This window comes from Ambystoma mexicanum, chromosome 3q, assembly GCF_040938575.1.
Source record: "Ambystoma mexicanum isolate Mex_15411 chromosome 3q, UKY_AmexF1_1, whole genome shotgun sequence".
Lineage (NCBI taxonomy): Eukaryota > Metazoa > Chordata > Amphibia > Caudata > Ambystomatidae > Ambystoma > Ambystoma mexicanum.
The window spans coordinates 784,662,067-784,950,424 of NC_090926.1; the positions used below are offsets into that span (position 1 = coordinate 784,662,067).

Genomic DNA, 288,358 nt, shown 5'->3' on the forward strand with positions numbered 1-288,358 from the left:
TAAAAGACATCGGGGCTTGTTGGTACGACATTCCTCTCAATGGAGGTTTTTTCATGAGCATTTGTGCTCGGCATTGTGCTCAGTTCCGCCTCTGTGGAAGTGAGTGCTGGGTCAATTTGAGGGTGGAGAGGTCATTTAATGATAGTAACCCAGTGACACACAGGCCCTGAGGCGGGGAGACTAGTGGGGGTGTTATAGTTACTTCAGACACCCGTTTGCTTCCACTTTCTCCTCTTTCATTGACCTCATTTGCCTTTCCAATGGCGGCTGGGTCAGCGGGAGCTAAAGATTGACTGCTGCTATTGGCGGTAGGCATTGGCAGCAACAAGTCTAGGGGCGTGAGGGTGGAAGAAGGGGGGCTAGCTAACATCACAGGCCCCCCTTCAGAGATGGGTACTGCCTCAACTCGCTCACTTACCTTTGGTGGCTTGTTTCCTGTTACCGCCTTCAAGGAAGTCCAGGGATTCAACATTCGACGGAGCTGGAGCGTTTTCCTTCTTGTTTGGGGGCCTGAGTTGGCGGTCATCTGACACACGCGGACCGCCCCGGATGACCCCGGACCACGGTCAAGAGTGCTAGGCGGGGCGCGTGGCGGACTGTGGCAGACTGACTCTGCTTCACGACTCCGCGCCACACTCCGTGCTTGTTCCGAGTTTTTAAAGGCACGCCTTCTTGTTAAGGCAACAGTGTCCTTCGTAGAGCTCGGGTACGTTACTGCAGCTCCTCAGGGAAAAACACACAAGAAAAGCACTCGATTCGACTGTGGCAGACTGACTCTGCTTCACGACTCCGCCAATCTTGTTTTCAGGAAAAGATTGAAAGCTAGATTGTTTGCTTAGGCAGGCTTCCCCGTTGTCTACTCCATCTCATAGTTTTATGTTGTCTACGTTTCAGTGTAGTGCCTGGATGCCCAAGGGCCTTGGTGCTTAATAGATATACAGAAATATGAATAGGAATACAAAGGGGTACTAAATAGATGGTATCAGTTTCAATCACTTGCAGGCTTAATGTGGTCACTCACAGAAATTGTCTGCCACCACTGAAACATTGGTTCTCTTCTGGTAGGGTTTGCAGGACTATCAATAGGAGCTGGGAAATAAAAACAAAGGGACAACTTTGGGTACAGTGTAAGGAATGGAGGAGTAATTAAGTCCGTTAAACGGGTCCTAAAATAAAGGGAAGTAGTGGGTCTGCTACATTGAGATACGCAAAGTCTTAATGCAGAGAAGATCCAAAATGTATTCCATAAGCACCAAAATGTAACTTGATCCCAGGTTGGTCCAGGAGAAGTAGGGAACTATACATTTAAGGAACTGCTGAATGGTATTAGTTTCATGTGCAAAAACTTGGAGTAACAAGTGGCATAGGAGACAGTCTAGAATGTAGTGTTTCCTGCTCTTGAGGTGTGTAAGTGTCCCATTATATCCAACACGATGTCACAGAATGGAACATAGATAATGGGCGGAGGTTGCTACTTGCTAGATATTTTCCCAGAGCCCCCTTCTGAGATGTTTTCTATCAGATGATACATCTTGTACAGTGTCCCACTAATGTCAGGAAAAGTGGTCCAACCTGGTCCATATGGCACAAAAGGAGAACTCTGGTGCGCCATGTACAGCCTGTCCTAATATGGTGCACCGTTGGGACTCAGGTTTCTACTAGACTTAACAGTCTAGTTAATTTCTAAGATGGCAGAGCATTAAGCGCACAGTGATTCCAAGCCGAGGAAACACATAAAGAAGACTGAATGGGTAGGTCTGGTGTGTCGCTTCTTCCTTGAGCACGGACACTCCCGTTTGTACTAATCTTGCTACTGCTGTGCTTTTTACTTGTTGCCCTCTTGGTGACTACTCTCCAGTACCTTTCCTCTTCCGTTTCTTCCCCCTTCAGCCTAATCCTGCTTCCTTCATTCTCCGCTTCTGCAGCTGCATATTTAGTCTGTGATGTTTCCCAGGGAGTACACCCCTCCCATTTTCTTCCAGGGGTCAGATACTTCCAGGGATTCTTTCCCTCTGTAAGTAAAGCTTCCATCAACATACCAGCAGCTAAACCCGCCTCAGTGCTTACAAACATTCCTAACAGCCAAATCGGGATAGTACATGATCTTGGGACCTGGCTACTCCTACAGGTCCTGCTGTAAGGTGAGAATGGGACTTTTCTACCACAGTTTGTTGGAATGGCTTTGAAAGAATCCGCTTAAACTACGCCTTCCCATCTGTTTTGGTGTTTCTTTCAGAATTCGCAAATTAGTTCTGCAGGGATATTTCCTTTCTAAACTGGGTAAGTTTAAGCCTTTTATTGCTCAGGAAAACCATTACATAGCTCTGGTTATCTCGATCCACCATCCCATCACCTACATTGATTCAATGATTAGTAGACAGTCCAGACTTTGGTGCAATCCATTTATATGTAGCCCTAGAGGCCAAGATTCTTGAAGTTTTGTCCTGACTACTACCTGACCTCCTGAAAGTATTACCAAATCCTCAGCAATATATAAATCAAAGCAGGTAGTGCCAGAGGGAGCTCTGGAAGGCAATGCAGCTTCAGGCTGGGGGGTAACTCAGGAACAATGTGCCTGCCCTAGACACAAGACAAGGCTGGGGAGCCTGGATTTAACATCCAGCCTGCACTTAAGGCTGGACCCCTGCACAAAGCGCGATATTAAAACCCAATTAAATTATTTTTCAGGGGACTAGCTGACATTAGAGAGAGAGAGGGAGAGAGAGAGAGAGTATAAGGGAGAACTTTGGGGGTGTTTTCATCCCAGTTCTAGGACCATTTTTTCATTTATTTATTTGATTTATATATTTATAAAGCGCTGAAAGCCTGCAGGCATCAGGGCGCTGGGAGGGGAACATTAACACAATATGACAAATAAAAATACAGGACACATCAGATTCCATTGCCAGAAGAAGAAGAACAAGTTACTTACCCGTGGTTATGTTCTTTCGACTGGATATTCCTCTCACATATTCCTTATCTTATGATAATTCCAATATCCAGCTGAGCTGCTTCAGCAATAAATTTCAGCAGAGGGCGCTGCGCGTTGATGCCTGTCACCTCGGTGTCCCTCTGAGGCCTCCGTCTCGATGTTGACGTAACTGATGGCATATATAGCGCATGCAGCGTCCGTTGGCTTCAGTTCTGTTTTTACGAATGTAGGATCTATCCCACACCTGACAGTTACTCTTCCTGAGAGAGCGCAGACTGCAATAGCAAAGAACGTTTTACTGCAGGGTAGGTTGGGAGGGTCGATAAGGAATATGTGGGAGGAACAGCAAGTCGAAAGAACATTACCAGGGGTAAGTAACTTGCTATCTGAATGGATTGTGTCCCCTCATGTATTCCTTATCTTATGATAGACTCCCAAAGCAGTTTTTAGTATTTATGGAGGAGGGAGTCAGAATTGTTCAGGACAATTTAGTAGTTCTCATGGGTCTATGTGCACAGAATGCAACACTGCCTTACCAAATAAGCCTTCTCGGCCTGAAGAAGAATCCAAACTGTAATGTTTGGTGAAAGTATGTATGGACGGCCATGTGGCAGCCGCACACATTTCTTTAATTGGTACTCCTCTCTGTAACACAGACAAAAGTCATCAGCTATAAAGAGCTATGTCCTCCTATTTTTAAGGGCTCTGTGGATGAGGACTAAAGCATTGAATATACAAAAATATATATACATATTTTAATATTCATAAAAACACAATCACTATCGACATATGTTTAAAAAAACTAGACAAAATTCACTAATCAAAATCATGTGTCTGAGACACCATTTCATTCTGGTATCTGTACATCACAAGAAGCAATACAATATTGTCAATCAATGAAAACAAGTTGTTCAATCAATTAATCATGTGCCTTTGTAAGACTCCCTTTTTGAGAAGGGTAAATGTGTCAACACTCAACATGTGTTTCTAATACCAATATTCAATAATCAAAATATAACCAAATTAATGTTATTCGCATTTCCCATTGGTGCTGTCTTCAGGACCCTCTTTATTCTCATCACGTAGTAGAGTTTAACGTGTTGAATGCTTGGAACATAATGAATTCCAAACAATCTAAAATTAAAACAGACATAAAACCTTGTTAATACTGGAACTAACCTCACATTACTTTTTAGCATGAGGGTGACTACTAATAACAGTCTAGTGAAAAAGCAGGGCTAATAGTCCTCTGAAACACTCAACTCATGATAGTTTCTTTTATATCAATGGGAGGTAACTTCTACTCTTATTTTTTACTGCATGGCTTTAGACACTCCCTGTCGCCTGAATCTACCATCCTAGTTCTCCTGGTTTTATACATGTTCTACTCATGTCCTAGTCGGGATCCACTCTTCTAATTATATTTCATTCCTACACATAATGTAGATTGATTAACTGGAGATCTTGTTTAGGGTATGTCTCGATGCCTCTACGGTCCGCAGAATTTTTATGAGATACAGACAAACCCCTGTAGTACGTGTGACTGTTCCTCACAGGACCTGTGGAGATATATATATCTATTGTGATCAGAGGAGGGGCGTGGTATTAGTGTCAAAAAAGTTATTTAAATAACCATCCCCTTTGTTTAAGACCGGTCTATGCCGCTTACCGGATGAAGTTAATTCACTCCTTCTCGTGTCAACACTCTCTAGGTATTTCTTTATTGCGCCAAACTATGCGTAGTCGAGCCATGGACAAAATCATAAGTTCCCGTGTAGAGATTTCAAGACTCCTGGGACCTGTGAGGGCAACATAATGAATGAGTGGGGATCCCTATCGGGTGAAAAAACCAGCCTCCCCCCGGGTATGAGGTTTACCTTGGTTCACCCGAACTCTGAAAACATCCTATTCTTCCTTCCGTGTACACGCCAATGTTCCTAGGCGAAACAGATGCTACGGAACTTGTCACATGATCAACTTAAATCTCATGTGCGGGATGATGTAGTCGATCAATTTTCTCTACTGTTACTCTCTACTCGTTGATCATTCCGAGCAGACGTCACAGCACAGGACCAATCCCATGTTCGGGATGGCCATCCTTAAGATGCTTGTGATGGTCCAACACCATCTTGAAAGGTGTAACGCTACGGCCCTGCCGTAGTAGCCAAAGTACCTCTATCCATATATGGATGTTCTCTTTGTAATATTCAAAACACAATGTGATCGTGTGTCACCAGTTGATCTGCGTCACGGGGCATATGGATCTCCTCCGCACTTGTGCACTTGTGAACTGGGCAGACATGTTCCCGTTTTTTTTGGAATAATGAATGCACAGATGCTATTCTAATATCGCGGGCGCCATCCAAAAGTGGTTTTATTCAGTGATAACACAACAGGGGCTAGTGCCCGTTGTCTATGAATGGATGGACCTTATATTACACTAGGGAGCCAAAATTGTGATACTTGCTCTCTAGTTCCATAATGCCCGATGTTATCCTGCGTGAGATGATATACAGTGTGAAACCTAAGGGAGGCCCATACTCACTTAATGAATTAATAACCCCCACTCTATGGCAATATTTATGCCGTCTTTTACTGTGTTGAGGTCATATATCCATTTTTGTTCTGTTCTTCTGAGTTTGAGGTCTCTATCTCCCCCTCTCGGGTGAGGTCCAATTGTTTGGATAATAAATCACCGGATATCCTCATGGGTATGGTTAGCTGCTTTGAAATGTGCTACTAGTGGTTTATCAGGTACACTCTTTTTTACACAGGACCTGTGTTCACAGATTCTTTGTCGTGTCGGTCTCTTTGTTTTGCCAATATACAAGAGGCCACACGGACACCTGATTGCATATATGGCCCATTTGGTGTTACAATTCGTCAAGTTCTTCAGTGCCCATTTACATCCTTTTAGGTCTATTTCTTTAATGATGTTTGTGAGACTACAAACCGAACATTTGCCACACTTAAAGTGACCTATGACTGTGTCCTCATCTAAATGTATGTTGAGTAGGTGTTTGTGAATGTGTCAGTTGGATATTGAGAACAAACTTATAGTTTGAAAGCACGCAGAGGAAGTCGCCATGCCCCTGGTTGAATAAGCCCGAAGGCCTTCTGGAGGATCTTTTCCCGCCAGTCTGTAGCATTCAGATATTGCCAGTATTATCGATCTGGATAACTTCTTTTTAGTGCTTGCCATACCCAACTTGTGGCCTGAGTAGCCAACAAACAGTTGGTCATCTTGTCGTAGTTTTGCCATTCTGGTAATATAGAAACTTAGTGCACGACTTGGATCAAGCCTGTGTAGCCTCTCTTCTTCCTTCCCAGGATGCAGAGGAGAATAAAATGATGGTAATGTTATTTTCTGAGTCAGATGGAATTCAGATACAATCTTGGGTGAAAAGGTGGGTTTCACCTTAAGGACCACCTTGTCCTTATAGTGTGTGGAGGCTTGCAGGATACAGCCTGAAGTTCACTCACCCTTTGGGCAGAAGTAATGGCTACTAAGAAGATGGTTTTTAATGTTAGCAGCCTCAAAGGACAGGAGTTTATAGGCTCAAAACTAGCACACATCATACATTTCAACACCAAACCGGGACTTGAAAAGGGATCGTAGGGAAAACATTTGTCAATCCTTTTAGGAATTGTATTATTAGAGGAATTTTGAAGTAAGACAGCTCAACCGAAGTATGCTTAAATATAGAAAGCGCCACAAGATATCCTTTAATAGTACCAATCTGGAGCCCCAGATTAGCTAGGTGTAACAAAAAGGATAACACAGGTGTATTACATGTAAATGGATCAACATTCTTATCTCTACACCAGCTGCAGTATTTCTTCTAACGGCAGCGGTACAAAGGCTTAGTTGCTGGCCTTCTGCCCGAAAGAAAAATCTCCATAATGTCATCCGGGAGGTCCCAATCCTTGTATCTCAGCTTCTCAGAAACCATGCGTGAAGGATGAGTGACTTGACCTCTGAATGGAGACCCTGACCCTCCTCTAGCGAGAGAAGGTCCTCTCTTTATGGAAGACGTATTGGAGGGCAGAATGACATGTCCAGAAGGTCCAGGTACCATGTCCTCTTGGCCCAATCCGGAGCAATTAGGATCATGGATTTCTTGAAGTTTCTCAGCATCCTGATTTTTATTTATTTATTTATTCATTTATTGCATGTGTTATACGCCCAAACCCATGGCTATCACAGTGTAGATTATAGTAAAGCTTGAATCTCTGGTTACAGTGAAGAATAGTTTATTTTACGAACACATTAGAGCATGATGCATTAGAGATTGGAGTAGATTACGCTGTGCTTGAATCTCTCTTTCCAGTGAGAAAAAAATGGATACATTTCATACTGGTTAGTTAATGTTCAGTAATATCATAATACAGTGCTGCTGGGGTGCCAGCGGAACAAAAGAAAATTTGGTGTTTGTTTTAGAATTTGTTGAACAGCCAAGTTTTTAGCATCTTCTTAAAACATTGGTGGGAAGGTTCAATTCTAGAGTGAATAGGGAGCGAGTTCCAGAGTTTTGGAGCTAGTACTCCGAAGCTGCTTTCTCCTGTCCTTGTACTTATGAAACGCGGGACGATGAGTTGCGAACTGTTGTTGGATCCAAGTTCTCGTAGCCTTATTAAGGGAGATAGCCTTGTTGAGGTAGGTGGGAGCTTTCTTGGAAATACATTTGTGGGTGACACATAGCACCTGATTCATGGAACGTTTTCCTATGGGATTGCGCCATTATAAAACACTTCCATGAATCGGGCCCATATACTTTTAAAGATAATTCTAGCTTTGATGGGGAGCCAGTGAGCTTTTCTCCTTGTGTTAGATATATGGTCCGATTTTTTTTTAAACCCAAGGCTTCTCGTAGAGCTTTATTTTGTAATAGTTGGAGTTTGGCCAGATTAGCATTCGAGGAGCCTAACAGTAGAACATTGCCAAAATCTAATTTTGACAGAATCAGGGCACCGGCAAGCGATAAGCAATTTTGCGGGGTCAGGAATTGGCAGTTAGGGCAATAAGTTTGGAAGTCTAGGAGGTGGCAGATGAGAGAGCATTGATATGTTTGTCATTGTTATCTAGGTAAACACCCAAGGTTTTGACCTGCTTGAGGACTGGGATGGGTGTTCCATCTATGGTGATAGATGCATAATCAGCATGGAGAGATTTGATTTTGGCTGGGGAGCCTACGATGAGGATCTCGGTCTTCTCATCATTAAGGCACAAACTATTCATGGCCATACAATTTTGGATTATAGCATAGATCATATTTATTTTAATAGTGTCTTCCTCATAGATGCCATTGATGGGTATGAGGATCTGGGTGTCATCTGCAAAGTTCATGTAGATGACCCCCATAGCGTCCAGGGCTAGCAGCTTGGTGTAAGCATTATCGAGAGTGGGCGAAAGGCTTGAGCCTTGCCGTACCCCTATAGGGACTGATATGGGATCAGCTGATTCCTTTCCAATGGTTACTCTTGAAGTGCGTTCTGCGAGGAAGGATTTAACCCACAGAGTAGCTTTGTGCGAGAAATGGAAGTTTTCTGACAATGTGGTGCATAATTTGTCATGGTCCACCAAATCGAAAGTGGCGGGCAAGTCTAGAAGGAGTAGGATACAGAGATTGCCTGAGTCTCTTATTGAGTCCTTCTGGATTTTAAGGTCCAATAATGCCGTTTCAGTACTGTGGTTTGGCCGGAATCCAGATTGCCTGGCGCCAAGGCGTTTGTTTTGTTCATGATGGTTTTGTATTTGAGAGTAGGCTATTTTATCTATACTTTTTTTTTAGCAAAAAAGGCACTGTGGTTATTGGACGGTAGTAAGTGGGTACCGTAGGGTCCAGCAAAGGATTTTTTATGAGTGGGGTAACCCACGCTTCTTTAATGCTGGCAGGGAAGACATTAGTATTTAAGGATGCATTAATACATTTGGTGATGATGGGAGCTAGCGTGGGTGCGCAGAACTTAACAAGATGGGCAGGGAAGCAGTCTCCTTTGCAATTAGATGGTTGTAAAATAGAAATGGAGTCCAGAACCTGGTCTTGGCTGACCTGAGAGAATTTAAATTGTAAGGCTACATTTTCACTATCTCTATTCACAATTGGGGGAGGAGCGCTTTTGCTAGCCAAGAACTGTCTCTTGGTTAGAATGTTGTTTTGGAGCATGCTTATTTTTGTTCCAAGTGCATCCTGAATGGTAGTGCACCAGGCTTTACTGGAGTTGATAGTGGTAGTCGGTGGGATGGGGTTTTCCAATTCTCTAAGAATAGTAAAATGTTCTTTAGAGTTTGATGTGGCATTGTTTATCCGAGCGTTCAGAGCATAAGCTTTATGAGCTATGAGGGTCTATATATAGAGTATGTAGGCTTCTTGAAAGGACTTAGCTGAGTCAGCCGTTACAGACTTTTTGTGGATATGTTCCAGCGATCTCTTGTTATGCCGGAGTGCCACCAATTGTTCATTAAACTAAAAACGCGAGCGCTTGGCCAAATGTGGAGTTTGGGTTATAAGTGGGGCTAAAATGTTGTTTCGAGACACTTGTGGTAGGTGGCCGCAAGGCAATTGGGGTTGGTATTGGTAGGGGTCTGGATTGAGAGATCCTCCAGCAAGGTAGGGGTGATGCTGTCAGCTGTAAGATTACAGGTATTTCTAGTCTCAATAGGATCAAGTATGGTGGGTGGAGGGGTGATTTTTTTTTTAGTAATTAATTGAAGCAGATGAGGTAGTGGTCGGACCAATTCATTTATGTGATAGAATCAATAGATAGGCTGATGTTTAAGGTTAGTATCCAATCTAGTGTTCTCCCTTTGGTATGTGTGGGTGAGTTAACTAATTGGGTGAAGCTCATATCGGTGAGGGCGGAGAGCAGGGCAGTAGCTTTAGAGCCCGTTTATCATTAAAACCTAGTTTAATATTGCCTACTATAATGAATTTAGTGTTGGGCTTGAGGTAGGGCATAATGGTAAGTGGGATGTCGGATTCTGGATGGTTAGTGTTGTTAGGCGCTCTATAGCTGATAAGAATATTTGTTGTAGTCTTAGGGTCTGTTACGAGTTTAAGGAGGAGTAGCTCATAGCCTGCTAGTATGTCTAGCGGACAAACTCTTAGTTGAAGACTGACTTTGCCAATGATAGCAACACCTCCTCCTATGGAGTTTAACCTGTCAGCCCTGAATATATTAAAGTAAGGGGGGATGGATAAAGCTAGGAGGGGACATGAGGCTTGATGTAGCCAGGTTTTGATAACAACTAGAAAATCAAGTTGCTGGTCTATGATAAGATCCTGTATCTCAATGGCATGGGCTCCTAGGGATCGCACATTGAAGAGGCCGCGTTTGCGGATAGGAGAGGGTTCAGGCATAGGCTGTGAGGGAGCTGTAGCCTGGGAAACTGGGGGTACATGAAGTTAATCTTAAGAACCTCTCGGAACCTGAGATGGGTCGTGTGACAAATGTGTGTGGAAAAGGCAGGCTGGGACTCGTGGTACGGTAGTGGAGGTAGCTGAGGACTTGAGGAATGATGGGGAGCGGAGGAAACGCATACAGGAGTGGAAATTCCCAGTCCACCATAAACACATCTCCTAGAGGTCGTCTTGGGGGAAATTCCCTGGAACAGAACAGTTTGCACTTTTGGATGACACCGAAGGTCATATGAGACTCTGCTCGGAATATGTAGGAAATCTGACATTCTTCCTGAGAATTGTGACCACTGAGCCCTGAGATCCCATTGGAGAGATCTCATTCTCAGGTGAGCCTCTGGCACCAGAAAAATGCAGGATGCCATGAGGCCGCGCAACCTCAGAAAGTCAAAGGCTGGGAGGTGCTGGACACTCTGGAATTTGGTGACCATCTGCAGAATATCTTGAGCCCTCACCTCTGGTGGTGAGGCTTTTCCCAGGGATGCACCCAGGACTGCTCCAATGAACTGGACCCTTTGAGGTGGTATCATGTGAGACTTCTTGAAGTTGAGGGAGAAGCCCAGTCTGTGAAGGGAGTGACAGGTGGAGCTGAGATGTTCCAGAGCCTGTTTGGGGGAACTGGCCCTGTTCAGCCAATTGTCCAGGTAGGGGTAGACGTGAATCCCCCCTCTCTGGAGACTCGCTGCCACCACCGCCATTAACTTAGTGAAATCCCACGGGTGGCGGTCAGCCCAAATGGAAGAACTCTAAACTGATAATGAGAACCGCCAACGGCGAACCTCGGGTACCTTCTGTGCTTGAGATGGATTGGCACATGAAAGAAAGCATCCTGAAGGTCCAATAATACCATCCAGTACATACCACCAGAACCTGGGGGGCCTAAAGTATCTGAGAAAGAGTAACCATCTTGAACTTGTCCTTCCTGAGGAACTTGTTCAAGTCTCTTAAGTCCAAGATGGGTCTCAATCCTCCATGATTTTTTGGAATTAGAAAGTAAATGGAGTAGCAACCCTTGTTCCTCTCTGCTACAGGTACTGGTTCTATAGCACCTTTATATAGCAGGGTTAATATTTCCTGCATAAGGAGGGGATCTGGAACATTGGAAGAGCTGTTCCCTAGTGGATGACTCTCAGGCTTTTTTAGAAAAGGAAGGCAGTTACCCTGGGCAAATGTTACCAATGCCCATGCATCTGATGTAATAGCCTGTCATTCTTTCAGGTACTGTGAATGTCTGCCTCCCACTGCAGTCTTGTGAACTAAGTCCTCAGAGAGGTTTTGGGACAGCTAACGCAGTGGCTGAGGGCAAAGTAGCCGCTGCTAAGGCTGTCTTAGTACCTCTTCTGCGTCCACCACGGGGGAATCTTCTTTGACCTCTTTGAGCTCACTGTCCTCTGCCTCTTCCAAATATGGAGTAGTGACCAAAGCACCTACCCCTCCAGGGCGTACCCGTGGGGCGATTTGGAGGTTGTCTAATCGCAGCACCAAAGGATTTGGCTGCTGCCTTTGAAGTTTGCAGTTTCTCCAGACTTTCATCAGCCTTGCTACCGAACACATGTGTGCTGTCAAAGGGCATGTTAAGCCGCCTGGATTGTACATCGGGAGTAAATCCTGACTTCCTTAACCAGGAAAACCTGCGCATAACTGTACTAGCCATTGTTCTGCTGATACTGTCAGCTGAGTCGAGACCAGTCTGGAGGGATTCGCACATAGCGTCCTTTCCATCCTTGATTATGATCAAAAACCTGCCTCGTTCTTCCCCTTCGGGGATATAGTCAGCCGCCATGGATGTACACTCCCAAAGGGTATGAGTGTACCTAGCCAATGTGCATGTGACATTTGCTGACTTCAGGGCCATACGTCCAGATGGAAAAATGTTTTATGCTAGAGCATAGTAACGCTTATCATCCCTATGAGGAGGGATAGCAGGGTAGGCATTTTGTCTAGTGGTGGAGGTGGCAGCTTATACTACCAGACTCTCCGGAGTTGGGTGTTTTGATAAATAATAGAGAGAACTGCTTGACACCCTGTATTTAGGGGTCAGTTTCTTGTTGACCACCGGATTCAATTCAGGTGTCTCCCAATTGGTTGTCATGGCCACTGGCCCAAAAACACAGACCCCACACCATCAGGGGACGAGGGTAAGGGCAATAAAGCATAAAATGCCCAGCTGGACTCAGTCAGGTGCCAGGCTCATGAACTAATGTAAGCGGAGACACTTTATTTGGTGCAAAAGTACTTTATTTCACCTGCAGGAACATCCACGTTCATTTATTCGGGCGTGGCTGCTGGGGAAAGCTGGATTGCACATGCAGCATCCTTTAGGAGTGGCATAGTGTAGCCGGTAAACCAAGGCTAAAGGCATGGCCAGAGCTAGACTATATAAGTCTGCCCAGTCTTCATGCAAGCGCTTTGCGCAATTCTGCACTGATGGCAGCGTAACGCTCACTGTCGCCTGAGCACATCTTACCTTTGATTCCAGCTTCCAGCCTCAACACTTACCTTGGGACCTGTTCTCGTCGGAACGCATCACCGTTGACTCTGGGATTCATCATCCATCTCCAGACCTCTGGAAAGCAGCACTTCAACCCCGACATTGCGGCACGCAAGCAGTTCATCCGAAGACAGCACCTGCAAGAGAAAAAGATAAAGACAAGGTTAGAAATTACAAAGACATTACGTTTAAGGTCACGCTTTTGACAAATCTTCGTGCTGAACCTTAAACCAACACTCACCCGGTGTCGGAGCATCGTGGGCTCCTTTGTCTTCCATTTTGGCCTCGCTTCATGCACCACAAGTACCACAGGGCCTCAATTTCACCTGTTGGAAGAAAGCAGAAGAAAGACATCATTAAAAGACACGGACAATAATTAGGAACTAACATCACAATATTTTAAAACCATAAGACACTTACCATCATGAGTGACTAAGCCACAGCTGGTCTGGGCTGTCACGTACAATGGGCCAGTGAAGGAACTCGGTCCACCAAGAAGCGCCCCTGCAGTGAGAAGCAGGATGGAGAGCTCATCATCATTAATCAACAGGTGAGCCTATATGGGTCGGCGCATGGTCACCATACTTTGGGAAGAAGGGTTCGAGAGAGACAACAGTCGCATAGCAGCATTCTCACAATCTCTCATATCCACGCAGGAGCAGTGTCACCAATTGTCGCAGCCCACAGCATATGTGCAGGGGAAGAAGCCAGGCAAGGGTGATACACTTCCATGGAGGGCAGCAACTGTGCCCCAACGTCCCTGCAGAGACCAGGTGAGCGAAACATTGGTATCTATGTGCTTTTGTAAAGCTGCATGAAATGGAACAATTGGGTCTTCCTGAGGTCCCGTATCCAGAATGTCGGTGAGGCCATCTTGCTTGAAAACTGTGCTTGGTCCAGTCCATCCCATGTACTCAACTACCCTCGACATCAACTGCCTATAGGTTACCTCTGCATGACCAGATTGATCTGATTTGCCAAACTCTACCTCTGGTGAGGTGTCCAAACCACTGCCATCATGTAGGCACTCTTGAAGGTCTTTTATTCTGGATTCTTCCGAAATGAGGGCCTCAGGGACTGATGGCGTACCATATTGGAAGCCAAAAGGTCTTGATTCATCCGATGATGGCTCTGTGTCCTCACAAATCGAGGAATGAGACTTGAAAAAGTCAGCCCTAGGTAAAGGGGTATATGTTTTCTCAATGATACCCGATGGTGTCATAATATTCATCGACAAAGGTGCTGAAATTGTCGATATTGTTGACGTTGAGGGCTTCGATGCTTACGTCAAGGGCTTCGACCCCTGTAGCATCGAGGAGCTCGAAGGCCGATGCATTGATGACTTTTGATGGGCTTTTGGTGCCAATGGCGTCAATGAAGTGTCTCTTGTGCTGATGGCATTGACGACGCATTCCTCAAAGGGACTTTTCCACGACTCGAGGGATCCTTGGAACGCTCAAGGAGTTTTGCCTGCCGGGCCCAAAGGCACAAAGGTTTTATGCTTATCAGGTCTTTCGACTTGAACATGGCTTTTGACCATATTGGAGGGGGTCAAGGCTGCATTCTCAAATACTTTCATAATTTTGTCTCGGGAGGATAGCTCAGGGGCAATGTGCTCGCCTTGGAAACAAGAAGATGCGGAGCAAAACGCAGGTTTGATCCTCGGGTCTGCGCTTAGAAACCTCTGGGTATTAAGTGCGTTACAAATAACCTATAATAATAATAATTTTGTGTCTAAACTTTTTCCACTCAGCTGGGAAGGCTGTTTTTGTTGGGCATACAACCCGTTCCGCAGAGCAACTCGATGACTTTCGAAGATGGCAACCTATGGCATTGTTTCTTCGAGTGTTTTGACGATTACGAATGGTGGGAACCACTTTGTGATTGGGATCATTTACTTTTTTTACGGCAAGGAGAAACAGTTCTCGACTCCTCAGATGTCTGTCATTTCGACAGAGTGAATGGGCACTTATGGGTCCTACCTGCTGCAATTTCCCTCTGCGCTCTCTCAGGGCTTTGGACGTCATGGACTGGCAGTTCTCAGACTCAGATGAAGGATGAGCGGGTCCCAGACACCACAAGCATATTCTGTGGGGGTCCGTTAACGGACATCTTTGAACCGCAGTCACAGTATTTTTGAAACTCGTCTTTGGAGTAGAAGAAGCTGATGACGAAGCCATTTTCGATGATTTCTCTTAAAGATTTCTTTCACTAAGGAACGAAGCATACCGTATCAGAAGCGTTAGCGCAGAAAAACGGAACTGAAACCAACGGACGCTGTGTGCGCTATTTATGCCTTCAGTGACATTGACGCGCAGCGCCCTCTGTTGGAATTCTTTTCCAAAGCAGCTAGGCTGGATATTGGAAATATCATAAGATAAGCAATACGTGGGAGAACACAATTCATTCTAAAGAGAGGATTTCTCAAATAGGAATGTTTACTATTGTCGACGTAAACTAGCAGTGTTTGTTTCGAGTCTCAATGCCAAAGGTAGTGAGTTCCAGAGCCGAGCTAAGGAAACTGGAAAAGAATTTCAAGCACCATTTACTCTTTTTAAATCTAGTTGAGTTAAAAATGCCTGATTTGAATAGCGAAGAGCTCTTACGGGAATATGGGGGACTACCATAGTTTTGAAGTATGTTGGTGCATACCCATATAGACATCTGTGAATAAGCATGGCTGCCTTGAATTGTATGCGTTCAAGAATTGGCAGCCAGTATAGAGATTGTCGACTACTAGAGATGTGGTCTTTCTCCTCAATTTCCCTTTTAACAATCGACACAGTGTCATTCTGGACACTTTGCGGTTTAGCTAAACATTTCTTGTTTGCGCCAAGCTGCAAGGCATTACAATAATCTAGGTGCAATAGAATCGTAGCACGGGCGAGTGATGCACAGTTAGTCTCTGAGAGAAATTGGTGGATATTCCCGAGTAAGTGGGGATGGTATGAGCAAGACAGAGATCTGCCTGACATAGGCGTCCACCCTAAGTGAGGAGCCCAGGTAGGACCCTAAGGTCATTATTTTTTCAGCAACTGGAATGCTACAGTCATGAATGACAAACGACTGGTAGCTGGGTTTCAGCTTGCTGCTTATATGGATAAGTTCAAAAATTAAGACCTCTGTCTTCTTGCTGCTTTATTTATTCAATTGTTTTTTTATATCGTGCCTAATACCATACCTGAGTTTGGTTTCTAAGCACAGATCCAGGATTCAAACCTATGTTGCTCTGCATGGTCTTGCTTCCAAGACCAGTGTGTTGCCCCTGTGCTATGGTTCATGCAAGACTCAATCTGAGAGTAGATGTGTCTAAGATGTATCGAGTCTTGCTCATAATTCCCAGAGAGTTCCAGAATTAGCTGGGTGTGGTCAGCATAGTTCGTAAAGAAAATCTCATTCTTTTCTAGGACGTAAAAGATGGGCTTGATGTAGAGATTTAAAAAGTAGAGACATGCAGGCCCACTGGGTAACACTACAGGTAATAGGTGATGAGAGAGAAACAGCTTCACCCCAACATACTCTAGAAACCTGTTGATATAGGAAGGACTGAATCCAGTTGATAGAATCTTCTTTTGTTTTTTATAACTCTTTTTATTGAGTTTGAACAACACAACATAGAAAAACAAACATGGATCATCGGCATATACAGGATAAAGGCAGCATAGCATTAATAAAAGTTAGAAGAGGCCCATAAGGCAGAGGACCGTAAGACAATAACAAAACAAGGCAGGTAACCAATGCTAACAGTGATATTGATCTATCCCCACCAGCGGATCTCAGTGAGCATCTAGCCATTTACCCCATGTTTTTTCAAATTTACGGGGGCAGCCCGTGCATTATAAATCCGGCGCTCTGAAGTTGCGCGCCTGTCCAGCTTGTTACTCCAACGGTTCAGGCACAGTGGGTCGGCAGATCCCCAATTAGCTGCAATAAGTCTTTTGCCTGCCCCCAACGCAATTGCCAGAAACATTTTCTCATATTTTGACAGGTCTACTTCACCCCAGATATCTAAGAGTACCATTTTGTGATCCCTGGGGATTGGTGTTGCCAGGGCGGCAGAGATCATACTAATACAGTCCTCCCAGCAGGCAAGTAACACCCGACAGTCCCATATCATATGGTAGAAGGTGGCAGGTTCATTTTTGCATCGAACGCATGTCCCGTCTTCTAGTCCACCCCATCTGGCCATTACAGCACGTGAGTGGTATGAGCGATGGAGGATTCTCAACTGTATTAGCCTAAGCTTGGATTCTATACCAATTTCTCTAGGAGACATTAATGCAGCAACCCAATCTTCAGGTTCAAGGTGACCTACATCCCTTTCCCACTTTGCTTTGAGCCCGTCTAGCTGTATAGCCCCAAAGGAGTTAAGGGCCTGGTAAAGAGTGGAGGTGACCTTAGAGGAGATGCGTTGCAGGAGGATATTGGTCTCGATGGGGGAGCAGCGGGGTATGATTGTCGTGTCAGGGAATTGGGTGCGGATAGCGTGGGCTAGTTGCGCGTGCCGAAACCAGTCAATGGGTGCCAGGTCGAATTGTTCTCGGATGGTCTCAAAGCCCAGGAGGCGACCCCCTTGTATCACCTGTGCTAGTGTGTGTATTCCTTTTGTATGCCAGTGACCAAAGGAGCCCATTCTCACTATTTCCGGGAGGAGCGCATTGTGCCATATGGGTTGTGATAGCGTTGGCTGTCCTTTCCAGCTGATTAGTTTGTGGGCGTCTCGCCAGGCGCGACGTATATGGTGGGTCATTTTGGGCAGCGCCGGGAGTTGATCATGGGTGGCATACAGGATTTGCAGCGTTGTTAACGGGGCCATGATCTCCAGTTCGATACAGATGTGTGGCAATGTGGGGTCTGCGTGCATCCAGTCGTTTACCACTCCTATCTGTGTTGCAAGGTAATAGGTGCGTATGCAGGGTAAACCGATGCCTCCCTCCCATACTGATCTCTGGAGCGTGTCAAGGGCGATCCAGGATTGTTTCCCGCCCCATAGCACTGTGCGTAGGTGCTTGTCAATGAGTGCGAAGGTTTCTCAGGGGATGAGGAATGGGGCGTTCTGAAGAACATACAACAGCCTGGGGAGGGTCATCATTTTGAATAGCGCAGCTCTACCCATTAGCGATAGGGAAAGTGATTGCCAATGGGGGATGTCTCTGGTGAACCGCTCAATTACTGGTTGTAGATTAAGTCGGGTCAAGCCGTATACCCAGGTATCTAAATTCCTTAATAGAGACATGGTATGGGCAGACTCGCCCCCCTGAATCGGGAAGAAGATGGTTTTTTGGCATCATTAACTTTTAGGCCCGCAAAATTCTGATATTCCCTGAGAATGAGGGAGACAGCTGGGCATGAGATGCACGGGTTACTGAGGTATATGAGAAGGTCATCCGCATAGAGCGAAAGGCGGTCCTCTCCCCCTTCCGGCCAAACGAACCTGGTCCAGTTGGTATTGGCTCTAAGCTCAATTGCTAGCGGTTCAATGGCCAGGAGGAAGAGGATTGGGGATAGCGGGCACCCTGCCTCGTGCCCCTACCCAAGGGAAATGATTTGGAAGACCTGCCATTCACCCTCACCGTGGCCTCTGGGGATGCATAAAGAAGTTTTACCCATGATATAAATGTCTGCCCCAGGTTCATCCTAGCCATGGTCGCCCACAGCGCTTCCCACCCCACAGAGTCAAACGCCTTTTCAAAGTCCACCGCCAGGAGGGCGAGTAGGGCTGGTATTTCTTTTGCTCTGCTCAGCGCCAATTGGACTCTACGTAAGTTCATTCGAGTTGATTTATTGGGCATGAATCCACATTGGTCCGGGTGGACGAGGGTCTCAATCACCTGCAGTAGTCTACTGGCAAGTGTTCTGGCGAGGACCTTGGCCTCGCCGTTGATCAGGGATATCGGGCGGTAGGAGGCACATTCCTCCGGGGGATTTCCAGGCTTGTGTATGACTACTATGCATGCCTTCCTTAGGTCTGGGGGGAGTGCTCCTAGCTCTCTGCTACATAGGAACATGCAGTGCATGTGGGTAGATAGTGTGCCACTGAGGCATTTCCATGTTTCCGTTGGGAACCCATTGGGGCCCAGAGTTTTCCCAGATTGGAGCTGTGCCAGCGCCTCTTGCACCTCAGTGTCGGTGATGTCAGCATTCAGGAGATCTGATTGGTGCTGTGGGAGTATCGGAATCTCGTTTTGGTCGAGGTAGCGTGAGGGTTCAACTGGCGGGTTCTCAGTGGGTGGGGTGTAGAGATTTTTGTAGAGGTCAGCGAATGCCTCGACAATGTTAGAGTCTTCTGTCAGCAGTGTTCCATCTGGAGATCTAATGGCCCATACATGTCCCCTGCTTTGTTCACGTCTCTCTAACCAGGCCAGAGTCTTGTTAGCTTTGTCGCCCCGTTCATATATTTGGCTTCGGACTAATTGGTGGGCAGTTTGTGCATTATCTAGTGATAGGTTGCTAAGGGCGTCTTGCGCCATGAGCATTGCCTCTTTTACTTCTTGGGTGCCGTGTACTTTGACTTGCCGTTCACACTCTAGGACTCGTGCTTCTGCTTCTCTGACCTTCTGGACTGGACGTTGTTGATAGGCGGAAACCACTGAGATAGCTTCCCCCCGGAGGACCGTCTTGTACGCCGCCCAGATCAAGATCGGGCAGTCCACAGAGCCTTCATTGAGTTCGAAATATTCCAATGTCCTTTTTTCAAGCTCCTCAGCGATTTCAGGGAGGCGGAGATGGTATGCGTTTAGGCGCCAGTTACGGTCTGGGTGGCGGCAGGAGTTTTTCATGGTTAGGAGGAGCAGAGAGTGGTCCGAAATTCCTCTTGCAAGGAATTCAGCTTCGAGAAGCCTGTGATTTATGTTGCGGGGGATAAAGATAAGCCTCTTCTTCCAGGAGCAAGCTCTGTAGTTCGGAGAGTAGTTCTTTTGCCAGCGTGGGGGAGGACATAGATTGCTGCCAGGCCCCATTTCTCGCCCCAGATATCAGCTAGCAACAGTACATTTCGGCCTCGGGGGTCGGTCCTGATCTTCCTTACCTGGAGGGAAACTCGTTTGTGAACGAGTATCATCGTGCCCCTGGCACCTACGTGAATCCGGCATGGTAGGTATGCAAATTATTGGATCTTTTGAAAAAGTTGGCGTTTGTGCCTATCAAGTGCGTTTCATTTAGGTGGGCAATGTCTAGCGAGTGTCGGTTTAGGTACTGGAGCACCAATCTTCGCTTTATGCTGGAGCCGAGGCCGTTGACGTTCCAGGACAGTATGGTTACCTTGTTGGAATTCAATCTATCTGCGTGAGTCTACTTGTTGGGACATCTGGAAGGATCAGTGGCTTTTTCTGGGGACATATGCCGGTTTCCTCCCAAGGGAGACATCCAAGGGTTGCCTCGCATTGAGGTGCTTGCTGACTGGCTGATAATGGCGTCCACGGTCCTGGACAAAAACAGTGTTTGCTTTCCTTGCCTACGTTTGTCGGCTTCAAGCCTTCTTGTCCCATGGTTCCTTAGGTCCCCAAAACGCCCCCACCCTGTACTTCCCCCCCAACTGGGAGCACCTGTCGCTCAAACATTAAACTTATAACTTGGTAAACTTCCTCGGGATAACCCCGACTGCGATAACGCTGGCGCCGCATTAAGAGCGGCGGCCGCTAGGTGAGCTCTTCCATGTTAATACGTTGCAGATTAGTCCCCCCACTGCGTGGGCCTTACCCCTTTTCCGTGGGGGTCCCCATCATGTCGTTGTCTGCATTGGCCGGAGATCGAGGGGGCGATAGCCGCTCGGGCCGGGGCCCCTGTGTGGATGGGCACGGTAGTGTGCGCCTCGTTCTGAAATCCGTAAGAACTTGGGTTTCCAGCCAGTCCCATGCTTCTTTGGGAGTGTAAAATAGATGAGTGGTGCCCTCATAGTGGACTTTGAGCGATGCCGGGAAAAATAAAGCATATTTGGTAGAAAGCGACTGAAGTTTCTTCTTGACCGAGTCAAAAGATTGGCAGGCCTTTTGGACTTCCTTGGTGTAGTCGGGGAAGAACCCAATCCTATAGCCATTGTATATAATCGGGCCGGAGGCCCTTGCCATTTGTAGGATCGCATCTCGATCACGGTATTTCAGCAGGCGTGCGATTATTGTTCTAGGCGGGGCACCCGGGGTAGGTGGGCCGGTGGGGACTCTGTGCGCCCTTTCTATGGAGAAGAATTTGGATAGTTTTTTCGGGGTGAAGACATGAGTTAGCCAATCCTCCAGGAATAGTTCAGCGCTGGGGCCTTCCTCCTTCTCCGGTATTCCGAGGATCCTGAGGTTATTGCGCCACGCTCTCCCTTTGCTGTCCTCAGCACGGTATTCCAGTTGGGCAATTTTTTGGGAGATCGCGGCAAGTTGTTGCTCCAAGCGGTGCACCGTGTCTTCTGTGTCCGACACTCTCTGTTCCGCCTCACCAACCCTGGCCGATAGATTGCAGAGGTCTTGGCGTATAAGGGACACCTCGGTGGATATGCCACCTATTTTAAGTTCCAGTGATGTCCTCGATTCCCCAATCGCTCTCATGAGGTCTGTGAAGGAAATTGGGGGGTCCTGAGGCTCGTCGCCAGCCCCTTCGTCTTCTGGGGGCTGAGGTCCGCGGCGTGGAAGGGCCTCCATGGTGTAGAGGTCCATTTTGCTTTGCAGTGTTTGTCACTTGGTCTTTTCCTTCCCCATGTCGCGGTTGATCAGCCACATGCAGTGTGGGTACAGCTGCTTCAAGTGTTCACCCAAGGGGTGGATGCAGGGTTTGGAAAAGGGCTAGCGTATGCCAAGCGGGTGTGTCCAAGCAGCGCAGGGGCCTGTCGTGTGTCTGTGTGCTGGTTGTGCCTTAATATAGTTCGTTGGCGGCGAATCTCCGGTCCACGGGGGAGCGCAGCCCCCAGTTCTCTTTGTCCTGCTGCAGCTCGTCCCCTGTGCCGCTGTCCTGCTTATTGGGGGGAGGGGGGAAAAGACAGGCAGCGTAGGCCCGAGCCGCAGCTAGTCAGTTGTGCGGGCCTTCGAGCCGCGGAGCTTCACTCGCTCACCTCGCCGATGGGCCAGGAGAAGCGCCTTGAGGATTCGCCCACTGCCAGTGTCGGGTTGACGGAGAAGATCGCCATGGGTCTCCAGCGGTATCTGTAGGGCGCCGGTTCTTGGAGTCGGGTTGTCTCTGTGTGCCTTCTCAAGGAGGGTTCCCCGCGCACGCCATGTCGTGGAGGGGGCTGGAGCTGCGTCAGGGCCTCAACGGGCGCGCCTCGTCCGTCTGCCGACTTCGGGGAGGATCTCGCGTCTCCTACTCTGATTTTCTTCGGGGTTGCGGGCACTGGTTCTCTACTGCATCCGTCACCCCCGGGGCGCAGCCGGGTTGGAAATAGTACACTTTAGCTGGAGTTCTTGCAGGATAATTGTAGCGGCTGCCGGGAGCCGAGGCAGTTAGGTCCGCATGCCTCGGGCGCCCGTGCGCAGTCCCGACCAACTTTTCTTAAGGTGGAAAGGAGACGTTCATGGTCCAAGAGATCAAAAGCGGCCGACAGAAGGCCTGCATTTCCTATGTCTACAATGGTAGAGCATGTGGGACTGAAGGTCCATAAGGGCTGTTCCACTACTGTGAAAGGTCTAAAGCCTGATTGCCTAGAATGCAAAATCTCAGTAGTTTCGATAAATGCTTGGTATTGAGTGGTTGTGATTTTATCCAGAATATTCAAAAAGCAGTTTCAGTTGGTTATTGGTTTTAGATTATTAGAATCATTGGGTTCTAAACCAGTTTTTTTTTTTACAAGAGGAGTGACAGTGACCGCCTTAATAGATGCACTACTTGAAATGAGGAATTAACAAAATTAACAAAGAAAGGAGCGAATACTTCCTTGTTCGCAAGCACAAATTTGGGAGGAATAGTGTTTTCTGAGCAGGATGAATGCTGTACGTAGCTACATTTTTAACCATCTCAAGGACAGTAACTGGGGTAAATTAAAATCTGGTATGTTCTTCTGTAACAAGCTGAAGCATAGGAAGTTTGTTGTAGGGTTTGCTAGCCAAGTCAACTTTGATCCTCACTCGTGCCTTTGAGACCTTTGTTTCAAAGGCCAGTTGGGCCTACACACAATTTTGGTTGGACGGGGTACAGTGAGATGGTAAAGCCTCTGGCTTTTCCAGGGATTTGAGAATTTCAAATAGTTTTTTCGAATTGTTATTCGCTTCCTAAATCTGTTGGTTGAAAACAATTATTTTGGCTTTAAAAATTGAGGATTTATACATTTTTTCCAAGTTTTTCTAGTTGTTATTTACCTCAGACAGACACTTGAGCCATGTAGACTCGGCTTTCCTTTTACTTTTTTTCAGTAAGTTAAGATCTGATATAAACCTTTTGTGATAGTTCGTACTATCCCTAATGGTTTTAGTTCTCATAGGAGCAAGTTTATTCATTAGGTAGCCTAGTGTGGAGTTGAACACGTTGACTAATGTTTCTGGGGAGTTAGTGTTCTGTGTAGAAGACATGATGTTCTCCATACATTTTTGTAAGTCAGAGGTCTGCACTTTATTATAATAACGGCTGCAGACCTTCCTTGTGAGGTTCTTAACCTTCGGACGAGGGTCATAAAGCTGGATGAAGAAGTCAATTATGTAGTGCTCTGACCAGATACAGGGAGTAGTGCTAATTATCTGTACGGTTAGATTTCTGCCCACTACCCAGTCGAGGATGTCACCTTTCACTGAGGTCGGCTCACTGTTGGCATTAGCAACATCAAGATTGTTCAGACCTACTACTAAGGAAGCAGCTTCCTTATTGTTATAATTGTTAAGCCACTGGTTGAAGTCGCCAACTAAGAAAGTAGAGCAATTTAGGCCACTCAGTCCTCTAAAGAGATGTAAAATGTCCTCATTAAAGTCTGGCATGTCAACAGGGGGGTGGTAAACAATATGTGTGGGAGTCCTTTTTAGGCGCAGCATTTCACAGTTCTGGCAATGACGGGAAGACTTGAACAATTTCAGTTGCTTTTTGGTGATAACCGCCAACCCTCCCTCATGGCCTAGGGAGCGATTTTGACAGACAATGGAATAGCCTTCGGGGACAGCTGTGGAAATAAAGGAGAAACTAATTTGTGCCAGGTTTTCCCACATTAACTGCGCCACATATGTTCATTGTTGAAAAATAATGTACTGACTCAAAATAAGGATTTTTGGAATTATATGTCCCCCATAGAGGTGCCCTTTATTGTTGACACCTGTTTCGGTTCTGAATGAGCCTTCTTCAAAACAGGGCATTAATTCTAAACACTACATTGGTGATAACATTTGCAAGACTAAAAAACATAGTTCTGAACAATGCATTTACAAAATATGCACAGAGATTTAGGAAGGGTATTAGGTTGGATTAATCCGGGAGGTGAGAAATTCACAATACACAGCACATGAGAAAAAAAGAATAAATGAAAGAACACAGAGAGAGGGAGAGATAAGTAGGGAGGGTAAAAAAGAAAAGAAAACAAAGTAAGTCAATGTGCCAATGAACTAATTATGAGCAACCAAATTCACAATCATTTGTCAAAATAAAAGAAAGAAGTTTTACAAGAGGGGGGGCGTGGCTTGGAAGCCATGTGAGAGGACGCGCTCTTGGGAGAGCTCCCGGAGATCCTACATTTATCCTGTGCAATAGTGCATTGGCACTAACTCCCGCGGGCCAGAAACGAGAGTACCTGTCCATGAATATGAGCTGCACAACTATGGAAGAGCTGAAACCTCCACAAGCCCGGCAACGGTAGATAAATGCCATCGAAGTTCCTGGAGTCGCGGACCGGACGGAGTGAAAATGGCGGCCACACCGGACAATGGAGGGGACACAAACGCGCTGAAAGGAACACCCTTGCGGTGATCGGCGGCGACGTGGGCGGTGCAGGCCGTGAAGATACAGATAAGCCTTTGGGAGAGCGTCAGCGCGTCTCTGTGGGCACCGATGACCTAACGCGGGCCTGGGAAACGGTCGGCGACGGTCGGCGGTCGGCACTAGGACCCGCCTGAGCTGACTGGTGCAACGGACTACGTGCTTTGGCCCTGACCTTTGAGGGATACTCGGATAGTGGCTGATCCTACGACGGGGTCGCGTGTACGGGCCCACGGCTTACAGCGGCTGTGGAATGGCGAACAAGGCCGTCAGACAGAGAGCAAAACAGCCCACATTGGACGAGTTTACCAAGACACCGACGGGCCCAGAGAGTGCTCGGACCAAGGAGAAACCACCCATGGCCGCGGCTAGCCCAAATCAGGATGTGCTGGCTGCTCTTGCTGAACTGAAGGCGGACTTGAAAAGCGCTTGGGAGGCCAAGCTTGAAATGGTGGTGGCGGACCTGAAAACTGCGCTCGACCTCAAAGTCGGAGAAGTTCGGGAGGAGGTGAACCTACTTCGACAGGATGTGAAGGCCCTTTCGGAGCGCACAGAGAGTCTAGAAAAGGAGGGCAGCGCCAATACGGCAGATTGCGCCTCACACAAGGCCGATCTGCATATTTTGGAACAGAAAGTACGCAACTTGGAGAACAGGGCCGAAGAAGCGGAGGGGCGCGCCCGAAGGAACAATATCCGTGTTGTGGGCATCCCGGAAGGATTGGAGGGTCATAACCCCACAGACTTCATTGAAAATATGTTGCTCCAAGAGATCACCGGGGGTGCGCTGTCGCAGGGTTTTGCGGTGGAGCGAGCACATAGAGCATTGGCTAGGAGGCCTCCACCGGGCGGTCCGCCCAGGCCAATCATAGCCAAAATCCTTAACTACCGTGACCGGGAAAGGATCTTAGAGCATTTTCGTAAAGGAGGAACCATCAAAAGGGGGGAGGCCACTATAACGGCCTACCCAGACTATACCATGATGGTGCAGAGGAGTCGGATGAACTTCGGGGCGGTCAAGAGAAGATTGAGAGAGGCAGGGAAGAAATATATGCTCCTCTACCCGGCCAAATTAAAGGTGATCCACAATAATAGATCCCTGTTTTTTGAGTCACCGGAGGAAGCCATGGGTTGGCTGGACATGCAGGGCAGCCCCCAGGAGTCGGAGGTCCGGGCGGATGAAGGTGGCAATGAGAGATAAGTGCTCTACGACGAGAGAGGGTGTTGCCGGAGACTATGGGACTTGATTATAGTTATTCCTATGGCCTGGGGAGGTCGGGCCTGGAACTGGATGTTAAATGCACTGTTTGCACTGTAATTGTTGTCATACATGGGAGCCTTTCGGGGCTGGTCCATTCACCCCCGTTTAGTATTTCTTAGTTAAGTGGCCGCTAGGGCGACTTTACCCTACTGGGCTCTGTGTGTAACAGCCGGAACTAGATGTGGGGGGGCCTGAGTTCCCGGGATGGAGCTGGGCAACAGTTGGGGAGGGAGTTGGGGGGGAGGGGATGGGCAGGGGGAAGGGGGGGTGTGGGGGCAGTTGGGGTGTACATAGTGTTGGGAGGTTTGAATGGGATCGCGAGCCCTGAGGGAAGATTTTGGATGAGACTTCTGGATAGCATGAACGAACAGGGATGGTCGGGGGGGAGAGTGCAAGATATCAGTACATCATGGGGGAGCTTAAATTGTTAACATGGAACGTCAGGGGCCTCAATAGCTACCTTAAACGGAACAAAGTTATGTTGTACTTGAGGCGACAAAAGATAGACGTCGCATTACTGCAAGAGACGCATTTGACCCGAGACAAATTAGAGCTGGTGAAGAAAAAGTGGGGGGGAACGGTGGTAGGATCCGCGTACTCAGCTTATGCTAGAGGCGTGCTGATCTGGGTGGCGCCACATGTCCCGTTTCAACTGCAGCAGGAACGTGTGGATACTGAGGGTCGTCTGGCTATGGTGAGAGGAGTAGTCGAGAACAGAGAGATGTGTGTAGTGAACACGTATGCCCCGAACCAGGGCACGGCAGAGTACTTCCGGACCATGAGTGCCAACTTGAGTTGGTGTGTGGGGAGTGTGGTGTTCTGGGGAGGGGATTTTAACTGTGTGTTGGACCCGGGGATGGATAGATCCGACGATAAGGTGATTAGGCCCGCCCCGGCAGCCCGGGTGCTGCGGACACTGCTGCGGGACTTTGAGCTCGATGACGTGTGGAGGACTAAGCACCCCACTGAGAGACAGTACTCGCATTACTCGGCCCCGCAGCGGTTGCACACTAGGCTAGACTATATTTTTGCCACGTCGGACGTCTTGGGGGATGTGTCTAGTGCGGAATATAGAGCGAGGGTCCTCTCGGACCACTCGCCTATGGTGGTGGGATGGCAATATGGCCGCCCCAGAGCGCGGATCCCGACGTGGCGCCTGCGCGCAGAGGCGCTTAAAGACCAGGCCTTTAGGGAAGACATGCGGGAGGAAATAGTTAGCTATTTCGATACCAACACTGGCAGCGTTGACTCGGCGGGAACTCTGTGGGAGGCCTTTAAGGTTGTGGTACGCGGGGTGGCGATTGCTAAATCGAAAGGTTTGCAGAATGGGGCCCTGGTCGATTTACAGAAGGCGGAGAGAGAGCTGGAAAAGGTGCTGAAGAGCGAGCATATAGATGACGAACTGGTGCTTAAACTGCAGCAGCAGTGTACAGAACATTGGGGGAGGCTCTGTAATCTAAATTACAAAAAGTATATTGAAAGGCAACATGCGGGAGGAGATAAAACGGGTCGTCTTTTGGCATGGTTATATAAAAGAGAAACCCCGAGGCCCCCGATTAGGACAATAATTAGAGAGGATGGGGAGCAGATAGATACCCAGGAGGGTGTCAATGAGGAATTCGTAAATTACTACAAAGCATTGTACGGGGATCCGGGTGGCGGCGACCGGGAGGAAATGTTGGAGACCCTGCAAGATATCGGGCTGCCCAGGTTGAGCACGGAGGAGAGAGAGGAACTAGATGCCCCAATAACACTAGAGGAGTTGGAGGCGGTCGTCCGGCAGCTACCCACTAGCAAGACCCCAGGAACGGACGGCCTGCCCAGTGAATTTTATAAAACTTTTGGAGCGGAAGTACTCCCCCCGATGCTTGATATGCTTAATGAGGCGTTCGAGAAGGGGAGGTTGCCGGAATCGCTCAGGGAAGCGACTATTATACCGCTCCCTAAGCCTAATAAACCCGGGCATAGTTGTGGGTCGTACAGACCAATATCTATGCTGAATCAGGACAGCAAAATACTAACGGCTGTCCTGGCCAACAGACTGCGAAGGGTGATAGGCAAACTGGTACACCCAGACCAAACGGGATATGTCCCGGGGAGAAACATTGCCCAAAACCATAGACGACTCCACCGGGTGATTGAAATGGGATCTGACAGTGATGGGGAAATGGTGATAGTGTCGTTGGACGCTGTTAAAGCCTTCGACTCGGTTAATTGGAAGTGGCTGCTGGCGGCCTTGAGAGAATACGGACTGGGACCAGGATATATTAGATGGGCGGAGCTGCTGTACAGCGCTCCGCTGGCTAGAGTGCGGACGGGCATGATTATATCCGAGAGATGGCAGCTTAGTAGAGGCACTAGACAGGGGTGTCCTTGGTCCCCGATGTTGTACATCCTGGCCCTGGAGCCTCTGGCACTGTACTTGCGGCAGCAGTATGATAGCGTGGGCATTGAGGTGGGGGGAGAAAACCAGCTGATATCCCTGTATGCGGACGACTTGTTATTGTACTTGAGTCATCCGGAGGAGAATTTACAATATATCCTGGACGTGATGGGGAGATATGCGAGGTTGTCGGGCATAGCGGTCAACCCCCAGAAATCGTACATCTTCCCGCTGGGCTGTTATAGGGGTGTTCCCACGGAGCGGTTGCCGGTGCTCCAGGTGCCCTGGTCAGTCAATACATTCCGTTACCTGGGAATAGATATCTACCACACGGTTGAGGAAGAATACAAGCATAATACAGAGATGGCTGTTGAGAAGATACGCACATGTATGAGCTTTTGGCAGAGGTTGCCCCTAGCGATGATGGGGCGTGGGGCGATGATCAAGATGGTAGTTCTGCCTAGGCTGCTACATTACTTTAGCAACATCCCATACATGATCCCTAGGGGTTTTTTCGCTAAAATAAATGGGGTTTGCAGAGAGTTTCTGTGGCATGGTACTCGTAATAGAGTAGCGCTCTGGAAGTTACAGAACTTTCATGAAAAAGGGGGAGTCAAACTCCCAAACTTTGAGGCGTATTACATAGCGAGCCAACTACAGTTTGTGTCTAAATGGCTGTCCGACGAAGAGACCCCAGAACTCAGACTATTCGGGCAAGATTGTGCCCCATTTTTCTTGAAGGAGGTCATTTGGTTGCCCGAGGCTGTCACGAGAAGGTACCCGGCGATGGTGAAGCTGGGGTGGAAGGTGTGGAGACGGGCATGTACAATGATGGGTGACCCACTTCCGTGTTCTCCGCAAATTCCACTGGTTGCCCTGGCGGGGGTGGATGGACAGCTGAGGGAGATTATTAGGACTTACTGGGAATCGGTGGGGTTGGTGACATTGGGCGATGTGTGGCAGGAGGGTGCTATTAAGGGGTTTGTGGAACTTAGCGAGGAGATTGGATTGCACGAAGGCCAATATGTTACATACCACAGATTGGGGAAGAAAATTCGGGAACTGTGGCCTGAGAATATCATGGCAGATGAATCGGAGGTTACGATGGCGGGGATATATGATACAACGGAAGGAGGACATGAAATTTCTAGGCTGTATGAGATGGTGATGTTGAAAGTTGGGAAGGAACTGACATGCTTACGATTGGAATGGGAGAGCGAGGTGGGGATCGAAATGGGAGATGGGATGTGGGAACGGGCTTTGGGGTACCACAGGAAAGTGTCTCGAAATGCCAGACTGCAGCAAATACAACTGTACATCACGCATAGATCGTACATGACCCCTCTGAGGGTATCCAAATTTCGGAATGCAGGCAGACAGGCGTGCCCCAAATGCGGCGAGGAAAATGCGGACATGACGCATATGTTTTGGGCGTGCCCAGTGATTGAGGGGTTCTGGAGGGAGGCGGCGCGCAAGCTGAGAGAGAGAGGGGTCACGTTTGCCATAGACACCGCCTGGGCATGCCTTCTGGGTGGGTTTCCCAGACCTCGGCAGCAGAAACATGTAAGCAAACTGAAAGACTTAGCGTATGTGCTGGCCAAACGACGAATAGCCATGGGCTGGAAAAAATGTAGCAAGCCACGGGTTGAGGTGTGGTGGAATGACCTACAGAAATGGGCGGAGGCTGAGACAGCGGTGTGGCAAGAGGCGAGTTGTATGTCTTGGGAGGAGGAACTGGGCTCTTTGATGGCATGGAAGACATTGATATCCTGCATATTCGGGACAGGGGTTTTGGGAGATCCAGATGATGACGATGCTCGCTCATGTGCTACAGAAGCGGAACAAGACATGGAAAATGGCTCGCGAGGGGGGAGGGATCAGGGGAGTAGTGCGCACTAATGGTTAAATGTTTATTGGAATAATGTTTATTGCACTGCTGTTTGGTTTGTATTGTTGTTTGTGGTGAAAAATCAATAAAAATCTATTTAAAAAAAAAAAAAAAAAGAAGTTTTACAAGACGAGATAAACCAAATGCAGTATACAAAAACAAAAAACGTGTGGCCACATGTTATAGAGCACATGTCAGCATCGTATGGTTAACGCTTGGACATCTTACATGGCTTGAAATTTGCCTTATGATCTGTGCACCCGTACTTTTCTTAAATGCCGTAAAATTATATGACCTACAGTCATTTAGTCACTAATCGCTCAAAGTATGCTGTGCCTTCATGTAATTATTTGTGCGACTTGCCCAAGTAATTGCCATTTAAAAAGTAAGGTATACATGCTCTTACCATCCATTTTCTTGTTCCTGGTTTGTGGATGCGCGAAATGGTACTCCCTTATTCATGTATGCCTGGGTCTAATCCCACCTGAAAAGCATGATCATTTATATATCTTGTGCATGAAAGAAAGATTAGTGTTTATCCCACATAAATAATAATCGGGGTAGGCTGCTGATGAAATATTGTAATTTATTGGCGTGTTTGTCTTGATATCGGAAACAAAATGTTCTGTTCCCTTATTTGTTCCTCTTTTCTGCTTCCCGGGCACTTTCCCTCGTCAGACATCTGAAATCTTACAAAGCATCTGGATTGCCGCTGTCGATCACCCCTCCTCCTTCCTCTCCTCCTGGTAAATGTTGACTCTTGTTTTGTTTTGGGATTGTCTGAAAACGGACCTGTTTGGTGTTAATGGATCTTGTTCCTCTTTTGTATCTATGAATTTGATTGAGGAATCACAATCGCTCCTGACTCTTTTCCTTATCGCCTTCCTCTAAAGGAGAAACTAGCCTCGATTATCCAAGTCTCTGTTAGACAAAAGATATCTAGATCTTGTACTGGGGAGACCCCCGGCCGACCCATAGAGTCGGGTTTGCTCCGCAGTACTTTAAGACGAGATAGCTGCACCTTTGAGATGGATGGGGGTGCAGGTATATTACTCCAACACCAATCAATAAGGCCAACTCAATGGTTTGGCAAAGGGGAGTCTGTTTAATGACAAGTACAAAAAACGGGGAAACATGGAAATCAACAGTGATGCGATAGTCCGTCTCGCCTCAACTCACAAGAACTTCATACAAACAGTAACAGTTATGCTCAAAACTCGTCATCATTGAGGTGTAACACTGGAAAAGTTAACATGCAATTCTATTGGTTAGGAAAAGGTAACTTTACTATAGGGACTATATCGGTATATGGTAACGGAGTGAGGGGATTGGATAAACACTATCAGGTGGGCGTCTAAGCCCTTTCTTCTAACATTACTCTTGTAGACGTCACTAAGAGTACGACGTCCCATTGGTTCTACTATCTATAGGACCCTAGATTATTTGGTCCATTGTGATTGGGTTGGCTTCAACCCATGCATACATTTCCACTTTACTTAGCAGCACGCAGAATGGCCAGCCAGGTGCAGGATGCCCCAAGATTCACCTGGCCTCCCTTCAATCAATCATTACTTTAGTGGATATGTGTCAATTAGTTGGCTGTGGTTGGCCTTGAAGCTGTATCTTCTTGTCAGAAAAAGTTATGATATCTCTGTCTGGGCGACAGCCAGGCGTAGGTGTGAACCCGTGCCTCTTCTTGCTCGGATGGTCACGTGCTGCTCACACTGTGAATCCCCCTAGTTTCCTTCAATTTGTGCATTTAATTCTTGTTCGGCTTGCCACCTGCCTGAGCCTCCTTATCTCTGCCTTCCTGAGATAGGCTGTTCTGTTCTTAAGTTTCGATTCCGCGAAGCTACTGTTCGCTCCTTCTATTGGTCTGACCTTGGCTCTTCCTGGTGCACGTTGCCTCTGCTGAGGTTCGATTCAGCCATCTCTTCTCGTTTTAGCTGGAATACGAATCTTGTCCTGTTTGACCTCTAGTAACCTGAGTTAATTCAGCTTTTGTGTAAAGTGGACTAGCACTTTTATAGTGTGCTTCGTTGAGGTAGATATGTATAGGTGGCGCTTGCCAGGGTCTATCTTCTACTGAGCATAACAAGCCGCACTGTTTTCTTAGCTTTCTTGTGGTTTCAAGCATATGTACAGGCATTTAGCTGGTTTGAATGACTTCATTCTGCTTTACAGCTTACGTTTCTTTATATTTCAATATCGTCTCTCCTTCTAGATTCACGATATCCTTATTCTTGGCGTTTCGTCTCTGTGTGTCATCTCTGGGTCATCTTATCTTCTATCTGCAAGTCTGTCCGTGTCTTCGTGACGTCACCATTTATCTTCAATTAAAGCTTTTTGAGTTTCTTCCAGGACAGTGTTCAAGCAACCTTCATTTCGTTTCATTTGCTGGTAGGGTTTTCTCAATGGGTACCTCACAGTCCAATGTTGTCTGGTTATTGGTACTTCAAAAGATATTGTTCTTCTGACAGGCACTGGACAGAGCCCTACTGCGGCTCTCTGCTGGTTTATTTGCTCATCATACATCACATATCTCGGTGTTAACGTTCCTGCTACTTCAAAATGGGCGGCTGGAGTGCAGGCTTTATTTGGGACCTCCTCTACAATCTGATTCCAAAACATAGTGGTGGACATCCACAGAATGCTTATTCAACGACCTAGTATTCAGTAATGTACACTTTAAGTACCTCGTTGAACGCGGGTCCACAACCTTCAAAGGGTTGCTAGTATGGGAGGAGATACACTCAAGAAGAGAAGGAAGTGCTTGACAGGGCAGGTCAACACCGTTAAGTTGACAGGTGCCCGAAATCAACAGTGTGGCGTGAAGGTCGTCAGATTTGACACAAACAGATTCTACAGGAGTGGCAGGGGTAGGTGAGTCAGGACAGGCCCCTGTAGCTTTGGGGCATGGGGCGTTCACGGTATGCATGTCACCGTACAGCTAGTGGACATATATCTGAGAGTATATCAGAAATCTCATTCTTTGGTGCTCCAAAAATGTTTGAGGAGCCTGTTAGAGAGAGCAGAGAATACTGATTGTGTTTTGGGGACAGGTTGAATTGTTCATGTAAGTATTTTTCTACTATTGCCAGGCGCTTAGCTTTCTGGGCGACCAAGAATAGATTCAAGCCGCTAGGAAAGCCCATGTTGAGGAGAACGGCTAAACACAGTAAATTGATAAGTCGCTAAGCACACATTGAAATCTTACTCATACCTGACCTCAGGTTTGAAAGCAGCCAAGTCGCTGCGTCGCCATCTGGCGCGGACCGGTTTGACTCGGAAGTGCTGGTACAGAAGCGCCAGAAAGATCTAAAAATGCAACCCAAGGTGATCTGGGTAATGTAGTCCACAAGGACTGCCATAACAAAACTAGAGGGAAAATCAAGTTACAAACATTCATGAGATGGATACCACAAAGCAAACAAGACAGTCAAACACCTTAATTTGTTCTCTTCTGTGGGTAGGGGTTGGATTAATACCTATAGTAGAAAACACAAAACAAAGGGAGATCTTTGCAAACTGTGTCAGGATGGAGGAGTAGCTCAGAGGGATCCCGTAGCTAAAAGGACCTAGTGTTCTTCATCCAATGTCTGATCCCTGTTTGATTTCACACAATTCCTGGGTGTCCGTGCCCAAGAAAGAGTTCCTCAATAAACTCACATGTTCATGGCGGTTTTAAATTACGCAGGACACTTCTTTACTTCATCCTGGCAGAGGATCACACCAATTCACCGTTTTTATGAGTCTTTATAGCCTACCAGGGCAAGGCCTTCAGTGGACGTCTCTTTTCCTATTGGTTTCTTTCGACTCACCCCACGAAATGCCTGTTTAGTTTTCTCCCTCTTGTTCTATGGGTCTCCTGGGTAGAAATGTCTCACACCTACCTGCAGTTATTGTAGTCCCCAGGCAACAACAGGCCTCCTGATCTTGAGCCCATTACTGGCTTCTCAGGGTCAGAGCTTCTCTAACTATGGCGGCTTTTCAGCAACCACAAGGAGCTGGGATAATTCTCCAGAAGGTGACTTGCCCCACTTCAGTAACCTCTGACTCCAGCTAACCTCTGGCTCCAGGCCCACAGCAAGCTCATTGCTCTAATTTCTCCTGTAAGCTGTAAGTTTGGGCAGTGTCACAGAGTGGCCTAGTTGGTTTAGCCACCTCCTGTCATCATCTCACTCACATTGGGGCAGATTTGTCTTGGCCCCCTCTTACTCTTCTTACTGGATAGAATAAAAAATGAGCATTTACTTGGGCAGATTGGATGTTGGAGTTCCCAGGGAGCAGCTCTGGGATATCCTGCAGGGGCCACCTCACAGAGTTGGTGGCTTGCCCTGGCCCCTAGAGATTCCCAGTCCTCCTCTATCGTCCCTCCATAGGTGACTTTGTCGTACAGTATAGCCAAATTATTCATAAAGCAAAATAAACCTAAATAAATGGGTGAGTAGTCCGGGCTAACAGTAACAACAAAAAGATACAAGCCAAAAAGGGAAAAGTGCTACATAGTAGGCACTTCCCGGTCTTGCCCACTTGCCCAAAAAACAGGAAAAGGGAATGATGGTTGGTAACGCAATGGTAGATGCACGACTCCTGGAAGGGTGCAAGTTTCATAGCCCCCTCACAACTTTGAAAATGACAGCATATTTGGGAGTGCGTTTCCAAAACTGCATGACATGAATGTGGAGTAGAAGGAAGCCAGGGTAGTAGAAATATTTCATAACCGGCCATTCATAACTGCCACTGAAACCTATGGCTTTTACACCAGTATGACTGGATTACAAGCTGCAAACTGGCTCTTTAAATCCACTTTTGGTATCTTGTTTTGGACAGTGCCTGGAAGATGTGAGAAAGTGATGGCTCTACATTGGCTTCAACTGAACGCCAGCAAAACTGAGGTGGCCTTGTTTGCCCCTAAACATCCTCTGCTAGACAATGAGAAGCAACTGCCCCTTTCATGTTTCTTGGGTTGCAGTTTGAATTTTGCATTAAAAAAAAAAATGTAGGCGGTATCAGGCAGGACAATCAATACATTTCATAAGTCATCTCACATTTACGCCGTTCTCTTCACTGGTTGTCGGTTGGAGACAGAATCAAGTTTAAAATCCTTTGTTTGATCTATACATGTTTGAACAATCTGGGCCCAATGGCCACCGGAGATAGGCAAAGTGTCACCTGATTTTAATATATCCAAGAGAATACAGACTAAGGAGGAAGAAAGTGTTTTAGAACTTGGGCTTTCATATGTACCTATGTGCAATGTGACCAAAATGGACGCTGAGGTGAAAGTTAGGCAGCTTTTTCTGAAAAATAAGATTACATGACTTCTTTGATGGTGCAGAAGCAGCTCAGGCCCAATTGGGAACAAAAACCATTCCGTCCGGCCTCTCTGTTAAACGCCTCTAACAGTATGGTGTCAAGGGAAGCAATTACCTTTGAAAAGATCATCCTTAGGGATTTCGATGGACTATTTAAGAATTAGGTCCCGAGAAGCAGTTTTAATTTTGGAAAAGAATGCAGGAAGATTCTCCAGTCCTTTTGCAGTGTCCCGTCGATTATCATCAGGGGTGCTGACAAGGGTGGGGGATTGTGATTATGGATAGTTTGCAATATGATACTGAGGCACTTAGACTGTTGGATCAAGAAGATACCTAGGGTAGACTTTAAGGCGATCCGATAGTATCCATCGGCCAAGTTACCAAATCTGGTCTTGATGCAGGCTTTTTGTATAAAAAAGGAATTTGACTTTTTGAATCCTGTGAATCCTAGAACACCATTGTTCTATATTCTTTCGAAGATTCAAGGATGCCATCAGTTTCCTGGGAGACCCATTGGGCCTTATTATAAGGTTGCCAGTCCGGTAGCAATGGTAACGGTAAGCTTACCGTACCGTTCTTACCGGACTGGCAAAATACGAGTTCTGCTCGCGGGAGCCTTACCGCCAGCCAGGTCTGACCTGGCGGGCGTACCGCCACCTGCGAGCAGACCTCGAAGGATGCACCAGCACCATTCATGAATGATTTGTACATCCGGCCTCCCCATTCCCATTGAGTCCAATAGGACTCAAAAGGGAATGGGGATTAATAATTACTGGCACCCGGCAATGGGGATTTACCAGGTCCGCCGGGGCTGTAATGCCCTGGTAAGTCCCTAGTGCCAGTAAATTCATGACTCCGGCGGCAGCCGTGCTGGTATTTACTGGCATGGCTACCGCCTGACTCATAATGAGGCCGTGTGTTTCTATGCAGCACTATTCTGGAACCCCTTGGAAAATATGTTGATTTCTTCCTCAGATCATTAGCAAAGAAAACCTCAACCTTCTTGACTGACTCGAGGGATGTCATCAACATTGTGGAGGGCTTAACTTTCAATCCGACCAGGGAATTGTTGGTGAAGTTGGATGCGGAATCCTTGTATTCAAACATACCGCAAGGTGAGGCGGTTTGTGTATGTAAGTGTTATTTAAACAGCAGAACGGAACAATATGCTGAGCCCACTGATTTCATATTAGATCTGTTGAAAATATCACTGAACAAGAATTATTTTCTGTTGAAAAAGCCAATTTTATATCCTTGTCAAGGATACAGATATGGGTGCTTGGCAATTATTTATTTGGCCATTTTTTTTAGGAGCTTTACATCCTGAGTGACAGCAATCCCTTTTTCCCGGCGATACGCTTGTATAAAAGGTATATTGATGATATCCTCATGATCTGGGACTCCACACACGCGAATATTGAAGATTTCCACAAATGGATCAATGATCTAAATTCCAACTTGAAATGTACCCTTGTCAAAAGTACTGAGCATATTCCGTTCCTGGATTTGGAGATTAGGGCATGTGATGGGATATTGGGGGTGGGTGTCAGGCTTCAGCTCCACCACCCCTTTCTCCTCACCGGAGTCTTCAGAAGATATGTCCTTGGAAGCTGTTACTGACTTCTTGCAGTTCTTCTTCTTGTCTGGAGACAGCCTATCCTTAGGCTTCCTGACCGTCTGCTCGTGTAGATAAGGTCTGGCCCCGTGGAGGCCACCTTGGCAGAGATGGGAATCTTCCGTCGGGGAACCCCGGGGAGCCAGCCCCAAATTCAGGGAAAAAGCCAATTGGCAGAAAAAACCCTGATGATCAAGAATGCAGGAAGTAGTCTGTGGTTTGATTGTTGTAAGAAGAAATGTGAAAATATTGGCTGGGAAAGCAGTCACCAGTAGAAGCAAGTCTGGTAATGTTCGGAATCAGGATACGAGGGCACTTCATTGGTAAGTATATCTTAATGTAGAATGCACCAGGAGAGGGAATACGAAAGCCAGGTAAAATAAGCAGATTAGAGGAATGCAGGGAGGAGTGAACTCGCCAGGGGGCAGTCCCAGAGGAAATAGACAGGCTAGACCGAAAACAGAATGCGAAGGTAAAAGATAGAGCAAAAGTAGCAATAAAGATATTGACATAAACAAGAAAGTATGAAATGGAATCTACTGGAACACGTTGCGAAAAACGGCGAAATTCCGGAGAGGGACACTCGATCCTCAGAGCTGATCAAGTAAGTAAGAAATGCAATAGTACGCCAACAGAAGAGAAATGAAAGAGAGAATTGCATAGTGTCGCAAAAGGAACCCGAAACCAATACGAATTGGGCAAGCAAGAAATGGCAGTAGAACACAGAAGGCTTGAAAGCGAAGGAGGACTGGCGTAGAGCCGCGGAGGACAATTGAATCCGAGAGCGGATCGATAAAGCACTGAACGGCGGGAGAACGCCGAAGTTCAGAAAATGAAAACGAAACTCCCAAGAGTTGCAGAAAGACAGAGAGTACAAGGAAGGGAAATTGCAAGCGCCGAATAGATAGAACAAAGCATACGTACACAGAACTATAGAAGGAAACTCAGAACTAAACTGACAAGGTAGACAAGAGGGAACTCAATGAGTATGCCACGGAGCGCTGTAGGGAGATAAACAGATACAACGCACCGGCAAAGGGGCAGTCTGAATATATAAGAGACTCCACCATCTTGGGTGAGGACTAGAGCGGGGAGACAAAGGATGGCTAGTGTCTCCAGTAATCCCACAGTGTCCACCCGCGATTCCTGACAGTATACCCCCTTCTCCTCGGGGGTCCCCCCGGCTTACCGGGCTGAAGATGGTGAAATCTCCTTAACAATCTGGGGGCGTGTCTGTGACTCCTTGGTTCCCAAGACCTTTCTTTGACTGGGTATCCCTTCCAATGGACCAGGTATTGCAATCCACCCTTGCGATATCTGAAATCCACTAGATAGGCAACCTCATATTCTTCCAGAACCTGAGTCACTGGAGTCTGCACTCTGTGGAAAGGTCGTTGAAAAGGATCATCCTTATACCTCTTAAGTAGGGAGATATGGAAGACTGGATGTACCCTTTGGAGGTACCTAGGCAATTTGAGTCTATAGGCCACCGAGTTGACTCAGTTTATTATGGGAAAAGGACCCAGATAACGTGAGGAGAATTTACCGGTGTGGACCCATTTGGGTAGGAATTTAGTAGACAACCAGACTAATTGATCGGTCTTCCAGTCAGGGTTGGTGCGTCTGCTCTTATCTGCCCATCCTTTCTGTGACTGTTGACTAGCCACATGTGTCACATCGTGGGGCAGATGGCGAGTCTGGGATCGATATCGACGTAGTCTGTCGTAGAGTCTGCCGCCACGTTCCCCTCCCTCTACGTGCCTGCAGGTCTAGTCTTTCTCCGATCGCGTACGCGACCGGGAGCTTTTAGCCTTCAGCTTCCGGGTCGCGTACGCGTTGCAACGCTCCCTGGTTTTTCGCTGTTCGTTGCGTTGCTAGGAAGCCTTCTGTGTATCCTCCGCGCACTCCTGCTGTTTTCTTTCTCTCCTTCGCTTTTCCTTCTTCCCGTTCTGCCCTCTTTTACCTAACCCATTCTCTCTCTTCTTGTCCCCTCCTTTCTAATTTTCACTCCTACTTATTGTACTGCCTCTGCCTCCCGCTGCTTAACATTTTGCCTTCCCGTGTACCGACCTAGCCTGCTATTGGACTACTTCTGCCTCCCGCTGCTGTTCAATCTTGCCTTCCCGTGTACCAACCTTGCCTGCTATTGGACTGCCCCTGCCTCCCGTTGTAGTGAACTTTGGATCATCCTGTGTTCCGACCCTGCCTGTTTTATTGGACTGCCTCTGCCTTCCGTTTTGGTGACTTCGATCCTTCAAGTATACTCCGTCTGTTTACGGACCACTACCTGAACTCTCCCGTAAGGGGTTTTTTGTGCCTTTGGCTTTTTCCCCTCATACGACGGTCGCGGAGGATCTTTCACCGCCTTACCTATACGGTATCGCGGTGGCGTCCTTTCGCGGCCGTCCCTATCTTCACAAAAAAAAGGAGAAACCAGGAAACCAGGAAGAAAAGAAGATCAGGAGAAAAGACAGAGGTGAGGAGGAAGGGGAGGGGTTTGAGATTTCCTTTGAAGAAGAGGACATTGCTGACCTTTGTGATAGTTTGCAACGCCTCAATACCAAGATGGCAACTCCCCAACAGATTCAAGAATTAGTAGCCGCTGTACAGAACCTGAACCTGGAGGTTCAGAATTTAAAAAGTGCAAACGCAACATTGCTACAGCGAGTGACAGAAAGAGAACGCCTTTCAACAGATCTACCTCCTCTTCCTTTAGTCTCCGGCAAATTCGATGGGAACCCCAAAAGGGTCAAGGAATTTTTGGATGCGTGTAATCTTCACTTCTCTTTTCGTACACATACTTTTGACTCCGATCATGCCAAAATTGGCTTTATGATTACTCATATGACTGGCAATGCCCTTGCTTGGGCCACCCCCCTAGTGAACCGAACAGATCCAGTGCTGCAAGATTATAACGCCTTCAGGACTTTGTTACAACAAACCTTCTTACGAACCGAGAGTACTTATTTGGCGTCTGAAGATCTGCTGGATATACGCCAGGGCGAGTCAGAATTGCTTACTTACATCACGAACTTCAAACAAGTTGCTTCAGAAGCAGGATGGCAGGAACAAGCGCAGTATGCCATCTTTCGACGGGGGTTGAGAGAGGATCTCAAGGATGAACTGGCCCGTATCGCTCGTCCAACAACGTTTGATGAACTCGTGACTGCTACACTTCGTATTGATTTCCGTTTGGCTGAACGACGCGCGGAGAAAAGGAAATCCAAACCCTATGCGTCTCTTCCTTTGGTTCCCCTTCCTCCCGTCCCTACATCCTCTTCAAGATCCACTCGAGAAGAACCAATGCAGATAGGGACTACTCGTGCTCCACTTACTTCTGAGGAGCGTAAGAGGCGCAGAGAAGGAAACCTGTGCATGTATTGTGGGGCTTCGACTCATCTCCTTAGGGACTGCCCAGATGTCCCTCCAAGACGGTCGGGAAACGGTCGCCCTCGGTGAGTGTCAGGACTAACTTCCGAGGGGCTTCGAATAGTCCATATGTTACTCTTTCAGTCTCTACCCCTGCGATCCCAGAAGATGCTCGCCTTATGATTTTATCAGTAACTCTATTACTGGGTGACTCGGAGATTCAGGCTCAGGCTCTATTGGATTGTGGCGCCGCTGGCAATTTCATGGATACCTACTGGGCCACTCAGAAGTGTGTGCCTCGTATTGCCAAGAAGGAGGATCAGAAGGTGGAGGGGGTCGACGGCGAACCTTTAAGCTCTGGCTTGATAACACACACCACGGAAGTACTAGTGATGTCAGTCCAACAACATACTGAAAAGATATCATTTGACCTTATCCGTGCGGCTCACTTCCCCATCATCCTTGGGATTGGCTGGCTACGAAAACACAACCCCAAAATAGATTGGACAAAGAACCTTCTTAGCTTTCACTCCGCTACCTGCAAGTCTGAGTGCCTGCCTGAACCTAGTTATGAAGTTGTCAAGACATCAAGTTGTTGTGAGACCAGATCTGTTCATTGTTTGCCCACTGATCTTCAGGAATACACCGAGGTAGTCACAGAAAAGATACCTCTGGATTTACCTCCTCACCGTCCTGAAGATTGTGGGATAGATCTCATGCCAGGGGCTCTGGTCCCTTTCTGTCGGATGTTCCCCCTTTCTCTGGAAGAAAGACGCTATCTCAGAGAATACCTGGACAAGAATCTAGCCAATGAACTCATCAGACCTTCAAAGTCTCCGGCAGGGGCCTCGCTATTCTTCATACCAAAGAAAGGGTCACAAGAGCTACGTCCCTGCATTGATTACCGGGGTTTAAATAAAGTAACCATCAAAGACCGGTATCCCATGCCACTGATAACAGAGATAATCCAAGCTGTACATGGGTCCACCATCTTTACAAAACTTGACCTAAGAAACGCATATCACTTACTTCGAGTCCAAGCAGGAGATGAGTGGAAGACTGCCTTTCGGACTCCATACGGTCTATTCGAATATCAGGTAATGCCCTTTGGCTTAGTCAATGCTCCTTCCATATTTCAACGCTTCATGGATCGCCTGTTTTCAGATCTCCTATGCCATACTACCATCGTTTATCTGGATGACATTTTAGTGTTTTCTCGAACACCAGAAGACCACAAGGAACATGTTAGAGAAGTCTTTCAACGTCTCAAAGATAATCATCTTTCCGTCAAACTGAACAAATGTGTTTTTGCTGCATCCTCTATCTCCTATTTGGGATTTATCCTTTCTAGTAAGGGTATCTCGATGGATCCACAGAAGGTCACATCTATTCTAAATTGGCCTTCGCCAAGATCAGTAAAGGAGGTACAGAAGTTCCTAGGATTGGCTAACTTCTATCGGAAGTTCATTCCAAACTTCTCCCAAAGAGTGTTACCCATTACATCTTTACTTAAGAAGTCTTCTATGCCGTTTACTTGGTCTGATGCAGCCGAGGAGAGTTTTCATCTTCTCAAAGAAGACTTTTGCTCTGCTCCCATTCTACGACAACCGAATCAGGATCTCCCCTTTATACTGGAGACTGATGCGTCGGCGATGGCGGTTGGGGCAGTTCTACTTCAAGCTCATGACAATCTCGAATATCCTGTCTCTTATTTTTCAAAAACACTCAACTCTAGTCAAAAGAATTACTCGGTCATCGAACGAGAACTACTTGCCATGAAACTAGCGTGTGTCGAATGGAGACATCTGTTACAAGGAGGCATTTATCCATTTACCATCAGGACTGACCACAAGAATCTACAAGTGTTGAAACAGTTTGAGTGTTATAACACCCGACAAGCAAGATGGGCACACTTTTTTGCCCAGTTCGACTTCAACATCACATACATTCCTGGAGAACAGAACCTGGTGGCGGACGCACTTTCTCGTCGCAGTGATTACCTTACAGAGACAGAGGGCAACCGAGATTTGATGTTTCCGAAAACCAAACAAATCGGAGAACTGTCTACATTCCTTAAGCAAGTCAGAGATACTTCTAAAGAAAATTTCGAAGGGGATCTCCACCCCATAGATACCAAGTATAACATCAAGGATGGGTTCTATCTAGTAAAAGATAGATTGTATCTACCCACATTTGAACAGAGGAAGAAGGCACTGTTATGGTGTCACGATTCTAAGATTGCAGGACATAGAGGCATCAGAGGTACCCAGGAATATCTTCTAAGGCACTTTTATTGGCCAAATTTAAAGGAGGACGCTAAGAAGTACGTACGGTCCTGTCTTATTTGTCTTCGCAACAAAGTATCTCATCAAAGACCAATAGGATTATTGAAGTCCGATGCCGTTCCTGCAGGACCTTGGTACACCATCTCCACGGATTTCATCGTAGAGTTACCCCGGTCTCAGGGTTGCACTTGTATCATGGTGGTGGTGGACTCTTTTTCCAAACTGGCCCATTTTTCCCCCCTACTTGGCATTCCCTCCGCTGCAGAAATGGCAGAGGTTTTTCTAAAAGATGTATTTCGTCTTCACGGAATACCCGCTAAGATCATTTCGGATCGGGGGAGTCAATATACCTCACGCTTCTGGAAGACCTTTTGTGAAAAATTGGGCATAGAGAGAGCCTTATCTTCGGGTTTTCACCCTCAGACCAATGGTCAAACGGAACGACTTAACGGAACCCTCGAACAGTATCTAAGGTGTTTCATCAACCGACAACAGGATAATTGGGTTCCTCTTTTACCCTTGGCAGAGTTCTCATATAACAATTCCGTTCATTCTGCACTTGGTATAAGTCCTTTCTTTTGCACCTATGGCTATCATCCCCATTCCATTCCACCCATCTCTTTAACCCCCTCACACACACCTTCGGTGGATTCTTCTCTTTCTCACATACAGAAGGTACATGAAGAGGCTAAGTTGAGCCTTCAGGAGGCACAAGATCGTTATGAGATCCAGGCTAACAAACATCGTAGACAGGTTCCAGGGTGGGAAGTAGGATCCCAAGTCATGCTCTCTACCAAATATCTACCCCGGTGGGTTCATCCCTCTAAACTCTCTCCTAAGTTCTTAGGTCCTTACAAGATTACGCACAAGATAAATCCTGTGGCATTTCGTCTCCAACTTCCTGTTAGTCTACGAAGGGTGCATCCAGTATTTCATACTTCCCAATTGAAACCATTTGTAGAAGATACCTGGTCCCGTAAGTCTCAATCCAATCTTCTTCCCACTGATCCTACTCCAGAAGAGTATGAAGTCGCTCAGATATGCGATTCACGGTATCATAGGGGTAGCCTCGAATATTTGGTAAGATGGAAAGGATTTCCCTGTTCAGAAAACACTTGGGAGCCCAAATCCCACATTCACGCCACTCGATTGTTACGCCAGTTCCACCGTTTCCATCCGGGGAAACCGGGGGGAGGATGTTTTCGGAGGGGGCATACTGTCACATCGTGGGGCAGATGGCGAGTCTGGGATCGATATCGACGTAGTCTGTCGTAGAGTCTGCCGCCACGTTCCCCTCCCTCTACGTGCCTGCAGGTCTAGTCTTTCTCCGATCGCGTACGCGACCGGGAGCTTTTAGCCTTCAGCTTCCGGGTCGCGTACGCGTTGCAACGCTCCCTGGTTTTTCGCTGTTCGTTGCGTTGCTAGGAAGCCTTCTGTGTATCCTCCGCGCACTCCTGCTGTTTTCTTTCTCTCCTTCGCTTTTCCTTCTTCCCGTTCTGCCCTCTTTTACCTAACCCATTCTCTCTCTTCTTGTCCCCTCCTTTCTAATTTTCACTCCTACTTATTGTACTGCCTCTGCCTCCCGCTGCTTAACATTTTGCCTTCCCGTGTACCGACCTAGCCTGCTATTGGACTACTTCTGCCTCCCGCTGCTGTTCAATCTTGCCTTCCCGTGTACCAACCTTGCCTGCTATTGGACTGCCCCTGCCTCCCGTTGTAGTGAACTTTGGATCATCCTGTGTTCCGACCCTGCCTGTTTTATTGGACTGCCTCTGCCTTCCGTTTTGGTGACTTCGATCCTTCAAGTATACTCCGTCTGTTTACGGACCACTACCTGAACTCTCCCGTAAGGGGTTTTTTGTGCCTTTGGCTTTTTCCCCTCATACGACGGTCGCGGAGGATCTTTCACCGCCTTACCTATACGGTATCGCGGTGGCGTCCTTTCGCGGCCGTCCCTATCTTCACAAAAAAAAGGAGAAACCAGGAAACCAGGAAGAAAAGAAGATCAGGAGAAAAGACAGAGGTGAGGAGGAAGGGGAGGGGTTTGAGATTTCCTTTGAAGAAGAGGACATTGCTGACCTTTGTGATAACATGTGCCTTCTTCACCACCTCATGCACCTCATCAAGGTCCTCTAAAACCTTGTCCAGGGCCGGAACTCAGGTAGACTGTGCACTTGACCAAGGTAAATGTTGAGGATGGTAGCCATAAGTACAAAAAAGGGGCTCATCTGGATGGATGTATGGACAGAATTATTATAGGCAAACTCAGCCTGAGGGAGAAACCGAAACCACTCATCCTGCTGGGGACTACAAAAGCATCTCAGATATTGTTCAAGGCTGGCATTAAGTCTTTTGGTTTGTCCATTACTCTGGGGATGGTAACCCGAAGAGAGGGCTCTGTGAATCCCCAAGATTTGACAGAGGGCAGACCAGAACTTGGAGGTAAATTGAGGGTCTCGGTCAGAAACTATGGTCCTGGGCAATCCATGGAGGCAAACAATGTCTCTGAGAAAGGCGGCAGCGGTCTCTGGTGCTGAGGGGACCTGGTTGAAGGCAGAGAAATGGGCCAACTTACTGTATGAGTCCACAGTTACCATTATTACTGTCATACCATAGGACGTGGGGAGGTCAACTATAGAATCCGTGGAAATAGGTTCCCACAGATGCCCTGGTATTGAATGCTGTTGCAATAATCCAATGGGTTTACCAGTTTGATACTTGCTAGAAGCACAAATGGGACAAGAAGATACATACTGGTATACATCCTTCCGGAGTGTAGGCCACCAGAACCCTCTACTGAGTAATTTATAGGTCTTTCTAATACCAGGGTGCCCAGATAAAGGTGTATCGTGACACCGGGAGGTGGGGATATAGAAAGCATTTTCATGGTAGTAGAGCCCATCATTACATTGAGTGACCGAAGAAGATAGATTGATTTGACCCTGATACTGAGGAACCAAGTCTCGAAGAAAAGGGGAGGCAGCTGCTAGTATCTTCAGATCAGGGATCAGGGAAAACCAATTCAGTCTTCCCCGTGACTCCGAGACAAAGCATCCGCCTTCTTGTTTTCCGAACCCGGTATATAGGTGATGATGAAGTCGAACTGTAAAAAGAAATAGGCCCATCTGGCGTGATGTGCATTAGTGCATTCCATTTGTTGTAGTACTTGAAGGTTGCGATGATCAGTGTGGATAATGAAGCTGTGAACCGCACCTTGCAGGAATGGCGCCACTCTTGACAGGCAAACTTGATGGACAATAGTTCTCTTTCGAGAACCGAATAGTTGTGCTCACTGCTGGTCAGTGTCTTAGAATAGTATGCAACTGGATGTTCTAGTCCATCGTCGGTTCTCTGAAGTAAGATGGCTCCCACGGCTCCAATCAATGCGTCTGTCTCTAGAATGAATGGCTTGGTCTGATCTGGTTGTACAGGTACAGGGGCTGAGGTGAACAATTTCTTGAGATGTTGAAAGACTTCTCTGGGTTCCTTGTCAAAGGTGCACTTGACTTCCTTTTTTAGAAGAGATGTGAGGGGTAACACCGTATTGGAGAAATTGGGAATAAATGGTCTATAGAAATTCGCCAAACCCAGAAATCTCTGTACCTCCTTGATGTTGGTAGGTTCCTTCCATTCCCAGATAGCCTTGATCTTATTGGGATCCATCTCAATGCCCTCCTTCGACAGGATGAATCCTAGGTATGATACGGAGGTTGCCTTGAACTGGTACTTCTCTGGTTTGACCAGCAATCGATGGGATTGTAAACGCTGTAATACCTTCTTTACCTGCTGACGATGATCTTGTCTTGGAGAATATCAGGATGTCGTCTAGGTAGACGACTACCGACAAAAACACCAGGTCAGCAAAGACCTTGTCCATGAATCTCTGGAAAATGGCTGGTGCATTAACCAGACCGAACGGCATCACCTTGTATTCAAACAGGCCTAGCGGGGTATGGAAGGCTGTTTTTCCACTCATCGCCCTTCCTTATTCTTAAAAGATGGTATGCACCATGTAGGTCTAGTTGGGTGAAGTAAACCGCTCCTTGAACTGCTTCCAGAATGTCTCATTTAAACGGCATTGGGTATCGATCTCGGATGGTGATCTTATTAAGACCGCTATAATCGATGCATGGTCGTAGTTCAGAGGAGTCTTTCTTAGGAATAAAAAACAAAGAAGCGCCACAGGATGATTTAGACTCCTGGATGAGACCATTCTGAAGATTGGCGTAAGTAGTCTCGTAATGCACGCCTTTCTGGGAGAGATAGGGGGTACATGCATCCAAAAGGCACTACCGTGTATGGGATCAGGTCTATGGAGATATCCTCTACCCTGTGAGGGGGTAACAGTCTGGGTAAGGTATCCTGGAATACCTCAGAATATTCCTGATACTGGAGCGGGACTGAAGATATGGTCATGGTTCCGATGACGTTTGCTTCTCCTTCTGTTGCTTCCTTGACCGAAAGGTTCATGCAGTTAGTTCCGCAATACTGCAAGTTAAAACTCACCCTATTAGATGACCAGTCGATGTGAGGGTTATGCTTCCTCAACCACGGTATACCAATTACCAGAGGGAAGTGAGCTGCTCTGATGAGATCAAATACCAGGTATTCTTGATGCTCTCCCAGCTTCATCTTCAAAGGTATGGTCTCTCTCATTATAGGACCAGACGACAACGGTGTCCCATCCACTCCTTCCACTGGTATAGGTCTCAGCTTGGGTTTGGAATGCACCAGATTCTCTCTGGCCCAGTTTAAGTCTATGAAATTGCCTGCTGCCCCACAATCCAGCATCACCAATACTTCTGTAGGTTCTGAATCGGACAGCCACAGTAGGACTCGGAATATCATCAGACGGCTGTCTTCTGAATTCCCTATTGGTCTTGAGTTGTAGCAAGGGTTGTAGGTAGTTCCCCTGATACTTCCCTTGCAAAGGATCGGGGGTTAGAGTTTTCCTTCCTCCTGGGTGGAACTTCTGGGCAATTCCTTAATAGGTGCTTGGAGGAACTGCAGTACATACACAGTCCTGCTTCACGACGGCACCTTCACTCTTCCTGAGTTAAAGGTCCTCGAGGTGCTCCGATCTGCATTGGTTCATCTGTTGTGTGAGCGGTCCTTGGAGACGGAGACTGGGAAGGTAAGCTGATAGCCTGAGGAGTGCCATGACCTCTTCTCCTTTCTTGTCGTCGTTCTTGCAACCTGAACTCAATGTGTAGGGACAAAGTCATTAAGTCTTGGAAGGACGCAGGTTGTGCTACCCGCGCAAGCTCATCCTTAATATCATCATGGAGTCCACATCTAAATATGGTCTGCTTGGCTGAGTCTGGCCAATCCGCCTTCGCTGCCAGTCTCAAAAAGCGGGATATATATGTCTGGACATCTGTGGTTCCCTGACAGTCATCCAATAACGCTTCAAGCGAAGTATACAGAACTTCTGGTCGGTCAAATCGCTCTTTAAATGCATAACAAAGCGGTCATAATTGTTCAAGGAAGGCTCATTACCCATGACCAAAGGAGTGGCCCAAGATAAAGCATTTCCGGTAAGGTTTGCGATGATAAATCCAACTCTGGATCGTGCCGTTTCATAAGCATGGGGTCGGTATGTGAAATACACTTGGCAAACGTCTAGAAAATCCTTAAGTCCACCTGGATGTCCATCATACTTGCCATAGGATAGAGTCATGGGAGGCAAATCGCCGAGATCATCACAATGTAACACCACCTGTTGTCGAAGTGCCACATTCTCTGTCCGCAAAGCTTGTACCTCTGCTGTGAGATTCTGCATCGCTGCCACCAACTCCTGATACTGCTCCAAGGACGCCATAGGAATAAATGGACGTTGTATTCTGTCAGGCTTCAGCTCCACCATCCACCACCCTTTTCTCCTCACCTGAGTCTTCAGAAGATATGTCCTTGGAAGCTGTTACTGACTTCTTGCGGTTCTTCTTCTTGTCTGGAGACAGCCTATCCTTCGGCTTCCTGACCTTCAGCTCATGTAAATAAGGTCTGGCCCCCCCCCGGAGGCCACCTTGGCAGAGATGGGAATCTGCCCTCGGGGAACCCCGGGGAGCCAGCCCCAAATTCAGGGAAAAAGCAGATGGCAGAAAAATCCCTGATGATCAAGAATGCAGGAAGTTGTCCATGGTTTGATTGTTGTAAGAAGAAAATGTGAAAATATTTGCTGGGAAAGCAGTCACCAGTAGAAGCAAGTCTGGTAATGTCCGGAATCAGGATACGAGGGCACTTCAGTGGTAAGTATATCTTAATGTAGAATGCACCAGGAGAGGGAATACGAAAGCCAGGTAAGATAAGCAGATTAGAGGAATGCAGGGAGGAGTAGACTCGGCAGGGCGAAGTCCCAGAGGAAATAGACAGGCTGGACCGAAAACAGAATGCGAAGGTAAAAGATAGAGTGAAAGTAGCAATAAAGATATTGACAAAAACAAGAAAGTATGCAATGGAATCTATGGCAACACGTTGCGAAAAACGGCGAAATGCCGGAGAGGGACACTCGATCCTCAGAGCTGATCAATTAAGTAAGAAAGGCAATAGTTCGCCAACAGAAGAGAAATGAAAGAGTCAATCGCGTAGTGTTGCTAAAGGAACCCGAAACCAATACGGATTGGGCAAGCAAGAAATGGCTGTAGAACACCGAAGGGTTGAAAGCGAAGGAGGAGTCGCGTAGAGCCACGGAGTACAATCAAATCCGAGAGCGGATCGATAAAGCACTGAACGGCGGGAGAACGCTGAAGTTCAGAAAATGAAAATGAAACTCGCAAGAGTTGCGGAAAGACAGAGAGTACAAGGAAGGGAAATTGCAAGCGCAGAATAGATAGAACAAAGTATACGTACACAGAGCTATAGAAGGAAACTCAGAACTAAACTGACAAGGTAGACAGGAGGGAACTCAATGAGTATGCCACAGAGCGCTGTAGGGAGATAAACAGATACAACGCACCGGCAAAGGGGCAGAGTCTGAATATATAAGAGACTCCACCATCTTGGGTGAGGACTAGAGCGGGGAGACAAAGGATGACTAGTGTCTCCAGTAATCCCACAGTTTCCACCAGTGATTCCTGACAGTGGGTCTGTACAGAAAGTCGACAGACCGGAACACTATCTTGCATTATGAAAGCAATCACCAAAAAGCGCTTGGGGACAAAGTGCCTTTTGGACATTTTCTACAGATTAGGAGAAACTGTACCTTTATCAATGATTTAAAAAAGGAGGCTGACATTGCCCTAGACAGATTCACGGAGAGGGGGTATACCAATCATACTTTGAGACAAAGTAAGATCAGGGTGAGAAATATGGAGGTCCACTCTCTTGGAGAAAACATTCATTAAAGCGAAACCATCTAGAATGGTCTGTGTAACATCATTTAGTCACACAGTAATGAGATCAAAAAACTCATTTCCAAAAATTGAGATATGCTACAACTCTTTCATTCTGATTTGGAACCCCACCCTTAAACAGCATCTCGTATCAGCCGACAGAATTTTGATTAAACCATCTGCCAATATAAGATAATTTGTGGGTCTCCCAGCTGTGAAGGGGCATTACCCCTGGGAGGTGGCGGGGTTGTGTCACCTGTACATTTTCAGAGATTAAAAATAATTTTAAGATTCAGAACAAAGATTGGCATTTGAACTTTCACAGTACCTGTAGGAGCACAAATGTAATTTCAGAGAAAAACATTAGATGTATACTCTGGACACTTACCTTTCTGGACTCAATCAACATGAGTGGAGCCCCTTGGGGTTGGCATAACGTGTCAGTGGCACTATTGTCATCCGCAAGCCACTATAATGTGTTTTGAACAGCAGTAGCATGGCACCCACACAACCTAATACCAAGAGGCAGAAAGTTTCCTTAGACGCTAATTGGGCCTTCAACCCAGAGATGGATCACACTTCATGGGACCCGTGATAGTCACTGGGATACTGAATAATAATGTTTTGAGCCCCCCGGGTGCTTTTTTAGCACATGAACTTTGATCACCCATTTAATACTGGCAATCACTCTGTCATATTTGTGTGTTGATTTCCTATTTGGATTTTGCCACACAACATTGGTACACCTGAGTGTGCATTTAAAACGGAGTGGGGGCTGAATGGGAGTGGAGATACCTTCTCCCGCTTCATTCGCGGTGTCAACATGGATCTAACAACTGGCTTTGTTTTGATCTGCTACGGGTTGCAAATGGTCACCCTTTGGCAACCAGGGTTGTTGCAACCAGGCAGTCCCGATCATGTGACCCTTGAGTGTCCTCTCAGCAATGGACGGCGTGGAGTAATTGCAGCCGCCACCACTCGGATGTTAGGGCTTTTAAAAATAGTTTTGCCTGGAGCACATTTGGGGCAACACAGAAACCGAGAAGGACACCGCGCTCTTGGTTCTGTGCTTTGGGACCATAAGACGTTGAGCTTTTGAAGAATGAATAACAGGTAAATGGCTTTTTGTCTCGTTTGATTGGCCCTACCTTTTGAAACGTTTTGGTATTTATGAAGGTGTGAGTCGTCTGGTGATGATTTCTGGTTTGCTGGTGCCCGAGTGCTGTGGCTATTCAAAAAAAAGGGGAAACTGTTTTGTAAATGTATATGTCGCAGTGTACCCGTTCCCTTTTAATTTGGCTGTTTTCTCTCTTCCTTTGTCTGTAGTGAGCCACTACTACCATTGGCCATTTGCCTCTTGGCTATATTCGTACGAGTGGCTAATGAATACCACTTGTTGGAAGTCCTTTGAATTAAAAACAACTCCATGATGAAGCAGAGATACTGTAAGTAAGTATCTCTTTGGTCTTTCACATTCCACAGTAGATGTGTACATATGGCAGTCAGAATACACCACTAATGGGTTGTTGCCCGTCTGTCTTTTGTGATTTAGGGTTCATTTGATCAGTCTACGGGAACTGATTTGATCCATGCACTTGTGACGAAATCTGTAAGTGCATTCAATTATTATGTACATTATTGGGTTGACACGTTACATGGGAGAAGAGATTGCGATTGAATTATGTTTTCTCCTTGTTTTGTTTAGATATGGACACACCTGTCCTGATGAAAACCTTTTCCTCATATGGAGGGATGTTGAAACTAGGAGGAAGGAAAATAAGTAGACCCTCTGGAACAGAGCATTACAATTTGGAAGACAGTTGTAAATCTATCTCACCTAGTAGACTATGGTTGTTTCCATTTGACTATAGTGGTTTCCATTTTGATGATGTTTTTTCCAAATCAATCAGGACAGCTGTGTTTAGGGTTGTGTTTCTAGGGCACGCAGATATATGGGGACCCTCACTTATTAACAGTGGATAGAGTTTCCTCTATCATCAATCCGCGGCGGTCGGATTGTGGTGATTGACATTCACACTTTTTGCACACTGCACATTATGATATGTTATATGTATGTATATTGTGATGCTTTTCAAAAAAATTATGAAGTTGCATTTGTCGATTTGTAATATGCGTATCCTGACAAAGTAGTAGCCAGCTTTGGCGGCTTTACAAAATGATGTAATGATTAAGTAAATAATTGTTGTGGTTTAAAGTATATCCTCACTCTATTTTTGGTGTAGTATTGAACAATCTGGCCCTGTCCTATCTGGCTGAAAAACAGACACGATACCAACCGATCAGAACATTGCGTGCTGCTGAAAAACTCTTGTTGGTGGCCCCATCATCCCGCTGTGTTTCTAGGGGAGGAGGACGGTTTGAAATGCATGGTCCCAGGCTATGGAACAGTCTCCCCTGGGAGCTCAAAACAAAGGACACCCTTGTCCAATTCCGTAAGGCACCGAAAACATTCCTTTTTAAATAATTCAGCAATGCTTGAGGGCGCTGCAACTTAGATCTCCGATTAATACTCAGGAGCGCATTTATATTTGGATCATCTGCACCTCGATGCAGGTAATTGCGCTTTCTGAACGCTATAAATGCCTCAAATCAAATCAAGGCAAATGTTTTGACTAGAAAACCCTTAAAACCTCTGCTGGCTTGGATGGGCGTTAGCAACTTGGTGCTCCATCCAGTCCTGAAAAGGAAAGTTCACATGTGATACTGAACCGAATACCAAAGTGATAAAATAAAGACACACACACACACACACACACAATGAATTACTTTGCTGGGTCGTTTTTACTAAGAAGAGAATAAAGCATCTTTTAATAGATCTATCTGGTGTGAGTACGAAAACGGTAATATTAGTTAATTTAACAGACAGTAGAGGTGACCGTTTCCACCCCAACACAGACACAAAATAATGGTTGCTGACCCTCTGAGGGTATACATGTGAATACAGTGCTATAAAGGCTGAATGCGTTGGCAGATCATAAGTAGAGTTGTACAGTGTGATACATGAATACATATTGCACAAGAGGTTTTTTTTTGTTTTGCTGTGTGCAATCATAAGGCATGGAGGCTCCCATTCTATGCTCAGGAGGGAGGCCCGGCTACTGCGGCTGTACATATGGCTTCTGCCGTGCTGGACGGGGATAGGTCAACACAGAGCGCATTATTAGAGTAGAAAGCATACAGTTGGCACTGGGACACATAAAGCAGTAACACAAGTACAACATGTTCACTGCGCCCATTCTGGGTTGCTGATGACGGCAGATACTGGAATGCAACCCAGCTTGCAATCAGAGGTGGTTTGTATAGCCCCACACTAAATATAAGAAATTAAATACAACTTGGATAATATACTTCTTAAAATTGTAACCTTATAGACATTATGCATTAATAACTTAAAAGAATTAACAGATAATTAAGAAACACTGTTCAGTAACATGTACACCATAAGCACAATCTGAGTGCAGTTTGTCCCCTGGCCACAAGAGAGATAATACTGACATCTAGAGCAGACATATTAGCAGGTCGCTAATGGAGACCACCCCCACCTCATAAAATATAAAATGTTTCCCGGGGTAGGAAAGAGAGGGCAGGCAGTGCTTGCCCAGGCAGGGATAAGGGGAGCACCAGGAGGGAGCATCTAGGGAGGAAGGGTGCCAAGGAAGAAGATGCAAATCAGGGAGGAAGGGCATTAGACCAAGAGAAGAAGGACAGCCAATGAGGGTAGCCGAAGAGCAGAGAGGGAGGAAACCTACCAGGGATGGACATCATTCCAGGAGGAAAGGTATTGGGCAGGGAGGAAAGGGTAATTGATGGCAAGAGATAGAAAGAGCAACAACCAAGGCTCAGGTAGGTGGGAAATTACTCCAACCAGGGAGGGATAAGTGCCAACCTGGGAGGCAGAACAACAACCCAAAGGAATGGTCCGAACCTGGAGGAAAGGCATTCACCAGGAAGAGCAACGTCAACCACAGGGGTCTGGACAAAACCAGGAAGTCAGATCGAAACTAGGATGGAATGTGGCAGCTAGGGAAGGGCATTAGCCAAGGTGGCAGTGAGCAAACTGAGTCAGCCAGGAAGACCAACTAGGAACAATGGGGGAGTTGTACCAACCAGGGAGAAGGACACCAGCCTGCTCTGGGTGGAACCAATCGGGGGAATGTAACCAACCGGGAAGTGATGGAACCAACCAGGGGAAATTGGTGCTAACCAAGAGGATGCCAACTAGGGAGGCAGGACACCAACTAAGTGGGGGCCAGAGAGCAGTGAATGAACACGGCATGTAATGATGGAATAACATGAGTAAATCCCAATTCCTGTGGGACTGACATACCGAAGAGGGGTTCGCTAACTCCCGTTTCCACATTCACAGCATTGGAGAGGAGGAGGCGATACAGATACATCCTCCAGCAATAAAGCAGCATTTATGTCAACAATAAAAAGACAATGCAATGCCCCATTTCTCATCTCTACTTCTTATTAACCTTGGTCCTTTTCCATTGGTCCCGCATACCGTTCTGTTCCATAGGTGTACAGAATACCGTATTTTCAATTTGTAATGCTGATGTTAACATGTTTCACCTGAAAAATAGCACTGCTGCACTGTGCCATATTTAGGCCTGTGATAGAAACATCACAACAGCACCATAGTGTCTCTAGGTGTGCACTTGAAATGGTACTGTGCTTCATCTATGTCAGCACCAGGAAAAGTACTGCAGCTCTTTCTTCTAGCTATGTCTGCAATACAGTACAGCAGGACCATGCTGTGGTTATGTCTGCAATAAGGCAAGCAGCCTCATGCAAAATCTAGGTCTGTGGTAGAGCACCAGATAGTCTCCTGACCGGCATTGAAGACCAGCTGCACCTCACTGCAACGTTCAGTGGAGTACAGCAGCACCTCTCACTGATTCGCAGAGCTGCTCTATTGCAGATCAGGAGGCAGCGTTGCGGCTGCTGTGCTCTACTGCAGACGTAGATACAGTATCATGCCGCTTGCCCTATTGTAGACACAGGTACAGAATGGTCCAACTGCATTGAATATATAGATACAACACAGTTCTGTGCACTCTGCGTGAGAGAGCACCATAGCACTGTGCTGTATATCGGCGTTAGAGCACAGCAGCCTGTGCAATATCTATCCTGATCTGTAAAGAGCACAGCTACACCTCACTGAGGTCCAATAGAGCACAGCTGCAACTCACAATGATTTGCAGCTGTGCTCTATTGCAGATCAGGATGCGGCATTGCTGCTGCTGCGCTCTACTGCAGATGTAGATATAGTGTGATGTTGCTTGCCTTATTGTAGATACAGATGCAGTATTGTCCTGCTGTACTGTATTGCAGACATAGAAACAACACAATGCCGCGCTCTGTGTCTGAGAAAGCACCACCACACCATGCTGTCAAGATATACAGTGCAGTGTGGTGGTGCTTTATCAGACACAGAGCACAGGACTGTGTTGTCTCTATGTCTGCAATACGGAGCAGTAGCAGCATGTTGCAACACAATGCTGTGCTCTGTGTCTGGGAAAGCACCACCACACCGTGCTGTCAAGATATACAGTGCAGTGTGGTGGTGCTTTATCAGACACAGAGCACAGGACTGTGTTGTCTCTATGTCTGCAATACGGAGCAGTAGCAGCATGTTGCAACACAATGCTGTGCTCTGTGTCTGGGAAAGCACCACCACACCGTGCTGTCAAGATATACAGTACGGTATGGTGGTGCTTTATCAGACACAGAGCACAGGACCGTGTTGTCTCTATGTCTGCAATACAGTGCAGCAGGAGCATTTTGCAAAACAATGCTGTGCTGTGTGTGCAAAAGCACCACCACACTGTTCTGTATGTGTGCAATGGAGCAAAGAGGTGCAGTTCAATATGTGAGGTTCGCAGGTGCTTAAGGATCAGGGGATTGTTCCAACTTCTTTATTTCCTGCCTGGAGCCTCTGATGGTGCAGTGCCCTGGTCTGCCGCTCAACCTCATGGCGGAAAGCCGCAGTGTGAGCAGTGGCCCAGGCAGAGAGCCAACACTCCAGTCAGAATACATGTGTGTGTGTGTCTGGAACAGGCAGCTCCATCATCAACCGACCACTGTAGAGGCCTGGCACAGACTAAAGAATACCTACTTGACAGAAGGCTGCAGTTCAACTGCTTGTATCAATAGATGTCCCTGCTAATCCCCTCTTGAGTGGTGAGTAATAGCACTTTCAGGTTACATTTCTGCAATCCACTCAGACAAATACCAACAAGTTAGGAAAATATATATGCCGTTTTTGGCGCTATATAAATGGGACACCGGCATACCAAATAGAAAAAGGGGGGGAATCGGTCGGAATCTAGTACAAATAACAGGCTACACACTTTAAAGAACGCAGTGCCTGTGTGCAGAGCTGAACAGTTTCTCTCCCCCCAGCTCGAATTCCTGGGCAATCCTGTTCCCTTAAAAATAAGTCTCAGTGTTACGCACCAAGGCGTCAATTTTAAGAGAACTTTCTCTTAATGCTCAGCAAGCTGTGACGTTGCAGGCAGGGCCCCACCTGTGCTATTCTAGGCAACTTCCAATGTGTGCAAGGTCCTTTGACCCCTGTTAGAACACCTCCTGGCACACCTACTAAAGTCTAAAATGCATTTCAAGCCACATATGTTATGGGACTAATGAGGTGGATTGAAAAAATCAAGCTCAAGAGTGGCCACATTTATGGAAATTAAGATTCAATGCAGTGTCAGAGGAAGTAGCTAAGATAAACTGTACTAAAGGCAAAGGAAAACACATTCACCCTGGCAATCTACAGAACATGGGGCAGGCCTATGCTGGGGTATGCTGTGGTAGGCATGCAGAGCGACACAAAGAATGCTTGCTACAACTGAATACTTCATGGGCATTCATTGCCTCGTGTGCCAAAGATCATACAGAGGAAAACCAACAAAATAGTGCGTGGTCTGAAGTTACCTCAGTGAAGCTTTGGTATCGGACACAAGGGCAGCCTGCAGTTTAGAAATTCGAATCCTAAGCCAATTTAGCCGCTTATTCTTCTCAGTTCAATACATCGAGTACAACACAGAGGATTGGGTAAAAACAACACCTATTATCACAGCACTTAGAAGCTGCAGGAATCAGGCACTAAGCACAAGGACACAAACTATCATTAACTATTACTATCATTAACTATTATGAAGAGACAAGCAAGGACTTACATCTATGCATGTTTGTTTCACCTAAATCGAAATATGTCAACTTATCGCCACCCTAGAGTTCACATGCCAGTCGAGAGGGGGAGAGGAGAAACCTAAATTAAAATACTCCAGAGATAATCGTAGAGGTAAGCCTATTCCATCAGAGATGTGGTTCTAAAACAGGGCCTCGTGAGTTAAGACTTGTCAGATCCGAAGCCCAAGAATAAGGTACGATTCTTGCAGAGACCAGTAACATCAGTTTAGGGAGTATTGTTTCCCAGTTTACCGTTTTTCTTGTTGGCTGTTGTTGCCCTGTTGTCATGTTGACCATTCTGAAACTTGGTCCTCTCGCCTTTGTCATTACCACGCTATTGTACCTGTAACATTTCATTTTTGCTCAAGCGCCTTGATACCTCAGGGTTAGGTGCGTTTCATTTTTGCTCAAGCGCCTTGATACCTCAGGGTTAGGTGCGCTATACAAATAATAAACTAAACTAAACATAAGGACGGTACACAGTAGGAAACATCTGAGGCTATTCAGAGCTGGAGACTACAAATGATGTACGGCGTTACAGCAATGAGCGAAAGAGCATACTGAATGGGAGAGGCAGTGTGTGTCTGCCCTCGATGTCTAGGTATACCAACTCATACTGTGAATAATAACGCAGGATGTCAGCGTGCCTATGCCGTCATAGCTTGCTTTGCGTTGTGTGAAACGCGACGTAGAGCTGAGCAGTTATCCCGCCACACTGCTGCAGTGTGAGTTAGCAAGGTGCAGCACAGCAATAAATGTATTCAAATCTTAAGCATTTCCAAACGCATTTTAAGCCGTGTGTAGCAAGGGTACACCAGAACATTCAGAACTTTGATATTGCCCTGCTTATTGGGGTACCTTAGAAGTCTAAGGTCGTGAAGTATGACGTTGCTTAGGGCTGGGACTGCCCCTGTATTGTGTTATGCTCCAATAAATGTGACCTTTTGTTTCCAAATGTATAATGTGTCCGTGTTTATTAGTAGGGCCAATGGGGGATAGCATCGCTATGCTTTTCACTGAAGCAGTTTGCTAAGTAGCCTGCCCTGTGCTATTTACTGCGGGGACTAGTGTCACAACGAAAGCGTGCAGTGAAGCACACCTCACGTTTTCAGAGCATAATTTTCTCAACAATTGTGGTTTGCAAAATTCTATGGGTTCGCTCAGCATCAATGGGATGGAAAGGTATGCCTAGCTATATGCCCACATTATAACATGATTTAAAAAATATATATATAGTGCGCAAATAACATTCCAAGGGAAAAGCAAATTTTGTTTTAAAAAAAGGTTGCCAAGAAGAATGGTTGACTTCTGCACACATGCATTAAGGGGCAGGTGGTTAAAAAACAATACTTATTTCTGAAGTTTTTTTTTCAAGTATCTCCAGTTTTCAACGCACATTTGCACTGTGAATGTCGGATAAAAACCTGCTGAACAAATGGCTTAGCTGCGCAGACCTCTCTCCCTTTTGTGCGCAGTCTAGTTTCTGTCTTTAAGATGCCAGTTACTGAGAAGAGAACTCCTGCGGTATCCTGCAATCCTCTCAGGAATATGGAGGCCTGCCCGTGGGCCCGGGTTTGCATCGATATCGTGTCCCTGCTAAGCATGTGGAAGTATGGAGGAAGGGAGAGGCAGGAAGCTCGGGGGAAGCAGGTTTTATTTCGGATGTGGACCCCAAAAACCTCATGCAGGAAGTGCAGGAATCCACAATGGCCCCAGCCACCACAATATTGCATCTCATAAGGATGAGCAGGCCTTGATCATCTCTGCTCAGGCACTTGCCCAGTCAAACGTTATGCTCCTGAAGCCGATTCGTGCCTTCTTTTCCAGCCCGATATGTGGTGTGGTAGGAAGGAGAGTTTCATTGAGGGCAGCGCAACATAGTCAGGGGAGTGGGGTCAGTAAGGACATGAGAGAAAGCACTGTGGTGTGAAATTCGCAGGCTCATTTGCCATTCTTCTTGCCTACTTTGGTGGCATTGATATCCGCTTTGGACTTCTGGATGCGGGAGAAGATCTCCTTGAAAAGGGCCTTGTACTCTGGCTGGCTCTGCTCCAGCCGCTTGTCAACGGCCTCCACTTGTTTCTTCAGGCTCTTCCCTTTGACCTTGCGCTCCTCCAGCTCATGTCCCTCAGCCCGGAAATCCCTAATTGAGCTGTCCCTGGAGATGGGGCGTGAAGTCTGCACACCAGTGTGCCGCATGCTCTCCTCATGCCGCCGACACTTGCTGAGGAGCTCTTCATACTTCTCCAGCAGAGCATGGTACTGCTCATCCACCTCGCGTAAAATGGACATTCCTCGCTTGCGCACATTGTTGGCATGCAGTGTGTAGTTGCCCTCATGCCGGCTTACTGCATCTTTGGTAACAATGGCGTTGAGCGCAGTGTCACTGCAGCTTTTTCGCACTGGGTGGCTCATGGGGTCGGACATTGACTGGTCTTGGCTGCTCCCACGCCCTCCATCAGAAACGTCAATGTAATCCGACTCTGGTGCATTGTTGAGAGGCTCTAGGAGTGCAGCAGCGAAGTTGTCCTCTCGGCTGAGAAGGTATTTCTTGACCTGCTTCATCTGCTGGAGCTCAAGCAGCTCGCCCTCTAGCTCTGTGATCCGCAGCTTGCAGCTCTCCACCTGGCAGACCTGCTGCTCCAGCTCAGAGTACTCCTGGATGACTGATGTGTACTCTCGTTCGACCCTCTCCTTCCGCTGCTTTTCCTGGCTCACCTGTGATCGCAGCGCATCCACCATGGACTGTAGCCGCTCATTCTCTCGCTCTAAGGGCTTCTGGCTGTTGAAGTCCAGAGAAGAGCTGTGCACCTGGAAGGCATCCTCGTACCTGGAAATAGCATAGAGGGGAAGAAAAAGACAAGCCCGTGAAAAACAAGCATTGGCAAAGCCAATAATTTTTTAGGCAGGTAGGTCCTACCTATTCAAATATTTGTAATATTAAAACTTTTACATATGGCATTTGTCTGCAAATGATCCCATTAAAATGAATACATGTTACTACTGGTCTTTATCGTTTCTTTACAATACTAATCAATAATATTGAAATTATCGCACACAAATCAATAATAATATGTTATTACTACTCTTTACACTATCTAAATGAAAGAAAATAATTAGGCAAGTTGTATTCAGGGAAGGATGCTGGGATGCTAAGTAATCAGCTGCCTGAAGGGAAACTCGGTTGTATGATAGCTGCAATGGAAGCAAGTGTTCATGTGTAAGCACACCTCTGACATTTTAAGGTGGCTTTGTGGTGCGAGGTTCTGCAAATTAAGTGGAGGAGGCTAGTTAGTGGGGTAGAGGCAAAGATAGGTGTGAACCCTGCAGTGTTGGTGAGTGGAGGCCAGTGGTACCAGAGTCCTGAGTGTCAGTATGGTTCTTTAAGGTTTTGTGGCAGGGAAACTTGGGCACATGTTCTTCTAGAGGGGAAAACCAAGATCTGTTCGATAACATGGCTAGGATATGAGGAGAGCCATTGGTCTGTAAAGGGGAGAGGGAAGAGTGTTTTGAGATAGGGTTAAAGGTGTGGTGGGCCATGGGGTGGGTTATCAGTGTTTTGGCCCAAAGTCAATGTGGTGGGGGTGGTGCTATGCTCTGTGTGTGGGAGGTCTGTATGTGTAATGTAACAGTGTTCGTAGGGTGAAAAGTGAATGGAGTAGCTGAGGAAGGGAGAGTGGCTGGGGTCTCTTTAGGAGCCCTGCTACAGTTTAAGGCTAGACTAAAACGGTAGGTACCAATCTACTTGGGAGTCTTGTTGTGATGTTTAGCATCAGGACGAGATGCTCTCACCGTGTTGGGTTTCATTACATGATGATTGTGGGGTGGTGATGGGATGTTAGGTCTGGTGTGAAGTGGTTTGGGAGATTGACCCGACCAAATCTGTTATTCAGGTGTCTTTGATTAGGGGTTCTGGGGCATGTGTGTTGCACATATTGGTGAGGCTGCCCTGAAAGGGTCTCTCTCTATTGTTTCTCATTCATGAGAATAGTTCCCTGGTCAGGCTTTGGGTCCAAGTTCATGATGGATTTTATGTTGTTCACATCAAAGTGGTCTGGACTTTGAAATGTTCATGTCCCAGGAGTTTGTCTCAGTGGTTCTGGCAGAGTTACTGCCTCGGATAATAAGTAGGTGTTACAGAAATGTATCATTTGTATGCTTAATCCCCTCTCCTAGTGAGAACCCATCACTTTTTGCTGGACTTATCGACCTTTTTCTTTCTAACCTGAATGAGGGGAGCCTTTTTCCCCTCATTCATTCTTATTTGCGCTGACTTTTGGAACTCTGTTCTCTGTGTTTTACCTTTACTATGGAGTCTGCTTTCCTCCATATCTCTTTAAAGGCATCTGTGTTTAACTTTTGCAGTACACAGCACCCTATGTGCAGTGTTGCTTGGGATCCTTTGGGTTCTCCTTTGAGATTCTTTAACTATTCCTAACAACTACAGTTCTTAAGGATAGAGGGAAACTGTGTATCCTTCCCAAAACTTTATCCTATGAGAGATTAGCACACACTGGGCCTCATTACACGGACGGCGGTGAACCATGGTGCTATTAGCACCTTGGTCCATGCCGGTAAAATACCGGCACCGCCTTGGTGGAAAGAGGAATTACCGCCCTATTCCAAGGTTGGTGGGTCGGTAATTCCCCCTTCCCCCATTGCCCTTCCCCATTCCCATTTTTGCCGTATAGGGCATAATGGGAATGGGGAAGGTGCTAATTACGGCACCGCAAATTGCGGTACCGTAATTAGCTCCCTGGTCCCTTTGCGGGTTGGTTTTTAATGCCTGCAAAAAGCAGGCGTTAAATTCCCCAACCCGCAAAGGGACCTCATAGTAAGGCAGTAAGGATTTACCGGTACCGGTAAAATACCGGTACCGGTAAACCCTTACCGCCTACCATGTAATGAGGCCCACCACCTTATGTGGAGTGCTAAGGGGATAGCTAGTATCCCCCTTCTCTCTGCTCCTGTGACTTTCTAGTCACAGTAACAACCCTGCAGTTATGGCTGGTGGCAGTGAATGTGTTCAACCAACCATTGTGCTATTTTTTACTGCAGACTGTATTCACAGTTTCAGTTGTTCTAACATGGTGGCTTTGTTCTTTTCTCACTATTTCTCATGTGGTTGTCCTTTGTTAGCCCTTATTCTACCGTTGTTAGGGGGAGGTCTGTGTGTGTGTTTTGCCTTTGACGAGAAACCTTGGGTGTCCCCGCTTAGGCTCCAGTGTGTCTGGAAAGGTAGAAAGTGGGGGAGGAGTTTTTCACTCCCCTGCCTCTTGTCTGGCAGAGTGCCTGAATGGAACCAGTTACCACTGCGGGGCTGGTTGTCCTGGTTGGACATCCACCTGCCCCTTTCTGCAAAACATGAGAGAGTTTGCAGAGGAGTGGGAAAACCAGATACAAGGTGAGGTCCCCAAGGTAGAAGGAAAGTCAACCACTGGAACAGAAGATCCTAATTTAAAGATGACCAGAGACGCCTGCAGACCCTTCCAGTAACCATGAAGCGACCACTGCTGTATTGACCCTGTCTTCTCATCGATAGAGAAGCTCTGAAGTGGATGACTCCTTCCCTTTGGCTGGTGGGACCAACCAGCCCTTAGACGAACCACAAATCGAACCATCTCCCAAGGTGCTGTGACTTTCCAGGGCTGCAGACCGCGAATAACAGGAGACCTCTGACCCATTTGCAGTGCAATGTCTTTGCAAGGCCAAATCCATTCTGAACTTTGGTGAGCTCCAGTTGGACCTCCAGAGGCATTAAACCACCCCTCTAAGCCCCTTCACCAGAGTGCAGAACTTCAGAATCAAAGAAGACCATCCGGGCAATAACCGTCCTTTATTGGAGCTGATAAAAAGTTGCCAAAAGCGCAGACCGACCAAGGAGACTACAGAAATCGGTGCCAAGGGTCCTCTCTCGAGACTGCTGCTGAGACATCCCATTCAGAGTCCTTCCTTTTGTCACCAGACCAAGGAATCAGTAGACCTGGTCCGTCGATGCTGCACAGGAGAGAATCCAGCTTCGTAAATTTCTTCTAACCTAAGGTACTGTGGGGTAACAGGTAGAACTTAACCTTAAACCAAAGAGACGCTCCAGTGTGACTGAAGTGAGTTACAATGTGTTGGCTGTCCACCCTCTGGCCCAGACTTTGCAGCTTGTGTCCCTCAGGGTGTCAGGTACAACTTGTGTTATTTACTAAACGTTTTTATCCTAGTGACTAAAGTAACTTTTTCTGTACTGCTGCTACATAAGACTTTGCTTCCACTCCTACACTGACCTTTTGGTATAGTTAGGGATTGGACTTTAAAAGCATTACAAGCGTTGAAAAGTGTCACTATAAAGTAAAGAACTGTTGAAGTATATTTAACTGTTTTCCTACTTACAGACTTTATTTTATGTGGTTTTGTTAAACGAATACAATTACGATATATGTTATACATCTGTATGAGTGTGCGATAATACCGATACTTGTTGCCTGCAGATCACACACAGATCCAAGAAGGGAGTGGTTAACCCACTGAACCACAATACCGATATCTTATGTTATCATAGCTTTAATGTGGGATGCAAGTGTGGTGAACAGTCAGAGGTTTTGCATCATATCAGTAGATCTTGGACAGATTACCAGTTCTTCAGGCCAAGCGATTGGTGTGCAGTTCCTTGTAAATCATATTTTGGTTGAGTTTCAATTTAGTCGATTTGTCATTATCCATGAGTCAATGTATGAGAAACCGGTGCCAAGGTATTGTGGACTGAATTGTGTGCGAGTTAGTAGATCATTTGTGTATCGTTTGCACAGTTGATGAGTGGCTGTTGATTTCTGAGGGGTGGCTTGAATGTTAGTGGGGGTAGGTAGGATGCTTGGAGAACCCTGCAGCTGGTGCTGCAAGGGTGTGAACTAAAAGTATCTGTCCTGTTCAAAAGGAAAGACGTAATCCAACATAGTGCAGTTCCTTCTAGTCTGATGCCAATCTGACCTTTCAGCAGGATTTTGTGGATTTTAGTGTTAAAGGCCAGGAAACTGGCAGCAATTGCATGCAGGGGACCGACGGTTGCATTTTCTTTAAATCTGGGATTTAGTCAATATATGCATTTTCACAAAATACAAAATGTATACAAAATGTATACAAAGTTCTAAAAAAAGGAGAAGAGAAAAGCAAATAGCGAAGGAAAAAAAAGAAAAACAAGTGAATATCATAAAATAAAAGAGAAAGTTTCAGCTCAGATAAAATTAAGCAAATATAAAATAAAAAATAAAATGTCAGCTTGGATAAAAATAACACAATTTACATGTTTACATTTCTTATCAATAATATGTTCATCCATACACATTTTTTGCAATAGAAGGCAAGCTATACCACTCTCAAAGTATTATAAGAGGTTTAATTTTTTCCAAACTTCTCAGAACTTCCAAAGACAAAAATGTCTCTTTCCCTTTAATTAACCGGGACCAGAAATTCTCAGAGGCTAACCAGTCAATTTTGTGCACAAAACGAGAGAAATGATCCATTCTTATTTGGCTAGTGCCTGTACATGATAATAAAAGATGTTTCACATTTTGTTCAACATTCTCAGGAAACATAAATTACAAAAACCATCAGACAGCAGCCCCTTATTCCTGATTATTATTAGGTCACGAGTAACGTATAGATTCATACGTAATCTTAGAAAATTTGACCTCCAATACTGATTTGGAAACTTTCTCAGATATGGTAGTACGTAGCCCAAAGGTTTATCAGCAACAAGAAAGGCCCTAAGGCACCTCATGTCCACAAAGGAAGCCCTTGTGTCGATCCAGTGACACAGAGCTACCTATTTCTTTACCTTAAGTGGATTATCCACCAAATCTATTTCAGTTAGTCAACATTTTTGTCAAAAGGAGTAACGCTTCCTGCTATAGATTTTCAAAATATATATTGGTGTTTTTATCCATCAGACTACTAATATCTACATAAAGGGAATTTGCCTGTAGGCACACAATTGATCTAAATAGAGAAACCCTTTGCCATGCTGCATGAGATTGCAGAGATTGGTGACCTAACTCATATCGCAACCGAGCCATTGGCAATGATGGGGGTAAATGTAGCACTTTCTACCAAATATTACCCTACATGCACCCAATTAATTTGTAAGGCAAAAGACTCGATTTCTATGACATACATCAATACTTGAATTATCATGCCCTTATAAAATGTAATCAAGGGCCAAAGGGTAAACTTACAGTATGTGAACAGAATTTGTTTCATTTGGCAAATTAATTGAATGACCTTCTTCCCCAAATCTGCTTCAAATGCTAGCATGGAAGGGTTTGATCTAATCATGAACCCTAAATATTGTATTTATTTGACAACTGGTAACTTCTGAACTGCCAGCCACCATTGGAGATAGCAATTCCTTTCTTATGTATATGTTTGTATGTCATGATGACTTTTACTGGGATTAATGACAAGGTCATTTAAACTTGCATACTCACAAAAGGCTGCAATTAGACGTGGGAGACCTTCTGGGGTTTGATCCATTAGGAACACATTATCGGCATATGCTAGACCTGTGATTTTAACGTCTCCAATTACTGGAGCAACTAATGAGTGGTAACTAAGTTTGTTCCAGAGATCTGCCATAAAGAGATTGAAAAGGTATGGAGAAACTATACACCCCTGTCTCAAACCTTTGTTCGTAGGTATTTTAGATGACAAATGACCCTCGAGGTCTAATCGATCTTGCATTACAATATTTTCATGCAGATGAATTAGGATTGCTAGTAGACCTTGCAGAACTCCCAATCTCTTAATTTACACCATAATTTGCTTCTATTAAGGGTGTTGAATGCTGTGGATAGGTCTATCCAAACCACATACAGTTGTTTCTGTGTGGTATTTAAAATGTTTAGAACCAGACCGTTAAATGATGTCAACAATCCCTTACAGAATCCTGTCTGGAACTTCCATAATGTTTGACTGATCAGCCCAATTTTCAAAATTCTTCAGGACGTACATGCAAAGATTTTACTTTCAATATCCATTCGGGCAATCGGGCGATAATTAGCAGGGTTCCCACAATCTCCTTTCTTAAATATCGGAATAATTATTGCTGTGTTCCATGAGGGAGGGTACTGGTGACGTTTTATGATATTATTAAAGAGATTTAAGAAAATGGAGGTCCCAATATCCACTTAAGACCGTAGCGTTTCATTTGGGAGACCATCAGGTCTTGCAGCTTTTGATTCTGCAGAGGTATGAATTAAATCTTCTATTTCCTTGGCTTTTATATCTAACTCCCATTTTATCTTTGGGTTTAGATCAATACTCAAAGAGTTCTTTCACTAAAGATGTTTTGAAAAGTAGTTTTTCCAAGTAATTTCTGTTATACAATTTGATTGAACCATTGATTGAGCGGGCAAATTTATTAAACTCCAAAAATTATGAGAGTTAGATTCAGTAACCGTTTTGAACATAATCAGTTCGTCTTTATTTGTTCTTTCAAACCTTTTGGTCCTTGACCAATGACGGTATTGATGACAAAGAGATCTCTTTTTTTCAATTAAATCCTTCAAGTCGAGTCCCGCTCTTTTCAGTTGCCGAATATTCCACCACAGGGCTTTCTTGTGATCTGCTGTCTCCTGATCGTAACAATGGGAGTATATCCCTTGAATAAACCCCTTTTTATTAATGGGTTTATCAGTATCCCAAAGAAGTTTGACAAAGGATTCCAGACATGAAAGGAGATCTAAAGCTGTGCTATTGGGTCTCACTAAGAGGTGTTGCAATTTGGAATTTAAATTCCCACCTTTATGTTTAAATAAGACAACTCGTTTCTTTCCATGATTGGGTAGAAGTGATGTTGGATACTTTGAGTTTGGGGTGCCCAATTTTCTATGGTCAAGAGTGGCTGATAGGTATTAGTGATCATATTCCCCTATCTCCACAACCTTAAACTCACTACATTCCTTAAATATGTATTCAGACATTATAATATAGTCTATCGTCGATAAATGGGACCCACTTCTCCATGTTTTTGTCGCCAGAACATCCCCCCTAATAGAACCATTTGCAATACATAAATTTCATTCTTTAAATAAATTTGACCACAAACATCCATTTCTATACAAGGTCCCTCTCTGTCCCTCCTTCCGACTGATCCCCAAACAATCTAAAATCAAGTCACCTGCCACCAAAATGTTGTCCCCAGGATAGCTGGTTTCAGCCAATTCCTCTAGAAAGGAAATCAGACTGGAATGTGTGGGACTCCAGTATAAATTAAATAATACCACTGATCTACATGTGGAATCATTTAGAAATATTATCATGACTGGTAAAATTCCCAGTCTCTTTGAAGGTAGCTGCTCGGCTGTTCTGATTTTAGAATTACAAACAGCTACCAGCAATCCCCCTGATGGTCTTCCTCCATTCGCTTACGTGCTGTGGAGTCCCCGGCATGCCAAAGCCATCACTGTCAAAGTGGAGATGAAAACTAAATAGTAAAACAAGGTGAAATCACCTTTACTCTTCAGTTCACCCTCTAAATTGAGAGACATAAAACACTACCTGCAAATACACTTTGCAGGCAGTGTTCTAGAATGGATTCTAAAGGAATCTACCTGCTCATTAGCATGAGCTAATGTGAGGCATATCCTAAATCCATTTATTTTACACCTGCCTTAAAATGATTCTAAAGACTTGTATGTTAAAGCATCTGTTTTTTTTTAACCTACATACCACATTAACTCACATCAAGGGTCGACGCCTGGATTGAGTGTTTATGCCCAATATCAATACTATGGATTTGTCTATTTAATGGGTGAAATGGACAGACCATGCTATGCTATTGTTTTTAACTCTGCACATGTTGCATAAAATGGCATTGCCCATAAATCATTGATTGTCTCTTATTGAGACAAATCGAAAGCAGTCTGCTAATTATTTCAATCTGACTCTTAGCAATCTAGGCATGAACATTTCATAGATCGAGTGGCACCACTGAAAACTAAAACCATTAAAGCAAAACATGATGGTCATTTCTGGTATAATGACAAGACATTTGAAAAGAATGTGAAGTAGATGGAAGAGGAACCCAAATATAGAACATTGTATCAATTTAAAAAGTGAACAATGCAAATATAAATTGGCTATATTTGAGGTATAAAGACAATACTTTGCAAACAGAATTGATCAGGAAGCACATTTCACCAAAGCCCTTTTCCGATTTTTCGATTAACAAAGAATCCCCTGACCCAAATCTAACAAGAGCCACCTGGACAGTGACTGGTGCAATAAGTTGCAACAATTCTTCATAAACAAAATACGTAACATATGAGCTAGTACAAGTAATTCTTTTATGAGATTTAAAACTAAGGTCAGTTATTGGCAACCGACTTTGTGCACCCTATAGATCAATTTTTATTTTAAGATTCAACGGTCATTGAAACTAAAAATATCATCTTAAGCTTAAAACCGACCAATTACCCCAGAGGTCTTTGCCACTCATGAAATTAAGGAATGTGCAAATGCTTTGTCTGTGATTGTTTCAACTATAACAAAAACATTGTTTAAAGAATCAAGTATTCTAGATTTTCTCACTTTTCAAGCAGCGTTTGCAAACTTGGCAAATTCGGATTCCTGACATACAGATTCTCCCAAATGTTGCTGGGTGCCTATGGAAATAAGTGGACTGGCTTTGCCGTCTGTATTTTCTTGGGAATGTCTTCAACATGCCCAGGCTCACCATGCAATAAGTAACATCCAGACAAACCACCCTGGTGCAGCAAACACCTCCTATCCAGGTATCTCTTCTCTTGGTGCATGCGCCGCCGCATGCGCCGCATGGTGTCGGTGTTTCCACAGCCCCCATTCCCATGGAGTCCTATGGAACTCCACGGGAATGGGGAGTAACGGAATGCCGGCTCCGGAATTACCGGACCACCGGGCTGTAATGACCCGGTAATTCCGGCAATCCCGGAGCCGGTAAATCATTCCAAGTCTGGCAGCAACCTGCCAGTTTTTCTGGCTCGGTTACCGCCGGACTTGGAATGAGGCCCATTATTACATTGAACATGCGGGGGACACCCCCGGAATCCCCACATTTTTTTTACAAGGGGAGCAGGGGACATTCCTACAACCCGTCCCCATACATAATTTCGCCAATGGCTTTTCCCGGCGACATTATGTATAGGAACATTATTACCTGATACCCATTTGGTGAGTATATGTGTATACCAGAGTTTATGACATGTGGTGCCCTTTAGGAGTCATGCGTTTCTGTACTATTTAATATTTATATCAAGTCTTTGCATGGCCAAGTAGATATCAGTGTTGCTTTTCAGAACTATGCAGAAAACACCAAGATCATCTTTCCATTAAAGGGGCGCCCTCAGGATAACATGGTATTCATACAATTCATTTTTAAAACAATTTCTATTTCAATGTCACAAATAGGCTTGGCTTAAATCAAGCAAAGACAGAGTTACTATTAATTCCACTGCCAGCAATGAAAATGAGGGAAATCGCCCCACTCCAATTGTCCAATCCAATGGACAAGGTGAAATCACTTGGGCTGATCCTGTATTCCTCGCTCAAATCAGCAACATTATGAGTGTCATGAATTGACAATTGAGACCTCTTTTGTCAGAGAAACATTGTGCCAACTTAGCAAGGGTCATAGATGGGTCTAAAATCGATTATTACAATGGCGTAAATGTAGCCGCCAATAAACACGCTATTCAATGTCTGCAAATCTTGTAAAGTTCAGTGGCTCATATTGTTACAAACAGCCGTATTACTTCCATCCTCAATGGCTACACTGGCTCTCCAATGGTCCCATGATTAAGTTTAAATTAGAGGCACCACCCTTTCCGGCACTAATCCTTTGTACCTTCATCAATAATTCTCTTGGCACAACTCTCCAAGACCTCCACGATCTACATCGAATTTAACGGTATTAGTCCCCAGACCTTAAAGAAACAAAGACCGCATTGACACCCTCACTCCGGCCCTTGCTGATTTTTGCAACCACTCCTCTGCCTCAGGATCCTTCCCCTCCTCTCTGAAGCACTCCCTTGTGCATCCTCTTCTCAAGAAACCCACAGCTGATCCTTCTTGTTCAGCTAACTATCGCCCAATTTCCATTACTCCCTTTACGGGCAAACTCCTGGAAAAGTTGGCCATCTCTCAGCTTAACCTTAATTTCAATTCTGTTGGCTGTCTCCATGACCACCAGTCTGGCTTCCGAGCTGCCAGATGCACGGAAACTGCTCTCCTGAACATCCGTGAAGATCTGCTCTCCAACCTTGACTCTAACATTCCCGCAGTCCTCATCCTCCTCGATCTCTCTTCTGCCTTTGACACGGTCAACCATCCAATCCTGCTCAACCGTCTCTGTGAAAACCTGGGTATCACTGATCAGGCTCTGGCCTGGCTGACCTCTTTCCTCTCTGATCGACCCTCCCAGGTCCAACTTGGGTCCTTCCTATCATCTATCTTCCTCTCTACCTGTGGTGTTCCCCAGGGGTCTAACCTCTCGCCTTGGCTTTTCAACCAATACCTGGCAACTCTCGCCCACTGCATTGCCGTTTTCTGCTCAAATTTTTAGTGCTATGCTGACGACACTCAACTCATTTTCAGGCTGCCCTCGGCCACCTCCTCTCCCTCTCTCATCTCTGATTGCTCTACTACCATTCAAGGTTGGTGTGCCGCCAATGATCTCTGTCTGAATGCCAGCAAGACGGAGATCCTCCTCCTTGGCACACCTTCACCATCCTTTCCCCTCACTCTCTGGCCGGCTTCCCTTGGCCCTCCTCCTACCCCCACCTGCGAGGCTAAGAACCTCAGGGTCATCTTTGACTTCACCCTTTCCTTCTCTGCCCATATCTCTGAGGTCTCTAAAAAGCCAAACTTCCTACTGCACCTCCTTAGAGGTACTCTGCCTTTCCTCTCCTTCCCCCAGAAGCTCATGGTATCCCAAGCTCTGGTTCTCTCTAGGTTGGACTATTGTAACAGCCTCTTTCTAAATCTACCTGCCTCTACTCTCCACCCTCTGCAACTCATCCAGAACAGGACTGCAAGACTTATCCTTGGCCACAAGCCCTGGGATCGTATCTCTCCAGCTCTGAAATCTCTCCATTGGCTCCCAGTGGATGCAAGGATTAAATTCAAAACCCTCTGCATTGTCCACAAGGCTTTCTGGGGCCTGGGACCAAACTACCTTCAGCTATCCCTCCGCAAATACCTCCCATCTCAAGCTCTTCGCTCCTCTACCTCTAACTCCCTCAGGGTCAGTCGTTTTCAAAGAAACGAGCTGGGGGTAGATCTCTGTCTTCGGCTGGGGCCTCCCTCTGGAACAGCCTCCCTGCCACTCTAAAACTTGAGGCGAACCATCTCCGGTTCCGCAAGCACCTCAAGACCTTCCTCTTTTCTTCTGCCTTCGCTCCCCTTCTCCCCTGCTGATCGGTTCTCTCTTGGCAACGTGCACCTGGCCACTCTCTGTCCTCCAGGTCCAGGTACCTGCTCATCCTGCCACCCTCCCGCACTGCCTCCGGGCCACCCCTTGTGCTGGGGTCTGTATCTGTACTCATACAGCCCCCCCATTTTTTCTTCCTGCACTTATCAGGCCTACCCTGTCTGCTACCTTAAACCTAGCACTTGCAAATTGCTGGCTGCACTACCACTGTTTGTTGCCTTTATTTATTTATTTATTTATTATTATTTATCTGTTTCTCCTCTGCTTCACACTTTCCACTTCTCCCCCCTTCCATGCACTTTTCCCCTCCCCCTCTCCCATGCACTTGCTCTTTCTCACTGTCAGTGGGCCTAGTAAGATCGCTGTTTTGTTCTCCCTTGTTCCCCTCATTTGCCTTGTGACGCTCTGAAACACTTGTGTACGAGCGCGATAGAAATAAAATATCAATATCAATAACTCCTTTGTCAGATTTTGCAGGGTTCAGGGAACAAGGCTGTGCAACAGCTGGTCATTAGAAATAATGGGGTCTCTGCATTTACTTCAGTTTAGAAGAAGGCTTAAAACATTTGTATTTGATCAACGACTGTACTTTTTTGCCCAGATCCTCATTCTTCTTTTGTACTGTTTATCTGAGTGTTGGAAAACCTGGAGGTGGTAGCTCATCCTTGCCCTTGAAATGAAATGAATGAAAAAAATGAAAATGTTTGCATTGGTGTGTTTTATTTGGTGTGCCCCTTTTAGGGAGAATTCTGAGAAATGTGCTAATTCCCTTCTACCTTAGGGACCCCCAGCTTTTTTTGCTGGACTTTAGGACTTTTAATTCCCATCCAGGAGAGAGTGAGACCTTTGTCCCACTCTCTCATGTATTTTTCATTGATTTGAACACTGTGTTTCTTTTGACTTTGGAGTCTGACAAACTCCATAGGTATCATCTTTTTACATTGTGCCACACAGCACCTTCAGTGCATTACACAGGGAAGTCTTCCATATTTCCCAAAGGTTTAAATACCTTCTCTTGGTTAAACTACTGTTTCGAAGAGCAGGGAAGTGAAATTGACTTTACTTACATTTGTAACTTTCTAGACCCAGTACACACTATTTTACAAAAGGATGCTTGAGGGGTTACATAGTATCCCCGTTGTCTAGTTTCACATGTAACATTTTTATGTCACCCTTTCTATGATTCATGGCTGATGGCAGTGGTTACTTTTTCCTACCATTGTGTGTTTCTACCGCGGGCTGCAACTGCAGCTGCAGTAAAGCACCCATGGGTGCCCATTTTGTCAAAACGGCCCGGTCTTCTTTTTTTTACTATTTCTTGTCAGAAAGGTCCTTCTTGAGATTTACTCTCCGCGCCAAACCAGGTTTGGTCCCTTTGTTCGCTTTGTCTTTGGCGGGATTCACCAGTGAAGCATGCCTCTGGCTCCGGCATGTCTGGCAGGTCAAGAAGAGAAGGAGGTGCCCAAAGCTCCCTGTGCTTAGTCTCCTTGGTTACAGGAATGCACCCAAAGTTGATTGGCTGACTGGCTGTCCTTGGAGAACAGCCACCCTGCTGTGTGATTGACAGGCTGTGAATGCATGGCAGAAACCTGCATACAAGGCTAAGGGCCTCTTTACGAGAACGGCAGTAGCCATGGAGCTATTAGCTCCATGGCTGCGACCGTTGTGGGCTCCATTACCGGGTTCCTGCAATGGGGACTTACCGGGTTACTCCAAGATAGGAGGACCCGGTAAGTCCTCCATGCAGGAACACTTCCCCATTCCCATTTGAGCCCCCATACGGCTCAATGGGAATGGGGAGGAAGGTAATAACGGGCAGATTATATCTGGCCCATTATTGCTTCCCTCTTCCCTTCGCGGGACCCGAAAAGCATGCCTAGTTTTACCACGCTGCGATCCGGGTCCCGCGATGGGAAGCTTGTAATCGGCGCTCTCGGAATGAAGGGGGCCGGTGCTGTACCGGCCCCCTTCAATCTGGAAGCGCCTGGGTCGTAATGAGGCCCTAAGTCTTTTGCTTGGAAGGCAGAGTTGACCACTGGACGAAGGAATCTGAAGAAGAACTTGGAAGAGACGCTGGCTGCAACTCTTGGACTGTTGGTTTGCCGGGTGAAGCCCTGCTGCATTATTGAAGCTCTGAATACGCCCTCGACTAGAGAAGCCCTGCAAAGGACGACTTCTCCCCTTGGGTTAGTGGGACCAATCAACACCAAGACGAACTCATCGAGAAATCCTCTCGGAGCTGGCTGTACTTCCATTGCTGCTGCAGGAACCGATTGCCAGGGAGAGGAACACCAGAATCGAGTGTGTCGACTTTAAGTCAGACCCGAGCTCCAGGAAGGTATGATATGATATGGCATTTATAACGTGCCTATACACAAGTGTTTCAAGGCGCAACGAGGCAAGGGAGGGGGAACAGAGGGAAGACAGATAACGATCCTACTAGGCCAAGTGTCATTCAGATCGCACAAGTTCAAGGGTAGGGGGAGTGGGAGGGGGAAAGTGCAGGGACAAAGGGGAGGGGACAGTGCAGTACATGGGATAATAGAATAAACAAACAATGAGTAAAAGTACGGCCAGCTGGTGGCAAGTGCAAGGGTAAGTGCAGACATCAGGTGTTAAGTGCTGGTAGTGGGACTGTAGGGATACAGAAAACAGTCCCCAAGTGCGGGGGTTGCCAGGAAGGCAGTGCAGGTGTGCAACTGGTGGGGGAGGGGACCTGGGCCCGAGATCAGAGGGTGTCCAGGTAGCCAGTGCAGTTCCAGTTGCAGTCAGGAGGTCAGCAGGGGAGAGGAGGAGAAAAAGCAGAGGCAAAGAGAAATGTTTTGAGGTGCTTCCGGAACCAGCGGTGGTTCTCCTCAAGTTTAAGGGAGGCGGGGAGGCTGTTCCAGAGGGAGGCCCCAGCTGCAGAAAGAGATCTACCGCCAACTCGTTGCTTGGAGAAGCGACTGACCCTGAGGGAGTTGGAGGCGGATGAGCGAAGAGCTCGAGAAGGAAGATATTTAGGGAGAGAGAGTTGAAGGTATTGAGGTCCCGTGCCCAAGAAGGCCTTGTGGACAATGCATAGGGTTTTGAACTTAATCCTCACAGCCACTGGGAGCCAGTGCAGAGATTTCAGTCCTGGGGAGATACAATCCCTGGGCTTGAGGCCAAGGAAAAGTCTTGGAGTCCTGTTTTGGATGAGTTGCAAAGGGCGGAGACTAGAGGCAGGCAGATTTAGAAAGAGGCTGTTGCAACAGTCACGCATAGAGATAACCAAAGCTCTGGAGACAATATGCTTCTGGGGGAAGGTGAGGAAAGGAAGAATACCTCTGAGGAGGTGCAGCTGGTAGTGTGACTTCTTAGAGACATCAGAGATGTGAGGAGAGAAGGAGAGTGTGGAGTCGAAGATGGTCCTGAGGCTTTTAGCCTTGTAGGTGGGAGCGGGAAGAGGGCCAAGAGAGGCCGGCCAGAGAGCTGCAGGAAAGGAGGGAGCAGGTGTGCCGATGAGGAGAATCTCAGTCTTACTGGCATTAAGGGAAAGGTCATTGGCGGCGCACCACTCCTGGATAGCAGACAGACAGTCAGAGATGAGGGACAGAGAAGAGGTGGCCGAAGGTAGCCTGCAAATGAGCTGAGTGTCATCCGCATAGCACGGAAAGTTGGGGCAGATTGTGGCAATGCAGTGGGCAAGGAGTGTCATGCATTGGTTGAACAGCCAGGGAGAGAGGTTAGACCCCTGGGGGACACCACAGGTAGAGAAAAAGATAGCAGAGAGGAAGTACCCAAGTCAGCCACACCAGGGCCTGACCAGTGATACGCAGGTTGTCATGGAGACAATTGAGCAGGGTGGCATGGTTGACAGTGTCAAAGGCAGAAGAGAGATCGAGCAAGATGAGGACACAGAGGGTGTTGGAGTCAAGGTTGGAGAGCAGGTCTTCACGGATGTTCAGGAGAGCAGTTTCCACGCTTCTGGCAGCTCTGAAGCCAGACTGGTGGTCAGGAAGACAACCAACAGATTCAGTGTGGGGATTAAGCTGGGAGATGGCAGTTTCTCGAGGAGCTTGCCCAGGAAGGGAGTGATGGAGATTGGGCGATAGTTAGCCGGGCAGGAAGTATCGGCAGAGGGTGCACAAGAGAGTGATTCAGGGGGGATGGGAAGACTCCAGTGGCAAAGGAGTGCTTGCAGAAGTCAGCCAGGGCGGGCACCAGGGAGTCGATGTGGTCCTTGAGGGTTTTGGTGGAACAGGGATGAACCTGTTTTGACAAGACTTTCATAGATCGGACATGTCTAGAAACCTTGTCTGCAGAGAACAGCGGAAAGGCAGAGAAGGAGGGGGGAGAGGTAGCTGCAGGGAGTAGAGGGAGGGAGGGGAGAGGAGGAGAGTGAGGACAGGATGTCCTGAGTTTTAGAGATGAAGTGAGAAGCCAGTGCCGTGCAGAGGGCCTGGGAAGGGACAGGAGAGGTAGAGACTGCAGCAGGATTGGCCAGTTCCTTGCAGATTTTAAAGAGTTCATCCGAGTTGTTAGATGCTGCAGAGACCCGGGCTTGGATATGAGCTCTCTTCTTGGTGAGGACAGAGAGCCGGTATTGCCTTTGGAGCAGGCGGCAGGCCAGTTTGTCAGAGGATGTACATGAAGCACGCCATTTCCTCTCGGCCACCTGCACTTGCGTTTAAGGGTGACAAGGTCTGAGTCGTACCAGGAGTTGCACTTGGCTTTGGGCTTCAGGCAGATTCTCATGACAGGGGCAAGAATATCAAGAGTATCAGATATAGCAGATTGGAGCGTGGAAAGGGCTCTGTCAGGGTGAAAGTCAGCCAAAGGGGGAGGGGTGGTGAGAAAGTAGCGGCAAAAGCCTCACCTGACACGTGCTTCATGGGTCGGATGACCGAGAAGGTGGGTGGCAGTGAAGGAAGTGGCTTGGCCTGTGGGGTAGAGAGGGTGAGCTGGGAGGAAAGGAGTGGTGAGAGGGACGGAAAGGGTATGGTCTGAGGAGATCAGAACATCCAGAGTGTGCCCTGCAGAGTGAGTCGGGACAGAGGGGAGAATGGTGAGTGAGAGAGAGTCGCAGAGGTCGCGAAAGAGTCCACAGGGAGGACAGGAGGCATCCAGGTGGTTGTTGAAGTCTCCAAGAAGGAGTGAAGAGGAGAGGTCTGCCCACTCAGAGAGGAGGGAGGCGATCTGACCAGGTGGTCGATAGATGGTAGCCACAGTAAGGGAATGGCTAGGGGAGAGAGGGAGCCTGCAGACGAGGCACACAAAAGAGGAGTGGCCTGTGTAGGAATGACAGAGGCAGGAATCCACTCGGGGAAGATCAGGGCTACACTCCCACCGGGGCAGTTGGACTGGGTGCGGAGAGGATCTTGTAGCCGTCAGGGAGGAGCGTGTCAAAGCTTGTGACAGAGTTGGCCGTGAACCATGTCAAGAGCTAAGACACAAATCAGGGAGGGTGTGGGGGAGCGAATGGGAAGGAAAGGGGAACAAACAGGCGACTACTGTACTAGGCCTGATGAAATTTCGGGTAGAGCCAGAGAATGACAAGCGGAAGGGGTGTAGAAAGGAGGGAGAGGTACAAAACAAGTGACTATCGTAATAGGCCTGTTGACATTTCAGATACTGCTGGGGGGGAAGGCTAGGGGAAAAAAACAAATAGGGGAGACTGAGGAGACAAACATGTTGCTATCATACTAGGTCCGAGGACTATTCTGATAGAGTAAGTGCAAAGAGAGAAGTAAGGGGGAGGGAGAAGGGGGAGAAGGGAGAAAGGAGAGAAGAGAGCGAGAACAGTTGCAGAATTCAATAATAACACATGATATTGCAAGAGAACCGCAAAGTGCCGCTGATCTGTAGTTTGCCCATTGCTGCAGCCGACCTTCAAACCGTAGTGCACGAGTCCCCAGCCGTCCTCCCTCTTGTCTCCACGACTGAGGCCCAGGAACAACAGGATCTGCCATACTACAACTGGAACATAAGCCAGCTGTAACCAATATCTTCAGACCTAAGGTACTGTAAACTAAGGGGTACTTACCTCTTATCGTGTAGCCTTGCTAGCTCTCAGTTGAGACTTGTCTTGGTTGTTTTGCAGAGTTGCTTGCAGCTTTGCCCCTCACCAGCTTTTGGCCTAACAGTGATTTCATTTTCTACAAAGACTTCTAAAACATTGTGCAAGACTTTTTACTTACCTTCAAGAGGTGCTTCAGCTCCCCTAGACTTTGCTCAATTGACATTGGCTGTCCTGGCTCCCTGAAAGACTCTTCTAACCTCTGACATTGTGCTTAAACTATCCCTCCAAAAGTCACACATCCCATAACTTATGTAGCTGGAAAAGGGTTAATTTACTTTGCATTGGGGGGTTCAAAAGTACTTACCTGCTGAAGAATTTTGACACCAAACTCAGTATTGTTCTTAATGTACGAGTGATATACTAATGTCCACAGTGCCCTAGTTATTTAAGTCACCTCAGGGTGTAGGAAGTAACTGTGTGCCATCCCAAATGGGTATCTAATGATTTATTGAAACTGAGAGTGTGTATTTTTTAATTATATTTTTGTGTTACATATATTGCTCCCTTGTAAGGGAGGCTTATTCAACTGACTGTTAAATTAATAAATAATTGTTTAAGTGTTTATTTGAATACTGGTCACTGTGAAACACTGTGTTACAACCCTACAGCTCACATTGACCCCTCTTGAGATAAGCCTGGCTGCTCAGTCACTCTACCAACGTGTGTAGTACATGCTTATACCAAAGGTTGGTTTAACTATTGCCAAGAGGACAAGGCTGGTGCAGTCTCCCACAGGGTAATGCATAAATCTTGCCTAACAGCCCCATATAGTGAGAGTGGGTTCCATAGCCCTCATCAGTGTGAATCCTTGTGGTAATCTGTGCAAGATGTTGTTGGTGCATATGTGGTCCAGGAGGTGTTGGCATATTAACTCTATGAGGATTTGTGCGATGAAGGGCATGTTAGAGAAGCAATGGTAGCTCACCAGGTCATTGGGGGTAGCTGTGGTTTTCTTAAGAAGAGGCTGTACATACACCGTTTGATACCTTGTTTTGCCAATGAGTTGAAGAGCAACTGGAAGGGAGGGCCCATCTGGGTTGTTGGATTATGGCATTGTTAATGCTTTGGGGGTTGGAGGGTCTGTCATTGGGTGATCCTGCTGTGTTGCTGGTGGTGACTAGGCTTATGAATAATTGGATCTAGAAGGGGTAGACAGCTCTCAGTGCCAGTATAAGATTTTGTTGTGTTCTTGTTCCATTGCTTGGCTGGGTGCTGTAGTTGGCCCTCTCTTGTGCTCAATGCAGTGTTCAGAGATGGACTTGCATAGTAGTCTGGATGGGGTCATTATGCTGGAAGCTAAATGGCTTTTGAATTCTGTGTGGTGTGCATAGTCAGTTTCTTTTGCCTTTAGCATTTGTGCTTTGTAGATACAGAGAGGTCAGTGGTAAAACCTACCCGTCTGTTGGCAGACTGTTTTTCTCTAAATTTTCTCTAGTCTCCTGTTCTTATACTCTAGATAGCTGAGGTTGGTGGTGAACCATACAGCAGCTTGCATCTTTTGGCAGCATTTTAAGTGTTTCTTTGATGCCAGGACGTCTAGAGATTGTGGGATCCATTTATGGAGTTAATTGAGTTGTTCATATGGTGTAAAGAGTCTTGTTCGCGGAGGAGGGGTGGGTTTTGGTCGTTTCTTGTTTGGTGAGAAACACGTATAGTTTGATGACCTTTTTGAAAATCTGTTTAAAGTGAAAAGGTCCCTGACATGTTCGTAGTGATGTAGGTGTGATGAATATAGCAAATTAAATGGCAAGATGGTTGTACGAGTAGTGGGGTGCTAGAGTGGTCCTGCTTTCTTTGCAAAAGACTCAATTTAAGGTATGTTTGGCCGAGTGTCTGGGTTCTCTTACTAACTGCTTGAAGTGCAGGGTGAATAGATTCAGAGACAATTTGGTAGCCATGTCTCCTTTTCCATCTAAAAAGGAACATTTCAAAGTCAGATAAGGTTTTGGCTGTCTACTTTGAGGTGTTACCTACCACATATGCAAAGTTGTCCATTGTCCCAAAATTGTCCAGGAATGAAGGGTTGTATTTGAGAAGGGGGACTGTAGATTAGGAGGAAGCCAAGCCTGAATGTACTTGAGACTGTGCACCAAGGAAGGAGCCATTCCCAACTGGGGATGGTGTCTGAAGGTTTACCGTTGATTGAGGTTTTGTGTACAAGTGCAATACCACCTCATTTCCTGCTGGTACGACTGGTGAGTTTAATCTTGTAATCTGTGTGAAAAGCACTGTGCAGGCGCCTGCAACATGTGGCTCTTGGACTAAGACTTCCATGATCCCACATCATTGATTAAGTGGGCTAGGGCCGATTGTCGATGTAGTCCAAAACATCTAGAGAGCCAAAGGTTGCAGACCCCTGGCCTTGTGCATTACCACTGAGTAGTAAAATAGTTGTTTAATGAATAGCAAATCAGTCTTGTTTCATTGAGTTCATTGAGTAGATCTTAGACATCTGTGCTATGTTGGTGTATGGACCGGGCACTGATGAGGGGACATCTGGTGCTGCTGTTGTTCTTGCTTTGCTCATTTTGTCCTGAAGGGTTTTTCAGGACGGTCTGTTGCTGTAAACATGGTATTCTAATTTCTGGTGTGCTGTGCCCTCATCTTCGAGGAGGTCAAGTAGGTTCTTCATGGGCAACAATTGTTCTCTTGGTTCTGGTGGGTGTTGGTAGGAAACCTGTATCTGGTGAGCAATGGCGTCATCTCTGGTGAGGAGCGGATTAATGGACCCTTTAGGCTTCCTGGTATTTGTCTGTATACCAGTGGCGATTTCCATGCTCAATCTGAGTTTTTGGGTTAGATGATCCTAGATGGTGGGTGTTTTTCTCTCCCTTTGGTTGGATCTTCCATGTATGGAGTGTTCTGCATGTGATGGGGATATGTGTGTTCAAGAATGCTGCAAGTATCTTGTGTTTGGTGTCTTAAAATATAAGGGGTGGGACGTCTTGAAGACAGATGTCTGGTTTTGCAGCAGCATAGTTTTCTGGTAGATTAATTTGTTGGTGCTTCATAGTAGGATTCTATTAACTTGGTTCTGCTTTATGTATATCCCTGTGCCAGGGTGTTAGAGGCTGCCAGTGTGGTGGCCTTGATGAGTTTTTGGAGTTGGTCTGAACGTAAAAAAGCTTAAGAGGAGGTAGGGGAGGGGGATCCCGGACTAGAGTGAAATATCCCATTCACTTTAAGATAGATGCATTTGCAGGAAGTAGCAGCGGTTTTCAAATCACCTAAATTTGACCAGAATCTAGATAAGGGTTGTGTGCATGGCGTCAAATAATCATTTATGCTTCAGATATTATTTTTGCAGGTGGCAGATATTACTTTTTGAAATGAACTAGATGTAACAAGAGTTTGAATAATACAGGGAATCTGCAGCTAGTTATGGTACTGGCGTATATAAGTAGCTCTCCATAAATGCAAGAGAAAGGTTCCAAGCTCACCTATAATCTCCATACCAATAGATTTTCCTAGGAACTGGGGAAGCCCCAGATTCTTGCAGTGGTGGAAACCTGGGCGCAGGAGCAGCATCAGTGTGCATACCGGATGAAGTAAGTAAGAAGATCAATGATGTGGTTAAGTTATTATGTCTGTTTACTGCATGTCTGAAACATCATGATGCATGTGCTTTATAAATTGACTCAGCATATAGAAACACAGATTAGATAGTAGGCAGCCTCATCGCCAGTAGTTTACTCGGCATGAGTTTAAGCTGGTTGGAGTTTTAGGCATGCAAAGAAACAGCACTGGGTAGCCAGACATGCAGTACAGTGGGAGTGGGAGTGGGTGAGGTGAATACATTGTGGATTTGGTTGTAACAGGCTTCACAGCATGTATGTGCAGAGGAGGGAGTGTAACTCCCCACAGTGGAACTGCAAAAAGCTATAGGGGACGGTAGTGAAACAACACTGTGTGAAGAAGCAGGATTGCACAGCAGGACAAGGAGTGGGGGAGGGGGCCAGGGGAAACAGGTCTCCAGGGCATGCCATGGGGTTGAAGTGCAACAGCACAGAGTGATGGGAAGGTGGGAGAGGGAGAGGTCTGAAGGAAGTACAAGGTGGCGAATAGGAGGAATGGAAGACCAGAGTGGGGCAAGAGTACGTGGGGAATGAGCATGGAAGTTAACACGACAACATATCAACATTCAATGCAATTATTTACAGAGGAAAGTGGTAATTTGATCAGCTTGTGGGCTGCAGCAACCACCTTGTTTGTGCCTGTTACCAATTTCTGTGATCACTGGGGTAAACAAATTACACAGAAGAATTTCATATCTTAAAAGGAACAGATGGTCTAGCCAATAAGTGCTAAATGGTGCTTTATTCAAGGGAGTTTCATTTGGAACTGTTGGACTTGAAGAGGGCAGTGCTAAAGAATATTTGGATTTTACTATAATAGGATGTGAAGCAGAGGCCTAAGAATCAGAATCTACTCATGTGTCTATCATCAAACAATAATGATTTCCATGTTTGCTTCTAGTACATATGAAACAGAGAAATGTTTATTAAGTGTGCAGAGACAGCACAGGTGGAGTCAGTGAATGGGCTTGGGATACTGATATTCATGTCAAGCTTTATTAGGTTTTTCCAAACAATAACACGGATAGGAGGGAATTTGGTAGCACAGCATAACTTAAAGCCAATCACTACTCCTTTAGAATTATGGGCCAACCCTTCATCACCTCACTTCGATGTCTCAAGGATTGTGCAGGCTCTCACATCCTGCGGGGCCTTTTGGTAATTTCCTTTCTACAGACCAAGAAGCCTCTTGGCATCTGACTCTGGTTACTCCCTTCAAATTGGGTACTTGTCACAGGAGGATAGCTCAGGGGCAACACGCTTGCCTTGGAAGCAAGACCACACGGAGCAACACTGGTTAGATCCCCGGGTCCGCGTTTAGAAACCTCTGGGTATTAAGCGTGTTATAAAAAACCAATTACAATTTACTTGTTGGTTCTCTGGGTACGGGGTTCATCCACAGTGAACAGAAAGGATGAATAGTAACCAAAAAGATCTCTTAAGATATATATCCTGATTATTGAAGTGAAAAAGTGTTTCTATTTTAGTCTCTTTGAAAACTCAAGACACTTCCCAGGCCATTTATTCTCCTATGCTGTGGCTTGCTGTATGTATAATTATTACCTATAATTATCCATTTTATACTTGGTATAATGTAGTGCTCTGTACCTCCTTGGTGGATCTCGTTGAGTATGAAGTGGGAGAACTGCTTCTTTCCTTCATGCAGGCTACAATGAACAGCTGTTCAACACTGTCATGTAAGACCTTGCAAAAGGTCCCACGACTCTCAGCATGTAAGGCACTCGCTAGAACTCCAACAGGCTGTTTGACTAGGACACGGACCACCTCCCTGTCTTAGGGTCCTGGCACTGCTGCCCACCAGCCCAATCACTCTCTTCCTCAATGCGCTGTCACCTGCTTGTTTCTAATGGGACCTGATCTAGTCCGTTTTGGACATTCTCCCTCCTCCAAATCTCCTGTTGCACCTCCTAGATGCCTTGCCATGTGCGCGTCCCTCCACCCCTCCCAAAAATGTCTGTGTTGTGTCCAACTCCTTCTTTTGACCCGCCATATATGGTGTCAGATGTGGGATGTTGTTGACCCAATAGAGTGTCAGACCTATGTTTTAATTACATGGCCACACCCATCGACAAGCTCCCACCCATAGGCAATTAGGAAATAATTCCAGCTCTCGGAATAAAGACCAAGCTTGGTAGACCCGACAAAGTGAAAGCCACAGCATTAACTTCCCAACTCTCTGAAGACTCAGACGGGGAGGAAGTAATAAACACGCGTCCAGAAAGTTCCTCCTCCCTGGAATTTCAGGAATTAAAATGAGTACTCTTGAAACCCTCCTAGAATGAGTTAGATAAACGGTTCCAAGAGAGTCTCGACGAACTAATAGCGTCTGCCATGCACTGGGTCCTACCTCATGGTTTTGGAACTTGGTAAAGCCATCTCATGATTTGGGCCTTTCATCATAAATTTCAAACGAATAGCAACCCAATTCAATTGGGATGCCAATCTTAAGGTTTGCAATTTAAATCCCTTATTAAGAGGAGAAATATACAAGCTTCTTATCAAAGCATCAATCCCCAAGGGACAAGCTCCTTCTCTGAAATAAAAAGGGCCCTACTAAATTGAGTAGGGCAAATGGAAGCGTTCAATAGACTCAAATTTTGCAATCTTCAACTACTCCTGAACGAAAGTCCTTTAGAATTAGCAGACTGGGTAAGAAATATCCTTACTCAATGGCTCAGGGGAAAAACCCTACCAGAAATGTATACATTTATAAATGCCTTACTTCTCTCTCTCCAGTGATGTATTTTGCATCAACCACAACCCTCCCTACAAAATGCCACCCAAACAGCAAAGGCACATTCTGAAGCCGCCAAGTATCTTGTAAAACATTGGTAAGGTTATAGAATTAAAAAGGGATATGAGATCAAATTCCCAGGTCCTACCCATTGAAAAATCCAATAGGCCTGACAGAATATATCCTCGACAAACCCAGTAGGACCCTTTCAGACTCATGAAACCACAGAAGTTAATGGCATCTACACTAAAGCCCTATTGACTCAGGGAGTAAACAGGCAGCCACATGAACAGAACTGATGTATCCCGAAGATCTCAAAGGAGAACAAGCCATCAGGATCACTTGTGTCCATGGGGACATCAAGACCTATCCCAAGTTCCCACTAATGGTCAACATCAGAGGTCAACCTACTAAGATAAAATCTGTGCTAGTCCGCAGCCTACCAGAAGAGGTAATTATCTGTACTGACTTCCCAACCTTTTTTGGAGCTCTTACATCCTCTCTTAAATCAGGGGGTTGCTGACAATTATTCTCTATTGAGGTCTTGGGAAACCCCTCTTGATCTCGAAGAAACACCTGTCTGGGACTGGAGAAAGACGATCTCCAAAGGATTCCCATTCTCCAAAACTGCTCTTCCAAATATCCAGAACCAGAAGATTCCCATAAACCAAGATGATACTAGGACATGTCCTCAACATAGAGATGGAGAAGCCACACACTTATGGGGAAGGGTATGTGATGAATCAGGAGTATTTATCCCCCCTCTCCAAGGGGGAACAACCACCTTTGAGGCTAGGGAGGTGAGCCTGCTCTACAAGACCCTCCCTAGGGGTCTGGGCAAGTGGGACCGTACTGGGAGTGACTCCCCCTTAGGGGACAAGGACTCCCATTACCAAAGGGAATTCCATATTCAGAACACTTTATTTGCATACATGGGACTGCCTTGCATCCAAAACACTGTGTTCTCCTTATGTGTTGCTGAAGGTTATGTGGAGAGCAACACATTGGACCTCATTACGAGGTTGGCAGTAAACCCCCAGTGCTAGCGGAGGGTTGCTGCCAACCACATAACACAGTTACCGCCGCATGACATCCCGATGCTACCGGGATATCCGAAGCGGTGGCGGTACGGTTATTTCCCATTCCCCTGGAGTCCCATAGGACCCATAGAAAAGCATGCCGGTAGAGGCCTGAACTCCCGACAGGTCAGGCCTGTTGTGAGTTATGTGCCCCTACCGGCAAACTTACAGTTTGCCGGCCCGGAAAGGTTGCCGGTATGTTCGTACCGGCACTGTAATTTCCGGACCAGCAAACTTGTAATGAGGCCCATTATCTGAAAATAAAGGAGATATCTCTTTAAGACGAAATGGCTATGAAAACAGGATGCTGAGGCCCAAACTAAGGAGAAATAGCGGTACGCAGGGGAAGCACTCTGACATCAGAATGCCAAGGAGAGGCAGAGCCGAGTGCAGCCACAGACCCCGCAGTACTCTGAGAAGCAGGGAAGGCAATGTGGAGACACCAGAGGACAGGCATAGCAGACATCGGGAGAACCGTTGTCAGGACGGAATCAGAGTATCCGTGGTGGGCCTGGAGCCCTCCTAACTAGGCCAAAACCTGCATGAGCGGAAGCGAGGAAATCTTCCACCCACAGCCATTTGGAAAACGCGGTGAGCAACAGAGAAGCCGAGACCAGAGAAACCGAGAAACCGAGAAGCAAAAGTGAAGGGAGGAAATTGACCTACCCGAGCGTGAGCCAACTCCTGCGAAGTCACCCGAGGCGGATGAAGGTCCAAGATTGGGCTGGAGGAGCAGGCGGCCACTCGGAGTACGAACAATTAAGCAAAGAGACTATGATTGTGATACATGTATAATAACGATTGAGCAGAAACAGACATCTGAGGAGATATTCAAAAGCCTGAAACAGAAAAAAAGGTTGTAAAGCATTATGAAAGTGGAAACAACTATTGTGGGGAAGAGAGAGAAACCTCCAAGAAGTGATTTCAAGAGAGACAATTGTTAAAGAGTGGGGAGACCCCTGTCAGAAAAGTTGTGAAACGTATTGTGAGTTAGGCGTACAAAGTGAGGTACACCAAGAAAGAAGGAACTTGGTAAAGCCATCTCAGAGGTGGAGAACCTTCAAAACAAATAAGTCAAACGAACAGCCAAGCGCGAAAGGAAAGTGCTTAAGAAACAATATTCAGGGAACAATATTAAGGGTCATTTGCTCAGAAAGATACAACCCACCAACAATTGGGAAGAGCTGCAGGAGCTAATGAAAGACATTTCAGTACCAGAGGAGATCATCATAAGGAGTATTTTTGTGATACAAAAGATATCTAGGTTTTTCAGATTTGTTTGAAACCAGAAGACCCTGGGAGAAGCTGTAAGGTAAAAAGGCAAAGGGCAGGCCCCCAGAAGAGAGAGATTCTTTAGGACCCAGTTTAGTTAGCATTATTAGTGGTACGGGTTAGGTTTGGATGGAGGACATTTTTGAATTTCAAATTCTTGACGACAGATGAGCACCTTAGTTTAATTTAGTTAGGTAGGGAATTCCCCTATAGCGATAGGGCAAGTTAGGCATTTTCTATTATTTAAAATAAAGCACTTATAAATGTCTGTGTTGTGTCCGACTCCTCCTTCGTACCTACCACATAACACAATCCCATCTTTGAAATGTATTGTATTGTGAAAACATCGGAAAAGGTTTACTCACTGGCCTTGTTGCCGACCCATCCGTCCCTTGATGGGGCAGCTGTCAGAAGGCAACGTAAGGATAGATGTCTGCTGCTTCTTCTGCAAAAGACTGTCCATGTCTCAGTGCTGCACTGTTCAAATTCAATTTTTCAAACACAATTTTTCCAGCATCGGCTGTTCTTGGTAGATAAAGCCTGCTCCGAATTGTATATGGAGGAATCAAGAGGGCCCTTCCTTAAGTTTGATACAGCTCTTTTAGGTTACAAATATTAGACCAACTCCGAATTTTTTTTAACAACCACAGGTTGGCTTCTTCCTTTGGATTCCAATGGCACAATCTTTAGGTGTAAGAGAAAGCCTCTGGGTTCAACTAAAAAAAGTGTATGGTTTTAAATCCTTGATCCATGGTTACTTTTCTGGATACACTGTTATTTGGCAGTCACTCACAAGATAAAGGTGCGAGTGCCCATGCGCTTCATTCTTGGCTCCTGGTTCCTTTGCTGCAGTTCCTCTACTTCTCATCCGGGCACCATCATCTGGGTCTTGTGCATAGGTAGGGCTGGATTACAATCTCCTCCTTCCTTGGATACTGTGAGGGAGGCATGGTATCACAAGTAGGCACTGACAGAAAAGCTGCAGGTTTCAAAACCTTTATTGATGGTTTGAAAGGGATTGGAAAATTCCTATCTTGCCCTATAACTAAGATGGGAGTGTACTCGGCCATCAAACAAAAAGAAAACGCAGTCGTAGTCAGTCATTAGTCAAAATAAAATGGTCTATAGTAATAAACCGAAATGCCTGCCCTCTTTCTAATACAATAAATGTGTAAAGCAAATGTGTAAAGCAAAAAGGGAAATCAGTGTTCAAAAGAAATGTCAGTATGGCCGAGTAAACTCCCTTCCCCACTTTTTGTAGCACGGGCTAAGGTGGCACACTTGGACCGTGCAACACACTCTGGCTTTGGACACAAAGATGCCGTTTGTTTCGTAGACCAGGGCGCACTTGGTCTTCCACGGAAAATCACTAGTTTATCCACTGCACCTCTCGGCTTTCTCTCACTCCAGCCCAGCTCACCTTATAGTTTGTAATACAGTTCAACAAAAGTTAGTTTCCTTCTGGTTACCACAATTCAGTACAGGATTCCCTCTGCTGGGCTCAAACCTTTCAATCACAATTTGAGGGGGTACTCTTCCCCCAGCTTCAATCACACCTTCATAGGCTCCCCTCTGTCGGGCTCAAGCCTCCTTTCACTTTCCTTTCGCTGTCGAAGACTTTCGAAACTGCAAGGCTTTTGCTCTTACCTCGGCATGACCCCTTCGACCTTCTTTTCTCAAACGTCACTTTTTCTCTCCTACACGAAGGCCTCTTGGTAAATGTAGTTTCCAGCACAGTACTTATTTCAAAGTTCAAAGATATCTCTCACATCCAGGTTTCCCTCTGCCGGGATCAAACCTAACAGTTAAAATCTTGGATCTCAGTTTCTTTCTCTTCCCACCGCTTCTACGGCATCAGACATTTCACAGAGACTTTCGATTGGTAATCTTCTTTGTATCTTTAATTTACAGTTCTTTACAATACTTTGCTTTCTCTCGGGTCTTATCGGCACAGCCGCAACCATCATTCGTCGGATACTGTTGCCATCAAGTTTCATTTAACACAAATCAGACTTTCATTACTTTCATCAACTCACCGGCTGTGTGAATTCATTTTTGTCTTTCCCGGCTTTGATCCTGAAGTCAAGGCTGATGCCACAACTGCCGCTGCACCTTCCCAAACCTGCCGTTCACCCGGAAGGGTGGCTGGTGTCCTTGAAACACCAAAGAGGTTTGTCTCTTCTCTCTGGCTGGGCTTCCTTGCGCAACCTTCAAGGCCCTTCGGAGGTAACGATCTCTCGCCAGGGTATCCAAGGTTTCCCTGTACCTCGGTTCTGTCCTTCGGACTGTCGCTCTGCCCGGCCTGGTTTGCCATTGCCCTGGAAGAACTACTCCTTCACGTGCATTGCCTTGCACGCTGTGCCCCCTTGCTTGCCTTGGCCCTAGTGTGTCTCAGTGATTCACCTTTTAAGCATGTGGGGAGAGCTAATAGGTACCAGGTGTATGCAATTAAGATGAAGTGCCTGATCTTATTAGGGGACATGTCCAATGTATTGCATGGGTGGTACTCCTTTCAGTCTCAGACCTCCTATTCCTCAGCTGAGTGTTTTTCTAGGGAAGGGGGGATCTGGGAAGTAGGAATATCCTGTAAAATAGGATGGGACGGGGTATTTGGAAAGGGGGATACCATGTCTCGCCATCTGACGTTCCTCCCCCACTCCCCAAGGACCTCTCACCCAGGTGATCGTCACGCACTTGTCCACTGGCAGGGTCTGGATCCAAAGGCGATGGCCGTGCCCTGGCCACCCGATTAAGGCATCCCCTGGGTCTAGGCAGTGAAACACCCTCTGGTTTTTCACAATACCAATTCTAAACCACAGCATCCTGTTCTTGTGTGCCTCCTTGGATGTGTTCACCTTTCACGTGCCTACATGGACACTCTTACTCCTCCTCTTCTCTATACTGCTGCATCTGCTCCTCCTTGATGTTCTCCCACATGGGCAAGCCTCCAACCCCCATTAGCTGTCTCCCCTTTCCTTCCCTTCTCTCTCCTCTATTTCTTTGTATCCAACCTACTCCTTCAGGCTTTCAGTCTCTCCTTTCTTGATGTATTTCGATGCCTCCGCCAAACGACACTCTGTTTCTCCTGCCTTGCTATGACCTTCAACCTTCTCTCTATTGCCAACTCCTTTGCCTCCTACTGTTACCCCCCCCCCCCTACGCCCTTGGACGTTATTCTACCCATCCTCAACAATCACTTTCTCTTCTCTCTCCAAAACCTCCTTATTCTTCACCACCTCCTTAATCTCTACCATAACCTTAATCTACTTACTTTCCACCACCTCCTGCCTTCTGTCATGCCCACTGACTCCCTTCCTCCAACCCTTTGAGATTCATCTGGCATTACCTGACCACATTTGCAGTTTGAAAGACTGCAGGTTTTTCAATGGGAAAGCACTTGCATGAGCTGTTTGGTTATATGTTTCATTTTTTCAAACTGGTCATTTATTGTTCTGAGCCAATCACTTGCAGAATCATTCAGTCTTGCCAGTACTGGATTGAGGACACCACCACACCTAGTGGCCCTAATGGTAACCTGAAATAAGTTGGGTTTGTTGGGTGAGAACTTCTCTTGGGAGGTGGGGATACTGATATCTCTGTATGGAGCACATTTTGGGGCCAGTCTCTGCTTCCTATGGGTGTCTCTCTTAAAGAGGCAAGGGTGTGTTCCTTATCACGTTCACAAGCCACTGCCAACTTACTGGGGCATGGTGGGGTGAGGCCTGGGGTCCTCCCTACAGCGCACCAGAGTTCGGCATTGCAAAGCAGGTGTTGCTACCTGGCCCACTTACCCTCTCAAACCTTTACCCCGAGTCAGGCAGTAAATTTTGTCACAATAAGCAATGCATCTTTTGACAGCAATTCCCACATTATGCAACTTATCTAAGGTATCCAAATAGCTCCTAAGCAACTTTTTATTGCTCGAGAATCCTTCTGCCAAACCTGACATTTTAAACAACACACGTTGCATGCCACACACAGTAGACATATTTCTAATATGCAAAATGGAACGAAATTCAGGACTAGCGGAAGATGTCACATGTTCCAGGGGCAACTTGTCAGGTGCATGTGCATACATGATGCATGTTTACATGAGTTTGCATCTGGAAAATCGGAACTCAAGGTTTCATAACTGGTGCAACTTTACACAGGCATACGTCATGCAGCTTTGCAGAATGGGCCACATATGACAAAGCATTGCACATGTTTTCATGTAAGCCATGCTTGTCACAGGTACTCATAATTGGTACTGCTTTGGAAAGGTTTGATCATGCGAAGCAAACTTGTGGATGGGTTGACAAAATGTCTTGCTCTGTAGAGGCCTTTACACTTTGTGATGATTCAAGAGGCCTTGCACCCTTACATGTCCTGTCTTTGTGGCATTTGAACATTGTTGGTAGGCTGTCTGTTTCTGTATGCAATGTAGTGGGCAGGACTACTATACATAGCCTTTGTGTGCTACCTACCTGGGGCTAGAACATAGCTCCTTGAGGCACGGGAAGGTGTGAATCGTACGTCTCCGCTCTCGCTTCTCACGTCGCAGACGTAGCTCATTCAAGGTCTGCAGTTCCTCAACCTGTTGCTGTAGATCCTCCACCTGCTGCTGTAGCCCCTCAATTGTGTCCGTCAATCTAGAGGCAAATTAGAAGGAAAGAGTTACCAGGGTATTAAACATTATCGAGAGTTTTTGTATGCCTGGGTTTCGGGTCAGAGTCTAGCTCCCAAAATAAATAAAACATTCACCAGTAACGCTTTTCTCCCTTGCCAAAGATACTATCAACATCCGACCTGCATCCTTCCTAAATTCCTGAAAAACTAAAAAAAAAAGGAACTAACAGCATCAAAACTTTCCTCAAAGTAAGTTCTTGGTTGAGTGCCACTCACCCAGACCCATCGACAGCATAGAAAATCTGTCACAGTTCATCTTGTATCAACAACTCCAAAACGGCAATTCATCCTCTGAGAGCTTTGACACCTTTGTTTGATCACATGATCTTTTCGCATGTTTGGCATGAACAGGTGTGTGTCAGTTGCTCTTCCTTTAGGGTTAGGTTTTTGGTTAGCAGAACAAAGACAATTATCCTTAAACCTAAAGTGTCAATGCCCATCCCGGTGACCTACACACCCTCCCCTTACTATAGATCTTCCCCCAGATACCGTAATCCCTAGAGCTGCGGCCCGGCAGAAAGTTCTGGAAGGATCATGGAAGTTGCAGGCATCATGGAAGTTGTAGGCCCAAACATCTGGAGGGCGACAGGTTAGCTACCCAAGCCTTAGTACGACTCACACATTATCTGTGGTCCAACATACAAACAATGCTCATTATTCCTACAGATCATGGGCTCTTACTACTTGCAAGTGCAAGCTAGCTGCTTCCTAGTTCCTCCAAATATAGAGGCTAGTCAACTGGCTAGATTTCTTTTTAAAAGTCTGAAAAGCAAATCTACCTACAGCCACTTTTTACAAAGCCCAGATATCATCTCCAGTATAAGCCCCTCTGAAACCTAATGGACACCCAACCCTCCTTTGCACAAAAAAAATAGAACCTTTACAATCCTGCTGCAGCATGCTTTAACTGCTGACCAAATTAAAACTGCTTCCCAACCACTTAAATGCAAACATCAAAGAGCTGAATTTGACCTCCACACTCTTCAAAAGGCTATAAAAGCAATATCCCAGTTTGTTGTTGATCTAAGAGGCTGTGCACATATTCCACCAGCACTAAAATACTGGCTCCCATCTGGATGCCCAGGTATGAAACTAGCACCTGTGTATATAAAGAATGCAAGAATACAATAAACTATTACGTAGCAGGCAACCTCAACTCCCAGGAACAAATGAACCCAGCAGGCCTAACACTTTTCAGAAGCCCCTAAACACATAGGCACCCACTTCACATGGGCGACCATCCATGTTTCTAAAAATGTACTCTCCAACCACCTGAAAACCCATCACCACCTAGTTAACTCCCTACAAACACCCACTTCATTCCAGCACACGCAGCCTAATCAGTTGCACAACCATCCAGAACATTTCTGTTCCTAGAGTCCCCATTTTCTCTTTCAACCACTGTACACTATCTATACACTCGAGGTTGCTTCTATTTTACTATACTATTGCTTAGTGAAGGGCAGAGGATAAGCCATGATCTGAGGCTTCTTAGGTCATGCCCTGATCAGGGCATCCATGGGACATACATGTGCAGATTTGAAGATGCTTAGAAAATAGGATGGACTGAATTCCTATGGGCATACATGTCTTGATATGGGATTATTTGAAGTTGGAGTAGGCAGTGTCCCTATATGCCGCTGGCCACAATCTGACCCAGGTGCTACTGCTGAAGCAGAGTGTTCTGAGTGAGGTAGTGCTAGCTCTATCACCATTCCAGCCATTGATTGCTAACATCCCTCAGATGTAAGACTTGGACACATGCAGAGGGTGTTCAATTACCCCTGTATCTTCTGCTGTGCAACTTTGCTCTCTGCCACAAGCTTCCGGTTGGCCAGCTCCTGGTCCCGCATGGTAAGGTCCAGCTGCTCGTACACCTTTGCCTGCTGCTCGTTCATCTGCCGCAGCATTTCCAGCTGCTTTGTCAGGTACTGAGAACAGATTGGTACACATTAACAGTAAGCAACTGAAACGTACGCTTAGGTGCCTCCATAAAGACTGCATCGCCAAGCACATCACCACATTACAGACAATAATCAACGCATAAAAAACAAAGCAGGAGACATTTTAAACTTCCACATTACAAACAAAAAGCTTAACTCTGGGTTTCTTCTCTAAACTAAAAACTGCTGTATTAACCAGATAATTGGAATAATCTACATCATCATAAAATCAACTGGATGGTAACTTTTAGCACCATAAAAGAACATGCGCTTTTGAACAAAAAAGGGGATTAAGGCAGAGTTATGACCTCAGGCCAACTCCACTTAACATGGTGTTATACCGTGGTATTTAAGGTTGTATGTCATTGTACATCGGAAAAGGAGAAACATGTTCCTCTGTACCGTTTGTTCTCATCCCAAAACTCATGCCAAATTAGGTCACATTTTATAAACGTTTTAATGTTTCCACAGATTTTCAAAAGCAAGCTTTTAGGACGCATAGCTCAAAATGGGCTGCTTTTATTTTCACCACACCTGTAACCCTTACCATGAACGGGTGCGTGCTACAAATATTTTGAAAATTGGATCAGTCAAACGCTAGATATTCTTCCCCACAAAAAAGTATCTATGATGAATATGGTAAGCATGCATGTGAATACTTCCTAAACACACATTCCCTCAACTATTTACGACACACAGAAATGATCCTGGCCATGATTGATCAGTGCCAAAAAACAATATCTTTCTTTTTAACAATAATTTCTTCCGACAATCACAAGGGACAGCAATGGGCACCTTTTTTCTACCCTATGCAAATCTGACAATGGGATACTGGGAGAAATTTGTGGTATGGTCCGAGAAGAATAAAGCCCTCACTGAAAATATAGTAATGTGGTTGCGATATATCGATGACCCATTTGTCATTTGGAAGGGGAGTGAGAAAGAATTGGTAAGCTTTGTGCAAATGTTGAATATCGATGAGCACAATCTTAGGTTCACTGAGACACATAGCCGGAGCTCTATTGTGTTTCTGGATGTAACCGTCAAACATGAAGGTGGACGTCTGGTTAGTGAATGATTTAGAAACCCACTGGCTCTAATACTCCTTTACAAGCAACGAGCAGCCATCCAATAAGTTTGATATGGAGCATCCCCTATGTGGAATTTATTTGACTCCGTAGATACTGCTCCTCTATTGAGGCATTTGATAAAGCATAAAATCACTGCTTCAGGATTTCAACAACAGGCATACCCTAAGAAGGTTATAGAAAGATCATATATCAAACGCCAGAGACAGTAATAGAGAAATGCTTCTGTTGGATGACCAAAGTGCTACACTTGAGGAATATGAAGGAAGCACTACCAGACGGATACTCACCTTTGTTACCCATGTGCAGTTGATTACAGATCTTAACCTTACACTCAGTGATCACCCAGACATCAGCTTTGACATATCTCCTTCATTTAAAGACAACTTGATTTCGTGCTTCATGGAATGGGGAGAGGAAATGAAACCTAGCTGTTGGCTCACAGAAACTAGAAAATGTTTTTATAATTGTACCAGATGCAAAGTTTGTAAATTTGCAATTAACTTTACCACCTATTGCCATCCAATATTGGGGGCACTCTGTTAAAATCTCCACCAGAATTACATGTGACACTGACTTTGTAGTGTATGCCCTGGTTTGTCCATGTAACAAGTGGTATATAGGGAGCACTAAATGAATATTGAAGGCATGTGTGTTACAACATCTTAGAGCTATAAGAAACCTTAACGCTGCATACCCCATGGCCAAACCTTTCAATGAAGTACACAAAGGTAAACTTGATGGCTTTGGGTTGTTTGATCTACACAAAATAGAACTAGGACCAAGAGGTGGCAATAGGGAATAGCTATTACGCCAACAGAAAACTAAGTATATCCTTGATTTCGGGTCATAATGTAGATGAGGATTTGTATAGTTTTCTGGGCACTGTGAAGGCATCATGAAGTACGACACAGACAATAGACTTAAAATTCAAACAAAAGACATTTATTAACTTAAATGTCAGGATGGTTGAAGGCCCAACTTGACCCATGCTAAGGTGGGATTTCCCTACCTGAATGAAACTAAGGAAAGTCTGAGTCAAAGAGTTCAACTTAAAAGTCTGCCAGTGTCCAAAACCTATACTTGCCCTCACAACTAAAACTAACCAATGTGTAGGGATGTACAGTCAAAGGAAATAGTGTTCGACTTAAAGTTCCAAGCTTCTTCCAGCTCCCAGGTTACTTTCGGCTGCCCTTCCCAAAGGACAAGAAAGTTCCATGAAAAAGTCTCAAAGTTTACCTTCTCCCAGTTTAGGGCGGTACTGTTCCCAACCAATCCCTGGGGTTCCCTTCCCCAAGGTTCAAGTTATACAATCCAAAAGCAAAAGGGGTCTTGAGACTCCGCTCTCAAGACAACAAAGGTGGTTTTTGTACGCCTCAGGGTTTCCTTCCCCAAGACTTCAATTCTGCCGCCCATACTTATTATAGTCTTTCCAAAGGAAAAAGTCTTAACATAACATCAGGTCAACCAGACATTCTTTCTGGGCCACATTGCCAGCTCAAATGCAGTGGTTTCCTTATGCTGTGGTTCAGAGTTCTTATGGTTTACTATGCAGGGCTCTCTGGTCTAGGTGCAGTTGTTAGACCACACAGTCCACCCATTACAGGTCACGCAACCAGTGGCCGAGGACTGCTTGGGAAACACACACACAGGTTTAGTTGGCACTGGCTCAAGTGCACCAAGTCACCCTCACTTGGCTCCTTTTGTTGGCCTTTTGAATTTGGGGTTATTCTTGCATTTCCTTGGCTTCTCCTCGTTCCTCGTGGACCTGCACCCATGTGTTCACCCCCTTCGGCCAAGCTGCAGCCTTGCTTCTTTTAATGGCCTCTTGGCTTTGGTGATTATCTGATAGTTCCTTGGCTTCTCCTCGAGGCTCTGCCACCATGTGTTCCTCACCCCCTTGCCAAGCTGTGGCCTTGTCACACTGCATTAATTCACAAAAGGTTCAGTGTCTTCAAATGTGCACTTTTAATATTCAAGTTGTTAAAGTTCTATTCAGTTCAGGATTTAATGTGCAGCTTTTTAATTTCAATATTTAAGTGTCCATTTTGGTCAGTAATCAATGAGCCTTTAGTTGTTCAAAGTAATGCTTTTCTTGAGTTTCATATTTGATGAGCATTTGAAGGTTCAAAGCAAAGTTTTTCAGTAGCTCGGTATTCAATGAAAATTTAAGTGTTCAAAGTAACGTTTCTCATTAGCTCGGTATTCAAAAACCACACCATTGTTTCTATACTGTAGACGGTTCCTTATCGGTCTTGTTGGTGTACCCCGGAGCCTCTCTGACCTTCCGACACTCACCGGCCTTCTGCACATTACCGGCGTGAGCCCCACCCACCAGCCTTGTGTTTCTCTCTGCACGCTGGCAGCTCCAGTGCCTCGGTCAGCATGCGGGCAGCATCCTCTCAGCTCTGGCTTCACAGTAGCTCCCGATGCGCTCTAAGAGGTCTGGAAGTTCCCAGGGTTGGGGCAGCCTCAAACGGCTCACTTGCTTTGGGTCCCCAAAGTCTACTGGGTGTCTTGCCCGCATCCTGGTTTGTGCTGCTCCAGTTCCACCACGGCTACCTCTTCACATGTTGCTCCCCATCTTGTGCTCCTTCTCTCTTACTCTGGCTTCTTGATTTCCATTTATACACCTACAGCCACTTGACAGGCTGCAGGTGTGGCTGACTCATTAGTCCTGCCTGACCATAATAAGAGGTACATGCCTGACCCTCACAACTCTTAGTAAGCATCTTCCTTGTCTCAGTACCAAAGTGGTGAAAAGAGGTCATCTTCACTGCTCTTGATGGTCTCTTCTTTGTCCCAGTACAGACAAGTGTTGTATGTGGAAGATTATGGGGAATTGGCTTATAATAGCCGATAAAGGTTGGGGGAGGGGTTATGTTGGTTGTCATTAGGAAAAGGGGGATACCATATCTCAACCAAGAGTACCCCAATCCCCAGGGACCTTTCACCCGGGTGATCCTCCCTCACTTTTCCGCCCCCAGATCAGGATCCAAAACTGATGGCCTTTCTTTGGCCACCTGCGTAGAGGATCCAAATGAGAGCAGGAGTGAGAATACCCTCCGTTTTTTCACAGCACATAAATAACTGGGTAGTCTTGGCTGGGATACAAATAAGTTCGATTCCCATCTCCTTCCCTTTGTGACTTTCATTTTTAATCTCATTCTGCTCTTTCTTTGTTTCTCTTTCCTTACCTTATTTTGGTGTGTCTTTGATTTTTCAGACATTTATCATTGTAACTTGGTATCTGCGTTTTAAGTGGAATTTACAAATTGTTTTTTTTTCTGTTGGTTCAACTTCTAGGGAGGACTGCCTTGGGGGTGTAGTCCTTTGTTTGTTTGTGTTCCTTTTTCCTGTCTCCTCCCATGTTGATAGCAATTGGCTGAGGGAGTCAGGGGTGCCTGTCCATTGTCATTGTCTGTAGTTTTCCGTGGCTTGCAGTTAGAAATCCATAGGCCCCAGCCTGCTTTCACTCCCTCCGATTGGCCTGTGTCTTTGCTCACATAACCAGGAAACGCCCTTCTTCACCAGACCCTTGCCCAGGCAGCCCTTGGCTAAGGGCCAGAGGCAAAGGGCAGCTCCCAAAGAAGCAGCTCCACTCCGCGTTTGCCCGTGTTCACCTGGGAAGCCTGACGCAGACAACCTACAGCAACAGATAAGTGTGGTGTGGGTGAGGAGTACAGCCATTACCCTACTCCAGAAAACCCCCACTACTCGTATTACCTGTTATCTAGCCTAATTGTGTAAGGTAGCCATTTTGGCACTCAGTCTAAGTGTGTAAAATAGCTATACCCTAGATGGAGCCTAAATTACATACGGTTGCCATACTTCACACCCAAACTGTTGATATAGCTTTGTTTTATGCCCCTGCCTTACTCTGAGATATAACTGCGCTGTGTCCCATAGTTAGTCATTATTTTCTGCACCATAGCTAATTTGTGTTGAACATTGTCATGCCCTGTAACTAGCATTTTAAGGCGATACGGGCGGGAAGCACAACCATTACTGTGCTCCAGAAACCCAGCCACTCTTACACAGCCATTGTCAGCTATTGTGATACGCCCCATAGTTATCCATTGTACTGAATTGTGGAAGGAAATGTGTTGCACCTACATGTATACTGGGGGCAGACATCATGCAGGATCTAGATGTAGTTTGTGGGGAATCAAATGTTATGTGCCCAAATGTATTTTGGGGGTTGGAAATGTGTTACAACAGTCATATTAGGAAGATTAGCAATTCGTTTCATTTGGATAGATCTGTGAAGAATAGCCATGCGTCACATCCCAACAGAATTGTGACGATTAGCCAGGCGTCACATTTAGATAGAATTGGGAAGATTAGCCATGCGCCACATCTATATACAATTGTGAAAATTAGCCATGCGTCACATTTAGATAAGATTTGCGAAGAATCGCCTGCATCACATTTAGATTAGAATTGGGAAGATTAGCGAAGGTGGTATCTGATCAAGGCGAGTATGCTTGGGTTGGACTTGCTCTTTTGTCTCTTGATATGTTATAGGTGTCTTATGTCACACTATACCCAAATAGGCTATGCCTGTTGGCAAATATTGTCTACCTCACAGTGAGGACTGCTAAACTTCATATCAGGCATAGCACATAGATAGTCAGCAGGGGTGGGGGGTTAACGAAAGGGGAAGGGGGGGAGAAAGACAACTGAAAGACCCAAGGATCAATAGCAGATGGCCATGTAAGACAGTTATGTTATTGTGCATTTGTATAGCGCCTTATACACCATTTTGGTATGATCTCAAAGCGCTGTGTGTTGAACTCCCTCAGGGATGATAGTCCCGGTCAGTGGAGAGAGTAGGGTAGTAAATAGTGCTTGGCTGCACTCAGTATGTGTGCAGCCAGTGCGGTTTACATGGTGTGTAGCTGCATTCTAATGCTAGGCATGGTGCGGTGGTTGTGTGAGGTCAGTAGAATGTGTGCATCAAAGATGTTGACCTCGAAGTTTGCATTCTGGCATTGGTGGAGTTTTGTGTATGAGATTATGTGTGCAGCTAGACCGATTTCTTTTTTTTTCGTGGGATATAACTGCCTTCTAAAGACTGTTGAGGTGTTCATGGGGGTGTGAAGGTATGTGTGCAGCTAGGCTGAATTTGATTGAGGGGTATAGCTGCATTCTGTTGTTTGTTGGTGTGGGGGAGACAGTAAGCATATCAGTATGTTTGTCTGTGCGGATTGGTGGATGACCCCTATTTCAGATTACCTTCCAGTGCCTGCTGAGCTGACCGTATCTATTCTAGAGGTTCGTAGCATTGGTTCTACGAGAGAGATTCTCGGAGTAGCGCGTTTGTTCTGATTACCGGGCTTGAGGCTTGTCTTTCCCTGCTTGGCAGCGTCATCGATTTTGAGTTGCCATATTCCTAGTCTTTATTGGGTTAAGCGAATTGCAGGTCTGTGGCCATCCCTGCGTCTCGTTGAGTCTGCCATTGTGTATTGGAAGATACCTTCTCGTTGTACAGTTACATCCAGTTCTGTTCTATCAGACTTATAAGTACTAGCTATATTCGATGACTGGTATTCAGTGGATCCAGGGACCAGCAACAGCCACTATGGTAATCCCTGTGTCTTTTTGGGTCTTCAGATTGCTTATAGGATGGCACCTTCTCAGTGTGCATTTACTTCAGTTCTATTCTATCAGACATACAAGAACATCCTAGGTATGAATACCGGTACTCGGTGAGCCCGAAGGTCAAGCAACAGATCAGGCCTTGATGTAAGTTGTGTGTCTAAACTGGCAGTGTTATTTGCAGCAGGGGTTAAAGTGTTCCTGATCTGGTTTGCATTTAGAGTATTGATGACAGGCGGCAGCACCTCGATGTAACTTTCAGGAGCTTGCCTTGCCAGATTCCTCACCTGATTCAGAGCCTATTCCCTGGAGGGGGAACAGAATCAGTCCATTGATGAAGCTTGGGTAGGAGTGTCAGTGGACCCATTTTCCGGGACCCAGGTAATTGTTTATAGCGGGTGGATGGGTATTCCTGTCGTAGTTTATGGTTTGAATTGCTGAATTATGTTGTATCATTGTCCCTTCCGAGATGCCATCAATGACATTTGTGATGTCATCTTTGATGTCCTGGGTGTTAGTTTTAGCAGCACACGGGGGTGACGCGAGTTATGGTTGCTTAGCTTACCATAACTAGCGAATTTCAGGGTTTTTTCGGTTTTACTTGGAACCATAACGTCCCTTTAACACATTTTCTTTTTACTGAATTTCATAGGTTTTACTAGCGCAACTTAACCATAACGTCCCTTTAACAACATTTCTTTACTGAATTTCATAGGTTTTTAGTAGTACAACTTAACCATAACTTCCCTTTATCATTAATGTGAATTTGATAGATGTTTACTAGGAGTTCCTTACTTTATATACATGTAACATAGAACATACAGAACCCCTAGCTAGTGATTTTGATGTCCGCAGACTGTGCGAATGTCTGCGGACGGACGTAGACAACATCAACACTACCCAAAAACTCGGGGGGTATCTAAAAATTGTTATATCATGCCATATGAACACTGCACAAGTTCAAAAAGCAGCACATAATCACATTATATGTAATAATAAATAAGAAGTGGAACCTATATATCTAACACATCAACCATCCATTTAAATACCATATGTACTAAAATGGAATATATCAAAACAAGAAGGATATGCTGCTAACATAATTACCTCACAGAAACTGCACAACTAGGAGCAACAGCAGATCTACAGAACAGTAAGAACACAATTTACCAGAAGCTAGTAAGTAAACTTCATTTTTCTTATATATTTCTAAATTTTCTGTATTAGATACAATAAAAGTAATATATATTTTTTTTTCTCACAGAAATGTCCAGTACTTTAGAATGGCTTGAGGAGAATTTCCCACGTGAGGAAATGTCTGAAGATAGTGATACTAATGGTAGACACTTATCTATAAAAACAAATTAATAAGCATTACTTTATGCGCACTTAACATATATATATATTTTTTTAACAGACCATACAAACATTGAAAATAGTACACCAAAAGATACATTGGAAAAGACTCTCCAGTGTATGGAAGACAAAATGGATATGCTCATGGCAAATTTCAACGTTTTGAACATTTTTGTGGAGGAACACATAAAAGAAAGAATTAAATACCATTGTCCCACATGTACCTGTCCCCCCTCTCCATATCCCAGTCAATTATTCCCAAACCCTCCCCACGAAGGAAAACGTTTTGATGAGACTTCCATCCCTTCATCTCCTCCTATCCATCCTCTTGAAACCCCCAATTCCCCTGTGTTTGTGTCAGTTTCTGCTTCCCCTTCTGTTTCATAAATTGTACATATATATATAATAAAAAAATATTATGATTATGTGTATTTTAATTCAGTCCTTTGTGCCTTATTCTTGTTTAAAAGACAGTTGGGCTGTCCGCAGACAGCGCGGGTGTCCGGGATGTCCGTTATTAAACAAAATGGGGGTGTCCTAAGGACACTACACCTGTCCGTACTGTTTGTAGGCAAGGTGAAACTGTTCTAAGAACACCAACGGTGTCCTGGGATGTTCGTAAATAAACAAAATGGGGGTGTCCTGAGGACACTATGTCTGTCCGTACTACCTGTAGAACATCTACGCACATGCGCACAAAACCCATAAGTCCTACGAACATCGCGCCTGTCGGTAACTGTTCGTCTCACTTGTGTGGCACTTTTAATTAGTTTCAGGCAGGACCTGAACACTGTCCGTAGAACATCTACGCACATGCGAACCACACCCATAAGTCCTATGAACATCGCGCCTGTCCGTCTCACTTGTGTCGCACTTTTAATTAGTTTCAGGACCCGAACACTGTCCGTAGAACAACCACGCGCATGCGCACGACCGTACCCGTGCATTTGGTGTCCTTCAGACACCCGTTCCCTTCGCGAACAAGTTTGCAACGCCATCATGTGACTGCGCCCACGGTGAGCGTGTTTCCTAATTGCGGACACTGTCCGGGTCCCCGAATTTTTTAAAAGTACCTTTTCAAGCAATCCACAGTATTTTATAGCAAGATTTCACCATAGCACATGTCCCAGACAATGACCCTGACTTTCTACATACTTTTTGGAACTTTTTGAGCGTTTTTGGGGTGTATGATCTGTCCGCGGACAGTGTGGGTGTCCGCGAAGCGTGCACCCGCGGACATCTGCGAAGCGTGCACCCGCACCCCTATGAAAGGCCACACCCCAGAGCTCATCCTCATTGCGCTTCTGGCTATCTGACAGAACACTGTCTACTTTGCATTGCAATCTTCCAATTTTGCTGCCCTTGCTGAAACCTGATGGCATCCATGGCTGCTGTTCTTCCACCTGGTGCTGCATCTGCCTCAGCACCACCCTCACCCGCTCCACCATCACCACCTCCCCAAGGGCCTGAAGATGGGAACAGGAGTGAGGATGTAGAAGAGGATGAAGAGGATGAGGTAGTGGAAGTCCCTACTACCAGCACTCGCCGTGAGTCTTGGCCGTGACGGTTATTTACCATTCATGGTAATGTACCCAAGGCGCGTGCGAACAAGGTCACCTGCAACCAGTGCAATATGGTGCTGAGTCGCGGGAGGCCTGGTTCATACAGCTTTGGTACGACATCTATGAAGCGACACCTAAGGTCGTTCCACGGTGGGGCCGTTCGCAAGGTTGTACCTTGCGATCAACATAGTAGGTTGAGTTCCTCTACTACATCCTCCGTTTCCGCTCCTCTCATCACAAGAGACACTCCTGTGGGAGAGCGCATCCCTCCAGCTGCCTCACAGGCCATTCACAATGCTGATGACCCTTACCTTTCAAGGGTCCCAGTTTTGTGTATGTACTGCAACGCAGTACTCTGCAGGGGGGAGAGACTTCGAAGTACTTTCGAGACTGCGGTCTCGGAGCATGAGAAGACCTGCCCACTACCTAAGTAAGGCCCACCCTACATCTTCCTCTCTCCACCTGCCCTTTCTTATCCCTGTGGTTGGTGTCCTCCCCTTGCCCTCCTTTCCTAGTGTGTCGTGTGTAAAAAACCAAAACATATATAAAAAAGAATTTAAAAAAAAAGGCTCTTTTCAGAGCCGCCTTTCACAGTCTAACAATAGAAGTGACAAATAAATGGAGCAAGGCCCAGTGTATTTTTTAGAAGTCTGTGGACACTTTGCGGACATCTAAGATTTTGGGTGGCTCTGAAAAGAGCCTTTTGGTGGTGTTTTTTTGTGTTTCAAAAACTTGAAATAGTCAACACCTACTGCAAAATGGATGGCTGTAATTTCACAAAAGATCGCAATGCATTTTTCACATTTCTCAGAAAAATCTGATTACCAGCATAAGTAAGATTAACTCCATCTCCGCAAAAAATGTATGTGCTACATAATATTTTCATTGAGGAAAGAGGACATGCCAACATCTCTTAGAAAAGCACAAACAGCCTTATTAACATTCCGCCTTGCTTTCTCCATTTGTGGAACAAATGTAGAAGAACGCAGCCACATTTGTCTCTGTGCAATACGAGAAAAAATTACTTGGGAATTTGGAAACAGGTCCATGACCTTCCCAAGTCCTTCTTTCATCGCAAATTGCAAAGAAATTCCTGACACATGTCCTAAACTGTTCCCTCCACAATGAATTATAATTATATCTGGATGAAGCTCTGTCTCCAAACTAGCACAGAGAGGTACCAAGTCCAACCACTTCATTCCACGGACTCCATGCCAGTGCACTTCCACATGAGGGAATCCAAGATCTGCAGCTACTCCACAGCATTCTGCATGCACCTCCAACCAATGTATCCACGAGTCTCCCAAAATCCAGATAATCTGTTTTCTGAAACACACAGCCATAGCTAACTGTTCTTCTCTCAGGAAAAAGACTTTCTGACAAACTCTCTCCTTACACAACACACCCACTAAACTTTACTGACAAATCCCTTGCTCTGCTCATTCTCATTTGCATGCCTCTCCACCCCAAAATCTCTGTATGTAATACGCGGTGTCCGCGGACTACCGCCATGTCCGCGGACATATCGTGACCTGGACAGCCCTTCTACCATTTCCACTTCACTCTCTGTGCCATTCCCTCATTGGATACAGCTAACCAGTCACACAACCATCCACCAATCACATCCAAGACCTCTACATCTAACTCCATCATCAGAGTTCAGCACTTCAAATGTACTGTTGATCACTCTGAGTATAAGTCTCATATTATTGGAAAGCACCTACTACAAAAACTACTCTTCAAGTCTCCAAAATGTCTACTTGCAGCTGCATGCAAATGCACATGCATGAATACAAACTACAGGTATGCATATTTTCTGCACAGTACATGTACAACTCTTATAAATGGATATAAACAGAGTAACTGCCACTTAACCTGTATAGCCTATAAAATGAACTTACTGTCATTTTTTCCATCTGCTATAACAACTGTCACTTCCAAACCTGTCTATCTACATTTTTTACACACACACCTATCTAAAAAAATATAATATTAGACGATAGAAGAAATACCAATACAATTGTGGAAAAAAACTTAGTAGTGTATCATAGAATTACACACAGCCAGTAAAAGGTCATGCATCTTCACACACTCACACACATAGACAGTATAATTGAAAAGCTCCCAGCTGCAATAACACCACTACCTGTAAATCACATTCTTCTGCTTTATTACCCACACCTTCACAAATGCATATAGTTCATGCTTTTCTATAGTTTCTGCCATTTACCTTATAATAATTGCCAAATAAATATATCATTATTTCTTCTTTCCCCTAACATTCTATAACACAGCTTTAAAAAAACAAGTGCATTTCGTACACTTAATATTCTACTCATTTGCAAAGCATGTTGAACTAACATAATGTAAATAAAATATAAAGGCTGCACATAGTCAAATGAAACTGCATGCATACACTATGTTCAGAAATCAAACAAGAATACTACAACATAGACATAGAAATGAACCTCTCAATGAACATCAGTGCTATAAACACACAAAATTACTAACTTCTTTATTTTACAATTGCAGTGAAGACCACTCTCCTGGAAAACAGCAACATCTGAACTACAAACACCAACTCCAAAGAAACCTGCTCATTCCACAAAAAAAGAGTCAGTAGTACAATACTACCTTAGTTTCTCTGCCCAGTCTTTAAATCTCTCCACAATCTTGCTCCCCCTTATCTCTCGTCTGTCCTCTCATTCTACACTCCCTCCCACTCCCTTCGCTCTGCTGACCACTTTCTTCTCACTGTTCCTCCATCCCGTTTCCGCTCCTTCCATCTCCTAGCCCCCCTGCATTGTAACTCCTTACCTCTCTCCCTCTGCTCTATTTCTACCTTTTCCACGTTTTGCACTTTCCTCAAATCTCTCCTTCTCCATTCCCCACCATGAAACCCCTCCCACCTTCTTGCCCTCTCTGCCCTTGCCTTATCTCCTTAATCATCTCCCTCTCCTCCCCCCATTCTCACCATTCACCCCATCTGTTTACCTCCTCCTCCTCTTCCCCACCCCTCCCTCTCTCTCACTTCTACTGCACTACTCTCCTTCTCCCCTTCAGTTTAATTGCTCTACTTACTGTTTTGTTGGTCTGATTCTCAATTTTAAATTGCTTCCACTGTTACTGCTATAATGTTAATTGTTATATGTATCCTGTTGTTGTTAAAATGTGTTACTCAAGCACACTGTGTGGGTGATTCATGTAATTTGTGCACTGAAAATACGAAGATTTGTGCACCATTCTTCCCACAAATCACCATTTATTAAACAGGGATTAGCACACAGAATGGCACACAAATCCCCGTTTTTCGGAGCACAAATAACATAACTCAGCCCCTAGAATATTAGTATTACAAAACAAAGAATTGTTTTAATTGTTTACCATTTGATTTACTATTAGTGCTTATCCTCACCACTAGCTCACTTTCTACTGTCATCTGAACCGCAGTATAGTAACACACAAATAGAAGAATAACCTTCCCAACTAATTGTAGCTGCCCAATGCACAATCACACACCACCAGATACATCTTTACCATCATACTCAGACACTCATGCACACAGCATACATACATTGCACAACAGCCCAACCCATACCTTATTTTTTTTGTTTCAACAGACCCCACAGAATGCCTACCAGAAAGCAAGTCCGTAGAAAACAACGCAGAAATGGAGCAAATGAAAATAAAAATGTCCAAAATAAGCATCCATCTCTAGCAGAGTTTGTACAAAAAGTTTAAGCAAAACAGCTAATACAGTCATTTAGCAAAACAAAACAATCTTCCAGTACAGAAACTTTGCCTCCTGTGTCAAAATATAAAAGAAAACAGAAAATGATTAACAAGAATGCAGCTACGACTACTGCTAAAACTGCTCCTATAAATCTTGATATACTAGAAAGTAACCATACCAAAAAAAGTTTATTAGCAAAAATGTTCCGCCACAGAGTCCTTCAGAATCTTATAAAAACAGGAGACAAATCATGCAAAACCCTAAAAAACTACCGTAGAAAATTAATCTTAGAAGCTTTGCTAGACAGTGCAATCCTTCTCAAAAGAAAGTTATTTATTTTAGTCTTAAACAGAATAAAACCACTAACAAAACTAAGCACTAAATTACAAAAAAGACTTCTCAATAAACGGAATGTCAACAAAAATAACTTCTTAAATATCTGTGGAGGTGAATGGAGTCACACCACAAGCACAGAACCATATTTCAATGAAGAAGCATACAAACAAAAATCAAGCAAACACAATTGCCATACATAGCAGTGGACGAGGTTATGAAAAACGTAATAATACCATAATTGAATAAGAAATACTGCTTACAAAAATATCCCCAGAAAACTCAGTATCAATTCTCCATTCAACTGAACCAGAACGTCCAGTAGACAAATGGCCATGCACATCAATGTGTAACATTGCCAAGAAATCTGCCAAATCTTTACGCCAGTTCCTCAAAAAATCTGCCAAATCTTTACGCCAGTTCCTCAACCAATATGTGAAAGGCAAAGACAAAATCAAAATAAAACTGCTGGAAAATATGGATACCTGTCCAGTGCGCAAATACACAGGACTGCAAGGACATTCATTGACCTGCATTTCAGGACCTATTTGCAAAAGCACCGTCCATCATATCAAAATAATATCAACACATCATTCAACTATAAGAAATCTAGTCTATAAACTGTACTATGCTAAAAGTCCTGCTTTAGCAATAGCCAATTTAAATAGCAATCTTCTACATTGTACAGCCAAAGACCTACTCGAAGAAATCAACCATATCCAGAGGAAATATTTTGGAAGTGAAAACAACTTACAAAATGCAATAGCTTTACAACAGACCAGCAACAATTCTGCGCATGGCAACCTTCTACTACAAATTGACAAGGGGGGGTCCTGGGAGTCTCTCTGCCAGACATTAGTCCTGGTTACGAGAGACTTACCCAGAGTCTTTAGCTCACTATCTTTCACAGAGAACAAATATCCCAAACATATCAGTCTTTGTCCTGCCCTGGGGCAGTCCAGCACCGAAATGCTAGGCAATTCTCCTCTGAACAAGAGTACCAACAGCATCCCCAGACACGTGTTTCGGTCTGGTTGGACCTCTTCAGTAGGGAGGAGCTGTGCCTCTCTAAGAATAGTGAGCAAGGGGTCCACGTCTGGATTCCCCTAGTAACTTAGGGTGAGACCCAAAGTTACTTGAATATGCAAATTGACAAGGGGGGTCCTGGGAGTCTCTCTGCCAGACATTAGTCCTGGTTACGAGAGACTTACCCTTGCCTGCTGGGCCTAGAGACCCAAGCTACTCCTCACTGATGACGCCCAACAAGGCTGAAACATGTCTGGGGATGCTTGTGGTCTCGTGCAAAAGGGATGTGACCTAGCAGTTCGGGCTGGACTACCCCTTTGGGGGTGGGACCAAGCCTGATTTGCATATGGTTTTTCCCCTTTTGTAATGGCTTGGCAGGCGAAGAACGATGGTCTGGAGGGTTGCCCAGAGCAATGCCAGAGGTCAAGATTTATTCTTAACCTTCCAGCCATCAACTCTTTTGTTTTGCTATTGTCACCCCGAGTGGGAAGGGTATGCCCAGACGTGGGTCCCTTGCCTGCTGGGCCTAGAGACCCAAGCTACTCCTCACTGATGACGCCCAACAAGGCTGAAATATGTCTGGGGATGCTTGTGGTCTCGTGCAAAAGGGATGTGACCTAGCAGTTCGGGCTGGACTACCCCTTTGGGGGTGGGACCAAGCCTGATTTGCATATGGTTTTTCCCCTTTTGTAATGGCTTGGCAGGCGAAGAACGATGGTCTGGAGGGTTGCCCAGAGCAATGCCAGAGGTCAAGATTTATTCTAAACCTTCCAGCCATCAACTCTTTTGTTTTGCAACCTTCTACTACACACATACAAAAAAGAAATACTAAAATTTAAAAGTACATCCGCTGAAGTACTAAACCATGTGTGTGTGTGTCGCCGCAGAACTTTTTATAAAACTAACAAAAACTATAGACGTAACATACAAAATAGAAGACAATGAAGATTCCAAATGGTTTGAATGAGCTCTCTACCTTATGGCAGAAAACATATACAAAATAACTGACCCCTTAATACTTTGCAGTTACTGCACTACAAAACCTGACAACAATCAAACTTCTTCACGTGCTATCACAAATAATTTGGAATTATTCCCACTACCAAAACCCCTGCAACAACTCAATTTATATGAGAGCATCATAATTCAAACAGTGCACCCATTTCAAGCAATAATACGCCTTCAACCAAAAATAGCAAAATTACCTCCCTCTGAATTGGTGAAAGGCATTCGTGGCAAAGCAGTGTATTTACCATTAGATCTAAAAGAAAATGTGCACACTCTGGAAGTGCAACGTCCAATAGAGCAATCTTTCATTGTCTTAGTAAATGGTATACCTACAAAAGACAAAATAATTCAGTAACAACTGGTAGACTTACATAAAGCTAGAAAAGCCTTGCAATATCTAAAAGACAATAATGAATACTACAAAGAAATAAATATTGAAGAAAACCTAAGGGAAACAACTGAAATAATTCAAGAGTCACCATAAACTGGTCAATTTGAACTTCTAGATCCTGCTACAGTATCCAATATTTTAGACCATTATAAAATTCATACATTACACTCTAATGACACCATAGAAGATGCACTAGAAACGTACCAAATGCGACAAACAAAAGGGTCACCAATCAGCATATGGGAAAAAAGTATAGAAGCACGTTCTTTTCCTCTACTCTTTCCTACTGGCAAATGAGGAAGGTACGATGATAGACCTATTCAAATAACAGCATCAGAATACCGCTCGTTATGGATGTATTCTGAAGATCCCAGATTTAGACAAAATGTGTAATACATATTCCATCTACTCTTTGAAAGTGAACTAGCAACTCTATGTTACGGAGTTGCACACACATTTAAATCAGGAACTGACTTTCAAAATATGTCAGCTACACAATTACTACAAAAAGTGCAAGAAAAAGATGAGGTTTTACAATCAAGCATTACAAATCTATTAGCAAACATGCATGGTACGAAAGAGTACTGGTTCCGATGTCAAAGAGATGTACGTTGTATGATAAGAAACCTTGGCCCACCCACTTGGTTTGTTACATTAAGTTGTGCAGAATATGCATGGGAAGATTTACATGATTTCCTACGCATATCAAACTAAAACAAAACAAACATAGATATACTAAAACCTGGAGAACTTTGCTCTCTAGATCCTGTTACTGTCTCTAGATCCTGTTAATGTTTCAAGATATTTCCATCTTAGCTTCATTGCTATGCTACACTTTATTTGTAATAAAACTGTTCCTACCCTCGGAGAAGTGCAACACTTCTTTTGGAGAAAAGAATACCAAGCCAGAGGAGCACCACATATCCACATGCTTTTATGGATTAAAGATGCTCCTAAATTTGGTCAAGACAATGATGCCACTGTGTTACAGTTTATCGAAAAATATGTCACTTGTGAAATTCCACCAGAAGCAACAAATAGTGATCTTCATGCGCAAATTGTACAATTTCAAAGACACAAATGTGGCAAATATTGTCGTCGCAAATACAAAAACAAAGGGAAATACTACACCAAATGGCGCGTTGGTTTCCCTAGACCGGTTACAGAAACAGGTGAAGTGAACACCTTCATGTCTTCAGTTAGACATAGGGCCTCATTACACGGATGGCGGTAAGGGATTACTGGCACCGGTAAGGGCACCGGTGCCAGTAATCCCTTACCGCCCTACCACGAGGTCCCTCAGCGGGTCCCGTCCTTAACGTGTGGTCAGACCACACGTTAAGGACGGGACCCGCTGAGGGACTTCAGAGCAAATAACGGTACCGCTAGTAGAGGTACCGTTATTTGCTCCTTCCCCATTCCCATTGAGCTCTATGGGGGCTGAAATGGGAATGGGGAATGGTTCCCAGAATGGGGACTTACCGGTCCCGCAAAGGTCGGATTAGACCGGTAAGTCCCTATTCCTAGAACCCGGACTCCGACGGCGGTAGTGGGTAGCCATGGCGCTAATTGCGCAATGGCTAATGCCTACCGTGTAATGAGCCCCATAGTGTTAAAGGTAAATCACCTAAAAATACATATTATATACAAAGAACAGAAGAAGCAAAATATATCAATGATTACAATGCAATCATTGCCCTATTATGGAATGCAAACATAGATGTGCAGTACATTCCAACAATTCCACTGCAGTTGCACGATATGTTACAGCCTACTTAACCAAAGCAGAAAGAACAGAGTTTCAAGACCTCTGGAATGACCTGTCATCAGACAAAACACTGTCTCAGAAATTGTACAGCTTGGGCATAAAAATGCTCTCCCATACAGAATGTGGCTGCTATGAAGCTGCAGATCGTTTAACCGGTACTGCTTTGTATGAGTAATCTGAAAATATACTATGGCTAAGTCTTGCTACTGCTAAATCTAGAAAAAGAGTTCTCAAATCATACGACGACATAGAAACAATAGCCAAAAATGATCCCAACAGCCAAGACATTTTGAAAAATAATTTACTAGACAGATACTACCCAAACAGAAGTACCACTTTGAAAACCATGTGTCTATACCACATAGCCCAAAACTTCACATACAAAAATAATATAAAACCTGATGAAAAAAAAGGTAGATACAGAGTGACAAATTGTGAAGGCAGCTTAGTAAAACTTATCAAACCAAGTTTAATTAATCATATCAAATTGCCATTAAGAACTCAACATAAAGAACTATATTACATGTCCCTGCTACAACTCTTTAAACCATGCAGAAAAGAAGAAGAAATACTAGATAACTATGACTCCTATAAAGACGCTTTAAAAGCAAATGAAAGCACTATAAGCGATGTAAACTTTACACAGTATAAGACAATGTTGCACAATGAACAGCAACACAAAGAAGAACTCCAGGCCCAACTAGATAAAGACACTCCTGACAGTAGTCAACCTTTTGTAACAGGAATCCAAGAACCACTGGGACAGATACTAATAGCAAATGAGGCAGAATTAACTATGACAGAAGTACAAAACACCATGGCCCTCATTACGACCCTGGCGGAAAGTGACTGACCGGACCGCCACAGCGTAAATAGCGTTTCCGCCATTGCACGAAGGAGCAAAGTGCGGCCCATTCCGACCCATCGGGCACGAGCACCACGCCATGGCGGAAGTGCAAAGTCCGCGATGGCGGAAATGACCCCAAAACGGCCCACACCGCCGCCGTACGGCGCCCTAGGTGCAATACCGCCACCCCTCTTAGCGGTCACCGCAGTGTGCGCCTACCGGAAAGTACGGTGACCGGAAATATACGGAAACGGAAGCAAAAACATGGGCCCGGAACGGGAAACATCCCGCCGTACACCTATAAAACCACTAAAACCACACAACCACTAAAATCACTACCCTGAAACACACCCCAACCCGTCATCCACCCTAGCGAAACCAAGAAAAATGGGAAAAGTAGCGAAGAAAGCGTGCGACCGCAAGCGGCAGGTCCACTTCTCCCGTGAGGAACTCACCGTGCTAACAGAGACCCTCCAGGAGAATGCTGCCGTCGTCTTCTCCACGCAAATGACCAGAACGGCACTTGCAAACAAGAAGGCCATATGGGCTCTGGTGGCACAGCGGGTAAGTGCGGTGGGGACCGCACCCCGCACCCCACAGCAATGCCGCAAGCGATGGGACGACCTGCGGATATGCGTCCGCAGCATACTCTCTGCCAACCGCAACATTGCCACAGCCACCGGGGGAGGTCCTGAATCACCCATCAAGTTGACCCCCTGGGAAGAAATCTGTGCCTCCACCATCGGAATGGAGAGCATAGAGGGAGTCGGAGGGATGGAGAAAGGAGTGCAGACATCCGAAGATTCAGGTAGGTGGGCCAAATAAAACAATGCCAAATCCACACAGTCCATCCATGTGAAGTACCATGCGTCCACATAGTGCAACAGAAACACATGTCCAGGAGAACGTCCACACACATCGGCCTGATAGCGCACGTTAAAACCCACAATAAATACATAAATAATTAAAAACCCCTAAAACACGCACTACACGTGCAGCAGGCACACCCTAACTGCAGGCTGCCAAACAACTGCACCCTCACTCCACACACAAATGAAAGCACCTCCAAGGCCCCGACCCAAATCACCCTCAGGTACCACCCCAATGCATGTGATACAATGCCATTCCAATTCCCACAGACCCATCAATAACCCTCGCCCTCCTTTACTCCACCACAGGGTCCGATCCAAACGACGAGCTTCAGGACACCCCTACCAGCACACCTGCAAAGAGGGCCAAGACCAACGGCCAGAGACCCTCCACCTCAGCTGCACGCATCAAGACACGGCAGCAGCACAAATCAGGTGGCAGCACAGAGGAGGGAACATCAACAGGCACCCCAGCAGCCAGCATGCCCACACCACCACCACCACAGGTCCCCCCAATGGATGCCACAGAAGGCACTGCCTCTGGTGGCAGCAGCACCATAGGTGACACCCCATTGATGGCAGCATGCTCGGACACAGAAAACGGGGATGTCGAAGTCAGATCCATCCATGACCTGTCCCAATCCCCCTGTCTGTCCCATCCCGTACAACATGAGGATACCACGCAGGGGCACCCACAAGACGACGACTGGCCATCCCCCACAAGCCCTGTGGCAAGGCAACATGAGGACAACAGCCCCTCTGTGACACCCCCGCAAATGGCCATGGCCCAGCAGAGGCAACAGTCCCTCGACCAGTTAATCGTGCAACAGCAGCAACTGGCCACGCTCCTCAAGGACCATGCCGATGAATGTGGGGGCACTAAGGCAGATATAGAAACATCAACTGAGACACTTAGGGCAGAAATGGAGAGAGGTACAGAGACGCTAAGGGCACAAATGGAGAGTAGCACCGAGAGCCTGAGAGTCCAAATGGAGAGTAGCACCGAGAGCCTGAGAGTCCAAATGGAGAGAAGCACCGAGAGCCTGAGGGGGGAACTGCATGCGACGTCCAAAGACGTATGTGCCGAACTTGCCGCAGTGCGCCGTGTGCTCACTGAGCTCTCGCAAACCCTTAGGGACATGCATGGACGTGAGCAGGCAGACACATCATCCGTTGCAAGTTCCGTCCAGGGCAGCCCCCAACGTAGATCTGGGAGGAACCTGCGCTCCACAGGCAGGGGTGCCCCTGATACCCGCAGAGGGGGCTTGCAATAGCGACAGCCCACTGACAATGAGCATCTTTGGACACTGGTGTTCGGGGGGGAGGTAGGAGGGTGGAGGGGGTGTGTTGGGCTCACTTGGGTGGCGGGTCGATAGGGTGTTCAACATGATATCACATATGCCATAAACAGTGCACGATCAACCAATGAGATGTGTGGACATTGATCTTTGTGTACTAGGCCATCATAGGCGTACAGTCCATATTGTGCATGTCCCAGACACACACAGTGCCACGAGTCCCGTGTCCATGTATCAGCCACCAGGCGTGAGTGCTAGAAGCATGCATCAATGAGATGCTGACGAATGTCACGGGCCTCCGGTGCCTCGCAGACTCCATGAGGTGCTGCCACATCCCCACCCTCATCATGACCATCATCAGGTGCTTGCAGTTCTGCGTCAGGGGGCATGGGCACATTTCTACGTACGCACATGTTGTGGAGCATGACACATGCCATGACCATCTTTGCAACCTTCTCATGGCGGTACAGGAGTGCCCCGCCAGACCTGCTGAGGCAGCGGAAACGAGTCTTCAGTAGGCCGAATGCCTGTTCAATGACTACACGGGTACGTGAGTGGGCATGGTTGTAGTCCTCCTCATGCTGGTCCCGTGGGTTCCGGACTGGTGTGAGGAGCCATCTCTTCAGTGGATATCCAGCATCACCTGTATGTGGACGAGAAACGTATGATGTGGAATGCCATTGCTACGTACGCACACCACCCCCCCCTTCCTGCCAGGTCATTGCCAAATCACATACCCCACGTCATCATGCATGTAATGAGACTCACCGAGTAGCCAGGATCTGTTCCCTGCGTGTCGCTCCATGTAGCATGGTATTGTAGAGTTCCTCAAGACCATAGAATCATGGGTTGATCCAGGGAATCGGGCACAACAATGTGTAATGATCCTGTTGGAGTCACACACCATTTGTACATTCAGGGAATGAAATTGTTTTCGGTTGCGGTACTGGGCCTCCATGGCATGTGGGACGACCAATTCCACATGGGTGCAGTCGATGGCACCAATGCAACCCGGTATGCCGGCAAGTGCATGGAATCCCACTTTTGTGTTGGTAATTTCCTGCTCCGAGCGTGGTAGAGAGATGTAGTCGTCTGCGTGCTGCAGGAGGGCATCGAGCACTTGAAATAGTGTCCGTGAGAACAGTGGCTGAGAAATGCCATGCAACTGTCCGACTGTGTGCTGGTAGGTGCCTGTGGCCAGGAAGTGGAGTACAGACACCACCTTCAGTAGGGGTGGGATGGCGGTTGGGCTATCTATCATGCTGACAAGGTCAGCCTGTGTCATGTCCACAATGGCGGCTATGGTGTCCCGGTCCAGACGGTAGAGGGTGTGGATCTGCTCATCAGTGAGGTTGAACGGATTTGCTCGGAGGCGTGGGATTGCGGGCTGCCTGCGTGGTGGTAGTGGCTGTGCTGGCGGCCCTTGCTGGCCCTGCCTTAGCCTCCTCCTCCTCCTGCGTCTCCTCCGTGCGGCCGGTTGTAGTTGGTGTTCGTCTTCTTCTTGGAGTTGGAGTACTTGCAGTGCTATCAGGTCCCCCAGGGCCAACATCGCGAGTCCTGCCGGTAGCATTTCGGTGTGGTTGTGGGAGGAGATTGGCTGTGCAATTTATGTGTTTTCAGGCTGTATGGCCTCCACCTGTGGTGATTAATTCCACCTGTGCAAACTGCTCTCCCCTTTGGCCGAGCACGTCCCGCGCACAACGCTGCAATTCGGGGAATGGCATCTTGCTATTGCAATCATGTATTTGTACCCGATGGCCGTGTAAGATTGGTTGATATGTTCATTCTGCTGTGGTCCCATTGTTTCACATACTATCTGTGCAGTCGCGAACAGACTTGTGAAGGGTCAGTGGTACGTAGTACTCGAGTAACGGTGGGCCCTCATGCATCACTGTACCGAGTTGCAACGACGGGCGGGGCGTCCCATTTGTGGGTGAAGGCAGTTGCCATTTTCACACACAGCCGCACTCGATGGAATAATTAGTGATTTCAAACGGCCACAGATGCCTCTTCGACGTGATGTTGCAAATGAGGAATTCGAAGGGCGGCGCTTTCGGTTTTCAGCTAGCGGCGAGGAAATGCCCACAGGTCTGACTGCAAATATAACGTACTATTGTTCAATGTCCTTGAGACAGGGGCCATGGCGAGGATGCAATGATTGATATGAATAGTTTGGGATGCGCAATAGCGAAGTGGACGATGAGGCCGGACGTTCCCAAATACATGTTACTTCACTACACTGGAATTACGGGCTGGGGCACTGTGGATTTTGCAGGCTGCATAACGCACAGACTCAATGGATATTTCTAATGTTATGTGAGTAAATATTCAGGCGTTTTAATCCCGGGATGAGGGAATGATGAATGGATGCATGGGCAGGTGATTTGATACAGAGTTTGCCATGTACAGGGCTTCTTGGGATCTATCCGCCTCCCCTGCGCTATGTGATGCAGGGCTGCCATAGTGGGACCATCGTCTATCTGGCCTTGTTGAGCCCTCCCTGTCTCGACGCGCCCTCAGACACTTGTGTCCATGCACGTTTCCAATCCCATCTGATGGATTCTGTTTTGACAGACGCATGCACAGGTACACTCGTTTGTGATGGTGTTTACACCTCGATATAGATAGTTATGAGTCGCAAGTGGTTTTTGGGTGGTGATGAACCTTTGGAGTGGGCTAGCATGCATATGGCTGTGGATTTAGTGTGATCATTGAAGTGAGTTGTTCGAATGTAGTTCTGATGGCCATTCTGTTCTTTTTCTTTTCTTTTGGTTGACAGGTATCTCCTCCCCTTTTGCCACTGCCATCTGTATGCCACTCCTGCAGATGGGTTTTACTCCCGACACCTGCTGCTTCGTGTTAATCAGTGGAGCAGCATTACGATCTTATGGGACGATCGCCAATGGCCCACATGCCCTTACGCAGTACTGGTGGCTCGGAGCAACATTTCGGCCTTTCAGCTGGACTAGTGCCTCCCCATTGGGACGGCCCTGCGGTTCTGTGCGCTTCCATGTTGCCTTTTCGTACGTGAATGTGGCTCTGTGTACCATGGGGGAACAGGGCGTCACACAAGTAGTGGCTGGTCATTTCTTGCGGATGCAGCCCACAATGGTGAAAAGTGTTTTGGAGTTCATGGCCTGATGGCTGTATGGGCTTGGTGATTTTGATGTGCATTAAATTTCTATTCTGATTTGGCCCGTGTAGCGTTTTTCTTTGCAAGTGATGTGGCATATGCCTATTTGGGGGGCGATGTATTGTGAGGAGATCTGCATTGGGTTCCAGCTTCGGAGTTTAGTTGCGTGGTACTGTACTGGGCGCGTTTGCCTACGAAGCCCGTGAGGTCAGGGATGGGGCTGCCAATATGACAGTTTGAATGTTGTCATGGTCAGGGGCGGGGGATTGGGTTTTGTGTAACAGATGCCGGTCAGCCAGGTGGACTGGTGGAATGATGTGATTCTCGGAATATTGCTGGTCACAGGTGCCTGTGTTTGCGTGCGTTTCTTGGTGGGGGACTGTGGTCATGTCCATTGGGATGGCTTCTGTATTCGTGCCATCTGTGCCCTGCAGCTCCCATTGGCCCCTGTTGTGTTTCTTTTGTTCGTTGGCATGCATGGGTGACTTGTACATTTCAATGGTTGCATTGTGACTTCATTGCACCTACGGGGAGTTGTACTTTGTGGGCAGGGAGCGGTGTACAGGCACTCAGTGGGGCCGTTTACGGTTGATTCGCGATGCCGTACTTCTCACCATGGCGGAATGGTACATTCCGCCATGCTTGATGGCGTTAGGTACATGTCCGCTAGGGTCGGAATTGGCGTACCCTTGCGCCATGGTGGTGTTTGCGGTTTGGCATGGCGCGCGCGCGCGTGCTTGGTGCAGTTAGCGTTGGCGTTCACTACGGTGTCGCTAATGGCTTCGTACTTTGCGGTGACGGGTCATAGTCGCACCGAGCGCTATTCGATGGCGGTATTGCATTTCCGCCATCGTTTTCCGAATTCCGCCAGGGTCGTAATGAGGGCCCATGTGTCAGTATGAAGATACAGAAGACTTAACTATACTACAATCAAAACTAAACAATGAGCAGCGTAGCATTTTTCAAGAAGTAACAAAAGAAATTGCACATGGTGTACAACATGAAAATTAAGAATGTACCTGCCAAAATTACAAACCTATACCACTATACGTCAGTGGTGAAGCTGGTTCAGGCAAAACATTCTTAATCAAAATCATCAGCAAGTTCATTCAACAATTGACAAAGAACAAACTGTCAGCTGTTGTAACTGCCCCCACAGGTTTAGCTGCCTACAACATAGGCGGTGTCACTTTACACCGATTACTATTCCTGCTAGTAGAACACCAAAACAAATTAGAATATTACAAACTTTCTACAGAAGCTGCAATGGAACTACGCAGAGTGTTACAACAAATGAAAATGCTACTAATAGATTAAGTGAGTATGGTCTCCAACCTAATGTTGGCTTTGATTCACCTCTGATTACAAGAAGTACGTAAAACAAACTACGAAGAGCTATTTGGAGGAAAACACATTATTGTTTTCAGAGATCTTCTTCAATTGACACCAGTGAAAGGTGAACCTATTTTTAAAACCTTAGGACACAAACTCTGCCGTAAAACTGTTGGCAGCATAGGAAATGTCTACCTTTGGCAACATTTCCAATACAGAGAATTAACAGAAAACATGCCACAGTCTGCAGACCTCACATACGCCAACATTTTAAAAAGTATTAAAGTTGGTGTACTATCTCAAGAATCACAAGCCATATTAAAAACCCGGCATATCCATGCACTTCATGGCCATAACTCATGTGCTACTGAGGTTATGGAACAATTAGCACACAAATATTTCAATTGTATGTCCTTAATGCCAACTCTGGCAAGCTGTTCCAAATTCAATGAAACAATGTTGAAAAAAGAAAGGCAGCCAATAATAGAAATTTGCTCCACAGACAAACTGGACGTACATGGTATGACACTACCCATGTGTCAACAAGCCACAACAAGACTAAATACCTTAGAAAATTCTATCTCCAACACAGCTGGTTTGGAGAAAATATTAAAATGATCCTTAAACTGTAGAGTAATGCTTAAACGTAACCTTGACGTGGAGCAAGGACTAGTTAATGGAGCACTGGGTACAGTTGTTGGCTTTCAAACATACCCACGTGACAACAACATTCAGTTTGTCAATATTCTCTTTGACAAACTTTCAGAAGTAAAAAGGATAGGGTGCTCAACAGCTCGATTCCTTCTCTTCAAAGACATGTATGTACGCAGAGAACAATTTTCTCTAACTCTAGCATACGCAGTCAACATTCATAAATCACAAGGTCTTACCCTAGACAGAGGGCCTCATAACACGGACGGCGGTAAGGGTTAACGATCACCGTTAAATGGTACCGGTGACCGTTAACCCTTACCGCCTTACTACGAGGTCCCTTTGCGGGTTGGAGACTTTAACGCCTGCTTTAAAGGCGTTAAAAACCAACCCGCAAAGGGACCAGGGAGCTAATTACGGTACCGCAATTAGCGGTGCCATAATTAGCACCTTCCCCATTCCCATTATGCCCTATGGGGCAAAAATGGGAATGGGGAAGGGCAATGGGGGAAGGGGGAATTACCGCCCCACCAACCTTGGAATAGGGCGGTAATTCCCCTTTCCTCCAAGGCGGTGCCAGTATTTTACCGGCATGGACCAAGGTGCTATTAGCACCTTGGTCCACCGCCGTCCGTGTAATGAGGCCCAAAGCATTGATAGATATTGGTAACGCAGTCTTTAAAGAAGGCATGAGCTACGTAGCACTATCACGCTTACGTACACTTGACGGTCTATTTCTAATCAACTTTGATGAAAGTAAAGTAAACGCTGATATTCCTTGCATTTTAGAATACAATAGACTACGTTCACTATACACCCCCATCTAAAAACATATCTTGTTCCACAAAAAGGAAAAAGTTGTAAAAGAAAACTAATTCAAACAGAAATGCAACAGGGTCTGACTGCAAATCCTCCAAAGAGAGTAAAAGAAGCTAATACTTCATCAATTACCACAACCAAAGAAGAACCTATTACTCAAAGTAACTCGGGTACTTCTTCAATGAAGCAACACACACTCCGAAAAATTGACTTGGACACAGACTTATCTGGTCCATTCAAATTTTCAAATATAACTGGTGTAAGTTGCTACGCAAATACTTCTTCAATGAAGCAACACACACTCCGAAAAATTGACTTGGACACAGACTTATCTGGTCCATTCAAATTTTCAAATATAACTGGTGTAAGTTGCTACGCAAATGTATCAATGAATATTCTATTTCAATTGCCTCCAATTGTTGACAACATTTACTTACACAGTACAGACCAATTGTGTTTGCAAATGTTAGTACTTCATAGAAACACAACAAACAATCCTGACAACACGTATAGTGTTCCTGGAATAAGACAAGAATTGGACTACTGTGCTGGAATGGTGAAATTCACTATAAACTCACAAGAAGATCCACAAGAATGTCTAATGTACTTACTACAAGTAATGGAAAACAAAAACATGCCTATAAATGAAATCTTCCAGATTTCATACATGTGGAAACATACATGCACTCTTTGCAGGCATGCAGTACAAGAAGAAGTTCCTAATGAACGCTTCGTGTATGTATCCATACCTAACTGTGAATCCATTCCATTTCAGCAACTTGCACAAAATACAAACCATGCAGATTATGTACTTCCTGCAATTCCAATAATCGTTCCACCTTACAAATACAGACACATAGTAAATACGTAATAGTAATGCTTTTACGTTAAAATGCAGATGGTACCAAAAACAACTGCAAGCTCACTGGATTCACATATGGTCAAGTATCACTTGGTAAGAAAACCTTCACAACAATAGGTATAATCTACCACACAGGAGCCGCAACCAATACAGGTCACTACACTGCATATATAAAAAAGAAATGTGGATGGTTCGAATGTAATGATAGTAACATTACTCTAAAGCAGAGATTACCAGCAAATCTTACAAACGCTTATTTAATCTTTTTAAAACCAAAATTGAATAACTAATCTGTACTTAAACATTAAAAAAACTTCAATTAAAAAACTATAAACTGTTAGAATACGCCAACGGGTATCTAACTGCCCCAAGATTCTATAACAACAAACAGAGAAATGAATACCACTAAATTATAACAAGAAATAAACAGTTAGAATACGCCAACAGGTATCTAACTGCCCCAACATTTTGCAACAACCAAGCAGATAAATCAATACCACTAAATTTACCACAAAATTGACAGTTCGAATACGCCAACAGGTATCTAACTGCTCCAAAAATCTGCAACAAGCCAACAGATAGAACATTAGCCAGAAACAACAAGTGAACACTGAAAACAAACAAACAAATAGACTGTAGCATAACAGAAAAAGTTTTTTTTAAATCGGACATTGATTTTTTTCCCCACAGATCCAATGATTTAAAAAACAAACACGGGAACTGAGCAAATTGCACAGTACACTGGTTTGTAATGTACTAAATATGAGGGTCGAAATGAATAAAAAATGTCTATTATTCAATGTTATAAGTCCTTACAAACTACCAATACTAACATGATCTTTTCTTTTATCACAGAAATTGACAAAGAATATATGTACTCCAGTTACCAAACCAAACAGTAAGTATATTATAATAAGTACAACTCATAAATACTGCTCCATAACACAACCATTGAAGCAAACAGTGCATATAACTTCAGTCTTGGGTGCATGGCCTTCGGCCATGCACCCTAGACTCCAGGCACTGGCCACAACCACCGCAGCATATCACACCCATGGTGGCTTATAACTTCAGTGCTTATAAATTCGGCCTTGGGTGCATGGCCTTCGGCAGTGCTTGTTACCAAACTCTACAATCTTAATTGCATGATGTAGCCAAAACTTCACATACAAACTATACAAATCAATCAGTGCATAAACTGTACATTTGCAAATATTTCATACATATTTGATTCTATGGGTGTGATCTATGGGTGTGATATGCTGCAGTGGTTGTAGCCAGGGTCTAGAGTCTTGGGTGCATGGCCTTCGGTTCTAGGCCCTGGCCACAACCACTGCAGCATATCACACCCATAGATCACACCCATAGAATCAAACATTTTAACTATGCCATATGGGCTTTTTTTATGTCCGTGGACACCGCAAGTGTTCTTAGAACAGTATCAACTTGCCTGCGGACAGCACGGATAGGTATCGTGTCCTTAGAACACCCCCATTTTGCCCGATTATGGACATCCCGGACACCGCGCGTGTTCTTAGAACAGTTCCAACTTGCATGCAAACAGTACGGACAGGTATAGTGTCCTTAGGACACCCCCAGTTTTGTTTAATTACGGACATCTCGGACACCGGGTGTGTTCTTAGAACAGTTTCAAACTGCCTGCGAACAGTACGGACAGGTAAAGTGTCCTTAAAACACCCCATTTTGATCGATTACGGACATTAAGGACAGCGCAGCTGTCCGCGGACAGAACGAACACAACAGGGGTGCCTGCCAGTCTTACACGCCAACACACTTGCCAAAATTTCTCCACCATTTGTCACTGCGCTATCCGCGGATGTCTGCGGATACAAGATGGCGGGCATTCCCAAAAAATCTGATGCACTCCACGCTCTTCACCATCCAATCAGCGAACACGTCACATGTCCGCGGACATGACGCAAGTCGCTCAGCCAATCAGGACACTGTCCGCGCAGCGAACAGAGAAGTGTGTCCGGGGACTGGACATAGATATCACTAATTTTGTGTGACCTACTTTTTGGTCATTTCTAAAAAAAACTACTGGACGGATTTTCACCATATTTACGAAAGCACACATTCGGGACCAAGACGCTGCTCCTGCCGCAGATTTGGTGAAAATCCATCCAGCAGTTTGGGCTGTAGGCGTGAGCAAAGTTTTTTCCCCATTCAGTCTATGGGAAAAAAAATAGGTTTTGGGACCCCCCTATAACTATGCCCCTTCTGGACCAAACCTCACCAAACTGTGGCTGTGCAATATATATACACACATATATACACACACACATTATGATACATTACTCACCGTAATCGTATTTCTGATGCTTGTATCTGCTTAGATTCAAATGCTGTGCATAGGCCGACATCTAGTGGAAGCTGCAGAGTATTACAGTTTGTTTTTCGAAACTCGAAAATGGCGTCGACACAGGGCGTGCCAGTAATACTATCCCTAGTGTGACGTACATCGAGTAGTTCATGAGAGGTCCCTGATCACCCTTCATATGTTGGTAGCAACATTCTAAACAGAACCCCTTGTAGGGACTTTCATCAGAATTGATGTCATACGTAATGTCATCAATTATGCCATTTGTAATATCATCTTTGATGTCCTGGGTGTTTTTCTTAGCAGTGCATGGTGGTGGCGCGAGTTATGGTTGCATAACTTACCATAACTGTCAAATTTCTTTGATTTTTCAATTTTACATTGCAATCAAAGTCCTTTTAAAATGGTTTATATAAGTGAAAATGTTTCATGATGTTACAACACTGTATATAAGTTATTAAGAATTCCTTTTTTAACATATGTGAAAGATCTATAAACCTCCTTTCACAAACATATTTTTTTGCAGCGCATACTGATGTGTGTCATTTTCAGCTGGGGATGCAAGTCATGGTTGCAAAACCACCCGTGTTATCCACTGCACCTAGCCTGCATCCTGGTCCAGTGTCTATTGTACCCCCATGATGTGACCAATGGCCAGTGCTCATGGCTTTCAGCCATGGGCAATCTCCACAATCCATGTTCCATGGGCTTCAAACACGCCGCAATAAGCAAATCAGAGTATACATTTGTCCTTGCCAAAGGCCAGGCCCACTGCCCAGGAACCAAAGTTACATGACTATTTTTTGTACATACATTTTGACACTTTGGAAAAAATAAAACACAGGACAGATTTGCAAAAGCATGCTTTCAGGTCCTCGCGGATGCTCCTTGCGCAGGTTTGCTGCAGCCCCGTCCAGCACTTCGGGCTGTAGCTGCAAGCAGAATTTTTTTTCCCATTGAAGGCCGTCCCGATTTCCAAAAGCTTTACCACATAGCCGGTCCCCATGTCCACTTTAACCCTATTGCGGGTCCCTGGTGGCCAGATTGTCCAGGGCATTGCCGCACCAAATATGTATCACTATTTCTTGTACCTACATGATGACACATTTCAAAAAATAAAACATGGACACATTAGCGAAACCATGCTTTCGGGTCCTTGCCAATGCCCCTCGCACATGTTTGCTGCAAATCCAGCAGTGTTTTATTTTTTGATACGTGTCCGAATGTAGGTACAAAAATAGTGATATAACATAGCCCCCACTTGACAAAATCCATTCAAACTTTGCACAAACCTTCAAAGTTGGGTCTATAATCGTTTTGCAAACCTTTGTGCAGATTCGTGAAACGGCACCAAAGTTATAAGCCATTTACAAATGTTGGGTCCCCCTCTCTAATTTTGCCCCCTCTTGACAAAAGTCCACCAAACTTTGCAAAAACATTCTAAGTTTAGGTCTAAAATCTTTTTGCAAACTTGTACGCAGATTCAACAAATGGCACCAAATGTATAAGCCGTTCAAACATTTTGGGACCCCCTCTTGGAGAAACAGCACCAAAACTTGCAAAGGCATTCGGAGTTGGGTCTAAAATTGCATCGCACAATTTCATGCACCTTCATTGAATGGTGCCAAAGTTGTAAGCCATCCAAAAACTGCTCTTCACCGACCCTGTAATGGAGAAATATGCATGGATGTCCTCAGACTTTTGTCAAGTTCGCGAACATCACAGCAATGTCCCTGAACAACTGAAGAAACACCAGATTTGTAGCTTTTTCTGGCCATATCCCACCCCATCCTTATCAACCTTCACCTCCCCAGAGATAGTTTCATTTGTTTGATAAATGTAATTTCGTGTTTTTTAATATGTTTTTATCGCCATGTCTGCAGGCTATGGGCACAGTTCGCTAATCCAACATGTCATCCGTTTCAAATGTTTTGATGCACCTACCATATTTAATTTATCAATCAGTAGCTTGTACGATGTCTGCGAACGTTACGCTGCTCTCTGATTGGTCCAGAGATGTTCACGGACATGGAATCAGGAAGTGAGACCATGGATCGGATGGAGATATCACTAATTTTTTTGAGTTACATTTTGGGCGTTTAAAAAGATTTATCTACTGGACAAATTAACACCAAATTTGAAAAAGCACACTTTCGGGACCAGGCCGCCACTCCTCTTGCAAGTTGGGTGCAAATCTGTCCAGCGTTTTGAGCTGCAAGCATGAGCAACATGTTTTCCCATTCATGTCTATCCGGATTTGAAATATTTTGGGATCCCCCCTCCCATACCTTTGACAAAATCGCAGAAAATAATTCAGAGGTGGCCATATACTTTTATTTTGCAGAGTTAAGTGCACATTTGTCGAGCAACACCAAAGTTATAAGCCGCCCAAAAACTGTTCTTCCTATGTGTTGAGCAACATAACCATAACTACAGGGCTGCCACAGCAGGCCCTGTAATGACAACCATTACATACATGTAATCGACTTTCTGATGCTTGTATCTGCTTGGATTCACATGCTTTGCATAGGCCGGCATCTAGTGGTTGGTGTGGAGTATTACATGATTTATTTTCAATTTTGAAAAGGCACGCCGACTGGGCGTTCCTGTAATACTATCCCTGTATGTGTACTGTACCGATGATCCCTCACGCATCAAGGTCCTCAGATTGTTATTTTTCTGACCAGAGGTTGCGTGGAGTGTATAGTGAAGTGTGAATGTGAAGAATTGTTTGAAAAACATTCACTTAAAAAACATGTCTCTGGCGCATGTGAATCTAAGCAGATACAAGCATCAGAAAGAAGATAACAGGTAAGTAACGTTTGTCTTCTGAGGCTTGTTGGTCCACTTACAATCACATGCTCTGCATAGACCAGCAAGCAGTACCAGAAGAAGCTGGTGGGTTGATAGAAGGAACCGAGACAAACACATGTTTTAGCACTGCCTTTCCCATCTGTGAGTCATTCCTGGCCCGAGTGTCAACACAATAATGTTGTGTGGAAGTGTGTACTGAACTCCATGTAGCAGCCTTGTAGATAGCTTTTAGTGGCACGTTAGCAATGAATGCTATCATAGCCCCTGTACCATGGGTGGAGTGCACTTTAGGTGTAAATGGCAGTGTCTTGTTTGAAAATGTGTAACAGTGCTGGATACATCTTACAAGCCATCTAGAGATTGCAGTTTCTCAGACAGTGGGTCTCATTACATGTTTGGTGGTAGCCTTGCTGGTAAAACCAAACTTGCAAATTTTTCCAGCGCCCAGGAATGGGAAATTACTGGGGTATTACAACCCCTGCGGACCCGGTAATTGCCCATTCCTGGGCGCCAGAAAATATTCTTCCCCCCATAGGGCTCAATGGGGAAGCCGGATGCACCGGCACCATTCGTAAATGGTGCCGGTGCATCCGACATGCTCAGCTCGGGGGTGCCGGTATGCACAAATAACTGTTCTGTTTTCCTGAGTGGTTTAGTGTTGTTGAGGTAGTAACATGACTGCCCTTCGAACATCCAGCGTGTGGATTGCTCTTTCCCCTGCATTTTGATTGGTTGACATGAAACTTCAAAATGGATTTAGGTGAGAATCATTGGTTGTGTTCTCAAGACCACCTTGTTTTTGTGTATTGTGACAAAGGGTTCTGTCCCAGACAATGCCTGAAGCTCACTCCAAATAGATGTAATTGCTATGAGAAAACAGACCTTGTAAGTGAGAACTTTGAGGCTTGCTTTATGCATTGGCTCAATAGGGGGGCCCATAAGCTTGCTTAGGACAATATTTAAATCCCATCTTTGGGGTGGATTTGCAATCAGAGGGTAAAGGTAGTGCACTATATGTGATGGCGAACAGTCAATAGGGTTTACATATGATTTTTTTACACCATACTACAAATCTTTTCCATAGGTTAAAATAGCAGTAGCTGGTGTTGGGCTTCCTTCAGAATTTTCAGGCATCTGACAGGCAAATTAAAGTGACCAAACTCTATGACGTCAGGAGCCAAGCTACTAAGTTGGTTGCTTGAGGTTAATGATGTAGGGTTAACTGCTGATTCTGTGAAATGTTGTAAGGACATGTTAGTTTCATTGGTGGCCAAATGTACATCTTGAGAAGGTGGGAAATCCATGTCTGACGAGCCCATATTGAATCTATTAGAATCATTGTTAACTTCTTCTCGTGCATCTTGTGGCCTACTAATAGTGGGGTCTGAGGAAAAGCGTAACAAATATCCTTGACCAACTGATCCACAGTGCGTTCCCCTTGGATTCCTTCTGTGGGATTCTGGAGACGTAATGTAGGCATTTTGTGTTTTTTTTGGGGCAAGTAAGATCAATGTCTGGTTGCTCCTAACGTCTACACATTTTGCTTAGAATGCCCGAATGTAACGCCCACTCATGTTCTGAGGGCTGATATGTGCTTCTGCTTAGTGTGTCTGCTAGGCAGTTGTGTTCTCCTGGAACATGTTGGGATTGAAGATGTATTCCTCTTTGAAGGCTCCAGTTCCAGATCTTCTGTCCTAGTGTGCACAGACTGACGGTGTGAGTCCTGCCCTGTTTGTTGATGTAAACATGGGGTTGTGCTGTCAATAATAATTAGCACATTCTTCCCAATTATCTGATGTTGGAAAGCTTGTAGCGCTTTGAAAATTGCTAGCAACTGCTTGTTTCATGGCAAGTTTTCATGTCCACATCCCTTGTTCTGTTTGGTGGAGACAATGGGCTCCCAAAACTGAGAGTGATACATCTGTTGTGATTGTAGCTGGTGGATTGAGAAAACCTTTTCCCTGTAACAGGTTTTCTTTTGTCCACCATTTAAGTGCTGACACCAGTTTTTGTGAAACCACCAATAGATCGTCCCAATAGATTGTCCCAAATGCCTTCTGCCTGCGCCCATTGTTTTGCTAACCACTCTTGCACTGGATGCATATGAAGCCTTGCATGGCACGGTGAAGATGCACAACACCATAATGCCAAGAAGGCTCATAACCTTTCTGACTGTTATATGATGACCGGCTGTATAACAAGGAATTTGTTGCATTAGGTTTTGGACTCCCTTGTGGGAGGGGAAGACTAAGGTGTCTTTGGTCTGAATGACTGCCACTAGAAATTGTTTTTGGTGACTGGGGATTAGGCTCGACTTCTTTTCGCTGATAGAAAAGCCCAGATTGTGCATAAGATTTGTTTTCTGTGTATTTAGCTGACATATTTCTGGTTTCTCTTCTGTTATTAGCCAGTCGTCCAGACAAGGGTACACTGGATACTTTATCTGCGTAGGTGCACTGCCACTACTGCTACTACCTTTATGTATACACAAGGGGCTGATGCGAACCCAAAGGGGAGCACCCTGAATTAATAATGTGCTTGACCCACTTTGAACCGTAGGTATTTTCGATGTGCTGGAAGCATTGAAATATGCATCTTTCATACCCAGTGTTGCCATAAAGTCTCCTCTTTTGAGCAGTGGGATGACTTCCTGTAGCATTGTATTCGGAATTTGTGTGACTTTACATAAGTATTTGCTGGCCTTAGGTCCAGCACTGGCGTTTTGTTTTGTCTTTCTTTGGAACAAGGAAGTACACAGAATAAATACCCTTGCTTACCTCTGATGGTGGAACGTATTCTATGGCTCCCTTTTATAGCAGTATTTGTATTTCGTCTTGTAGATTCTGTAGATGCTCTGAAAAGGAGGGTTTGAAATTTGATTCACGGTTTTCAGTGTTTCATGGTCCTTTTTTGCAGTTTCTAGGGCCTGGTCGACTGCTTTGCCAAATAGAACCTCATTTTTTATTGGCAAATTTAATAGAGTAGCTTGTGTTTCTACTCTGAAGCCTGAGTTTCTGAGGCAAGCATGTCTCTTTAATAAGGCTCCCTCCGCAATGATTCATCCAGCAGTATACTCTGCGTCTAGGTTGTTTTTCAGTACTGCATTAGCAGTTTGTTTCCCTTCAGATAAGGCTTTCAGTATTTCTTTTTAACAGCTAATGGACATTAGCAGTAAGTTCTTCTACATGGTCCCAATGTGTTCTATTGAAAGTAGCCATTAAGGCTGTATTGTTGGCAATGCACATTTGATATGCAGCAGAGGGTGCCACCTTTTTTACCTAGAGCAAAAAGCTTTTTGCTTTACCTGTCAGGAGGGCCCGCTGATGTAACCCATCGAGTACCTGCTTTTTTGCATGTTGTGCTTACGACTAAAGAGTCTGGTTTCAAGTGACCCTTGATAAAGAGAAGGTCAATAGGAGCTTGTGTGAACCTCTTTTCAAATCATGTGTTAATTGGTTTGTTAACACTGGAGCTGTTAGGAAGGGGTCTAGTCGTCTCTTTACAGATTTAAGTAAAGGAATGTACTGGCTAACTTGTTTCTTCTAATTGAGAAAGTCGTCTATGAAATCTGTATCTTCCTCAGACTTGTGTGTCAATTTTGAAGTAATGATATGATTTGATATGGCATTTATAACGCGCCTGTACACAAGTGTTTCTAGGCGTGACAAGACAAGGTAGGGGAAACAAAGGGAGGACAAAACAACGATCTTACTAGGCCTTGTATCATTCAGATCACACAAGCGCAGGGAGGGGGAGTGGAGTAGTGGAAATGGCGGGTGAGGGGTATGGAGGAGTGCAAAAAGGGAGGGCAGAAGTGCAGGTAACAGAGTGCAGCCATCGAGTGGCTAAGTGCTGGTGGTCAGAGTGTGCAGCCAGCGGGTGGCTAATAAGTGCACAGAGTGGGTGGACTGTAGTGTTACAGACCACAAGTGCTGGGGGGCCAAGAGGCAGTGCGAGGTGCAACTGAACAGGCAGGGACCTGGGTTCAAATTCAGAAGGTGGCCAGGTGACCAGTGCATGGAACAGACGGGTCATCAGCAGGGGAGAGGAAGAGAGAAAGCGGAAGCGAAGAGGAAGGTCTTGAGTTGCTTCCAGAACCAAAGATGGTTCTGCTCAAGTTTGAGAGAGGAAGGAAGGCTGTTCCAGAGGGAGGCCCCAGCTGGAGAAAGAGATCTGTCCCCAAGTCTCTCCTTGCAAAAGCGGATGACCCTCAGAGAGTTGGATGTGGATGAGCAGAGAGCTCGAGAAGGGAGATACTTAGGAAGAGAGTTGGAAGTAGTGCAGACTCAGGCCCCAGTAAGCCTTATGGACAATGCAGGGGTTCTTGAACTTGATCCTTGTAGAGATTTCAGAGCTGGAGAGATACAATCCCTGGGCTTGAGGCCAAGGACAAGTCTTGCAGTCCTGTTCTGGATAAGTTGTAGAGGACGGAGAGTAGAGGCAGGAAGATTTAAAAAGAGGCTGTTGCAGTAATGCAGCCTTGAGAGGACCAGAGCTCTGGAGACAGTGAGCTTTTGGGGGAAAGTGAGGAATGGAAGAATACCTCTGAGGAGGTGCAGCTGATAGTTTGACTTCTTAGAGACTTCAGAAATGTGAGGAGAGAAGGAGAGGGTGGAGTGGAAGATGACCCCAAGATTCTTAGCCTCACGGGTAGGAGAAGGAAGAGGACCCAGAGTGGGCGGCCAGAGAGAGAGAGAAAAGGAGGGCGCTGGTGTTCTGATGAGGAGGATTTTGTCTTACTAGCATTAAGACAGGGATCATTTGCGGAACACCACTCCTGAATTGAAGACAGACAGTGAGGAATGAGAGAAGGAGTAGAGACAGCTGAGGGGAGCCTGAAAGATAGCTAGGTGTCATCTGCATAACATTGACAGTTGGAGCAGAGAACAGCGATGCAGTGGGTGAGAGGAGCCAAGTATTGGTTGAACAGCCAGGGAGAGAGGTTAGACCCCTGGGGAACACATCAAGTAGAGAGAGTGATAGAAGAGAGGAAGGACCCCAGTTGGACCTGAGAGGATCAGTCAGTGAGAAAGGAGGCGAGCTAGGCCAGGACCTGATCAGTGATACCCAGGTTATCACAGAGGCGCTTGAGCAGGATGGCAAGGCTGACCATGTCGAAAGCAGAAGAAAGATCACGGAGAATGAGGACAGAAGGAAGATTAGAGTCAAGGTTGGAGAGCAGGTCTTCACAGATGTTCAGGAGAGAGGTTTCTGTGCTTATGGCCGCTCTGAAGCAAGACTGATGGTCATGGACACAACCAACAGATTCAGTGTGAAGGTTAAGCTGGAGATGGCCAGCTTTTCCAAGAGTTTGCAGAGGAAAGGAGTGATCAAGATTGGGCAATAGTTAGCCGAAGAGGAAGGATCGGCAGATGGCTTCTTAAGGAGGGGGTGCACAAGAAGTGCTTCAAGGGGGAGGAGAAAGTTCCAGTGGCAAAAGGGTGATTGCAGAAATCGGCCAGGGCTGGAGCAAGAGTGTCGACGTGGTCCTTGATGGTTTTGAAAGAATAGGTAAGAACATAGATGGGACTTGTCTAGAAACATCATCTGATGTGAACAAGGCAAAGGAAATGGAGATAGGAAGAGAGGAGGCAACAGTCAGGCCAGGCATGGAGGAGGAGGAAGAGAAGGTGGACAGGATGTCCAGAGTTTTAGTGATGAAATGAGAGGCTTCCTTTCAGATTTTGAAGAGTTTGTCTGAGTTGTTAGATTCCACAGAGAAGCATGCTTGGATGTGTGCTCTCTTCTTGGCGAGGACAGAGATTATTTGTTCTGTCCGCTCTGTGCCCTCCTCCTTCTATGTCCTCCCCTCATCCTAGCGTTTCTCTCCCCCCCTCCTGCCTGCCCCTTAGTTCCCCCCTTCCCCGTCCTCTCTCCACTCTCCCATTCCCCCCACTCAGCCCTCCGCACCCTCTATGGTGCTCTCTATCCCTCCTATCTTCCCTAACTGTTTTTCTATTGACTATCCTAGCCTTCTCACTAAGTCTAGCAGGAGAAACTTCAAGGGGGATATCCTGGTATCCAACCCAGGCCTTCCCATCGCTGATACCTAGACCAGTGCTTCCTCCAGACAGACCCTTACCGACATCCTCTTTATGTTCCCTCTCCACGCCTATGGACCCTCCATATGGTCGCTGTTCTTTCTCCTTTTTCCTTTTTACGCATTAATGGTGGCACCCGATGGGAGGCTCTCCTGGCCCCTTCCAATTCTCCAAGACCATCATTAATGTTTACCTAAATGGCACCGAAGTCAGATACAAAATATGAACAGCAAACAGGAGCAACATGCCACTAGAAAACAGAACAATCAAACGGGGAACCTGAAAGAAGGAATGAAAGCAGGGATGTAGGCAATAAAAAGATGCAAACAACCAGGAGAAACAAATCCTCCAAGACAGAGCAATCAACCAGGGAACCTAGAAAAAGAATGAACAGCAGGTATACAATGACGCAAATAACCAGGAGATACAAAAACGCCAGAGACAGAGCAACCAACCATGGAACTTAGAAAAGAATGAACAGCTAGTAGGCAGGCAGTACGATCTAGGCAAGCAAGCATGGATAGTAAACAGCTCAGGGCAGGACAACTACCAAGGGAACCTATAGGGAAAGAAAACAGCAAACCATGGAGAACAAAATCACAGAGTACACAGTAGGTCAGGTGACGAGGGTTAGGAGGGGGAAGAGAGGGCTAGCAGGGGAAGCGGAGGGTGCGCAGCAAGCAGAGAAGAAGGCCTAGAGTTGAGAGGGACCGCACGAAAACAGGGAGAAGCAAGGGAATGCATGCGGCCCAGGACACAAGGAGCCCATGCGACTAAGGAATGCACGGGAATGCAAGCTGCCCCAGACGCAAGGAACACACGAGAACGAGGAATGCGAGGTAATGCAAGCAGCCTAAGCGCGAGGGAGCGTTCGCAATCAGGGAATGCACGCGGCCAACGATGCGAGGAGCACACGCCATCAAGGAATGTGTGGGAATGCATGTGTCCTAGGAAGAGGGGAGCGCATGCGATCAAGGAATGCGCAGGGCAGCATGCGGCCTAGGAAGCGAGGAGCGCACGTGATCGAAGACAGCAAGTGGACACGCGCAGCCTAGGAAGCGATGGAGCGCATGCAATCTGGGGTTGCGTGGGAACGCACGCGGCCAAGGTCGCGAGAGAGTGAACGCAGTTCTAGAATGCAAGGGAGCGCACACGGCCCATGTAGAGAGGGCCTAAAATGAGAGGAGGCAAGCACGGCCTAGTGTGCAGGTGGGCTGATTTTCTAAGCAGACCATTATGTAGTATGTTGTCAACAATAGGTGAAGAGGAGATGGGGTCATCAATTTCTGGTGAGAGCACAGGAAGGCCTTCTAGTTCTGTGCCTGTGTTGTCTTCCTCAAAACCTTCTTCCTCGTCTTTATTATTTCTATCTCCACTGGCTCCTCATAAGGGACAGTGGGTTCATTTCTTGATTTTTTGGTAGGTACCTCTTCTTCTAGAACCTCTCATTTGTATTTAAGAGGGTGTTTTCTAAAATGTCCATAAACAAGGCCATCTTATTCATAGTGACTTCAAATCTTTGTCTATTCCCCTGATGAACCCAGGACCCTCATGGTGGAAAACAACTTCTTCTTGTGTTTTAACCTGTTCCTGTGTTTGTTTCTTCTTTTTGAGATTGTCAAATAACGAAGAACTAGCTTCGACATGTGTGGTTTTCTTTTTCTCAACATTCGGTGCATGTTGTTTTGGTTTATTTGTAGTATGCTTCGGTTCAGATGCAGTTGGCGTGGATGGAGCCTTGGGAGCTGATACCCTTTGCTCGACCGACCCGAGGTGCTGAGGTTGCTGGCTCCACTGAGGATTTTTTACCTTTTGACGGAGGGGTTGATAATGTTACAGAGGGTGATAAGTGTGTTATACCCATAATGTGTTTTGATTTGTTTGGCATTCTGTGGAGCAAAAAGCATGTGCTGCAAACTCATCTCAGAACAGGTTATCATGCCATGTTCTTTCTGTAGAGGAGCGCCTGCTACCTTTTTTGAAATATTACTGTTCAGAGCTGGGTAAAGGCTTGTTGAAATCCTCAGTTTCCTGATCTGAAATCTCTTCAGCTTCTGATTCGAATCCGGGACGGTCCTGTTCTGGCTTGGTTTCCTCCGCCCTGGCGGGGTATTCCATAGATATCTCAGCTTGCATCGCGAAAGCTGCTCAGCATTTCAACTTCCGATAGTTCAGTGTTTTGGACTTAAAAGGCTTACATAACTGGCATTTGCATTCTCGTGGTCCTTTGAAAGACAATAGCTGCAGACTCCATGTGTGTGTGTTTCCACAGAAACTTTTTGTTGCATGTGGGAAGGAATTTAAGGGAGATATTCTCCATGTTGAAAGCTGGAGGACAGCGAGATAAATAATATTATTGTGGTATTGTAAGGCGACACTCTCCACAACTGTAATGTGCAAGTGTCTTCCCCACTCTCTCGACTGTGAAGGCCGAAGCCTGTAGCTGCTGAATACCGATCTCCGAAGCCGCTATACGGTCACGTACAATGGTCAGTGTTACGGGCGTCAATAGATATTGGTAAGGCGGTTTGAATAAAATATCTTTAAATATATCCCAGATGTGTGCTCGATCACAGCCAAAAGTATCACTACAAGAAACTCTGCAGAGTGTGACCATTCCGATGGCAAAAAATAAAAATTTGAGGACCTCGACTCGTGAGGAATCATGGGTACAGTATATGCCACAGGAGGGATAGTATTACAAGAACACCCAGTCGACGTCCCCTTTCAAAATCATGTAATACTCTCCATCAACCACTAGATGTCGGCCTATGCAAAGCAGGGGATTTTATGCAGATCCACAAGCCTCAGAAATATATATGTATGCTTAGTATGTCCAAAATGACAACAATACAGGGTTGCAGTTGAAGCATGCCCACAAACAAACAGATACTATCAGTAGCAATAACCTGTATGGAGCAAGCGTATACACACTATCCTTACCATCTAATTATTATGGTCTACAGTAGGTAGCAAGAACAAGTGTGAAAGGAACATACAAACACACACTACATGCGGACTAGCTGGGTGCACAACAGCCACAGGAAACATATACTAAACAACACACAGGGGCCATATGCATGGAATGTGTATGTTATGGCAGAAAACAACTGAGCACAACAATCCCAGACAACACATATGACCAATATGCACAGGTAGCATTATTTTCGGAATTAACGTAAGCATGGATCACACATGGAACCAACACTGAAAACATGCAATAAGCATATCCATGGATATGCACACTGCAAAGACTGGAGGGGGTATCAGTACTTCTGCCCTCTATATGGCAGGGTAGAGGCACAGAGCACCCCAGCCAAGCTTCTCTATATGGTAGCTATGGACGAGCAACCAAGACTTAAGCCCTCAGAAGGTGAAGCGGGCTGGTTCTTAAGTACAGAGTCACCAAGCCCCCACAAAGGAATGCCCACACACTATGTTATGTGTTAACACAGCTCATTATATAAAATTAAAATTCATATATATATATATATATATATATATATATATATATATATATATGATACATTACTCACCGTAATCGTATTTCTGATGCTTGTATCTGCTTAGATTCACATGCTGTGCATAGGCCGACATCTGGTGGAAGCTGCAGAGTATTACAGTTTGTTTTTCGAAACTCGAAAATGGGCGTCGACACAGGGCGTGCCAGTAATACTATCCCTAGTGTGACGTCCACTGTACCCAAGATCCCTCACGCTTCTAGGATCCTCAGATTTATTTTTTCTGACATGAGGTAGCATGAGGAGTAGCGTGAGTACAGATAATCCAAGCAGATAGATAGAAAGGTAAGACTACAAGCAGCCATGCGCCTTCTCTCAGAGGGGAGGAAGGGTGGGTCGCATGTGAATCTAAGCAGATGCAAGCATCAGAAATACGATTACGGTGAGTAATGTATCCCTTCTGAGGCTTGTGGAATCTGCTTAGATCACATGCTGTGCATAGATTAGCGAGCAGTACCTGAAGAAGGAGGTGGGATGTGAGAAGGGTCATGAGCAAATAAGTGTCTTAGAACCGCTTTTCCCACTTGTGTATCTGCCTTGGAATGGGTGTCAATGCAGTAATGCTGAGTAAAAGTGTGAATAGAGCTCCAAGTAGTTGCTTTGCAAATGGTGTCAAGGGGTACATTTGCAATGAAAGCCAGAGTGGCCCCAATGCCTCTAGTAGAGTGGGCTCTTGGCGTGAAAGGCAGAGTTCCTTCAGAGAGTGAGTAACACAGCTGGTTACAGTTAATAATCCACTTCGAGATGGCACCTTTAGAGACGCGATCCCCCTCTCTGCCTGTAGCTACGGAGACAAAAAGTTGATCTGTTTTCCTTAGCGGTGTGGTTTTATTTACATAGTAAAGGACCGCCCTACGCACATCTAGGGTGTGTAGTTTCACCTCAGCCGAGCTTTGAGGGTCCTGGAAGAAAGCCGGAAGCTCGATGGACTGGTTTACGTGGAATTTAGATATAAACTTAGGTGAGAACCTAGGGTGTGTGCATAAAACCAGTTCATCTTTATGGACAGTAAAGAAGGGATCCTGCACTGACAGAGCCTGAATTTCACTGACCCTTCTTATAGAAGTAATAGCTACTAAGAAGGCTGTTTTATAAGTCAGGTGTTTGAGACTGCTTTTATGCATGTGCTCGAAAGGGGGGCCCATGAGCTTAGATAGCACCACATTAAGGTCCCACCCTGGTGGTGGGTTTGAAATAGGAGGGTGAAGTCTCTTTTCTCCTTCCATGAAGGCTTTAACTACTGGTACTTTCCACCACGAGACCTTGTTATGGGAAGTGGTGTATGCCGACAGGGCTGCCAGGTGTACTTTCAGTGAGTTAAAAACCAATCCTGCATCTAGCAGGTGGAGCATGTATGTAACAATAGTGGAAGGAGTGCAATCAACTGGGTTGATTTGTCTACTCTGGCACCAGATAACGAATCTCTTCCACTTGTCGAAGTAACAGTGCCTTGTGTTTGGTTTCCTAGATTCCTTTAGGATGTCCATACACCTCTGTGGTAAATTGAGATGTCCAAACTCTATGACCTCAGGAGCCATGCTGCCAGGTTCATTGAGTTGGGTTGCTAATGCACTGTTTGACCTTGGTGCTGTTACAGTAGGTTGTACCAGGCTGGAAGTTTGATGGGCTCGCACACCGCCATCCTGCGTAGGTGTGGGAACCACAGTTGTCTTGCCCACATGGGAGCAACTAGGACGAGCGTCATCGACTCTCTGTTCATCTTGTTGACCACCTTCTTGATGAGAGAAGTTGGTGGAAAAGCGTACGCAAACATCCCTGACCAGTTCATCCACAGGGCGTTCCCCTGGGAGTCTGGTTGGGGGAACCTGGATGCAAATCCTGGGCATTGTCTGTTATCGCTTGTGGCGAATAAGTCTATAGTGGGGAAACCCCACTGAGAGAAGATATCTTCTACGACCTCTCTGTGTAGAACCCATTCGTGTTCCTCTGGGAGGGAGGTTTCTGCTCAGAGCATCCGCTAAGGAATTGAGCTCCCCTGGAACATGTTGCGATGACAGGAAGATGTTCCGTCTGAGTGCCCATATCCAGATTTTCTGGGCAAGCTTGGACAGATTTGGCGAACGAGTCCCTCCTTGCTTGTTCAGGTAGAACATGGCTGTTGTGCTGTCCGTCCGGATTTGCACTGACAGGTATACTGTAGGTGGGGCTCGAACGCTTGAAGCGCTCTGAATACTGCCAGAAGCTCTAGAACGGTTGATGTGGTTCTTGGCCACTGAGGGAGACCAGAGACCCTGAGCTGTGTGGTGGAGATGGTGAGCTCCCCATCCCGTCAGACATGCATCAGTAGTGACTACTGCCTGTACTTTGGGATCGTAAAAGGGTTTTCCCTGTGCAAGATTCTCTCTTGTCCACCAGTGAAGGCTTTGTACTAGTGTTGGCGAAACGACCACTAGATCGTCACACTGACCACTTGCCTGAGACCACTGTTTCGCCAACCATTCCTGCATGGGACGCATGCGCAGGCGCTTGGGGGACCAGGTAAATACATGACGCCATCATGCCCAGCAAACGCATTGCTTTGCGTACCGTTATTTGGTGACCGGACTGATATTGCGGAATTTGCAGTAGTATATTCCGAATTATTTCCTCTGAAGGAAATGTCAACCCCTCTTGAGTATCTAGGATTGCTCCTAGGAACTGTTTGGAGGTGCTTGGCACCAGGCTTGACTTATTCTCGTTGATTGAGAAACCTAACTCGTGGAGGAGGTCGATAGTCCTTTGAATGTTTGTTCTGCAAATTACTGGGGTTTCCCCCGTTATGAGCCAGTCGTCCAGATAAGGGTACACCGGGATTGCCTCCCTGCGTAGGTGTGCAGCCGCCACCGCCAGTACCTTGGTGAATACCCTTGGTGCCGAAGCTATCCCGAAGGGCAGTACCTTGAACTGGTAGTGCCGACTGTCCACCTTGAAGCGCAAGTACCTTCTGTGCGCTGGGAACATGGAAATATGAAAATAGGCATCTTTCATATCCAAGGTTGCCATGTAATCCCCCTTTTTTAGGAGGGGGATTACCTCTTGTAGCGTAGTCATACAAAACTTTTGGGGCTTGACATACTTGTTGGCAGGCCGTAAGTCCAATACTGGGCGCATTGTCAAATCTTTTTTTGGCACAAGGAAGTAAGTTGAATAAATACCCTTGTTTACCTGGTGTCCCGGGACGAGTTCTATCGCGTCCTTTGCTTGCAGATTGGCGATCTCCTCAAGGAGAATCTTCTGATGTTCTAAAGAGTGTACTCTTTGTCGTGGAGGATGGTTCCGGGGACGCTGCAGAAGTTCTATACAGTACCCTGCGGATACTGTTGACAGCACCCATCTGTCTGATGTGATCCCTTCCCAAGCCTGGGTGAAGTTGGAAATGCGTCCCCCTACTGGGGTTGTGTGAGAAGGGACCCTGAACTGAGCGTCACTGCTTTGGTGGAGGCGTGCCGCCTCCTTTACTGGGGCTGCCTCTGCCTTTACCACGTCCCCTATTACCCCTGCCGTAACCCTGGGTAGACTGTTGGCTGTTGTTGTTCCACTGTGTACCCTGCCCCTGGGAATAGTTTGATTCTCTCTGGGAATTTTGGCCGCGTGGGCGACGAAAATTACTATTCCCTCTCTGGTTAGGGGGTTTATTGGTTAACTGGCCAAGGGACTTGAGTGTCTCGTATTCGTCCTTGGCATTCCTCAGCGCGTCCTCGACCGCCTTACCAATCAACAGATCGGCTTCCACCGGTTTGTCCAACAATGATGCCTGGGTTTCTGCCTTAAAACCAGACTGCCGTAACCAACCATGTCTCTTGATAACAGTACCTTCTGCTATCAATCTGCCTGCGTTGTCCGCAGTGTCAAAAGTTGCTTTTAAAATGCAACCAGACACGGCTCTACCCTCTGCGGAAATTCGTACTAACTGGCCCTTTAAGGGTTCTGGTGCAGAGGCTATGAGTGCCGCGACTTCTTCCCACTGATGGCAGTTGTAGCTGGCCAACAGGGTGGTGAAGTTTGCAATCTTTGCCTGATAGGCAGACGTTGAGGCTACTTTCCTGCCGAAACCATATAGTTTTTTGCTCTCCTTGTCTGGAGGAGCTTTGGACGATGACAAGGGTGTTCCAGCCCTCTTACGAGTGTTAGTGACAACTAGGGAGTCTGGCTTCAGATGTCCTCTTATATAGAGAGGGTCAGACTGGGCTGCCCTGAAAAGTTTTTCAACTCTGGGATTGACTGCTCTGGTGAGGTTCGGGTTCACCAGGGACGGGTCTATTCTTCGCTGAATAGACTTAAGGATAGGGATGGTCTGGGCAACAGGCCTCCTTTCTCCCACTAACTCCTCAGCGATGTCCCTCTCTTCCTGGACACCGTGGGTGTCAATATGGAAATGTTCTGCTGCTCGTGCGAGAACCTCGTTCAGAAGGGGTTGGTTATCGACAGGGGAGTCGGTAACCGGGGCTTCCTTCTCTACCGGGGAATCTACTCTGTAGGTTTCAGGGTCTTCCTCTTCCTCTTCTTGGTCCTCATCATCCCCATAGTAGCCCGTCCCGGTTTGCTCTTCTACCATGCCAAAATCTTCGTCCTCACCAAAGGAGGTCTCTCCTTGGTACAGTGAGTATGGCTGTGAGTATGGTTGTACCTCGAAGGGGTCTGTAGACCTCATTGGTGTCTCAAACCGGGGCTTCTTACTCGGGGGGATAGGATCATTAGAGCCTGAGGGTGTAGTCCCTTGTGGACTCTATGAAAGGAAATGGTCTGGATTTTTATCGTAAAAGTCTGCCAAAGAAGACATCCTTGACATGACCCTATCTATGTCATCACTCGACCATTTTTTGGAACTGGGCATGACTCTCTCAGAAAGTCTAGGAGATTAATCTTGAGTAGATTTGCTGGTTTTAGAAATATCAGCAGACCTGGTCTTGTCTGTTTGTTTAGGAGGAGTGGAGTGTTTCACAGGTGTGGAAGAGTGCAGAGGCTGCTTCTTCTGCTGTTTTCCCCCCTCCCCGGGAGTGAAAAAGTGTTTTCCCTGTCCCTTTGTGGTTCCTGAGGTTTTCGACACCTGGCGTCGAGGATCGGGGGTAGAGTCCCTGTCCTTCGAACGTGGGGCTGCGCTGATCTTGTCTGCGGGCTCCGACTCCTGGAGAGCAGCCTGGGGGTGGAAGTCGTCTTCGTCCTTCGACGATCGAACTTCTGTTAGCCTAGGGAGCGAGGCACTCTTGGCAAGAGTGGATGATTGCCTGGAGTCATGCGGCGATCTCGATCGAGAACGCCCAGAGGACACCGATTCGGACCGTTCTGTTTGTGCCTCTTTCCGAGAACTCGACGTCGTCGAGTCTCGATAGGACTTCGTGTGTTTTGTGTGAGTTGTGTGTGAAGCGCTTGTGTCGCCGGGGGTCTTCCCCATGCCGCCCTGTCGGACGACCTTCCGAGGTCGGGGACCTGCGCTCGGCTGTCTTTCGACGCCGTAATCCCCTCGCCGTCCGAAAGCACGGCGTCGCTGCCATCGCTGAAGGTGCCCTCCGCTGCCATGGCAGCCTGCCTGGCGTGGTGGGCTCACCGCTTCGTCGAACGGTCCTTAAGTGTCTTAGGTTTAAACCTACTACACGCTCTGCAGTTCGCTTCGGGGTGGTCCCTCGGCAAGCAGAGATTGCACGTGGCGTGCCTGTTGACCCAAGGGTATTTGCGATTGCACTTGGGGCAGAATTGAAAAGGGGTACCCTCCATACACACCTTGAGGCAGCGGGCTGGTAAGTGTAGGAAATGTATAAGGTGTACCTATATACCAAGAGTGTAGAGTATGTCCAACCCCCCACTCTCCCTACTTGCAGGGCCGAGGCCAGAGGCCTTCCAAGGCCCGGGCCGAGGCCAGAGGCTTCCGAGGCCCAAATCCGTCGTGCAGCAGCCGACGGTCGATTTCTTCTCCAAGCCGGCGTCGAGTGTCGAAGTTCGACGTTGGGATGGGGAAAGGATGTAAATTAATCAATATTTTAGCAAAAGTATGGCTAAGGCCAGGGGACTCTGCAAAATGCTTCCGACCAGTATGGCGGAAAAAAACAATCTGAGGATCCTAGACGCGTGAGGGATCTTGGGTACAGTGGACGTCACACTAGGGTAGTATTACTGGCACGCCCTGTGTCGATGCCCATTTTCGAGTTTCGAAAAACAAACTGTAATACTCTGCAGCTTCCACTAGAAGTCGGCCTATGCACAGAATGTGATCTAAGCAGATTCCACAAGCCTCAGAAATATATATATATATTCACATAACACACTTTGTACTCCGGTAACACTTATAATGGCAAATCTATACAATCCTGTGTGGTACCACTCTTAGACTTTAGATTCCTTTGAAATGCCTCAACTGCTGGCAGTTATAACAGGTCATACAGATCGTTTAGTAAGGTGTATCGCCATAGAAAAAAGGAAGAAAGGCAGGTTAACATTAAGCAATGGCAGAATACTTTCTTTGGAGATAGAGGCACAATTCTGACTGAGGATTACCCCACCTGGACAACCTGTAATAAAAGAATAAAAAATCCCAGTCCATAAATGCTAATGCTCAATAAGCCTTGCTTCTTAGTCAAAATGTTCAACCACCCCAATGTACCTGAAGTGGAAGAGTTTCTTCGACGGTTCATCAAAGGTATCCTTCGAGGATGGACCCCCCTTTGAAGAAGGAATCACTGGGCGTCGAGATCCTCGAGGAAAAGTAGGCCACTTGTGGTGATAAAGCAGCTCCGACCTTCGTGGTGCTCTTCGATGATCAATTGTTTCCTCAATGGTGGAAGTCCTGGGAAGATGAGGCGTGCGATAGGCCTCGAATGCAAAATGTTTGGTGCCGCAAATAAGACTCTGTGGACTTGAAAGACCTTCGGCAGTGATGGATGCAGGCCTGCGGTCGTCGGAAGTCATGTGTCGCGGTCGGCGGTTTATCTGGCCTGTCAGTGCTGCACCAGCATGTGCCTTGCGATAGCTTCGGCGATTGGGACTCGGGACTCGACCACGGCTGGACCTCAGATCTTCACTCCATAAACGTCCTCAAGATGTCTTTGTCAGCTTCTGGTGGCGGGAAACCCACTGGTGGACTTTCCTCGGTAGCCGGCGACCTTTGACTTTCTCCGGTGGGATAAAGTGGTCGGCAATGATGGCAAGGGAGCCCTCTTTCAAACGTTCTTAGGTGGAGCTTTCTCGACTCAGGGTGTCATGCAGCACGGCGTCAAGGTGTCCCCACTTCTGGGTGACACGATTCGACTTGGCTTCCAGCAGTCACAGAAATTTTCTGAACCTGGTCGATGCCAGTGGAAATCAATGACCTATCGATGTCCAGGTGCTCTCTTCAGGATTCTCGGCGGATCCCTTCTCCAGACGTCAGACTCATAGAACTGGCTTCCAGGGTGCTTCGGTGAAGAGCAGCAGTTTTAACATGATGGTCCCTCGTTGTAACGCTCACCTGATTCCCGTAGAGGCGCCGGTCTTGACTGGGCGTATACCGTATCTTCAAAGGTGATGTGTAACACACGGCTGGCTCTTTGGGCTGGACCTCTGTGCACTGTATGTCTGACTCGAAGGGTAAGATGTCTGCAGATAGAAAATATGGGATTAATGAACTGGGTTATTGAATGTCTCTCTCTTCTTCCCTTTCTCTTCTCCTGTAGAACCCCAAAGGTTAACGCTCTCACCTTAGGTAAGTGAACGCCGTGCTCTCCATCTGCCTCGGGGCAGGGTGCTGTAACCAGTTTCTTCACTGGATAAGGGGAGCAGGCCTCTTGACTTCAGAGGACTGCTGTCCGTCGTTTACTGCACGAACAGTAAGTTTCGAGTAATTCTAATGTCTTTAAAAGTCTTTAGTAATGATGTCTCTTGTTTTGCAGGGTTCCGGCGATGGCGGATGACGGGCTGAAGTGAGTTGAAGATGGAGCCCGTGTGATGAATAGAAGCGCCTGGAAGCACGTAAGTAAGCGCTTGTTGCCTGCTTCACGATGCGCTCTAACTGTCTTTTTATTTTGCAGGTACAAGTTCGGAGCGGCTGCAGGGTGCCGGAATACCCACTGGGTTAGATGTGGAAAGGAGTAATGGCACGTGAGTATTAAAGTTCCCCAATGTCTTTAAACGCACCTTGTTTTGTCTTTCAGATGCGGGATGCAGCGCCGAAGGCCTCCGGAGCGTGCGGAGAGTTGGTAAGCTTTTGTCTTTCAGATGCCGGAATGCAGTGCGAAGACCTCCGGAGCGCACGAAGAGTAGGTAAGCCTTTGTCTTTCAGATGCCGGAATGCAGCGCGAGGCGTTGGTGACAGCCGATGGACCAGGTAAGTGAAGACCGTAATGCTAACCTGTTCTTGCTTGTCTTTATAGGTGTTGCTGAAGACTGGATTCAGGATGGTAAGCCTTTTTCCTTAGGCCCAGGATCAGATGCAGAAGACACGATGAGCGTTCTGTTGCAGAAGATGCAGAATAACGCAAAGCAAGATTCATCCATCGGGTGTGGTTTAAATAGCCTCCTGTAGTGCTTAGGTGTCTCCTTCCACAGCCACGCCTAGGTAAGAAAAGAGTTCCTGCTTTCCAGAAGAGTTCCAGTGTTCTGAACCTAGGGAGTGGCTCCTGCCCCACCCAACAGGAAAAGTAGTTCCAAACAGAAGAGGATCAGAGGCTCAACTGGCAGGCAAGTAAGCAGCATGGTCTGCTGCAGGTAAGTCCACCCAAGCATTATGAGCCCGGCGCTTCCAGCGCTGGGACTGGGCATATTTATGAGCCTGGTGCCACTGGCGCCAGGACTGGGTCCAAAAGGTCCCAATTGGGACTGGTTGGCACTCGGAACCTGGGTTATGGATCTGCTTCCAAGGGAGTTGGGAAAACCCTGACCTTTTGGAAGCAGAGATCATGACAGTACCCCCCCTCAAGGCCCCTCCCAAACCGGGCTTCTCCGGGGGTTTTGGCTTGTCAGGAAATGTTCCGTGAAATCTTTTGATTAGGCGAGGAGCGTGGACATATTCAGCAGGTTCCCAGGATCTCTCTTGGGGGCCGTAGCCTTTCCAGTCAATTAGGTAAAATAGTTTAGATTTGGAGATCTTGGAGTCCAGAATGCTTTTGACTTCAAACTCGAGTTCTCCATCAACTAGGATGGGTTTTGGAGATTTAGTTAGTTGGGTTTGAGGTTGCACGGGTTTTAATAGAGAGACGTGGAAGACCGGATGTATCTTCATGTGCGGGGGCAAGTCCAACTTGACCGCTACTGGGTTTACTATGGTAGTGATGGAATAGGGACCAAGGTATCTTGGGTTGAATGTGCGTGGCCCTTTTAGAGGTAGATATTTGGTGGATAACCAGACTTGATCCCCTACTTGATATTGAGGGGCTTCCTTCCGATGTTGATCTGCTCCTTTCTTGTATTGTTCTTTAGCCCTTTGAAGGTGAGAAACAGCTTCCTTAAAGGCTTGGGTGATTGTAGAATGCAGGTAGTCTACTGCTGGTGTTTCAAGATCTTGGAGGGGATCCAACTCCGAGGTTCGAGGGTGACTGCCGTATAAAAGAAAAAACGGGGTTTTCCCAGTTCCCGAATGGACAGAGTTATTGTAGGCATATTCGGCTATCCAAAGGATGTCTTTCCAAGTTTTTTCAGTTTGTTGCAGCATGCAGCGTAAATACTGTTCCAGAGTTTGATTGGTCCTCTCGGTTTGTCCGTCGGTCTGAGGGTGGTGACTGGTCGATAGTCTCACATCAATTTGAGCCGACCGACAGCAACTTCGCCAAAAATGAGAAATAAATTGACTACCTCGATCCGAAGGAAAACCGTGCAGTCGGACGATGTTTTCGAGAAATTCTCGGGCCAGAGTTGCTGCTGTTGGCAAGCCTTTGAGCGGAATGAAATGCGCCATCTTGGAGAATAAGTCCACGATTACTAGAATCATATTGTATCCGGAGCATGGAGGTAGATCGGTGATGAAGGTCATAGAAAGCGTATGCCAAGGGCGAGGTGGGATGTCAATAGGGCGTAAGAGGCCTGCTGGTCTTTCCTTTTGACTCTTGTTTTGGGCGCATACTCCACAGGACATTATAAAGTCTCTGATATCTTTTTTCCAAGACGGCCACCAGAAGTAGCGCTTGATCTTTTCTGAGGTCTTGGCCATACCGGGATGTCCTTCCATTAAAGAATCGTGATAACAAGAGATTACTTTTTTCTGTAAATCTGTGCTGGGCAGGTATAATCGTTCTTGGAAATACAATAAGTTGTCCTTTACTGCAAAGTCCTTTCCCTGCAGATGCCAATTCTGTATGTCTGCTGGAGTTACAAGTTGCCTGGCTTTATCCTTAACTTCTTCTATGGATTCTGTGGCGATTACACCCAGAATTCTTTGTTCGGGAATGATTGGTACAGGTTTAGGGTTGATCAAGTGTTCTTCCACTCCCATCCGAGAAAGGGCATCAGCTTTACCGTTTTTTGTACCAGGTCGATAGGTAATTATGAAGTCAAACTCGGCAAAGAATAATGCCCAACGGAGTTGTCTAGAGGATTGGGCTTTTGCGGTTTTCAAGTATTGCAGGTTTCGGTGATCCGTAATCACAGTAACGGTGTGTCGGGCCCCCAGCAGATAATGCCGCCAAACCTTAAAGGCAGACTTGATAGCCAGAAGTTCCTTGTCAGTAATCGTGTAATTGATTTCAGGAGGCGAGAATTTGCGGGACCAAAATGCCACGGGATGCAACTGATTGGTTACCGGGTCCTTTTGTGATAGAACTGCCCCCATGGCAAGGCTTGAAGCATCAGTTTCCACGATGTAGGGGAGTTCGGGGCGAGGGTGTTTTAAGATTGGTGCAGAGATAAATTTAGTCTTCAAATCCTGGAAAGCTTGTTCCGCCTCGGTAGACCATTCAAAACGTTTGTTTTTCTTTAACAAGGCAGTGATGGGCTGGACTATTCGAGAAAATTTGGGGATAAACCTGCGGTAAAAGTTAGCGAAGCCTAACATGCTTTGCACACCTTTTACGGAGGATGGTGATGGCCATTTGAGAACTGCATCGACCTTCTTTGAATCCATACGCACTCCGCTAGGTGATAATATGAATCCCAAGAATTCAACTTCAGTCACGTTGAAAACACATTTTTCCAACTTAGCGAAAAGTTTGTGTTGACGCAATCTTTCGAGGACCATTTTCACGTGTTTCCGATGTTCAGATTCCGATGAAGAATAAACGAGGATGTCGTCAATGTAAACAACAACACACACATCTATGAGCTCTCTGAGGACATCGTTCATAAAATATTGAAAGGCGGCCGGGGCATTGCAAAGTCCGAAGGGCATGACCTGAAATTCAAATAGCCCATATTTGGTGCGGAAGGCTGTCTTCCATTCATCGCCCTCTTTTACTCGTACCAAGTGGTAGGCTCCTCTAAGATCCAGCTTTGTATATATGCATGCTTTTCTGACTTGGTCCAGGAGTTCAGGGATCAAAGGTAACGGATATCTATTCTTGACGGTGATCTGGTTCAGGGAGCGATAATCTATACAAGTTCTAAGGTCTCCTTCCTTTTTTGGAACGAAGAACAAAGCTGAAGAAGCAGGGGACTTGGAAGGACGAATAAACCCATTTGCCAGGTATTGATCCAGGTATTGTCGAAGGTGAAGGTTCTCAGGCTCGGTGAGGGCATAAATTCTACTACAAGGAGGAGTAGATCCAGGTATCAGGTCTATCTGGCAGTCATATGACCTATGAGGAGGTAGAGAGTTAGCCTGATCCTTCCGGAAAACATCTTGGTATTCTAGGTATTCGGGAGGTAACTGGGGAGTCTCTGAAGAAATTGCTGCCAGTGCAACACCAGGTGGAGGGTGACAAGTAGAGACACATTCTGGAAACTGGACCGTTCTTGCTCGCCAATCGATCAGAGGATTGTGTTTCTCTAACCAAGGTATTCCTAGAATAATCTGAAACTGAGGAGCCTTGATCACATCGAACACGATCTTCTCATGGTGTCCATCTTGACTTACTAGCGTCACTTCTTGAGTGGTATGCGTTACTGGTCCGGAGGCTATCTCCGTTCCATCCACCGTAGTAATGACGTCCTTTACAGCCTTGGGACAAAGAGTTAGATTCATCCTCAAAACCATTTCATGATCCACATAATTGCCGATGGCACCGCTGTCGACGTAAGCTTCAATTGCATGTAATCGATCCGGATTATCAGGGCTAATGAGGACCATAGGTATCACGAAATGCGAGGTCACGGAACTGGTTTTCACGCTCGGCAAGAGGACCTCTATTCTTGTCGGGCGAGGTCGTTTCCCTGCTCAGAGTTTGTAACTTTGGTAACTGCAGCTCCTACTACCTTCTTGGCAGGTTTCACCGGACAGTCTCGAAGAAAGTGCCCTGAGATTCCGCAATAGAGGCATAATTGCAACTGTTTTCTCCTTTCCCGCTCCTTTTGTGTTAGAGGACCTTTCAGGCCCCCTATTTGCATGGGTTCCCCGGAGTCTACTCCTTTGGAAGGAGTTGGCGGTTTGGAAAATACGCGAGCATCAAACTTGGAACGATCGGCCTTCCTGTTCTGCAGTCTGTGATCTATTTGAACGACTAAGTCTATATAGTCCGAACAATCTTGTGGGGGATTCACTACTTGGGCTAACACATCTTTGAGCTCTCCACGTAGACCTCTATAAAACAGCGTAATCCTTTTGTCCTCAGGCCATTGAGTTTCCACTATCAGTCTGTTGAAAGACGCAATATAAGCCAAAAGGTCTTGATTACCTTGTCGCAACGAAAGAAGCTCATTGTCCAAGGCCTGCCCCCGTGAATGTCTTGCGAACAGTTTTTCCATACTGAGCTGAAAAGCTTGAAAATCATGGAGGACCGGATCATCTTGATTTACTAGAGGGATTGACCAGTCTGCCGCATTGCCACTAAGGTACGAAAGCACGAAAGCTACTTTAGCTTGATCAGTTGGAAAGGCTGCTGGCCGGCATAAGAAATGCAACCGGCACTGATTGATAAATACTGCAAACCTCTTTGGGTCACCAGAAAATCGTTCGGGCGGAGCCAGAGGTACATTCCCAGGTAGGTTGATCTGCACTGGATTCATAGAGGATGTAGAAGGAAGATTTCCCCCAGATACGGGTAACGGGGTCTGTCCGGCTTGTGACTGTAGCAATTGTCTAGCGAGATCATCTGTTCGCTCCTTGGAAATAATCAGTTCCCTTCTTAGAGCGTTCGTTTCCTGACGGGCTGCATGCACTTCTGCCCTTAGTTCCCCAAGTAACTGGGCTAGCTGGTCGGTATCCGAGGTTTCCATAGCGCCTGGACGGGAGTTTTGCGGTAGGCTTTGCGTTCTGTAACGCTCACCTGATTCCCGTAGAGGCGCCGGTCTTGACTGGGCGTATACCGTATCTTCAAAGGTGATGTGTAACACACGGCTGGCTCTTTGGGCTGGACCTCTGTGCACTGTATGTCTGACTCGAAGGGTAAGATGTCTGCAGATAGAAAATATGGGATTAATGAACTGGGTTATTGAATGTCTCTCTCTTCTTCCCTTTCTCTTCTCCTGTAGAACCCCAAAGGTTAACGCTCTCACCTTAGGTAAGTGAACGCCGTGCTCTCCATCTGCCTCGGGGCAGGGTGCTGTAACCAGTTTCTTCACTGGATAAGGGGAGCAGGCCTCTTGACTTCAGAGGACTGCTGTCCGTCGTTTACTGCACGAACGGTAAGTTTCGAGTAATTCTAATGTCTTTAAAAGTCTTTAGTAATGATGTCTCTTGTTTTGCAGGGTTCCGGCGATGGCGGATGACGGGCTGAAGTGAGTTGAAGATGGAGCCCGTGTGATGAATAGAAGCGCCTGGAAGCACGTAAGTAAGCGCTTGTTGCCTGCTTCACGATGCGCTCTAACTGTCTTTTTATTTTGCAGGTACAAGTTCGGAGCGGCTGCAGGTTGCCAGAATACCCACTGGGTTAGATGTGGAAAGGAGTAATGGCACGTGAGTATTAAAGTTCCCCAATGTCTTTAAACGCACCTTGTTTTGTCTTTCAGATGCGGGATGCAGCGCCGAAGGCCTCCGGAGCGTGCGAAGAGTTGGTAAGCTTTTGTCTTTCAGATGCCGGAATGCAGTGCGAAGACCTCCGGAGCGCACGAAGAGTAGGTAAGCCTTTGTCTTTCAGATGCCGGAATGCAGCGCGAGGCGTTGGTGACAGCCGATGGACCAGGTAAGTGAAGCGCTGTCACTGAAGACCGTAATGCTAACCTGTTCTTTCTTGTCTTTATAGGTGTTGCTGAAGACTGGATTCAGGATGGTAAGCCTTTTTCCTTAGGCCCAGGATCAGATGCAGAAGACACGATGAGCGTTCTGCTGCAGAGGATGCAGAATAACGCAAAGCAAGATTCATCCATCGGGTGTGGTTTAAATAGCCTCCTGTAGTGCTTAGGTGTCTCCTTCCACAGCCACGCCTAGGTAAGAAAAGAGTTCCTGCTTTCCAGAAGAGTTCCAGTGTTCTGAACCTAGGGAGTGGCTCCTGCCCCACCCAACAGGAAAAGTAGTTCCAAACAGAAGAGGATCAGAGGCTCAACTGGCAGGCAAGTAAGCAGCATGGTCTGCTGCAGGTAAGTCCACCCAAGCATTATGAGCCCGGCGCTTCCAGCGCTGGGACTGGGCATATTTATGAGCCTGGTGCCACTGGCGCCAGGACTGGGTCCAAAAGGTCCCAATTGGGACTGGTTGGCACTCGGAACCTGGGTTATGGATCTGCTTCCAAGGGAGTTGGGAAAACCCTGACCTTTTGGAAGCAGAGATCATGACAGTCGTAGCTTGGGGAGAGGTCTTCTAGCCAGGTCCTCTCTTGGATCAGTCCTCGACAGACTTGACAGCTTTTGGATTACATCGAAGGAAATGCAGAAGCAATCTTCTCCTCCAGCTGGACTTCAAGGATCAGCTTCAAGTTTCAACTTCAGCTTCTAAACAAACTGGTAATTGAGAGGTCCCCAGATATACACATCTGTCCCTCATAGTCAGCCAATCACACAGAAGAGCATTCATGCAGTCAGCAGCCAATCAGGCTCACATGCATTCAGGCCATTCACTCCACCCAGACACCCATAACAAGGAATGTGGATTGGGGCAAGCGCCCAGCCTGTCAGCACACTACATTGCATTCATGTCAGTTTCAGTCAGGGATGTCTCATTTATTGATATGATATGGCATTTATAACGCGCCTATACACAAGTGTTTCAAGGTGCGGCGAGGCAAGGGAGGAGGCACAAAGGGAGGACAGACAACGATCATACTAGTCCAGGTGTCATTCAGATCGCGCAAGTGCATGGGATGTGCCACACATACAAACTAGACACTCATAACATGGGATGCATATTGGTCACCCACTCCATTCACACAGGTCCCACCCCAAGGGTGTACCCACAACATACAGTTGTTGGAAAGGCTCCAGCCAATCTGGCCTGGACTACCCCACAAGGCCATATTTGGTCCTTCCACCCAACAGCCTGTCAGGGGAAGGGACAGAGTCTGGGCTTCCCAGGATTTTGGGAATACAAGGTAACAGGCAATAGAAACCAAGGGGCCCCAAGGGCCATATTGCCTTCTATCAAGATCCCACTGATTCCTATGGCAGGGCCTGGGTATCCCAAAATGGCAGATAATCTTAGCTCCTGTCACATCAGCATGAAGCTGCCACCAGCCTATATCCTGCTCTGTGGGCAACACAAGGTGCCCCAAAAACATACACTAGGGGTACAAGGTTGTACCTCCACCCATGGGTGCCACGAGGGTATCCCAAGGGTCTCTGTTCACCACAATCAAAAAGAGGAAGGGCTGCACTGCCAGGGGTCCAGACTGGATTCCTGTGCAGAAACTAACAAAGAACACTGATGATAAGGGTGTAGAGGATAAGGACAGGGAGGCGCTGTCCCTCAAATGCATTTCCAGCAGCACACACACACATACACATTTGACCAAATAAAATGAAAAAAATATTCTAGATAACACTGAAAAACAGCCACGGTGGTGCCAATACACTCTAACATTCAACACAGACCATCAAAACAACATGTATAAAATCACTGAAAAAACATCAACTTATTTAAAAAACATTGCAGCTCCAAACTAATCGGCCAACATAACTCACATAAAATCATAGAGTACTCCCTTGAAAAACAGTGAAATCAGTGGGAAAATCTTTTTGAAAAAATAAGTTAAGGTTACTACCTATGAGCTGTTAAACTCTGCAAACATTGAGAATGCCAATGTTAAGGTTTAATATGCTGATGTTATTAAACACTAGCTGAGAGCGTTGCCCATGTCCTGATCGAGTGGTGTCACACGTGCCCTGGAGGATGTTGCTTTTGTCCTCTGGTCAGCAAGTCGTGCTGCTGTTTGTTGCTGTGTTTCAGAAGCTCTTGATATTGATTTTCGCTTTGCATCAGATGGAGCTTTTCCTAGTGATGTTCGTTTTTTGTGCGCCATGTTTCAGTCACTCAATGGCTTCAACACATTTGAGAAAATGTCCAAGAAAGATGGATTGATTGTGATCTCGTCTCGTGAATGAACTTAAGTAAACTACATACATTCCGCTTTATATATAAAGATTAAGCATAAAATTAAACCGGCATTGTTGGATCCTAAACTAACCCTTACAAAAAAGGGAAAAAGTAAAATCAGTATATAATTACAGCGCACACCAACAACAGATCAAGATAAATAGCAAACCCATTATAAATTCTAAAACACACACATTACAATTTAAACAATAGTCCCAATATACATACTAAACAAAATAACATCAAGACATGCACACATGCTTAAACAAAGAACTATCGCGCAAAAACATACTTTTACTACCATCTTCATAATACATTTCACCCTAAACAGTAACTAATATTTGCATGCCACTTACAAACAAGAACACATACAAAAGTAATATACAAACAAAACACAACACACTATTTATACATTAACACACTGTAAACAAATAAACAAAATGGGAGTTAAAGTTCCAACTATGTTTATTCTAGTTTGTGATTAGTGTTCAATAACAAGTTAAAACTTAATGTTGGCATCCCCAGCATTTGTAGACTTTATATTAGGCACTAACCTAGCTGTACTGCTGTGACACACTTAATGGAACAAGCAGTACTAATATTGCCTTACAATAGTCAGGTCTTGCAGTCCCTTGCATTCACAGATGAAAGAGGAGGGGTTCCAATGACCACTCACTAAGTGTAAGGAACTCATGTTGACAACAGTAAAGACAGACACAAGTGATCACAGTTCAAGGGCGTTTATTAATCTGTAAATGTGGGTTGCAATAACCTATTGCCAATCCTTATCCTAAATACAAACAAAAAAAGTGTGGGATAGGATTCACAGGAAAGAAAGAAGTGTTCACAAATAATAAGTCAGGATGCGGTAGTCGGGGTCTCCCTTCCCCACATTTTGAGCACAGGACAAGTCGGGATTCTGGAGCACAGCACACGCTCGAGCTTCCCCAGCACAAGCTAACAGTTCTGCTTTCAGCTATCAGAGGCTCCGGTGGTTAAGTCTCTTTTCTACAAAAAGTCTCTTGCCTCCGAGGACCTGATGTGTTCCAAAAATAATAAACAAAAGTTCTGTTCTGCTTGCACATTGGGTGATGCTTTTTCACCCCTGGATGCCTCACTTCTGGGCTCAGATCCACAAGATGTTCTTAGCAATGTTAGGTCCTTCGGTATATAAGATTCTCGCTTCCGAGGTTCTGATGGATTCAAAACAATAAACAAAAGGCCAACAAAAGTTCTTCTCTGATTGCCTCTGCTTTTACCTGGGTCATAGCTCTTCACCACTGTGTCCCCCTCTTTCAGGCTCAGACTCCTCTCAAATATCAGCATCCCTCCGTCGGGTTCACTCTGGCATGTATTCAAAAGAATTTCTCTATCGCCCGCTTCTCTATTTCATTCACAGATTGGTTGATGATGGCTTTTCACCCTTGGACCCCCCTCTTCCAGGCTCAGACCCTTCTCGACTGTTAGCCTGCCTCCGCCGGGTCCACTATGGCTTTCAACACAATCTCATCTATGACATTCACAAATCTTAATGTCTTTTTAAACGGTTCACTGTGGAGATCCCTCTGTTGGGTTCACTCTTCTCAACACACTATTTATTGGGACTTCAGGCTTCGCCCCCTTTTATCGGCATCCCTCCATCGGGTTCACTCGTGCCAATCATACAATTGCTTGAACAGTTCTTACGATGCAGGATTCGCTACCCTTAGCTTCACAATCATCTATCGGTCAAAGGATTTTCAACTGTACAGAGGATTTTACTAGACCCCTGTCTGACCACTTTGACCCCATTTTCACCTTTCTCCCAAGGTCTTCTGGTAATGGTAGTTTCAGCAACATTTCCTGAGTGAACACCCACGTGGTTCTTGACTGGCTTTCCTCTTGCGTACCAACAGTGAGCTTAGGGCCTGTTGGAAACATGCATGTAATGAATGGGATCACACAGAATAACTCCAACACCAAATAACGGAACCAACTCAGGAAGATGGCAAAGTACTGTTTTATTAAAAATTATCTAAAACAGAGAGTTTACAACAAACATCAACGGACGTATGCTCAGGTTCTCTCAGCAATCTTTTCACAAAACATAGGTTATATATTACAAACACGCCATAGGTGACGTCATACTACGTGGCAAATAATGAAAAACCTACTAAGGGCCGGGATAGGCTTAAGGGGAACATCTAAGTAGATTATCTATAGGAGCTAGGATTGTGATTGGCTGCCCACAGTCGGGTGAACAATAAATGCCTACCTCTAAAATATGTAATCTTCAGAAACATTGGATACATTGGTTTTCAAACTATAAGGTCCTTCGTTATATGGACCACTACGTTTGGTTGGCACGCTTGCACCAGGTCTGGAACCCATGCCTTCTGCCATGAAGATTGTCTTTGAACTTGTCTTGCAAAAGTATCCTTGTCTTCAGAATACATGGGAGTGTGAGCAATCACTATCGTATTCTGTGACTCCAAGCCCGAACTCAATTTTCATCATTGGCTCATGTGAGAGTAGACCATGCTCTGTTCCATTTTGCAGGGTTTAAATGCTCTAAATCAGTTGTGTTCTTTCTTTGCACCTTAACAAGGGATGATTCATCCTTTGCACGTTTTCTCCTTTCCCGAATAGATAGCTGACCTTGACTGCTTCAGTCTTGACTCCAGGCCAGGCGACCTTGCCATGCAGCTCCATGATTCAGCATATTCTTGCTGCTGCGATACAGTTTTCCCCTTTCCTCTTCATGAGTCCTAGCTTACTAAATTCATGTTACCGATCTCCAGCTTCTATATAATTGCAGCTTCGCCTGCATTCTATTTACTACGTATAGCCAGCTTCTATGATGACTTAGTCTACTTGCATTTCAGCATCTGTACATTTATTGAACGGTTGATTCTCTGCAGCACTTTGTGCACGTGTAATCTTCGTTTTTAAAAGGTTCTCTTGAATCTTTACTTCATCTTTTGTTTCTGTAAAATCTATACATCCTCTTCAGCCAGTGTCTCGGGACGTCATATATGTCTTTATGACATCACCAGCAACTTTCTTGGCTCTTTTTCATATTCCTTCAGGGAGTTCCTGCCTTAGGTTGTCATCACTTCGGGGATACATTCGGTATAGTTGTTTCAATGGGCATCTTCTTTCGAACACACGCTGCAGTATTGGCAAAACTGCTGGTGTCAAACACGGCACAATCTCAGGTCTCCAACATATGGGAGGTACGGGGACAGGGATTCCTGCAGAGGCATGAAGCTGCTCCTCTACATTAGTTATTTGTACTTTCTTTAATTAGCCACTTGCTTCTTTCGTTCAACACAGTGCGGTTTCTTATCGGCTCTCCCCTCGACTCACTTGCTGTGCTGAAATGCTTGGCTTTTCTGGTCTCTGGAGTGAAGGCCAGTACCATGGGGGCCAGCGTAGCTCCCTGGCTTGGTAGTCAGCAGAGAAGGGCCCTGTGTACTGTTGACATCTGCTGCAACACACGCTGGCTATTGTTTGCGGTCTTGCAATTCCTTCTGCAGAGGTTTCAAGGGCCTTGGTCGGAAAGGGCAAGGTCGCGTCTCTTCTTGGAACCCTCTTGATTTGAGCCGTCTTTCTCCTCCTCTTGAACTGCCGTGCTGAGTTAGCTCTCTTATTGTGCGGTCTGCCTTGCTCGTATTGTGCTCTTGTGCTCAACCTTTTATCCCTGTGGGGAAGGGAAAGGGCTGTCAGGCGTGTGTGATTCTGGTCCTGACTTTGCCTAACCCTTGTGGTGGGACATGTCAGGTAAACTGCTCTGGTGTTTGTCCATTGTCTTTCGTGGTGTGTGAAAGTGTTTGTATCGGAAAAGGGGGGGTGGGGAAGTGTTGCAGCATCCTGCGGGTTAGGATTGGGGAAAAGGTATTATAAGAAGGGGTATACCGCGTCTCACCCGTCGGTGTCCCACCTCCACTCCCCGAGGACCCCCCATCCAGGTGATCCTCCCGCACTGGTCCACCTGCAGGAACTGGATCCAATAGTGATGGCCGTGTTTTTGCCACCTGGATGATAGTTCCCCAGGGACTAGTAAGTGAGACACCTTCAGGTTTCTCACACTAAGTCACAAAGATAGGAAAAATGATTGCATTGTCTTCTCGGTGAAAGCAAGACTTGTTCTTTCACTTGCCTGCAGCGGGTCCTCAGGGAGCACCCTATAAGGGGGATTATTTATTTGCATAAGGATAACCCGGAATGGTGTACATTCCTAAAAGTCACTTTTAGTCTGCTGCTGTGTTATGCTCCAGCCATTTTCAGTGCAGACCACATGGTTGAAGAATAACATTACCCCATTTCTACTGGGGGACATACTTGATGTACTATGTGATGAATGATCTCAAAACATGGGGTTGTTACAATGAATCTCTTTACCCCATGCCCAGGAAACGTAGCTTTGGGAATTGAGAAAGCGTCCAAAATATACTGTGTGGAGAGGATGCAGAAAACGTTCCTTTAGATCTGGCTTATCAAGTATTCAGAAGCTGAAATTATGTGTGCACATCATGCAAAATAGCTGCGACAAATCCTCTGCTGGGATTTAGGGCTGCCTAGCGGGGTGACTCTAAAACCCTCTGGGTCACAGCAACACCACCTTCTCACAGCAGGGGAGTCACATGGCTTCTGGGACAGAAATGGCTCTGCATGGAAGAGCCCAATTCCCAGGTAGTCAGGTAATTATAAGAGACACTGGAGAAAACCAGAAATCATTATTGCGTATGGTTCAAAACCTGGTCCATATCCAGAAAGGGTGACGGCTGGGGATTTGGAAGGGAAACACCATGTACATTGCCCAGCCAAGTCCCAGAGGATTGAAAGAACACCAGGGAATACTTCTCCACCTGGGCCACTCAAGCATGGAAAAGGAGGGGAGGAGTAAATCTCTCAGAATCCCTCAATCCTACTAAAAGAAAATCCAGACCAGACTACAAAATGATACAGGGACAGGAAAACGAGGAGAGTTGGCCCATCCATCAACATACTATTTAACCATTAGGGAGGATGGTTTAGGAGAACCCATAACGCTAGCCCACAAGAGTGTAGAAAAGGTACCCCGCCACTTCTCAATAATCAAGAAAAAAAACATTTTAGGTCTTCCCTCTCTTTCCAAAGGAGTATACACAGCCCTGACTTCACAAAAATGTAAGTAATCTTTATCCGAGCTTCCAATGCCATTCTGCCCCTCCGCTCTTCAATCTCTTTCCTGCCTGACCTTCTTGTTCCCTCACCCAAGACTCACAATCTTGGGTAGCTCTTGGATAGCGAGCTACGTCTGCAACACTTCATCACTACCATTGCCTCTGCTGCTCATATGAACCTCCTCAACATTCCAAAAAATGTTCCTTTTCTCACTAACCACTTTCCAAAAATTCTAATCTCCACTCTCGTGCTCAGCAAACTAGACTACTGCTCAAGCCTACTGCTGCGTTTTCTTCTGTACTCCTTCCTCCTCTAGACAAAGTCCTCAACTTTGCTACCTGCACTCTCTACAACCTACCCAGATCCTCCCCATTCTCTTTTCTTACTCTACAAAGGTATCAATAGTCTTCCTCCCCAGTAACCGTCTGATTGTATCCCAGTTTACTCACCATCTTGTTCACTCATTTCCTCCTCTGCACTAAACCCCAACGTCCCATACTCTCCCTGTGCCTCCTCTTGCTTCCGGTCTTTCTCCCTACTCACCCCACACCACTGTAATCTACTGTCCATAACAGTCAAAGCCATCCCAACTTTGGACCTTTTGAAGGCTCAGCTTAAACTTACTTTATCCATCCTTTTCTTTTCTCATTGTTCAACTACTCAGAAGTTCTTTCTCTAAAACCTGGGTCTGCCTTACCAACCTCAGAGCACAAGTGGGTTGTTGGTCCACTGAGCCTGGAAACCTTTTGTTGAGTCAGATGATTCTGGCAAGAAACGGGCTTCCCAAAACCGAACCTGTAATAACCTTTGAACATTTACTCTGGAGATGTACTTTGGCTCCTAGTAGTCTGATAAGAGTGCACACCTTATTTCATAGCCCCTTTATTATTTTGCTCACTCTTTGTTCACCTTCCCTAATAAAAATCACTTTATCTTGTGGTAAAAGAAGGACACAGACTCACTGAGGACATGTTGTCTATGGTTTTATTAAAATGAAAGGCTAAAGCATATCTTTCCCTATCATTATGTGTCATCCCAGCCTATGTTATTAACTAATGTGCTCGTCAGTCAGCCATGAATGTCAAAAGGAATAAGTCTGCTATCCAAAACCACACTTACCTGAGGGTACTTCTAGTACCAGTCTTTTTAGTATGTAATCCGCAAATAGCCTTTAGTGACTTTTTGGATCAAACTCTTTTGTTCCTTAATTGGATTATTGGGCTTTCTCTTTTTGTTGGGTGTCTCTCTAGACAATCTCTTACTAGTTCTCCTTTCTTGACTGTGGTTCTCAGCGTATCCTTGAAAGTTAACTGAGCTTTGTTGGGTTTTACTTGACATGTGGTTCAATTGTATACTTTCTCTAAACTCTTTTCCATATCGTGCTTCCTCTTTAAGCTTACATTGGGTTTGCACAGGAGGTCCAGTTATTTACCTCTTTCCCAGGGTATTTTTATCCATTCTTTTCTTTTCTCATTGTTCAACTACTCAGAGGTTCTTTCTCTAAAGTTACAACATTTGTACTTCATTTGTTTCAAGTTTAACTCCTTTTCAGATTTTCTACTGAGACAAGTTAACTGCATGGTATAATTACACTAGGTCCACCTGGGCCTCTCGTTCTCCCCGTTACTTTCTTTGTGGTAGGAGACATCTTCAGGGGCCTTCTCCAAATTAGACCAGTCTTCGGTTCAAAGAGCACCAACACCTTTCCTTCTTCGATGTCACTCTCCTTGCGGTTTCCTGTCTCTTTACTGTGCCCCAATCCTCTGTTGCGTGACTGTACACCCTGCAGCCTTCTAATTCCGGTGGTATCAGCAATGTTGTCTGTACATGCTGTCCACCTCGGGTTCTCATCTGAGGCCCCGTCACCACCTTCTCCTGGGCTCCTGCCCCAGCATTCTATCATGCTTTGGGATTGCCTTAGCTTGTGGCGTGTTGCAAAGCTAAGCAAGTTTTAAACTCACAGGCTTCAGAGTTTCCTTCTCCGTCAAGGTTGGCATAGCTTGGGGGCTTCCCAAGGTGACATACATGGTTATCGCTCTCTCTTTCTCATTCATCTCTCTGGATGCATATTTATCCACATACTCATCTCAGTGGATATGGCATCCTGATTTAAAGGTTAAAGGGACAAGACCTTTCTTTATAAGATAACAGTATAAATCAGGAGTTTCTTCTTCCCGGTTTCTGACATTGTAGTTTCTTCATCCCAGTCTTAGTATTTCACAGTGTCTGATACTGTACAACAGCCTATCTAGGTCAGAGTATGCACCACTTGATGGAGTGCCTCACGGGCATGGAAGTCCTTGTTCCCTAAAGGAGAGTCTCTCCTGGAGAGGTCCCACTTACCTCTACCACTAGGGAGAGTATTTCTGAGCGGGCTCACCTCCCTAGCCTCAGAGGGGGGGGGCTCCCCCTTGGGGCGAAGGGACGAATTCCCTCGATTTGTCACAATCTGTAGACGATGTGTGTGTCTGGACGTTGATCACTCTGCGACCATCCTGAAATACTCTAAAATGAATCCTAGCTATTCACGAGATGGGTTGGCACCCAGGCACCAGCCAATTGTTTATTTGTTTATTTCATTTCTATAGCGCACCTGACCCTGAGGTATCTGGGCGCAATTAGGTCACAATAAAAAGGTTACAGACATAGACAGTGTAGTTAGATTACAGTTACATGGGTGGATGTACATATGGCAAGAATACAGTTAAGTGAACATGGTAATACATTTGAATAAGACAGAGGCATGTAGTAAGAAATAGATACATTTGTAAGGAGATGAGGGTGTGAGCTCCTGATCTCAGTTAGTTCTTGCTGATCAGCCAGGCGATGACACCTCTCCAGAAGTTGGAGAATAGCTGGGTTGTCTTGATGGCAGGTGGGAGGGTGTTCCATAGTTTCCCATAGTGTTCCAATGACTCTAAAACGAGTCTCACCATGAACATTAATATTAATTATGAGACATGCAACCCAAACCCACTAACCAAAACCTCTCATTTCTTCTTACTTAATTCACACAAAACCAACACAAACACCTCTCTCACAGCAAACCGCATGGACTTCACCACACTGCAACAACTACCAACACATAAATCACAACAACAACACGCGAGGTCCTGCTTCGATCCTATTTGCACACCCAAGCTCAGCGCGCGGTGAAAACCGAAATGAAGTTGCCAACAGTACACCATCGCCCTCTTCCCCCACTAACCCACCACCTTTCTTTACTGATCCGCCTGAGCGCCTGGAGACCAACTCCGTTGGTGACAGTGCGCTATATAAATACCTTTTCACAGTAACATTAATACATAGTGTAGGGCGCTATAGTGCTAAGAGACCAGACTAAACTGAATCAGTATCTGTTCACAGAGCTGAGGCCTCGAGGCAGAGTAGTTGAGCAGCTAGGGCGTAACTGTATAGGGGCTAGGTGTGCTCATAAACCGCTCACTGAGACACAGCAATCATTTAAGAAGTGAACAATGTATTGTACCTCTGAAAAATTCTGCTAAACGGTTTTGTAAAAATATTCATATGACCTTCATTGATGTACTTCTAACAGTTTAAAATGTAAAATGTTTACATAGTTGAACATTATCTTAGAATGCTTGGCCTCGTTCTCAATTACTTTAAAAACCAGTAAAGGAAAGTAAAATTAAAAGCGCTCATGGATGAATAGCTGAAGTTCATTAGAAAGGCACTTGAGAAAATATAGACCTATGGGTAACATGGGTTATAGAGTAACACTGTAATACGACACAGAAAGCCCAAAATGTCAATAGAGATGAATGGGCCTGTTATTCTATAGGATACCCAACTGAGAAAAATGTCCAGTATTTGGACGTGGTTAAGGCTGCACGACAGCGAGGAGTTTGTGGGCTTGAGCAGACGAAGGGTATTTTTCATGGTCAGCCAGAATCTTCATAGTAACCTCTCCAATTTCTGAGGTTTGGATGATATTAGACAGATTTCAGTGTAGCCACTGTGTAAGCCGATTGCCTGGCTTTAGGGAAACAGATGGTCCCAAATACTGGAGAATATTTGAGTTGGGGAAAAGGAGCAATGAAGCAGTTTTCCTGCCAGGGGAGCGAGTGCAACAGTATCCTGCAAGACTAGAGCTGGTGCATTTCTTCCAAACTCCTGTAGAGGGCAGGCTTCTGCGCTACTTCACTCTGGCGTTCCCATCGGAGGGCCTCTCTGTGCTGGCCAGGGAAGCTTAGGAGCCGCTTGCCTTTAGCGTGCTAGGTAACTTTTGAGACTGGGGATCCCACCTTACATTGATTGTGTGTCTCTTCAGGGAGCTGGTCTGGTTGGTGGGCTCTGCACCCAAGGATGGCTTCCAGTTCTGATCTTGGGGCTGGCTAGTCTCTCCCCCCTTGGGCAGTCCACTCTCTGGTTGCCACTCCTTGTCCTTGCACTTGGGGTGGACTCCATTAGCCTGCTCACAACTGCCCGCAAGCCTCTCAAATTTCACATTATAGCTCAGGTCCCTCTTTCTTTCTGTAGATGTATACGGGATTTCTGCACCGGCACGAGGGAAGCCAAGCGTGCAGGTCTCTCCAGCTCTGCGGGGCTGCTACTCTTTGATTCCCTTAAAGAGGCCAAGCATCTACAGTGGCAATGTGAACCCTTGCCTTCCTTGTGTGGCATGGTAGGGGTGGGCTGGGGATCCTCCCCACGCTGACCCCAGGGCCACCATCCACCAGCAAGGTCAGGCAGGGGACTTTGTCACAGTTGCAACATACAATACGCCTACCAAATAAACCACCCGCACGTGGCAATTGAAGACTAACACACCGCAGCCTGACCAGTGCATCCTAGCACCACAGGCACAGAAGGCTGCACTCAGGACACAAATGCCTCGATGCTCTTGACACCTAGCAACACACTAGCACAGAGAGCTCAAGGGATTCCAGTCTGCACGCATGTTCCTCGCTCCCCGCTAACTAAACCCATCCATTCATTCTTTCTTTCTATCAGATCCGCTAAAGCACCTGGAGGCCATACAAATTCTGGCTGAGCGCGGTATGAAACCCAGTACCATAACATTAAGGAATGGACGCCACCATGGATGCCAATCACCAGAGTAGCGCCAGCGCCCACACCACACATCAGTTAAGTGCAGAACAGCATGATATAGCGCATCACCAAGATAGCAAGGCTTCTTGTGTCCTAACATGGGGCGGGTACGCAGTGACAGTCTTTGGAAATACTTGGTCTGAGAAAGCAGACTGTTTTGGGATTCAGACCAACAGCTATTTTTTTTAATGCACATTTGCTAAAATTAAGCACGTTGCTCGGAGTTACAGCATCATCTTCTATCAAGAGCCTTCACACAGTTATTGTAATTTGTGTTCCTATGTAGCGCTTCATGCTAGACACCTCCAACTTCTAAGCACTGTAATGACAGTTGTTATTATTACCCCATTTTGCGTGCACAGAAATCAGACTGCCGCTGATTGCCTTCTTACCTCTATCTCTTGCACCTGCTCCTCACTAGTTGCATACATTTGCTGCAGGGAATCCTCCAGCTCCTTGTTTCGCTCCAGCAGGGTTTTTCCAAGCTCAGCCGCCAGGTGCAGATCTGCAAAATCAAAGCAAGTTACCGAAGGCGACACTGTCCTAAATCACCAGCTGCAGGTTGGACCATATAAGAAACACTGCCCAAACCTTAGAAACAAGTAGATAGCCAGAAACAAATATAGACACTCAACTGAATGATTTATAGATCAAGCAGCTTTCTGCTGCCTGGAGTTGCATACTCAGCAGGGCAAGTCAGCCAACCGCCTCAGCAGCCGAAATCAAGGGCATTGAGTGCTAACAAAAGCCCAGGTGGTCAGAAATTATCTGAAATGTGCCGGGAAGGGAAATCAGAATGGTCCCCAAATCCATTGCTCTATCCCACCCCTCTGACAGGCTTAATTGTAACATTATTCTCTTATTGCAGTTCAGCTGGAAGGGCGATTCTCTCGAGTTAGCTTTCCATGAAGGAGGCCTCCTCTCAACACACATCTTGAAATGTCCTGTCGCTGACGTGTTGTTTGGGTAAGAGGGCTATCGTCTGCTACGGGAAGTACAGATCAGGGCATTCTCTCTTGCCTTGCACCTGGCATTGAATGAATGGGGGAGACCTGGCAGAGAGGGGTCGAGGAGGGGTCTTGCCAGGCTTGATTTGACTGATTTAGGGAATGCATATAGTGCCTCATTACCTCGAGAGGTCTCGGAGTACTGGCAATTCTGGTTGTCAGGTAAGAAGGATCGTTACTGGAGCTTTTGACCAGACAATCAGACAACTGGCTTGTCAATTCATCAGTCACTCAAAGAAACGTGACATCGTATGCATGCCCATAGGGTTGGGGTGCAGTTATGGACTCCAATAGGATTCAGGGGCTCTGGCTCTCATCGGAACCAAAACACTCCTTGAATTGATGAGAAATTGAAAGAACTGATGGCAGTATGGATGGCACTGATAGAATTCCTTCCACTTCTTCAGAACCAGGAGGTTCTGGTCAGGACAGACGGTGTGGTAGTGATGCAAGGGGGCAACAGACCATCTCTTGTGTCTAAGGCTTGGCATTCTGGGTGGAACAAGATCAGGCGATTTAGAGCAAAGGGTCCGAGAACGTAGAGGCAGATGCCCTGAGCAGGACCTGTTCCTCCTCCCAGCATCTATACATGCCATGTCTGGTCTTTCTCAGGATTTGTCCGAGGTTTGGGTACCATCAGATAGACCTATTAGCCTCCATGGACAATACCCAACTTACAGGTCAATGCTTCCCAATCATGGGGCATAGATGCCTTGTTCACTCCCTTTGACGAAGCCCCTTCAATATACCTTCCCCAATTTTCGTTGTCCCCAGGGTTCTGGAAAGGGCAAGAAGGAAGAAACATCACAGAGGCACTGGTACGGACCCTGACAAGAGTGGTTCTCTCTGTTGATGACGATGGCTGTGACACCTCCTGCCCCCCACGGGCAACCCTCTTTCCATCTCTGACAAATTCTTACATTTGAAGGGAAAGCACTTCCCCCAGAGAGTGCTTCGGCTTGCGGTCTGGAAATTGGGGAGAAGGGCTTACAGGGACAGGGAATTATTAAACAAAGACTGAAGTCAAGTCGAAATGTGCATTCAACCGCCACAGTGACGCGTCCTGCTGCGCTCATGTGAGTGCATTTGCTCTCAGCAAGGAGTGATCCCAGTACAGGGTTCAGTCGCCAACATGCTACAGTTTCTTCCGGTGGTGCTTTTCTTTGGGACTGGCAGCTTCTTCCCTAGGCATCCGGGACACAGCTATTAGGGTATTCAGGGAAGCGTGGGCTAGCATGCAGGCGGCATGCCCATTGGTGGCTCGTCTCCTGAAGACCCCTGTTCAAGCCTTTTTTTACCACCTTGAGAATTGCCAGAGGTTCTGCATTATTTAACTCTGCCTCCCTAGAAGCACTTGGAGGGAGCTGACTGTTCGTGTATTGTCGAAACAAGGTGATTTTGTAGCTGAAACAACATCAACTACTACTGGGGAATTAGGAGCTCTATCATGAAGGGAGCCTTTCCTTATTGTCAAGCCTGAAGCACTCATTCAGTGCCCTGACCAGGGTTTCACTCTGAAGATGTGCACTTCCTCCTAGTGCAAGGATCTGATGAGGAGAAGGGATGTGGTGCTGGTGCCCAGATCTTACTGGTGGTCACCATTACTGCTCCTCATCACAGTCCTTTTGTCCCAACCACCCTCCCCCCACCCCCAGATGATGTTGACACTTTGCGTGGGGCTGGCATAACTGGGCGACAAATTAGGATGTCTGCTGAGAGGAGGCCTGCTTTATAGTGAGATAAGAAGGGAAGAGCCTCACCCCGGCTGAGCTGCAGAGGGTGACTACTCAAAGCCTATTGAGAGGTGGCACTCACCTCATACAGCAAGGACTGTGACGAGGATGAGCAGGACTAGGACTTGAACTAGAATAAGCAGTTATTGAAGTTCTCCCTCACAACACATAGTAAGGGAAATACAAACAGGACAGACACTTAAACCCTCTTCCCCAAGAAGTCTAGGCACAATTATGCAAAAAGGGTATGAACCTGGGCATTACTATTGCCGAGATACAGGAACCAACCCCGAGTCTGAGTGACAAAGTTTACCAGGCTCTGTAACCCGATTGGCTAAAGTCGCAGAACCGCCATTTAGGAGCCAAAGACACAAGAACGTTTTATTCAACGAGAGCTGGCCAGGAACCCTGACCTAGGATGCCTGGACACCTGAACCCATGGCATCAGGATCTCACAACAGACATGGTGCCCATCTTACAAAATATTTTCCAGTTCGACGCCCCTCTCGGTGGCACAGGTTTGAACTTGCTAATCAAAAAGTCTTCATCAAAACCCCACAGGTGTCTCAAATGTTTTCTGCTGCCGCTGAGATCTGAAGTGTCCGGCAATATTGAAATGACAGACTACGGAGTAAGTTAACGTGTTATTTATTTAATATAGCATCTACATATAAACATTAGGGAGGAGGGAGGTCGCACGTCCTTCAATCCAGCTGGTAGCCGTTACTCTTCCAACAGCCCGCCGCATTCCATCTCGCCCCGTCATCTCGATGACACGCTCCCAGCTTCTCATGCTGCTTCTCGTGCCTCTCATTCTACTCGTGCTCTATGCCGTAGAATGGATATTACACATCTCCCTTCCTTTATATACAACAATAAAAAGACACTGAAATTGTTGACAATAGCTTATATGCAACGTATGTACAACTTCACACAAAGTCCTCCATTCTTCTGGGTTTCCGAATTGTTCTCCCACTTCTGGATCTGCATGACAGCTCACTGATGCGACTGGGCAAGGAAATTACATCAGCTTTGTTGGATCTCACCACACACACCTTCTTAATCCCACATACAACATCCTGATTTTTTTCATTTCTTATTTCTCTTTGATCCACATTCTTTCTTTCCTTTTGCTTCATCATTGTACTACTGTTACCACCATTGGAATCTTTATTGTCACCACATATCCATACTCTCTCCACATTCCAGATCCTGCCATCCTCAGTTCTGACAGAATGTTTACTTGCTTCCAACACTCTGATGGGTTTGGACCATTTACAGGGACCTTCTCTGAGTACTGGGGGTAAATTAATTCTTACCATTTTTCCTACCACAGTACTTTTATCATACTTGCCCCTAGGTCTTTTCTCATCATAAACTCCTTTGTTTCTCAATTGTGTATTTCTTATATTTTCACAAACCACCCCAAAATCTTTGTTGACTCTATTGTTCTCACTGCTTAACCACATAGGTGCTAATTTGGTGTGCGCCTTTCTACCCCTACTTAACTCAAACGGGGAAATACCTGTAGTCGAATGGGGAGTGAATCGATGTGCAACGATTCTCTCCTTAACTGCTCTTTCCCAATCCATGCCATTAGACCATGCCAATCTAATGGTCTGTTTTAACACTTTGTTAAAGCGCTCCACAGTACCATTTGCCTGGGGATGATAAATGGCACTCCTTTTATGTACTATAGAATATTTTTCGCAAAATTCTTTCATTTCTTTAGACCTAAATTGAGTACCATTATCTGTCAAAATGCTACTCGGGTAACCTTCCCTTTCACATATTTCTGATAAGAATTTGATCACTATATTACTTGTGATTTTTGTTGCAATAAGTATCTCAACCCACCTAGTGAGAAGATCAATTATTACTAAACAATATTTTTGTACACCAGCACTGCATACTGGGCCTAACACATCCATTCCCACATCCTTCCATGCCTTATCCGGTATTTCAGTTACCACCATAGTTTGTTTTACTCCCACACAACCTTTATCATTATTGTTGCAAAGGATACAATCCCTAATGTGTCTCTCAATTTGCAGGTCACATCCTGGCCACCAGTAGTCATTTCTTATTCGTCGTTTGGTTTTCACCATCCCTTGATGTCCCTCATGACCTAATTCCATGACTCTTCTTCTCAGGCCGATAGGCGGGATTATCTTGTCTCCTCTCATAACTATGTCTCCGTGTATATGTAATTCCTCAGCAATAGGCCAGTATTCTGAAAGATTAGCTTTCTCAAACAACGCCTTGTTCCATGAAGTTTGGCTGCATATCAAACCTTTAAGATTGTTCATATCACTGTCACTTTTTATGGCATCACCCCATTCCATCTTTGAAATAGAAGTGGACTCAATATTGAGAACATTTTCATTATCATCATCCTCATCTGTAATTTCTGATGTACTAGTCAAACGTGACAAACAATCAGCTGTAATGTTTTTTGCACCTGGTACATATTTTACCACACAATTATATTCCTGAAGTAGTATCACCCATCTTCTTATCCTGTTGGATACTTTGTCCAATCCTTTGGACATAATAACCTGAACCAACGGTTTGTGATCAGTCCGAAATTCCACTTCACGTCCCCAAATAAAGCTTCTGAACTTTTCTGCCGACCACTTAATTGCCAAAGCTTCTTTCTCTATTGCTGCATACGATTTTTCAGCACCCCTAAGAATTCTTGAAGCAAATGCAATTACCATCTCACGTCCTTCATGTTCCTGAGTAACGACAGCTCCTAATCCAACATTGCTGGCATCTGTGGTGATTATGACTTTCTTATCACTAATGAAATTTTTTAACGCTGGAGCCTTATCAATTGCATTTTTGATAAATTCAAATTCTTCCTCACATTCATTGTCCCAAACAAAATTCTTCTTCTTATTGGCTTCACGCAAAGGAACCGTATGTACAGCAAAATCGCGAACAATTTTCTTTCCTACTAAAGTTGCTTGGATTGTTTTTCTGGTTACCTTTGTTTTTCCCTTTGTCTTGTGATGATTGATGCGACCTATTGTACTCTTTCTTTTTTATCCTGGAGTTGGTCACCATAGCTATGGATTCCTTTTCATCAACATTCTCATATGTTAATTTTGCATGTTTAAGACTGCCTGCTTCTATTTTGACGGATTTCATCTTGTTCTCAAGTTCTTTCACACATTCCTCAGTGTGCTCCACTTCTTTCGCTACCCTAAGTACCACATCTAATGAAGGATCATTTTCTGACCATAATTTCTCTCTTACTTTAGTACTTCTGCATTCCAACATAAATTGGTCTCTTAGCCTTTCATCTAATTGTTCATTGAAGTTACAAGTTTTGGCAAGTTTACGCAAAGCAGTCACATATTTTTCAACACTTTCTCCCTCCTCCTGTGTTCTTTTACCAAACTTGTACCTCTCTAGAATAATACTCACTTTTTTTTCATAGTGTTTATTTATTTTCTTTACTGTGCGTTCATACTCATTAATATTCACATCTTCCTCAGCAGTAAGTTCTGGTAACGATTCATATTTTTCTTGACCAGCAGGTCCTAAACAATGCAACAATAATGATTTTCTCTTGTCAACACTGCAATTTGGTCCACACACTACACTTGCATAGTGTTCAAAAGATCGTATCCATCTTTTCCACGGAATGATGGGTTCATCTGTATCAGGCATAAACAATGCTGGAGGAGGCACACTGCTAAATGCCATAACAGCCTACTGTTTATGATGTTTAATCTCTTACAAATGGTGTGGATTGATATATTGTTATTATTCTTTAAAAAATTGTGACATAAGTATTACTTTGAAATTCGTGTTGTTTCCTTACATTAATACGTGTATTGAGTAAGATTAACACTCCACTCATGACAAGTCCAACCAGCCTGCATCATTTTCCTTTCATAATGCCGTTTGGTTTATGCAGGCACAATGATGCGTATGTCCCTTTAAGACTTTAGTCATTCACACGCATGCGTGTGGAAATCCAGGAAGTAATTGGACGTAACGAACTGTACTGAACGGAGAGAACCTGAAGTCACGGCAGCCCACGCCCATGAATATATACTGTATATATCTTATCTATCGACGTTACCGTTTGACAATTCGGGCCGCTGCGACGCTCGGGCAAGAGCGGAGCGGCCTATGATGTCAGCTGTATAGTGAAGCACAGCATCCTCGTCGCCATCTGAAGTGTCCGGCAATATTGAAATGACAGACTACGGAGTAAGTTAACGTGTTATTTATTTAATATAGCATCTACATATAAACATTAGGGAGGAGGGAGGTCGCACGTCCTTCAATCCAGCTGGTAGCCGTTACTCTTCCAACAGCCCGCCGCATTCCATCTCGCCCCGTCATCTCGATGACACGCTCCCAGCTTCTCATGCTGCTTCTCGTGCCTCTCATTCTACTCGTGCTCTATGCCGTAGAATGGATATTACACAACCATGCCATATTTCATTTATGTTTGTTTCTTGTAAGGCCCATGCAAGTGGAAGATTGCTTCAGAGTGAAGATCTAAAACCCTTAATCTAAAGGCTCCAGCATCCCACATAATCCAGGACACAAAAGGAGCGCACGAGCGAGTACTACTGGTGTCATCTGGTTCTTTCAAATGACTGGTTTTGCAGACCTTCTGATCTCAGTTGGCTTGTCACCCCCAGTGCTAAGTTTGTGCAGATAGGCGAAGTGTGTGAAATAAAAGTGACCGCAGGTGCAAGTTTTGGACGAGACTTAACAGTGCATCGCCACTTCAATCTACTTAATTACTTCCAGTGTACGTACCCCCACCCTCCTCGATTGGATCCAGACTTCACCATGCAGCCACTCTACAGACCTCATCTTCGTGGACTTGGCCCCTGCCTGGACCAAGGGAGGGATGTCTGGTGAGTAATTAGGCATCCGGTAATATTATCTGTATACATATAGTCGCCGGGAAAGGGCACTTGTGACTTTATATATGGTGACCATATATATGGGGTCAAAGGGAGAGAGGGTTGCGGGGGTGTCCCCGGCTCCCCCTGAACAAAAAAAAGGTTTGGTGGTTGCAGGGTGTCCCCCGCATGTTCTATGTGGCTAATGTTCCTACAAACCACAGCCATTTTTGGCCGACATTTTTGTCAGACGCCATTTTTACAGGGACGTTTTCACATGGAAACAGCAATTATTGTGAGCCGGTGGGGATGAACCTGGCATTCTGGTTCCTCAAGCTGTCCTGTAGGTGCTTCCGGCCGGGCCTGCCCAGGGCAGCGCTGGGTGTCTTCCAAAACGGCTCATGGGCACAGGCCACGGGTAGTGTCCACAAAACACCACATCTAAGCCATTCTACCACCGCTCACCCGGGCACAGGCGCTTGGAGTGGAATGAGGGGCGCAGCCTTCACGTTATGCAATTTGTGTCCTATTTCTAAATATGTTTCCCTCCTCAGAGTGGGTCCAAGAAAGACACTGTTTATTGTAGATTCTGATTGATTGCATTTTACCAAATCAAATAAGGTGCATGGTGTGTGCATTGACCTGCGTGTTTCCAAACGCAGAATGGTCACACGCTGCTATGTGCATTACTGAATTAATTCTTCCTGACTAACAGATGGAATGAATGGAGTCTATTGGCAGCTTGCCAGGTGCAGAACGAGCGAGGATACTGTAAGGTGGGGTCACACTCAGATCCAACAGGACAATCTTGAGGACATCAAATGTAACTGCAAACCGTCCACTTAGCTGGGTGTCTACTGCAGCACTGTCCGTATACAACACAACACGTTTTAATCAGCCCTTCAATCATTAAGGCAAATAGGCTCTCGTAATGCCTGCCCCAGACCCGGCGGGGAGTTGGGGTGGGGTGAATTTTCTCCCAGTTAATCAGGAGGCTCCGAACATGGACTTTACCTCATGGTAAAGCCCCTGTTCCGAGCCTCCTCAGAAGCGGGCTGCGGGAGGCTGCCATTTTTCCCGCTGGGATTCTGGTAAGTGCACCCCCATGCGTCCCCATGCCCCAGCCCCAATTTCCACATTCCTCACTCACCCCCACCCTACCCCCACTTACCTTGCGCTTCCCTGTCCGCCGCCGCGAGCACTCGCTGTTCCCAGCGCATCTCCGTCATGGTAATAGCCGCCATAGAAAGGGAGAAGGGAGTATGTGTAGTTCCCTTTTCCCTAATCAATGGAAGCCATCTTTTTTTTATCGTTTTTTTCCCCAATTTGAGAAATGGCAAACACACGTTTCTCAACTTAGAAAAAAAACAGCAATTAGAATCCCGGTACTCCTCGAGTTCAGGGTTCATGTAATGTCCTGGGGCTATCGTTAAGGGCCTCCCTTCGCTATTGTCTGTAACATAGGCGCTGGGGCATTAACTGAGCCGGTTATGCCCCCGTCCCGGCGCTGGTTTATTGCTTGATTATGGCCACCAAGACAGTACTATTCGGGATAAAGTTTGTCCCCCACGTATTGCAATCCAATTTGTTAGAGCACTGACATTCTGCACGTCCGGGGTTGTTTATGCAATAAAAGGTGGAGGGAGGCAGGGAGGGCTGTGAATGCACTTTAGGCTGTGCTAATAACAGGTGGAGGCAGGTAGGGCTGTGAATGCACTTTGGGCTGTGCCAATAACAGGTGGAGGCAGGGGGGCGGCAAATGCACTTTAGGCTGTGCCATTAACAGGTGGAGGTAGGGAGGGCTGTGAATGCACTTTAGGCTGTGCCAATAACAGGTGGAGGCAGGGGGGCGGCAAATGCCGGCGGTGCCAATAACAGGTGGAGGCAGGGAGGGCTGTGAATGCACTTTAGGCTGTGCCAATAACAGGTGGAGACAGGGGGCAGCAAATGCACTTTAGGCTGTGCCAATAACAGGAGGAGGCAGGGAGGGCTGTGAATGCACTTTGGGCTGTGCCAATAACAGGTGGAGGCAGGTAGGGCTGTGAATGCACTTTGGGCTGTGCCAATAATAGGTGGAGGCAGGGAGGGCTGTGAATGCACTTTGGGCTGTGCCAATAACAGGTGGAGGCAGGTAGGGCTGTGAATGCACTTTGGGCTGTGACAATAACAGGTGGAGGCAGGTAGGGCTGTGAATGCACTTTGGGCTGTGCCAATAATAGGTGGAAGCAGGTAGGGGTGTGAATGCACTCTGGGCTGTGCCAATAACAGGTGGAGGCAGGGGGGGTGGCGAATGCACTTTAGGCTGTGCCAATAACAGGTGAAGGCAGGGAGGGCTGTGAATACACTTTAGGCTGTGCCAATATAACAGGTGGAGGCAAGGGGGGCTGCAAATGCACTTTGGGCTGTGCACATAACAGGTGGAGGCATGGGGGCTGTGAATGCACTTTAGGCTGTGCCAATATAACAGGTGGAGGCAGGGAGGGCTGCAAATGTACTTTAGGCTGTACCAATATAACAGGTGGAGGCAGGGAGGGCTGTGAAAGCACTTTAGGCTGTGTCAATAACATGTGGAGGCAGGGAGGGCTCTGAATGCACTTTAGGTTGTGCCAATATAACAGATGGAGGCAAAGGGGGGGGGCTGCAAATGCACTTTGGGCTTGCCAATAACAGGTGGAGGTGGGGGGGCTGCAAATGCACTTTAGGCTGTGCAGGAAGTGAGGGCTCGCTACAGAGCCATGTGTGCAGGAGCTGGGGCTATGCATAAGTGCAGCACATACTGCGTAAAGGAGATTCTCTAAAAGGAGTCAATCTTTGCACAAAGAATGGGGTTCTCCACCCACAACAGGGCAGGTGGAGGGAAAGAAACTGGCTGAAACTATAGCGCAGAAAGCCCACGGTTTATTTTCAATAATCACAATAACTGACCCCCGCCACGAAGAAGCATCAGGGGAAATCCCAGCCTGGCCTCACCTGATTTTGGTGATGCATCCAAAGAAAGTGAATCAATCACATTCAACTTAACCACATCACTGAACATGAAACATGTATGTTATGCCATTGCATTAACACTTACACTGACCACACCATGTGAAGAAAAAGACACACAGCCACAACTGAATGCATGTGGCGTTTAACTGTGTGTAAGCCTGCACACTATCCAAAAGACATTGTCCAACAAAATCTCCCTCCTCCAAAATAAAATAGTTCACAAAAAGCTGAACCTTCCTGACCGAGGCACCTATGAGAGAACCCAAGACTACACTTCCAAACCCGCCCAGCGTTTTAAATTTGCCCAAGTCACCTCCCAAGAGGTTGAAGATATCATAGCCTCGTTCAAGCCTTTGAGATGCCAGGGAGCCATCTGCCCGGCCCCCATAACCAAAGAAGCTGCCAGAAACCTGGCACCATTCATTACCACACTTATCAATGCCTCATTTCAAACATGCACTGTCCCTCCTAACTTACCACTCTTAAAAATAAAAAAAAACTCATTGGACCCTAGTATCCCGACTAATTATAGACCTATTACTACAGTCCCTTTTCTATTGAAGATTATAGACAAAGCAGCCTACCTCCAGATACAATCATACCTGGAGACCAACAACCTCCTAGGGCTCCGGCAGTCTGGATTCAGACTGAAGCTGCTTTGATTGACCTGAAGAACCAAATTGATGAACTTAAAGACAATGGAAAACTTGCCCTCTTACTCTTACTAGACCTATCAGCCGCATTTGATTTAGTTGCTCATAAAGTGCTATGTAAGCATCTGTCCACAGCGGCCCATTTCTCCCAGGAAGCAACACCCTGGATTCAATCCTTTCTGAATAATAAATCAATGATTGTCTTCTCACCTTCTGCCTCAGCAGACCCTACACCAATAACATGTGGAGTACCGCAAGGATCCTGTGTTTCACCGACGATGTACAATGTCTTCCCCAAACCACTGTCGATGACCTTGACTATCTTGGTGTCACATACACAAATTACGCGGATGACACCCAGATCCTCAAACCACTAACTGGAGACTATGTCATGGACCTAGCCCTAGTTAACAAAATCGATTTTATCATTCAGGCTTGGATGGCCTCTCATGGCCTGTGCCTGAATGATGATAAGACTGAGCTCTTGCTCCTTGGAGCATCGGCCAACCTTAATAAACTCAGCAATCACTACCTATCATTTAACATCGACAGTATTGACATTAAAGTGGCAAAGGAGGTAAAAACGTTAGGCTTCTACCGAGACTCTACACTAAAACTGTGCAAGCAAGTTAACGCTATGGCCTCCGCAACAGCACACACCTGTAAGCTGATACATGCCTGTAAACCTTTCTTATCCACAGAGAGTTGCATCACCCTAGCGACAGCGCTAATTCTCTCAAAACTCGATTATTGCAATTTACCTAGGTGCCAGCAAATACATTGTCAACAAACTTTAAATACTACAAAATAATGCACTTAGAATGGCACTAAGTATTCCCAGAAGACAACATATTTTGGATTCCAGGCAGAACAACAACTGGCTCTCAATTAAGGACAGAATTCAGCTTAAAACTTTCTCCCTCGCCCACAAACCTAACCGATTCAGCCCCCAAAAACCTAATGGAGAAAATTGTCCAAAAATCGTCAACTCGCCCGACGAGGACAGCAAACTCTTTCGGACTAAAAGTCCCCAGATTTAAACTGAAAAAAAGCAGGGTGCAGCAGCTTTCCTGTTATGGCCGTCCAGCTATGGAACTCCTTACCTTCAACCTTAAGAGCAGACCAGTCCTTCCTTAGCTTTAGGAAAAGTACCAAAGGTTGGCTATTCACAAAGGACTCATAATGATCTCTAGGATGCCGAACAATGTCCTATCACCTCAAAACACTGTTGTATATATGTAAACTGCATCTTTGTACCTACCGTATGTATTATGTTGTTTATTCTCTCATTTATTAATGGAATACTATGACTGCAACTATTCCTTTGTGCAACCTATAAACTTAAAATTACCTGTAACGTGCCCAGATACCTCTGGGTTTTGTGCGCTGTATAAATAAACAAACAACTGGTCTAAGGGGAAGGGTTTTGCCTCAAAGGGTAAAACAGTGGAAAATGATATTCTGGACCAGGTCTGGGTGGGTGGTGCCACGTTCAGGGCATTCACGAGGCGAGGTGAGATCGTATGCTCAAGGGTATTTTGGAAAGGATGCTTGGGGTGTTGCTTATAACAGGGGGACAACCCCACTACTCCCTAGGCAAGAGTGTGTATGAAAATCTGTAGTGTATGCACTGAAAGGGAGGAGGGGGGATTGGAAACTGTGGGAAAATGAAATAAATGTGGCATTAGCTGCCCCTAATTGTGGCATTTTACCAAAGGGGTGTTTTGGCTCGAGTACGGACCAGGCATTACTCTGTATGCAGCCGCAGATTCCTTTACTGAAGATACTGACCATCGTCAAGACTACACGAAAGAGGCCTAGTAGAGGATGGTAAGTGCTGCACCTTTTGGGACGAAGGCAGGTGACCCGGCCCATTAGCCTTGGTCACGCTATAGAGTCGAACAGTTCTAGACTGAGCTATTCTAGGGCCGAAAGCCGAGTTAAGCACAGTGGCGATGCGGTGGTGGGATTTAAGTGGTTGGGGAAAGACGTAGCTATTGACCAGGGCACGATGGTGGTGGGCAGAATGATTAAACTATGTCTCTGGAAGAACAATGTTAAGCGGGGTGGCTGAAAGAAATGAGCTTGCTAGGCAGCCATGAAAGAGTCATGTTGTAAGTTAGAGGTGGACGGGAAACATAATTAAATGCGGGGTGCGTTCCTGATATCTAGAGGGCCTCGGGATCGATCTTGATGTTCGGTCCTGAAGGTCTGATGGTGTGGCCTTTGTGAGCCCCACCATCCGATAAGCTACTACCTTTCACAGCCACCCCAGCACCTCCCTCCCCAGTACATTGGTTTGGTTCCCACATGCCTTTTGTGCAGGTGCATGAACTCTTTCTGGGAGCAGAAGGCACATACACTCCATTACAGCCCTGAACCTCAATCCAAGTAGTGTCAGATGGGCCCAGTCCATAAGGTGGGCGAGCATATGGTGCTGACTCAGAACGCCTTACTTTGCATTGCATGCATTGCATTCCGCAACCTTGTAGTGTCAATATAGATGCAAGCGTTTATTGTTTGTTCTTTAAATGTGTTCTTCATGGTTGTGTAGCATTCCTAAAAGGAATACAAATAATATTAACAAATCAGGTCCCTTCCAAGATGCACATGTCTAGGGGGGGCTACACAAGGTAAAACTGTGATTATTCAAAGCAAGTTGCAGAATACACAAATCCACGAAAAACCAAGCAGCTTTCCAGGTGCGACGGTTTTAATACTAACTTGAATTAAAACCACAGTGCTTATGTGCAACAGCTTTTCAACAGAGTTCAGTATCAGGAGAAGGGCGGGGCCTTCCCTTGAGCAGGAGAATGCTGGAATGGCTGGTTTATAGAGCCAACCGCAGACTGAGAATTCATATGGCTGGGGGGCAGTCCAGCTGGAGATCAGGCATGTCCACAGGTGGCAAAAGTGAACCAACTATTTTCCATCTGGCCTGCACTACTCGTGGAGAAGGTGAGATTCCCCTCACCCTGCAGAGTGCCCCCAAACGACCGGATGAACTACCTGCAGGCCAGGACGGACCCCAAGCTCGCTGAAATCTTATCTGCTGCTCCTCCACTCTACCAGCATTGCATCCTTTATCCATTTGTCACCACATCCTCTGCCACTGCACCCACCAGTGATGGAATGCACACTGCCTGTGGTGGGAACAGCCTGATCTGGAATGCCGTCAATTTGAGACTTCTTCATGAAGCACACAGCAGCACAGGGGACCACTCACTCACAGGCCAAGTCAATCACATCTACCTGCCGACGCAGCACAGGGGACCACTCACTCACAGGCCAAGTCAATCACATCTACTTGCCGACGCAGCACAGGGGACCACTCACAGTCCAAGTCAATCACATCTGCTTGTCGCTGCAGCACAGGGAACCACTCACAGGTCAGGTCAATCACATCTGCTTGCCACGGCAGCACAAGGGACCACTCACAGGTCAAGTCAATCACATCTACTTGCCGCCACAGCACAAGGGACCACTCACAGGCCGAATCAATCAATCACATCTACTTGCCAAAACAACACAAGGGGCCCCTCACAGGCCAAGTCAATAGCATCTACCTGCCACAGCCTAGCCTATTATGCCTTATACCAGTCTGTGCCGCTGGAAGAAATTTTGGGCCTGGGGGAGAGAACCCCCTGCGCTTTCCCATTATTGGCCCAGACTCAACCTTTTAAGAGGATTAAGCTCTCTCGCCCTCAACGTTCCCAAAGAGTGCATTCCATAACTGCACAAAATATGTTCAGAATTGGCCTGTAACATCCGGTTCTGTGCCTCATGTGTCACGCTGCAGGTGCAGAAAACACAAAGCAGGTTTCTCAACCTGGGCGTGGCTTAAATAGTCTCTGGGTATCCCAGGTGTCTCTGGGCTGAACCACACCCAAAACACTAGACTGCACATGCAGTTCTGGGAACAAAAATATGTGGGGGCATCCATCTTGTCCCCATCAATGCGCTACAAGTCCAATCCACAATGTTATCCTATGGGAGTGAGTGAGTCTGGTGCCACAAGTGCCAAGTCTGACTCCAAGTGGGTCTTTGGAGGGATGGAGAGGCCACTGAGGGCCATGTAGGTGATTGTGGCCTGGCTCCAGCCTGACATCTTGGAGGGCTGGGGACATGAGGGGCAGGAATCATGACAACGGGTCAGGCAGAATCAGCCAGTTGACAATAACCATGCACACCTGACGGCCCTTTACTTTCCCTACAGGGATAAAAGGCGGAGCACGAAAGCACACTTCGAGCAAGGCAGAGCACATGAGGAAACAGCTACACTTAACCGGCAGTTCAAATGGAGGAGGAAGGTGGCGAGACCTGGAGGGACGACGAAGGGGAAACTGCCCTTGCCCTTTTCAAATCAGAACCGCGTAGCCTCTGAAAGGGAAATCATAGGCCCGGGAGTTACAGCTGCCGTGTGGAGGAACAGATGTCAATGGTGCAAGGGGGCCTCCCGCATTGATAACACAGGCGGGGAGGCACGCTGGCTACTGTGGTACCGTCCTTGACTCCAGAAGCAAGACCAGCCAATGGGCTCAGCACAATCGTTTAGTCGGAGGAACCTGATAGCAAACCGAACTGTATTGAGGCCAAGGTTGCAAGTGGCAACATTAGATGAACGCAATAACTTGAGAACAAAAGACTTGTATGCGCTTGTACTTTTGGGAAACCCCTGTTGAGGGCCAGCTGCAGATGGGTCAGGCACCGCAGGAGTGCTCATTCGAGGGACTCTCGCTGGCCCCTTTTGTGTTGTAACTGCAAGTACCAGAAGACCCTACGAAAAGGCGACGTGAGGTGTCAGAGTGGTCCTACAAGGGTCACACCAAATCCCTTCTACACTCGAAAGTCTCTGACGCATTGCCAAAAGAGAGCTAGGGGAAGGGAACCCCACTTTCTGAGAAGGTTATGAATATTGTAGAATAAGGCAAGTGTGAACCCGACATAGGGATGCTGAAAGAAAGTAAGGAAAAGGGATCTATGCTTTCTGATGAGATGAAGCAAATCATGAACTGTATTAGGAACTCATGAACTGTGTTAAAGCTGGCTATGTGAACCCGATGGAGGGATGCCAAAGAGAAAGCGAATGAGAGTGAATCCTGCATTGTGAGAAAGTAAAGTGAAAATGTTGTCGACAAGAGTGAACCCGGTTGAGGGTTGTCCACAGTGAGAAGTTGTTTAAAAAGACATTAAGGCTCTTTAATATTGCAAGCTGCATTTGAAAGCCCATAGTGAACCCGATGGAGGGAGCCCAAGTTGCAAGAAGGATCCGACCCCTGGTGGAGGGGGATACGAGGGGCGAAGTAGCAATCGCCCAAGGTGCAAGATTACTGAAGGAACTTCTGTTTGTTGATTGTTTTGATCCATTAGGCCTTCTAAGGCAAGAGACTTTTCAGATAAGAGACTTGGCCTTTGAAGGTTCTGGTATCGTTGAACTGGAATTGTGAGCCTCGTGCTGGAGAGGCCCAGGAGTGTCCTGTGCTCAGAAGTCCTGCCTTGTCCCATTGCTAAAAACATGGGATAGGAGACCCAGCCATAGCATCCTGACTTATCATTTTGAGAACACTTCTTTAGTTTTTTGGTGAACATTATCCCACACTCTTTTTGGAAGTTAGCGGTAAGGTTTGGCAATAGGTTATTTTTAGTATAGGCACTTTTTATTTTGACAAGACGCCACTAGGACTGCCTAATTATTATTTGATGGTTGTAGCTTGCTCCCATCTTAGATTTAGGTTTAGATTAGGCGTTTATCTCACCCATTATGCAGTTCAATAAACACCCTTGAACTGTGATCACTTGCGTCTGTCTTTACTGTTACCACCAGGAGTTCCTTACACCATGTACCCATCTACCCAACACTGGTTAGGCACCCCCTCAGGCGGGCCTCTGTACAGCTGTACAAGGTCCCCAATACTCCCATACAATACTCCCATACAATTCTCCCATACAATACTCCCATACAATTCTCCCATACAATTCTCCCATACACTTCGCACAAGTAGTGATTTGTTAGCACATCTGATTACAAGAAAAATACAGCAGCCTGCTGACAAAGGCCTTTAACCCACCATTAACAACTTGCATGTAAAAGGTTTTTTTTCGTGAAAAATGTATTAACTAAACACGAAAAGCAAGGGACTTAAGAAGGTCTGGAGGAATCCAGACCCGTCAAACCTGCAGAACAGGACCAGATCCAACACCTGTACCAGCAAAGAGAAAGAGAAAAGAGGCAGGGGGGAAGTCAGACACTCTGCCAAGAGCACTTTCACCCATTCTCACACGCTCCAGCAAGTCAAGGAAAAGCCTGCACACAAAGGAAGTGTTGGAGAATGTGCTACAAATGTCTAGAGGTTGAGCAACGTGTGTGCGCCCAGCCCGAGGAGGATGTAGTGCCGTCTCTCTGCAATAGCCTCGGCAGGAAATGAACACACAAACACACACACACAGTGTGTATACCTATGATCACAGCATGCTTTATTTCTGCGTTTCTTCCCTTCCTGTGATGTTCCTGTATGTGCCTCATCCCCTGCATGCTCTCCTGCCTCTCGCGCTTTTCCTACCTGACGTCATCACAGTGCATAGGGTTGGGCTGCAGAATTTCCAGCGTTGGCCACATCACCTCCCTTTCCAGGAAACAAAGGAATGGGAAACTCATGGAGAGTCCACGATTCGCACAGTTCCCACTTCTTCCTACTTGCTTGCCCTTCTTCTGGCTTTTTGGTGAGGTCTTGGCTGGTGGTTCCTCACTTTCCCTTTCAGTGTACGGGCCTTCTTCTCTTTCGTTGCTATACAGTTATTGGTAGCTGGAGCCACAACTTCCTGGGGTCCTGTTTCCCCTTCTGTGTACTTCTTTATCTTCTGTGCCAGTTGTTGAACTTTAGTTGCCTTGTGAAGGTCTTTGAACACGTTGACCATGTCGCTGGTCCTTTTGGTACAGGGCAAGTCTTTCCAGACGTTTCCATCTGTACTGCTTATTGCTTTGTAGTATATACCCTGGACTGGAACAGGTGTGCCTTACCTGGACAAAGCCTCCCTGTCTTCATGTGGTAGACAGAATTTGCCTAATCTCTCACTGCAAACGTGTTGCACTTCTGGCACCATGAACGCATGTCTGCTTACTGCGGTCTCAAGTGTGCTCTGTCCCTTAAGCGGTCATGCGTGAGTGAGGTGTACTGTTTAACACCTATGCTGGTTTAAGTGTAGTCCTCGCTCGACCCCCCTCCATCAATGGATAAATGACTTCTCATCATGGACTTTGGGGTTGTCCTGTTAAGAGCACCAGCACTGAGCACAGCTTCATCACACGGCGGAGCGCACAACCGCAGCTGCATGAAGGGAACTTTTGATGAACATGTTTATTCTTTCCACTTGTCCATTTCTTTGGAGGCGGGAGGGAGGGCTGGTAAAGTGCCACCCGGTTTAATAGCATTGTGCCTGCATTTTCAATGAAATAAATTGTACGCCACTATCAGAAAGGCCACTATCAGAAATAGAGGTCCGCCATTTGGAAAACCTTGGTGTTGAAATCGAGTGTGACTTTGTTGTAATCAGAGCCAAACATTTTACTTCCAGCCATTTGGAGGCATCGTTTGTGAGTACAATGGAAAATCTTTTTGACCTCTCCAGGTCACCTATCACACGCCTATGAAGTCCACGCCCACTCCAATCCAAACCTACCCATCCCATTCAACATCACTGTTCTCAATGTCAGGTGCTTGTTTCTCTCATGGCACTTATGGCAACGTTTGGGGGAACAATCAACTTCTTCATCCATGCCTGGACAGGAATAGTTCTCGCGTGACCTCGTCTTCATGAGGGTCTCCACGAGATAGCCCTTCTGTGCAGGGTGTGTGGACCTTCTTCTTGCTTCTGCGGTTGTGATGCCTTTGGTGTATCAAATTAGTAATCCTTCATTCCCGTACAACTCAGTGGCAACTTTGCAATAATGTTGTAGGCCTTGCACCATATTTCTCTCACTTGGGCACCCTTTGTAGAGGTGCCCATTAATTGCCCTTATGGTAGTATTGCTGTTCTTGTAGGTTTCTTAGGTGACTTTCTATATGATATGATAGGTTATTCATAACGCGCTTAATACCCGGAGGTTTCTAAGCGCAGACCTTGCTGGATCCAACCTGTGTTGCTCTGTGCCGTCTTGCTTCCAAGGCAGGCACGTTGAAAATGAGGCATCCCGAGAGATCACCCGCATGGTCTGACTTTGACGATCTTGGATAGTGATAGCCGCAGACTCTCCTCTTAGGTATGTTGAAGAATGGGCTTCTTCTACAGGACATCTCGATGGCCAGTCCCAAGGAGAGTGTGGCTTCCTGGGATGCATTCAGTCGTGAACAGGACATCCTGCCTCTTTGAAAGCAATGTGACCAATCTGAACGTCGGATTTCCTGTTTTAGCAGCACCCACAATGCTCATCAATGGATTGTGACGAGTCTGCATCCGGATGTGTCTGCCCACAGGTAAGTGTGGATATGGTTCAAGGCCCACGCGTGATGAGGGCCCATCAGAGGACAGGAGTGTGAAACAGTTTAGTGCACCACTGGAATCCACAGTCGGACGCTAGCACACAAGTCTGTACAGCCGCAGATGGAGATAATGCGGAGGGTGGCAGTGCCCGTTACTGCACTCGAGGAAAGTAGCAGCACAGCTCACAAGGCTGCCTCTTGGCATGCAAAGCTGGCAATTCCTGCTATAGGGCATTTGGCAGATAGTGATATCGGGTGCAAGTCAAGTGGGTGCTAACATCTGTTACTGGGAACGTGCAAGCTGGCGATCCCTATTACTGGACGCGTGGGAGCCGGCAGTATTTGGTACTGTGCAATTAGAAATGGAAAACATTTCTTCTGGTCATGTGCATATTGGCAATAAATGTTAATGCCCATGTTGAAGGCTAGAGAACTTGTTTTTGGGCATGTGTTACTGGAGCTGGAGGGGCTGGAGACTTGTGAATATCTGCTACTGGTCGCATGGGTGAGGTGTGAACACATGTTACTGGGCAACCTAAAGATGAGAGTAGCTGCAACTGGGCTGTGCCCTTTCACCGGCACTAAAGAAATGCAACAAAATCATGGGCCATAATGGAACAGACATAATTATTGCCTAAAAGTAATACTGTGGGTTCATCAGCAAGATCACTCTATTGATCAAAACTGAAGCTTCACATTCACCCATAAATGTGTCATTTTTGGTTTTGGTTCGATAGGTGTGCAATGCTTCCACTATCCCAGCTCCACCTCTTTGCTAAAAAAGCGTGATCTCTTCCTTTCAGTATCGGTGAGATATGACCAGAGGTCAGGAGAATTGGCTGACCCCTAAAGGCTGGTGAGGCGCTTGCGAGAAGAAATGCAGTGAGGGCAGACGGGTACTGGTTTGCTCTTAGGACCCAGAAAAGTGTTATGGGCAAAAATAATGGTAAAGGTATGGAAGCCAAGGTGCACGCTGTGGCAACATGGCCTTAGCCTCCGATTAAGGCCTGGGTGAGATCGGAGATGGATGGCCCTCTGGGTGAGATTAGGAGATGGATGGCCCTCTGGGTGAGATTAGGAGATGGATGGCCCTCTGGGTGAGATTAGGAGATGGATGGCCCTCTGGGTGAGATTAGGAGATGGATGGCCCTCTGGGTGAGATTAGGAGATGGATGGCCCTCTGGGTGAAATCGGAGATGGATGGCCCTCTGGGTGAGATTAGGAGATGGATGACCCTCTGGGTGAGATTAGGAGATGGATGGCCCTCTGGGTGAGATCGGAGATGGATGGCCCTCTGGGTGAGATCGGAGATGGATGGCCCTCTGGGTGAGATCGGAGATGGATGGCCCTCTGGGTGAGATTAGGAGATGGATGGCCCTCTGGGTGAGATTAGGATGGATGGCCCTCTGGGTGAGATCGGAGATGGGTGGCCCTCTGGGTGAGATCGGAGATGGATGGCCCTCTGGGTGAGATTAGGAGATGGATGGCCCTCTGGGTGAGATTAGGAGATGGAGGGCCCTCTGGGTGAGATTAGGAGATGGAGGGCCCTCTGGGTGAGATTAGGAGATGGAGGGCCCTCTGGGTGAGATTAGGAGATGGAGGGCCCCTAATACAAGTTCAGCTGCCACTGAAGTGCATACCTGCCTAACCTCCGGATTTTTCCCGGAGACTCAGGAATTTTAACCATTTCTCCGGGTCTCTGGAAAGACCCTGGAATCTCAGGAATTTTGGTGTGGGACAGCTTTCAGCGATTGTTTTTTTTGTTTTTTATGCTTGCAGGACTGTGCTGCAGTGGACTCCCTGCCTGAGTGTGGCTTTGTCTCTCCAGCACATTGGCAAAAAGAATGCAGGTGAAGCAAAATAACGCGCGTTTATTTAGTTTCTTCACCTTTCATTCTTTTTTGCCGACTTTCAATGCGAACGCGCGTTTCTTTTGCTTTCGTTCTTTTTGCCCAGGTTAGGGTGGACTCAGGCCCATTGAACCACAGCCATCTGGTTTGCAGGCTGGAGAACTCACCACTGCACTAAATAACCTGATGAAAAACAACTAAGGTGAAATGTGCAAATTCGGTACTGCAAAATTCAGGGGAAACCTTTGTATTGGTTCTTGCAGTTTACATGTGCACATTTTAACGTGTTGATTTCATGGAAGGCGAATACCTTTTGTCCTATGCAATGTGGGTGGTTGTGAAAAGGCAATGTAATGAAATGTGCATATTTCAATTTAAACTGCAAATTTCTGACGTCACATCACATTACAAGAGAGTTTACCTTTTTGACATGTGGGCGGAGTTATGTGAAAATGGGCGTAGTCTCGTGTGACTGTGGGCGGAGCATACATCTCAGGAATTTTGATTTTCAAATGTAGGCAGGTATGCTGAAGTGTTCTGGCAGCGCCCTTATCCAATCTGCTGAGGAAAACCGAAATCTCAAATCCACGTTCCAAACAGAGGCTTGAGTTGCGAGTCCAGCCCGAGCCGAATAAAAGATATGCACTGTGCACTTCCCATAACATGAGCAGTGCCGGCACAGGTCAGCCGTACATGTCAAATTATCCCTCTCAAGCACAGAGAGGCGGTCGCCACGCTGACACAGATGGGCTAGAAGGAGGGCCTTGGAGTCTAGCCCTCTTGGTGAGGACGGCTCCTACGTGACCACTCTCAGGCTGAAGAATGTGTGAAGAATTTCGCGCGCATTTTTAAATTATTGACAGTTACGGACCTGATGTGGTGTCTAGGTGTGGCATCCTGTTTGGTGAGTTTTCGCTTCAGTCTGGCGTCTCCTTATTGTTTTTTTAGAGAGAGGCCTCCCTGGGAACAACCATGGCAAATATCCTAGACAAACCGCCATGGAGAAAGCAGAGACAAGCGCCATTTATTGAGGATCTTTAGACATTGGCTGGCAAAGCCAGAAGAGCAGGGGTGTGACCACGGCACGGGCGTTTGTTTGTTTGTTTGTTTATTTTATTTGTATGGCGCTCCAAACCCAGAGGTAGAAGGGCGCTTAAGAATTTGGTTACAGCGTTGTGAAGTATCTTAGTTTTGCATACTTCGTACAAGTTTATAATATAAGCATATATCTGTACAGTGAACAGTAAACAAGAGCAAATGCGTACAATATGCAGTTTTCAATATAAATACAGATACCGCACGGGTCTGGTGTTAATGGCGTTATTCTTTGTTTAGAAGCCAGCTGATGACCTGCTTCCTAAAGATCTGGAAGGATTCGATCATTTTGATGTTAAGCGGTAGGGAGTTCCAGAGTTGGGGGGCAAGCACTGTGAAGCTTACCCCTCCAGCTCTTTTTAGGTGGAACCTGGGCACTGATAAGCAGAGAGTGTTGGAGAATCTGGTGGATCTGGTGGCTGGTTTCAGGGTGAATTTATTAGCTAGGTAAGGTGGCGCTAGGTGATTGAGGGATTTGTACGTGAGGCAAATGGTTTTTAGATCAATTTTAACCTGGTGAGGGACTGCCCGGGAGGTTCCTGGCTGCAACCGCGGTTGTACCGGGGCACTAGGAGGGTTCGGTTTAGGGAGGGCGTTCACTGATAGCAATTGGCCTCTGTTTAGGAAGGAGCCAGCATAATCGAAACAAGTTAAGTGTGAAGGCAGAATATGTCAGAGTGGTGGGCAGAAAAGAGTGTGAATTTCCAAAAACCTACAATGCCAAGTGAATACGTGTTAAGGGAGGGCACAGCACTATGTGGTGCATTGGAGAATAGTCCTGGTGGCTGGATTTGGCTCAGCTATGATGCCTCGGCACTACCCGGTGATGCCAAACATACTGGAATAGAATATGTAGGGAGAGGGGAGTGGCAGAATAGTCCACGCGTGGGCTTACGCTGCATCTTTGTACCTGGCCAGCCAAGGGAGAAGCCTTCTTACAGCAGCAGCTGCCGCAAGGAGCAAAATAGCCTGCAGCCAGCAACAGTTCCACTGCCCATCATAACCACTGCGAAACCTAAACTGAAATGCACAGGGAAAAGGGTAGAAGAGGCGCAGCAGGAGGTCTAACCCCCACAGCAGCACCCACCTGACCCAGGATTATCAGGACAGACGAGGAAGAAAAACTGAACTGCCCGCCTCACAAACGCCCACAGCACATTGCATGAATCCCACAAAATGTTATCTAGGATTTGTGTAGACTGCCTCCCCGGTATGAAACTACGAAGGCTACTGGCCAATGCGAGGGCGCCCACTCTGCCCATGATTCCCCCAGCCTGTCAGGGAGGGTCCATCTGGCCAGGCCCTATTTATTATCACGGAGAAGAGAAGCCAGAGTGAAGGAGAAGGATGAGCAGAGGCCCTTGATATGATATGATATGTCATTTATAACGCGCCTGTACACAAGTGTTTCTGGGTGCGGCAATCTTACTAGGCCTTGTGTCATTCAGATCGTGCAAGTGGGACAACGCAAAGTGCAGGGGGAAAGAGGGAAGTGCGAGGGAGAGGGAAGGGGAAGTGCAATCAGGGCAGCATTGTTCTGAGTAAATGCAGCCAGGGCAGCGCCGCTCTGGATAAGTGCAGGGAGGCAGGGGGCTGTAGAGGTTACAGTTACAGCCCCTAAGTGTGTGGAAAGGCCCGGAGGCAGTGCAGGGGAGACTGATCATGGAGAAGCCTGGTACCCAGTGAGACTCTGAGGGTAGCCAAGCAACCAGTTGGCGCGTTCACTTGGGAAAGACAAGGAGTTGAAGGGCCTGATGAGCCGAATGACCTAATGGAGCCGAGGGTCTGATGGGGTTGAGGGACTGATGGGGTCGAGGGGACTGATGGAGCCCAGGGGCCTGGCGGAGCCCAGGGGCCTCGTGGAGCAGAGGGGCCTCGTGGAGCCAAGGGGCCTCGTGGAGCCGAGGGAACTCGTGGAGCCGAGGGAACTCGTGGTGCTGAGGGGCCTCATGGAGCCGAAGGGCCTCATGGAGGTGAGGGAACTCGTGGAGCCGAGGGAACTCGTGGAGCCAAGGGGCACAGGAGAGCGGGGAGAAAATGAAGACACATAGGAGTATATGGAGAAGCTGCAGAGGTAGAGAAACCTGGGAGATCTGGGGCCCCCGAGAAAGAATAGAATGGAAGAAAATGCCCCCGGAGGACATCCCAAAGAGAGGGTGAAAATATCTGTCATGGTCAACATGTGCTAGGTGGTATATCCCAGAGACTGCGGCAGTGTGAGCAGGGCACTATATCCCGCAGAGCTGAAAAAGCGAGCCAGACACTCTAGCCCTGGAAGTGTTCAGTTCGACCGACCACAGGAGGCACCCGGCAGCTGGCAGCCTCTGCAGAGGTGAGGCACCATGCCTAAAGCAGATAGCGTTACACTGCCCCCTTCTGGTCTCACCCCTGCCATGGCATGGCAGGCACTTCACCCTCTCTGCTCCCCCTGGAAGGAGGGGGCATGCAGAACAGCAGTTGTTCCTGACCCGATGAACCCTGCATGCGCGTTGGCTGTGTGTCTGCATGTGTGTTACCTAGGGGTATGTATGGAGTACCACTAAATTGGTAATAACTTCGCCTATTATTCCTTGGGTCCTCATTGGAAGGTTGACGGCTTTCGCCCCGAAGCATTCGGTACATTTTGTTCCCTCATGAGAAAATCCACAGGATTATGAGAAATCCAACGATGCAGCAAAGGAATCTCCGTGTGTAGAGACACTCTCCGCAGTACATTGCAGCAATGGAATCTCCGTGTGTAGAGACACTCTCCGCAGTACATTGCAGCAATGGAATCTCCGTGTGTAGAGACTCTCTCCGCAGTACATTGCAGCAATGGAATCTCCGTGTGTAGAGACACTCTCCGCAGTACATTGCAGCAATGGAATCTCCGTGTGTAGAGACACTCTCCGCAGTACATTGCAGCAATGGAATCTCCGTGTGTAGAGACACTCTCCGCAGTACATTGCAGCAATGGAATCTCCGTGTGTAGAGACACTCTCCGCAGTACATTTGGAAATTCTGTTGCCACATCTAACCTTTACAAAAAATACTATTACTGTCCAAATTCTCTTCCAACACAAATCCCTGCTCAAGGTCATCACAGACTTCTGCATCGCCATCTTGCCACCTGACCCTGGCAAACAAGATTCTTTTTGACAAGTGGGACTGTTTTGACTTGGGGTGAGGAGTCCACGGATTCATTATTATTTCATAGAGCACTTGTATACCATAGAACGGGGTTTCTTGGCACTTGAAGAAACGTACATTGTGATCAATGATAAAACAAAAAATAAAGGAAGAAAAGACAATTTGGACAGTACACAAAATAAAGTAGAAGGGAATCCTATAACAGCCCAGCAGGACACACGTGCACAGAGGGGGACCCTTTGGATTACCAAGTGCACAAAGGAGGGCCAAGTACAGTGTACAGGGGCCCACTTCAGAAGAAAAGTCAAGGTGAACAGCCAATGGCTAGGGAGGGAGAAAGTACCTCCAGGCAGTCCGACGTCACTATGCATTCACTTTGCCATGCATTCACTTGATCACATTTAACTCCCTCGTTTCTAAAGCATATTCTTCCCCTACTCGCCCTTGGCCCGAACCCTAACCTTACTTTTTATCTAACACAATTGATCAGGGCGTATCTAGATTGAACAACAAATACTCGAATATATCCACACACTTATTTCTGTCACAATCAAATTGCGTGATTTTTATAGAAGTTTTTTCACAATAATAATTACCTTCACCATATTGGTGTTGTGACTTTCACACCTTCCCTTACAAAACATACAAGTTTGGCACAGTTTAATCATATACAAAGAAATATCTCTTGAACAATATAGACGAACCTTGTGTTGTCAAGGTTTTTCAATAATAAAATATACAAAGCAACAATTGTCTGTTTTTTTGCACACTAAAACAAGTTGACGCTACAGTGTTTGGGCCTATGGAATCCTATTTGCTCCAATTATGCTGGCCTTCATCAGGACGGGGAAAGGTGAAAATATTGCCTCACTGCCTGTGGTGTAGATCATGTCGTGTGAATGAGACGCAGTGTGTCTGAGACTTCTCCAGAGACTGCTCATTTGTGCATGAAGAGAGAGTCCAAAGGAAAAATGGAGTCTGTCTATGTTGACCAACCACAAAAAGATTCCTGCAGCAAACGCCTGCCTTCTAGCCGCCTTCTGCCTCGGTTTGCCCAGGCAATTACTCTGGGTGGCAAGATTTCATGTGCTACTGAATGGTGCTGGCCTAGGCGGTGCGTCTGCCCAGCTGCTAATTTTTCTTCACTGCGTGTTGATAGATCGCCATGCGCTGCGGTTTTGTTTTATTGAAGTGCATTTTCATGAAATGCAGCCTTTGTAGTGCGTTCATTGCCGAGCGTATCTCAATTGATCTCTTCGCTTCCTATGGTCTCGGTCTAACCGTTGGACACTGTCAACCCTAACCTTATAGCTAACCTTACCATTTCCATTGCCACCTTGATAATCTGAATATGAAGACGAGGTAAAGGCACGAAGAAGTATAAGCAAGAAGAAGTAAATGACTGAAGAAGTAAATGTCTGGTGAAGTGAATGTATAAGAAGTAAGTGCAGAAGTATTTTAGGCAAACTAAAGGGGGGATACCACTATGCCTACTCCTCAACAAAGGCAACAGGGTTGGAGAAGGAGGGTGTGACGTACTGGAGGGAATGTGTTGGTTCTGAGGCTCAGGAGGTGAGACCTCTCTGCAACACCCTCCCTAGGGGTCAAGGCAAGTGGGACCTCACTGGGAGAGACTCCCCCCTGGGAGACCAGGACTGCCGTTCCCGTGAGGAACTACCTGATACCCTCAAAGTGATGGCCTATATGGATTTGTCAACATCAAAGAACATTATCAATTCCATGAAGAGGAAGTGAACTTATGTTATCCAACAGGAAACAGGAAACTAAGTCTATCCCTTTAAATCAATCCATCCAATGGACTGTGCCAAGGATGCTGAAAAGGGATGATATGACAAAAGGGAGTGATAGACAGCAAGAAAAATCGAGAAGCCGAGAGAAACCGTAAAGCAGAGAGAACCAGGGGATGCTCCCTGTGCATAGCAGAGCGGAAGGAGGTGGAGCTATCGCACAACGCAGAGCCTGTGTAAGCCAGTTAAGCCCTGACGCGTAGCTCAAGATGCTAGAACACTGGTGTATGAGAGTGGTAGAATACACAACATGACTGAAGAGAGAGTTCGGTGGTGGCGTGACCACACAGAAACTGTGGCAGGCAGTCCGCCAGCAGCACAGCACTGATACCACTGATGGGAGAACCCCACTCTCGAGCCGAGATACAACGCAAGCTCGATTCGTAAGACCAGAACAAAATGCGCTTCAAACAGACGGCGCGACAAGTGAGCCGCTGAGCCAAGTAGAAACAGAAAGAAAGTCCAAGACTTTACCGGTACTGGGGATGTTACCCCCTGGACTAGAAGGTAATATGGGGTATGGGATTTCGGGACCGTTAAGAGGGACTCATTATAACTCAAACAAAACTTGTTGCTGTGCTAATGAGAAAAGTATTGAAAATAAGCCGAGGAATGGGACCCATGTGCATGGAAAGCACAGCTACATGAAATACACAAAGTGGGAGAGAAGTAGAGTTGAAAATTTATTGCCTTGGGAAAAGGGAAAAGTCAACCAAGGTCAGGAAGAACAAAAAGAGAATGTAATAAATAGGCATTTGGCAAACACACACCCAGGAAACCAGGAAGACACAGTTCATACATGAAACAGCACTCTGGGAACAGAGGTTAGGACCTGACAAAAAAGAGAGAAGGAACGTATACATAAATAAGATTGTGAACATAAAAGGGGAGAGGAAAACTATCAGTCCCCAACAAGAGTTACAGAACTTAATCCAGAAGATACCAAGAGACTATGAGTATGGTCTATTGAGTGGAATGAAAGAACCTAGAAAACCCTGTGACAAAACACAGCAACCAGGAGAAGGGAGACCTTCTCCTTTGCTTAGTTACATTAGTGATAGGGTCAGACAGGTTAGATTTGGACAGTGGACGGACTTGTTTTTGGACATTCATCCTGACTGACAAGCACCTTAGTAAAATGGGTAGAGAACACCCCATAGATATAGGAAGAGATAGGCCTTATTTTTCTTTAGAATACATTTGCTTAAAATGTCTACATAGCCTATTGTCCTTCTTCTGATCCCCCACAAGGGGGAAGAAGGCTGTCTGTGTAGGGGGTTGCATGGGAGGAAACAGTTTAGAGCTTTCTAGTCAGACAATCCATCTGTCAACAATGTTCAAAAGAATCCAAGAAGAGATGATACCCATCCTCCGCTAACAGTCCTTCATAGGGGGCCGCCACCACACTACGTGCCTACCAAAAGTCCTTCCTCCATCTCTCCACACTCCATGGACTCCACAAAGCTAGCAACCCCATGGTCGGGCATCCACCATGATCCACTCAGCACATGCTCCCGCACCGCTCTGCATGCAGCGTGGGCTCTCCATCCCTGGACGTGGTGTGGTCCCCCTGTCCTCGCAGTGGCTCACACCCTGTCTTCACAACTCTGGTATCCATAGCTTCTTACCCAACACTCTGGTGCCTGCAGACCACCCAAAGCCAGCCACTGGCACAGCGAGTCTTTCCTTTGCGGGACTCTGCCCTGACATGCTCTTTCCAGCTCAGCCAGTGACCGAGGGGGTGGGTGGTGTTGTTATCAGGGGGACTGTATTAGGGATTAGGAGGGGTGTTGGGCAATCCGGAGGGAGGCGCTCGGGAGTGGGAAGGCGTGCAAATGTGTTTCATGTATAGACACAGCATCTCCTATAGGGTTAAATGGCAAATTATCGATGGGGGTTATTGTGCAAGCTGCCACCGTGATGCGTTCTATCTGCTACTACTCATCCCTGTACATGGGATTGACGTTGCTCTCAACATGTAACACAATGGTTCGTTCTTTCTCTCTTCGGACCCCTAAATAATGGGATTCCCTACTACTCAATATATGCTTATCCTCCTCTCCATGTCTTTTAGTCCTTTCTGACGCTTAAACTGTATTATTCTTACCTGTGTTTCATGCACTGCCATCAGGCCTGCCCAATATATCTAATCGATCGAGTCAAATTCCATGCAGGAGGGAGACAGCTCCGCTCCTCCGCTTACCCCGCATTTTTTCAGCACAGACACAAGCTGCCGCGCTTTGATGGGACCTCCTTGGATATCCAGGCTCCAATACAATGGAACTCACTCCCCGGGCATATACTTGGCACTATTCAAGAAGAAAATAAAAACATACCCGTTCGACCTCAACCCAGGCTGAACATAGTATCCTCTGACCTCCCCTTATATCTCCCTCCGTTGCCTGACCCTTTTTCGTCCTCTATGTGTGCTCTGAGGCCCACAGGCACGCAGAGGAAAGGTGTGAATGCCGGTAGGTTGTCGAGTGAAGATTCCGAAGGACCAGTGGTCCGCATTCTGATGAGAATCCAAGCGAGCTAGACACACGGGGTTTGTGTTGCTATATGGCCCCCAAGTGTTATGCTTTATGGTGCACTGTGGTCGGATGGTGGAGAAGATGAGAGCGGTGGGGGCAATAGGGCATTACATGAGAGCCGAGCCGCATCAGGGTGTGTCTTAGTCGGATGGTGTTTGGAGAGTAAGGCGAAAGAGGGCGAGCGATGGGGGTGATGGACTAGCAAGTGGGTGGGGAAGGTTAGGTATGGGGAGTTCATGTCGGGGATAGCGGGTTCACTGAACCCATGTAAGGATGTGTGGGTCCTAGGCTCCTCCATGTGTTCTGGTGGTTACCGCCCATCGTATTTGCTTTCCATATTTGTCCCTGTGTTTTGTGCATCAAGCCTTTTTGGTAGTACCCGGTATTTGTGATTGTTACTCCCCTTTTTAGGTGTATCAGGAATTCTTGGGTTTGGATGGATATTGGTAGGGGTGTTTGGTTAATGATGTGTGGCCTGTTGGTGGGATCTGCAAGTTGGGGTTCTATTGCGGGCTTAATGTGGGGTGCATTGTGGCCTTACCTGTTGAGGGTAGGCCATACCAGTGCGTCCATGCTTATTTGCTCATGCTAATGGGTATCAGAGGTTCCTGATTCCACAGACAGAGGGATAGAATAGTGGGTGCATGACGATGTTGTAAGGTTCATGTCCCAATTGAGGGGTGTTTTATGTAGCAAAGCCCAATCATTGAATTAGCGATAACAAAAAGGCATTTGTGCTTGTTTATTTGGTAGCCCAGTTTCCTTCTGGCTTGGACGTGGAAATGACATTCAGGGTCCCATCTCTGTGTGTGGTGGTGTCTGTGTTCCATCTGTTATCCGGTGTAATGGCGCTGGTCGGTATATTCCACCAGATCCGTTTTCCCGGGTGCGGCGTATCCAGGGTGGCGTGCATGGTACATTCCTTCCGGTGGTTTAGGAAAGAGACCAGGTTTCAGCAGTTTCAGAGAGTTCAAGTGGTCGCACCATATGCGAGGTTTCATGGGACAGGCCTTAGTGGCCGCCATCACCAAGGCAGCGTTGCTTGGTTGTAGTGTCCATCCCAGGGCATAGGGTGACTTTCTCCCTGGTTACTTTGGGGCTTTTATTGTTGGGAATGAAGTAGAAGAATTGGCCATGGGTGGTATAGGTGTCCCTGGTGATATGGAGCCATCCGGCTAGCTCGGGTGGCGGAATAAAGTCTGGTCTGAAATATGTGCTTCTCACATACTTCACAGGCAGGTGTGTGTGCGTCGGAGTGACTCCAGGAACCAGAGCCAAGGTAGGCAAAGGTCTACTCAGTATAGTGCCTTCATATATATACACCTTCAACGTGAGGTTCCGGCGATGTCACTTTTTCCGATCACGTATAATAGCAAAGTTACTGCAATATCATATCTTGAGTATATTGTACAGGTCTCCTGGCATAGTACTGAAGGAAAAAACTGCTAATCGAGTACTTAGAATTGCGCACAGGAAAAACAAAAAGCCATGAGAGTTTGAGCAGTACTATGCCAATGACCAACACCCGACTTTCAGGTGTTAGAAATTCCAAAAAGCACCCCAAGAAACTTGGATGTTTTTTATATAGCAAAATGTGTGTTTTTTTAAACACAGTTAAAATGTGTTGTCACATGCAAATCACGTGTGCCGCACCAGTTGTTTTAGAGTGAAAAGCAGCTCAAGGCCGTGAGCTTGCCAGACTCTTCCATGCCACCTGCAGGAGCCAACTGCCGGCCTCCATGTCCCAGCCAGAGGGATGGGGGTGGGGGTGTGCACGGCTAAAGGAGCTCCTATGCAGAGCAGTTGGCTTTTCTTGCGCCTGGTCGCGAGGAATGTATGCAAACCGGGACCGCATCTGGGCCTTCTCCGCTGCGTAATGCCGGCTCTTCGCCCACGGCCCCGCCCACATCCTTGTTTGGAGAAGCTCTGTTCACTGGGACTGGACTCTCTATGCTGAATCCTGCCATTGTTTCTGCAGCTGTGCATGGCTACAGTGTCCGCAAGGGCCGCGAAGCGACCCCCAGGCAGCCTCTTGGAAATGTACAAAACACTTGAAAAATACATACATGCATTTCATTATCGCCTTCTGCCTTGAGTCACCAGAATATAGGGAAAAACATTCTGCGCCTTTCCTTCTCAGGCTGTTACCACAATATCGAACTGCCTCACGACAACCTACCACACATGCCAGACCTGTCACCGCTTCAACACACACCCATTCACGCAGCAGCAGCGGAATGCCTTCCTTCATCCAAGTTTAAAGTTAGGGAGGAGGGAGGACAGTCACCTCCCCCCTCGGCCACCAGGGTGCTTCTTTCCTGGCTGCGGGGAGCTTGTCCCCCGCAGCCAGCAATATTTGCCTCTGTCACTGCTCCTCTACCTGAATGAACGCATTGTGCACACGTGTCTACATTCCCCCAGCATAACCCCCACACTACTAATCCTGCCCCTGTACCCCCAATCCCAGAACTTGATTTTCTCTGTGTCATGGATGTGCAACAGCCCTTCAGTGCCTCCCCAGTGAATATCCCTTTTTATTTGGTATATGGATTTGTATAGCGCCAACATAGCCAGCAAGAAATAGAGCGCTGTACCAGTCATTTGTGGTTAACAGAGGTGGGTGGAAGGGGATATCACAGGTTTTGGTCTCTTGGCTATCTCACACTACATGCGTGATATATACCTAGGAGTAGCATGTCCTGATAGTATCTGCAAACGCTTCAAGTCTCTGACCCCCTCTATCTGCATTGTATTAGTCTCCTCATTCATATATGCCACTCTCCTCCATCTACCCGGATGAGAAGTGTGGGAAAGGCTCTTCCAGGGGCATGCGCGTGAATGGTGACGATCCGAAAGGGGTTGAAGAAGGCCACGGTCTGAACGGCCGAAAGCCTTGTCATCTCCGGAAGCACTTACCGTGCTATTGAATTATGTGCCTTCGACAGTTTATCTCCCTCCGCCTTCCCCTGGCAATGCTATTAAAAACCTAGTGTTCCTACTCAGCCATTTTCAGGCACTTGGAAGTCTCGTGGGTGAGAAAGAGCACGTGTTTATCTGCAGAATTTGTATTCGGAGTGTGTCTCCGTCCAGAGTGTGGGCCAACGAGTGGGCCTTCGCGATGTCCCTGCGGCTCCGAAGGTTGTACATCCCACAGCCTGAGATGGAGACCCCCGATAGGCATGGCCTGACATGGATAATCCAGGGGGCCTGCTTCCGAACCCAGCGGGGTAGTCTAAGATGGAGAAAGGAAAGACGCAGCCTTGAATGATGGACCTACAGCAGCAGCTGGAAAACTGTGAACCGGGGCACACAGTATTAGGTGGATCAAGACCTCGAGGTTGTGACTGGAGATCGGGCGCCATGAGACCAAAATCTCAGAGAGCGCGGTCCAGGATGAGCCATAAAAAACAAAAAACAGCAGCAGCCTACCCATTGGCTTGTTATATAATATGATATGGTATGGCATTTATAACGCGCCTATACACAAGTGTTTCAAGGCGCGGCGAGGCAAGGGATGGGGAACGGAAGGAAATCAGAGACAACAATCTTACTAGGCCAGGTGATATTGAGATCGCGCACGTGCAGGGGGAGGGGTCTGTGCAGTACATGAGATCAACAGTAAAAAAAGAAAATAGAATAAATAAAAGCAATAAGTAAAAGGTGCGGCCAGCTGGTGGCAAGTGCAAGGGTGAGTGCAGATGTCAGGTGTCAAGTGCAGGTAGTGGACTGTAGGGATACAGAAACAGTCCACAAGTGCGGGGGTTGCCATGGAGGCAGTGCAGGTGTGCAACTGGCGGGGTTGGGGACCTGGGTCGAGACCAGAGGGTGACCAGGCGACCAGTGCAGTTTCAGTTTCAGCCAGGAGTTCAGCAGGGCAGAGGAGGAGAGAAAGCAGAAGGAAGGTTTTGAGGTGCTTCCGGAACCGGAGATGGTTCTCCTCAAATTTCAGGGGGGCGGGAGGCTGTTCTAGAGGGAGACCCCGGCTGAAGACAGATCTACGACCAACTCGTTGCTTGGAGAAGCGACTGATCCGAGGGAGTTGGAGGCGGAGACACATTTCCAGTAGTAATCTACAATGCGGTCACTAGTCGGGGCCGACCGAATCCTTAGGTCAACTATTCGGTATTTGGCCGAATAGTAAATTACTATTCGGCACACCCCTACTCCCAAAGAACCTTAAGAATGTGACCCATAAAACGGGTTGAAGTAGAAGGAGGGACTGGAAGAAGCTTGGTGCCTCTCGGGAAGTGCACCTTTGAGAAGCTAAGAGCACCTCTCTCATTGAAAGAGCTGGGGATAGAGCAAGCAATGAATGCAGGTCAAAGGTAGCATCAAAGTGTTGAACCCCACCCCCATCTAAGATATGTGATGAGCACAAGCTGGGGGGGGGGGTGAAAATATTGGCGGCAGATCACCACAAGTATGACCAGTGAACAGCTGAGTAAATAGGACCAAACTTTGACTGATTGCTTTTTTTTTAAATGCAACTTTAAAATAGGAGTGTGTGAGTACGTCCGCTAACACAACTGGCACCCTTTGATAGAGCAACAGAATAAGTACTCTCTCCTTATCTGGTGGGCAGGATAGGTGGCAGTCGGGTGCACGCATTCTGACACCTATAAAGAAGCCCTGAATTCCCACGTGTGTTGGCTAGTGACACGAACTCGCAGTCAATGCTCGGACTCTTTAAAGGGCCACCAGCCCACAGATATTAGTGCAAGCCTTCCCTGCTTTCAGGAGAAAGCGGGAAGGACGCAGAACGCAACTGCGGGGAGGCACAGGGCCAGAAGAAGTGGGTTCAAGACAGAAACCATGCACGATTCAGCTGTGAACAGGAAACCAATTCCTGAAAGAAACAGTTTCCTGAAAACGCTAGTGTGAACTTGGGAGAACACGGTAACTAGGCAGAATTCAATTCCTGGCATGGATAGGAGCCAGAAGTATGCTGAACAGCTAAGCAAATAATCCGATTTTAATGATTTCGTTCACTTTATACACCCCCTCCCCCAGTCCCCACGAGCATTCCTGTCTCTCAAACAAGCAACTTACATCGAAACGATACACGTTTGCCGAATCCACAACGGACTTTAAAAATGGTGCTTCTGAAACACTGAGGGTGTTTGCACACATTCAAGAAGGTCAGTCGAAGAGATCAAGTTGCAGGAGAACGTTGTAAGGACTTTTCATTATAGGCTTCTATACAAACTATTGACCAAAAAGTGGATCATTACGTGTTATTGCTGATCACATTTGGCTTTAGTCAGTAACTATACATTATGAATTCCATTTGGTTATGTTAAGAATATTTTTTTAATGAATCAACAATATAAGGGGTGAAATATTCAAGCTGCAAGCAAATATCCAGCCAAAAACAGTCCCTCGCCACCTCATTTCTACACGCACACACACACAGCACACCATTTCGTACACACCAAGAGTCAATTTTCACTAGCCAATAGCTAGTGGCAAGTTCACATGCTGAGACCAGGCAATATTCACATCATAAATCAGTTATGCTAGAGAGTTACTAAGCGCCTGCACTGATGAAACATGGGCGCAACTTTTTAAAAATAAAGAAAAGAAAATGGATGATAAATAAGCACAGAACTGTTTCAAAAAAGTGTGGGTGATAGTACTGTGTTAGCCAGTTTTTAAAAAGTACAGCTTCAGTTGGATAACGCGATTGTTTTGATTGTTGTGTTTAATGACCACATTGGTCCCTTCATTGTGCAGTTTTAATGAAACGGAACTTTTATTTATAGGTAAGAGTGGTACGATGATATATTCCAGTGTGCGACAAGTACTTGTGAGTAAGGGGAACACGGAAGGGGAAGAAACACGTCTTCCTATATGTTGCATTCTTTCTGATTGCATGTTATGAAACACGTCTTCCTATATGTTGCATTCTTTCTGATTGCATGTTATGAAACACGTCTTCCTATATGTTGCATTCTTTCTGATTGCATGTTATGAAACACGTCTTCCTATATGTTGCATTCTTTCTGATTGCATGTTATGGTGGGCAAATGGCAAATTCAAGTTTGCTAAAAACAGGAAAGGACTAAACTGTGTACGTGGACAGCTGCAGCCACAGAGCCACATCCTGAATACTTCGTACACCGAGAAAACAGATGTGCAACACATTGTCACTTGAGAGCAGGGCCACAGGCTTTGCACGATCATCAGATTTTCCATCAAGCATCACAATGAATACTGGCTGGCACGCAGGCAACAGCCGGTGAGAACTACTAGACCACAGTACTGAAGTAACCGACCAACAAGTAAGAAAATACTGACATCACTCATTCAGTGACACCCTGATGCAGCAAAAGAACACAGCAGGGATCCAATCCTAAGAGGTCCAACACCGCAGGGATCCAATCCCAAGAGGTCCAATGCCACAAGGATCCAATCCCAAGAGGTCCAAAGCAGCAAGGATCCAATCCCAAGAGGTCCAAAGCAGCAAGGATCCAATCCCAAGAGGTCCAATGCCACAAGGATCCAATCCCAAGAGGTCCAATGCCACAAGGATCCAATCCCAAGAGGTCCAATGCCACAAGGATCCAATCCCAAGAGGTCCAAGGGCTGCCACCCTTTATGCCCACATAAGAACACCAAGGAAGGCACATAACCTGCGGCCACACAATGTCAGGCTCTGGCTAGAAACAGCAATGGCTTGGTAGGGAAGGTGTTATAACTCCCGAGGAATTGAACTCAAAGCTATGCCCAGGGCACCGCAGACTTGCAAAACAACCAGCGGTCCCTGTTCACATTTCAGAAGAAACCGACCTTGGTGACCATGCACACGGACCCACACTATGCCAAGATGGCATATAAGCGTGGCGGGGCAATGGAAAGAATCCCTGGAACACATAGCGACATATGCATACTTACCACTTCTTCGAATTTGGCATAGACATCTACCTTTGGCAACAACTATGGCACTGCAGTATGTTACCCTTCTGCTTCACAGCCTACAACATAAAACTTCAAACTTCAAATTGTACCTTAGTTGCATCGACGCCGACTGGCACAGGCATCTGCCTAAAGCAACGACAAAGGCCGCCATGGACATGCTACAAACACACAAGCTGGCCTAGCTACACTGAGAACTGTTGCATATAACAGCATGGTGGGGTTCCATCTGACATTCTTTCAACTATTTCAGTAGGTATCTGTATATGGGCTTAAATAGCGTAAACCTAGCTAGCGAGCAAAGGGCGCTGTAGAATCTTATACATATGTATGGGCTTATACGGATCTCTGCTTGTCTGGGATCCAGCTCTTGCATACATGTCTCAAGCTGGCAGGTAACAGGACGCGTACATGTCTCAAGCTGGCAGGTAACAGGACGCGTACATGTCTCAAACTGGAAGGTAACGGGACGCTCTTCCACAGAAACCAAGGTTTGTTTCAATAGTCCTATCGGTGCCCGAGGAAAACACCTCTGAAAGTGAGGAGGCAAACATTTTATTTAGCTTAATAAAGAAGTTATCTGTGCAAGATCTTATTTAGCATTTTCTTAAAAAAAAAAAAAAAGGTCTACATGACCCCTGAAATGCAGCGAAAAACCTTATGGTGGGGAGAAATAAGGTTACAAAGCCCCAAAAGAATACAACTTTGCTACTTAAGGTACTGAAACAGCCTTACTTCACCCCAGTGTCCTTCGCACCTACCCCATGCAATTGAGTTGCTGTCTACACATGTAGTTCAGCGCTGGGGGAGATGGTGTTCCACAGGTACCCTAATTAAGGAATGTTTAGACCCCTTACCACAAACATTCCTTAGAACAAGCAGCTGCACTCTCTGACTCTCCAAATGTATTGTACTACAACTCCCATCAGCCTAGCCAGCATAGGCAATGCTGAAGGATATTGTGAATCGTAGTCCAAATCATCTGGAAGGCCTGAGGTTGCAAATTCCTGCCTTGGGATAAGCGTTGTTGCGGAGAGCTGTATCTCTCTGGACCGCATTTCTATTGGCGAGCCCTGGCCTAAGTGCAATGTGGTGGGCGCACCAGAAGAAGGGCAGAGTAGAGGTATGTGTTGGCATCCTGGTGTTCAGATGATGATAAGGCACTTCTGTTCAGGTGATACATTAACAGCTACTGCTTTCAAAATAGTGCAAAGGGAAAATGCAAGTTAGATCTGTGGGCCTCAGTGCAGCGTGGTCAAGAAGGGTAGGCCATAGGCTTTCATCCCTGTCACATGTCGGGCAGGTTCCAGAATGTTGGCTGCCCACAATATCTGGCAATGGGGCTACATTAGTTGCCTGTCAGACAATTTAGTGTCCCCACCCCCGCTCCTTGCACCCAGGGTGCCTGTCTAGTACATCCTTGCCATAGTATTGACACCATTTATGTAAGCTCTTCATGCCTTTTTCTGACCCCCTCTTATTACTCTGTCCTGGGTCTAGCCAGCCTCAGGCTGGCTTATAAGGCAATGCCAGAACCAAAAATGCAAAATGCTAGTGTGGGACAGTTTTTTGTTGGTCAAAGTGGGCCATTCTGATAATTGACTTCATCATGCAGCTAGAAGTTTTGACCAATGTTACTGAATAAATATTCTTTAAAATGCACAATTTGCATCACATTGTATCAAAACACTCCCCCATGGGTATTATTCAAAAACTCTGTCACAAAAGGAATGAATTGCCATTTACAATGGTGGGCCACTTTTTCCATTGGTGCCCGAGACAATTTGATGCCCCAGTCCGACCCTGGGTCTAGCTCGGTTGTTCTTCATACCCTAACTTTGGGTGGTTCCACCACTGTTCGCTCCATGCAATATACTTTCCCCAGTGACAGTTTGACACCAAATGGGCCGCCCCTTACCACGACCCTCCCCCGTGCCATTCCCCTTACCCTGCTCCAGGTCATGCTGATGGTACCAAGGCTCGTCTTCTTCACTCTGGAACTCCTCCATCCTCCCTGCGCTCAGCATCGGCACCGCCGGCCCCGGGGCAGTCACAGAGCTGAAGAATATGAAGTCAAGAATTGGGCGACAAGCGAATACCCAAAGGCCCTGAGGGTAGAGGCAGGACAAATAGGGAGCTGGGGGGTCAGTGCCAGGATGAGAGTTAAAGGCCCTGAGCAGCAGGTGAAGCCAGCACTGTGCGGGACTGGCAATTCCTGAGCAGCTAGAGAGATTTGCAGCAGGCGGAGTCCATTAGAAGCTGGGCATCCCGAGAGGCTGGTGCCAGGCAGGCTGTGGCAGGTCCAGAGCAGAAGGCGAGGCCAATAGACAGATCCCTCGGCAGGCAGAAATGCTAGTTCAGGCACGGTTGGGTTTTAGCAGGACATGGAAATGACAGGCAGAGAAAGACTGGTTCTGGATTGGACTAGTCACTAGTGCCAAGATGGAACAAATAAATACCGAGGCACCTTAGAGGACAGCGCCGCGCTGGGGACCGCAGTTCCTGGACTGATACCGAGGAGTGTGTCAGGCAGTGCCTGGCAGATCCTGAGCAGCTATTGAGGGTGGTACCACCAGTGGGCCGTGCTGGACTACAGCAGGACCAGGGAGCTCCTCCCGTGCACTGGGCTGGTACCAGGAGGTACTTCTGGGCAAGGGCTCTGCGGCCACCTCGTGACCCTGGGACCAGTCACTCAGTGCTTCTGGGGAGCCCTCCAGCTCGGTGCACTTTAGGTCCGTCTGCAGCCACTTCGTTCCCTGGATCCCGGCCCGCTCTCCTCTTACATCAGGATGCCTCCCCCAGCCTCATACAGTCAGGGAGGTACGTGGCAGCTCGGCCCCTCACCCCACCTCCTCCTCCGGTGCAGCATAGACAAGGCACCCCAGGCTGCAGCTGCTCGCATCAGAGCCGCCTCAAGCGGAGGGGGCGGAGGGTTCCTGCCGGGGAGGGGAGACGGTCGTGGGGGACGTCCTGCCTGTGATGGAAGCTGCAAAAACCCAGAGCATCTTCTGCAGCCTGGTGGGGGAGGAGGCCGAGCCCGGCATCCTCCTGCACTGACAGGAGAGGGGGAGGAAGGATGAACCCGGGAGGTGGAGAGAAGGCGGGTACAGGGAGGTGCTGGAGGCCGGAAGTGGGAGGAACTGACTGGGACTGGAGAAACAAACAGGGGGCGGTGGGTGGGGGGAAGCCAGAGGGAGGAGAGCCTGTGGAGGGCTGAGGAGGAATGGGAGAGAAAGCGGGAGGAGGAGTCAAAGGAGGAGGCAGAGCCCTAGTCCATCATCCCACAGCCTTGACAGCAAGGGGAATGGGGTAGAGGAGAAGGGGCGTGGTAATGGCGAAGGAGGAGTAATCAGGGAAAACATCGCCAATAGGGGGCATAATGAAGGCGAGAGGCCGGGCTCAGGCTACATGCTGCGCCGCGTTTACATGGAGTGGGATGGGAAGGAATGGAAGGGAGTATGTGGCAATCCAGACTATGCAGCAACACACATGTTCTCTTTAGTAGACATGAAACCCGAATCCCTATGTTGTGTCCTGTGTTGCTTTGTGCACGTGCCTCTTTTGGTAATGGTAGCTAGCATCCAGGAGAGCGTGTAGGGAGAACAAAGCCACTGGCTACTTTCAGCAGGAGAGCCACACTTCTATGCACCCAGTACACTGCAATTAAGGCACTTCATCGGTATGAGGAGTTATACAAATGTTGCCGAAGTAAATACATGGGCTGTATACAATATTACATTATCGTCATTATTGACCCTTTTGTTTTTCAGCCCCCTCCCCATCCACTTAAAAGTCCCATATTGCTTTATACCCTCTGTCTTCTTTGGTGGCCTGCATGGGCATATTTTGCTGTTCTCGCTGCAAATTCTGGTGGTTGAACGAGGATGATTTCTTTATTTACATATTTAATTATTTATTTACTGTTTACTTGTTAGCCGCGTATACAGCAAATCAAATACTGTTTTAAAGGGCCTCAACTTTTGTCCTTAAAATGCCAAGTGAGTCGCAAAGCCCTGCATTGCCTGCTCTCTGCATCACCTCGTGTTCTAACTTAACGGCAACCTTTGCGCTCTGCTCTACCACAGCACCAGTGAAACCTCCCCTTCAGTGAGGTGCGCATTGGGCGAGGAGATAGCACAAACAATGACACACTCATGTAAAAACGTTTGCTTTACTGTCTGTCACAGACATTTAGCAAGTCCCTGCTTAATTGTAAAGTCTTCCTTCCAGAGGCACAGCCAGGATTGTCTAGCAAGTGGGGCCTGAAACTAATGTAGTTGTGGCTAGATCTATATAAACAGTTAAACTCACGTGCCAAGAGACAGGAATTACACTCCTATTGTCAGTGTTCCATTCATTTATTCCGTTGATCGAATTATGTAAAAGTAGTATATTTCAAACCTTGATTACTCCAACAATTTAATTTTTGTGTGCCATAGTTTTACAAAGCTGTAATACATCCTACCAGAATTACCTAAAACAATCTACAAACACCCATTGTTTCAGACAACTCAGAAATGCTAACACAGATACGTAAGTGAACTCTGTGGCTTTTCTTCATTCATACTCATTCATACATAAAGTGCAAAAGTGCTGAATATCAAACAATGATTTCATATATCTAATTTATATTAAAAACCATTCTATGATGTTAAAACAAAATTCAGCCTGCCCAAGATGTTTCGTTCCTTCTTGGCATGAGACTCAATCTCTGGCACTTCTCCAGGGGCTAATTTGTCTGCAAACATTAGGGTGCTTGCCAATCATATATGTATACACAATCTCTATTGCGTGTTTCTTAGGATTCTACAGTTCCATTTTACTTATTAAAACAGGTTCACATACATTCCCAACTCATTTATCCTGTGGTGTCTGTCAATGGCTCTAAAAGAAAGCTATTTCCAATTCCAAATACCATATACAAACAAATTCATGGGACTGCTATGGGTGCCACAGTAGCACCTAACATAGCACATTTTTTTAAAATTGTATTTTTTAATGATATTTGTCTATGGAAGAGATACATCGACGATGTATTGTTAATATGGAGGGGAAATAAGAACACAGCAGAAACCTTTGTACGTTGGTTGAATGAGCAAGACCGATACTTGAAATTCACAGTGACCTATAGTGAAACTCAAGTGAATTTTCTGGATGTTATGATCTTTCATGACACGGTAAGTAATACATGATGAGTAAAACCCTATCACAAGCCAACAGACAAAAATGCCCTTCTTAGATTTTACAGTTTTCACCCCAGACACACTAGGAACAACTTGCCCTTTAGACAATTCCTTAAGTTGAGAAGAAATAGCTCTAACCTACACCTGTACAAACAAGAAGCGGAACATCTCAAGGCGAAATTACTGAGGCGAGGCCAAATAAAATAGTGCAACAACCCTATAAAAGAGCTAGCAACAACAATCGGAAGACCTTGCTTGAATACAAACTGAAGGAAAAGGACAACGAAAGACTAGTCTTTGTGAGCACCTTGAGCCACTTTTCTGTCAAGATCAAGAAATCCGTAATGAAGAACTGGAGAATCTTTAAGAAACAAGAATAAAGTCCTAACCCCCTAGGTTTGCTTTCAAACGTAGCAGAAATCTTACAGATAGACTTACAATGAACGATATAACAATACCAGCTCAAAAAGAGAGAAATATAACAGAAATATGAGGGCTAGAAAAAACCAAAGGACACACACCACGTGGGATCTGTAGATGTTGCACATCCACCAAAAGGAACGTAGAATGTGAGCAGACAACCAGAACAACCCACCATTGCCTGCGAATAGCCAAGGTGAAATTCTTAAATGACTTTGCATCTTTCTGTCTTGCGTTACTGAATTCCTTGAGGCTTAAGGTGACTGATCTCATTCAGAATTCTTTGAGGGTGAAGAATACTCTGTATGATCAGGACTGATGTTCTTAACCCAAGTCATGAGCTCTTTTAGAAGAAGAGATGTGAAAATCTTCCTGGTTACTGTCATGGCCAGACACGGATTGTACCCACGCTGGTATCACAGTACTTACCATGGCTGTGAATGGAGGATAGCACTGGGACAACGTGGTGATCGTGGCAGCAAGCCCATGCAGAGCAACAGAAGTTTGAATCCCAGCTCTGCGCTTAGAAATCGAACCCCGGTATGTTATAAGGTATGTTATAAAAACACAATGAAATAAATAAATACATCTTACAGGTTCACAGCATAGGTGAATGCGCAGCAACGAGGATTCCGTTCTAAGATGGCGCCCAGGGTTTCCTGGTGCTTTCTTCCAGTTCGGATTCCTATTTCTGGTACCAGCTTCTTTCGCCTTCAGTCACTTTAAAAGGCTCTGCTAGGTGACTCCCTTGCATCTTATTGTTTTTTTCCTGCACTTGTCTTGCTTTCTTCCCTGACTTCATGTTCTTGGCCTTCTGCCTCCTTCCCTCTTCGTTCTCCAGTTCCTTTTCTCTGCCTTGTCTCTTGATTCCTGAATCTTCATCCCAGTGGAATCCTTGGACTGGTTCCAACACGAACACTTTCTCACACCGTGAGTGACAACGGATTAAGACCAGAGCTGTTTACCTGACATGTCCCAACACAAAGGTCAGGCAGAGTCAGGCAATTGCCGACAACTACAAACACCTGACTGCCCTTTCCCTTCCTCATAGGGATAAAAGGCAGAGCGCAAGAGCATACTCCGAGGAAGTCTGAACGCATGTGGAAGCAGCTATTCCAGGATGGCAGTTCAAACGGAGGAGAAAGGCAGCAACACCTGAAAGGACGTTAAGGAAGGATTTGCTTGACCTTTTTCAGCCCAGGCCCGCAAAGCCTCCAACAAAGGAAACATAAGACTGTGAATCGCAGCTGGTGAATGGTGTGACGGATGTCAGCGGTACAGGGAACCTTCCCGCACTAATAACCAGTGCGGGCAGACGCGGTTGCCATCGTTGTACCGTCCTTGACTCCAGTGGGAAAGGAAACACCAATGAGTTCAGCAGAGCCGGTGAGTCGGAAGAACCTGATAGTGGACCGGACTGTGTGAGGCTCAAGGTTGCAGTGGCAACATTAATAAGATTAAGAGACAGAGGTCTTTTTGTGAACCAACTTGGTACTAGAGATAGAGTGGTGCGACACCACGTGGACACTCAATTGAATGTCTCTAGCTGATACCCCTCACCTGAAACTAAAAATTTAAGAGGCCCTAGGGAAGGCTGGTGTGAAGTGTCAACATGGTCATACAAGGATCAAGCCAAAACCCCTTGTACAATTGAAAGTCCTTGACGCGTTACAAGTTTTGACAATTGTAAAATTGTGAAACAGGCGTTTGCACCCCTGGCGGTGGGGAACACTGTGCAAACTGTGCTTTTGTGAAGCCAGCACTTACCATGGGCTATCAAAGTCACTCGGTGAGACTTGATCACCCTTCGGAAGTCTCTATTGAGAATTGGCAAGTGCTTTGGGAGGTCTGAGCCCGGAGGAGGGGGAGCTAACTTAAACTTTGTAAGGCAGTTCAAAAAGACATTATGACTTTTGAACATTATAAATGAGGAGATTGTGATTGGAAGGATGGTAGTGAACCCGACTGAGGGACGTCAAGAGAAAAGCAAGGGGAAGTGAATCCCACTCTGTGAAGAAGCTAAGTGAACTACATTATGTCGACAAGTATGAACCCAACTGAAGGTGTCCACAGTGAGTGGTCAGTCTGAGCCCGACTGAGGGAGCTGACAACCGAGAAAACGGATCGGAGCCCGGCTGAAGGGGATCCAAGCGTGTAAGGTAATCACCCAACGTGAAGATTAACATTGCTTTGTTGTTTGAACATATCAGGCCCTCTGAAGCAAGACACTTTGCACAAGAAGAGAAGAGACTTGGGCACAGAAAGCCCGGATATAGAGAAAAGGAATTGTAAGCTTGTACTAGAGAAGCCCAGGAGTGTGCTGTGCTCAAGAGTCCCACCTTGTCCGGTGCTAAAAACGTGGGGAGGGGAGACCCCATAACATCCTAACTTATCATTTTATGAACACCTCTTTCTTTTCTTGTGAACATTATCCCACACTCTTTTGTAGCATAGCGGTAGGGACTGGCAATTAGTTTTTATTAGTATAGGCCCTCTTGTTTGAGTAGACTCCACTAGGACTGTATTATTATTATTTGATGGTCGTAGCTTGCTCCCTCTCTTAGATTCTAGCTTTGGCGAGGCATTTATCTCACCCATTTTACAGTTTAATAAACACCGTTGAACTGTGATCACTTGTGTCTGTCTTACTTTGATACCATGCCTTCCTTATGTTTGGTGTCAGAGTGGGATTTGATTCAACTGATAAAAATGGAACCGTTAAACTCCTTGACTCTGAACCCGTATCCACACTAAAAGAGTTGTTGTTCTCCCAACTTTGGGTCCTGACTGGTCAACAGGATCTATTCTGTAAGATTCAAGTGTTATTGGACACCCTTCCTCTCTCACATTATAATGTACAACAGTGGGATCAAATAATACCGAACGTTCAACCCGTCTTTACTTTTTTTAGATCTAGTGCTCAGTACCCCCCGTTTCGAACCTTTTTTTTTGGTACCCAATTGTCATCTATCGCAGGGCCATCAGGGTTTGAGATTAACCTGCCAAAACCCATTCCTTAATTAGGCTCAGAATCAAAAAAAATCACAAGACTTCAAAACCCTATCCAAAGGAATCGTGAGTTGTTTCTTTTCTGATTCAGAACCATCCACTGAAGGAACCCTTAGACCCCCAGAAGAAATGGCCGACCTAGCCAATATCACCGACCAGTTAGTGGCCCATCAGATGCAGGCCGAAGCTAGACTCGAAGAAAATGTAACTAAATTGATTGAATTGTAAGCAAGACCCTTACTACCACAGGGGGTACTACAGCCATATCATGAAGGTGAAGATTTAGGAAAATGTTTCTTGTACTTCGAATGCCTAGCTGAACAACTAGGATGGGAAGAGAGCCTCAAAAGATGCTATTTAGCCCCTATGTTGAAAGGCGAACTACAAACCTCCTATCAACTACTTAATCCTGCACTGGGTGGCACTTTTCTATCCATCAAAGAGGGACTGTTAAAAAGAGTTGAAGTTGAGCGTCACGATGCGTAGGGCTGTGCAATCTCCAACACATCAAACGCTTGGAAAACATCCCTTTCATCCTCGTTCCTGGAGGTTGCCATGGCATCTCTTACAACGCCAGGCACGCAGATAATAGCGTAACGCTGAGCCTTCTAGTGTTCTATCACTTTGCCAATGACGCAGAACAACGTGGAGCACGTGCTCACGCTCTCCAAATGCATATTTATTCCCTGCCTAGCCACACTGCAGTACTTCTGATTGAAGTTGGTACGCCTCGCTACCTCCCCGTTCTGAGTTTCAGTTCAGCTCTTGTTACACTTCTGGTCCTCCGTTCTGCCCCTGTTGACGATGGAAAGCCTTACGGGCTGCCTTCTCTTAATCCCTTGCTCATCTCCTGCTCTTGAACAAACCAGACCACGGATTGTGTTACGGACTGCCATGCTGAATCCGTTGTTTGTTTCCTGCTTTTGAACAACCAGACCACGTATCGTATTACAGACTGCCATTGCCTAATCCCTTGTTTGTTTCCTATTGTGGAACACCCCATATTTTCATTTGAGCACATCCTTTGCTCATTTTTGCTAATGGACTCCTGTATGCTATGCAGTGCTCCATCAAGTGTTGCCCTTTTCATCGGTAGTGCGTCCTCGTTCCACCCAGGGGCAGGTCCGACTAACCAACTAACTCCCCTTTCCTCTGTCAGTCCTTTCTCTGTCCAATCTGATCTAATTTATTACTCCTGCCAAGAGTCTTGGCCAGTTCCGTTTTCTGCACACGCCTGGAGTTGGGACCAGGACATTAATATTAAGGTTTGTGCTGTGTTAGTTCAATTGTATGTACTCCTGTTTTCCATGTTGGCTTTTTTTCTTTTTATAACACTCTTCTCTTTCTTCCTCAGCTTGGCGTGTACTGGTAGTACCTTTCTCATTAGCTTAAATCACAGTGGGACCCACTTATTCTATGGGTATCACAGTGTCTCAGGAGAAAGGTCACACTCTATCGAGGAGACCCTTTATGGGTTCAAGTTGTGATCTTGGCAGTAACAATCCAGTTGGATCTCGATTAGAAACAGCCTCCAGGCGACATGATCCTTGGTATGTGAGTACTGACATTGAGGGCCATTAGATTTAACCCAGGAGAAACCCACTTGGAAATGGGTGAACGTGTCAAAAACAATGTGGCGCTGTGGATCAATAACAAATCCTTAGAAGAACTGACGGAGATGTTAACCCTAGAGCAATTCACTAATTCCTTACCCCATTTTTTGCAGAAAGCCGTTCAACAGTTAAATCAACCTACCTTAGCCACAGCCATTGAGACTGCACAAAACCACTCAGATACAGCTAAACAATTCCACTCAGCCCATTGTTGGGACGAATAGAAGGATCATAAGCCTATCCACCAACATCCTCAGGAAATAGATTAACAAGGGGGTTCTATAGAATTATTGAAGGGATGCCACGAGACAAAGTAGAAATCAGAAGTACTGATCCTAAAACCAAAGATGAAAGAAGAAGGGAGGAATAAAAGGAAGCAGACCACCTCTACCTGTCTGATTTTCTTGTGGAGAAACAAGACATGTAGCTATACACTGTCCAAAGAATCTAAGGGTCGAACCTATGGGAATAGGTTGTTTAAAGGGTGAGGAATGGGAAGAACCCGAAGAGGAGTTAGAGACCTTTAGCATCTGTTTATATCAAGCTTCTACTGACTTTACATATGAAAAGGCCTGAATAAATGGGAAGCAAGTAAGGGCCTTAATTGATTCAGGTAGTAAGCAAACTGCTATACGGGCCGATTTAGTTAGAGCAAAGGACCTGGAAGATGCGTCCCTAGTTAGGGTTTCATGTGTATACATGGACAATGAGGTGTACCCCAAAATACCTGTACACTTTAATATACGGGGCGAATCCTGTGAAATATCATCAGTCATAATTCCTGGACTTCCTGAAGAAGTTATTCTGGGTCGGGATTTCCCTACCTTTTCTACTCCATTACAGGAAACTCCACCTACATTTGGAGATTTTCTACGCCAGAGTTGTTGGCAAGCAGATTACTATTCCCAAAACGCTCCAATATGGGACTGGGAAAACTCGGAGCCTAGGAGACCTGAAACAGCCCATAAGAAGCAATTCATAGGCTAATGTAGAGAAACTAGTAAGATACCTACACCTTTACTGACACCGACCACAACAAATCAATGGAATATGTGATAGTTCTTGGACATCTCTCATCCCTGTTCTTTCCCAGGTCTTAACAACATGGAACCTGGGCAAAGAACAGGCATATCCACCTTGCATAAGGGAAGGGTATGCATGAAACCTGAAGGTGTCTCACTCACTAGTCCCCAGGGATCTGTCATCCAAGTGGCCAGGAAATGGCTATCACTATTGGATCCAGTTCCATAGGGTGGAGTGGGACACCGAAGGGTGAGACGCGGTATCCCCTTCCTTATGACACCTTTTCCCATCCTGCCAAGTATTTAGAAACTCTATCCCCCACCCCCTTTTCCAACACAAACACTTTCTCACACCGTGGGCAACAACAGACTAAGATCAGAGCTGTTTACTTGACATGTCCCAGCACAAGAGTCAGGCAGAGTCAGGCATTTGCCAACAACTATACACACCTGACTGCCCTTTCCTTTCCGCATAGGGATAAAAGGTAGAGCACAAAAGCATACTCTGAGGAAGGCCGAATGCACGAGGAAGCAGCTATTCCAGGACAGCAGTTCAAACGGAGGAGAAAGGCGGTGAGACCTGAAAGAACGTCAAGGAGGGAGTTGTCCTTACCTTTTTCAACCCAGACCCGCAAAGCCTCCAACAAAGGAAACATAAGACCGGGAATCGCAGCTGGCAAATGGTGTGAGGATGTCAGCGGTAGAGGGAACCCTCCCGCACTGATAGCCAGGTGGGGAGATGCGGTTGCCATCGAGGTACCATCCTTGACTCCAACAGCAAAGGAAACGCCAACAAGTTCAGCACAGCTGGTGAGTCGGAAGAACCTGATAGTGGACTGGACTGTGTGAGACTCAAGGTTGCAGTGGCAACATTAAGAAGATTAATAGACAGAGGTCTTTTTGTGAACAAACTTGATACCAGAGATAGAGTGGTCGAGAGCCACATGGGCGCTCAATCGAAGGTCTCTAACTGGTACTCCTCACGTGAAACTACAAGTATAAGAGGCCATAGGGAATGCCGGCGTGAAGTGTCAAGGTGGTCATACAAGGGTCAAGCCAAACCCCCTTGTACAATCGAAAGTCTTAGACACGTTTCAGAAGTTTTGACTATTGTAAAATTGTGAAATAGGCGTTTGCGCCCGGCGATGGGGAAAGCTGTGCTAACTGTATTTTTGTGAAGCCAGCACTTACCATAGGCTATCAGAGTGTCCCAGCGAGATGCGATCACCCTTCGGAAGTCTCTGTTGAGAATTGGCAAGTGCTTTGGGAGGCCTGAGCCCAGAGGAACGGGACCTAACTTAAACATTGTGAGGCTGTTTAAAAAGACATTAAGACTTTTCGAATATTACAAATGAGGAGATTGTGATTGGAAGGGCGGTTATGAACCCAACTGAGGGACGTCAAGAGAAAAGCAAGGTGTAGTGAAGAAGCTCTGTGGAGAAGCTAAGTAAATTACATTATGACGACATGTATGAACTCGACTGAGGGTGTCCACAGTGAATGGTCGGTCTGAGCCTGACTTAGGGAGGCTGACAACTGAGAAAACGGTTCGGAGCCCGGCAGAGGGGGATCCAAGGCTTTAAGGTAATCACCCCTTGAATATTACCCTAAGGAACTTTTGTTTTGTTGTTGGAACATATCAGGCCCTCTGAAGCAAGAGACTTTGCATGAGAAGAGACTTGGGCACAGAAGGCCCTGATATAGAGAAAAGGAATTGTAAACTTGTGTTAGAGAAGCCCAGGAGTGGGCTGTGCTCAAGAGTCCAACCTTATTCGGTGCTAAAAACGTGGGGAAGGGAGACACCGGCCATAACATCCTGACTTAACATTTTGTGAGCGATTTCTTTCTTTTCTCCAACATTATCCCATACTCTTTTGTAGCATATCGGTAAGGATTGGCAAAAGGTTTTTATTAGTATAGGCCTTCTTGTTTGAGTAGACTCCACTAGGACTGTATTATTATTATTTGATGGTCGTAGCTTGCTCCCTCTCTTAGATTTTGGCTTTGGCGAGGCATTTATCTCACCCATTTTACAGCTTAATAAACACACTTGAACTGTGATCACTTGTGTCTGTGTTACTTTGATACCATGCCTTCCTTACATTTGGCCGCAGTGACCTAGTACAACAAAAGAGGTGTATAAGTGTCTGGAACTGTATACTAATCTCCCGTCCATTATAACCCCCAAGTAAGATACTCACAATATGTAGTGTGGACCTAGCCTGGAGGTTTGTGGGGTGTGAGAAACCTGAGGGTGTTCTCAGTCCTACTCCCCTTGGATCTTCTATGCAGGTGGCCAGGGAAAGGCCATTGCTACTGGATTCTGACCCTGGGGATGGACAAGTGAGGGAGAATCACCTGAGGGATTGGGAGTAAGGTACCTTTAGGCGAGACATGGTATCCCCATTATCCTCGTGACAACTAGCCCAACCCTCCCCCCAACCTTTGTGGGTCATTATAGAGCAGTCCCCCTTCATTCCTCTTTTGGGGTACCTAACAGTACTGAGACGAAGAAGAAACAACTGAGAGTTTTGAACATGTCACACTTTCCCCACTCTAGTTCTGATTCAAGGATGAGGCAACTGATAGCAATAGACACCACTTACTCTCACCACTTTGGTACTGGGACGAAGAAGATGCATGAATGTCAGGCATGTACTTCTAATCAGAGTCAAGCAACCTTAATTAATGTAATACACCTGCAGCCCATTGAAGGACCACAGGTGTATGAGAGGTGGACTGCAGATGCATCTGGGGGAAGCAGCAGCGGACAAAGCGACACCAGAGAGAGCCCCCGAAAGAGGAAGCAGCAAAGGGAGGAGTCGTGCCGCTGTGCCAGAATCTGAGACGCTTACCAGGATCCCAGGAGTCCTGCTGGTGGGACTCTGCAGGACGGAGAACCCTCAGAAGGGAAAACGGACAGCAGGCGCTGATGTGGAGCAGAGGCAGAGCTACGTACAAAAGCCGGCGAGTGTTGAATGAAGCACCCGGCGAAAGGCTTTCCCACTTGGAGAGAAGCTGCCAAGAGGAGCTGCTGGGTCCGGATGCGTGTCGGGGACACTGCAGTTACCCGGGTGCTCCAAGGGACTGTGAATGGAGTAGCGATCCATGGAAGTAAGCAAAGTTGAACTTACTGAATACCGAATTGAATGAAATAAGCAAAGTTGAACTTATTGAATACCGAATTAAATTAAACAAGCCAAGTTACATTTACTAAAATACTGAATTAAAGGAAATAAGTGAAACCTGCACATAAATACCAAGGTGAAAAGAAGGCAAAGACTATTCATTTTGAATAGGAAGTTACGTGAAACAGCAAAACTGCTAACATTGAACCTCAAAGTGAATGCAAATAACCAACTTGCTATGCTTGAACTATGAATTGAAAGTGTAAGGAAGGCATGGTATCAAGAATAGACAGACACAAGTGATCACAGTTCAAGGGCGTTTATTAAATTGTATCGTTTATTAAATTGTATAGGTAGGGTGGAAAAAAATAACACCTAATCTAAACCTAAATCTAAGATGGGAGCAACATATGACTATCAAATCAAAATAAGGCAGTCCTAGTGGCGTCTTGTCAAACTAAAAGGGCCTATACTAAAAACCTATTGCCTTTCCTTGCAACTAAATACCAAAGGGAGGGTGGGATAGGATTGACAAACAAGGAAGAAGTGTTCACAAATAATAAGTCTCTAGATCCCCTCTTCTGGGCGCAGACCCTTATCGACTGTTTGCCTCCCTACGTCGGGTTCACTCTGGCTTTTGCAAATGTCTTTTTAAACAGTTTCTCCTGGACTTCCCTCTGTCGGGTTCACTTTTGTCAACACGCTGTTTCTTGGGACTTTAGACTTTACCCCTCTTTATTGGCATCCCCCTTTCGGGTTCACTCTTGCCACTTCATGTTTTGCATCTCTTCTTGCGGAATTCACCTCCCTTGCTTTCTCAACTGTTTGTCGGTCGAAGACATTCGAATGTACGAGGATTTTGCTATACCCCTGTATGACCACTTTGGCCTTTCTTGGTGGTTCTCCTATGGCCTTCTGGTATCATGAGTTCACTCAACATAGGATTAAACAGAATCTCTCCAGTGAGCACCCACATGGTGCCGATTCTCTCTGAAGCTGGTCTTCCCATAACAATTTACAGTTCTTTGAGCTTTTCTCAATGTGCCATTTTATGACTTTCATTTTGTTTTCTGATCGGTTCTCAACTCGACTCACCGGCTGTGATGAACCGCTTGGCTTTCCTTAGGTTGTTACCTCGGTAGCAGACGTCTCCCTCGGTCCTGATTATGAGCGTAGACACACTCCCTGTACCGCTGACATCTGCTGCAACACTCTTGAGCTATTGTCCGCAGTCTTACGATTCCTTCTGCGGAGGTCTCGTAAATGCAGATGTCTCATGGGGTCTGGGTTGAAAAGGGTAAGGTTACTTCTCTCCTTGTCAACCTTTCGATATTTGCTGCTTTTCGCCTCATCTTGAACTGCCGTGCTTGGATAGCTGTGTCTATGTGCGGTCTGTATCGCTCGTATTGTGCACTTGTGCTCCACCTTTTATCCCTGTGGGGAAGGCAAAGGGCTGTCAGGTGTGTGTGATCCTGGTCAATTGCCTGAATTTGCCTGACCCTGCTGTTGGGACATGTTAGGTAAAAGGCTTTTGTGTTTGTCCGTCATCTTTGGTGATGTACAAAAGTGTTTGTGTAGGAAATGGCGATGGGGGGGTAGAGTTTCCGAGCTTCTTGGATAGCTAGATGGGGAAAAGGTATTAGAAAAAGGGGGCTACTGTGTCTCACCCATCGGTGTCCCACTTCCACGCGATGACCGTGTCCTGGCCACCTGGATGACAGATCCCCGGAGACTAGTCAGGGAGACACCTTCAGGTTTCTCACAAAAGACAATGGAAAACCAAGTCCAATGAAAGACTCTTGTTGCAGAGTTAAAGTAAAAGCTCAACACGTGCATTTGAGAAACCATTTGTTTAGGAAAATTGTGGAATTGCATTTAAGACACCATTGGTTCAGCTGCAATATTGCACAACTCAAAGAGAGGTTGAAGTTCCTGGTTACGTGACCTGTAATGGGTGGACCGTTTGGTCTAACAACTGCGCCAAGACAAGAAAACCCCTAGAAGCTAACAAGGAAGGTTGCTGTTGTGTAAAAAGGAAAACTACCATTGGTGGATATAAGACTTGGGGAAGGGAACCATGAGCTGTAAAGAACTACAGACACACAGTTTAAAGAGAAAGCTTCAAGATACTTCTTTTTGTGACATCTTCTGACATTGATCTTTGGGAAGGGAACTATATTGAACTTGGGGAAGGGCCTACCGACATTTACAAAGGTGTGGACCTTTGTTAATCCAAGTCCAGAAGAAGGTAAATTGAACATTGTGATAAACTAGTTGTCGTTTGGGGAAAAGAGGCTGAGGAGTAAGCCTGAGCTGGAAATAGCTCTGAACTTTACTTTTGGAACACTGGGCCTCATTATAACTCGCCCGGTATGAAAACAACGGTGGCGGTAAACCCGCCGCCACCGTTGTTTCCATGCCGGGCGATCCCAACTCCTGCAGGCGGAGGCGTCAAACCCGCCAGGTCTGACCTGGCGGGTTTAACACCGCCCGCCTGCAGGCGGACGAGGAAACACCGGCACCATCATGAGATGGTGCCGTTGTTTCCATGATCAATAATAAACGTAAAGTGTGTCAGCGGAAAAAAACAACAAGTTATGGAGGAACCCGTCTATGGAACTAGGAGGGGGGCACCCAAATTCAGAACCACAGATCAAACCATACCAAGAGCAAAGAAATTTAGAAAGCATAAATGTTTTATTTGTATTTCATTATATGTTTAAAATATACATATTGAATCATGTTTCGAGCTCATTATCTGAATAATACCATTTAATTAGAAAATTGAAAAACACAGTACTTTTCTAAAAACACGACTGATAATTCAGTCAACGCTAACTTGATGTAGCCAAGCAGTCTGAACGTCATGTCGGTTGAAGGGGATCATCCAGCTGGCGGTCAGCTGGCGGTCAGAGGCTACGGCCACATTTAACAATATAAGAACCGCCGTAGCTTACTAGACAAAATAATGTTGGTTACTTCTGAAGTTAAGACCAACAGAAAAAAGAAGAAGGGGTGCCGTGCGTCTATGAGACTCAATGGGAATGGGGATTAACACCATTCCGCCTCCGGAATTCCCGGGACACCGGGGTTGTAATGCCCCGGTAATTCTGGGAGTCACAGAGGCAGAATGGTAATACGAGTATGGCGGTAACCAGGCGGTTTTACCGCCTCGGTTACCGCCGGACTCGTAATGAGGCCCACTGTTTAGTTTATGGTTGACATCCCTACACATTGTTTTGTCTTAGTTGTGAGTGCATGCATTACATATCGAATTGAATTATGATAATATGAACTGGTCTTTTTGGTATTCTAACAATGTATATGTCCTGATGAGGTGCACCAGATAGAAATATCACATGCCTATTGTGGTGCCCGAAATCGAGTAGACAACACCATAGAGCCCACTTTGCTAAGTTGGGCCTCTTTGAGTTTCTGTAAAAGATATAGGCAATTGATAACATGTTCATGAGCAAGCCTGTTTGAACATTTGTCCTGTTTAACTTTGTGAAAGGAAAAATTTAGTGTCAAATAGGTGTCTGCAATTACATAACAACATTGGAGCCCTAATAGATGGGTGTTCTACTTTTAGAACAGAGTGATTAAAATTGCGTTTTTTTGCACAGTACGAATGGTGGATGGTATGAATGTGGATGAAAGTGGATGTGAGTAAGAATGGGTGAAATGTGATCACTGTTTTTGATATGATACATGCTTTTTCTAGATGTGATATGTATATTCTTAAAATTGGTTTTTAATATATGAGATGTCACTGTGTTATATGTGGTTTTTCTATAAATGGATGTTTTATAATGAACTTTGAACAATAAATGTAAGAAATGAACTCCAAACATACTTACTGTGATTTGTCTACAATACATGCCCTTTTGAGTAGGACGATTCTTTTGGAAGGGATGTTTGTCAGCGTTTTTACGCATGAATTATTTCATAAATGAATGGAGGGGGTGCACTTATCTATTCATAATTGCAATTTTTGTATTAGTTGTGAGTGCAAGCATAGGTTTTGGACAGAGACAGACTTTTCAGTTGAACTTACTGACACAGACTTTCCTTAGTTTCTTTAGGTAGGGAAATCCCACCATAGCACAGGGCATGTTAGGCCTTAAACCATACTGGCATTTTCTTTAATAAAGCCTTTTGTTATATGTTAAATCTATTGTCTGTGTCTCCTTCCATGATGCCAACTTCACAGGGTATATTTTTTGATGTAATGTTTGAAGGCGTTTTAAGGCGATCTGGTGTGTGTACTTATTAGAATGGAAAGGGTATGGTCCAGAAGACCGCACCTACACCTTTTCCATTCTAATAAGTAGTACAATGTATTCTTTTGCCACCGGGAATCAATAATTCGTGAAACCTCATATTCTTCTTCCATATCCACGAGTACCCGAGGAGGGTGAGGAATACTAGAATGGGAGGGACCCTTCTGTAGATAAGGCTGTAAAAGGGATATGTGAAAGACTGGGTTGATTTTGAACTTTGCTAGAAGTGTTAATTGTACTGCCACAGGGTTGATAATCTTGTCTATAATGTAGGGTCCAACAAAACGAGGCCAGATTCTTCTTGAAATTCTGGGAAGAGTCAAGTTTCTGGTGGATAGTCAGACTTTTTGTCCAACAGCATAGGAAGGTCCTTTGCGTTCATGACTGGCATATTCCTGGGGTTGGAGTTGGCTTTGGTGCAGGTTATCCTGGATGATCTTAAGATTCTCTTTATATGCTTTTTACCCATTCATCTTCCGTTGCAACTGGGGTTGCTTGGATGCTGTCCAATGGAATAATCTTTGGATGGGATGCAGAATAACTGTGGAATGGTGACACTCCAGTAGAACAGTGTATTGAATTGTTGTACATGAATTCTGCTAACGGGAGGAAGTTTGCACATTCATGTTCATTTGGCCACAGGAGCAGCATAAATACTGTTCTATATTCGGATGGATTCTTTCCGTTTGTCCTTCACTTTGTGGATGATAAGTCATACAGATGTAAATTGACTCCTAAATGAGGATGGAGCTCTTTCCAAAAGCAGGACATGAACTGTGATCCCCAATCAGATATGATTATTTCAGGTAAACCATAATATCTAAAATAGTTTGAAAGAAGAGGTGTGCTAGTTCTGCAGCAGATGGTAATCCGGACATCGGGTCGAAATGACCAATTTTTATAGATGAATTGACAACAGTCCAGATGGTACTGAATCCATTGGATTAAGGGAGTTCCATAACAAAGTCCATGCTAATAGAGTGCCATGGATGTGGTGGTATCTGAAGAGGATGTAACAATCCTCCTGGCTTTTGACGCAAACTCTTTGCTCGAACGCAGACGTCACATTCCTGTACGTAGTCTTTAACATCCTGTCCCATCGTTTCCCACCAATCATATCTCTTTACCAGGTTGAGTGTCTTCGTTTGTCCGTACTACCATGGAACCTGGCATGAGCTGAGCATCCACCTTGTCAGTAGTTGTTTCTGTATAGCTATTAGGAATATATTGTGATTTTTAGATCTGACTGTTCTTTGCCTTTACTTATATGTAAATTCTTTTGCTGTGATATTGTGCGATGTATGTATTTTACTTTAGTTCACCTTTAAAACAATGAATTCATCAGTTTAATAACGCTCCTTATCACTTGCTGTTGAGTGTTTCTGAGCTGGGCAGTTTGCCTCTGTTAAACCGCACGCCCACCGTGTTGATTTAGAAAGACACGGCCCACCATTTATTTGAACTACAAATCCCTGCTGCACTGTAGTTCATTGCAGGGATGTATTTGCATATCTAGCGCAAGAGTGTCCGCTGCGCTCCATTGCACTTGATCCGCTGGGTCAGCCTTAATTGCAGTAAGTCCTGAGGATGAGTGTACTGAACATACTAATGTTTAATGCGGATGCAAAAACAAGTAAGACATACGGGCCACGTCAGAGGATATAACTATCATGGATAAGTACAGCTATCAACAGTTGGAGTAGAATAGAGAACACTAACATGTCCCAGATGCTGCAAGAGGATTTTGAGAAATCCCCCTGGCCAACTCTGTAAGCAGGAGTCAGGGAAATAGAATTCCCAGGGAAACCCTCTGGGGAAGAAAACCCTGGTAGCATGACTCTTCCTTCGGCGTAGTGGATGTGAATGTCTCCGGACTGTTTCCTTCTCTGCCCCTTTACTTGTGGATTGATGTTGTCGGTAGGAGTAGATAAGTGCCCAGGTAAATAACTTGGTACAGGATGGAAAAGAATGAACAATCTTGCAAAGAACAGAGCAGTACCAGTTTAGAATCTGTATTTGCCTGCTTGCTGACTGTCTGTGAAGGTCCGATTTGTGTGGGTCTGGTGCTGTGGAATAAAGAGTGTAAATGAGGTGTTTGGGAAGGGAAGGAATCGGAAGAGAGGAAGAATGAGTACACACCTGGGACCACTATTAGCTGGCTCCAGAGGCGGTGTTGCTACGAGGGCGTAGGTTGGAGACCAGAGGGTACAGAAGAGGGATTCCGCTCTGTAGGTAAGAATGGAAGGTTAGAAAGAGGCGCAAGATTCGGAAAGGAATGAATGACAGTTTCGGTTTGCACTTACCCGTGTAGCTGCAGCGAGGGACGCCGTGATTCGGTTTCGGCTAGCGAATCCGAAGGGTAATGAGAGCGGGTAGACCAGATGAGGGATAGTAAAGTGTTAGAGAGAACAATATTGGGAGTCTCAGGATACGTGGCAAGGAATCAAAAAACACTCACAAAGCATCTGTACACAACGGAGAAGTGATACGCTGCTCCCTGGGTCTCACACACAGATATCCGCAGTGAGGAATGGAGGGGGCGGAGCCCGGAAGCTATAGGCCGGACGTGTCACGACTGAAATGACACTCGTCTCTCTTGCCGCCATTTTGATGGTAGCGCGGCAAATGCTATGAATCACTTTCCACTTTCTCCAGAGGGACTATCGCCTAACCAGAGGCGTGACAGTATGCCCCCTCCCAAGCGGACAGGACCCCAGTTTGCCAGGGTGAAGCCGGTGGAAGCGCCAGATAGAGCGGGGTGCATGGACTGCCGAGGTAGTTTCCCAGGACTGGTCGGCCAGAGAATAGCCCTTTCAGTCCACGAGATACTGTAAACTGCCCCTGTAATAGCGGGAATCACATATCCCTGCATCCCTGCAACCTCGAACCCTGGGCCATTGAGAGTCGATACCGGAGGTGGACAAGGTGCTGTTCTTCGATTAAAATGGGGAGACACTGCAGGTTTCAGCTGGGACATGTGAAATACCGGGTGTATTCTGATCCAGGTAGGAGGAAGACGAAGGCGAAATGCCACAGGGCCTATCCTCTCAGTGATCAGGAACGGGCCGAAGTAGCAGGGAGACAGCTTAGATGGGACCAAGTGACAAGGCAGAAATTGGGAGGCCAACCAAACAGACTTCCCCACAGACAGGTCTGGCATAGGAGATCGACGCCGGTCTGCATAGAGCTTAACTCGATCGTGAGCCAGAAGGAAATCATTGCGTGTGGACTTGTGACCTTGTTGGATGCCATAGACTAGGGCGTCCACGTCCGGGAGTCGCGTAGAGGCCATGGAAGCTGTGGGGAAACATGTTGGATGGAAACGGTAGGTGCATTAAAAGGGACTGTTCTTAAGCGCCAAGTGGTCTGGATTGTTGTAAGCAAATTCTGCTAAGGGGAGGAGCCCCACCCAGTTGTCCTGGGCAGCCGAAATAAAGCAGCGTAAGTACCCTTCAAGTGTCTGGTTGTGTCGCTCGGTCTGTCCATTGGTTTGCGGGTGAAACCCTGAGCTCAATTCACGTTTTATGGCTAAACACGTACCAACGTGTTCCCAATATCTTGAGGAGTATTGGGATCCTCTGTCTGATAGAATAGTTTCTGGTAATCCGTGACATGAAAAGATAGTGTCTATTAAGATTCTAGCCATCCGGGCTGACGAAGGAATACCAAGCAAAGGGGTGAAATGGGCCAGCTTGGTGAGGGTGAGGGTGGTAGGTCGATGATGAAATCTGTTGAAATTATCTGTCAGGGTCTCTCCGGGATGGGCATTTTTACAAGATGAGAGGGAAGGATTTAGGTACCTTGGACAGAAGACATATAGTCATGAACGTCCCTTGATATCGAAGGCCACCAGAAGTGTCTTCGTATGAGTCTGTCAGTGTTAGCCTCTCCTCGATGTCCTGCTACAGATGTGTCGTGGCACATGCTCAAAGCTTCTTGTTGTAGGCCAGCGGTTGGGAGGACTACCAGGGTGTCTTTGAAGTAGAGGCCTTTTTCTTGACAAACACCGTAATCGGGAACCATCTGCTGGCATAGGTCTTCATGCTCTAGGGAGGTTGACCTTATCTTCTGTACAAAATCTGTAACAGCATGAAGAAATCGGACCTTGGGGAAAAGCTTCTCAGATTGAAATGGTGCGGGAGGTTGTACGTCTTTTCGGCACAAAGCGTCGGCCCTGTGGTTGCTGCACCCTGAGATGAATGTGAAAGTGATGACGTAGGGCGAAAAGAAATGAGCCCAGCGGGCTTGTCTGCTGTTCCGAGTCTGGCCGTACTGTAAGGCTTTCAGGTTGTGATGATCAGTTCTTTCCTCCACTGAACACTTTGCCCTAGTAGTAAATGTCTCCATTCTTCAAATGCCCTTTTAACAGCTAACAGAATAGTGCAATTCAGCAGCACTCAAGGTCTTAGACATGTACGCTACCGGATTTTCCACTCCAAATTTGGGTTCCTGTAAAAGTATGGATCTGAAGGCATGGTGAGAGGCATCTGTTTCTACTATAAATTTCTTCTCCTGGTCGGGAGTCTTCAAAATCGGTGCAGAGGAAAACAGTTGTTTCAATTGATCAAAGGATATTTGTAGGTCTGACTTCCATTTAAAAGGAACACCTTTTTTTAATAGCCGGATGATAGGGGTGACTATTGAAGAGAATAGCAGGATAAACTTGCGATGAAACTCTGCAAAGTCGAATAATCACTGTTTCTCCTTCACCGAGAAATGAGAAGGACAGTCCATGATTGCTTTCACCTTTGCTGCATCTATGGAGATCCCATCGGCATATAACACACATTCCAGATAAGTCACGAGTTTACAGCAGAGATGATTTTCCAGAAGACAAGTCAGTACAGATTGTACATGTCGGATGTGATCTGATAGGTTGGAAGAAAACACCGTAATACCGTCTAGATATACAATAAAGTAGTGGAGCAAGACATCTGCAAAAATACGGTCCATGATTGTTGAAACACAGCGGGGGCATTTGACAGCCGAAATGGTATGACCCTGTATTTGTAATGCCCGAAGGGCATGCGGAAGGCCGTCTTCCATTCATCCCCCGCTCAGATTCGGATCAGATGGTACTCTCCTCTAAGATCTAGTTTGTTGTATAATGTGGCCCCTTTAACTGCCTCAAGGATGTCAGGGATCAATGGCATAGGATACTGATCTGGAATGGTGATTTTATTTAATCCACGTAAGTCGATGCAAGGGCGTAATTCTTCAGTGTTTTTCTTGGCGATGAAGAAAAGCGATGCCCTGGCTGCGGAGGTGGATTCCGCGATTAATCCATTCCGAAGATCGTTCTGGAGGTATTCCTTGAGTACCTTCTTCTCTCGTTCTGACAGAAAGTACATTCTACCGAACAGAATCGGTTGGTCTGGTTCTAAAGTGGTGCAGCAATCGTCTCTGCAATGAGGATGGAGCTCGCAATACTGTGAAACCGAAAAAAACATCCTGGAAGTGAGAATAGGGTCTGGGTATGCCTCTTACATGGCTCAGAATTGTGGGACTGGTTGAGGATGTAGTGAGGGGCTGGGATGTGTTCATACCCACCGAACCCTGTGAGGGACAATGGGCGCGGCAGTATTCCGATCCCAGGAAAAGGGAACCTGCTGTCCAGTTTAGGAAAGGGTTATGGAGGCATAACCAAGGAAGTCCTAGTATTACAGGAAGGTGGGCTGCCATGGTTATGTCAAAAACCATCGTCTCTTGATGAGATGCGATACAAACTTGTAAAGGGATGGTGTGTTCCTTGATGGGTCCTGAGGTAAATGGGCTCCCGTCTACCCTGTCTACTGGTATGAATACCTCTTTGGATACCTGAGGAATCCCCTTGTTCATAACCCATCGATGGTCAATAAAGTTCCCTGCCGCGCTGCAATCTATCAAGGCCGGCATGTTATGGTATTCTTGGCCTTCCATGAGTATCCGGATTTGTAAGACCACCAAGGGTATTCCGGTCATGTTCACCTTGTGGGTTGTCTGACTAATTCTGGGGGAATCTCTGGTGTCTTCCCTGTTCGCGGCTCCCCCTACGAACGGGACTCAGCGTTTCCCAACCTCCTTGGAGGGGCGACCAGGCATTCCTGGCAAAATGGTATTTGGAGCCCCAATACATACATAACTCCTGGGTTCTTCTTCTATTTTGCACTTCATTAGATAGGGGACCCCTCGCCAACTCCAATTGCATGTTCTTCTGTAGTAGCAGGCCGGGATGTGACTGAGGGGGGAGTTGGGTTGATATCTGGTTAACCTCCCCTTTCGTCTTTCGTTATTCCTCTCCTGCAACCGGTAGTCTAGCTGCATGGTGAGGGTGATCATCTCAGCCAGATTCACCGGGCGAGGGACACGAGAAACCTCGTCCTTTAGGTCTTCTGTAAGACCTCTCTGGAATAAAGTGATGAGAGCATCATCGTGCCAGGCAGTATCGGCTGACATATGCTTGAATTTGGTAACATAGGTGAGCAAGTCCTGGGAGCCTTGCTTGAAATCAAGCAGTCTTTCTTGTGTGGAAACTGTGATCTCTTGGCAACTAAGCATGGCTTTTATACTATTCACGAAGGCAGGATGAGAATCCAGAATAGGATTGTTAGTTGTGACCAAAGGGGTGGCCCAGGCTAACGCCGCGCCATTAGATGAGAGATCAGATGGCCGATCTTATCACGATCTGAAGGAAAATAAAAGGCTGCCTTGAAGGCAAATTGAACAGTACACATTTGAAGAAACCTCTTGAGTTTGTGGGGATTTCTGTTGAATTTTCCTCCAGGCATGGGGCCCAGAGGAAGATGAAAGCCTTCGGGAGGTTTGGGGGGTCGAGCAACTTGCAGGCGGAGATAGACATTCTCCTGCTTTAGGCCTTGAACTTCCAAGGTCAAGGACTGTACGGCGGACATAATTTGTTGCATCTGATCCATGTCTGTATCCTCCAACTGTTCAGTCAGGGCGTCACTATCTACCATGGATAAGTACATGTATCAACAGTTGGAATAGAATAGAGGACACTGACCTGTCCCAGATGCTGCAAGAGGATATTGATAAAACCCCCCTGGCCAACTCTATGACTCTGCCCTGTAAGCAGGAGTCAGGGAAATAAAATTGCCAGGGAAACCCTCTGGGGAACAAAACCCTGGTAGAGTGACTGTTCCTTCTGCGTAGTGGTTTTGGACTGTCTCCCGGCTGTTTCCTTCTCTGCCCTTTAACTTGTGGATTGATGTTGCCTGTAGGAGTAGATAAGTGCCCAGATAAATAACTTGTTACGGGATGGAAAAGAATGGACAATCTTGCAAAGGAAGGAGCAGTACCGGTTCAGAATCTGTGTTCGACTGTTTGCGGGCTGTCTGTGAAGGTCCGGATTGTGTGGGTCGTGCTGTGGAATAACGAGTGTAAATGAGGTGTTTGGGAAGGGAAGGAATCAGAAGAGCTGAAGAATGAGTACGCACCTGGGACCACTATTAGCCGGCTCCAGGGGCGGTGTTGCTACAAGGGTGTAGGTTGGAGACCAGAGGGTGCAGAAGAGGGATTCCGCTCTGTAGGTAAGAATGGAAGGTTAGAAAAAGGCACGAGATTTGGAAAGGATGAATGACAGTTTCGGTTTACACATACCCGTGTAGCTGCAGCAAGGGCTGCAGCGGTTCGGTTTCGGCTAGCGAATACAAAGGGGAATGAGAGCGGGCAGACCCGATGAGGGTTAGGAAAGGGTTAGAGAGAACAATATTGGGAGTGTCAGGATATGTGGCAAGGAATCGAAAAACCTTCACAAAGTGTCTGTACACTATGGAGGAGTGACGCGCTGCTCCATGGGTCTCACATACAGATATCCCAGTGAGGAACAGAGGGAGGCGGAGCCCGGAATCTGCAGGCCAGACGTGACACTACTGGAACAACACTGATCTCTCTTGCCGCCATCTTGGTGGTAGCACAGCAAATGGTATGGATCACTTTCCACTTTCTCCAGAGGGACCATCATCTAACCAAAGGCGTGACGTTAACATGCCATCGTACGCACACAGTTACTTGAACGCTACCTTAAAATGGCAGCAACTAAATTTGCACCTTCTGTTAGTAGCGGGGAAACATTGGGGCTGAGGGTCAGGATGGAGTCTGGCAACTCCATTATAGAGGGGAGACACACTGTGCAGTATTCTGTGGCTCAATCAGAGACCGGAATGGCTGATGAGCCGCACCAAGATAATACGATTTCAGATGCCAAACAAACTTTTGGCACAGCAACACAGGATAATGTGGCTGTAGGGAGTGAGGCCAGTTGTGCCATAAGTAGCCAGTCTATGACTACTCCTGTGGGTAAGACCACCCTTAAAATAAGGACCACGCCTAACACAGGCCTGAAAACCTTGCTGCTTATCACTCAGTCTTTACTAAAACATGCTTTAGATGTTGCCACATATATAAATCTATATGATATTGATATATGTGCTCTTACAGAGACTTGGGGACATGCGGCAGCTGGCACTTCATTAGCTCTTGCTACTCCCCCTGGCCATGATATTTTACACAAGGACAGACTAGATGGAAAAGGGGAGGAGTTGCTATTATTTTTAAAGCAACTATTGATATCTGGAGAATCGATATATTGGATCTTGATGGATGTGAAGTGCTACATTAAAAAAATTTGAACTGATGCCGATTTCAACTTTTAACATGGTTCTTGTATATAGGACACCATCTCCTATGACAGAGTTTGCCAATCAACTAAATCACTGTTTTTGGGGATTTAAATTACTGGCTGGGTAATAGAAGTGACGCACGTGCTAAGTCTATTGAGGACCCTTTAGGTGATCTGGGGTTTGAACAATGTGTGAAAATTCCCACTCATAATAAAGGCAATACATTAGACTGGGTAGCTGCTCACAACGTGAACCTTACTGATCAGGAGATCTCCCCCTGTCCCTGGTCAGATCACTCTTTCATTCACTTTACAATTGTCTGTGGAAACACGGGTATAGAGAGGGAAGTATGCAAGATCACTGTGGCATCAAGGAACTTTAAGAACCTCACTCTGAATGCCCTACGACCCTGGCTTATACCTCTAGTCCAGGAAGTGAATTATCTATTTAAAGTAGAGGATATTGCCGACAGATATCAGAATACCCTTCAAAAGGTTACTAACACTCTAGTACCTCTAACAATAAAAAAGGTCAACCAGAGGCAGGTCAATACCTGGTTTACCCCGTAACTTCAAATCCTTAATATTGCTCAGATTAAAAGCCTTTATAGATGGAAATCTTCTATGAATGATCGTGACAAAGAAGGCTATAGATGTGCGTTTTAGCGATTTAAAGAAGCTGTTGTGCTAGCAAAAAATGTTCTTTTGACGACAGAACCGATATAGCACTATCGCAGTCTAAGGAACTGTTTAAAATTCTTAAGAAATTAGAACACCCAGTCCATAGTAAAACAGAAACTATTATTAGGGATACCGAATGGTGCACATCCGTACAGGAAACCATGTTTGGTAAATTGAGTACGATCAAACTTAATCTGCTAAAATAATCTTTAGTACCATGCACTGAGACAACTGATGCCGCTACCAATAGGTCGTGGGGGCAAGCCAAACAATTTCATTTTAAACCGGTATCAGAATCAGAATTTGAACTACTAATTAAAAACCGTAAGACTATATCCTGTAAGGGAGATGCCTGCCCTGCTATGGTTATAAGAACCTGCTCCCCATGCTGATTAGCATTCTGTGTAAGTTTGTCAGTGCCTCATTTAGTGAAAGACATGTTCCTGTGGGCATCAAGAATGCATGGAGTACACCTCTGCTCAAGGAGCCAGGACTATGGGCCTCATTCTAGACTATGGAGGCAGCCATGCTGCTATTTGCGGCATGGCTACCCCCATACCGGGTACCGGGTCCCCTGAATGGGGAAATACTTGGAGGGCCCGGTATTTCCCCATTCTGGGAACCGTGACCCGGTACATCCCCATTCCCATTTGAGCCCCCCAGGCGTCCTTAGCGGGTCCCGCGAGGAGACCTTGTAATGAGGCGGTAGGGGGTTAATGGGGCCGGCAGCTCTACTGGTCCCGTTAACCCCCTACCGCCAGGGTCGTAATGACCCCCTGTGTCCCTTAAATCCACTGAACTATCGGCCTATCTCTAACTTGTCTTTTTTTCAGAAGATTTTAGTTCATGTAGCATACACACAAGTTATGACACATCTTAAGAACGATCTTGAATAAATGGCAATCAGGATTCAGGGAAATTCATGGCACAGAGACTCCTCTTCTGGATCTGAAGTCCAGACCTCTCTGCATTATGGATAATGGGCAAACAGCCCTGCTGATGTTGCTGGACCTCTCCGCTGCCTTTCACCTGGTGGAGCACTCTCTGTTGGTCTGCAGGTTGAAGGAGGTGGCCGAATTATCAGGGTCGGCTGCCTGTTGGGTTGAATCCTTCTTAAGTAATCACTTGTGTAGAGTTAGCAGTGCTTCTGCAGATGCAGAATCTGTGCTGCTGACTCATGGGGCGCCCCAAGTGGCAAGTTTGTCTCCTTCTTTCTACAACATTTTTACCGTCCCATTCCTCAACCTTTTAGAAGAGAAAAAGATGGATTTCACTAATTATGCAGACGATACACAATGTTTCATTCCTTTGTCTGGGATGCCGAGGATGAGAACACCATCAACAGGGTCTATGGACTGATCCAACTGTTGATGAGTAATAATGGACTAGCCCTGAACACTGGTAAAACAGAGCTGATGGTGGTGGGCACTGAGGCAAAAATCCAAAAGATGGGAACGGAACATTCCCAGTTTCAAATTAATGGCTGTAAAATAAAAAAAAAAAATCTTCTTGATTGTAATCTTAATATGAAGGCCCATGTTGGCAGCCGGGTGTCTTCAGCCTCGTATTATATTAAATTGCTGGCACAGCTATGCCCTTTTATATCAAGAGCCAACCGTGAGACAATAGCAAGAGCTATAATTGGCTCTAGGATTGATATTGTAGCAGTTTGCTTGTGGGTCTAGTCTGACTCTTGCTGGCTTCAGGTTATACAGAACAACGCAGTAAGAGTAATCATGGACCTTAAAAGAAGGAATCATGTGTCGGAGGCCAGGAGGAGCCTGCACTGGCGTCCGATAGAAGCCAGAATTGATTATCGTCTTCTCTTAATAACAAATAAGTGCCTGATGGGATCATTCCTAGTGTACCTGAGTGGAGTGCTGGAAACAAAATCGAGTGTATGTAATCTCAGATCTAATAACACAAATTAGCTGAGAGTTCCAGCCCACAGGTTGACTCAGGTGAAGAAAGGTGTGTTCTTTGTAGCAGCCCCCACTGTCTGGAACGCTTTTCCACCGGACATAAGGGAAGAAAGATCAACGGCCCTGTTTGGGAAAAGAATAAAGACCTTTCTGTTTAGGTAGCCACTCTGTGACTGATAAATGGTTCCTGTTTTTCCGATTTGGTTTGCGCCCTTATGCCTCTGGGTCAGTGGTGTGCGGTACAAATGTAATAAAATAAAAGAAAGTAAAGTAAAGTAGGTGAACTGCGCAAATTATGTGACGCAAGGGGACACCCATTCAGCGGTAAGGTTAAGAAAATGGAACTGTTGAAAACCGCCAAAGTTTTTGAAGAAGCTAGGAGAATGGAGGGTATCCAAGAGGCCAGAAGCAATACTGAGCCCTCACCCCTATTACCCATGTTACTGGCAAGAGTGGAAGAGAATGAGGAAAGCAACAATGATGGGGCCGCCCAACATTCTGCCCAGAGAAGGGGTAGTGTAGTCGCCTAGAAGTCCCACTGGCCTCAGGCCTCAGCCAGATCCCAATCTTCTGTGAAATCCAAGGCTTCCAGTAGGTTCCAAGTAACTCACAGTAACGGATCTTAGTAGAAGATAATTCCTTCTAGATGGAAGAAGGATTTCCTTGGAAGACCAGAAGCAGTGGGACGAGAGGCAGAAACAAATGCCCAATGCTGCTCTAGCACAAGAGAAACTGAGAGATAAAAAGGAAGAACAAAAAAGGCTGCCATAGCATTAAGTGAACAGCAACATGGTCACACTAGTGATGCGCAATCCTGAGCTGGATAATGAGCAGGAACGTAGAACTTCTAGTGGGGAGAGAATTACCTTCATTTCTGGCTCCCAAGGAAAGCCTAGGCGCCACCTCCTGAAGGATTTGATTCAACCTTATGTAGAGGAGGGAGATATTTCCGACTGGTTCAATAAACTGGAGCTAGCATTCCACCAGCAGGAGGTGGTGGAATAGTTGTAGGGTGCAGCCCTTATTGGCTGTCTACCGATGGTTGGAACTGATTTCATTATTCAGTTGGCTCCTGAGGAAAGCTCCATCGATACCAAGATGAAGGACACCATCCTCAGGAAGTTCTGCAAGACCCCAGAAAAATACCCCAAGGGCTTTAGAGAGATCACCAAGAAGGGGAGTCAAACCTTTAAGGCTTTTGCACATTAGTCTCTAAAATATCTGAGTGGATGGGATACAGGGAACAAAGTTGACAAATTTGAGGGCATGTTGAATTTGATTGTATGTGAGAGTATCTTTGAACACTGTAAAATGGGGTTACACCAGCATTTAGTGGACACAACTATAACAGATCCTATGGAGCTTGCAAAAGCAGGCAACAGGTATGTGAGTACCCGCATCCAGAAAAAGGCTCTAGCCACACCATCCAAACCAGATGCAAAGGGGCTAGATCAAAGAATAACAAAGGAGGTTAAGGACAAAGGTTCTCGTCCTCCTGCTAAGAAAGGGCCCCAGTAATTTGCTGGGAAACTCCCCCATCTACCTCTTCCACTCCTGTATAAAAGAAATATGAGGGCACCCCTAGCACTGCAGTGAGCATATCTCCACATGCCTGTGTTATATGTGGCCAACTGAAACATAGAAAGGAAGATAATGCCTGCAAGGGTAGACCCAAGCCTGCTATTGTTAGCGCTTTGCTCATGGAAGAGGAAGAAGTAGTGGAGGAGTTTGTAAGGGTTGGCTCTTAGACAATGAAATTCCACAAGGCCAGTGGCTGGCCAAATGTACCCTAGTTTCTCCGAGCGGGATAGGTACTCGGTCTCCAATGGAGGCCCCTGTCCCGGCTAACACAGAGATCTTCTTGGGGCATGTGGTCGTGAATGTGAACAAAGCCCCAGCATTTCTTGATACTGCTGCAAGTGTCACCACCATCCCACGATGGTGGGTGTGAGAGGACTAGATCCTTTATATGCCTCCTAGGTTAGTTAGGCGGTTTGGTGGTGGCCTTATCCGATGCTCACTGGCTTTCGTGGAAAGGGGAAACCTCTCAACTCTGCTTTGTTGTCAAGGACACAATTCTGGTGGACTGTCTGTTAAGCAATGACAAGCACGACACTTAAATCTTGCTGCCATCACATGATCTAGGGCCAAGGAAGCAGCACAAATAGCCGTCCTTGCGGCAATGGGCCAGGGGCGGGCGGCTCTCAGCTGAAGCTGGTGAAAGACTGGCACAACAATACTATCAAGTCAAGATCCAGAGCCCACTGAGGTGCCTACTGCAGTGGCACAAGATTCAGTGACCCCAGTGTTTCCTACAGGTATAGACCCACCACCTGGGGTAGAGGACACTGTGGTTTCAGACCTCAAATGTCTGCCAGTACAAACTAACTTGTCCTTAACCAGAGATTCCTGCCAGGCTCTGCCTAAGCAGGCAGAGAGACAGGCCCAGGGCTAAGCCCATGGGATGTTTAGGGTGTACATGGAGAGCGGTCTCCTGTTGATGAGCCCAAGAAGTCAGAGGAAGGGACAGATGGCGGTTGGTGGTCAACCAGTGACACAGGAGGTTTCTACTGGATTTAGCTCATGACATTCCATTGGCAGGCCATTTAAGAATGACCAACACAGCTGACAGGCTGTCTGCTCGTTTTTTATGACCCCAGATGGGCGTAAGAATCAGAGAGTCTGTCCGGTCCTGCCATATAGGCCCCCTTAATTCCACTACTGGTGGTTGGGAGGACTTTTGAGAGGATAGGTATGGACATTGTTCATCCTTTGGATCCCTAAGCTCCATAGGGAACTAATATCTTGGTAGTGGTGGGTCACTCTGTGGGATGTATTGGCCCACTGTGCTATACTATGTTGCCTCATTCTGCTATCTATGGAGCGAGAAACAGCAAAATGGCGGCAAAACCCTTGTGCGTGCAAAAACCTCCCAAACCGCGTTTTTCAACACACAAAAAGATGGCTGACAACCTGCCACCCACGGTGCATGTGTGGTGGAACAGAGCACACAATGCAGAAAAAGTGCCTTTGGGCTCCATGACAAATAAACATAGAGTACAGAGGGAGCAACACTGCTTTGCAAGTGAAATTCCAAAATTTGCCTGTAAATGACATTTACTTTGTTGCTGAAACTTCAAAACACCTATAAATAACACTGTCCAACACTCAAAATCTTGCTTGGTGCTAAAATCCATTTAATCTAATGAAGCACTGTGAATGTACAAGGACCTGAAATGTTAAAAGCAAAACATTTTCTCAGCAAAACCGGATTACCTGTGAATGACAGTTCCTGTCAAAAATTTGTGTGCAGCCACACTGGGCTATCTGTGAGTGACAGCGCCTGTCAAATGGGCTCTCCTGATTAAACTTAAAGTTGTCTAAAACTAAAGATCTGCCGGATTAGCAAATATAAAAGGACTGTTGCTGAAAGGAACATGGATCTCAGTTGTTTTGATCCCACAGCCTTAAATCTAAGAATGTCATTTATCTATGTCATCTGAGCAAACACGTTTGTTTTGTGCTTATATGTAAGTCAAGAAATGAAGATTAACTGAGGCTGGCTGGGCCTGCCAGAAGTTGAAAAACAGGTTTCCACCCAAGGGGAGGGCATTCCTCTCAGCAGATGCTCACTGACATGTGATAATTGTGGGGTAGGACAGACTTGTGTCTGCTCCCAAGGACTGAACAATGGCAGATTCTCCAGGCCAGGAAATGGACATGTGAAAAGCTTGTAAACTAGGCTTGCAGAAGGAAATCCCAAAGGTGGGGGCTGCTCCTTGCCTCTAGAGGCAGACAAAAGGGGGCCCTTTTGCGGCTAAGAATATGTAATGAGCATTTTTTAGAGATTTATAACTCGTTATCGGAAGTGGTGAAAAATATAAAAAGGGCAGAGTTGTTAATCTAATTTTTGGCCCTACATTTCAAAACGTGGTGGAACTGTGTAGCATATTCTGAACAGGAATGGCAATATATGTGGTTTTATGGAAACTGTATTTATGCTAGAATTGTTCAACTTTGCACACACATTCCTATGGTAAACACGCATATTTGTGTAAATTTGGATAACGTTTGGAAAATGTTTTCATGGAGAAATGGACAAAATGCTGCCGAAAGTCAAAACAAGGTCTCACCGCTGTGGGATTTTGACAAACATATACTCCATAAAATAAGTGATCCTTGTATGTGATATTCATAGAGGTTACAAATGCATAAATATGTATTTAGGACAAAATTCAGTTTTGAGACTGGTGGCTAGGTGAGGTTTCTAAGGATTGTAAAAACCAAACCATAAAGCTTGACATCATCTGTCCTTGATCCAATCACTCGGATTCAAGGCGGAGATGAGGCTCTGATGCAATCCCAGTTCACAGGGGTGAGCTTAGTTAAGCCAACCGATACGCCCATTTTTGTGATGTCATTGGAAAGGATAAATAGAGATAGCTGACAACACACAGACACACACTCTCTCTTATTCCAGCAAAGCACTCTGATCCAGCATTCAACATCTAGCTTTCAACATCCTTCTAGATCCAGATGCCAATGACCAGACCAAGCAGTAGCCAAACTATTTTCAGCTAGGCCTCCATTAATCCTCAACTAATCCTTACAACCCAGTGGAGCTCTGTGGTGTGGGGAAGCATCCTGAAACTATCTGGCTTGCTACCATAATGCTTGCCTGATGAACTCACAAACCCACTGATCGGAAATATCCAGAAACAAGAAGGGCAGATCTCATGCAGTTCCAGTGACCGGCCTAGCTGATCCTAGCTGATGTGCTATCCTTCCCTGATAGACCGATCCATTGACCAGAATCTTGACGGGCCAAAACCTTAAATCCCAGTGGATTGTGAGTATTAACAGGACGCTAGAGAACTGTTGTATACCTTGCCTTATCTTGTTCCACCCCAATCTCTAAACTATCCTTACTTCCATAACCAGTAACAGTGTCAAAATCTTTAGTGCTATTCTATTCTGTCTATTTGCTAAAGCGTCAATTCCATAGTCATTTTTATTTTTGTGTAATTCTCATCCAAAAATCCCACTTCAAGTGTTTGAACTGGTTCCGCTGGGAAAGGTGCTGGGGATCTGTTACTGAAGTCATGAACCAGTCTCAGAGCTTACTGCGACCCAATCTGGTTGTCTAGCCTGCATGCTCTAATCTTGAGTATAAAGCATAACTCATATTTTCTGATTCTAAACTGAAGTGCTTGTCCAAATTTGTGTCTTTATTTCTGAAAAACACCTCTCACTAAAATTTCCATAACTCCCTCAGTTTTAAAGACAGAAACGAAATTTCAATTCCCACTGATACCTGACATCCTTAGCTACATCCACAACTAACATCGCAGAACAGTGTATTTGACCCGTTTTAATCAAAAATCGCATAGTCAAAGTTTGCTCTGAATTTACGTTTTTGCAAAAGTTTTACACGTGTGAATTGCCTTTAAATTATTTCCCACTTTGCCTTTGAGATTCCAAATGCTTTCTTTTGATTAAATCATTGCTTTTGCTTGCTTGCATCTGTTCAAAGCGGCTCCCGTAGAAATGTATATTAATGTAAGCATTTCTGGACACACTTAGTGTTTTTGCTCAGCTAGTTTCAAAGCCAACCTGAAAGTTGAAAATTCAAATCTGTTTTTCTCTTATGTTTAAGGGGGGAAGGTGGACGTGATATTCTGTTTGTTCTGTATTATTCCTGAGTACCTGCTCTATCCTCACATCTATTTAAATTGCCTATTGGTGGGTTGAGGGGTGTTGCAGGGGGAACCTCTAACCATAGTGCTATCTGTTCCAAACCAACCCAAAAGTATTATTTTCTGTGCTGCATTCTTCATTACCTGATTCCCAGTGCATTAAATATATTATTCATGGTTCTTGTCACCCCTTGGGAATGGTTGGTACCTATCAAAAATATATTGTGATTTTAAATTCTAAATAATTAAATAAATATTTACTGTTGCAAACTAGCCTGATTACTGGTTCAGTGTGACCTCGGGGGCTATTCTGAGAAGGGTGTGATATGAGTGGTATATTTATTTTATTTATTTTTGCATTTGTAAAGCGCACAGCAGCCTGGGGCCATAGGGGGCTGCTTCAAGGAAATTACCTAGTTACAGTGCAGGATGCAATAGACGGTCCATGTTACAGAGAAAGCGTGTCTAACATTAGCCTGGACATGGAAGGTTGCCTTACATTAGCTATACAGTTGGCAAGGTGAGCACAGACGTGTGAGAAGTGCGTAAATCCAATACCAGGTCAGAGTGGGGTTTACACGAACAACATGGTTTTTATTGCTTTTCTGAAGACCAGGTGGGACTCGATGCCTCTGATAGAGGCTGGTAACAGTTTCCAGTTGGTAGCTGCGAGGACTGGGAAGCTAGCGCCGCCTGCTCTGGTCCTAATGCTTTTTGGAATTGATAGTCGGTTGGTGTGGCTGAATCTGGTAGGTCTGTTTGAAGGGGGACCAGAGAATCTTTGCGCAAGGTAGCGAGGTATCATTCAGAATACTGAATTTATAGACAAAAATAAATAATGGTTTCATTTGTGCACTACATGCTGGGTGAGACTTGGGTGTGTGCCTGATTGAAACCCCTTACATCTCCACCCAGTATCCTGATGCCGTGCTTTTGAGAAGCATCAATGCCCCTGTGGTGATGAAGGCACTCATAGGCATATTATCTCGTGTCAGGTTCCCTTAAGGTGTAATTTCTGACAGGGGATGCAACTTCCTATCTGCGTAGGCCATATGGGATGAGTGTGGAGTTACCTACAAGTTCTCCACAGCCTTCCACCCACAAAAAAGGGGCTAGTTGAGCGCATCACAAGACCCCGAAGGGCATGATGGTTGGCTTGGAAGAACCCCTGAGACAAAGTTGGATGTTCACCTGCCATGCTAACTGTTTTCCTACCGGGAGGTACCACAGACCGGTGTTGGATTCAGCCCCTTTGTGCTTCTGTTTGGGTACCCTTTTAGGGGTTTACTAAGTCTAGTAGGGAAAGGAGGGCAGGACATTCCCAGAACTCCTTCCAATGATATGTGGACTATGTCCTTGGTCTCCAGTCCAGGATGGCTAAGTACAGGGAAGAGTGCACACATAACATGAAGGTTAGCCAGTAGTTTATGAGGCACTGGCATAAACAGAAGACTTCTATTACTCCTGCCCAAATTGTCTGGATCATAGAATCAGTCAAGCCCAGCAACCCTCATGACAAGTAGACTGGCCGCATGTGGTGTTGGAAAAGATTTGTGAGGTTAACTATCTCATTGATAAGAAGACGCCGAGGCAGACTCATTGGGTCTTCTTTGTCCACCGGCGTAAGCCGCACAACAGGTTGGACGACTTAGTGATGGCTCTGGTCAATGACAATCAGACTAGGGAGGACACAAATCCTCTCCCAAACTTATTGCACACTATGTCCACTGACGAGTGAGGGAGTTCACATTTTTCCAGACCTGACCGAGCAGCAATTGCGAGATTGCCAGCAGATGCTGGGCTGCTCTGCAGGTATGCTCTCCGTGACTCCAGGAAAGATTGATTGGGGAATCCATGAATTTGAGACTATAAGCCTGTGGAAAACAGAATTCAATGAAGGTCTGCATGGTCAAGGATACCATCAAGGGGAAAGTCTCCAAGATGTTGTACTTGGTGGTTATTTGGCCATCTGGCAGCCCGTAGGCTAGTCCAGTGGCACTGTTCCCTATAAGGTCGTCTAGCTGTGTGGACTTTTGGCGGCTCCGTTCTTTCACCAAGACAGATGCACACGCCATACCTAGGGCAGATGAACTCATTGATATATTAGGTGCCATCAAGCAAGTTCATGAGTACCTTTGATGTCACGGCAGGGACTGGCAGATCGGCCTAACTACGCTGGTCTTGGAAGCCAGACCACGCAGAGCAACAGAGGTTTGAATCCCAGATCTGCAATAAGAAAACAAACTCAGGTATGTTATTAGGCATGTTATAGAAAAAACAATAAAATAAAAAAATTAAGAAGTATTATCAAGACTGGAAGACTTCACCATTGCCCACCTAGATGATGTTGCAGTATTCAGTTAGACCTGGGAAGACCACCTATCCCATCTGAAACGGCTGCTTCAAGCCACGAAGAAGGATGGCATGACTATCAAGCCCTCCAAGTACCAGATAGCGCAGGGAATGGCAACTTACCTTAGACACAAAGTGGGTGGCGGTAAGAAGTAACCCCTCCAGGGCCACGTCCATGCAGTGGTGGATTGGGACATCCCCACCACCCAGAGATAAGCAAAGCATTCCTGGGATCGTGGGTTTCTACAGGCCCTTGATCAAGGGGTATGGGACACCCACCTGCCATTTCCCATAATTATGTCACTTTGAAGCATTTCCAAAGAAGTGCAACTGGACCCCTGTCTGTCAGACATTGTTGAGAGCTTGAACAATGACCTGTGCGAGGCCCCAGTTCTCAATATCCCATGATTATGGGCAAGAATTTGCATTTCTTGGGGTGAAAGATTTGTTGCTGTATATGGACCTAGATTGTGGAATACTCTGCTTTGGGAGATTCAGAATGTGAAAGAGCTGACACAATTTAACAAATCCTTAAAGAATTAGCTCTCTCCTGCTTTTATCCTTTCTCTTCCCTTCATGAACATTCTCTCTCCCCTCTGCCTGTTCCAACCGTTCTCCCTGATATGCTCATTAATGCTCTCGCTCCTACACTCACCTTTACTCGTACATCATTTCGCTCATCTATGGTGCCCTCTTATTTGTCATTGATAGTCAAATTTGGGTGTGTTCTGTATACACATTTGGGTGTGTTTTAGAAAATCAAATTTGGGTGTGTTTCTGTAAGCAAATTTTGGGTGTGTTTCTGTAAGCAAATTTGGGTGTTTTCTGTATGCAAATTTGGGTGTGTTTTAAAAATCAAATTTGGCTGTGTTCTGTATGCAAATTTGGGTGTGTTTTACAAAATAAAATTTGGGTGTGTTTCTGTAAGCTAATTTTGGGTGTGTTTCTGTAAGCAAATTTGGGTGTGTTCAGTGCACAAATTTGGGTGTGTTTTAGAAAAATGTGGGTGTGTTTCTGTAGGCAAATTTTGGGTGTGTTTCTGTAAGCAAATTTGGGTGTGTTTCTTTTTTTCTCTTTTCGCTTTGGCCCTCAATTGCAACCTGCTAGCCCAGTGACTGTTCCATATCATTGCACTTGCATATTTATCCCACTACCCCCTCTCTACCTGACCATGGCGCTATCTGTTTCTCCTATCTACTCAAACTGCTTCACTATGAACTATGCCTCCCTTCTCACTAAGTCTGGTAAGAAGAAATTTAAAAAGGATATCTTGGCCTCCAACCCAGGTCTCCCCATTGCTGATACCTATTCCAGCGCTTCTGCCAGACAAACCCTCACCGACATCCTCTTTGTCGTTCCTTCGCCAGATATTTGGACCCCTCATATTATCGATGTGCTTTGTCCTGTATCCTCCTCTCCAATTAATAGTGGCGCACACTGGGAAGTCTGTATGGATTCCTTTGACTCCTCCAGAGTCAACATTAATGTCAACCTAAATGGCACTGGCATGGTGCAAGGCCCTCAGGCCAATCTCCGTCTCTTTGATAGGCTGTTCCCTCGCCTCATCAACTTCCTCTCATCTACAGCTGTCCCCTACTCCCTTCCCTTTGCTACCCTGCTATTTTCTGATTCCTCCTCTGCCCCAACTCATACTCCCTCCACACCTCCACAGGGCGTACCTCTGATTTTTACCCCTTCATGGAAGGTCTTTAAGGCTGGCAACCTTCTTCATCTTGCCACCCTCAATCCTCGCTCCTCTGTCAAGTACTCCTCTGACATCTGCCACATCCTTGAAGATCTTGGCCTCGATATCCTTGGTCTTACAGAGACTTGGTTCACGGCCAGCTCTGTCACGAGCTTTGACACTCTCCGCCCTGACGGCTACAAGATCCTCTCCACCCCCAGATCCACCCGGCCCGGAAGGTGTGTAGCCCTGATCTTCCCTGAGTGGATTCCTGCCTCTATCATCCCCACTCAGACTTACTCCTCTTTTGAATGCCTTGTCTGTAGTCTCTGCCTCTCTCTTAGCCACTCCCTTACTGTTGCAACTCTCTACCGGCCCCCTGGTCAAGTCACCTCTTTTCTCTCTGAGTGGGCAGACCTCACATCCGCCCTCCTGGCCTCTACCTCTCAACTCCTCCTCCTTGGTGACCTCAATATCCATCTTGATTCTCCCTGTTCCTCATCTGCGCTCTTTCGCGACCTCTGCAATTCACTCTCCCTCTCTATCCTCCCCTCCGACCAGACTCACTCTGCTGGCCACACACTTGATGCCTTGATCTCCTCTGGCCTCCTCCTATCTACTCCCCTCACCACTCCTCTCTCCTGGAGTGATGACTGCCTCATCTCCTCTCATCTTCCCGTCTCCTCCCCTCAAGCCAAGCCTACCCCTAGACTTCCACCCACCTTCTCGGACATCCGGCCCACGAAGCGTGTGTCAGTCGAGGCTTTCGCTGCCACCTTCTCAACCCCCCCTTCACTCCAGGCTGACTCACACCCTTACACAGCCCTGTCTCTGCTATACTCCTCTATCTCTGCTACTCTTGATTCTCTTGCCCCTGTCATGAGGATCCGGTTAAAGCCCAAAGTCAAATGCAATTATTGGTATGATTCTGACCTAGCTACACTTAAACGTAAGTGTAGGGCGGCCAAGAGGAAATGGAGGGCCTCTTGCTCATCCTCTGACAAACTGGATTGCCGCCTGCTCCAAAGGCAGTACCGACTCTCTGTACGCACCAAAAAGCAAGCCCATATTCAAGCCTGTGTCTCTGCGGCATCGAACAACTCAGCCGAACTCTTTAAAATATACAAGGAGCTGGCCAACCCTGCTGCAGTATCCACCCCTCCTCTCGCCTTTCAGGCTCTTTGCAATGACCTTGCCTCTCACTTCATCTCTAAAACCAAGGACATCCTGTCCACACCCTCCTCTCCCACTCCTCCCCCTCTCTACTTGTCGACCCACCCTCAGCTACCCCCACTCCCTCTTTCTCGGCCTTTCCTCTTTTCTCCCCTGATGAAGTCGCTAGACAAGTCCGATCTATGAAAGCCTCATTAAAACAGGTCTATCCCTGTTCCTCTAAAACCATAAAGGACCACATTGATACCCTCACTGTGACCCTTGCCGATTTCTGCAACCTCTCCTTTGCCTCTGGATCTTTCCCCTCCCCTCTGAAGCACTCGCTTGTGCATACTCTCCTCAAGAAACCCACAGCTGATCCTTCTTGTTCAGCTAACTATCGCCCAATTTCCATTACTCCCTTTCTGGGTAAGCTCCTGGAAAAGTTTGCCATCTCTCATCTTAACCTCCATTCTGACTCTGTTGGCTCTCTCCATGACCACCAATCCGGCTTCAGAGCTGCCAGAAGTACGGAAACTGCTATCCTGAACATCCGTGAAGACCTGCTTTCCAACCTTGACTCTAACATTCCCTCTGTCCTCATCCTACTTGATCGCTCTGCAAGGTGCCAGTGAAAAGGAGAGGCCCCACACCCTTCCCACCATATATGTGGTCTGCTGACACAGCTGAGGGGAATCGTGTACGCTGAGCGACATGAAGTAGCAAGTTTGTGCTGTGAGCAGGGCTGTATATGCACCCACCCAGCGGTGCGGCTTTCGGTGTGAAGCAGAGCAGCGGAGGACAATGATGGAGCGGAGCGCAGCCGCTATCCGAGGAGCGCTGGGGGGAGACGTGCAGAAAAGCCTGAGCCCAGGTGTGCACTGAACCCCCGGTGTTGAGATTGTGCGATGGAGGATCGAGGAGGCGGGGCGAGGACACACCGATCCGCGGCACAGACTGGCTGGGACCTGAGGCCCTGTGCTTGGGATCCCTAGGGCAGTGAGGTGCCCTGCTGGTTATTAATGATCAGCCCACGTGCAGGCCGAAGGCAGTCCTAGAGGGCTGCTACTTGCGCCCCCTGAAGTGACGTGTGGAAGGTGAGTTGTCCCCCAGAGAGGTTCTGGACCTGCTGCTGAGCTGCAAGCTGTAAAACCCACAGGGCAGGGTGTGCACTGCAGGTAGCAGAGGCCTGAACTGCTTCCTTGACTAAGTGTTCTGGAACACTCAGAGCACCTACTGCAGGCCAGGTGCCGGCTGGAGGGGCGGCGAGCTGGGCTCCTCTTAGCGTAGACGCTTCAGGCCACAGAGTGAGGTGGAGAAGTCGTGCAGAGCTGACTCTCTGATGGCCCGGGGTAGCACTCCCATATAAGTGCTATTGTATTTAGGAGTGACGCATAGTGCTGGATCTCCCAGGAGTTGGAAGGGAGGAGATGAAGAAGCTGTGCGCCTACCACCATAGCTGGATCTCAGGTCAGCATAGCTGAATCTTGATGATGGATGCTGGAGTGACTGTATTTGACTTCCCGGTGCAGCGCAGGGATAGGGCAGCAGCTATAGTAAGGCGCTCTCTTGGTGCAGTGAAGATACTGCCGGAGGCCCGGGGATTGTTAAACCACCAGGACCGAGGGTGCACCATTCACGATGAATGACAACAAGAGGCAGTCCCACCTACCATTCTCCCAGAAGAAGGGCCTGTGTGAAAAAAGTGGAAAGATGCTGTCACCGGCCGGTCTTGTTGAATCCGTGTCAAAACCTGCGGATGGGGCCCCGGTTTCGGAGCTCAGCCTAATACTCTCCGAAATGAGATCCGGCTTTGCATCCATCAACTCCAAGCTGGAGGGTATGGCATACAAAGTAGACCGTATGCAGGAACGCATTGATAAAGAGAGCAGCCAGGTCTCTGATGCAGAAAACAGAGTGGGAATCCTTGAGGATACCAACGTGGAAGTGACAGAAGCGATCCGTGTTCTGCAGCGGGAGGTTAAAGGTATCAAGGAGAAGAATGAGGCAAGATCCATAGGAACAATATTCGGGTAGTAGGGATATGATATGATATGGCATTTATAATGTGCCTGTACAGAAGTATTTCTAGGCGCATCCCTGAATTGGTGCCGCTACAGAATGTAGAGGTTTTTATGGTGAAATGTATCCAGGAGGAATTGAAAACACCCCCGCTGTCACCGCAATTCCTGGTGGAAAGGGCCCATAGAATATCACATTTGGCTCCCAGGCCGGGTCAGAGCTCGCAGCCCATTATAGCCTGCTTGCTAAATTACAGGGAGCGCGACATGGTACTTTGCAGAGCTTGAGAACTTGGAGAGTTAACAGTATAAGAATCCACGGAAGTCGTCTAATCTGGACCTCACCCAGTCAGTGCAGAAGACGCGTCTATGCTTTTTGTTGGCCAAATGTACCCTCCGTGAGCAGGGCCTACAGTATGCAATGCTACACCCATCCTGTTTGAGAGTGATCCATGGAAGCATCTCACTTCTTTGCGCACTCCGGGGCAGTTCAAGACTTTTTGGAGACATTGCGGAAAGAGTGAGATGGGCTCCCAGCTGATGGTATGAACGATATTGTTGTTGGGGCAGGAGATGTACCTGTTGGGTAATGAGTAAGCAGTGTTTTGGTAAACAGAAACTATTAAATTCTCCGGTGGCCAGGGGCATAGGAGACACATAAAATCTGGGGGGGACAGGGGACATCTTGGGGACTTTGCTTTATTTATTTATTGTATTTTAGTCAAAGAACTTGACTTTTCACAAAATTAGAATTAAAATAGCAGTACGTATTAAATTACAAGTATCACTGTATAAAACAAGAGAAAAGAAGAAAAGAAAACTAAAAAAAATAAAGGATGCAGCAGCAAAGAACATGTCTTTGTATGTTGCAATTACTTCAGGGGGCCACAGCTAGGACACCAGCTCGTTAAGAGGCAGATCACCTGTAAGTGTACTCCTGCCAAATAAAGGAGTTGAAGTCTTTTCTACCCACTGCAAGTTGCTACTTTTTTGTGTGGGGGCAAGAAGACGTGTGTGTCTCTTGGAATGGAAGGTTGGGGGTTTCAAAGAAAGAGGGAATCTTGTTTGTACCTCTGAGTAAGCCCTGTTATGGGAGTAGAGGGACCAGGTGTGTGATGTTGCTGCTTTGACTGTCCTCCCGGGGGCGGGGGGGTTGGGTACAGCAAACAAGGAGGATGAGCGATCGCAAGCCCACCCCCTTATAAGCACTCCCCAGGTCCGCGGCCGGATGTGTCGGACACGGGGGATGCCTAGTAGGTGGGGTGTATGTGGACCCAGGTGGGTGGCCATAGGGGCAGCCCGCTATGTGGGCTGCCCCTCTAGCGCCCCTGCGAGGGCCGGGCCAGCCTCTCACAATGAGTCTGGTCCCTCTTATTCCATCTCATGCTGGCTTCAGAGCCTAGTCTTCATTCTTTGCCTTTGTTATTCTGAATGCAGAGCTGGACTCTGTTCCTTTCTCGTTTAACATTTGCTGCAAAGTCTGATCTATTTGATTCTCTCATATGTTACTAGGACGGCAGAGCATGGGTCCTCTGCCCTGTTACATTTTTCAAAGAGCCCCTCTGGCCTTTCTTTGCCTCTCCCTTGTCTCGCTGCTTGCTTGCTTAATACATACCTCCTTGCTTGAACACTCAACATATTCTCCCTAACACAGCAATGACAGCTGCAGTCTGTCTTAACTTCTATTTGTTCCGTGTCTTGAATTGGCCTCTTATTTCCGCTTTTCTGTCTGCAGGAAAAAGGCATTTGCCAGTCACTGCAATGATGGTTCTACCTGGCCATAAGAGGGCAACAGCTAGCCAATATTGGAAGAACGTGGCATATTATGCCAGAGGCTGGCAACTGCCTTCCTAATGCCTACACAAGAGACACAACTCTTGCCTTTGTTTCTAACAGTAATTCAGTGGATGAAGAAACACAAGAACACACATATTGCTTAGAAATGAAGGGGATGATGTCACACTTGGTTAAGACATTTTGATCACGCCAGGAGCTAATTTCCAGCTTCAATTAAGCGATTACCTTTTAGACCTCTGGCTCTAAATAAGTTAGTATCAACTGGAAAGCACAGAGGTTGCTCAACAGGGTTCCTGGAGCACGAGGGGTACCCTACTTGTGGGCATGGATGATTGGAGGGCATTCTTGCCCTGGTTTGGAGCCTGGCCCCTAGCGCCATGAGGGGGGGAGGGGCCTATTACTTTTGGTTGTACGTACCCTTTGAGGGTGGGCAGACATTGCCTCCTGCTTTAGCCCACTAACAGCTCTGCTTTGCAACTTTATCACACATACCTGTCAGGTGGCATGTAACCCAATGCTACTAATGTTATCAGCCTCAGGAGTCTGGAATCCTTTGCCACATCAACTAGGGTACAGGCTTGCCACCTGAGACTTACCCATGTCTGAGTCGCCATCTGTCGCCCTGTGGGGAAGACACACACAGAAAGAGCAGGGCACAGTGCCCTTGTGGGTTTTTTACACTTCTTCCTCGGGATGGGCACAATTCACTCCGCAGAGAAAGTGGCACATGCTGGGCAACATTCTCCCACTTTGACAATGTCACCCAAACAGAGTAATTGGCCATTTGAAATACCTCTGTGGACTTATTGCACAATCCACACTGATGGGTTTAAGCACCTGCTTAACGGGAGATGGCAATTAAGGGCATTTGCCAACGCACTCAAGAAGCACAGGACTCTTCCCAGTGACATGCCATTCTCACTCATTCTGATCACGAATTGGCATTTATCTGGGGTCATGTTAAATGTATTTATTTATTTATTTATTACATGTGTAGCATCACCCAAAACCCCCAAGCATCAAGCCGCAAAGTAAACTGCATGGAGTGGACCACCCTAGGCCCAAATCTGTATGTTGTCCACATGAGAAAATTCTGCTTTGCCGAAAGGCTTGGGGTTACCAGTAGGTTAGCCTTTTCCCTTTGCGCCCAGATAGGTGCACCCACACATATGAGGTACAGTTTTCGTCGGGACACCTGTGGGAATGCAGGATGGTAGGACATGTGTTGTTGGCAGCGTGTTTCAGTGGGTGGCCAGAGTGAAATGTCTGAAAATTGTGTTTTTTTCCACCACATTTCAGAGACATTTCCCTCTGCCCACCCACTGAAACACGCCGCCAACAACAGATTTCATACCTTCTCGCGTTCCCACAGGTATCCCGACGAAAACGGTACCTCACATGTGTGGATGCACCTAACTCGGCACAAAGAGAAAAGGCTAACCCACTGATAACCTCAAACCTTTCGGCAAAGCAGATTTTGCTCATGTGGACAATCTACAGATTTGGGCCTAGGGTGTCGAAGCCACCAAGGAAAACAAAGAACCCCATGCATTTCCAAAAAGAAGACACCCGTGGGCAACCCCCTTTCCACTAAAAACATCCATGGTTGTTTGGTGACCCCCACACCTACCCAAAACAAGTTCTCATTTTTTTATTTTTGTTTTTCCTCTTTCCTAGGGGCAGATTGTGCTAGCAATCTGCCCCCAGGGAGGGCTACATGAGATGCCCCCCATCCATTTGGGGTGGGGGGCGAGAGGGCCACCCCCCTTTCCACTAAAATCGTCCATGGTGGTTCAGTGGCCCCCCCACACCCACCCAAAACACCCCTTTCCTGGGGCAGATGTTTTACCCCTTTCCCGGGGGGGGGGGGGCAAAACATGCTGGCCCAGGCTTGGGGGGGGGTGGCTCTGCCAATATTTGCAGTGCCCCCCCAAATGGATGAGGGCATCTCATGTACCCCTTCCTAGGGGCAGAAATCTGCCCCCACGGAAGGCTACATAAGGTGCCCCCATCCACTTAGGGTGGGGGAGAGGGCCACCACCCCTTTCAAACACAAATCATCCTGGTGGTCTAGTGGGCCCCCAACCCCCACCCAAAACAAGTTATAATATATATATTTTTGTTTTGCCCTTCCCTAGGGGCAGATGGCACATGTGTGTGACCATCTGCCCCCAGTGAGCTGGTAACACATACTACCCCAGGCTTGAGGGGTGTAGTGGCTTTGCAAATATTTGCAGTGGCCTCTCCCCTCACTCCAAATGGATGGGGGCATCTCATGTACCCCTTCCCAGGGGCAGAAATCTGCCACCAGGGAGGGCTACATAAGGTGCCCCCTCATCCACTTAAGGTGGGGGGGAGGACCACGTTGGTTTTAAACACAAAAAATCCTAGTGGTCTAGTGCCCCCCTTTTCCCCCCACCCAAAACAAGTTATAATATATATATATATATATATTTTTGTTTTGCCCTTCTCTATGGCAGATGGACACATGTGTGTGGCCATCTGCCCCTGGGGGGGTCAAAACGTACTGCCCCAGGCTTGGGAGGGGTGGCTCTGCCAATATTTGCGGTGCCCCCCCACCCCAAATGAATGGAGGGGATCTCATGTACCCCTTCCTAGGGGCAGAAATTTTCCCACAGGGAGGGCTACATAAGGTGCCCCCATCCACTTAGGGTGGGGGGGAGAGGGCCACCCCCTTGCAAAAATCCCTGGTGGGTAGTGGTCCCACCCACACCCACCCCACCCAAAACTACGTTTAAAAAAAAAATATTTGTTTTTGTTTGCCTCCCTTCCCTGGGGGCAGATGATCACCCATCTACCCCCAGGGTATTGCCCCCATGCTTTTGGGGCCAGGGGGGAGAGGGCAGCTTACATAGTAAGCAGCCCCTCCCCCTACCTCATAAACAGATCCGTGCATGACACACCAAACACATATTCTGGGGGGATAAATGACATTACATCCCCCCCATTTAAAATTGTGGGGGGATTTGTCCCCTCTGTTCCCCCCATGTCCTACGCCCATGCCGGTGGCCAAATATGACAACGTGTGGATGCAGAAGGTGGGCTTATAGCTGGCTAGCCCATGTAACAAATTATTCCTGCACCAAAGTATGAATGCTTGTGCCTCCCAGAGTAGTGGGTGGCAGAGTCTGACGCTCCAAGGCTGTTGTCCATGTTGGTTTGTTCTAGTGGGTTGGGGAGGGGAGGGCAGTGTGAGAGAGGGGTGGGTAAGGGACAGGGCCTGTTGTGGTTTGGGGGACTGAGTGGGACGGAGGGTAGTGGGAGGTGTGGGGAGGTATTTTTGAAAAGTGATTCATGTCTTGTGTTAGGAAGTCTATGTTCTGGCTGGTTATGGGAGTACACTCGATCATATGCGGCTTCGGAATTAGAAAAGCATGGACAGTTGTAAGCTTATCAGTTGGAATGTGCTGGGGATAAACAATCTGCGTAAAGTTCACAAGGTGGTTAATTATGGTGAGAGGCACGGTGCGAAGGTGGTCTTGTTGCAGGATACCCATCTGGTTGTTGGGTGAATGAGGGGTTGCTAGGTCCTGGGGGACAGGTAGACATATCACCTCTTATTCTACATATTCGGCTGGAGTCATGATATTGACACCCAAATGTCTCTGGTTCCATACGCATGAGATGGTGATAGATCTGCTGGGGAGATTTGTGATTGTGTCAGGAAGGTGGGAACATACCCCAGTCACATTTGCTAATATCTACGGCCCCAATGTAGATGATACTTGTTTTTTTGAGTGGCTCCTTTCCAGGTGGTAAAAGGCCCCCTGGATTAGCTGGGACACGCTGGCCCTCCCATAGGAGCGCAGTTGTATTTGGACACAGGATAAAGAACTGTATTTTCTAGCGGCGCAAGTACATTTTATGTCATACTTGATGCCGGGAGTGCCTTTGTAACCGCACGTGCGCATAGAAAAACGCTTGGTGCACCCTCTTGCTCTGCAAGGGACTCTGCTGTCAAGGAAGGTTTTGGATAAATGCAAATTGGACCTGGTGGCGTCTATGATACATGCATGGAACAGACTCCTAAGACGTCTGCAGGTTGATATACATTTTGACCCTGGCCTCCAGCCCTGGCATGTAGGGTGCCTACCTCCAACGTGTGACAAAGAATTGGTCTGGGAGTGGAGGGCAATGGGGATAAGCTCAATGGCTGATTCATACCCAGATGGGGTCTTTGTGTTCCAGGATCAGTTCAGTGCTATGATGGGGGATGGGAGCCACTGCAGGCTGTAATACTTTCGAATGAGGGCAGCCTTTAAAGAATGGTCCCCAGTCTTTCCAGATATGCCTTCTGTAATGCCGTTACTGCAATATCTCCTTAATTCATGCTCTGCTAAGTGGGTGGTGTCTACTATATATGCGCTGCTTCAGCGTGACTGCCCTCGGATGGCCTGTAGTGTAAGTTACGGTGGGAGGAAAATGCTGGGTACACGTTCTCTGAGAAGCAATGGGCTATGCTGTGTGAGCCCACACATGGGGGGTGTTTAACACTAGGCTCAAGTTGATTCAATACAAGACCGTGCATAGAGTGTACCTATGTCCCTATCACCTCCACCTGTTTAATCACTCATGAACTGACAAATGCCCCAGGTGTGATGCAGATTCATCTGATTTCTTCCATATGCTGTGGTCGTGCCCAAGGTTGCAGGATTTTTGAGAGGGGGGTGGTGGTGACGATTTCCAGTATGATTAGCCGGGAAGTCCCAGTGCAATCTGCTATGTTGCATGTTCGGTCGACTCCCGGAGGCGGCAAAACATTGCTGGAAGTTATTAACAACTAGTATTGTTGTAGCAATATGATGTATCCTGTTGAAATGGTCTAACCCGGCTCCCCCAAGCCACGAGGGCCTGGTTGGAGGACTTGATATGGTTAAGTGATATGGACAAGGAGTACGGCTCCCTATGTGGACAGAGGAACAGGCATAAAAGCATTTGTGTACCGTTAATAGCTTACTTGCTGTACCAGCGCTCAGAGTCAGTAGTGGCAGAAACAACGCCTGTGTTTTAAGTAGGTGGTTGGGATAGAAGCTACTTGTATTATGTCAGAGTGCCCTTGGACTGTGATTGTGTAAGACCTAGCTGCAATGATCTGTATACTTCCTGCTTCGCAGTAAATGCATTTTGATGTGTTAATGTTTGAAATGAGACGTGAATCTGGTAATAAATGATCAGGTTGAGGAACTTTTTGTTGATATCAACTTTGAGACCTCCGCGACAGATTATTTTTCAATTCAAGAAAAAGTGTTGCATGGGTGTGGAAGAAACGGAGACGTAGAGTCCTTCTACTCCGTATGAAGATAAGAAAGATGGAGGGTTTTTCCCACACACTAGTTGTGCCACAGAAAAAGCTTTTATTACAGACTTATTTGAATCAAATGACCATAGGTCAAACGTAAATGTTGTTAAATTCTTTATTTGTTGGAATTTTTGTGATTACACGTGTTTCAGTATGTTCATGTGCCTTTTTCAAATCAGGGCATGGATTAATTGGTCAATACATTCATTGAATTAGGTAAAGTGTGATATTAGTTGCATGTCACTAATAAAAACAGTATTGAAATGAAACAAAACATTTACAATGTAACAAATGCATAATGAAAGGAAAAATGACATACCCACACACCATTGTTTCCAAATGTCATGTGTCCATAAAGATAGTTGTGGAGCAATTGAACATAGTTGCAAAATTATGTACAGACATATATGCACATAGATGTAGGATGGGGGATCGGGTAGGATATTTTTAGGGTTTGCTGGTAAAGAGAAAAGTCACCATGGAAAAATAATGGAAAAAAAGAAAGACAAAAAGAAAAAGAAAAAACGTAAGGATAAAAATAAGTCTATAAGTAAAAGTGCATTGTCATATTACTGTTTCCTCTTTTGAATATGACTGAGAGTTAGATTACATCTCTAAGTTCAAGCAATTATCGGCAGGGACTGCCTGGCCCGATGATGCCCTGTTAACCCTCTTTCACCGTGGACTGACAGAGGAATTAAAAGATGAGATATCCCGAGTACCTCAACCCGCTAATCTGGCAGAAATGATCACACTCACGATGCAGATGGACTATCGGATACAAGAATGGCAACACGAGAAATGAAAAGGAAGACTCCCTAGGTCAAGATTAGAATGCTTACAAACCCCGATCACTTCCCATGGAAGAACCCATGCAATTAGGTACTGCGAGAGGACCTCTAACTCCTGAAGAAAGAAACCACCAACAATCTAGTAGTTTATGCATGTATTATGGATCATCATAAAACTTAGTCTGGGAATGTCCTGTCGCCCCATTATGAAGAAATGAATCCAGGAAGCCGGGAACGCCAGCTCCCAGTCGTAAGGGTAACCTCGACTTGGGAACAAGTGCAAGGTTCCTCCACTCCTGCTATACTCTCCCAGAATACTGAAACCATAGAAACCCCTATGGTAGCGATTCTTCTTCAATTACAGGTCAAAGACAGAATCATTCAAAACATTCCGGCCCCAGTTGACTGTGGAGCGGTTGGTAACTTTGTGGATGACCAGTGGGCCAGGGAGAATGGCCTCGATTTTATCAACAAACCCGCATCCATCCCGGTCCAAGGAGTGGACGGTAGCCCTTTGGTTTCAAGGCCCATCAGAGAACAAACCCTGGAGACATCATGCACGATCGCATCTCATACAGAACAGATCTGCTTCGACGTTATAAGAGCTGCTTATTTCCCCGTGAACCGGGGGTTACCATGGCTCCGTTTGCATAATCCTTACGTCAACTGGTCAGCGGGAACCATCTTTCTGGATTCAGAATACTGTGTGAATCATTGTCTTACCCAAGGATCCATTGGCATCCGTACTCTACCGACATGTCCTCGGGAGGACACACCCAAGATACTGAGTCAGATGTGCGGACTCTCTTCGTGCTATTCTGCCTTCACTAAAGTATTCTCTTCCCCCCAATACGCTGCTCTACCACCTTACAGAAGAGATGACTGTCACATCAAACTGGTACCTGATCAGCCTATTCCCTTCGGGCGGATGTACATGATTTCTCAAAAAGAGAAAGAGATTCTAAAGGAATACCTCCAGACCAACCTGCAAAACGGTCTTTTTCTCTGAATCCACTTCCCCAGCAGGTGTCTCGTTATTCATTATTCCCAAGAAAAACACAGACGAGCTCCGTCCTTGTCTGGATTATCATGGACTTAATAAAATCACCATACTGGACCATTACCCAATGCCCCTCATACCTGACATTTTAGAGGTGGTAAACGGGCCCACGATATACACCAAGCTCGACCTACGGGGAGCCTATCATTTGATATGCATTGCTGAAGGGGACGAATGGAAGACGGCCTTCCGCACTCGGTTTAGACATTATCAATATCAAGTTATGCCTTTTGGTCTCTCCAATGCACCCGTCATCTTTCAAAGATTTATGGATCACGTGTTCGCTGATGTACTGTTACATTATGTGGTAATCTATCCGTCCAAGGTATCTGCAGTGCTAGAATGGCCACAACCCACCTCTGTCAATGAAATACAGCGATTTGTGGGATTCACCAATTTCTATAGAAAGTTTATTCCTACTTTTTCAGACATCATCCTGCATATTACGAGATTGTTAAAAAAAGGGGTTCCGTTTCAATGGGACTCACAAGTCCAGTCAGCCTTTGCATATTTGAAACAAGCTTTCTCCTGAGAGCCTATACTCATCACACCTAACTGGAACAAGAAATTCATCCTGGAAACTGATGCATCACACCGTGCTATAGGAGCTGTGCTGTTGCAAGAAAATGACACCGAAATCGAATCCCCAGTAGCCTATCTGTCTAAAACTCTAAACCCATCAGAATTGAACTACTCCGTTCTTGAAAAAGAGCTCCTGGCTATAAAAAAGGCCTTCAAGGAATGGAGACATCTTTTTCCAGGGTCCCAATTCCCTGTTGAAGTCTGAACCGACCACTAAAATCTAAAGGTACTACAATATGCCCAAACCATAAACAGTAGACAAGCCAGGTGGGCTAATTTTTTCTCACTGTATAATATTCTGTTTACCTTCCTTCCAGGTAGGCAAAACTTAAGAGCAGACGCTTTGTCCCGCAAAGATAATCCCACAGTCAACTTCCAGTCAGAGATGATCTTCCTCAAGGCCAGATTTGTCCATGTCATTACTGATTTCCTACAAGCTGTCAAACTAAAAACTCAGGCACATACTGCTGAATGCCTGGATCTAGCACAACAAAACAACCTGACCTCTGAGGGTGGTTATTACTTTCACAACCTCCAACTGTTTATCCCTACCTCTAAACTCCAGGTGGAGACCATGCAGATGTGCCATGACTCCTTAGCTGCAGGTTACAAAGGCATTTCCAACACGCTTGCTTCGGTTAAGCAACATTTTTGGTGGCCTGACATGGCCTGATATGGCTAAAGACATACAAGATTAAGTTTCCTCCTACTCCATTTGCCTTCAGACCAGGACTCCCTGTCAACACCCATCTGCCCTCCTGTCTTGCATACCCATCCCAGACAGGCCTTGGCAGATTATTTCTACAGATTTTATTGTGGACCTACCCCCGTCAGAATGCAACACCTCCATCATGGTTGTCGTAGATTATTTCACCAAATTGGCTCACTTCATTTCTCTGCCAGGGGTTCCCACAGCTGCTCACATGGCTAGGATCTTCATTAGCACTGTCTTTTCTAGTCATGGTTTGCCCGACACCATAGTATCCGATCAGGGCCCTCAATTCACCTTGCAATACTGGTGTGAGGCCTGCTCCCGTCTTCACATCAGACGTGCCCTCAGCTTGGGGTTTCACTCACAGACCAATGGGCAGACTGAGGGTTTGAACCAGACATTGGAATGCTACCTATGATGCTTCATTTCCGCTGCTCAGGATAATTGGGTCAGCCTCCTTCGTTTCGCTGAGTTCATGTACAATAACTCACCACATGCGAACTTGAAGTCTAGCCTTTTTTTTGTACTTACTGTTTCCATCTGGCCTGTGCTCCAGTTCTTTCTCCATCCTCCTTGCGGATTCCTGATGTGGATGCTCTCGTGATGGATGTCAGCAAGGTCACCGGTCAGCTTGCAGGGCCCTTCAAGAGTCTGAGGACCGTATGAAGCTGTATGCTGATCGTCGCAGATTGCCTGCTCCGGTGTACTCTGTTGGGGACTTTGTGTGGTTGGCTTCTAGGTTTGTGCCTCGCCTCCTGGTTCCATCTAAGTTGTCTCCCCTTTATTTTGGGCCCTTCAAGGTCCTGCAACTGATCGGCTCTGCGCCCGTGCGTCTTCAGCTTCCTCCTTCTTGGTCCCGTATCCACCCTGTATTTCATTTGTCTCAGATCAAGCCTGCTCCCCCGGATCATTTTCAATCAGGGGCATCTTCTCACCCTCCTCCGGTGTCTACCGCTACAGGTTCGAAGTATGAAGTCTCTGGGATCTGTGACTCCCATTACCACAGTGGTCGCCTTCAATATTTGGTGGATTGGCGAGGTTACTTGCCAGCAGGTCTTGGAAACTGGCATCTGGGGTTCAAGCACGGCGGGGTGCCTCTGAGGGCGGGGTGCATACTGTCATGACTCCTTACCAGCGCTGGTCCTGGTTGCGCCGTCGAGGTGTGCACTGCATTTCTCCTTCCTCAGTTTCTTCCCCAAAGATGGCCACTAAATCACTCCTTTTTGCCACATCAGTGTACCTACAAGCGTGCGGAGAGGATTCATCCCGGCTGTCGTCACGTCCTGCATGTCAGCTGTGGAGGACTGCTATTCAACGCGTTGCTTCTCCAGACGCTCTGAAGTTTGTTTTCCTACTGTTATCCTCTCTGACACTCTGTCTCATAGTGTTGCATGAGTTACATTCTTTCCCTCGTTCCTAGGATTCTCGCCGGTCCTTCTGAACGGAATCAAAATCACATTACCAGTATTCTTTTCGCACAGAACCCGGACACCCTTTTCTTCTACGAGGACACGTTCACCCTCGGAACGGTAAGCATACACCGCGCTACTTGCTAGCTCCTCCCCGAACTCGGTTGTGAATTACCGTTTCTTCTTTCCCCGCTGCAGTGTAATCCTGCATGCAAGAACGCCCGAGAGACAGCTGATCCCCGGCTTCTATTTCCAAATACAGGCTCACAACATTGATGCTGATACGAGTATCAGTGCAGGTTAGGACTCGCTCCATAAGCACTTTTCTGTCTTCTCTGGTCTACTTCCCTACATTAATCATCTGTATATCTGCTATTTAGTTACAACCTGCTTAGACATCAGTCCAACGGCATCTTCCACCAAGACACAAGGGATAATACAGAAGACCTCAGAACGCTTTCTGCACAACAGCTGAATCAAGAAACACATCGCACTCTAATCCAGTGTCCAGGGTATTCTACCCTAGAGGGTTTCTGTTCCTGTTACAATGGCCAAGAGGCGCAAGGGTCTTGGGGGGGATCTTTCTATAACTGCTGCTGCATTTGATCCAGGGTAGTGGCATTTTTCCACATGTCAGTTTAATCTCAAGGCAAACAAGAAACCTTATGACATTTGTGGTCTTTCCCAACATCCCAGTACTCCTCCTATTTCCGTGGGTCCTCTCTTAGGGCATGGTAATTCTTTCAGTGTTATTGTTTTTGTCTCTCCTTTCTGTGGCCCGTCAGTTATGTATTGTATAGCTTGGTCTAGCTGCCAGTAATTGTTCATCATGTCAAGTGTCTTTATATAACTGTCTTCATAGGGAAATGTTGCCTTGGATATCCATCTCAATGTTGCTGTTTTCCCTTGGAATCCTCCCCGGGTTGTAACCATGGATTTATTTTCACATGTTTTTTATAACCATGGATAGGTACATAAGGCAGTGTGCTCTTGCTGCTGGTATGTCAGTTGCTATAAACGTTCTGAAGGCACTCATGGCATAGGGGATTAGTGAGCAGACATGGCAGCTCTCCCCAGTGGTTTCTTTACCTACTTTGGTCATGTGCTTGTACCACATGTTGTAAGATACTCGAGCAGTATCAGTGAGATAGAGTTCCACCCCCCCATGTCTGCATCTGCACTGCGTCTACCTCTCCTTAGTGTACTCACAGTGCTTACTGGTTCACCTGACATTGTCATTCCACCTGCTAGAGGTGTAGTTGTGTTAGTAGAGGATACAACAGCATTTCTATCAACATAAGATACTTGCCAAAAGATGACAGTGAAAATACCACAAAAGACACAAGACACAATAATCATTCTTTTAATAATATTGCCCATAACTTACACCCTTTCTGTATCCTTCCGTAGTTGAAGGTATCAGTTGCCCGCCTGGTATGCGCCAAACCAAGCATTATTGGGATAATATTGTATCAATTCAAGGCTCGCGAACAAAGTAGTCTGCCATATCAAGAAGGTATAGCTGTTCCCACGCAGCATTTATTCTGGGTCCACGGAATACTGACAGTACAGATGGATTTCCCCTTTCCAGGTGTGGATATACTTGGGACAAATAGGCTATGAAGACGCGGGAATACACGTTAGGGTGGCGTCTTCTGGTACATGTTGGACATTCCAACTAATTGGACACATTGGCCATGGGAAGTCTGAGGATGAGGATCAAAGGGAATCATGAAACAAATGCAATAAAAAGAGTTGCACTTTCACTATGAATGTGTGCGGGAAGAAAAATAACAAAAAGACAGTGTGCCCTCACTCTGGATGTGTAGGACGTCTTTGCCCTATCTCTCCTGCATGTGAGTGGGTAACCATTGCATGTCCTCTGTTGGGCTGTGCTTATTCAAAGTTATTGTTTTGCTCTTCTGTTTTTGGATCGTTGGCCCTGTCAATATTGGTGCTAGGAGAGTCCACCGCTTTGAAGGGCTTTATGTCCCTGAGGTGGTTCCAAGTGTTCTTCCTGACAACTTTGACTGCTCGCTCAGTGATTAGTTCAACAATGTGTGGTCCTGTGAAAAACGGTGTATCCCACTTTCTGGAGAAATTGCACAAGAGGACTTGATCCCCCGGATACAACAGTGGCTGCTTAAGTAAGTCCTTGTTGGCTTTGGTGCTCTTCTACTGCTTCAGGCCTCTCCCGTTGACTCTGCAGTTGACGAGAAATAACAGAGGCACTAGTAATCAAGGGAGCGGTATACTCGTACATCTCCTGACCCAATATATCAGACACACTTTCTGCATCTTTGATTGCTCTAGAGGGAGGAGACAGGGGAAGTCACATGCACCGTCCTGTTACCACCTCATGGGAGGTTAAATGGTGGTCAGACCCAGGCTTATTGCACAATGCAAAGAAGGCTAAGGGAAGGCAATGGAGCCAATTTTTGTTCAGCGTCTTTTTTAGGTTTGGCTATATTTTCCTTGAGCAAGCCGTTGAGGCGCTCACACACTACATTTGCTTGTGGGTGATAGGCACATGAGAATTTGTGTTGGATTCTTAACAAGGTTATGATGTGTTGAAATATCTCATTGGCGAAGTGAGGGCCTTTGTCAGACCGCAGGACCTCACACACGCCCCATCGTGGGACTATCTCCTGGACCAGGAATTTTGCCACTCAAAGGGCATCAGGATGGGAACATGGACCGGCCTCGAAAAAACGGGTAAATGGACACACAACCTCTATCATGTAGCGGTAACCTTGGCCAACTTGGATCATGTCAATATAGTCGACATGCAGGTGTTGGAATAGACCCCCCTCTTCCTCGAAACCCATGCTGCGCATCCCCAGCACCATGAACCCTCCCATGGTTGTTGGTGTGTGCTGTGCCTGTGGTGCCCCTTGTACTCCCATGCTTGTTAATACTGCCCCTTCCATTGGCACATTTATATAGCTTCTTCTGTACTAACTTCACCTCCTCCTGCTTTCCTTCCTCATGCTTTTTCCTCAAATTCTCTTGCATTAAACTACAGTAATGTACTATTGTAAGTTGTATTTCGGACCATGGTTTTGCTTCCATTACCACCAGCTTCTTCAGTTGCCTTTGCACCTGTTCTGGCAACCTTTGGCATAGTATATGATAGAATAATGCCAATGTTTTATCCCATGTTTCTCGCGTATTAAGGCGCCATAGCCCTTGAACAGCCTGAACATATTGTAGCGGGTCTTCGTCGTCCCTCATTCTGCATGCTATAATCACACTAATGTCTGACATGTCTGGGTACTGCATCCACAGAGCTTGCCATACAGCTCAGCAGTTAGCGAACAGTGAACCATTGTGCGCCGTGTTCTAGGTTGTCACTCCTGGGTACCCTACCCTTTTCCATACGTCATCAGCGGCCTCACCGAGGGTCACCACTAGTAAACCTTTTACGTCCCCTACTGCTAATTTCTGTCCTGCCATCATTCTTTCCATCTCGTATATCCATTTTCCCACACCAGAGATGAACGAGGGTAGCGTACGTCTCAGGTTTTCCTTGTCTATATGTTTCCATGGTATGTACTGAGTTTGCCCGCCTCCCTTTTCCAGTAAAAGGATCTGTGTGAACCCAATCTCCCCGTCCGTTCCACTTGTCAACTTGATTTCCCCCTCTGATCTTCCGGTGTCTTTGGTGGCAGTGAACGCCCTTACAATTCCCCCCCCCTTCATGCTGGGAGGTCCATTAGCCTCTGTGCATATGGGGTTACATCATCCAGGCTGTCCGATCCATCACTGGACCGCCGTGGTTGCCGTCTTTGTCACCCGGCAATTCTCCTGCGTCTCTGTCTGCTCCCCATGTAGAGCTTTGATCTATTACAAAACCTCCATGTAAGTGCACAGAGGCCGGATAGGGTGGCAAAAAGGGAAGGCAGAACAAGAGCAAGGAACATAATTACTGACAACTGTAAAACAAGTACACCTCAAACACTGACGTGGAGATGACCCTCAATGTTGTGAGTGCATGAAATGTGCAAGTGGGTAGGTTTTCCTGAAGGTGCAGCACCGTAGTAGCAAGTCCTTGACAGGCGTGCATGCATGTATGAAAAATACCCAGTGCATACATAACCACATCTATCCTGTACAGCGAAAAACGAATGAGCTACATGTAACAGAATGCACCACAATGACAAGCGCAAACACAGTGAAGCTAACCACGACTCATGATACAGCCAGAGAATACTGAAGCACCCACACACAAAAAACCTTTTGCTGCATGCAAATTGGACAGGTACACTGCCAGTCACAACCACACAATCACACATTAATTTAATTGAAATGCTAAATTTACCGTCGTACATGGCCATATAGCTGGAATTAATTTGTAACACATTGATGACATTTACAGCCATTCAATGTATGTCAGTTCTACGAAAAAAGTCAGAGGTCATGTTGACTGTGAATGGCCCATGTGAATACCACTGCACAACACCACCCCCAATGCATTCTGACAAAGTACCGTACTGGTACACAAAATTTGACATATGCTAGCTAATCTCATTCATGCTTGTGCATGTTTGATTCCGCAAATGGACACTATTCAGCCTGTGCCAACGTGAAATGTCCAGTCAATTGACATGTACACTTTCTGTTGCTCCCATACAGGTAATGCTGGGTATCCCCTGATTCCATGGATGATGACCCCCATCAGGCAACACCAAAATATCCACGAGCAGGCATACAACAGTGCGCATGTACGTACTCGCTGCACCATTGAACAGAGTTTGCCTTGTTGAAGGCCCGGTTCCGCTGCCACAACAGGTTGGGAGGATTGTGCTTGCCTGTGCCATGTTGCACAACATGTGCATCATGCGCAACATCCCACTGCCCCCCCCCCAAATGGACATGCACCCACCAGAAGCTGAGGACGGCAGTGATGATGAGCTGGCTATTACACCACGCCGCCAATGCATGGATGGACGTGTCACACGTGAAGACCTCATACAGCACTGCTTTTGAGCACCTATTACACACACGGCACATGACATCTAGCGCACTGGGCACTGTACATGAACAAATGCACTCACACTCACAGATAAATGTCCAGTCTTGATTTCTTTTTCAACACCAAATATATTGTGACAAAAACTATTATTTACATTAGGGAAAAGCCTTAACTCCCTCTACAATCCCACCCAACTATTCCTCCCGACACCCCCTCCCAAACTATCCCCACACCCCCTCCCCAACTATCACCACACCCCCTTCCCAACTATCCCCACACCGTCTCTCCAACTATTCCTCACCAGACCCCCTCCCCAACTATCCCCACTCCCCCTCCCCAACTATCCCTCCTCATACCCCTCCCCAACTATCCCTCCCCACACCCCCTCCCCAACTATCCCCACACCCCCTCCGCAACTATCCCTCCCCACACCCAACTATCCCTCACCACACCCATCCAATCAGTGTCCTATTTCCGTCCCCTTTAGGCTCAGGGGTGCAGCCTTCTGCTGGTCGAGTCAGCCACTGAGAGCGACACCTTGGGCTGCTTGGAAGGGAACTCCCTGTAGTAGAACTTGTGGAGGGAGCCATCGACATGGGCATGTGCCTTTGGTCCATGAGGTGTTAGGACACGTACCTGGAAGGCTGCGGGTCGCTACTTTCCTTCGCAGCTCTATTCCAGGTATCGGATCAGGGGGAGGGAGATTCTCTGACGCCCTAATCAGCTGTTTGGTCCAGGCTGCGGGCGCACGCGTGTGCCGTGGACCAAGGCGATCGAAGGCTTGCGCTTCAAGCCTCGTTCTCGCCCCGGAAGGACCGCGGTGCATGCGCGGTTCTCTTCACGCTCCAAGCCTCGGTTTCATACCGCGGCTGTAAATAGCGGTCTGGTGCAGGAGCGAATCGCGTCTTAACGCGGTTCGTTCCTGACTCACTGTTGTTTCGCCGCCGGCTCCAGTTGGACTCCGCAGCTTCGCTCCTCTTCCCTGCCTGGATTCCAGCCCTCCCTTTTGTCTGGTCTCCTTGTTTCCACTACCAGACTCTCCAGTTTTGCCCGCCTGGGCCCCTGCTTACCTGCCAGGCCGTCCTGCTTTTCAGCCTGGTTCTCCAGTATTTTCCCACCGGACCATCTGCCTTCTTTTGCTTGGTTTCCCTGCCTGGTTCCCTCCATTTGCCTGGAATCCCCGCTTCCCAGATTGGCTCCCTACTCCTTGCCTGGCCTCCCTGTTGTTCCCTTGCTGGTTTTCCCTTGGTTCAATCCTTTGAGGTTCCCTGAGGTCTATCTGCCCGCCTACTTGGTGTCCCTATTTTTGTTGCCTTGCTGGGGTACCAGTCTTCTTGCCTGCTCCAATTTAACCTCAACATCTTCTGGATTCGCCTGGGCCTGGACTCTCTCCGACAACTCGGCTACCCATCCTTCCACAGCCTGCAAATTTACTGTTGCTTGGAATTCCATTGAACTGAGTGTGTCTGGCTCTCCCGGCGATCTACTGAGCTCTCCCCCTGGGCCATTCTACTGAGCTCTCACCTCCCAGGACTTCTCGACCCCCTTGTTGCCCGTCTCGCCTGTGCCAGCTACAGCAACCAAGGTCCCTACAAGAAGAAGATCTTTGGTGCTGGGGGGTGGCCCCGTCCATTCCTGTACCATCAGGACGGGACTGAGGCCGCTTCCTTGTGGCATATTCTCTACTGGTTTATCCGAATTTCAGACTGGCTTCCCCAACGCGGACATCATCCGGAAACAGAGGTACGTCCAAGTTGCGTGCCGTACACCTTAACATGAGGGCCAGCACCAACACGGAAATCGTCTCAACCAGGGAGGACATCACACTGTTCCCCACCCTCACACGCCTTGCCAAATGCAAAATGGCACCTGTAGCTCTTCCCTGTGACCGTGCAGACCTCCTGGAGCTGGCCTGAAGACCCTCCCACATGAGCTGGGCCTCATGCAGGTGTTGCTGGACCATTGAGGCCAGGGATTCCTGACGTGCCCCCATTCTGGACAGGTGCCCCTCAATATCCATGGCATTGTGTAGGGGTGGGGGTTGTGGCGTTTGGGGGCTCATTAGGCCCACGGGACTGAAGCCCTCAGCCTCCTCATAGCTGTGGTCAGTTTCCACACTTCCTACTCCACTGTCGCCCCAGTGTTGTCAACTGGACCCCGTTGTGTACGCCATGGCGGAAGGGATATAGGCGCCTCCTGGTCGGGTGGTGGCTGCGGGGCAGGTGCCTCCTGGTCGGGTGCTGGCTGGGGGGCAGGTGTCTCCTGGTTGGGTGGTGGCTGGGGGGCAGGTGCCACCTGGTTTGTGGCTGGGTGGGGGGAAGGTGCCACCTGGTTTGTGGTTGGCTGGAGGGCAGGATTTGTTGCCCGCTCTCATCTGCCGGAGGATGCAGTAGAGTCCTCTGTGGATGTGGTGGTTGGCCGGCGGTGGCGTGACCTGGTGGTCCTGGATGTACTAGGCTGTTCCTCTTCAGCCTCATTGACAGATGATGTTCCTGTGGTGGTCAGTGATGGGTGTGGATTCATCAGACAGACATAATTGCGAGTACTTTCCAATGTCAATGCTGTGTCATGGACATGGTGGTGGCCATCGCATGTTGCGCACATGCATTTGTCAGGGATGATGTGTGGGTACATGAGTGGTGTGCAAACATGGTGTGTGCAGTGGCCGTTGCGTGGGGTACTGGTATTTCCCGGTTTGGGTGTTAAAGGTGTACCACACAAGCTGTATGATGTGATGCTGTGGCTGGTTGTGACACGGATGTGTTACCCATGTGACTGCTGCCTATGGCAGTTGCTGCGTTGGTGATGATTTAGCGGGATGGGCCGTGGTGGATGGGATGAATGGGCCACATGTATCATTGATGTGTGCATCGGGTCATTTGCTGGTGGTGGAGCTGCTTGACACTGATGTGACTTTGGTCATGTGCTAGCACGAGGGTGACAACAGAAGTTGTGCTGTGTCAGGTGGATGTGTGCATGAGTGCCAGCAGGTGCATCCTGTGAGGGCGATACAAGGGGCCTGTGTGATGTGTGAGTGGTGTATGAATGTGGTTTGGAAGCAAGTTCTATGTGGATGTGTGCAACCAGGTTGAAGGGGGGTGGGCCGCCGGCAGGGCTGTACTGGCGTTGGGAACCACATACTTGACATGTTTACCTACTCAATTGTATACAAGGTACAATATGTGTGATCTGACATTGGGCTTACGAGTACTCACCAGCCTCATCCAATGTTACACCTCTAGCCTCCGCTGCTCCTACTCCCTCAATGGCCTCGAGGTCCATGACGCTGCTACATGTTTCCTCCCATGGCTGCAGGTGGATGGGAGAGGCAGGGCCGCCTCCTGTGGCCATGCCCTGGTTGCGCTGTGCTGACAGGAGGATATGCACCCTGATACGTAGATCATCCCACCTTTTGTGGCAGTCCCAGATTGTTCTGGGGGTTGTTCCGACCGCCGTGACCTTCCGGGCCTCCTCCTCCCAGATGGCCTTTTTGCGCATTTGTGCTTGCCACCGTAGGTCACTGCTGAACACTTCATCAGCATTTTCCACTAGCGTGTCAGCCAGAATGTTTAGTTCAGCCTCGCTGAACCGCGGCTTGTGCCTCCGTGCTGCTGGTACCCTGGAAGCCATGTCTCTGGTTGATTATCTGTGCTTGGGATGTGTCTGTGACTCCTGTGCACAGAGGATTGCAATGGATTGTGTTTTGTTAATGGCCGCTGGTCCATTTTCTGTTCTGGGGATTACATTATTTCCGGTCACAGTAATAACGGCACTGGTAACAATGGTGCTGGTAAGTCTGGGAGCGTGAAGCCGGAATCGGAGTCACCGGCACCCAGTGTTTTTTTTGGGGGGGAGTTTGGTGGTATTATCAGCATTCCAGTGCAACCGTTTCCGGCATGCCAGAATGCGTGTGCATGCTAACACGGAATCAACCGTGAGATTCCAGCAGCAGTGCCGCACGGACACGGTATCACCAGCATGTCGGTAATTACGATTTTTTACGTCATACTTGTAATGAGGCCCATTGACTGGATAAGGTTTGAATGGCTGTCTAAGAGAATATCTGTTTGCATATGTGGATGTCACTGGCCCTCCGGGGGGCTGTCCAAACAGTGAGTTGCTTCGTGCGTTCATCACTCTTCGGGCTGTCATGTTCATGAGGGCGAGGAAGGGCATTCCAGGGACCCTCTCTTCAATGGTATTTCTCATAATTATTTCAGCCACTGCAATTTAATATCACATATGTGTCAGCCCTGTGAGCCTAGCTCAGCCGGGAAAGGACAATCTGTATTCACCCCCGAAAGGCTGTCTCTGCTTCTGCTAGCAAAATTGTAGCCTTGGGGTTTGCCTATCTTTGTTCCTTTGTGAGGGCAGGCAACCTCCACAAAGAGATGGTCATTCCACATGAGGCTGTCCTGGGAGCAGGAATCAAAGGAGCACACCCATTCACATCCGGAGTTGTTACTTCTATGAGCAATAACGGCAAATTTGAAAATTTTAAATCTGAATATCAAGCAATTAGCACTAACCTGGTCGGCCTGTCGGTCCAAGAGCAGCAACTGCCGAATGTAAGAGCCCCCCTGTGGATCCTGCTCCCCCACCGAGACTGAACAGCCAGCGGGGGGAGGAGCACGAACCCCAGGGAAACCCTCTGGGGAATAAAACCCTGGCCGATATGGATGGAAGCTCCTCGGGGGGATGGAAACCTTCAGGCGTGGAATCTCTGTGGTAAGGAGGCTTGGGTTCTATAGGGTAAGAAAATGATAGGTAAGTTATGTGAGAGGACGGAAGTAAAGAGACTATAGTGGAATGTCAGGGGTAAGTTCTTACGGGATTTCCAATTCGGGTTTAGACTTTAAATGGAGTTTTGCGGGACCAATGGTACAGGAACCGTCTGTGATCTGGACCCCGAATGCTCCGGAGGTTCCTGAAAGATGGTTAAGAGTAAGCAAAGGAATAGGAAAGAAAGTGGAAGTCCAAGGAAGGGGTAACTCACTGTTTCAGAACGGATGGCGATCCCGCTATCACCCGATCGGTTGAAAGCACGAAGAGGATCGGATGAATCAGAAGGACCCGGAAGTGGTAGCGGAATTGAGGGGGTCGGGAATAGATGGCGCTGTAAAGGTAATCTGAGATAAGCGAGAGAGAAAAAACAAGGAGATAAGCATAGGAAAGGAATGTAGCAAGTTCGGAAGGATCGGATAAGCCCTAGGTATGAATTTACGGAGCGCCTCTGCAAACAGTAGCAACGCTTCGAGGAGAGCGTCGCTGGTCCTTTAATGAGATCACGTGACTCGCTACTGGCATCAGTTGAGGACGTGAATAGACTAGACTGCTGATGTTCATATAGCCGGGATCGGCTGCCCTCCGTACGGTAGAACCCTGAATCGAACCACACAGTCTTCTCCTGTAAAACAAGGACCAACGTCTGAAAGGTGTAACAGGAGTAGCCTCACATCAGGGTGCTGCATATCAAGAGACCGTTGATTCTATTGAGAAGGGAAGGGGGTGCGGTTAGTGTAGACAGAGGAAGCTCTTTACATCTGGAGGAATGTTCCACCATTTTGTTTCTATCTGCCTCTATCTTTCCTGCCTGTCCCCTCCACTTCATGCACGCTTACTGCACAAAGCACTTTGGGTGCGATGTCAGGAGGCAAAGTCTACTTGTTCCAAGATCAGGGGTTGGACCCCTAAAGCAGGCTAGCCTTACTGCAATCACCTGGGGGCTTTTGCCTTTAAAGGAAGGAGTCTCCCACTCCTTCTCAGGGTTCCATGTGATAATGTTGCAACAAAAATCTCGCCATGCAAAAATATTGGCGAAAAATTGCCGTTTTTTGTGGCGACATTATTGCATGGAACATGCGTGGGACACCCCCGCAACACCCAAACTTGTTTTTTTGTTGTTTTTTTCCCCCTGTCCCCATATATATGGTCACCCATATAATATCGCCACAACCTTTTCCCGGCGATATTATTTACAGCGACCATATATATGGGGATAATATTACCTGATAGCCTTCTCAGTTTCTCTTTGGAACGAACACCTAAGAAGAATTTCATTGGAATCCTTTTGCAAGAGTTCCAGAGCCCTCCACTAGTGAGGTGTGGAGTGAGGGTCTAAGGCAGAGGCAAACTCTGTTCCCTGTTCATCCCCAGGGAACATTGGGGGGGGGGGAGGTGCTGCTATAACAAGACCTGCATCTCTGCCAGACATACACTGCTGCCCTGGATCTCATCGTGGAGAATGACCGCTGATACTGTGCACCTGCTTCCCTTGCTGGGAGCCCGAGAAAAAGGACTGAACTTGTCCCTGAGTTCCCAGAGTGAGACTCACAGCACCATGAGAACAAATACAGCTGAGAGCTCTGTGTTTCATAGCATCGAACCGGTCCAACTGTTGTTGCAACGGGTTCAACGCATCTCGAAACAGCAGGACTTTCCAGAGTTGCCTGCTAAGCTCTTCATCCAGTCCGCATTTGATCTTTGCAGGTACGCATAAGCAGTGCTTAAGTGGCATACAAAATCGAGCCGGGCTCTTACAGGGCATGGCTGAAAAGGGGCGTGGCCCGGCAGGGGGTCGGTGCAGCAATTAAGAGGCACCACTTACCTGACCTGAATGCCACCTGTTATGCCACACCCCTTTTTGGTCACGCCCGCTCGATTTTGCGAAAGGTGGCATTCGGGCCAGGTAAGTGCTGCCTCTTAATTTCAGTGCTGACAACCTGCCAGGCATCCCATTGTATCGATCATCACCCTCTCACCTGGGGTGCGAGGGTGATCATCACTGCATCAAAGCACTTTCAAGTACTTTTGACATTTGCTGCTCGAATCAATTTCCTGCACCTTTGTCTTCACCCAGAGTGCCCCCTATTTCTTTTAATTTAGCATTCTTTGTGTTTCCTTTACAGGAATGGGTTTTAGTGTTTTAATTAGTTGTATGCATTTGTGTTCTTCCTATTAGAGTTCCTAATGAAGTCCCAACGAGGAACATATAACCTGTAATCATCAACACAAGTCGTACCTTCTTAACACCTAACCCATATTTGGGTAAGAATCTATTCTGGGGCAATTGTTGGCCACTCCTTTTTATCGTTTTTGACCTCCTTATACATTAATGTGCTTTGCAAATGTTTCTGTTTTCTCTTTTTTTCCCATCTTCCCAATCATCATGCCGTCACATGGATGAATATTGATCCTTCTTTCTATTGGGTTTCATTTTACAAATACTCAATGATGACTTTACAAGGGATTTCTTACATTGACTCAAATGTTTATAAAAACGTACTATCTATCAGTTATACATGAGGTTTTGAAATACTATGACGCTAATCAGCCTTGAAAAAGACCCTTCAGGGTTGAAACACGTGTTGGACGTTCATTTACTTCATGAACTATGACATTATTCTAAGAATAAAAACATATGAAATTGGATATATTTGTAGCACAACAATCATTTGTTTCTAAATTTGTGTGGGTGGATAAGCATCTGCATTACATGCCATTTTAGCACCAAGATCATATTATGATTCTCTGCTGGCATGCTCGATTGTGCTGATCTACTAGTCATGTGATATGGGGCATCACAACACACCCGCCTTGGCACACACAACACACCCAGCAGTACGGCTCATACTCGGGTGCAGTTTGGCCAGCAGTATAGTGCCCTACCCCCTGTTTCTAAAGTTAAGTATGGTTAGGATACTGCGTTTGTATCCCTATATCTTTGCGTATCTTAAAACTTTGGGTTACAAATACAATGGGCTTTATTACGAGCATGGCGGTAGCCGTGCCTGTATGGCAGGCACAGCTGCCGCCATGCTCGCTACCGGCACCACCTCCCACGATTGGGCACTAACCGGCCCATTATGAGATGAGTGGGCCGGTGATTGCCCATTCGTGGGTGGCGGTAATGCTGGGCTCCCGATCCTCATTCTGCCCCATAGGGGTGGGGAGCATGGTTGCACCGGCACCGTTCATAACGGTGCCAGTGCAATCACGAGTTCTGCTCACGGGTGCCGTCTTTCAGGAACCAGCGAGCAGAACTCGTAATGTGGCGGCCCGGCATGAACCTTTATAATAAGGCCCAATGTGTCCAATTTGGACTGGTGGCAGCAGATATTCTTCTACTTTGTCCTGAGCCTTTTACTCTTGCACTTTAGCAATTACTGAAAATGGCTACTAATAGTGCCTACTACGCGATGACCATATTATTGCTTTGGCTTCTTCCTGAACTCTCAGGGCCATAATTGGCTTATATGGAATACCCTTTACCGGTGAAAGCTGCTGTATCGCGGGCTAAGGCGTGGTCTATGTGTGAGCTCATATGTGGGAGCTGGGACTGTCTGATCCCAATCCACATCCTGTTGCCTGAATGTCTGTTGCGGGGCAGAATGTGTGGCCAGTGGCTATTCATGATTGGATAGCCAATACCAGTTTGAATGGTGCAGATCCTTACCATTTGTGCACCTGGGCGAGGTTCTCGACCAAATCTTAGATAAATGGAGGACTCCTGCAGCCGTTCATCAGATCGTCTTTGGAGCCAATCCCCCTATGATGAAGTGCAGTCCGCTGACGACCCATGGATGACATCTGCAGCTGACCAGCACCAACTCAAGGGAAGTCCTGGTGATGCCCTGCTCCTCTGTCTGATCTCAAGAAGACCCTTAACAGTGCTTTGACCCCTGGACGGGTAGGAACAACCAGTCTCCACACCTGCTTGAGATTACATGCCTTCTGTACCATCAGAAGTGTCACTGGACCAACCGCTGGACTAACCAGCTCTCTCATGGGCTACCCCACTGCAGCCGTTGCCACTGCAGCCAATGCCATTCTGAGTGCCTCCTTCGAATTTGGAAGATTTTCAGCTTGTACTACAAGACACCTGCTCCTGCATCTTCAGCTTTCTTGCATCAACAGAAGCCGTGCAAGGGCCTAATCTTGCATCCATTGAAGATCACCTGTTGCCACCTAACTATAGAGACTCCCATTGCCTGCTCCCCAGAAGTCTTCATCTTTTTTGCAAGGGTGTTCATCTGGAATGTGCTTGGAACTGAGATCTAAGCACTGCAAGTGAATCCTGCATCTGTGAGTGACCTTTGCACCCACAACCCTGGGGTCTTCCTCGACTGGCCCATGAACAGTAGAGTGTGTCCGCAATGCAATCTGGAACCTCAGCAGTGATCGCTGGAGAAATCAGAGTCTGGGAAATAAGTTAACATACCTGTTTCTTTCCCACTGTTCTCCATAGGGTTTCATTGGCATGAAGTCCTGTCTCTATCTCACTCTTTCCTGACTTTGGCCAATGAGAACCTGATCAATGACCCCTTCCTTGGCCTATCCTAGTGTATGGTATTGAGTGAGTAACTTACCTGAACTTGCCTTATCTCTTTGCACTTTGAATCATAACCATTGGCATCGTTCATTCACACAGTGAACCTTCCTGGAAAGTGTAACTTTGGAACTGATGACTTTAGGGCACAAAACCTCACACCATTTTAGGGGTGGACTTACTAAGTGTTCGGAACTGTTTTATGGTTACTCTTATGTGATTCTACTGAACTTTATGCCTCTGACTACTTACATGTTTTATAAGTGTTATTGAATCAAATGCTTTCCATTCTCTCCTAAGGGTGAATGTATATATCTGTTCTATAGTGAGTGCGTGACAATATTTGCCTAGAGCTTTAATTTGCTTAGTGTGTATTTTAAAAGCCTAATAAATCATTTTACATGTGTGTGCTTACCTGTCTAACTGGAATTATTATAGTGCTCTGTGTGTCTCTCATTGTAGCCCTAGACCACTCTCACACCCCTGATCTGTCTATAAGTCTACGACTTACCGGTCTGCATCCTACCTTGATTGGGTTTGGCTAGAATGACTTTCTTATTCACCATAATAGGATGGCCTCCCAGAATCCACACCCAGGGTTGATTTAGGAAATTCATATTAACATCTCGCCATGTGGAAAATGAAACACACGGCTCTTATGCAATATGTGATGTGTCATGGCAGGAAAACAAACATTCTGAGGATGTCGATCCCTGAGGGATTAGGGGTACATTCACAAGAAGGATAGGCATGCAATGGCAGAAACGCCCTTTTCGATGCAAAATATAATACTTTGAATCAACCATTAGATGGCAGCCTATTCAAGGCATGGCAGCCAAACAAACGACTACTGGGTAAGTATAGTTTGCCATATAGAAATGTATTTCCTGGGCCGTAGACAAGATATGATAAAGGTTGAGTTGGCAAAAAAGTATGATTTGTGGGCTGCAATGCCAGTGACAAGTCTTCACCCCGATTTGCAGAGAAAATGATGGAGAGGAGTTTGAAGGCAAATGATACAGAATATTTAAAAGAGAGTCAATATATTTGCAAATATGCCAAGGAAGACACATCTGTATTTTCTATATCACTTACCTTCCTGCTGGCTCATCAACATAAGAGTGTCTGGAAGTTAAGCAGACTAGGCTTGCAAAAGAGGAAACGATTGAACTCTGGAAGGGATGGAGCTAAAAGGAGGGGAGTCATTTGGCTTTGCAGCACAGCATGTACAATGCTACATTATCACACGCTGCCACAACATGCAACACTCAGCAGGTTAAATCACAAAAAGTGACAATCATAAAATATAGGCTTTTAAAATGTCAGCTGGGTGTATAAATGCAACACTTAGCATTTTAAAATCCTACATTTTAGTATTGTCATTTTTTATGGTTTAAGATACAAAGCCAACGGACCATAAAGCCTTCTTTAAGTAAATTCCACTCCTTTGGGGATTAAATCAGACCTGCATGCCTGTTCTAGTTAACTTCCAGGTTCAGTCACCTAGAGCCACCAGGAAGGTAAGTGCCATTGAATAAAACAGAGATGTCTTCCTTTGCTTTTTGCAAATATATTGGTCCTATTATGAGTTCAGGGGTGCAGTACAAAAGTGGCAGCAATTCCATTTCTACCACTTTCTTGTGTTAAAGGAATTACTGCCACTAGCAGTAAATCTTCAAAAAATCTTCATGGTGTTTCATGGACTCCAAAAATAGCGACGAACACCCCCGCCCACCACTCATAAACAAGTGGTAATGCCGGGTGGGAGTAATGGAAAATGATTTTGGCAGTAAATTGATGGTTTCACCACCAATTTACAACCAAACATGTAATGAGGCCTATTGTCTCTCTTATAAATATTCTGTATAATTTACTTTCAAACTCCCCATCATTTTATCTGCAACTCCTTTGAAGCCTTGTCATTGGCGTTGTAGGATACAAATCATGCATTTTCACCAATTCAACCGTTATATAATCTTGCCTAATGCCCAGAAAATGCATTCCAGATTTTAAGTCAAAGGTAGTTCGAAAAAGTGTATTCTGTCCAGGTACCTGTAATTCCCAAAGCACTGGCCAATGACCATTAGGTGTCACTGAATTAGGAAACCAAATAGAGCAGGGAAAAATGTTTGACTATCTAGGGATTCGTTTCCAAGAGACAGAGGGGTGGGTTGCCCAAGTAAAGCGTTCTGCAACCACCTTTGAGAAATTTGGGAGGTCCATTGTAGCATTTCATGCAAGGCACGGTCATGGCGCATTCTGTCCAGCGCTAGACCTGTGTGTGAGGCAGGCAGTTCCTGCCGCCCTGTATGGGGCAGAATTGTGGGGGCACGGAAGTCTGGAAAAACTATCTTCCAGTGAGGCAACATTTCTTAAAAACATGTCCTTCTCCCCAAGAGCACTCCTTCGGCACTGCTAGTTTTAGAGATGGAGGCAACTGCAGTGGCTTCTCTTGCGTCACTTAGTCCAGTTCTCTTCTGCCTATGATTATTGAACCAAGAGGGGCTGGCGAAATATAGAGACGTCCTGAGTCACGTGATGTCCATGGATGGAGGAAAGTCTCTAGACTGGAGTTGCCACGTAAAAAAGACTCTCCAGGAACTAGGTGGGGGGTAATCTATGGGAAAATCCCCCAAATCAACTGCCTGGTATAAGGAAAAAGCAAAGGTTATGCGTGGCCGAAAAAGCAAGGGATCGGCTGATGACCAGCACGAGGGAGTTAAAATTGGTTCTGACCTACCGTGAGCTTTTGATCCCAGGCAGGAAACGATACCAAAATATCATCTCACCCCCGTATGAGAAATCCCTTTATATGCAAGTGAGACTGGGGACCCGCCAAGTGGCAGGTTTTACGGTCAAATGGAATGAATCGAATACTGATAAATGTGCGATGTGCGGAGAGGAAGTAGAAACAATGACACACCTCTTACTGCTATGTGACGAAACAAAGTATCCGAGGAAAATGTACTTGATGCCTGTGCTGAGAAGCTGGAAAGAGAGATATTAGATCAGCAATGATATTGTTTAAAACAGATCACTTTGCAACATGTAGTATTTGCAGTCACCAGATTTACCCATACATCCTGGATACTAAAAAGGAAGCAAATGTAAACAAAGCCACTGAAATAGGTACAGGCTGCGAGCTGTGCTCTCCTCTATAGTGTGCCCATTAAAGTTGCTATAAGACAATATGATGAACTGTATTGCCGCTCAATCTGCACTTCCAAAAGATAGATTTGGTAACTATGATGATTTTACTTGATATGTTTTATAATTACTGTTATGGAATAAAGTGTGTTATGTATTGACTTGACTGGTATTAGGAAATGAACTCTTGAAATTGCAACTTGTAGGTTTAAAACCTCTACTTTGTACTGCCAACTGGCATTTCAAAAGCCTACATTTTAGAATGATCACTTTTTGGTGATTCTACATGCATGATTCTACATGCTACATTCTACATGCTGAGAGTTTCATGGTGTGGCATCATGTGAACATGTAGCATTTTGTTTTCAAAATAGACATTTTATTCATTATTGATCAATAACAAAGGAAGAATAACGATTGAACAAACAGACACCAGAAGTGACATAAGCATATCAGGCACAGTTCATTATGGTGATAAAGTGATTATGGGAAAATAACAAAAGAAAAAGCAAGGGAAGTTAGCCCGGAACTCATTCGCAGCAGTGCTTGACTGAAAAATCAGTGGGGGTGGGGGATATCTCTTTGCTAGAGCGGGGGGGGGCTTCCTTGTGCAAATCAGCTCAGCCAGCGGACGCTAGGCGGCTTTAGTGTGAGGGCCGGATAGCGGTCTGCATAGTCCGTGAATGGGGCCCAGGTATTTTGGAAAGGATTAAGGTTGCCCAGGCGGAGTGCCGTGATTCTTTCCGCTATGACAATGTCCCAACACTTAGCCCACCATAGCCGAATGGAGGGACCCTCGTGATGCTTCCAGAGACGGGCAAGGGCTATCTTGGCTGCCAATAGTAAGTGTGTGCACAGACGGGCCACGTTCCCCGACAGTAGCAGGTCCCCTCCCCCCGAGTCGCCCAACAGGATGATGCCAGAGTCCCACGGGATATTGAGGCCTGTGATAGCTCTAACATGTGTCAGGACTCCGTTCCAATAGTGCGCCACCTTAGGGCAGTCCCAAAGGAGGTGGAAACGCGATCCTTCGGTGAGGGCCGCACACCTGCTTTATGCAGCTGTACTGGAGTAATATAGTACCTGAAGCAGACTTTATATCCCCCTTCTCTATTAGTAAAACATTGAGTGCTCCTGTGGAGTCTTGTCCAAATGTTGTCCCAAGCATCTGGCTCCAGGGAACGCCCCAGGACCCTTTCCCAATTCAGCATGTATCTTTTTTTCAATTCTGGGTTGAATTTCTCCAAGAGTTTGTAGAGGGTGGAGATCTTGCCCCTCAGAGGAGATGAGGTTAGTGAGAGTTCGAGGGGTGTAAGGTCCCTGGAGCCACGCTCTCTGATGATGCGCTGCGAGATCCAGTGACGGATCTGTGTATAGCGGAAACGCTCCTCCTCGGTGATGTTGAACTTCGCCTTGCAGTCCTCAAAGGAGATCGGCTGGCCATCTTTTAGGAAGTCTGAGATTCTATGAAGGCCGCCCTCCAGCCATTTGGTGAAGCTGCGGATGCAGAGGCCGGGGGAGAAACCCGGGTTGGCCCAGATTGGGGTTAATGGGCCCAGTGAGCTTTTGATTCCCCATTTCCTATTCGCGGCTCTCCAATTATCCACCGTGTTGCGAGTTGCTGGAAGCGGGCTCAGTGCGGCGGGGGGGCTTTCCGGGGCTGGATGTGAGGCAGGTCAGGCAGGGGAGACTTTCACCACGCTTCTTCCAGTTGTAGCCAAGATGGGCGGTCCACCGTGCAAGTCCATGCGAAGGAATGCGCAAGTTGAGCCGCACGTCGATATCTGGAAATGTCTGGGACCCCCAGTCCACCCAGCTGACGACTGCGAGTCATAGTTTTCCTGGCTATGCGGGGTCTCCCCCCCCAGATGAATTTCATAATGTCACGCTGCAAGGAGGCGAGGTCCGCTTCAGGAATATGGGTTGGGATTGCATGGCACTGGTAAAGCACTCTAGGGAGTAAGTTCATTTTCACCGCCGCCGCCCGGCCCAGCCATGAGATCTGCTTACTCCACCGTTTCAGGTCTACGCGGAGCGTTTTGAATAAACGTGGGAAGTTATGTTTGTAGATTAATGTGCTAGATTTGGGGATTTGGACTCCTAAGTATTCCAGTGTGACATTAGCTCATGGGATTGGCAAATCGGGGCATAGGGTGCTTCCCTGGCGCTTTGGAAGGTTGATCGGGAGGACTGAGGACTTATCATAGTTTACCCTGAACCCAGAGCTCGCCCCGAATGCTTCTAATTCTTCGAGTATAGGTTGCAGTGAGCTGTCCGGATCAGTGATAGTTAGAAGAACATCATCAGCGTAAAGCGCCACTTTGTGTTCAGTCCCGCCCACTGTGACACCCTTGATGTTTGGGTTGAGGCGGATTCTCATGGCGAAAGGCTCCATTGACAGGGCGAACACCAAGGGCGACAACGGACACCCCTGACGGGTCCCTCTGGATATGGGGATGCATGCTGATTTCCTCCCATTGACTCGGAGTTGTGTTGATGGGTGTGCATAAATTGCCATTGTCCAAGTTATAAAGTTGTGGTCGAGGCCCATACGGTATAGCGTGGACCCAACATAGTCCCAGTTCACTAGATCAAACGCTTTATGTGCGTCGAGTGAGATCACAAGGAGCGGAGTTTTCGTTGGAGCGGAGTTTTCGTTCTCTTTGCGGACTTGATGATGTTTAGTGTGCGTCTAACTTTATTATGGGTCCCCCTGCCCGGGATAAAGCCTGTTTGATCTTTGTGTATTAGCTCGGGGAGAACCCCACCCAGTCTGGCCGCTAGCACCTTGGAATAGATTTTCCCATCGGTATTCATCAAGGCAATTGGCCTATATGAGGGGTCCTTCCCCGGCTTTTTAAGTAAGATGGTGGTTGATTCGGCCATGGAGCGCCTTACCTTTTTAGTGGATAGGAAATAATTAAATAGCAGAGTTAGTTGTGGAGCAAGAATGTGGGTGAATGACTTATAAAACCTGGGAATCAGCCCATCTGAGCCTGGGGCGGGTTCTTGAGTGATTTTATGGCGGCTAGAATTTCCGTGTGCGGAGATCGGGGCTTCTAGGGAGTCCAATGGGGAAGAAACAGCTGGGGTGCAGAATGATTCCAGATAGTGCTGCTGAAGGGCTCTATTCTCTTGAGATATGGGTGGCCCTTGCATGACTGCTTTGTGGTGGTCCATTAGGATTTCGATTATCTCAGGGGTGGTGAATTTGCTTATCCCATCTGGCCCTTTGAGGCTTATGACGTTATTTCTGGTGTGAGTCTTTCGTAATTTGTAGGCTAGTAGCCGGTTTGCTTTATTGCCTTTATGGTAATAGAATCGTTTTGTATATGCCAAAGCCTTCGCAGAGCGATCGGCCCAGTGCATCTCTAGCGCCCTTCTAAACTTTTTTAGCTCCCTGTCCGCCCTTATAGAATAATGGGTCTTAAGTTCTTTTTCTAGGGAGGAGACTTTGGAATCCAGAGCTTGTGTGTGGATCTTGGAGACACTAAACTGTTCAGCGGCAGCGCTAATAAATACCCCTCTTATTACCAGCTTCATGGCCTCCCATAGTAGCCCAATTGGGGTTTCGGGTTCAGGTTTTCCTTGAAATAATTAATCAAGGTGTCTTCCGCCTCCCCCTAATCACCTGATTAGAAGCAGGTTATCATTGAGCTTCCAGAATTTGGGAAGGGGGTCGGGCCCCTCAGGATAGAGAGGACCGCCGAGATGGGAGCATGGTCAGATACCATCCTTGTGTTGATTTCGTTGTTACTAAAGCATAGAAATAGGGTGCTAGTGGCCAGTAACATATCAATTCGTGAGTGGCCACTGTGCGCGTTTGAGAAAAATGTGTAGTCGCGGGCATCAAGATTGGCCACCCTCCATATATCGACCGTGCCGGACTCTTTTAGGAATCTGGCAAAGGTTAGGGCTCGGGAGATATCCGGATTGGATGGGGGCAGAGACCTGTCCCTTATGGGGTTCGGGGCTACGTTAAAGTCCCCCACGATTAAGAGATACCCTGAGGTGAAAGTTAGAAGCCATGGGAGTAACTCTGCTAAGAATTTATCCTGATTCACATTCAGGGCGTAAATTCCCATGATTGTGATCGATTGTTCTGCGATGTGTCCCTGGAAGAGGAGATATCTGCCCGCCGGGTCCCCCTTCACAGTAGGGATGGACAGAGGAAACATGTCGCTCAGGAGGACCGCAACCCCCCGCTTCTTCTCACCGCTAGAGGCGAAGAAGCCCTGCTTAAAGCACTTGAATTTAATACTGTGCTCGTCGGCAGGCAAGAGGTGGCTTTCCTGAAGGATTACAATATCCCCATTTAGTGCCGCCAACCTATTCTCCACCGATTTGCGCTTCCTTGGGGAATTAAGACCCTGGACATTCCAGGTCAGGAGACAAATCTCTCTAGCGTTGTCCGAGCATGTTGATTGTGGGAGCGCGGCTTATGCTGAATGGGTGGGCTGTGTAGGGGCTGCAAGGATTTGGGATTTTCCCAAGTGTGCCAATGAGTATGCTGCAGTTACTGATGTCTGTGGATAGAACTATAACCATTAACTGGGATTCCTGAGGAAATGAACAGATCCTCGGGCCCAAAACTCCCCCCCCCAAAAAACTGAGAGAATGAGACCATAAAGCTCATTCATGGGATCACTGGGTGACCCCCTCGTCGGAAGTTGCACCCCACCGGGGAAGAAAAAGAGATTGCAGGGACGCAGAGCAACAGGCTTGGGGGCTGTGTAGCAAATGTGGGCCTGGGGGTGTATACTAAGATGTCTGCCTACGGGTGACCCCCCAGATGCCGGGTACTGACCCACTCCCTCCCGCGTGAGATGGGGAGCGTTGGAGAGCTAGTGGAGAGTGCATGATACCGGGGAACTCCAGGTGAAGTATGTCACAAACCTGGCAGACCGATTTCAGCGGGAAGGTGAGGACCGCCCATCAGTCCGGATTATGCTGCTTCCGGGGGCGCCGAGGCCTGCAACGCCCACCGGTACGAGACAAGCGACTGGGTGTCGGCGAGCCGGATTGAGATTGAGAGCAAGTGGCAGAATCGGAATCCTCATCTGTGGCTCTTATTCCCAGGAATTGACCCACCTCATTAGGGTTACGGATTTGCCTGCGTGTTCCCTCCCACTCGAAGCACAGGGATGTGGGGTGACCCCACCGGTATCGTATTTTCTTTTCTTGCAGCCACTCCATTAGGTTGCGAAGGGCTCTCCTTTTCTTGAGGGTAATGCTTGCGAGGTCTTGAAACAGCGCAATGTTGGCCCCTCTAAAGGTGATTTGCTTCGAGGACCTGGCCTCTCTCATTATCTCCTCCTTGACCCTGAAAAAGTGAATCCTGGCTAGGACGTCTGGAGGGGAGGATGATGCTTGCCTTGGCGCTGTACGATGGACTCTGTCGATTTCAAGCGGGGCGCTGTCTGGAAGTGTTATTATAAACCTCAGCAGGTCTTTGACTTAGCTCTCCAGTTCAGCGTTGGTGGCTGAGGTGGGGATTCCTCGAATGCGGATATTGTTGCGACAGGAGCGATTTTCGCTGTCCTGTTTAGATTCAAGTGCGTCGCATCTGGCTTCCAAGGTTGCTATTCTGCTTAAGCCGCACTCTAGCTAGAAGGTGTTATCACACAGGCCTTTCTCCACTTCCTCTGTGCGTTTTTCCATTCCTCCACCCTTCTGTCCAGAGAGGCGATTTTTTAGTGACCTCCTCAGTGCCCTTTTGGATCTCCTTGGTAAGGGCTAGTAGAAGGTCTTTCAGGTCCGTTTTGGTAGCAAAGTGCTCAGTCTGCGAGTGCTCCAGCAAGGGGGTGACCCCGGGTGTCGCAGCAGTGGAGGGATCAGCTTTGCCTACTTTATTCTGTCCAGAGCTGGACATCATTGCCGCGATGTCTGCTTGTTTCACCGTTTTACCGCTCTTTGACATGATTCTGCTGGGTAGCGGGAGTGAAGAGAGGAGCAGCTGCTGTTATTCCGCCTGCTGGGCACCACTCCGAGGCCAGACCGGGCTCTGCTGATTATGCCCTGTCCTGGGGGAGTTTGGCGAGCCCCCCCAGGATGCAGAGCCATCTGGCCGGCAGCGATTGCCAGGGGCAAGCACAATACGTTATTATGTGCCACCCGGAGGCCTGATGTTCTATGCCACGCTGAAAGACTGTTCCTGAATAGCTAGACTCTGCTGTTGGGATGAGGAGTGATAGGAGGATCCAACAGGGCTGGGTTCCCGGCTGCCGCTCTAGGTGCTCAGCCCACGGGGCCGATAGATACGGGGCAGTGCCGCAGGGCCGCATGTAGAGAAGGCTTAGATGTGGGTGAGGCTGCACTTAGCTTGCAGCGCCGGTCCGTCCGAGATGTGCGCAGCTATGCAGGCACCAGCCCAGGGGGTCCCGAGAGTGAGGCAAAGAGCGTAGCTGATACTGCCACTGGCCCGAAGAAGACTACTGATAGCCAGGTACTTGCTGGATGGGTAGTTGCTTGAGGCGCCGGAGCACCCCCTGACGTGCTAATAAGCTTGGTGAACTCCGAATAAGCCCAGGCCCCAGCTTCGAGCCCCGGGCTCCCTGATGCAGCGTGTGAGGGGCTCCTAGCTGATGCGGCAAGGTCCGGTTGGGGCATTAGTGACGGGGCCGCCTCGGGAGCCGGGAGGTCCTCCCACCTGGAACAGCGCTCGGCTCACAGGGTTGGCGTCCCTCGGTGCAGCGTACAGTAACGGAGGGGCGCCACCTCTGCGTCCGGCTGGAGAGGGTTGCGGCTAGCTGTAGCAAAGCCCGGCGCCTCTTATAGTGCAGGCGGTGGACTCTGCGGGTGCAGAGCGGGGGCCCTCAGGGCAAGCTCCGGGTCCCTCACAGCGCTGGTCACGGGCGCTCTTACCGGAGCTGATTGAGCAGTAGCCGGCGGAGTTCGCGAGGGGGCTCACGCTCTGTGAGATGAAGAGATGCCTCCGGGCCAGGGACACCACACCCTCAGGTGTGCTCGGGACCGTGGGCTGGGTCCTAATACAGATCTTCCTTCACGATACGGCTGGATGCCGCGAGGAGTCCTCCGCTTATTGCCGTCATGGCTGGGCTGGTGCGAGGGCTCCGGCCGGTGAGGATAGCAGAGCCCCCCCACCCAGGTGACTCACATGGGGAGAGCCCGCTGGTGTAGCCTAGGGGGGTCGGGTCTGCGGTCTCCCCTCGGCCCCCGGATCACTGGATAAGCAGGATAGCAGTAACGGAGCGGTGCCCCTCCCCCACCGAGGCCGCGTTTACCACAGGCGCCCGATCGCCATTTTGGATTACACCAGGCAGGACCGTCGAGAAAGTACCGGGCTCCTACAACTTCAGGGCTGCTCCAACTGCCACTATTCCCCACTCAACAGCGGCAGTGGGTATTCATAGTGCCCTAGGTCCGCTGGGTGGCTCGGCGATGGCCTCAGTCCGCGGGGATTCTCTCCGACGACGGGGCCGTCCAGGAGCTCTCAGGGAGCCATCCCACACGGTCGGCTCCCGGCCACGCCCCCAAAATGTAGTATTTTATATGTTATGCTGGAAAGCCAAATGACCACGAGACCTTTGTTTAAAAGTAAATTCCAGGGCCCTTGCGAGCTAAATTTGTCCCCTTGATGCAGCCCTATGCAGGATAACGTCCAGGCTCTCAGTCATCCAGAGCCAGCAGGAAGGCTGGTGCCATAGAAACATAGAGAAGTCTGTCTTTCCTTGCTCTGTTTGTAGAACTTTAAGACACACTAGTGAGATTTACAAAAATCATAACAAGTCCTGTCAAGATTCCGCATCCCATGTCTGAGTAATCCTGAATTTAAAATGGGAAAAGCAAAACTGTGAATTACAGTATGCAAACAATAACATTCAGACTGGATGGCATACTTGCACATGAAAATGGCAAATAAAAGAGCAGTGTATAAGGAATATTTGGACAGTACATCATTATATTTGGAGAAAACATTAAGGAGGTAAGTCATTTCCATGGGTTTCATTATAAGTTGGGTGGAGTTTGGCGGAGGGGTGGAGGATTCGCCACATTTACGTCAAAAACAGCAATTTCAATAAATATTACCATTGGCAGAATTACCGCCGGCGGTAATACCTCCGAAAGCCACCATGCAGTCCTATGGTCTCCAATTAATGGGGACTAACACCGCCTACCACCACTTGCAATCTGCAGTATTACCGCCTAGCCAAGTGGCGGTAATGCTAATTCCATTTGGTGGTATCTCAGCAGATTTACTGCAGAGAGCCCACCAAACATGTAATGAGGCACATTAATGAGTTGAACACTTGCTGTTCAGATGTGTGTGAATGTGACCTGCAGGTCACAGGTTCGACCCCCAAAAAGGGAAAACTTTGTATTTCATCTTTTTGAACTTGATAAAGTTGAGTAGCTGGTCTTTTGCAGCACGACTAACAGGTAAGAAATGAAACTTCAGTAAAACTTTGGCCATGGTATGCTGTCAGTGGGTTTCCATACTAAGGAAGGCGTTATTCTGTAACATGGGGGGTCCTATGTACTATTAGGGGGAGTACATCCTTTAGCAGGTAGTGCTCATATTTCCTAATATTGCATTAACATTTCCCCATTGGTGTGTATGAATTTGCACACTAAGCGCTACATTTTCTTTCCCAGATTCGGGAATGGAAAAACGTCCTCCATTGCCGTAGCGCTGCGGGGAGGGTGTGAGCAAAGGTTGGGGGTTTATTTGCCCGGATTGTAAGTACCTGATGATCGTGAGTGTGGGCAGCCGCGAGGAAGCTGCCAGGAGAAGCACTGCAGAAATACAAGCGCAAGATTGAAGTGAAAGAAAAGAGGAGCTGATAAAATAGTGTTTGTGCAAGTATGCGCTTTGCACCTAACATTACATGCCCCAAATCTCTTTAATGCTCACTGCAAGTTTCATGGATGTTTACTTCAAGTTGTTTTACAACTGTCCCGTCTGCACCCTATCAGTGAGACCCAAAAGTTCCCGTATAGGTTTCAGATCTTCTCAGGAAAGGCACGATGCATTGTGGGAAAAACATGTTTTTTGCTGCTTGGTATTCATTATCCTCATCTCGGGAAGGTTCACAAGCATAGAGTCCTATTGCAATGCTTCCAGTACAGCAACACTGGGCATGGTGTGTAATATAGTGATTTAAAAAGGAATCATTAATTCTAGATTTTCCAGTAGACCAACACAGTTCATTAATGGGGGTTCCAGAGACGACAGGTACACATTATGATTCCTGGTATTGCAGTAAACTGGAACAGTGCATTGTGGGAGATGTATTTCTTTTACTTTGCCTTTCCAGCGCTATCAAATGATTCCACCCGTGCTTGCCACAAATTTGGGCCTCACCACGAGTTTGGCCTGAGCCCTTAAATGCTGCGGTAATGGTATTACCACCTTATTTAAGTGCTGACTAAATCACGAGTTGGGCGGAAAATGGCATTTTTTCCTCCAGTCTTTTGCTGGATGTAGAAATTACAATTTTCGGACCATTTTCAGAGCTATTACCATCGGAGAAATTAATTCTGGCGGTAATAGCGCTCCCCAACCCCATTGGGTCCTTGGGGAATGGGTTTTACCATCCCCCCGCAACTCGTGATCCGGCGCCAATTGCACCAGACCGAATTGCGGTAGCGTGTTGTAATCTGGCTTAGAGAGCAGCTGTGTGTGTGATGTCATGAGTTGGTGGAATGTCAGTGTTGGAGGTTCTACTGGGGACCGTTAGAGACAGAGAGAGAGAGAGAGAGCTGAGAAGTATGGGTGTGGGGGTGAGCCCGGTGTTTTCCCTAATAATGTCGTGTCATCTGTATCCCCTACCATCCCCGTGTTACTGATGGAGTACAGGACAAGGACAATAAAGCACCATAAACATAATCCAGACATCCACTTTGTTACATAGCGCTATTAGCGTTGGGCTGTATCCCAGCGATATTACTACTGGGATACCGCCAGCTCGTGATGAGGCCCAGTAGACACATTCTCCGTTACTTTGCGCCCCATAATGTAGCTGTGTCTGAGTGGACAGAGTGGTGACCTGCAGACTTTGACCTCTGCCTCCTTCCTAGTCCTACTCATAAACCCATCAATCCGCACTTTCATTGGTTGAGTACTGTGACCTGGGCTTGTGGAGATGAAGATGGTTGCAGAAAAGCAGTTATTCAGACAACAAGTGCCTCATCACGAGTTGGCCGGTAGCCCTTAAATACAGCGGTAATGCTATTACCGCTTTAATTTAAAGGCTGGTCCAATCATGAGTTGGGCGAAATGAATGGAGTTTTACCTCCAGCTTTTGCTCCACATTCGGCCAATTTTCAGCGCTAATTGCGCCGGCGCTAATAGCGCCCAAAGACCATATTGGGTCAATTGGAGCCATTGGGGAATGGGGCTGAACCGCCTTACCGATACTCGTGATCTGGCGCAAATTGTGCCTGACCGAGCAGTGGTCACGCTATTTGTGTTGGCGGTATCCCGGCGGTATTACCGCCGGGATACCGCCAACCTCGTGATAGAGCCCAATAAATGAAGGTGGACAACCATATGAGAGAGGGGAATGGTTTGTTTTTTGGTTTTGTCTTCCTACCTCTGCACACAGACTACTTCAGTTAAGGATACACACTGAGTGGCCCATGGAACCTGGTGCGCCGTCTGCTGGGATCACGGATGTGCTTCTTGGCAACCAGATCTCCCAAACACAATAGCTCCACGTGGCGTCAGCCACACCTAAAGAGGGATAGGCACCTTTTTGTACACTGAGCACACAAAATCCTCTGCATGATGATAATTTTGTATGCTTTTCACACAATTCGTTTCTTCACAGTTCCAGCAACAGTTTGGAAACAACATATAATCACAACCTGACCCATGTAAAGCAACATTCACTAGGGTTACTAGGGGGGCTCCTTCTCAACCCGCAAATGCTACCGCTTGAGCTGAAAATGTGGGCAACGTCTCCTTCGTGTGTGTCTTTCAAGGGCAGCTGTGTTTTGCTCCTAGGTGATGTGAAATGTCACTCAAGCTACCTGCAGAAAATTGATCGTGTCTCGAGTCACTAAGGGGGGCAGGGAGCAGGGGAGGGTCCGGTGGAGGGGGGATGGGGAAGGACAACCATTCCAACTGTCTCTATTATGTGTGCTTCACCTTCTGCCCCGGACTCTGGTCGATGATTTCACTGCAGAAAGTGGACTTGCTGGTGGAACCTCTTCCTGGTGTGGAATTCCAGGATAGGCACTGCACCTACTCAAGGTGTCTGTAGAGAATCGCTCTATGGAAGGTGCCATTTCCCGTTAAGGGACACACTCATGGAGCCCCTGAACTGAAAATAACTTTCAGAACTCTTGAGGAGCCGCAGAAGAAGCAGTTCCCCACAACCCAACATTTCACCTATGGCCTTTGAGGGACGTAATATCATAAAGTCGTATGCTAAACAGACCGAAACCTTCAGATGGTAAAAGAAGGCTTGAAGAAACGAGGTAGGAGGCTATTTAATGTGGTGGCCCATCGTGGACGCAAAGGCTACATCAAACTGACCAAACTATCTATCATGCTCACAGCCCTCACAACACATTTTTGGTGACACCATATTTCTGTGTAGCGTCAGCACAAGTTTAAATGCACACGGTTTGGTTCTTTGTCTCAGAGGAAGCAAGAAAAGTTTACTTGTAGTTGTAACTGTTATGTTAATCTTCACCAAATCCCCTCCTGGGTAACCTATGGAGGATTTTGCCCCCGCCAGAGGTATCCACAACAAGGTCCCGGGAAGGAAACACTGAGCAGGAAAGATGGGAGAGAGGGAAATATTTGGAGCAAACAAAAAGGGAGGGATGCAGAGGAGGAAGGATGTGTTGTGTGAGGAACCTGAGGGCAGCCTCGCTTCCTTCTCCCCGATATCCTCTGCTCAGGTGGCCAGGGAAGGGCCATCGCTTTTGGATCCCAACCCTTGGGGTGGATCTGCGTGGGAGAATCACCTGGGTAGAAGAGCCTTGGGGAATGGAAGGGGGATGTCTTTGGGTGAGACACAGTGTCCCCCATTTCCATTTTATGGTGAACCATCAGTCCCAGCAGCCTTTATGGGATACTGTCATCCTGTCCCCATTTCTTCCTTTCAGGATGACCCGGGAAAATGACATCAATGTAGTGACACTAGGTGAAGGCTAAATAGGAGAATGTTTCCTTAGTTAGGACATCAACACTCTGATATTGTCCAAAGAAACATCAGGCCACAATAGTAAAAATAACAACCAAGATTGCTACATAGCCCCCCTTTTCCTTGTGATAGTAAACCTTACCCTCCCCCTACCTACATAGGTTGTTGTCAATCATTATTTCCCCTCAGTCATACCACTCTAGTGCTGAGACGAGGAAGAGGCGACTCTGAGTTCTCAAAATCCTCACTTGATGACGCTGATCCGTCAGTCTTTCGTGCAGACTTGTCTTTCTCTTTCTTCCCTTTGACCTTGTCCCGAAAAGGTCAGTGAAGAGGTAGGGCCTATCCTCTCCGGCCGCCACCGCGACCTCCTGTTTTTATAAATGAAGGATCATTGTGGCGGTCGGGGGGGAAGTGTCCTGGATAGAGGGAAAAGCACAGTGGCACAAAAACCCTCACTGGATGGTGACATGACTAATGTAGAATCCTCAGGTAATCAGACAAACTGGAATGATGGTATATCCTTAGTGGTGTGTCCTTGAGTGGAATCCAGTAAAATAAAGGAGCATGGATCAGGATGTTGAAGTATTGGATTGTTCAGATGGTAAGCACAAGGCAAATGAGGTGGAAGATGCAGAAAGCTGATGCGAGGAGAGGGACAGCAAGAGAGCAAGGAGGCTAGATAATGAGTGCGACAATGAGAAACGAAGAGAAACAAAGGAGGGTAGTCCCAGGATAGTCCCAGAGAAAGACTGTGCAGGTAACGTGGAGAACTGGAGAGGTTGGCTGAGGGGGAAGTGACGGCACAGAGATTGCTGAGCAGTAAAGGCGGACCACATGGTGGAACACGTGCATTGCACGTTTAGCACTGTGGACCTGGGCACAGCAAGGAGGAGTGAGCCAGGTAGGGGCAGCCCGCCGCAAAGCAGGCACTGGGGGAAAAGAAGGAAAATACAGCAGGAGCGCTGAAAGGAGGCAGAGAATGCTACAGAGTGGCAGAAGGCTGCAAAGGGGAAAACACTACAATTGCAAAGAGTGGCTTAGCGTAAAACCCGTGGGCTAACAGCAGCAGAGGGTTGCAACGCACCTGATGTCTGGATCATGTCGGCTTAAGCCTTCCTTTCTTTCCGACGGCGGCCATCTTAGAAAAGACTAGACCGATGCTGCTAGCAACGTGATTGCACGTTCTAGCGTAGCTCGTGAACACACAGGGAGCTCAGTGCCAGCCCGAGGGATTGTGACAGTTGTACACACTAACATGCAGGTACACCATTCTGGTACTGAGACGAGGAAGAGGCCTGGAAACTATTGTGAGGGTCAGGCATGTCCAGAGAGCCCCAGTAATTGTGGTCAGGCAATTGGACTTGAGGGCTCACACTTGCAACCAGTTAATGGGTCCCAGGTGTATAAAAGGTGGAGCCACCAGCAAGGAAGGAGAAACCAGCAGGAGAGACGCCGGGCTGGGAGAGATGAGCCTGAGAGGGGGGAAGACCTGCTCAGAAGGGGGCTGCCAAGGAGGGTCCTGCCTGGAGGCCAGGATGCTGGCTATTGCCAATGAGGAATCGTGATGCTGGGGTCTGACCGGGCCATGAGAGGGTCAAAGCTGTCCGTTTCTCCCTGCACACCCTGTTGGTCAGTGAAGAGGTAGGGCCTGTCCTCTCCGGCCGCCACCCCGTCTTGCAGGGAGAAACAGAAAGTAGAAGCACAAGAGCGAGAAGAAAGAGAAACGAGAAGACAGAGAGAGCCTGAGGATATAGCATGAAGGAAGGCAGAAGAAGAGAGGAAAAGGCAAGTGCAAATAAAGAAGGACAAAGGGGAGTTAGAAATCAAATGACTCCTTAGGGAGCGACAGCGCAAAGAAGAAGAGGGATGCTCTCTACGGATAGCAGAAATTAAGGGGGATTTAGCACTTTTAGAGGATAACAAGGAAGAGGAGACACAAGGAGTACAGCCATACTCACATGCACCACCTGCACAGCAGCTGCAGAGACACATGCAGCCACCACAAGCGGCACATCAGGATGCTGGGACACTGACTCCATGGGATTGACTCCCATTCAGAAGTTGGGGGGTTGACTGTTGTGGGGGGCAACCCATTCACGGGGACAGGGTTGTCATTGTACCCACAATAGGACAGCCCACAGACAGCCCTGATGTGTTCAGTCCTATCGGTTACACCCAACCCGGCAGAGGAACCACTTATAGGGGCGACGATAGGTGACAAGAGTTTTTCATTTCTCGTGGACAAGGGGGCTACTAAATCCTGTATTAGGGAAGGGAGATACCCAATGTCAGGCAATGCCATTAATGCGCAGAGATTCTCTGGGGCGCCAGACTTGGTTCCTTTTACAGACAAACTCTCACTCTCTATAGGGGAGCATGACTTAGCTTTGCCACTATTGTATTCCCAACAGACACCAGTGAACATAATGGGAAGGGACATAATGACTAAGCTCATTGTGACCATCTCATTTACAGACCAGGAGATAGTGTGTTCGACACCAGGAACCAATTACATGAATATGAGGAATATTATCCAGGCATATTTCAGGCACACGGTACAAAGGGTGGGGGGGTGCCAGCAGATCTAGAACTGTTCCAATACGGGGTGGAGGTATAGATAGCATGGCTTCCAGGGATTAAGGGAAAGCTATAGTGATTACCTAATGAGTATATATTCAGGGAAGAAGTTTCATTAGATGAGCCTGAAGGGAAAGTGGTCCCAATAGAACTCAAGGCAGTAATAGTGGGGGAAGACATGATAACATTGCATGGGACAGGTGACACAGGACGATCCTGGAGGATAGTGATTGCACGGGGGGAAGGGTACAGGTTGACTGATGTGACTGATGAAGAACTGTTTCAGGACGATCGATCAGATCACAAAGTGGTGTTTGAATAGGTGAGAATACACTACAGGGAGGTACCACAGAGAATGGCCATATTGCAGAAAGCACCATCACCATTTCTCGAGGAAGACTTGGGGAGGATCCCCAGTGTTTTATGGACCACAAGTTCCTATGACGTGGGGCTATTGAAAGGGATAGCAGCATTAAAGATAAATCGTAAACCAGGAGCAATCTTGCCAAGGGCAAAACAGTATCCCTTGTCAAGAGAAGCAGATGAGGGCATTTATGAGACAAATGCATCATTAATGAAACAGGGCATTCTAGTACCATCAGAATCACAGTTAAATACTGCAGTGTGTCCTGTGAAAAAGGCAACAGGGGGTTCTTGGCATTTTATACAGGATTTGAGCCCTTTGAATGAGATTGTTGAGGCAGAATTTCCTTTAGTTCCAAATCCAGCAACAATTTTATGTAGCATTCCAACGGAAGCTACTCAATTCACAGTAATAGATTTGAAGAATTATTCCTTCTCTATACCACTTCATATAGAGCCCCAGGACCTCACTTCCTTCCTATATAGAAGCCGGAAGTGGAAACATACGAGACTCCCACAAGTTTACTGTAAGTTCACTCCATATTCAATAGGCTCTTCCAGATGGACCTAGGCAACGTACAATTGGAAAGTACTGTCATACAGTACGTTGATGACATTTTGAGCTGCAGCAAGTCGGATATGCAGTGCATATGTGACTCAGTGCACATGTTGACAGTTTTAGCAGAAAAAAAGGGTACAAGGTAGATAAGACAAAATTACAATATTGCCAGAAGGAGGTGCTGTACATTGGACAGCTAATATCGCAGGAAGGGCGGAGGCAATCCGTAGGACACTGACACTTACAACAGTGAGACAGATGCAACAGTTCTTATGTCTCTGTAATTATTGCAGAGCTTGTATAGCACATACACAAGACCTTTGTTAAGTGCAATCAAGGAAGCGCAAAGAGCGGGGGCACACTGCAATGGACAGAAGAGATGACAGATGCATTTGAGGAGCTGAAGAAAGTAATATGCACAGCTCCCGTGCTAGGGATCAGAGAATACAAAGATACATTTTATATGTTCTCACACTCCAATGGAGTAGTGATGACAGCGGTACGCGGTACTCACACAGAAGACTACTTTAGCACGCAAACCATTGGCAGATTATAGTGGAAAATTAGACTCAGTCATGAGAGGACATTACCCTTGCGAGCAAGCACTGGCTGCTGCTACATTCACAGTAGAGAATTCGGTGAGTATCACGATGGGGTGCATCACCACTCTTTTTGTGAAGCATACTCTCTTTGCTGCAAAACTCGAGTGACCCCAGAATACTTGGACTACACAGAGGGCTTCAGGGTATGAGGTAATACTATTGAGTCCAGCCATAAAGGTAGTAAGATGCAGGATTGTGAACCTGGTGACATTTGAGCCGAACCGAATACAGGAGGGAGACTACATGCACACTTGCACCACATACATGGAGCAGTATCACAACCTTTCAAAAGAGGGAGATAAGCCACTTGAGGGGGAGAAGTGCTTTATATTGACGGTTCTTCAATGATAGACCAGACTACCGGAGAGAGACACACTGGACAGCAGTAGCGAAAATAAAGACAGACAGGACAGATGAAGTAGTAGCAAGCGCATAGTTGCCATCTCATTTTTCAGCACAAGCAGCAGAATTTGTTGCTCTTATAATGGCAATAGAGCAGAGCAAGGGTCAGGAAGTGACAGTGTATTCGGACCCCACCTATGTGACATCAACAGTACACTCCGGATTGTCATGATGGCAGAGGAGGGCTTCTGACATGCTGATGGCAGCCAGTGCAGCACGCACCCCTATTCGGCAGACTCATAGAGGTGCTTTAACTGCCAGCAGACATAGCAGTTGTGAAGTGCCAGGCCCATCCGAGGTGGGAGGACCCTGTTTCTAGGGGCAACAAAGCAGCAGACCCAGAGGAGAAGCGCACAGTGTATTTTGCTGAAATTTCAGATTTTGATACTCCATCCCACACATGTATTCATGTGTGCCCAATGGTGTTACAAGAAGGGTACAGCATGCTACCAGTGACACAGATAATGGAGT

General features: G+C 46.6%; 1 protein-coding gene across 1 annotated transcript; it reads right to left on the minus strand.

The window, feature by feature from the left end:
• Positions 1–52,936: 52,936 nt before the first annotated feature.
• CDR2L (cerebellar degeneration related protein 2 like) lies at positions 52,937–202,436 on the minus strand. The gene is made up of 5 exons (XM_069654844.1): positions 201,304–202,436; positions 162,682–162,794; positions 93,001–93,149; positions 91,017–91,181; positions 52,937–60,207 (listed from the first exon to the last, which is right to left on the minus strand). Exons 1-5 carry the CDS (start codon positions 201,380–201,382, stop codon positions 59,319–59,321), a joined length of 1,395 nt encoding a protein of 464 aa, XP_069510945.1. The 5' UTR covers positions 201,383–202,436; the 3' UTR covers positions 52,937–59,318.
• Positions 202,437–288,358: the final 85,922 nt, after the last annotated feature.

Bases quoted from the DNA above. Each gene is read 5' to 3' on its own strand.
- CDR2L (XM_069654844.1), bottom strand. From the start codon at position 201,382: ATGCTGAGCGCAGGGAGGATGGAGGAGTTCCAGAGTGAAGAAGACGAG. The intron at 93,150-162,681 runs GTAAGAAGGCAA...ATCTGTTCTCAG, and splicing joins AGCAGGTGCAAGAGATAGAG to TACCTGACAAAGCAGCTGGA. The intron at 60,208-91,016 runs GTAGGTAGCACA...TGCTATTTCCAG, and splicing joins GAGCTATGTTCTAGCCCCAG to GTACGAGGATGCCTTCCAGG.